This window comes from Corvus hawaiiensis, chromosome 6 (assembly GCF_020740725.1).
Source record: "Corvus hawaiiensis isolate bCorHaw1 chromosome 6, bCorHaw1.pri.cur, whole genome shotgun sequence".
Taxonomy (NCBI): Eukaryota; Metazoa; Chordata; class Aves; order Passeriformes; family Corvidae; genus Corvus; species Corvus hawaiiensis.
This window is the reverse complement of record NC_063218.1, coordinates 54,941,789-55,176,481: the sequence shown is the minus strand read 5'-3', so window position 1 is coordinate 55,176,481 and position 234,693 is coordinate 54,941,789. Positions and strand designations below refer to the sequence as shown.

The 234,693-nt window shown below is 39.8% G+C and overlaps 1 protein-coding gene across 3 annotated transcripts; it reads left to right on the top strand.

The window, feature by feature from the left end:
- The first annotated feature begins 20,210 nt into the window (after nucleotides 1-20,210).
- GALNT18 (polypeptide N-acetylgalactosaminyltransferase 18) lies at nucleotides 20,211-227,022 on the top strand. 3 transcript variants are annotated; one of them, XM_048307345.1, is made up of 12 exons: nucleotides 20,240-20,264; nucleotides 20,800-21,065; nucleotides 112,255-112,447; nucleotides 122,136-122,302; nucleotides 154,391-154,574; nucleotides 155,455-155,652; nucleotides 158,441-158,555; nucleotides 172,690-172,875; nucleotides 176,719-176,856; nucleotides 181,535-181,630; nucleotides 209,942-210,106; nucleotides 226,548-227,022. In XM_048307345.1, exons 2-12 carry the CDS (start codon nucleotides 20,831-20,833, stop codon nucleotides 226,692-226,694), a joined length of 1,824 nt encoding a protein of 607 aa, XP_048163302.1. In that variant the 5' UTR covers nucleotides 20,240-20,264; nucleotides 20,800-20,830; the 3' UTR covers nucleotides 226,695-227,022. The 3 variants fall into 3 exon arrangements, with proteins under 3 accessions (XP_048163303.1, XP_048163302.1, XP_048163304.1); XM_048307347.1 differs by lacking the exon at nucleotides 20,240-20,264 and adding an exon at nucleotides 20,352-20,656; XM_048307346.1 differs by lacking the exon at nucleotides 209,942-210,106 and having other exon boundaries at nucleotides 20,211-20,264.
- Nucleotides 227,023-234,693: the final 7,671 nt, after the last annotated feature.

Genomic DNA, 234,693 nt, shown 5'->3' with positions numbered 1-234,693 from the left:
CAAATAATTTATGGATTTTTCTCCTTATTCAGCCTACTTGAGCCACCTACTGATGCAAGGCCTGGAGGTCACAGGTTGTCATAAAGCTGAATGGGAGATTATTTTAAATGAATCTCATTAAGTTGGCTTAGAGTCATATAACACTGAGGTATATTTATTTACACAGCTAAGCTCATCTTTTTAATGGGGCTTTCTCAGCTCACCTTTGGTTTTTTTCTACTTTCAAATTTTTGTCAGCCTGAACCATCCAGTTGCAGAGGACTTGCAAAGGACCACTCAATGAGTTGTATTTTGAACAAGAAGCCTCCAAACTTGCTAGCAGTCAAGGATGCTCTCTCAGGGTGTTGGCTACATCTGTTGCCTGCTTCTTGAAACATTTCTTCAGCTGTGACCTGTTCACTGACTTCCAAGATGCTTGCCAGAAAAAAAAAACCTGTCAGATACCTTTAAGATCCTGAAGAATGCACCTGAACTGCCTGTGACAGGATTTATTTCACTGCATGTCTGAAGGAGGAATATCTGTCTGATGATAACTGTGTTCCTCCAGCCAGTGCAGTGTTGCACCTGCGTTATTCTGGCTTGGGAAGATCTCTGCAGTCAGGAGCTGGCTCTAGCTGGGGTGGTGAGTGATACCAAGGTTGCTTCAACTCTTCCACTATTACCATTAGCACAAGGAGGAGCAGAGGATGGGAGCTGTGTGCTGACCTGAAAAGGAAATGCGTGGATGTTCTCACTTGATTCACTTGCTCTGCCATGAGTGTGGGTTTAGTGCTTTTTTTAGCATGGCACCGTTCTTGGGCGCTGTTAAACACAGCGCATATGCCTGTCAGCAGAATTCTAGTTAGTTCCCTTTCAATCCTCCTGATTATTTTTCAGGAGGTTATTAAAAAAAAATCTGAAAGGAAAACACACCTGCTAGGTGAAGACAGATTATTCAAGTGTCAGGAGAAAACCTCCTCCATATGCACTGTAATAAAAGCAAAGAGTCTTAAAATAGACTTCCGTGACTTGCATAGTAATTGGAACACAATTTACTGTGGAGACAGCATCAATGTAACTAAGGAAACTTTCCTGTCTGATGGTGGAGGATGAGGAAGTGGTATATCAAAGTGCTTCAATCACTGCTTTAAAACTATAATCTGTGTCAGTCAGATTGAGAACACATTATGTGTTCTTCTGCACCATCTGCCCAACAATCAATTGAACTTAGTCTGAAAGGGATGGAAAAGCAGCCCTCAGTAACTTTAGAATATGACATTAATCACATTTAATACCTACTGAAGAAAATGTCTGTTAATAAAAGGGTGCGCTAAAATAATAATGGAGAATTTCTTTGGGTTTCTGCCTTCATTTTTTGCATAAAACTGTCAATGAAATGCTACCATCTTGCTTGTCAATGTGTAATTGTCTTTTAATGGTTGGCTGCTCAGTAGTAATTTTTTCCCATTTACTGGTTTCAAAGGCAAAACTTTTTGATAAGACTTTCCCAGCCTGGAGGAAGTGAAATTGTTTCATTGTCTTTAATTGTGGATGTATCTTAGATGCATCCTGTGCTTAGGTGAACCTCTCCTATCTCATCCACCTCCACCCTACGCTATGCACAGGTGGCCTTTGCTTCACCACAGTGAATGAATTGTGTGTTGCCTGATGATGAGCGCAGGTGCATGCAGGGAGCTTGCCCATTACCGTATCATGCTGCCAAAACCTGATCAATTCAGAACCTGAGGGAGCAGCCTGTGATGACTTTGCATTTGTCAGCTACGGCTGTCTTGCAAAGAGTTCAGCTTGCCTGAAACCTTCCTTGTGAAGCAGTAGTACAGCACAGAGATGGTTCTTGTGGATGGAAGCCTTTGGGAAAGCAGGGGCATGTCCTGTCTCTCGCCTTTCTGAAGACTGGCGTGGTGACATCCTCTTTAGGACAAAAGGCAGATGTATGCATTGCTCTGGACTCTGAATGCCAGTCAGGAATGAAGAAAGGCATTGACATTGGATATGTGTTGATGCCATCCTGGGCTTAACTGAGTGACTGAGTGGTTGGTTGGTTTGTGGGTTTTTTTCCATTTTATTTCAGAGGATGCATTCCGAATATTTTCTGTAAGCTAGTTTTTCTTTGGCAGTTTCAGAAATGAAACAGTCTGGATGGCTAGGATCAGATCCCCTTAGATACATAAACACAAAATCACATTCTAGAGGGCAGGGAAGTCGTGCTGTTCTATCCCATTATTGTGTGCAAGGAAGGTGTTTCAAAGACGTTTTGTATTAACATTTACAGAAGAGAAGTAAATTTTTTTTCTAAAATCTTAATAAGATGACAACACTAACCAGTCAAATCCTGAAATTATTTTAATGAGACCATGTGGTGATCAGTGCATTTACAAATCATTGACCAAGACTAGCAGAGTGCAAGTCACAGAAGCCTGTGCTGAGCACACAAATGTTAACTGGAGTCACTGAAGTGTTCCTCTGCACAATGGGACATTTTCTCTTAGACAAAAGTCCCTTTGCACTTTTTGCTTGTGTTACAGGTCCTCTCCATATCACAGTGAGTTCACAATATGGAAAAAAAGACAGTCTTTTTTTTTTTTTTTTTTTTTTTTTTTTTTTTTTTTTTTTTTGTTCTGTGAACCTGACATTCTTAACAGGCTTGTTTTGCCTGGGATGCCTGTCAAAAATGAACTGTAAAGGGAAGGGCAGTGGGGTAGTCATAAATATTGAAAGAAATCTAACTTGAGTGAAATCTAATCTGAGTGACATGTTCATCTTCCTATTTCTTTTAAATGAGGAGAGTAAAGATTCTCTTGCAAGTGAAGAAAACAGAACTAAGCTCTGCTGGTTTGTCAGCCAGGGCCAGTCCTTACTGTGTGCCTGAAACTAGTTCAAGCAATGAAGAGCTGGATATTCTGTATCCTTTGGACCTGTTCTGCAGCGTGGGTGCTCAAAATGCAAGTATTTTTGGGGGCAGACAAAAGTAAAAATGACTGCATTGTTGCCAGAATGTGTAGAATACCAAATACAATAAAAGATGGAAGCTCCTTTTCATTTTGTAACTTAAATGTTAAACTTCTAAAGTTCTGTGAGTTCTCATTTTTTCACTTGGCAGGGAGTAATAGCTGTGGAAGGTGTACATTGGTGTCACAAAAGAAAGATGGAAATCGTGACTCTCTTACCTTTTTATGAACTATCTATGACGTGAAAGGCTTGCTCTGAAAGGGCATTTCACTAAAATAGGCTTTTGGTGTTTCTGGGAAACCTCAGGTTTAACAATATTGCAGTTTTCTAAATATCAGACAACCCTACTAGTCTGCAATAAGAAAACTTTCTCCTTCCAGCTGTAACTAGGAGAGAAAAGTAGCAGTGTTTCCAGCCAGTGCACGTGGATTTCATGTTTACACAGGGTTAGTGGAAACTGCCCTCTGGGAAAAGATAAGTCTTCACCTTTTTGCACTATCTCATAACTGGTGGGGGACAAACATGTCCCAAACAGTACTTCTGCAGCTTAGTGATTGCAGAATCTGCTTCTTCATACTTGGCCTGTCAGCTAACTATGTCTGAAATGTTTTTACTTTAACAGATGCAATAAAATTTACTGTCCATTAAGTTTCTTTATGAATGAGCTCTGCTTCCCTCGAAGAAAAATGTGTAAATATACACCCCCTAATTTACAGTTTTGCCAAATCTTTCATGTTCCAACCCAGTCAGCTTTGACCAGTTAATGAAACTGTTGGTCTCTGATGCAGATTCATTCAAAGAAAGCAGTCTAGTGAAATGCAAAGGCAAAGCCCAGCAGCAGTGATGCATGAAGTGGTGTTAAGCCTCCTTTAGCCTCCATCTGTGTTCTCTTTCAGCTCTGCTACATATTTACCTAGCAGGAAGGAAAAAAAAAAGAAACAAAGCAGCTTTTGGCAATGGCATCTAGCACCATTTCAGTTGGGTTTCTAGATTTCTCCTGCTAGTGACGGAAGTTACAGGTGACATTTGTGGCAAACTCAGTGATTCTCCCACCTGTGAATTAAAATAGATAATTGCAGTTACAGAGTTTGAGAGGTTTTCTCTGGTTTTATTATTTGTCTTCACTTGGCATAGTATTTTACTACAGTTAGGTTTAATCTGATTTAGCTGCCTAACACACTCATTAAAACTCGTAAAACATTGCAGAAATTCTTAATGATGATGATGAAGAAAGTGGACAATGGGAACAAGAGAGAGTAGGACTTTAAGGGAAAATCCTCATCTTTTTGGAGGACAACTAAAAACAGAATCACTAAGCATAATATTTTTTTTGCCAATTCTAAAACTTTAGATTTTTGGTGTCAGAACACTCTTTTCTATAAAAAATTACGTAACATTTAATAATACTACTGTAGCATATATTAATCTGGATTTTCACTCCTATAATAAGTGGAATACAGTCAAAGATTTATTTATGTAGGAAATAGTCAAATTCATGGTCTCTTACATACATGAGGCTATAGAGCCTTCCACGGTAGGTGACAGAAAAACCTTCACTGTTAACATTAGAACTAAAAAATAGTATAAAATAAATTCTGACACCACCTCCTCCCTTCCCCAAAGATGTTCCCCTTTTGGTAACACAGGGTTTCTGTACAGGTGGTAGCTGTGGCTGGACCATGAGCGGGGCCACTCATCCCTGCTCTTTGTGAGTGCTCTCAGATCGTGTCAGGATGCTCGGTGGTGTAATTGGTCTCAATTACTCTCTGTGCTCTCTGCAATTCAGAATGTTTCAGCTGCTCTTATTCCCAGCCCTCCATGAAAGCTCACAGAGGGGGAACACATCCACTGGCTGAAGTACACTGAGGTTAACACAGCTCTGTTAGACTCAGGAATTGTTGTTTAAGTCTTACCCTCTCTGCCTGGTACTCCACATTTTTTTGAAAACTATGTGCCTAGTGGCATTGATGGGTTTTGGGTATTTTCCCACTGCACCATCAAACTTCAGTGTTCCCTAAATTCTAGTTTAAACCTGGGGAAGCTTTGCTCCTTTATTTTCTCCAATTTCTTCTTACTTTATGGAGGAACACCTGCTGTCCCAGGTAACCCATTCTATGGACTGGTGTGGCTGTATTGCTCTAAGAGAATCCGTAATTCAGCTCTTTGTCCAATAAACAAAGCAAGGAAATACAAGGTGTGTTCAACTTGGTAATGTTCTCCAACGGGGCAAGAACTTTTTATGTGACCTGGTATGAGAGATTCTCTCTTTTTAGTTAATGAAGATGGATATGAATCATGTGACGTCATATGTCTTGATTTAGAGTATTTATTAAATCTGGCTTAGAGGTTGAAAGTAAATGTTTCAGTTATTTTCTAAAAGCTTAGCTTTTGAGCTACAGGAAAGGCAGAGTTTTCCCCCTTTCTGACTGTGTTGCTTAGTTTTGTTTTTAAAAGCATGACAGATTTCCTACAGTTTCAAAAAGTCTTGTTAATATCCTACACGGTTGTGAACAGACTCTTGGATTATTTTTTTTCTAAATTAGCCTATGGAGTCTTTCTTTCTTACTGGAAGCAAGAATATTTTTTGACTGGTTTTTTTTTTTATTTCACTCTAAGAAGGTCAAGAATTTAGAAGTAACACAGCATTAAAAGTACCACATCATTAGAATGAACTCTAAGTTACAATGGTAATCAAATAATATATTGATTTTTTTTTCTTTACATAAAAATACTTTTTTCCACAAAAAAAGGCCTTTCTGCGGAACAGCTTGGAGGGGAGGGAAACATATTTAGTTTTTAGGCAAAGGTTTTAAATTCAGATTAGAGACTAATGCTTTTCATCATTGTTGAAAGGGAAGAAATGAATATTTTTTGAGTTATTAATTGTATTTGTGCTGATGTTGCCTAAAGATAATGATTTTTAAGGAAGTAATGTAATTATTTTAGTAATATTTGTTTCTCTACACTTTTTAAAAAAAACTGATTTGTGTAAATTGGTATCTTCTTTATGGTAGACATGGATGAGTTTGAAATATTTCCTCCTATTGTACAAAGTAGTAATATTCTCTAGCCTTTGACCAACAATTGATGTTTGGTCTCTCTGTGCCAGTGCTGGAGATAAAATTTGGATCTGCAAACCAGTGGAAGCCATTTTGCTGCACATACCCTCACTGCAGAAAAGAAAGAATCTTCTTTCTTGCTGCTGGATTGACGTGCGCTGCCTCATTTAAACAAAACAAAATAATGAAGCAGTGCTGGCATTGTAGAGATATTCCTGAGCTCTTTGAGCAGGCACAGTGGAGTGGAAAACGTGCTTTAATGAAGGAAGCCGGCAGCACTTTACTCCTCCTTTTGTGTTTGTCACAGCCATTAAGTTATTTTGCTTCAAGAAAATAAGGAAAACAACAGACACCTCCCCTCAAAATCAAGGAAATTTATCTCCTAAAACTCTCAAAACCAAAAAATAACAAAGAAAAACAAATTATGAAAATGAGTCCAGGAGGACTGGCTCAATCTTTAAAACAATTTTCTTCGGGGGTCAGCATTTATTTTGCCCTTGAAGGTTTAGGGACATTGAACTTCTCTGTTCAGGCCTTGTAAAAAGGACCTGGAAATGGAACTTTCAAGGTGGTACATGATATCAGTTTGACTTTTCTGAAAAATAGAAGAAATCTAAGTTGCTACGACTGTCAGAGAATCATTGCCTATTTCACAGTTCTTCTCTTTGCCACAAACTGACCATCAAATGTGTTCCCAAACAGATGTCCTATTTCCAAACACCAAACTCGCCTTACTGCCATATGCTGAGTGTTTTGAATGCCATTTGATTATCAGAATGTGTCAGAGTGCACTTACAAGCATGAAAACTTCTACTGATAGAAATGTGAAATAATGAGCTTGTGTTCAGAGTTTGCACAGCAAACAGGAGGTCCTGTTTAATGCAAATCCCAATGAAAATAACTCCCAAATTCTGCTTACCTGTTATTCCTATAATAAATGGCAACTGGAATTAGTACTGCTCTTAACAGCTAGCAGTGTGTTCTACAGCCTGGTATCACTGAGTTCTGCAGGTATTTCACAGAAATATTATTTGACTGATGAGTCATCCTCAGAACACAGCATTGTAATGAAATAATGCTTGGCATGTGATAGATAAATCTAAGTTAAAACTGGTGGAAATTGCTTGAGCTGGGGGAAGAATTATATTGAAACACGTTTGGGTTTTGTTTTTTTTTTTTTTTTAACAGCAAGAAGCAAAATAAATGAATATCACCAGGGAATAAACTTCAGATTAGATGTTCCTCTTTAGTCCTCCCAGTGGTCCTTCCCTAGAGAGTAAAAACCAAAGCATAGAGTTGGATCTTGTGCTGCAGGTGAACACTTAATGCTAAATGTATAATTTTTATTGTACTTCGTTTTTTCCCTTTGCTTACAGGTTGAGTTGTTTTCCTATCTTTTCCTATCTTTTCCCCAAAAATTCCACCTTCAGTCTAGCCTTTGCTCTTTAAATTTCACTGCAAAAGGTTAAAATGTTGGTTTTATGGATTGCTTACCATACAAATCAGCATGTAAATTCTGGTTCTGTGTCATTTTTTCCTGAGAGACTTCAGCTGAGAAGTCCAGATGCAGGAGGAGGACCCACCAAAAACTGACATCAATTCTCAGAGTTAAAACCTCTGCTTCTGAAGTATTTGCAGTGGAACCTTTCTAACATCCTGGTAAAAGAAACAAAGGCTTGTTGAGGCAGGCCCTGTGGAGGAAAGCGTGAGCCTTGGGCAGAATTTCTGCTGCTAAAATAACTGTATTATTTACAATCTACAGAGAAACGGTGTCTACTGTGATTTCCACACTTTACAGATGGTCTATATTGCACTTCTTTATCAATAGCTAGGTAGAAACACCATCTAGGTGATGTTTAGTGAAATTTGCGTTCAGCACAGTGCTGTTCATAGATGTCAGACTGCAGTTGCCTGAAGATGTATGTCAGCTATACTATTCTGTTGATGGCTGGAGATTTAATCTCTTCTAGTCTGAATGTTTTTGGCAAGAAGCCAGTGGAATGTAATCCTATAGAGGAAATTACCTAACAAAACCAAGGCCATAAAACTGGGTAGTTGAAAACGTGCAACTGAGATGTTCCAAGGAGGAAGAGGCATGGTACAATTTAAACAGATTGCACCTTAGTCTTAAATCCATATGATCTTGTAACTTTTTTGAACTGTGTAGGTTGGCAAAGACAAGCAACAGAAGCCTTCAGAGTGCCTGGATGCCATGTCAGTGGCTGAAAAATAACACCTTATATATCCTCCAAGACTTCATGATAATGAAAGCCAGGCTGTGGGACTCCAAAACCAGCATTTACTTTGTTAAAGCTGTAGCAACCTGAGGAACTGAACCAGTATCTCTTATGTGGACTATTTTGAGGTAACTAAAAAAAAAAAGATTAGAGTTTTAAAAAAATCTCTGAAACTCCTATACCTCTTGCTGTTGTGGACTGATGCTTCTGGATCCCATCTTCTGATTAGTACTACATAAATAGTACTGCATAAATTAAGACTTCTGAATATCTTTTATTCATAGTAAAGCCACCCTGCAGTCGACTTTATCATTTAAATAAGTGATGTTTAGTATTTCAGTAACAGCAAGAATTCCAAAAGTTTCTTGAGCTCACATATTCTGTTCTAGGTTCCGGGACCCAGTCGTTTTTTTAAGGAAGTTTTCTGTGGGGCAGAAGAGACTGTTCCAGCAATTATAAAGCAAATAGCATAAAGGACAGGAAGGTAAACTGGAATATCTAAACAGGGCAATTCAGCTGCTTGTTTCTTTAGATGATCTTGAAGTATTGCTGACTGGTGGTAGCTTATTCTGTGAATGAACATGCTGTGTGTTGAATTTAGAGAGGCAAATAGAAATTCATGCCCTTTCTTGTCTTGAACTGTATAAAAGTAGGTGATTTTATAAAAAGGAATTCTTTTTCTTAGTGTGCAGACTACTTAAGACCAACAAAAGAATAAACAAGCTGATATTTTTCTGATATCCAGTATGAATTTGGCAATGAACAAACTGGTAGCAATAATGACAATGTAAGTCCTGTTTATTTCTGAACTTGACTAGAAAAGACAATACAAGGAAGGGTGGAACCACTTCAGCACATTGTAAAAAAAGAGTTCTCACTTGCAGTCCTCCTGTCAAAAAAAGCCCTGGCATTTTTAAAATCTTTTCATGTGATCATTAGAGCGAAAGCTGTGGGTTAGTGGGCTGCTGGATGCCTGTTAGAAAATGCTTTTTGTAGCTTTTCTTTGGCCTAAAGAAGCTGTGGACTGTGTGTGTGTGGTGCTGATAAAAATTCAAGCTGTAAATAATGTTGCAGCTGGAGCCTAGACCCGGCTGTATGTGAAGCCGGCTTCTAGACTGGAAATCCTCCAAATTATGTAACAGCGTTTTTCTACCTCTTGTGCCCCCAACCCACAGAGATCCAATGAAACTGTTTCTTCCTCGCTTCAAATAACTCACTCAGGTTGGCATCCAGAGTTTTTGCCGAGCTGTGACATGTTTCCAGCTGCATGGTAGCTCTACCCACTAAAATTGTCCTGTTGCTTCTTTTCACTACAGTAGTAAAACAAGTAGTGGAAGGCTAATGCCTTGAAATGCCCAGTCATTGCAATGTAAGCAAAATCTCAGTGAAACAGGTGCTCCATTTCTTCATAGTAGAAGTACTAAGTTATTTTCCTTAGCTTTTTTTTTTTTTTCATTTTGACCAACATATAATTCTTTAGGCTCAAAGAGACATGGTGAAATCTCTGGAAAAGTGAATGCTACTTTATGCTTTGAGGTTGCTTTGATTTGTTACATCGCTTTGCCAGTGTCTGATATGGTTTGATTGTCTATGTAACTGAGCATTTGCTGCTTTCCATGGAAGATTCAGAGAATTTCTTAAGCATTTCATAAGCAGTCCATGCTCAATCTTCAAGCTTTGGAAGGCAAATTATTTGTTTCACCTAAAAATGTTGAAGGATGTTTCTAACTGTGTTGATCATCGCAATACCAGGTAGACTTTGAGATGCTTTGCTTTGTGGCTCCATGAAGGTATGACAGAAGAAAAAATTTTTACAGTCTGAAGGATTGAATTACCTGATATTTGAAGTGTTCTTTAGTGCTTGATTGATTACGCTGAAGACCATAAAGCATGTGCATCCCATGGAAAAAAGAATTCAAGGAGTATGGAAGTTACACAGCAAAAGAGTATGTGCATGTGACTCCAGTGTACACCACAGGGAATCTTGTTCTTTAGTAAGGAAAGAGCCTGGTTGGAGCTGCATGGGAGATTTTAAAAATAGTTTGCTTTTACTTCTATTAGAACGATGTTTTCTTCAAAACTTTTATTTAAAACATTTTATAGGTTGTCTGAAGCCTATGCTTTGAAATATTCTCTTCAGGAGTTCTAAAATCTGGAGTTCTGCCTGATTCAAGACATACCTAGAACTTTGTGAATCCTGGATGGGTGATCTCTACTTGCTGGTACCGTACTGGTTGTTGAAAGAACCCCTGTCTCTCATCCAGTGCTTCCTCTGAGGCCTTCCTTGTCTTTTCCTGTGATAACTTCTGCGAGCATCTCTCTTTATTTTGTGAACAAAAAGAAGAGGCTTTTGGAAGTAATAATATGTTGCTCCATGAGTGCTGGTGTGGAGCTCATGTGCAAAGCCATCAATCACTGCAGCCCGTCTCATGTGGAACGGTGAAAGACCCCAGCAATGTATGGAAAACCTGAACTTTATTGAACTTTAAGACTCTTAAAAGCTACAGCTAAGGCGGGGGGGAAACTACTAGGACCCCCTTGCCTAAAAAACAACTTTCTTAAATTGGAGAAACTACAACTTCTACATAAAAACATTCCTATAAAAAATCTACGACTAAAAATGAGGGGCTTCAGCACAGCTATGGTTGGGAACATCCCAGTGCCGGGCATTGGCACCGGTCATGCATTCCCCGCCACGTGCTGCTAGCCCAGAGCGGAGCTGGAGCCAGAGAGACACAGGCGAGGGGAGAAGTGGACTCTCCTCCTCTTCCAAAGGCCACGTCTCCTTTGGCTCCTGTCTCTCGGCGGTGCCTTGTGTGCAGAGCGCTGCTGCAGACACAGCTCCACCAGGGCCCGGCTGTCCCTGAGCAGCCGCAGCAGCTCCTGGCGGCTGCAGCGTCCCTGCCAGCTCTCAGGCCTGGCCCGACACCACCTTGGCCCAAGGCTTTGGTGGCTCCTGGCCCCGGCTGCCTGATGCCATCCCTCACCTCTCCCCAGCATCTCCTGAGCCTCCTGCCCAGCCAGCGTGCCAGGAACACGCCCTTAGCAGCATGTTCAGGGCTGAGCAGGTCCAAGAGAGCAGCTCCAGGCCATCCCAGGGGCTCGTCTCTGGGCCCGGGAGCTGCTGCTCCAGCTCCTTGGGAAGGACAGCGTCCTCCTCAAGATGGCTGGAAGGGTCGAGTCTTCCAGCCAGGAGCAGGAGCACGGAGAGCTGCAGGAGCCTGGAGAAGCTTCGGCCGGCCATCGTGCTGCTGTGGGACGAGCTGCTGCCTCTGCACACGCTCGGCACATCGCTGCCACGCGAGTTCAGCCCGCGCTCTGGCCACAGCCTCGGGCTGGGGACACTTGCCAGCCACTGTGCTGGCCCCAGAGGCTGTGAGGTCACAAGAGCACCAAACCCCTTGGCTTGCAAGAGCCTTCTGAGGTCACAGAGACTGGCTGGGGACCCATCCCCAGCATGGCAACTGGAGCCGAGCACTGAGTGCCATGCCCAGGTTTTCCTCGAACACCTGCCCCTGACCTGGGTAGCCTACTCCAAAACCTAGTCAGCCTTTCTGGGAAAAAAGTCTTCCAAATGTCCAACCAAAACATCCCCTGGCACAGCTTACATCGCCTCTGTTTTGCATCTGCTCTTCCTTGTCCTTGCCCACCTGGCACAAGTCTGGCACTGACCTGCTGGCAGTAGAAGAGGCTGTGCCAATAAGCACTGCTCAACTTTTAGGACATTCAGAGGGGCTCCTCTCCTTCTTCTTTCTCTCTTTCTGTTCAAGAAGAAAGCAGCAGCTCAGGAATGACCTGCTGTTTCATGTCACAGACAGTTTGTACAAGAGGAAAGGTCTAGAAATAGATAGGGTAAAAGACTGAGGCTGCAAAGTAGAAGATGATTTGTTCTGGAAGAGCTTTTCAGGAAGCAGAGCCTGGCCCTTGAAGACGGACTCGGAGCAGCACACACAAGGCAGTTCTAGGATGTGGCTGCTGTGGCAGCAGGACAATGCCAAGGCCCCCTCCAGTCCTAGAGCCCTCAAAGCAGAGGGCAACAGGACTCCAAAGTAGCAGAAATTGTGTCTGATGGGTAAGATATGCATAGAGATCAAGGTGAGTGAGAGAATGAGCACAGGCAGTCATCTTATACAGGTCTGAAGAAATTTGTCATGTACGCGACACACACTTAGAGAATTCACTGAAGTGTCTGTATTGTCTCAAGAGAAATCACTGACACAGGAGTGCAATAAACAGAGGAGTGCAGTATCTCTCACAGATATTGGGAGTTGGGATTTGGAGCGCAGTGTGTTTGGGCCCAGATCCATGAATGGTGCTTAATAAACTGTGGCCCTGCTTGAGGCTGCCCAGCAATGGCAGGGATGTGCCCAGTGCTTGGTGCCAGCACGTGCTGGAGTAAGTGTTGCTGGCACAGGAGGGACATTGAGCCAGACACAGAGCCCAGTGGGAAGGATGGAGCTGCCTGAGGCTGGAGCTGCATGAAGGGCACAGGGCCTCTGCCTGGAGACAATGGGGCCTCACCTGTTGGAGACATGGTATGTTTGAGGCACTGTACCAGGAGGGGAGCAGGCTCCAGAGCTCCAGGAAGCTGTATGGAGAGAGGCTGAGGGCTCTTGGTCTTTTCAGCTGGAGAAGAAGAGACTGAGGGGAGACCTCATTGTAGGTTTACGTTTTTCCTAAAATCTGTAGCAACTTAAGGCCAAACTAATCTACAAAACCCTGAGGTGAAGGGGTTATACAAATCTTAACTCTCAGCGTTACAAGACCATTCCCTCTGCAGTTCATCAGAGCAAGCCTGCAGCAGGGCACAGGTGTTTTGTTAGACATTCTTGGAGCAGTGTGAGGCCTAACCAAATAAAAACTTCAATCTCCTCTCATACCATGAGAGCTGTTACAATACCAAGCTGGACTGAAAGCTTTCTTGCTGTGGAGTCAGTTTTGTTTAAAAATGGCACAAGGGCTTTCTTTTGTGTTTCAGGGTGGTGGTGGTGGTTTTTATGCAGCGAACAGATCAGAGAAAAGATAACTCCTAAAAATCAACCAAACACACATCCAAAGCAGAAGACTTTTTCATCTATCTAAGAAACAGAATTAATTACTAACATACTCTAGGTATTTTAAGGTGAATTTCTTGTTTGCTTATGCTGTGGCTGCAGTATCTGATGAAAGAAGGTGTCATATGGAAAATGGTTTCCGCAGTCTCAAATTGTAGAACCCATGTTTCAGCTAAATTACATACTTGGATGTAAACTTGGCAAAAGAACATCAACAGAGGCTTTTGTGCATTTACTCTAACCACTGGCTGAAGGACAGCTGGCCAAATCTCATCTTTAAAATTATTTGGATAATGTTGATTGGGAAATGGAAGAGTTAAACCAATTGATTTCACCAGCACTGTCCTTCATTGGTGTCTGTCCTGCCTTACATTAAACCAGTAAGGCAGAATCATACAATTTTTTATAATTTCTCATTGAGCAATAAACTGAACCTACAGAAGTGATTAGTCCCTTCTAACCATCAATTTGAATTACAAATGACAATTACTTTAATGTTCAATTTTCTCTGATCTCTATTTTGACTTTACAGTCACTTCTGAGGTTCTACCCTTCTAACCCTCTGTTGTGGTTTCATTAACTCTCTTTACTCTGGCACAATGCTCTTGAATGCTTCAGTGCCAATTCCTCTGAAACAGTGTGAAAATCCAAGCCTTCAGAAAAGAAAGAATTTGGAAGAAATAATCACCCCCTGCCTTGCAGGAATGGGAGGAAAAGGAGTATTGCAGATTTTTAGGCTTCTTTTAAGGAATTTCTGTCTAGAAAAGTAGCTCTCTAACGAGCAATTGAAGGAAGTCACTTTCCACCTATTTACTGGTTTGGTTTTTTTTTTTTGAGACATCAGAGAACATGGGTAATGATGATAGTTGATGCTAGATTTAATTGGTACTTGGACTGCAAAGCCTTCCTAGGAGTTTGTTCTCCAAAGGCTGACACCCATTATGCTTAAGGAGAAGCTCCATTCATGCATTAAAAACTGATTAAGACAGAAAGGACAAAGAATAGGAAGAAATCATCAGTTTCCAAAGAGAAGAGAGTCATGAGCAGGGGAGGTTGGGATCTGCATTGTTCAGCATACGTAGATGTGATCAGACAAGCATGTAAATAGTGAGGGTACCGTAGCTTTAGTAATTTCTAAAGCCAACTGCAAAAGGTGGGAGAAGCCATGACCCTGAACGACAAGCTGATGAAATAGCAAAATTACAACAATTAATTGACGTATGGAGTTCCTGTCATGTGAGAAGGGGCTGCATATATGAGACTCACATTGGCCAAGAGCTGTCTAAGAAGGGGGTCTGTGATAGGCCTGCACAATCTGTTCATGTTTCTTTGGAATATGAGAAAGTACTGGTTCAGAATTTTGTGAATTTGTAATTGCTTGCACAGCTAGTGTAAGTAATCACTTGCAACCACTGACACAGACAGCCTTTAAGCCATTAAATGTGTTGAAGCTTTTCCAGGCAAAGCCTGGCAAAAGGACTGTTTTTGTCCCTCAATATTCAGAGCTAGACAGTATTTGGAAATAGGATATTTGGCTGACTCAGTTTTTGTTTGACATAGTACAATGATTTGTATTACTATAGTTAAAGATAGAAAAAAAACAGCATTGAGGAATGGTTTGAGAAAGCCAAAATTTCTAGATGTCACAAATTATTTTGCATTTACTACTTTTTTTTTTTTTTTGCATCTGAATATAAAAAGATTCAGAGATTGAGTGGGCTGCTGCAATCTCTGGAAATCTGTTTCAAATGTTTCGAAGGTTTAACACCCAAAAACGAAGAGACTTGAAGTTGCTTAGGGACAAGGTTGTCATTGGAGGTGTAGGGTGTAGACACATGACAGCTTTGAAGAGAACAGAACATAATGCTTCTCTTAGAACTGTAGACATGCCACTTGCAAAGGACCATATGTTGCCTCTTTTACTCCTGCTGGTGAATTGCTGGTCACACATGAGTCACTTGACATGGATTAACTGAGAGTTTTGTGGCAAAAAAATGGTGCAGTGTAATGCCGCCAGGAAAAATAAATCACACCAGTGCATAAAAGTAACTAATAAAGCAGCACAGCAGAGATCAATTACAGTATGAAGTGATTTTTGATGGTTTTGATAGAAAAACATTTTGGAAAGACAAATGGACAAGATAAGCCTGGCAAACACTGAGAATGGAAAATGCCATCTGGAAACAGAAAATACAGACATAAATTTTATAGCAACTGTATAAGAGAGATGGAAAATGCCTTCTAAGCCATGAACCTGGTGATGGAGAAGACAACACACACTCATGTGCCCCTGGCTCTTGCAGGTTGTTTTTTAATCTAAGTTTCCAGTAGATGTTTTAATGTTCTTTCTGGCTCTGTTCTGTGCCCTTTGCATGAGATGTTTTCTCATAGCTTCATGTGCAGTGAGAGCTCAGTCCAGAAGACAGGATACAGTTCGGTTTTCCTCTTGAAACAGTGTTGGCACTCTGTTGCTTCTGTATCTTCTGCATTGTTCCATTTCTTCCTTTCAGTGCTCAGTGAGTGATTTTGAAATGACAGAGCCCATGGCTTGGACAGGTGTGCTCTTTAGTCTGGAGAAAAGGAGGCTCAGGGGTGACCTTATCACTCTCTACAACTCCCTGACAGGAGGGGGTGATTAGACATTGGGAGGGGCTGCCCAGGGAGGTGATGGAATTCCTATCCCTGCAGGTGTTCAGGAAAGAACTGGACATGGCACTTAGTGCTATGGCCCAGCTGACATGGTGCTGTTTGGTCAAAGGCTGGAATGGATGATCTTGGAGGTGTTTTCCAACCTCAGTGCTTCCGTGATTCATGGATGTTAGTTATGTATTGTGAATGCCATTGGACGTCTGTGTTTTAGACACCACATTAGCTCTCCTCCTTGGGAGGCTGCAGTGGCCATGTGAAGCTGAATTTTGCTGTAGTTGGTGCTTTGGTGAGCACTCTTTGCCAAACAGTGAAAAATGAGGAGTCCTGCGTGACCTCGATGAACTGGTGATTGCTAAAAATGTCACAACGGGTGATGTGTAACAGAACTAGTGTAAATTTCAAAGTGGTGATTTTTAAATGAGGGATGGGAAAGATGACAGAGAATAGTAAAGGGCTGGAGCAGATATGGACCCAAAGAAGGCAAGAGAGAAAGAAAAAGAGAAAATGCCAGAGGAATAAGGATGATGAGAATGTGTCCCATTGTAACAGGAAAAAGTAGTTTTTAGTTTTCTCTTGTCTTCATCCATCCTACTTTTCATTAATTCAGCTTTTTTCCAATTTTCGTTCCTTTTTTTTGTTTTGTTTTGCATTCAGTTCATATTCACTATCTTACAACATCCACTTACCAAAATCCCTTATCAAAATCCAAAAGCCAGCTCCAGAAAATGTGAAGGCATCTCTGCAACTCCTGCATATCTCTTTTTAGGGTTTAATAGAAGTTTCAGATTGGTTTAAAATTTGTGAGAGTGATGACTAGGGACAATGCATACCAAAGTTCATCAGATCACTTCCCTGGGGACTGAACACCTGACCTTTATCTTCAAAATAGAGAAAGCTGCCTCTTTTGAGGAGCTAAACCCCCAGTTTTATAATTTGAACTGTGGGAAGAGCTCATCTGCAGAAGGGGTAATGTCTGCTCGAGATGCACAGGTCTTGATTTGTGTGTACAGGCTCAGACATCAGAGCTTCCAAAAAGATTACCTTCTCAGAGTAATTCAGACTTTCCTGAATTTATTTAGTCATCTCTATCCACAATGTAAAAGGCTGTGTTGCTTAGTGAGTGCTTTGGAATTTTTTATCACCTTTCCAAACAAAAGATGTGATAATCATGGGTGAGAGGGAAGAAATAATAGAAGAAAATCCCCTCAGACTAGATAATAATGAAGATTGTATCTCCACAAACTAATAGGATTTCACTTAAGAATCTGAATAGAATGTGATAAAAATAAAGTTAAAGAGTTAAGCTTTTCCACTGATTTCTAACAAGGTGTAAGAAACCTGTTCCTATAAAATGGGATAAGTACTTTTGGTTCTGATGTTTCAAGGACCATCTTACATGTTAAAGTGTTTTAACCTGTATCAAAATGCAGCAATAAAAATATAGTTCTTAAACATTTCCCTTCCATGAGCTGTAATGATAAGTAAGAAATACTAACTGAATTACTTACAGGTCACTTTACAGCTGCCACTTACCTTGCATTATTTACTAGATTGTGAGGTAATAATTCCTCAGCACTGTTTGAAATGGTGCCCTATTACAGCAGTGTAGCTGGGGGAAATCCACATTAAAGCCTGTAATACATATATGTTTTAAGAAATGTGAAATAATTACATGAAATAATCTGCATAGCATGACATAGCACCACAGGACAAGGATAAAATCAAGATACATATTTTAATAACCTGCACAGTAGATTGTACTGCCTCAAGCTTAAACACCTGAAGGAGAAAACACCACTTTGATTTAAGAGAAAATATTTCATAGACCTTGTGCTCCCCTATAATTTAAATGTTGAAAAAAGAAACATTTAGGGGTTTTACCACCTAATTTTCTCCTTGACTATAATGTGAGGCTGGCAGCATTTCTATTCTCCTATTGTTCCTTCTCCTGTTTTTGTTCCCATTAAATTACAAAAGTGGACTGCTTATGTATTTATGTAATAGGTTACATGAAGGGGTCTCATCTGGATTGTAATACTAAACAATAAATCAAAATGACAAAACCAACCAATTTCTAAATGGCATACACTTGGATATCTCCAACTTTGTATAAACACATAAAAGAAGACTTTTAAAGAGACCTGTCTAGAATATTATTACCAGAGACATGAAAGCAAGCGCATTTTTTGTGTATCAAAGCACCCGGAGGTTTCACAATGAGTCAGTTTTAAGAGTAGCTTCAGTCAAATCAAGGCTCAAGTGAGGAGACAGGAGTGCAGCTTTGGTAGTAGGAGAATGTGGTTAGAAATGAAAATATATTCTAAACATGATCAGAGCTGATGGGAACAAAAGGCTAATGAACTATTAATAGTTACTGTAGGTTAATCAATTATGTGCTGTTATAAGCAACCTATTAAGCCTGTGAGACACATTACCCATCTTTTTTCCAAAGGCTTGTGTCACTTAAGGATGTGCTTACAGTCATTAGTAACAAGTGCTATTCATATTTGTTTATAAAAGCAGTTAGTGCTTAGTATTTTATAAATTTCCATGGAAAATGTGACTTATTAATGCTTGTTATTCATCCCTTATCTGCACTGATTTCAGGCAAGTTGTGCTTTAAATTGAGAAGTCCCAGGCTAAGTCCTGGATTCTGCCTAAATTGCTGAAGAATTCATATTTTGTGACTGCAGGCAGGGTTTACAAAGATTAAAGGAAGTCTAGATAACACTATTATTAAAGGCTTCAGCCACAGCACTTCCTGCTCTCGATTACTACCAGAAGCAAAGCTGTAACACTGAAGTGTTACCCAAAGATAGGAAATTGGAAAATAAATGATGGTGTAGACAAACATTCATTGCAGACCAAGTGGATCAACTGACTTACAGGGTGGAACTGTTCTAGTATATTCTGTCAGTGTTTTGTCTTTTACAAAGCTTGAACTTGTTCATTGACTGCTTTGGCCAGCAAACTTCCCTGTATTATTGAAAATATCTTTTCTTAAAATGTAAATATTGTTTTCTCATTCAAATACCTTGCGTTATATATTCTCATTTCCAAGGGAGTTCTCTTGGGCTCACCTTTGCTAGTGTTACCACTGGGGAAGTACTTTTAAACTGGCCAAAATTTTAGTTAGTTTTCAGAGAGGCTCAGAAGACTGAGGGGGCAGTTTGTTTTTTCAGCTTTATTGGCAGGGTTGACTGCAGCTTCTGTTGGTGCTGGTTTGTATGTGTGAGTATTCGTCATTTTTACTGTTTCTATGGAGTAACAACTGATGGAAAGGAAGAAGTCGTTCTGCCTTTTGGCAGGACAGCTGCCTGCCTTCTCTCTTGAATACTGGGTCTTGCTTGCAATTAGTTTGAAAACAACAACTCCAAGCTGTACATTGGAGTTGTTGAAGGGTTTGAACATTCACATGTTTATGCTTCAGAGTAGTAAGTCCTGGTACCTGCTGGGCTTTCTGCACACAGGCAAGCCCTGGAGGCACGATCAGTTCTGGAGCATGACTACAGACTGCAGTCAATCCACAACATTTGACACTCTCGCTTTCATTGGATAAGTATTTAAAATAATTTTAGAATGTTAATTAACACGTGCCTCATTGTTTCTAATACTGGATATGCTGGTTACATTTCTGTCTCGAGACTGTCAAAAGAAAATGATCTCATATAGTACAAAAGTCCCTATTTAATAGCAATGGAAAAGATTCATCATGTGCCTTCTCTCAAATCAGTGAGATTTCATATTGAGAGGAATTTGCCTTTATGTGTTTTCAAAAGTACTGTGAAATATGAGGTGAAGAGAGGAAAGCAGCATGGGTATCCTGAACTAAATTGTGAGTTACTGATCCTGCCCCTGATACTGAAGCTAATTCTGGATGTTCTCAGATAAAGCGTGTCCCTGTGGAGGTGGGGGAAGCGACGACCGGATGGATACGGGGCTCGCTGCTGTGGATGCGAGCAACCATTCGGTATTCCCAGTCCAGCCTCGGCGGCAGCGGGCACGCCAAGAGGCTCAAAGCCAAACGCATCGCAGCAGCGCGTGGTCGCAGGGAGCCGAGAGCTCCGCTGAGCCCAAGGCACGGCCCCGGTTTCACCGCTCAGGCAAATGGACGCCTCCGGGTGCGAGCGGCGACACCGCTGCTCTCCCAGCCCCGCCGCACAGCGAACGGCAGCCTCTCCCGGCTGGGGATCCTTCGCAGGCAGCCCGGGGAGCGGCAGGAGGGCGGGAAGGAGGGAGGCGCCGGCCCGGCCCCCGCCCCGGCGGCAGCGCGGCGGAGGGGCCCCGGCGCGGCCCCGTGTGCGAGCGAGGAGCAGGTGGGTCCCGCCGCACGCCCGCCCCGCCGGCCCGGCGCTGGGAGCGGCCCCCGCGCCAGCGCCGCTCCCCATTGGAGCCGGGCGCTGCCAGTCGGCGGGGGGCGAGTCTCGCTCCCCGGCAGCCTGCTCCCCAGGGCTGAGGCTGGAGCCGCGGCCGGTTGCGATGGGAAGCGGCGTCGGAGGGAAGAAAGTTTGCCGCGCTCGGGCGCTGGGCTGCCGGCGTCCGTGATGCCCGGGGCGGGGGGCGGTGCCTGAAGGCAGCGGGCAGCCGGGCGGCTGGCACGCCTCGCTGTCTGCTGTCGGCACTGCCATCGCAAAGTTTCAGCTATTTTCATGTACTCAAAGCCAGGATTCTAATTATCAGCCCTCCCCGCCCCCACTTCTCCTTCTAGGTAGGCGACAAGTATTTTTTATTCTGTGGATTAGAGAACTTTTTGCATGGAAATTTACTGACTTCGGAGTGGTCTCCGTTTCGGGGAAAGGGGGGAAAAGGATTTCTTTTCATCGCAGATTATTTTTGTTTTCTGGATCACAGGATTTTTGGAGCTATATGGAGGGATCTCAGGATGGTGTGCACCAGGAAAACCAAAACTTTAGTGTCCACTTGCGTGATTTTGAGTGGAATGACTAACATCGTCTGCCTGTTGTACGTGGGCTGGGTGACCAACTACATTGCCAGTGTTTATGTGAAAGTGCAGGAGCCGATCTCAGAAAAAAAGTTAGAAGAAGACAAAGGGGACACTTTAAGGATTATAGAAAGGCTGGACCATTTGGAGAATGTCATCAAGCAGCACATCCAAGGTACCACCTCACCCCCGCTTGCTCGCCCTCCTCTCCCCTCTCCGCCCGCCGCTTGCCGTGTGCAGCCTCCATCCCCTCCTCTGTGTCGGCCGTGTGTGCGTGTGTCTGTCGCGTCTGTGGCGATCGGCTGAGCCATCGCCAGCCCGGAAGAGCCGGCGCTGCGCGGGGCGTGCGGGATCGCCGGGGGAGCCCTCCCGGAGCCCGACCGGGGAGCGGCGGAGGCGGGGGGGACCTGCGGGAGCCGCCCCCACCCGCGGGGCTCGGCCTGGGGCTGGAACAAACCTCAGCTCCCTGCCTGCCTCTGCCTTCCTCAAGTAGGGGTGCGCGGGGAGGGCTCGGCGCCAAGACCCGCTTCCCGTCGTGCTGTTGTTGTATTTTTTTTCTTTTTTTTTTTTTAATTTCTATTTGTTATTTTTCAAAATGGGCTGCTGCGAGTGGAATTCTTGTTCTCTTCCCCCTTTAAGCCTGACTCTGCTAATCCGTGCTGAGTCTCTGTGTTCCTTGGGGTGATGAAGCTTTTCCCTTAGTGCTGCTGTATTGCCGGGAGCCTCTTGGGATTATAACTGGGGCAATCTCTTTGTGTAATGCCTTTTAATTTGATCTCCTTTTAATGGGTGCTCTGGGAGAAGGGTTGAAGTGGGCAAACAGTGGGAGAGAATAAGATTATTTCCTGTGAGTTTGGGATTTTACATGACTTTTGCTTTACTGAGGGATCTTTAGTGTCTTCCTTTATATTTTCATCATCTGCATGGCATTATAGTGTCACTCTCTCAGCCTGCCAAGTGAATTGGATGGTAAGGAGGCTTGAGGGTAGGTGAGAGCCTGTACAAAATCTAGAGGGACCATCTTTCTCTGCTTCTGCATAACCTCCACTGAATGCTCAAACCCCAGTTAGTCTCTCCTAAATCTGAAAAAGAAGAGTAGACCATGTGGTGAAGGACACCTATCACCAGTGCAAAAAATCTTGCTCACTTCCAGCTGTGACCAACTGGTCGTCTGGGAATATGAAGCCAGTGGAGAGAGCAGGGTGGGTAATCCCTTATGAGCTGGGCTTCCCTGCTGGTCAATACACATGACTTTGTAGTGCTATTAAAACCCAGCTACTTTGCTTTGACTTGTGTTAATATCTTTTTAAATATGGCATATCATCATTCATTTTGTATATAGACTCTTTTCTCAGGTAGTCTTGTCATCTTGCTTAAAGGAGTAAAATGCTGCTTTTTATAATGTTTTTTCCCCTTTCTTCCCTGGAGAATGGGTTATAGCAGCTTCTTTAAGTTTTAAGTTCTATCATGCAGACCTTAAGTTTTTCTTGATTCCTGAAATGGATTTTTAAAAGGAAATGTATTCTTGTCTGTGTGCCAGTGGAGTGCACTGTGGAAGCATATATGAAGGCAGGGATTTTTCAAAAGGCTCTGGCTAAGAGTGAGATACACAAAGTTAATTGACTTCCCTTATGAGGCTGGAGCATAACTCCTTCAGGTTTGTTGGTGTGAAACTCAAACAGCCTTGTTTCTTTTCAAGGAAACTAACCACATTGGTGCCTTTGGTAAGTAGTCCTCAGAGGAGCAGAGGAAAGGTACACTTAAACCAGGAGAGAGTATAACAGGGATTAGAGCAAAAGCTTTTTTTTTTTTTGGTGACTATCCATAAGCCAAATAAGATGGTTTTTTCCTTAAACAGTGCTCGTTTTGAAGTTGAAGAGGGTCTTTCAAAATTAACTAAGTGAACAGTTTGGTGATAAATACTAAAATAGTAGGGGTAAAAAAAAGCTTTACAAGCTTCTCATGCCTTATTGAAACTACTTAGTCTTAAAGAAATAAAATAAAAATCACAGATCCTTAGCTCAAAGTGGATTTTCTGTACTTTTATTTGCCAAATAATTATAATGGGGGTTCTCACAGAAATTCCCGTGGCAGATACTGCAGAATAGGATGTTACCTTAATCAGATTTTGCTTAGAATTATGAGATGCTGTGAATTCTGGGTCAGGGCACAAAACTCACTGGAGTTACTGAAAGAAATATCCCAAGCTTGATTGGGTTTGATTTGAACTTGAAGGTCAGCTTTAAGAAATTACACATTTGAGAGTTCTTGCCAGAAATTGAGTAAACCAGCTGCTGTAATGGTTCTAGACATGGTTATAAGGGTTATCTGTAGCTTGCTAATAAACTTTTTCCTTGGACCACTTCTTTTTGGTGTTGGAGAGAGGTCTCAATAGCTCAGATGTTCTGCAGTGCTGAACAGGCATGAAATTAGCACGGGTAATAGAATTACATTCCATAGGCTATCCTGCAAATGCCAGAGAGCTTTAGCTGCTGCATTTTACACATGGGGTTGCGCTAATATTTCATTTTAATTTGCTTTCTCATTGAATTGTTTGATTAGATGCCATCTGGGAATTCCTTTAGCATATAAATTGCAATCTTGTAATATTTTATCAAGTGTCCTAGAAATGAGACGCGCCTTCATATAAAACCCCTTTTAAAGTATGTATTTTTAAAAAGATATTTTCATGGCAAGAAAAGTGTCAGACTGAAAAGAGATTTCCAGGTAAGAGAGGTTCAGAGGGAATCAAAGCCTGCATGCCTTGTGTTTGGAAAGAACGGTATGGACAGGGAAATCCCAGGCCACAGAAAGAAGAATCTTGCGGAGCTAAAGCTCAATGCTGAAACTTGAGCTGTCTGAAGCCTGGGAATCCTGAATTCTTGGCTTGTGGCCAGACACAGCTCACAACACAGTTTTGGTGAAATGACTTTACCTTTTTGCAATGATAACGACCTGCAGGATTTTCTGTGGCAGTGTGTTGTGGCATTGTGATGTTAATTACGTCTGAGTGCTCCCCAGCATTCAGTACCAAGGAGATTCTCCTCCCCTCCAGCCCAAATCTTCAGTCGGAGGCACATGCTCCATGCTAGCGGGCAGCCCACTGAGAGAAACTTTTAGTTCCCACCTCCTTTTGAGTTTGCAAACAGGATGGTGTCTTTTTTGAGATTAATTGTGTGTATGTGTTTGAAAGAAACTGAGTAAAAGACCAGATGGGTAGCTTGATGCAAAGTGCAGCCCTTCCATGCCTGACAAAGGTGTGTGGCACATGGACTGTGTAGTAGCACTGAGCTTTATTCCCAGAAAGTATGCTTTAGAGGGCTAAGGTTAACGAGTGTCAAATGAGAGAAAAAACTGTGTTCTGTTGAGTTCCCAAGCACCAAACTGGCTCAAAAACCCCCAAACACTCTCACTTTATTAAAAACAATTCAAGAGTGCTTCAGACAGATCATGACTTATCCTTCATCTTAATAATGCATCATGCATTGGCTCTGACACCAAAAACTTGCCCTAAGTCATATGTGCAGTTGGAAGATCAGGTGAGTGGGCAGGCTGCTCTCAATCTGATACGTAGTTTGTATCAGTGACAATGTGAAAAAAACTAGCAAAAAGGGAGGAATATATTGGTTTCTGTAGCCTCACTTTAGGCCATCATAGCCCATAGTTTCATTTTCCTTGAAAAGCTAAGCTGTGATTAAACCTATATCACTCAAAACACCTCTGCACATCATCCTGTCTGTCTTATTATGCAATGTCATTTTAGTATTTTTCAGCCTTCCTAGTTTTAATCAGATGATGTTTGTGTTCCAGAATTATCTTAAAAGATTATAGGCTATGAAATCTATGTCATGAACTTGCTTCTTGCCCCCGCCCCATTCTTCCTCTCAACCCCTTGGACCTAGACAGAATTACTAAACAGTTAAGACAAAGACTAGATCTAAATTGAAGTTGTAGCACACAGTTCATTTCTGGACTAGCTGAATTCTTAGTTGAGGTCGATGGATGGTTACTAAGACATCTGTGTCCAGCTGGGATTTTGGTCATCCATCCTTGCAACCTGCTGCATCCTGATCTTATCAGTGGAATATCAGACACTGTGTGGACTTGCTTGGGAAAATTTGTGAGAGAAGAGTTGTTTACATTATCTTTCATTCTCCTGCTTAGAATGATTTCCTGTGTGGATTTACTTGAGCTAATATTAGCTATCCCACAGTTGGATATCTGATCACCCTCTGTGGTCAGCTGGGGCACAGGGAGGTCTCCAGTGTGTGATTCACTCAGTACCTGTGTCAGGTGTTAGGGTGAATTTATTTGCTTTCAGAAACTGCGTATTTTGAGCTTGGGAGCTAGGTCAAGCCACATTCTTCATTTTAGCCTGGGAAAGGTTTGAGTAAGTAAATGTTGTGTTTGTTATTTACCCTTTATTTCTTGATCTCAAACAAAGAAGAATGTCTTCTGTCTTTTGCAGCCTGGCTAACTAACCCTAGCTGGGTTCTGTAAAGTCAGCTCAATAGGATTCAAATGGCCACTCCACCATGTCTCTTACTCCTGAGTTACTTTCCTTTTGGGAATAATTAATGACTAAATCCTCCCAGCTTATTTCCCTCAAGCTCAAAAGCAATTAGGCATGTTTATCACTCACTGCAGCATATTTATTCTACTGAGAAACAAATGAGCACCAGGCAGCAGCCCTGGGAGCACTCAGCTCTTGCTCCACTGCAGAGGGCTCTGTATTCCCTGTCTCTGTGCAAGCAGAGAGATCTGCTGTCCCAATGTAGCTAATTACAATGGAAGCAACTCCTTGCAGATGTAAGACAGGCGGGATTAATCCCATTATTTTTTCTCTATAGGCTGTGACTTCTCAAGTCATTCTAGATGGCTGCATGTCAGTGCAGATTAATTGGAATTTAACTTTCATGTTCTGCCATGCTTAGGGATGAGTGCACTAAAGAAACCTTAATACAGTTATTTCAACTGGAAGACTTAATTTGCTGTAAATTTTCAAGCAATACTGGAGGTGCAGGTATTTCAAGGACAATCTACTGAAGACTTAATGTTGTTGATTATGTTGACTACAACTCGATAGTATATTATTACTATTATTAAAATTAACCTTTTTGTGCTTTTAATATCTTTAGCTCCCTTCTAATTATATTCTTGGTGCCTCTTCCACTGAGGATTTACGTCACTGGGGTTAGGATGCAGTGGGCAAAACTGAGGAGTGGTAGTTTGGCCTTATTAAGGTAACTGGATTTCATTACTGGATATTGAATGATTCCTTTCCATGATTAAAGTTGTTTTCTTCAGAATGAGGTTTCTGGGGTTTTTTTTATTTTCCATTTTCCTGATTGTTCTGTTTCTTCAGGTGTATACAATGGGAATGGCATGACAGATTTATTTGAGATTGGTTCTTTTGAGAGAAAGAAGAAAAGTTTCATTTGGCTACTGAGTGAGAGTGAATGATAGCTTTGTAGTTGGGAAGGGAATTGACCTGGATTCCGTTTCCTTCAATCATGACAATTTCTGTAGTTCACATGAAAGTCTTCAACAGAAGGTTAAAAAAATGAATCAGGAGCAGAGCTGCGACTTCCATGCCCTCCACAACTTCCCTCATTGCTAAGCTAGAAAAGTTTGCCTTTTTCTCTGAAAAAGTTCATTTTTGTTGACATATGTTATCTCTGCACAATGGCACAGCCTCAGTGGAAGGAGGGGGGTTTTTAGTGCAATGTTTGAGCAGATGATGTATGGGCTGAGCAGAGATGGAGAGAGCTGTTCTGCTTCAGGTCCTGCACTCAGTGCTTCATTTGTGCCACTCAGGTGTCACTTTGGGCAATGTTGCTTAGGCTGGCACAAGCAGCCTGCAGCTGTGCAGGAGTTCCAGCTGAGGTCTTTCCTGCCAGCTTGTTATGCCTATTTTAGTACTAACGAGTGATTTTTATCTGTATGACCAGAATAGAGGTAAATACATCTGAAATGAAACATAAAGCAAGACCTATGCACAGCTGCTGGGAGTTGTGTGTAACGTGTGGGATCAGCTTGGTCCTGGGCTCTCTCTCTCTCATGGCATCTCGTGAGGCAGATTTTGCCTTTCTCCACCTGACATTGCTCCCCTGCCTGTGACAATACACAGAAGCAGTTTACTGAAATTCTGCGTTCAACAGAAAGGTCCTGTCATCAGTGTTACACTGTGAAAGTGTACATAAGCTGTGGTGAGATGGGATAGGTTGATATTACCCCTCTGGATGGTAGAGACATGATGTGTAAAGAAAATCTGTGGTGATTTAAAAAAGCTCAGATTTGGCTCAGATCTTGAGACAGCGGTGGCAGTTGTGAAGAGGGCTTAGGGCTTAGCTGCCTCCTGAGGGTGATGGGGGATCCTTGCTTGTCATTGGAACAGGCCAGGAACTCGATCATCAGCTATTAATGTATGGAGTGTGGAAAGGGACACAATGGGACATGAATCTTCTGTAGCTGGTTAATGGCTGTCCTCATTTCTTGCAGCCATAAGATTATGTTGTCAGCCACACTTGGCCCGGAGATCAGACCCTGGGCACTGTGGTGTCTTAGGAGTGTCCCTGAGTCCAGAGCAGTGAAGGAATTTACTGGTCCACAATTAACAAAACTAATGAAGTTTAATTTCTGTCTAATGCAAAAGTGAAAACTACGTATTGTGAAAACTAACTTCATTCCTCTGAGGCAAATCCTTCTTCATTCATCTGCTATACTGTTTTCCTTTAACCATCTCTGGAGGTATCTTTCTGTGCTGCCCTTGGCCTTCCAGTGCTCTCTGTAGCCTCTTGAGAAACTGCAGGGCTCCTTCATTTTAGTAACTTGATAAACAGCTCAGTAACAAGCTGTTGGATTAGTGTGGACAAATACTCTGGACAGACACTGAAATTCTCAGGTATGTGAAACTTAATGCTTTGACTTCATGCTGCTCTTATCTACACCTGAATCTATTCTCCAGTTGTGCAATGCAGGTGTGTTCTCTGTGCAACAACATTTTGTTCCTGTTTTCTCCACAAATTTTCCCTGCTCAACTGGTGTTTTGTAACTAAGGTGCTGTTTTTAACCTGATATCCTCCGTTTTCTGAGGGAAAGGCAGAGATGTTTAGGAGCTGAAACTGTGATGGTCATTATTACAGCTCTCCAGCATCTCCTTTACTTGGCTTTGAAAATTAACAAACAAGAATATTCCAATTTCTGTTTTAGAATATGAAGGTGGAAGGTCCAAGCTGCTACTTTGAAGTGCTCTGCCTTTAAAATGTCAATTTGTCTTCTCAAGTCTGTGAGGGATTCTTACTATATTTGCTACTTAGATTGTGTTTTAAACACATGAGATTTTTAAAATGTCTTATTTCTATGACAACAGCGCTGTGGCAGCTGGCAGGAATCCCAGCTGTCCTGTGATCAGTGCCATATGAATGTGTAGTGCAGCCCCTGACTCGGAGACCTTCATTTCCATGGATGAGGTCTGCAGGAGCAGGGCAGAGGAGGGGGACAGAGAGAACTGATATGGCCCCATTTTTAGAGACTGTTAGTGGCAGCTTTGACTGGCTGCTGGAGTTGCTCACAAGAATCAGACCCAAGGTCCCTTCTCTCACAGGAAGAGCCCAGGGAGTGTGTGAGTCCTGCAGCAGCCAAGTGGTGGTGGGGTGCAGCAGCCACATCTGTTGTCCACTGACACAAATTTGAGGCTGACATGAACCCTGAAGTATGAGATTAGAGAGCTCTCCCAACATGCATGTTACAATTAGCACATCCTAAATACCACATAATTGCCTAAATTTCTGCTTGTATACTGAAAATTCAGGAGCTCAGTGACCTTCTGTTAGTAATGTCAGTAGGGGTGTGGAAATCCTGTTGTAGTTTTGGTTTTGACATTTCCTATCTCCTAAATCAAGCGCTGTATTTTAAATGTGAATGTTTGAATTTTCCTTTTATTAGAGCTGTCACAGGTGATCTCTGAGAATATAGGATTTCTGTAAGCAGCTTTCTGAAGAGTATAAGAAAAAGTATTTCTGGGGTTTTTTTTCTTCATAGATAAATGATCATTCTAGTCTTCATTTTAGGGAGATAATATAGATTTTTAGACTTCCTCATATGTAATCTGAATCTAGCTAAAGATCTCTTTCATGAATCATCCAACTAATGCAGAGAATTACCTGTCCCTGCTTTCATGGTGGATTCAAATTCCTTTGAAGCTTTTCTTTCTGCGTCAAGTCATGACTTGCCAGAGGCTTTGCAAGAAGATTTGGCATGCTGGAGGTAAAAGTAAAACTGTCAGATAAACTTTTCAAGCACTGCAGACTCAGTGAGTCTGTACTCATCCATTACAGGATTATCATTGCAATGAAATTATGGTTGGAGAAAACGTCTTTTGGGATTTCTCTGTGCACAGAATAAAAAGGGCTTGCAGAACTGAGCACAGAATCATTTTTAAAATAACATTGTTGTATGTATTTTTTTTTCTCTGAGGTATTTATAATTTTGCCAGCTGTATATGGAATGATCATATTATGTCAGCCTTTCCCTCTTCTACTTGTGCTAACAGGAATATTTTAAGTTGTTCAAGCAAAGGGTGTGGGAGTAGTATGCTGTAATTTCTGTGGAATTTCTGATTAGAAAACGTGTTCACATTTAACAGTTTGGAGGACGAGGAGGGTCAAGGAGGAGAAAAGTACAGCAAAAGCTACAGTCTGCACAAGAATACCTGAATGTTTTATCTTTTTTTAGTTGATATGAAATTGCAGTTATTGAGTGGAAACTATGGAGTCTCCACTGGTGTTAGTGAAACTGGTGCTAGTGAGTTTCCATGGAGTGGAAAGAGGCGATGCACCATTTTTGATTCTCTTCTGAAAGCCTTTTGCTTTCCTGTTGCATCAAAACCAGTTTCACATCTGGTAGATTGCTACAAATATTTGCTTGTTAATTAACCCCAAATCTAGCATTCAAAAACTGAAGACTTCAATCTATTTGATTTAGTTTATATGGATCTTTTAAAACATGTGTAGCACCTTTAATGAAGTAAGAAATATTTTTTTTGCATACAGTCAGACTATCATAAGCAAAATACTGGGCCTGGAACCAAAATTGTGATGCTCTTGGTCTCCAATATTATAATTGTGTGTTGTTGTTGTTTTGATCCTGGTTTTTTAGTTAGAACTCTGTGACTTTACGACATGATGTCAGCCATAAAGGATTATGACATCATTAAACTTAGATGTAACTAAATGAGGTATTTCAAGCTTCTGTTTAGCTAATGTTTTCATGTGCCTGTAAAGCTGTACAAGTTTAAACTTAATTTAAAACTGTTAGACATAAACCAAACTAACCAACAATAAAAAAAACCCAAACACAAGTTCCAAAGGGATGTGTAAAGCTGTACAGAATGGCAAGAAGACTGGTGAATTTAGGCACTAAAAGCAGCAGGAGCAGAAAAAGCTGTAACAAAGTGGCAACAGCAGACTCATGTTTGGATACATCATTCCCACTTGCTGCCATTGTAACAGGAATGCTTTTGGTATAGAAATAGTTAAATTTCTATATCTAAATCTAAATAAATTTCTATTTCTAAATCCCATTGATTTATTGTTATACTTCCTAAAAGTGCAATTCCATCGACACACGAGTTTTCAGCACAGCTTATGTCTTTCTTACATAAAAAGACATAAAATTTGTTTAAAGCACCTTCACAGTGCTGATTCTACTACTCTCATTTAAGTACTGAGATAAAATTTTGCATGCAGATGAATATAGAAATATTAAATATATCTAAAATATTTTCTATATGAAATCTCTCTATAAAAATATGGTTAAGCTAAGGATCCATATGTCTTGTCTGGAAGGTAGGAAGGGGCTTCACCGTTGGTTGACAGGGGCTTACATGTAAGAGTCTGTAAATGGTAGTGCAAGCACCAAAGCAAGAGCTTGGTTAGAGCACATGGGAGTGTGTTTGCAAAATATCTCAGTGTGGTGGCAGCAGGAGCAGGCTCCTGGAGCCTGGAAGCGCAAGGATGGAAGTATTGCCTGAGGTGTGTTGGAATCAGGTTTTCAGACTGTTGTCAGTGCTGTCTGCAGTAACTGAGTAATAGCTGGTGGCTAGGCTGATCCCTGCCCATTTTGTCTCTTTTCCTGGATGATTGCAGATGCAGGTGGAATACTGGGCCCCAGAGTGAATGGGGAGCCACACTATTGATTTCTTGTTAGAAGTAAGCAGAGGTAAAAGCTTTTTATGTGGCAACTGCCAGCTCTAGAGGATAGGATTTTAATCACTCTGCTCTGGATTCTTTTTTTCTTAATTAAGCTGCTCTTGGAGAATTTCTAAATTTATGACAGAGTAAAATTCCTTATTATGAGGAAACCTGGAGATTTGAAAACACGTAAAAGGAAGTTCAGTGTTGTAACGTGGGAAACATTCCTTAGCTCGTTGCATAACATGTCAATATGTTTTTGTCTGCTTGACAATATGTAGGAAATGCCTTTGATTTTGTGAAATTGCATGTAATTTCTCAGCATTTCTTTTGATTCTATTGATTAAAGCTTTTCTCCCTGCCTAGAGACATTAAATAGCAAACCATCTACTAAAAGTGGATTGGTAACATTCCCGAAAATTAACATTTGAAAAAAAATTTTAGTCTAAATATATTTCAGACTGTTTCTGTTTGTGTTCTGAGATGAAGAGGAAAACAAAAGCTTCTGTTTTAGTCTGGCAAAAGGTTGCAATACCTGATGAAATACCGGTATTGTCTTCACACTATGGGGAGAGAGATGTTGACCATGGCAAAAAAGCAGAGAGGTACCAGGATATGTGGTGTAAAAGTGTCATTGCAAACACTGTCCCATGTGGCTGCATGTTTACCACCTGTATCTCTTTTCCAGAGATTGATGGATAATCAGCCACTCAGCCCAAGGTATGCTGTGTGTGGCTGTCAGCAGGGAAATACCCTGATTGCAGTCACTAACTCTATGGGTAAGTGTAGGTTATAGAGAAATCCCCAAGCCCCAGGTTTTGCTAAAACAATGAGGTGGTAAATATAACACTGGGGTGATCATGGAGAGTGATATTTTTTTGATTCTGCTTAGTTTTACTCACCAATGTCTTTCTGATTATGGTTTCTTACAAAGAGCTTTGTGTGAGCAGCTTTTGGGCTGTGAGTGGCTGTCCTGAAGCTGAGGACATGCTCACAGGAATAAGAACTCTACATATGTTTGAAGTGTTGGGTCAACCACAGGGAATATTTCTTGGCAGGTTGAGAGAAAAAGCTTGTGCATTTAACCTGGTGGCTGGTTTTGCCAGGTAAGAATGCCATGTAACTTAAAAAATTTGTTTATCTGTCTTAGGAAAAGAAGGAACAGAGAAAAAGAGTTACTCAATGCTCTCTGTGTAGGCACAGATTCAGTGGAAGATAATTCTGTATATTTGCTTCTCCAGCAACTGGATTATCATTCTAACTGTCCAGTTAAGACAGACTTTTAAGTAATAAAGTAATCTCTGAAGGCACTGTGCATTTATACCCTTTCTGTTACTAAAAAACAAGATACACGGGTTTTATTTGAAAGTGAGAACAAGGAAGTCCTGGCAGTGGCAGTTCTGTCACAAGATTTTTCCTTACATTAAAAACCTTGAGATACTGACGGATATTAAATGATTTTTTTGGACTGCATTCTTCCCACAGAAAGAATGTAACACAGAGCCCCTGGATTGAGTTTTCAGTGTGATTCTACTCAAAGTTTTTGCTCTAAAATCCTGTCTCCATTGGACTCACATAAATTGCTGTTGTGGCCATGCTGCAGTAGCTCATACATCTGAGGAGCTGTGGGGCTTGGGAGGGAGCAGAGTGATCTGTGCAGAGCAGTATAAAACACAGGGACTCACTTTCTCTGTCCCCTCTGCTGCCCAGAATTCTGCCCTGGATTACCCACAGGCCAGGTCAGGATCATGTAGGGGAGCTTTTCCTTGCCTCACATCTGTGGAGTCACTTCTTTCTAATCACCATGTACACCACTGGGTCTGAAGCATGAAGAAGGGAAGGGAAAGAAGATTCAAAGTATTCACAAGTGTTAAAGATTATGTAATTATTATAGGAGTGACATAAAATACTGTGTAAAATTACAGGCAATGGCAAATATTAAGCAATGCTGCCTGTCTATTTTTAAAACTCGTGCTGAGCTAGCCCCCAGGCAGCCAGACTGTTCTTTGTGCTGGTGTGTGCCATGGCATTGTCTGGCTGTTGTCACAATGAACGGGGTGCAGGGAATGGGAGTGGTTTAGCCACAATGGCAACTTGTGACAGTGCAAGGTGTGACAGGAAAAAAAAAGAGAAAACCACAATGTAGGATGTAGCAGTTTAGCTTTGCTACATTCCGCTAAGAGAAAAGGGTAATTTTACTTTCAAAAATATTTTTAATGTATTTCTTTTACTCTCTGTTCAATGTTTATGGTACACATTTATTAAGAGTGATTTTGAGCTTGCCTTTCTGCTGTTTGATGAGAACAGATGTTATTTTCTCCCAACTTCTTGACACCTGGAACTGTCAAAATTTCCCATGCTCATTCAATTATCATCCAACAAGCAGGATTTATTCCAGCAATTTACCTAGAAGGACCAATTCAACACAAGATACCCTTTTCACTGATATTAAAATACCCTTAAGAAGTCCTGTTTGTTTCATTGGAATGAATAGCTGTCTTTTAAATAACAAAAATAAAAATGCAATTTTATGAAGTCACCTCAGACAGCAGGAGTAACACTGGGAGTAGATGGCCCTGGCTGAAGGAATTTACACATTTGCATTTCACATCTTTCAGTTCTAGTATCTTAAGGGGAAGTCTTGCACCCCCCTTAAGTGGACAAACATAATTTTCCTACAGGTGACTATTGTGATTGATATTTGAGACCTGAACATGGTGTTTTGGTCACATTCCTTTGCCCAGCACTGAGCAGGATGTGTGTTTTCAAGTCATCTCATGTCTAGCAGTGTTTTTGTTTTAACTTGCCTTTGCAGCTCCAAACCCAAAAAGTGAACTAAAATGTGTTGACTAGAGATACAAAGGAGGTTGCAGTCAAGCAATTAGGATTTGGTTGAAAATTTAAATAGTTTAAACCACTGCAGCAGTGCCATGTGGCAGGATGGGCTCAAGGGCCAGTGAAGAGCATGATGACCTTTCCCCCTTCCCCCCCCCCCCCCGTTAATTAACTTAATTAATGTCTTCTGTTTTCTAGGAGTGGGTTTTTTCCCCCCTCCTTTACTAACCTTACTATTTAAACCTTGTGCCACCTGTGTTGTAATAAGTTAGGATTTTTCAGTTGGTGGACTTTGGAAACTTGTAGATAAAAGTAGTTAGGAAAAGGTAAGTTAGACTATGGGATGTCTGTTACAAATATGCAGGAGTTTCCCATCCCATGCTGCCTATCTCTTTGAAAGAGGTTTTTGAAAATTAAGTATCTGCTGAAAAGGTCTGTGCTAAACTCTGTAAGCAGCCAGATTTCAGTGAATACTTAGAATACAAAATAGCATAAGGGGGAATGAGAATTCATTTTTCTCTAGCAACTTGATCCACTTCACTAAAAAAGCATGGAAGGTAGGCTTAGTCTCCTTCTCTATATGTTATAACTTGTTTTCCAGAAATGTGGAAGCAGCCAGTTGTCCAATATGCCTCCTTTCTACTTCCTGAAGAATGCCATTCTTTGAATGCCTCAGTCTTGGAGCCCCATATAGACTTGTAACAAAGGCTCCAAGGTCTGAATGTGAGTTGTTTCCAGTTGTTCAGTGTTTTCAACTTCTTGAATGACTTTGTTTGTTGATATATATGTTTTAAATTGGCTCCTGATTATAGGTTTGTTTTTTTTTGGATTATGACCTGTTTTAGCTACTGCCTCTTACCTGACCCAAAAAGTGCAGTACGATCATTAGACTGTGAGTAAAAACCTTCACATTAGAAATGATGACAAAACACGTGGCTGCAACAGGAGCAGAATTTCAGTAAAATGTTTTCTAAAAACTTTTAAGTCCCATTTCTATAGGTCTCTTAGATATGTTTTGAATTTTTTTTTTCTATAAGTTATTTTGGAGCCTCCACTGCTTAATCTCCTTTAATGTGTGTTACCTTTCCAAGAAAAAAAAATTAAATTGCTTGAGGCATACCTCAGAATTTTCCCACAGGGAACTGGAGGTAAAATACCAGGTAATAGAAATTCTGAGGAATTCACACAATACATTTCGGTTATTATGTAATTGCTTAAAATTATTACCAATAATGTTGGCATTAAAAGGAGGAATCAGATACCTACTGGGTTGTCTAATAAGCTTTCTATTTTTTTACTTCTGAATCTGAATTATTAAGAAAGCAATCCATCTACCTTTCTAATAACTTTGGAATCTCACAGTCAAATTGACGTAATCAGAGGTTAAAAATGTTGGAAATAACTATATCCATAGAAGTCTCCTCCAGGTAGTAGAGGGAGACACTGTAGGTACTCTCTTGTGCTAGTTGAAAAGCTGCATTTATTAATATTTATTGTCAGACAGTGTGCATAGGAAAGAACACTCACCTGCTCCTAGTAATTTCCTGAATATTGCAAAATTTCAAAAGCACTTGCATTAACCCCAGAACTAAGTCCAAAGGAAAACTGCCATTATCTGCTCTTGTGCTCAGTGATCTGGTTTATTTAATCATGTCCTAGGTCCTTTCTAAGCTTTTGGGAGGAATTCCTGAGCAGAAATGGGAATATTCATTCTGCTAACGTGACTGTAACATCCTGGTGTGAACTGCGGCGTGTTTCCTTTTCCATCAGCTAAACTGAATTCTGATTGCAGATGGGTGAGAAACTGGGACACAGCAAAATTAGCAGCAGTATTAGTAAATGAGACAGAAAGTGTACTTTGCTATTTCCAGATATTGTGCAGAAGATCATCTGAGCTGCCTGCCCATTTTGCTCAGCTTGATGGGATCACATGGGCTTTCAAAGGTTGTGACCAGGAAGTACAGCAGCTGTTGGAATCCAGCATCTCTGGGAATGGGCCAGTGAAACATTGAGCTGGGTCTTCACCACTCCAGTCTTAGTTTCAGGAGCCAGCTGTCCCATTTGCAAGGATCAGAGAGTGTAAAAATAAGTGAAAACTCGATGGAAAATTACCAGGTTGCAGGTGCACACTTGCAGAGCTTGGGAGCCTTAGTCAGTGGAAAGGGGTGTGCTTTTGACAGGTTTTGGGCTTAATTATGACGAGCTTGGAAATGTCAAAATATACACCATCCCAATGAGACAGATAAAGTTTCACTGTTTGAGTTCAGGGAGGATAATTTCTGTCACTATATGAAGATATTTCCTGTTTACTCAGCATGTGTGGTATCCTCCTATAAGAAATAAGCATTTTACAGCTGAGGGTGGCATTTTTGCATTCTTTAGAGCACTGACTTCACCACTTCAGTTAGCCAGTTGATTTTTACACAATCACCTGCCCTTCTACAGGAACCTGAACTTGAAAACAAATTATCAGTAATATTTTTTGCCACTGAGCAGCAGAAGGTAAGAGTGTCAGTAAGACCTGCTGATGGCCAAGTTGCAGTTAAGAATTTTAGTATATTATTGCCTGACATCTGTGTTTTCTAATAATTCTTAAATAAAAGTCAGCTTTACAAGACATAAGATAGTCTCAGTGTAGTGAGCACTGTCTTCATTCTGTATTAAGGTGCAAATACAGGCCCCTGAGCCAGTCTGGAGGGGAATTATAACACCTATGTGGATTTGCAGTTCTTAGTTTGCAGATTTCCATTTGGACCTCCACAGCTGTTGCAGCAGGATCATTTTTGCTAATGGGATGATCAGGTACAGGAAAGACGAGTGTCTGCTGAAAGCCTGCCTGTTTGAAGCTGGGATCCAGAGTCATTCTTACAATGAATGGTCCTGCCTCCTTTGGATAGTTGGTGGCTGTTCTACCAGCAGGTGGGGATGATTTTTCTTCTATTCTGGCACAGGTGACACGTTGAGCTTGCTGAGCTGATTAATAGCCCTAAACAAAAGCTTCAGTGTTTACTCTTCTAGAAGGAGGCTTGTCAAATTCAATCAGTCATTATATTTACATGGCAAATGGTTTTTGGGATATATTGTAATCAGCCTCTGTATGAATATTTTCCTGAAACAAAGCACAGAAACTTGACAGTGTTTGGGGCCCTCTGCAATAAATAGAATGGCTAAAAGAATGTTTGCAGCGGGAAGATAAATGTTGCTACATTTTTAATAAGTGCATTTTTTTCTTCCATAATGGAAATTCTTTTGCTGTTTTTGTCGGGAATCTTCTTTGTCAGAGGACATACTTATCTCCTCTTGTTTAGGCTCAATTTATATGCTAACTGCTTTGGTAAAATGCCAGGTGACTTTGTGACAATTTTGTACACATTTGGACTGGGGCCCTTGTGGTGTTTGTTTCTGTCACTAGTTTGGGTAAAGTTCCTTTTCTTGCTTTGCACTGCACAGGGAATACTACCTTATACTTCTAAATTCGTAAAGAAGAAATAAAGATGTGCAAGAAAGGCGCTGTGTTTCTTTTGGGGAACAGATTTTTATGGTGCAGAGGTAGTTTCAATCCAGCTTTTTGAAATTGTGTGCTGTTTCAAGGCAGAGCAGGCACATTTGCAGGGTTACCATGTCCTGTTCAGAAAGAAAAAATTAAAATTGTGCAGTTTGGCCTAGCAAGGGAAACTCAGATAGTCCATCAGTTTTTGGTACTGTCAGCTCTGTACTTTGTATTACCTTGGCAAAATTTCAGCTAGCAGGCTTTTGTAGACTTATGGATTGTCTTGACAATGACTGAAACTTGTAAAAAAATCTTATTTCATTTGGTGACTACAGAATGGTTGCTTTGTAAAGCATATATTTTCTGTGGTTTTCTGTAATGTAATTTAGTGCTGTAGCAAATGTTTTATACCTTGTTAGGAGAACTTCCCCAAAGGAAGTCTGAAAGTTCACTGTAGAGGCACCAAAGCCATTAAGAATTGTAGCAGGACTATACATGAACAAGAATTCCTGCTCATTATGGTGAGCTGATACTTTCACCATAAAACCCATTTTAATTCATGTGTTAGTAAGAACTGTCTAGCAACTTAGTAACAGAAGGCGATTGTTTTTCTTGTAAAATTTCACTTTCATGAAATTCTTTACACATAGATTACAAAAAAGCCCCCAAACAACCAAACCAAACCCCCAACCAGTGTAATCACTTAAATCTTTCCCTAGAAGAACAATAAAGACAACTCTGCTAGGTAACTAGGAATATTTTGTAAATTACTACAAGCTTGAAACACAACACTGTAAGGAACTGCAGTTTAAAAATTCTTGATTTTAGCATTAGTTTGATAGAATAATGACAGATATGAGGGATATAAGTAGAAATTCTTAGGTGTGAATACACAACCTCTGAAACCCCACATTTGCCAATTTTTTAAGGAATGTCTGATCTCAATGTATATTATTGATTGGTTTTCCAATCCAGAAGCTCTGCTTAATTATTAATACATCTCTCTCCAGGAATCTCCAGTTTCTAATGTGTGTTTAAAAGCAAAACCTCTTCCCTTCCTCCCCCTGCCTCTGAGAGCCCTAAAACACTGACCCTTGTGCCTTTGCCTGACTAAGCTGGTGTTTACTCAGAGCTGCAGTACACCCTATAGAAGAGCTGGGTTGCCATTTACTCTGTTAATATCTTAATTTCATTAAGCTTGTGCTAATGGCCTCAACACTTCCCTTCTAATGGAACGTTTCGAGCTATTGATTCTTCTGCTCACTTTATTGTATGCCTTAAGGTACAAACAAAGTCAGGGGGCTCAGCTCTTTGTTCTGCAGATATACTCCAGAAGTGCTTCTGTACAGTTCAGAAAAAGCCTTCCAAATCAAGCTGCCCACCCCTAAGTCTCACTGAGTTTTAGGTGCTTGGGTATTTTAATAAACAGGCTTTACTGAGACAGGAGTTCAGTTAATGGAAATGCACATTCTGTACATCCATCTCCTCTTCCACACACAGATTTTCTCATAATGACTGTCTAGAATAGAAGCATCCAAGATTTGCATGTTTGATTTTTCTGATCTTGAGAATGTATGCTGCCTTAGATTAACATCCCAACTGTCTTCTAGAAGTTACTTAATTGTTTTTTTTTTTTCCCTTGTATTGGAGCTGGAAGTTTTCCAGACAAAATATTGTTATTTTTTGAATTGCATAGTACTTTCTCTTTCCTTAATCCTAATGACTCCTGCAATCCTACTGGCTTGGCCAGTAAAGCCCTAGTCAGCATGAGTGACACTAGGATAATCTGCTTCACTATGCACTTTGATAGAAATTAATTCCACTCTGACCCTGTTGTTTTTCCAGACCAATCCGTAGCCTGTTCCTTGACCAGTTTTTGAAAGCTATGGCTAGAGCAGTTACTGTTGAGTTTTTGTGAATACAGAAAAGCCCAAGTGGTTTATTCTGTGTATTACAGATTGTTGTGAAGGTGTAGTATTTTCCTCTTGCAAGTTTGTTTCTTGTTTTCCTCAGTCTTACAAGAGTAAGAAAATGTGTGTGCAGAACATTAAAATTTATTATGGCAGTCCAATTGATGAGTTCAGCATATCCCTGTGTGCCAGTTAAGATGGAGAGGGCAAATGTTAGTTATTCACCTTGGGAAAAATGTATTTATCCCCTTGCAAAAATGTCCAAGGTAAACTTTGAAAAACATTTTTCTGAAATAACCATCTTAAGGGAGAATTTCAGTGCAGCCTTTCTGTATTTTTATTTACTTGTGCAGCTGAGAGGAAGAAGGGGGAAACAAAACCTCCCCACAAATGTATTTGTACAACAAAATAGAGAAAAACATATACTAGAAGCTTGCTTTCTTCCTACTACATTTACTGAATCAATAGTTCTACCGTGATAACTTTTAGAATTTTGCCTGAGGTTTTTCAGTTGATCACAACTTAAGGGAAAAAATAAACCCACACCAAATCCACAAACCTGGACAAGAGTCTGCTCCTTCCTTTGACTTGATGAAGAGCAGGATTTATTTTAAAAGCTATGCTTAGCCTGGGCTTGACTTCTGAACTGAACTCCTCCTGCCTTGAATGCGTGTGCTCGGGTCATTGCTCGTATCTTGGGAGCAGTGCAGAGAGCAGTGTTCTGGGCAGGACATGCATTTAACATTTCCCCTTTTACTGCTTGTGTGCAGGAGGTTCATGAGGATTTGCTGTTGCAGGCAAGTGTCGAATTAAGAACATCAGTAAGCAAACTGAGTAATTCTCTCAATTTCTATATCTTACAGTGTTGTCCAGAAAGAGGAAGATGAGGAAGTCACAGTGTTGCAGAGGGTCTCCTGTTCGTTTGTAGTCTCTTACATTTCTTCCTGAAAGTTTCTGGAAAAGGGAAAGGGACTGAAACCTGCCTTAGAGCAAAGTTTTGTAATAATACTCCAGTGACAATTAAATGTACTCGTGTCTTTTGCTAATTCCTTGCACAAGTCTGCTGAATGCTGCCCTAAATGGTTGGATTTTGCATGAAAGCATAGAAGATGGAAAAAAGTAATAGAAATGTCAAGAAATCATTTATTGTTTTCAAAGAAACAAAAAAGAAAAACCAAGACCTTGATTTTTAAAGTAAATGTATTCTTAAACTTAACTGTTTCAAATTAATTCTAATACCATTTTGATTGGCAGTTTAGGTGACTTTGTGTCTCAATAACATTTAAATATTTTGTTTCACTTGGGTAACTACCTTGCATGATAATTTTTAAATTGCTCATTTAAAATCAGTGCTTTACAGGAACTCTTCTGAAGCAGCAACAGTCTTCTGCAGAATGAAAGGGAGCAGAGCCATGCACAAAGTGCATAATTTTAAAAAAGATGTTCATAGGTCTAGTGTGAGCTCTGCTTATCTTCCTTTCTGCTCAGAGATGCCTTTGTTCATAATAGAAAAGGACTCTGCACTGTATTAATGTTTTGCCTTAAACCTTGAGCAGCACTCTGGCTTTCACTTCCTTTCCCTATTGTGACCATTACAGAGAGTGGGAGAAGGATTTATCTGATGGAAAGTTTGTGTCAAGGCTCCCTGTAAGGGAAGAGGCTCAACTCAACCCAGTCTAGAAGCCTTTACATTTCTCCATGAAAGCACCTGCTTCTCTCCACAAACAGTAGAGGGACTGAAGCTTAATAACCCTCATGCAGATCCCTGCTATAAAAGGAGCTTCAGCTGACTCACCCACATGTAGATATCCACTTTGTGAGTGTTTACTGCCAGAGGAGATCAACCCCACTTTAAAGGTTTGTCAGTCTAAATCTCTTGAAATCAATAGATTTAATCATGTGACTGAGGTTGGCCAGTTTTAAGATATGTCTTTTAGAAGCAAAAAAAGCTTGTTTTTTCTTCTCTGCTAAACCAATATTTTGTTGTGTCTCATGTTAGACATTAGCTCCTCTTATGAGGTGCTGTAGCCCTTTTAGTTTGGCTGGATCAGCCATTTATAAAGTGTACTGCACAATAAATGCAGTCCCAAGATGTTTATCTCAGTATTTTAGCATGAATATCATTGTCTGTTGTATTTGTGAATATATATATCTATAAATATATTGACATACTGGCTCTTTGTTCTGGTTGCAGCTATAATAATCCCCTATTTCACTGGTGGTTAAATCTTCATTGTATTGAGCCTTTTACTTGGGATACTCAGGCCCATTTAAATAAAACAGTAGACTTAGCATGTGTTGTGCACAGCAATGCTGCAGAGTCTCAGCCAGAAACCAATACATAAGACAGGATGCTAGTAAGCAAACAAGGTGTTTCTATGCAGACTGGAGATATTAATTTATATATACAAACTCAGGAAATTATTTCTACTGCCATCTGGGAATTTTGAGCGACAAGCTATTATGAGTACTAAAAACCAATTTATAGTAATGATTCAGTTCTAGCTTTTCCTTTAGGCTGCTGCTTCCACTGGGGACTGGGAATATGAGACTGGGTTCTTTTGTTTTGTGCAGATTTCAGTGCAGCATCACACAGATAACACATCATGTGTGAGGCACAAGTTCTCACTTTTTTCCTTTTTCTTCTTTATCCTAAAGTATTACAGTAGTGCCAGGGTCACCCCAGCATGCTCTGTTACAAGCTTGCAGTTAAGTTACAGCTTACCTTAAAAAAAATCCCAGTATTATAAAGAAGCAGTCATGGACAGGAAGGATTTGTTGTGTTTTGTCCTTTATTGTGGAAGTTACAAGAACAGGAAGGTTTTTCCCTGTGGTACAGCAGGACCTGCTGCACTTTCTGGCTTGGAGCTGAAGGACACTTCCCAAAGCAAGGGGATAATTTCTCCTGGTGAAGAAATTACCTTCTCTGATAGGATGGGAAAAGTGAAAATGGAAAGCACAAGGGACTGAGACCCTTGGCTTCAGTGGGAAGTGGATGCTGGCTGTTATGGGTACCCTCAGTGCAATTTGGGTGGTTGCCAGCCTCTGTTTATATAATGGGAAAAGGAAGCCACACACTCTGAAAACAATTTAATTAGACTTAGGTCTCAGGGGCTACTGGTCTGGTGGCTTTCACAAACACTAAAGCATTTATTCATTCCATTAAAAAGTGAAAGCAGGGAAAATAATAAAAATGGGAGGAAAAAGAATACTTTTAAATGCTGCCAGTTAGAAGGAATTTGTAATGTAAAGATTATGGAACGTGTTGATTTTTAAAGGCTTTATCTAAAGTCCAAGATGTGTAAAAAAAAAAAAAAAAAGTTGAAGTGTTTCACGGGTAACCTGAACCTCTCTTCAGGTTGTTTTAATATTTTGTGTGTCATCCCTTACCCACTGGAGATCCAAAAGGGCATTTGTTGTTCAAGCCAGTGCCATATGCCAGCATTTGAATGTGCGTATTGGTTTTTAAGGAGGATAACCCCCCACAAAACAAAGGTGAACTAGAAGCAACTGATGCCCTGTGATAGCATAGTTTAAAACTCTCTAAAAAGTCTCCAGCTCTCTTGAGATCAAGTGAAAAATAAATTTCCTCCTACATAGCTGAGGACATGTTCTGCTCAGTGTAGGTCGTACCAAAGGCTGTGCTGCTCTGGACTAACCAGACCTGCCCTCATCTGGACATCCAGCTTTGCCTTGTGCTGTACCAGCCCCTTCAGAGCCAGTTTGGGCTTCTCTGTGCTGGGTTTAAATACTCATTTAAAATCAGTACAGTCCAGGAGGGGTGGTTCTGGTAGCCACAGTGCTAGGCTGCAATTTAGAAAGCCTGGGTTTAATGCAGTTCCATAGATATATATCTGTTTTTCATCAGCAGACAAAACAACCTAATGAGCTGTACTGGGTAATGACAAGATGAATATAAATAGCCCTGTGCTTTAGAATAACATCATGTTATGCACAGTTGCCAACTGGTTGTCACAACTTGTTACCTGCCTTGGCAATGTCACACTATGGGTTTGGATGTGTTTATGACAGGAGAGAGTCTGAAGGTCATGCAGGTCTCACCTCAGTGCTTTTTTTATTAAATACTTACCTTTCATATTTTTATTCTTATTTCCCTGAGGATACCTTTTAAAGTTTTTTTCTGTGTCAAATTAATTTTATTCAGTATATTTATTTACTTCTAGAATGGCTAGGCATAAAAAGGGAAGATTCAAGACAAAAAAAAAAAAAAGCAAGCAAGCAGCAGATTCTGGCACATGGTGCACCTTGAAGTTAAATGGACACAATTTGGGGCATCAGGCAAATTAAAGCTGGTTGGTTCCATCCACTTAGTTCTGGTTGCATATAAAGAGTTAAACAGTTGCTGCTCATTATATGTAAGATACTAATTAGGGTGCTTAAACTGTGTGTGAAACAACATATGGTATGTGAAATCATAAAGGAGATTTTTCGGGTCATAGGATTCATTCATTATTTGATAAGAATATTTAATTTATTGACATCACAAAATGAATTAATTCAAATTAATTTTTAGACTCTTTTATGAGCTTTTTATATGTGGCCACAGAGCAGGTGATTGCCATCAAAAGTTCAGTCTAAAATTTTTGTGAGTTTTCAGCCTTTGACATTTTTTTTTCTTCAGCAGAGAATTAGTTCAGTTCATGGTGTCCCAAACTCTTAATGCCATTAGATCCGTCATGACGGTTAGGAATGAACCATATTGTTTAAATTCTACTTTTGATAAGGAGCATTTGTTGAATTTCTTGGTTTGGCAGAGCTGGAGGAGCACAGGCTCTTTCTGAGCTCTGGGTGGAAGAAAGTGGTAGTGAAAGGTTTTTAGTCCAGAAATATATTATGCCCTTTGCATATGGCATTAAGGAAGAATAGCCACTCTTCACCTATGTGGCCATACATGACAGAATAAAATTGTCCCAAAATGTGACAGGGAGTCCTGAGAGTATTCTGATACAAGTAAACAGTTTGTGTTAAGAAATTAATCTGCACAGTTGGGGCTTTTCTAGGAAAATCTTATTGAATTGCCAAATTTGGGTAGACATTTGAAGGCAACAGCTATTTCTGGTTAGTTTGAGACTGGCAACTGCAGTTGTCTGAGACTTTCCAAGAGCTGCTTATCACAAAGTGTTTTACCTTCTGCCAGCCATAAAAGTTGTTATTGAAATGAAAGATGTTACCAAGACTCATCAGGAGATTTACAGGGCTCTGACTTTATTGAATTTCTCACCTCAGACAGACAATGACCGATGTACTGACCTTGTCTCGTGGAATTTTCTGTAGATTAATGTCTTCTGCACTTTTCCTCCTTCTTTTGTTCTTCACCCTTCCAGTAAGTCCTGCTGGCTAACTGTCAATGCCTGGAGATATTCATGGATGATAAGTCCTTGAGATTTCTATCCCAGCAACGCTTGAAAAACAAGTACAAATTCTGAGTTTCCAACTGATGTTCAAATATAATGAATGCTCCTGTAGACAAAAAACAGCACTAGCTTGAAACCCCTGCCCTTTCCAGAGCCCTCACTTAATTAAACAAGCTACCTGCTTGCACCTGCAAGAAGGTGTGAACTAAGAAAATCAGGTTTATTTTGATGCTACAGTTTTGGCAAACTGTAAAATCAAATCCTTCCCATTTCCAGAACAGGCTTGGGAAGGATGTGGTTTCTCTAAGGAAATAATTCAAAGCCTGAGAGATGTGAATATTTTTATGGTATTGATTATTAATGAAGTCAAGGGGAAGAAAGGTATGACTGTATATTTTTTTTTAAAGGAAATTTGTTTGCAAAATGTCACCATTATTCTTACTAACTGAATTGGCACTCTTCTTCTGGCAGCTAAGACTGTCTGCACAAAAATAAAACCTGGGTTCTAATCTTGCTTGTAATAAAACAAATGTCCCCAGTTAGTGTCTGCCAGTATTTGGTGTTACTAGAGTGCAAATCAGTTAAATCTCTACATGCTGCAATATCTAGATGAGTACCTAAGGCTGCAGGCTCTTACTTTAGTAACAGCCAGGACTTAGCAAAGACAGTTTTCTTTGAGCCCTGAATTTTCCTGTCTTTGTACGTGGTCTTCTTACAGTCTGGTCTTGGAAATCTTGCAATTAAAGTATCACTATCCCCAAAGACTGATCTTTTAATTTGTAGTTTTAAAGCAGTCTCTTTTCATGAAGTAAAAGGAACTTGCATATAAATACGAGTACCTTTTGTATAACTGGGACGTTGTACAACACTAAACCTAACAAATGCTTCCTGTTGTATAGACTACATGAATATTTTATTTATGAACATTCAAAACAGAATGATCTTGAATTTATTAAGCAGTGAACAATTAAAAGAAATAATTGCAGGTTAAATGTAGGTGAAGTGATTTGAATTGTAAAGTAGAAGAAAGAAATTCAAGGTAGTATAAAGTTTGAGTTGAGGATCCCTTCCTGTCATATGCGCACATTGAAGTTGGGAGCATAAGTTCATGTTAAGTCACATGTAAATTAAGGCTGACATTATACTGTTCTGCCTGGTATCTCTGAATAATTAACGGAGGAAAAAAGAATTGTACAGTAGATCTTCAGTTTGGAATTCCCTAAATTTAAATATCTACTTCTGAATATATATGTTCCACTCAGTCTCCTTACAAATCCTCTTACATCTGGTCATCACCATGTAAAATTTGTGTTTTCACATAACCATACTCTACAGCCAATAGAGTGAAACTCTCTTGAATTTAAATGCTTAGGAAATAATTTTGTTTCAGCTGGGAACCACAGAGTAAATCGAAGGGGGAAATTGGAAAATTAAGTTTTCTGTATTGTATAACATTAGTCCATGGAATTGTTCTAAATTTTCCTGTGAGTGCTGAGACTTGTTATTCAAAATATGTTAATGTATAGGTGTACACATATTTTTTCCATTGTGATGGCATCAGCTGGGACCTTTCTGGAAGCAACCCAGTGTGGTGGGGAAATGGATCTGAGATATGAGAGTCTGTCCCTGATGCAACTCTGAAGTAGGGAATGGGAAGTCTCCGCTTCCTGCTTTGGGTAGTCAGGATTGAAACCTCCAGGACTAATCCATCTCTCAGTGGGAGATTTTTCTCAGCTGCAGTTCAGCTTCAAATCTTAACTATATCAAAAGTAAACTCTGAATCTCAGCAAAAGAGTCTGGAAAGTGGAGCATCCTCCTCATCTTAGGGGACAGATCTGCTGTGGCAATTTGTGAAAAATCTACAGTGAACAGAAGTGTAGCACATCACTCTTACTGCATCTGCTCTCCAGATTTTTTATATCAAACAATATTTTGTTTTAAAATGTCCCTGAATTCAGCCAGAATAATCTTTTTAAAATAAGGACAATTAAAGAATTAGGACTAGAGTAACTTCTGTACTGCAGTGCCAGTAGCTACTGACTTTTGTACTGCAACCAGGAGCTGCTGACAGCTGTAGTGTCAAACATTTTAGTGGTTCTTCATTCAAATTTATTTGAATTTTTTATTCAGTGAAAAATACTATTTCGGCCCTACAGTCAGTCTGGGGTGAAAACAACTTAAATTTGTGAGTATAAACAGTGTTTACAGGATAAACAAATACTCTATGAAACCATGTACAGTTATCGGTACCAACCCCATTATATGAAAGGTAGAAAAAGACAGATGCTCAGTATTTGAAAGAAATTTAACTTGCAAGACTCTGAGATTTGGGATTTGGTTTCTTTTTGTTGGTCAGAAAACAAACTGCAGGGTTTGCCTGTGAGAGTTATGGAAAGTTTATGACAAAAATATTCTGTAGGAATTAGCGCAGAGGCCTAGAACCAAATTTTAAAACCGTGATGTCTCGGATTAAAAGTGATCCCTTTTTCTGGTCTTGGTTTGCTACAAGAGAGTGTGTATTGGAGTTTGCCTGTGCTAGGAAGATGTATTTACTTTGTATTCAACCAACAATTGATTTCAAGATACAGATGGCTAAAGGACATGTTAATTCAGTGTTTTTTGTCAAAAATATGTACTGTACCTTTTTTTCAGGTCTCTCATTGAGTTTACTGAGATATTCTCGAGGGAAAATTAAAAAATTGAGAAGACCTAGTGGTTCATTTCATGTAATTGGAATTTATTTAAGACTCTTCATTTCTTCAGGCAGCTCTGGTAGAGATGTAGCCTTTGGAAGGCATAATGCCTGTTAAATCACCAAGACTTCTGCTCCTTACAAATGAACACACTGGAGCTTTGAAAAGAGAACTGCTCTTTGAAACTGCTGAACAGTCTCATGTACAGGTTTTTCTGCTGCATGATCTCTGTACTCTGCTTAAATTACCTTTTAAAAGTTTTTAACTTATATTGAATTTCAGTCACTGAGAATTTTTATTCAAGAGTGAAAAAAATTCTTCTGCGTAGTTCAGCGAGTGCTGGATCAGATCTTAGATGTGTCAATTCTGCCACTGACTTCTAGGTTTGCTAGTTATTAGCTAGAAGAACTTTTAAGTACTTTGTAGGAAAGTGATAATTAGGAAAAAAAAGGTGGGAAACAATATTGTTTATAAATCAAATCTGTAACACCTTTGCAGTTGTCCCTGTGGTGAAGCAGATGTTTCAGCTTGTTGTGGTTTAGTTGTGGAGTTCTTTGAGGCAAACTGAGTTTTGATTTTTGGGAATGTTTGATTGCAGCAGTGACATTCATGGTGATGGGCAGCTCCTCTAACAGTCACGTTGAAACTTTTGCAAGCACTGGCCTGACTAAAAAGCTCAGAGGAGGGCAAGAGCTGGAGCAGAGCAGAGGTCCAGTGCTCCCAAAGAGCAACTCTGTCTGATCTCCCTTCTGCCCTCCTGCACCTGTTTGCATTTTCATTTGCCAAAGTCCTTTGGTTTCAGTGATTAATGGGGTAGCTGCTCTGTGTAATTAGGACATCACATATGTATTTTTCTGGTGTTTTGATTTGAAATGTGCTAGTTAGGGAATTGTCAATATATTGCCTCTGATATCTTTTCAAATGCAAATTTAAATCTCGTACTTGTCTGCAGTAATTTGAAAAATAAAGTCAATATTTGACTTTTTCAAAAGTATTACCTCCTTTTCTTAATCTGTGTTGAAATTTGATGCAGTTGTTCTCTTAGTGCAGGTTTTCAATTTCGAACTAAAAAAAGGTAGGTGAAAAAGGTGTTTAATGTAGTAGACTTCATAGCAGCTATATCATCAGATATCTGTGGGTCTGGCTTTGGAAATGTCCATAAGTTCCATAAGCATATGAGTGGGGTGTTTCTCTGGGTTGGTTTTTTGTGTCCCATTGAAATCTTGGTGTTTTTTCCATTATACAATCATTCCACACAACCAATAAAAGTAAATTTGATGTGGGAAGGAGTCATCAAAGCAAAATATCTTTCACTAGTAGGTAAGACAGGATCCTTGAAAAGGAATTTGATCTTGTTCCTGTTGGGTAACTCCTAGAAAGGCTTTAATAGGTATTAAATATGCACTCCCCTAGGCTTGCAGGTGGACTGAAGGGACAATACAGGAAGATTCTTATCACTTCTGGGTGACAAGTTTTCTTGGCATCTGTCAGCAGCAAGTGCAGCTGTGCTTGCTATATCATTTTCAGGTCAGCCCCAAGAAGACAGGGCCGTGTTTTGGAAGGGCAGATTTGGATGCAGTAGCTGAAGCAGTAATGGTCCCTGACTGCTGTGGAAGTCACTGTGCTTTCAGCAGGGATGGGGAAACAGAAGATGTATCCAGTCCTGAAAAACCCAGGCTCTGTGGGGGTAGCAAATGCTGGCAGAAGAACATGGAAAAGAGCTGGTTCTTCAACCACTTCAGCTGTCTCAGGAGTAACTGTCTGAGAGTTTGGGTGATATTCTTCTGCAGTGAAACTGCCTAGATGAATTCAGGTGATGCTGGAAACCTGGACAATGTGGAATTGTGCCCTATTTTTAGAGCCACAGTGTTGCTCAGCTGTCAGAGGCATAGGAAGGGAAAGGAGCTGTGTGTGTACAAGCACAGCACCCACTCTTCTCCAGCTCCAGGGATGTGTTTGCTCCCACTGTTAGGATGTCTGGATGTTTGCAGTGTATTTAACCTCACAGCCTTCCCCCTGAAATGGGGAAGTGCTGCTCACCGCAGTTTTGCTGATAGGGAGCAGAGATGGATGGGTGCAGATGTGTGTGCCTGAGGGTGTCTATAGAAGTGCTGCAAATTCAACCTGAATCTCTGGGCTTGATACATTTAATTGCTGTCACATCCCTCCACCTTTGAGCTATTCCTGTGTGAAACCCTAAATGTGCTGAAGTGGGCTTGTTTTGCTCTTGCTTTCTAAATTTTCTGCATGTACCTGAGCATTGCTGAAGTACTCTCAGTCAAAGAAATGATTCATGCCAAGGTGAGTTATCTGATCTTCCATTTTTTTTGTTGAGAACCTAACCTTGAAGTTCACATTTTGCACTGAGCTGAGAAATTATTTTTTGTGAACTTCATAGATTCCTACCTACTGCAGAATTCTCTGACTGATGGAATTCCATTTTTTCTGGGATGTAACTCATGTCTTTACCTGCTTTATTTTCCCTGTTGTCAATTTAGATTTGTATTTGTTGATACTAACTTTAAACAGGTTTTTTTTGGGATTTCTTTTTATGAGGGTTTTAGCCTGTTACCATCCTGTAAATGGAGGAAGCTTCTCAAACTAATGTCTGAGCAACCAATCTTCTGCTTGGGTGTATGAAGCTGCTTCAATATTAAAAAAGGAAAAATATTTCCATAGCAACCTATTAGAAGCACAGAATGTTTTTGCTGTGTAGGGTTTTTGTTGTTGATGTTGTTACACCCTTACAGTGGAGATTTTTGACTGCTGTAACCGAGCCATAAAAAGTAGCCAGTAATAGCACAGCAACATTTGTTTTTCTATTTAGGACTTTGTTCTGCAAATATACTTTTATAAATAAATGTAAGCTGTTATTAACGAAACTACCTCAGGTTTCTAAAACAGCTACATATTTTGCCCACATTATCCAGCATTTCTTCTGAGTCCTGATACAGAAGAATCAACAAACCTGCAGAGCAGAAGATGAGAAAGCAAAAGGAAGTTAACCACTACATTCAAACAGCTGGATGAGCTACTCTCTATCTCCCCAAAGAAGAAACATGCTTTGGCACTTATTTTCATTAAGGGGTGGATGTGCACCAATGTACCTGTGCTAGAGAACCTCAGGATAATGGAATGGAGCCTAAATATTCAATTTCTGCTTTGGTTACATAAGGAAGTTGCACATTCCCATCCAAAGCAGCCCTGTTTAGTCTTTTTTGGGTGGTGTTCCAGGACATTTCTAGTCATTATGGGTGGGTAGTAATAACAAGGAAGGCTCTGGACTGTCCCAGTCAGGCTTTGTTGTGGTGCCAGATTAAGTAACAGTGAGCTACAAGATTGCACTTGGCTTCATAAGCAGAGTGACAAAACACTGCTGCTCCTGAGTAGCTCCTTGTTTCATGACCATGTTGGTTAGGATTCCTGTTGCAAGATGAGGCATTTCTTTTGCCATCTGGTTGGCTGAAGGCTGGGAGGGAGGGGGTCTTTCAGGCTGCTCAGCCTTTCCTTTTGGCTGTTGTTATTAGCATCCATTTTTTTGCGTTTAAATGTCTGTGTCATAGAGGAACCCAAGAAAACTATTTTGGTTTTTTTAAACATCTTTCCTGAGAAGTTCCATATCTGCTCTGCATTGTCTCTTGCTTGTTTCCAAATCCTTTGTTTCCTGTCTTGCACCTCTTTACAGTATTCCAGATCCAGTACTGCTGCACTGACTGGATTTACATCTCTGTATCAATAGAGACACGGTTTAGTTGTGGACTTGGCAGTGTTAGGTTGGGCTCTAGCTAAAGGTTTTTTACAACCTAAATGATATGAGGAAATAATGGAGAAACAGAAGAGGCAGTATGTAATTTAAAGGTCCATTTGTTCTAAAAGATAGACAAAATTACATTTATTTGGCTTAAAGAAATTATTTCTTTGTACATTCAGCTTATTTTGGTAGTAATATCTGGAATACTTGAATTTTGCCCCAGGACCTTGCAGTTGACTTCTCTGTTTCACTCTAACCCTTTTTTACCATTGTAAAACTTAATAGCCTTGAATAAATATTTAAGTGGATAGTGAGTGGTCTCTCAAAAAGGAGTTGACTGAAGAAGTGGGGCCTCATTTTACATTTGGTGAAGTAACTGATTAACAGAGAGGGATTAGAGGGTAGGGAGTGCTGCCCTAATCCTGTCACTTCCATGTTATGATTTTGTGGAAGACTTGCTCATTTAGTTCAAACTGATTCTTTTTTAAAAAAAATTGATGTCACTATTTAATTAAAAATGTAAAGGGGAAGTTCAGAACAGTTGGAGTCACTGCATCCATCGCAGGAATGTTACAGTTTTGCACCAATTTACTCAGTACCACTAAAAGGTTATTAATTTGGGTTATGTGCTTCTTTGTAGATTCACAGACTGGTGTATTTTAAGATTGATACAGGAAGTCCATACTTGTTACTGCTTAGCTTGGCTGTAATGTCACACCACTGGTATCAACCAAGTGATACCACTTTACATTTGTATCCCTGTTTAGCTTAGGAAAGCCGTGGTGATTGTTGAGGCTGCTGATGTAACAACAATACAGTGTTGCATGTACCCTGATTGGTGTTTGTATACTGGTATGACTGACAAGATGCATGCATTGATTAAGTTTAGGATGTGATTTTTAGATTCTTACAGAGTTTATATGAAAATTTATTTGCAAACTGCAGGAATCTTGTCATATATATAATTTGCTTTCCTGAACCTTGTTGACAGTGAAACTTCAGGCTGAGAGAGGTAGCTCTACACGGGGTCAATTTGTGAACCTCCAGCTTAACTCAGCTGCTGTTGGCTCTTCTGGGATTGGTGTCCAGAGGCCTCTTTGAAGAGCTGTCAGTTTAGCTGGCAGGTGTTTATTCTGCAGTGGTGTTATCTCTGGGCAGAGCTGATCCCTATTTCAGAATAGCTGTGACACCAGTAAGCACTGAGGCTAACATTTCTGAGAGTAAATTAAAATAGCTTGATCCAAAAGGCTGCACTACATCAAGGAAAATCTTGACTTGTGGAGATCAGCTGTTAGCTTAGTAAATGGCTGACATGCCCCAGAATACCATCATCCATAGTTCAGTGATCATCTGCCACTTGTTTGTAAGGCTTCTTCCACCAGGAATCCTGGTATCCTAAAACTTCCATTAACATTGTGGGATTCTGAGAAATGTCTTTTCTTATTTCTGAAAGAAGAGTTTACTCTCTTTTCTTTTTAATTTGAAGATTTGGAGTTTTTTCTTACCAACTCTTCTCTCATGGTTACTTGCTACCAACAGATCTCTTCTATTTTCCTTTTTAGCACTGGAGTAGTTAGCTACTAATAAACTGTATTTTATAGCTGGAGTATATCTATGTGGCTGAAACCACAGGTTATAGAGGGGTATTAAAATTAAAATGAGTCAAAGCTTTGTTCTCCTCTGAAGATATTTTACTCATAGTGTTTTAAGCGCATTTGTTTTTCAAGGTGATACTCTCCTTTTGTGCTGCTTTTTGAGGTGGTGAAAATGTACTAAAATTAAGTAGACAATGTACCTACATAATGCCAAAAATTGCATTGCTTTGTAGATTAAGCACCTGAACTTCATCCCATGGTGACATGCAAGTTTACTGTGGTTTGGTGTGAACAGAAAGCAATTTTCGTGGCTTTGTAGTTCAGTTAGTGTACCATTTCATTACAGTGACTAGGAACCCTCTGCCTTCTTTCCTCTGAGTTAAATCCAGACTTTTCTAAGGCTCAAAGTAATGTGTACTTTTTCTTGTTTTATCTTTGCTCTCAGGATTTCCTAATACTCCCACAGCTGCCTTACATGTCATTCTGTTTTTCACAGAGGTATCCAGGCAATTCCCTTTTTTTCCCTCCTTCCTCTGAAGAATTTCAAAGATCCAAAAACAGAACCCCAAAGATTGGTTCAAGAGATGACAGAAAGGCTGTGTTCAGGTTTGCATCTCTGTTCTGCCATGGATTGTTAAAGTCTGCCATAGACTTTTAAAGCCCTTGATCTCTCTGCCTGAAATCCCCACCTGTACAGTTTTGGCTTGTTTCATGAGAGAATGCTAAATTCTTGTATGATATCTGATGGGACTCACTGGTGTGCCATTACTCTGGTTAGCTGCTGCCTCTTCTCTCAGTTCTGTGTTCTCACTCTGCCATGCAGACCCCTCAAGTTTTTGGGCTGCTCAGAAGTCTGTTAAATCTGGTTCTGGTCGGAAAAGATCAGGAAAGATGTAATGACTAAACAGGATTGTGCTGCATGCTACAGGCAAATCTCTTTGTGGTCATCTGGAGCTGTGCTATGACCAGTACTGGAGAGTGTTAATTTATAATTACAAAATCTTCTAGGTGAATATTGATTCACCTACAATTAAAAAAAAAAAAAAAATAGGTATCTTTTATATTTTGAGAAAGAATCCTCAAGAGCCCCGTCATGAACATGTTAATGCATTTTGGAAGAGTGAGTGTGCTCCTGCAGCACATTCCAACCCCAAATGAGAGGCACGCCAGGTCATTTTGCATGCCTGTCAATTATTGGAATGTAACAGATGTGAAGCTTGGAGGCAAACTGCTGTGGAGCAGCTCCTGTCCTGACTTGGGCCCTGTGTTAGTTAATAATATCAGCATCTTCCACAGATTGGTGAAAATGTGTAGATCACCAGGAGTACTTGGAAGTATCTAGAGATAGCAGTGCTGTGTTTCAGATGTGCCAAAGGTTGGAGGTACTTGAATTCTGATTCAGCCCCTATAGTTTGACTTGATATAAATGATATTTTCAGGTTTGGTTTGGTTTTTTTTTTTTCACTTTTAACAGAACCTACGTACAAAATTCTGCTCCAGATGTCTCTTCCATCAAGCAAACCCTGCATGTATGAGTCAATTGTATGTTTCCATAAAACAGTACAAGTACTCCTCTCCTAGTCAAAATAGCTTTTAAACAACCTGGGTGAGAGAGAACAGAATTATGGATTTGAATATTAATATCTATTGACTGTCAAAGTTATTTGGCTTGATACTATATCTCACCTAATTCTGAAAGGTTTATCCAAAGCTCTTCCCTGTTTTCTTGTCTGTGTAACCTGAGGCAGGCAGAGTCCAGCTTCTGGAATAAACAGCACCTTGAACAAGTGAGCCATAGAGAACCTGAGATGTTTAGTTTTGTCATACAAAGTCCAGTAACATGTGCTAAAGCTGAGGTCGATCCTTCCCTCACCCAGCGGTGATGAGAGCTTTTCTGTGGGGCAGTCGCTTTGTGGATGTTAAAGAAGGTGTGATGAACAGCAGATCATAACGTCAGAGTCCAGAGCTTTTCTCGGATGCCTTTTGCTTAGCTGAATACTCCTGAGGCATTGAAACCAATGCAAGCTGAGGATATCAGAGGGGTTTTTTGTTCTTCATGCTTTTTTAATCAATCAGTTGCTTAAAACGTTTCTGTGGTTTAAGGTGAATAGCCAGTTATTGTAGAATTTTACAGCAGCTTTAACTAAAACTTTACAAAGTTATATTTCATAACCCCTTCACTTCAGTCAGCAGAGCAATTACTGACATCTCTTAGGGAAGCAGCAGGTGTTTTTTCTTCTCCCCATTATGAGTTTGGGAAGGTTCACTTCCTCACCATCCGTGGTGTGTCAGCATGAACCCAAACTCCTCTCCATTGCCTGTCGCCTTTGGAAACTTTGCCTACACAGTGGGCATCGTTTGTCTCTGTCCTAATTCCCTTCTGACTGTAAATGCAATAGGAACATTTACAAAGAATACATCTTTTCAGTATATTGACAAAGCTGCTTCTGTAATTGTGTTAGCTGAACCAGACGATGAGCTGAAACCCTTTTTGAATTAGGGTTTATGTAACTCTAACCCAATTCCTGGCTAAGCCTTGCAGCTCGATCCAGAACAGTGAGCACTGACAGCTCGTGAGTTTTGCTGCAGTCTGAAATGTGTGGCCTGACACACTAACGCTGGGAGAGTTCAGTCTGCTTTTTCAGCTTGGATTTGCCCTGCTTCACAGTCATTTCCCTGTGGCAGTGTCACCTGGAAAAGAAGGAGAAAAGGCTCAGCTGTAGCCAGGGGTGTAGTAATTTCCAAGTGGAGCAGTTTGGGATGCAGCGAGGAAGCCAAAGGAGCGTGGTTGGCTGCTGGAGCAATTTGGTTGTTGCTCTGTTTCCAGAAGCTCCATGTGGGTGGAGCCAAGCTGGCATGGAAAAGCACAGTCCACTCTGCTTTTATCTGAAAGCATTTCCTGTGAACACAGGGAGGCTGCAAGAAAGGATGGAGAGGTCTCACCTATCACGGGGTCTTTTACAGACTTAGGAGCGAGGGAAGGCCTCCCATCGTTTGCTTTCTTTAGCTCCCCTCTGTTACATTCTTTCCCCATTGTGTTGTTTGGAAAATGGGGGTGAAAAGCAATAGAGCAATGGCATAGGTAAAGAGCTGGAAATGTATGTGTTCTATGAATTTATTAAAGGTCTGTTGAGGAGTGAATGCACAACCAAGCTGGGTGGAAGCTATAATTACACCAATGTTTCAAAACAAAACCACAAATTCCTGCCAGACCTGCATCTTGCCTTTGCTACTGCTCTAGAGTTTATTTTTATTGTTCAACTTGGCTTGTGTTTCCAAAATACCATGTTCATAATGTGTTTTCTCACTACACAGAATTAGCCAAGTCCATTGCACAGTGAGTGAAATACCTGACATTGGGTATTAAAAAAGAGGAATTGGTTTGATGACAACAAAATATCAGTGGGAATGAAAACCAGTAGCACGTGTTATACAAATTATGTGAGTTTTGTGCTAGATAAAGATATTTAGTAAGAGGCAAAAAGAAAGGAAAATTGGCTTATGATGACAGTCCTGATGGTCTATGCTCTTTTCCATTTTATGGACTTTGATGTGTAATTTTTTGAAAAAGAAAATATTTTTAAGTGATCAGGCCTTTTTTAGTTTTTAACATCTGTAAAGGAGTAGTAGTTAGGATGTTGCATTCTTCTTACTGTATTTATTTGGAAATATCACAAGGTGGAATTTGAAGTTGGAGCAAAAAAGGAACTTTGTGCAAAACAGGTATGTTTTTCTTGCCAGACATTACTATTTAACTTTTCTCAGTTCCTGAACATGAAAACTTCAGTACAAAGTAAGAAAAAACAATTGACCTATTCAGCTCCTATAAAAATTTTAGCACACATCCAGTGGCATTAAATTTTGGACAAAATTTCTGGTAAGTAATTAGTAAGATGAAAATCAGCTTAATTTTTCACTCAAATAATATTTGACTCTCAGCTAAAGATAAGAAATCTCACAAAAGCTTCCATAGTCTGCATTTGAAGACTAGTAATAAACTCTCTATTGGATTATGACTGGGGGTTTTTCAGCTTCTGAGGAAAGAGGGGATTAATTGAAAATGTCAAGTTAGGTTTGTTGGATTATTGAGGGGCAGTGAGAAGGGTGCCAGGGTCTTTTTATTTCTTCCACAGTTTCAGACATGAGTCTTCCCAGATATGATGAGTGTAAATTTGGAGCTGTGTTCAACTGATCCCTGAGGTTTACATGCATAAAAGATTTTTTCAGAAGTCGTTAAGAAGTCTTTGGAGTTGAGTGAGATTCTCACGAGAGTTAAACTGGCCATGCTAGGCAGCACCTACTGTCAAGATACTGCTCAGGGAGGAAGTGGAACAGAAAACTCCATCTGGACTCCTGAATAGGTTTATCATGTGGTGGCTGAATCTGTACTTTGAGCTTGAGGCTGATGATGTTTTGTGATAAATATTAGGAAAAATATTTGTAAATTCACATTGCAGGCTTACAGAAGGGATGTGTGGTTTATTTTTTTAATCTTTTTTTATTTATTAGATATTCTGATGAATTATTCTGTGATCCTTTTGACTTGCTGAAAAGGTGACTGTCTCAGATTTTGAGTTACTAGAAGAGGTGCTGTGAGCATGTTTCCCAAAGGTTTACAGTGGGGTTAGGTAAAATACAGCCAGTCCTTGACAGTGCTGAGGAGAACAAGTTGATCCTTGTTTTCAGTGTCTCTGGACACTGACAGCAGAATATCTGAGTTAATACATGGAGCTGCAGCTCTATTCCATAAGCCTGACAGTTTCTCCTTACTGTTTTGACAAAGATTATTGATTTCCATATTCAACCTTTTCTCTATTTGCAGTTGTTCACACTGTTAATCTAATGCAATGGTGTGAAAAAATGTACTGTTTTTTTTTTTAAGACTTCTTGGGGCTTGATGCCTTCTACCTGCTGGGCTTTTGCCTAGAAAACGACTGTTGCACTGCAATTTCACATCAGTTTTCGTCATGTTACAGGTTTGATTTATATTTAATACACCTATATATTGTGTCTCTGTTAATATTTACATATAATTATAATACATCTATTGCGTGATTATTGTAATATAGAGATATTAGATTATATTTGTAAAAACATGTGATTTTTTTTCAATAATACGCACTTTTTTGTCATGTATTTCCTTAAGTTTCTTTTCATCTGTGGAGATAGATACATAATTTCTATGAATAATGACAACTTTTATGCATCTCTACTCTTGAGTTGTTCTGTAGAGAGTATCCAGCAAAATTATCATCTATATGGAGTACTTCCCAATAGTAATTTACTCTGTAGTGTGTAGCCTGCTGGGACTTATTATGCAAATGCTATATTTGCTGGCTCAACCCCATATTTTTCTGAAAGAATGTTTTTTTCATTGCATTGGAGGGAAAAAAAAAGTTCTGACAAGGTCAGTATTCACTTTCCTTACCTGTTACCACTGTCCTTTCATTACAAAAATGTTAAAGCAGATTACCTCCCACTGGTTGTATAAATATGTCTTAATTGCTCCATCTCAGTAAAGGCACTGAATCCCCACATGCAGACAGAATAAAACTCTTGCTGTGGGGATGAAAAAAATCCTGCAGAAGTAGCCCTGAGTTTGAAAATAACTTTCGAGTTCTCATTACAAGGTCTGGTGTTTCATTCCTTAGCAGCAGTCAGCTGCAGACAGAAACATGGGTAGCTGAGGCATGGTTAGATCCATGTCCTTTGGTCGTGTGCATTGCTTTGCTTTGGAGGAGCTGCAGCACAAGTATCTGAACTACAGAAGGAGATGCTGCTTGATTAAATGGGAGGCTAAGAAAAGTTGCTGTCTTCCAATATTTTCAAATTTCAAAATATGTTGAATAATACTGCTCAAGAATATGTTGTAGGCAACAAATGAGTCTTAAAATTACCCTAATAACATGAAATTACCCTAAACCATAAGAATTTTCCTTTTTGAGTTTCATAACAATTTCTTCTTATCAGTTTTTAATTTCAAGCTGAGGAACTTGACAGCAGCTGTTTCAAGTAAATGCAGTTACTGCGATCTTGGAAATTTTTTCTGGCTTCATTATGCTCTGTATTAATTTTTGACTTCTGTATTGTCATAAGGACTTTGTAGAACTCACTCTTTACCCAGCGCATCCACACACAGGGCAAATGGATTCCGTTTGTAAATTCACAACTCCGTAGCATGGGCACAATTCCCGTTTGTAAAAGTGCTTTGTGCTGCTTAAGTGATGTGTAAATGCCCAGAGGATTTTTATTTCTCTATAGGTATCTGAGTGTGACCTTTAGTCACTGGCGCTGGCGGCAGAGCAGCCACAGGCTTTGAGAGGCAGCTTTGAGACGTGTCCCTGTGCCTCAGCTGCGCGAAGGCCGTGCCGCGGGGCACAGCGGGACAGGGCTGAGGGCCCATCCCCAGGCAGTGCCCCAAGGAGGCGGATCCTGCTGCGTTCAGTTCCCGCTCCGGCTGCTGCTGGGGCCGGATCCTGCAGTGCCGAGCCAGGCGGGACAGATGGAGCCCATCGCCCCCAGCCCGGCTGCCTGGCAGCTCGGCTCCCACGGCGGCACCGCAGGCAGAGGTGCCAGGCCCAGGGCTGTTCCCGGTCCGGCTCCCTGCTCACCCCGGGCACCCATCCCAGGCAGCAAATCCGTGCTGCTCCGTGTTCTGCCTGAGGCTTCGGGAATCAGTCCCGGTTACCGCTTTGGCGATCTCGATCTCTGCCCTTGTAAAAAGGGGAGGTGAGGGAGCAAGGATGAAAGCTTAGTGCAGAGTTGGGTTTATTTTTTACTGGTTTTGGACATGGGTGGCACTAAATGAAGTGACATGAGGAGTCTTCTTTTGGAAATACTGATAACCTTCAAGTTGTCAGGGTTATCTATGATCCACTTACCTTTTTTGGTTTTAAGCCTCTTGCTGTCCTTTTCCCTCTGATTGTATGAGGCGTTCTGGGGCTTTAATCAGACTGCTTTCAAAGCTTTGTATCTGTCATTTTCTTCATGTGGCAAAGAAGCCTTCTCATTTTATTAGCCAGTTTCTAATGAACTAATACTGTGTAGTTTAACCACGTGGGTGCTTCTTGCTTTCCACAGGCAGACATCATCTCCTTTTATTTTTAAAATAGTTTTTTTTCTTTAAAGTGTTACAGAACGACTGTGTAGCAGAGGGTAGACTTGAGATCTGAAGGGGAACCATTTTTTTCCTTCTGTGGTTGATTGCACTTATTTCAGACAGGTTGTATGGATGGTATTCAGAACAGGAAGAGCAAGTTAAAAACTGGCAATAATGAACAGGCCATGTAATATTCCCCTTTCTGCTCACTTAATTATTTAAGAGTATGCTAAAAATTCCATGTATGACAGAAAAAGATGTATTCACTTTTATGCTGCTGGAAAGAAAAAGTTTTGTGTGGAACTAGAGTGGGAGTGTAGAAAAACAGGAGCACATTGTGTTTGGGAGGCAAATCAGACAAGCTCTCTTTAGCCATGTTATTTTGAGACCTTGTGTGCTAGAGGACTGGAGGATGGTTTTCTGAGGGATCTGCTCCAAAAGATTACTTGTACACACACCTCAGAGTTTAGAAAGACAAAGGGGACATGATTTTTTTTTTTGTTGCACTGAGATTGAGAGCCTAATTCCCCTCTGCTATGCAACTCTCATTTGATTTTACCTGGAATAGGGTCAGTAACACCAATTCCAGGATTATTTTGTGATGTTACATTGATGTAAAGCTGTTGGAATCTAATTCTGTTTGATAATATGCAAATGATACAGCACAAATGAGATTTGAAGAATAATAAGGCCCAGAAACTTCATGAAATTTTGAAAATATTCATAAGAAAATTGTTCAGAAATCTGAGAGCTATATGAGAGAGCAGTACTGAGTTGTAAGTCGAATTTAGAGTCAGTGTGAATTGGTGTAACTTCACAAAGACAGATGAGGTTAAAGGAGCCCTTAATTTTTGCCCTGGTATATAAGAAATTAGGCAAATTGGCAACATCTCTAAGAATATCACCAAAGTAAGTAGAGACGTGGCATCAACAGTGTTGTCAAAGTAGCTAAATTTGGAACTGTGTTATTTTGTATTTTTAGTATATTATGATGGAAACCAAGACATTAAGCAAGAATTTTTTTTTTCCTTAACCCCTGAAAATGCAGTTTTCCTGTGATGTGCTTTAAAGAGAGACCACCATAGTGTTTCTACTGTAAATTGTCTTTTAACATTCTGATCAGAGACAAAACAATGTTGTTCCCTAGCTAATATTTGTACCTATTTCTTGGGATATAAAAATGCTAAACCAGAGTGAGATCTGAGGAAACACTAAACCTGGACTCTTCTGTGAGCAGTAAAGCAAACTGTAGAATATTGAAGTTAGAAGTGCTGTAGGCACAAAGTTTACCAAAAAGAAAAGAATCCCCATTTGAAGCCAGTGGCAGCAAAGCTCCCCATGTGTTACAGTGATGCCCTATTACTGTGCCTGTTTCATTGCCTTCTGTGCATTAACATGAAGTAAAATGAATGAACAGTGGCTCAGGTCTTCAGTTTCCTTTACAGATAGAAATAGGAGAGACAAATCTACTGTATTCAGTTAGGCTGAAGCCAAAATGGAACAACAAGAGACACTTTGGAAGAGAGAAGCAAGCAGGAGAAAAATGGAGATGTTGCTGGAGATGATGAGCATTCGGTTAAAAATAAAAGCTAAACTTGGACTTTATTATGCAGCTGATATTTGTTAATACAGAACAAGTGAAGCTGTGGAGCATGAACAAACTGCCTTTCAGAGAAAGTGAGTTTCAAAAAGGACTAAAATGTGAGTCATGTAGCCATGTGTCAGAGGTAAAATGCCTCCTGCACTGCCAGTCCTTCTGCTGCTCACTTTAGGTCTAGTGCTGCTCTCAGAGAATTAAGATTACTAACATGCCATTACCCTCAGCTGCTCTCCTGTCTTCCTTCCTACCATTTCTGTTTTGGTAGGGGCCAGAGGCTTTCACTGAATGCTCCCTGCTGTGTGGAGCCCTGTGCAAACATCAGTCAGAGTTCCTGCCCTGAACGATTTGCACAGCAACAAGCAATCATGGTATGCAAATGAAACCAGGAGTGGATGGGCAGGAGGACACAAAAGAATGCAGACAAAATTACAGGCTACTTTATTATTGGCCTGGCTACGTGCACAATTTCTTTCAACAATGCCATCAGCCCACAGAACTCTACCTTATCTATCGCTTCACATGGTGACAGACTGAGGCCAGCTGAGGTTTGCCACCAAGTTTCATTAGATGTGAATTTGAATCAAATGCTGTTTTCCACCTGGGTTGTACCTTTGGTAGGCAGTGGTATGGTGCTCTTTGTAGCATTTCTCCAGTCTGCTTTCCTGTTACATCACTTTTTATTACCTAACAGTACTGGAACAAATAAAAGATGTTCTGTCTTGAGCAGCAGCCATAAGCAACAAGAGCAGGGCAAGCATGCATGACAGTGCTTTCCATTCCCTTCTGAAACTTCAACTGTTTTCACCCCATGGATTTACTGATACAGGTGTGGTTTCAGTGGTTAATGCTACCTGTGGTTTTCCATGCCCATTCCCTCCATTTCCCCTTCCATCAGCATAATCTTCTGCTCCTTGCTACACTGGACAATCACTTCCAAAGCTAAGCATTCCTTCTGCCAGGCTTTTTTTTTTTTTTTTTTTGAATCAGGGATATATTGTACAAATTCGATAGCCTGGCTAACAGACAGTAAAAATGTACATCACTGCTCTAGTTCACATTAACTTGTGAAAATATCTAAGGTAGAAACAATTTTATCTGGGCTTTTCTGGTCACTGTTCATCCCTGTGTCATGTGCATCTGACCTGTACCTATTCACATTTTGCTCAGAGACACTAATTTAAATGAATTTCTTAACATTATGTCTTTATTTTTATAACCAATGGTGACATTGATAGCTAAGGATGGCATGCAAAAGAGGGGTGACTCACTCTTCACTGTGACTTTTTTGATGATGCTTTATTCTACATAAAAATGATATTCTTATTTCAGTGACTCTTGAATACACACTAGGTATTCTGAATTTTTCTGTCCGAGCTGTGTGTCTCAAATGTCTTTAAAGCGTAGGAGTGAAGAGTAAATGAAGTTAAGATGCAGTCTCTCCTAGGTGTTGTTAGATTTCTTTAAAATGACTTTTTTATGGCTTTAGATTTTAATATTCTTTGTTTCTCAAAATTGCATTTCTTCACATATTGTTTTCATATAACCTGCACTCTGACACAAAGGTTGAAAATATATTTGCTAAAAAGATCAGCCAGAAAACTAATAAAACTGTTGGATTGTTTTTTTGGTGAAATTTCACTACAGAGGAGAAGATAAAGCTCTATGCCCCTAAAAGGTTTCCTGTAGGGAAGATGAATGCTTGTGCAGGAGGCACAGCCTGCTTGAGATTTTGCTGTGTGATGCCCTCATACATATTTCATCTAAATGTACATTAAATTACAAATAACAGCAAAACCAGTGTAAGTAACAAGTAGTGTGATTGAGAAGTCAGGGATATCTGCAGGAGAATGCTGGTGATGTCATTCCATTTGCCTTAGGCTGTTATTAACAATGTGCTGCCGTTCATTCCTGGAAAAAACATGGAAGCCTGGAAGCACTGAATGTATGATTCTGGGGGTTACAGGTGCGGCTCAGGCTTTGCATTCAGAGTTGGTGTCTCACTGCTCCTGCTGCAATGCCAGTTTGCTCTCCTCCTGCACACTGGGAATCCCTTTTCATTAAGTACGGGGACCTGTGAAGGAAGACACTGCTGGCTCTTGGTCTGTAGATTTGTTAGCCTGAGAGGAAAGGATGTCACAGTTCTTTGAAAAAACCCCAAACATTATTGTGGCATGCCGATGCCTGTTATCTGATATCCCAGGTGAGATAAAGGAAATGTTGGAAAATGTTAGAAAACCTACAAACCCATATATTGGAACACCTTCAAACAAACCTCTCCACAGAACCCATGGCTTTCTCCCAGGATGGACTGTGTAACCTCTGGTAGCAGCACTGCGGAAAGTAACTAGTTATAGATGATTGAAATAAAGGCATTTGAATAATTAGGTTTGATCCAGGCCTGCCTTGATCTAGTAAAATATTTAATGACTTTCATTTTGAGAAAGAGCTGAGTGCTTTTGCTGACTGTTAAGTGTGTGAGTAGCTATGAAGTGAGGCTGCTATTGAGGTGGTTTTTTGACAGGCCTAGAAGACAATGAATAAATAGCGTTTATCTGTTACTGCTACTGTTTGGTCTCACTAATTACCCTAATTCCATATGTGGTTTGCTTTGTGGCTTTTCCCACCATTTTAAAGAGGTTAAGAACAAATTTTCTGAACTGTGCTAATTGTATCAGTGTACACAATACTCATCCATGTCTGTCAGAGTCTGCAAGGAGGTGTCAGAGGATGGACCAGGCTCTGTTTGGTGGTGCTAAGCAATAGGACAAGACAGCAAGTTCTACCTGAACATGAGGAAAAACTTCACTGTGCAGGTGACTGTGCACTGGAACAGGCTGCCCAGAGAGGCTGTGGAGGTTCCCTCACTGGAGACATTCCAAAACCAGCAGGATGCAATCCTGTGCCATGTGCTCTGGGATGGCCCTGCTCGAACAGGGAGGTTGGACAAGATGACCACTGTGGTCCCTTGCAGCCTGCCCCATGCTGTGATTCTGTGTATACCACGTGTTACTTTAAAATGGGCTTCTCTTAATAATACAGGACAATTTTTAGAACAATTATATGTTATTGAAATCTTTCCTGAGTCTGAGAGATCATAGGAAATAACATAAGATCTAGTATGATTTCAACATATGCCTTGCTTTTTCTCTCTCTGTTTAGTTATCCTTTCCTGCAAGTCCTTGTCAGTGATTTGGCAGCAGCAGGAAAAATCAGCTAAGAGTAACTGTCACCAAGAAAAAGCAGCTTGTAACATGAAGTGCCTACTCAAAAGAAATATTTTTATTATTTTTTTTTAATGCATTCCAGATTTTTGTTGCTTTTCTAGATTAATACGTTACATGGAATGCAAACAGAGAAACAGAGTGGGCAGATCTCCAACAAGTGATGTGAGCTATGTGAGCAGGACACCCTGGGGACAATGACCTCTGTGAAATGCTCAAGAGCTGCAGAAGATGAAGTACTCAAGTGTTGTTATTGACAGCAGAGGCTGATAGACCAGATTGTTTCTGCATCATGCCCTTACTCAGGTCCTCGAAAATGTACTTGAGTGGGGGCTTAAGAGGGTCTTCAGAATTTATTTATGGAGCCTCTCACAGTATAACCTATTTTTAGATTACAAAAGAGAAGACTGCATTTTTCAACATAATTTCTCTGTTGTTAACTGTTTCTAACCAGGATCTAGATTAAAACAAGGATTAAACTAATCTCAAGGACCAAGAAAAAGTTACCCAAAGTGTTGTGAGGAAGAGCGAACTTTTTGTAGCTTGAATACACCCTTTTCCTCCTTGTTTTTCTGAATTTTCTACACTTTCAGCATCTCTTATAAATATAGAAGCTGCATTCATTACTAAGGATGGAACTTAAGTAACTTCAGGTGACCAATTAGTGGTAATTTGAACGCTGGGAAGTAGATTGTAGCCACCTGTATCCAATGCAGCGTCACTGATTGTGGGGAAGTGACTCCAGCAAGCAGAAGGGAAGGGGAGCAGTGGAGAGTGTGTTTTTCTACCCAGCAGCACAGTGTGGTCTCAAGCAGGAAAACTTTTTCTGGTGAGTACCCAGTAACCTTCTGGTAGGAATGAACTTGCAATTCCCTGGATATAGTGCAGGTTGGGGGTGCTTTGCTGGGATTAGCAGGATGTACCCCTGCATGAAGAGACCTTTCATACCAAAACTGGTGAGTTAGACTTAAAAAACATTGCTATGATATATCACGGTGGTCTGTGGTAAATAGTTGAAATTCAGAGTCAAATGTTGATCTAGCAGTGGCATGGCAAGTCAGACTACTTTCAATTTAGTCTCTTTTCTAATGAATTATAAACAGTCTTGGCTTTATGTTGGGTTGAGTACATACAGGAGTTACCACTGTACAGGCAGGGCTGTCAAATTTAGTGTGCATATCTAGACTTACTCGTTTAAATATTGAATCCTCAATTGTCCTTCTGTAAATGCTCTTAAAAATAGGCAGTGATCACATCTCACAGGTCAAGCCATTTGCATTTGTTCCACCTATTTCACACAGTCTCACATAAGTGCATACGGGCTCTTTTATTTTCTGTGTATTACAGAATTAATTTGTACAGGGGCTGCAGTGGAAGCTTTGGATTTAAGGTATTATCAAATGGCCTTTTTAAAATTGATAGAGATTCCTGTCACTGGTGGGTATGCAACTCTCCTGTTCCCCAGGCCTATTTGCACTTTAGTAAATCTATTTCTTTCCTTTTATAATTTGTAGAGGGGAAGAAACTGACTTTCTGATTTTATTGTTTTGGGTTCTCAGCAAACTGTTGTCAGCTCCGTGGATGAGCTGTGCAGTTTGGTGGGTGGGGTTACAGGTGTGGGACCTCCAGTGCTGTAGGAATGAGGAAACCCCACTTTGTTAAAGACAGCTGGGTACATGTGCATCATAATCATTATTTTTGTGATATGCAGCCTAACAGGTGTAATGACCCTTAAAGTTATACTCATATTTATTTTGGAAGTTATGTTGAAATGCCTGAGCTTTTCTTTTATTCCTCTTTTCCTCTTGCTTTCCAAAAGAAGTGTCTCTAAGGAGCACTCCTTTCAGCAGCTTAGTCCTATGCTTGTCTTGGAGGTTTCTGATGCCAGTGGGGTTGCTCACATGATGAGCATTACGTCCATATTCTCAAGCAGCCTACAGGAAAGATGTCTGGCAAGGCAGGAATGAAGAAAAAAAGTCTAAAATCGTATCATTATTCCCATTAAAAGCATGTTATAAAAACAGTTTTTTACAATTAGTTTCCCTTGACAGCTGTTCACAGGAAAAGAAATAAATCTCAAGATTCCTCTCCACTGAACCAAATCCCAGTGTAATTATTCCTGTGTGATACTACTGAAAGGAATATGAATGCAGAGATAAAACCTAAAAGCAAAATCTGTCTCCCTAGTTTTGTTCCAGAACTGTGGAAAGTGAGGGCAGTAAGTTGACCTAGAGAGGGTTTACACACAGTCCTAATCTGGTTTTTGATGTCTGCTGCAAAACAGTCCTGAAACCCGATTCATTTACAGCCACAGGTAATGAGCAGACTGGAATTCTAAAGGTGTGCTCATGAGGTTTCCCTGTACAAGCCACAGGCAGACGGTCTGGAAGTAAAAGTAATGTCTTTCTACATTCTTATTATTGGGATAATATTGGAATATGGGAAAGAAGTATCACTTCTCAATCTATGTGCTAGCTCCCCTTGTATGCAGCTGCTACAAAGAATCTCACTCTGTTTTTAAGGTGCACAAATTGGCAAAAGGTTGTGGCTCTTACCTCATATGACTGATCTTTATAGAGGTTCCCCAGGCACTTCCTATAGAAAAGAAATGCTGCAGAGAGGAAGATATTTATGAAGCAGTTTCAGGAGGCTCATTAACTTCCAGAACATGGGTGAACTTCAGGTAAAATAAACATTTAAAGGGCAGCCTAGCATTTTAAGGGACAGGTGGCAAGAATAATTTGTATCTGCAGTTATATTTATAAACATGGCATTTAAGAAACCTCAGATGCTGTACAAAAGGTTGTCACTATTTGGTTGCTTACTAAACAGGAGGAAAAATTGTTAGTAATGAAACCATGTGAAAATAAGAGATATCTAATGTCATACCTAAGGAGCAGAAACAGATTGTTTGTCTCCAATGTCAGGCTGAAACCAACAATAACAGCAAATGAACATTTTTTTACTCTCCTTCCTTAGGTTTTGACTTTAATTTTCTCACACTTAGAATGAGAAATGCTACAAGAAAAGTGGGATATTTTTGAATTGTCAGGAAGAGATTTTGGTGGGTTTCACTGCCAGTGCTAATTGTGCAGTGGGAATACCCACATTCCGGCAAACTGAAGAGCAACCTCGTGCTACTGGGTTACTTTTTATTTTAGTTTTTGCTCAAGCTAGTTCTGCATCATTTTATCTGTGACTTTAAAACAGGTACTGGTTTAATACCTTTGCATGTGTTGCCAATTGTTCCTTTTAGGAAGAGAAATCATCAGCTGTTAACACGGATGTCCTTGACTAAAATTAACAAGTGGCTGTTGGCAAAGACCAACAGTCTGATTTGTTTCAGGTGAGGTGGTTCTTTGTTTCTGTGTGTCCCCTGGTGTGAATGCTCAGTGATCAAAATCTAGTTAACAGTTTTACGGAAGAAATATTGGTCAGTAGAGAATTCTCTTTCCAACACTGGCGTTGACTTTGAAATGCTAGCAGGGAAAAATAAATCCAAGTCAGGTTTTTAATCTAATCTTGTTTTCTCCTAATCCATGCTGTCAGGCCAGTGGCACATGAACAGCCACATACTTGCTGTGCAAGGTATTGTTTGTGAAGCTTTTTTCTTCAGGGTGAAGTGATGATATCAAGGTTGATTTTTGTCAAATGTTTTTGTTTGCTGTGTTGATGTCCCAGATTACCAGGGACTTAGACACCATGACTAGCAATGTCTCTTAAAGTTGGAGACTTGAAGTCTATTTTTTAATTAAAAAAAAACAGGTTAAAGGTTGGTCTTATTGTCCTTTGCCTGTGTTTAAATGAGTGAGGAGTAACTGTATGTTCATTAAATTGAAAGCACAGCAAGATGCAAAGTTTTAAACCTTAAGAGTAAGTAAATTTAGATTGAAGACTGATTTTTTTAATGATCAAAGTAAATGACAGAAGTGGTTTTTTAATTCGGATATAGTCCTTAATGCTTTTTGCTCTAAAGTAGAGACTGCCATAGTTGAATCATTGAGTTTGATGCAGAATTTACAAACCTGATCTGGATTAAATTTTGGAAAGATTCGTGTTAGCTGCAAGTTACTGGGGTAAAACTGGGTGAGGTTAGAGAGCTCCTGTGTGGGAGGTGCAATGTCAGGAGCAGTGGGGCTTTCTGCCCTTAGCCTGTAAATATAAAGAACTCCTAAAAATTCCTTTGGGCATGAAATTGAAGTATAATGTATTGCAGGTATAGGGGGTTTTGGGTCAGTGTAAGGTTATCAGTTATATTGTACTAAGTTAAATGCTAGAACAATATCATAAATTAAAGTTACTGCTTTGTTGTCCTTCCATGAAGAAGCTGAATGAATAAATTCCCTTGTGGTGAATTTAATGTCTGGGTAGCCATTAGAATGGCTCCAGTGCAATTATTTTTGTAGATCATAATAGTCTTGAAAAGTAAATAGTTTATAAAAGCAAAAACCTTGAAGGAAATTAAAGAAGGCATAATGGCTTTTTGAGAAGCATGCCTTTGCATCCATATATACTATTTTTTTTTAATCCAACAAAATTAAATTGGTCTGTTAGTTATTTCTGCAATATTCTTTTATCTCCTGCAATCCAGCAAATCATTAATGAGTGTTTGTCCAGTCAGAACAGCAGGGGTCTTGATTGCCAGAATGTTTGTTCGAGGGGAGGAGGGCATCCTCAAAGACTTTTTTCTTCTCCTCTGCTTTTTTTAGTATAAAAAGATTTTTTAAAAGAAAAAAAAAAAAGGTTAAACAGAAGTCATTCTCTGCTTGCAGTTGCTATGGCTGAAGGGCCCCCACTTTTGTAGTTTTTGGAGGCATCAGAATTGTTACTGGCTTTGTCCCCACTGCAGGCAGTGACAAAGGTATCATACCCTGTTTTATAGAATTGGGTGCAGTGAGATGTAGTTGTAAAAGATGCACCTCAGGTCAGTGCCTGAGGTCTCCACAAGCTTTTTTTCCTGTGGAGACACTTTTCCTTTTCACTTTTCCTTTTTGCAGTATGATTTATGTCTCATTCTCTTAACCATCTTCTTGTGTTTTCCTTTTGTTGTGCCATGCCACTTTTGCTCTTCTCCACATACTTGGCGTTATCCCAGCTCTCTTCTTACACGTTGAATCTCACTTGCTGGGGTAGAAGAACCATGTGTTTTCTCTCTTTTTGGGAGAACATTATCCAGAAAACTGACATGTGAAGTGTTGTTGGAAGATGGGATGCCCAGAACATTCACCAGCTATGGTGCTCAAAAGTTGGCCTGTCACCACCTCAGCTGACACCGAAAATCTTGCTTGATCCTGGATCCTAATTTCTCCGAGCCGAATGTGTCTGGGTACTGCTTCTACACTTACCTGTCAGTCTTAAACAACTCATGATGTCCAGAGTCACAGCTACCCTCAATTTTTCACACAGCTGCTATTTAATCTGAGAAATTGAGAGGAGCAGTGGGGGAAGGCAAATAAATTAGATGTGCTTACGTGTCTCAAAGAAAACAGACATGTTGCTCTTAGAGGACTTTTGGGATACAGTTGTTAGGGTTTGATTGTTTCCTACTGTGGTATGAGATACTCCAGGGGGAGTGGATGATGTTGATAGCAATATATCATACACTGTGCTCTCGAAAATGGCTGATTATGGAACCTAAGACCAAACAGACCTTATACATTCTGATCTTTTCCCCAGTTTTTACTTTCTTGTGACCTTCCCGTGACCTGTATCTTACCTTGCTCTGTGTGCCATTAGCACATGCTTTATTTTCCTTAGAACAGCAAATTCAGTTTGCTACAGGGAGCCATGGATATTAAAATAACAAACAGGAATGGGTAATAGGCTGCAGAAATTAGTGTAGAGAATTGGCCTCACTCCACAAATCACCCACCCATTTATGTGCTGACTGTTGTAATACTTATATGAAGGTGCTATATGAATGTATATGAGCATTTTTATGTATGTGCAGCTCCCTATAATCCATTCTTCAGTCCACATGGGAAAGAAGTCTTCAAACTTGGAAGTGAAATCCAAGAAAAAAGTTAGTGTATTAATTGGCTTCATGCACACATATAAGTTGGAGTATAAGGATTGTTAACCACAAATCTGGTTATTTTCAACTTCTAATTTTAAGACATTTCCACTCTCTGTGAAGCTGGAAAATGAAATTTTTGGGAGTGTAACTGACTTCCAGTGGGGCTTCTTGATGTAATTCTTTTGGTTCACGATTGTGTTTTTCTAGAGTATGTCATGATTCCTCTGTTTCTAAGCTGTGACCTCCACCAGACCTGTTTATCTCTTGAAAAGTCTACTTAAAAGTCTTCAGCGTTTCACTTCTGTGAGGCACATAATGTTACATTAATAAGAATATATGTGCTGGATTTTAACTTTGGAGAAAGTGTGTTATTCACAGAATCACCAGGTCAGAAGAGACCTCCAAGATCATTGAGTCCAACCCATGCCCTAACGCCTCAACTAAACCATGGTCCCAAGTGCCACATCCAATCTTTTTTTAAATGCTTCCAGGGATGGTGATTCCACCACCTCCCCAGACAGACAATTCCAGTACTTCACCACTCTTTCTGTGAAAAACTTTGTCCTAATATCCAACCTATATATCCCTTGGCACAGCTTGAGACTTTGTCCTCTCATTCTGTCAGTTGTTGCCTGGGAGAAGAGACCAACCCCAACCTGGCCACAACCACCTTTCAGGAAGTTGGAGAGAGTGATAAGGTCACCACCGAGCCTCCTTTTTTCCAGGCTAAATGACCCCAGCATCCTCAGCTGTTCCTCATAGGGCTTGTGTTCCAAGCCCCTCACCAGCCTTGTTGCCCTCCTCTGGACATGTTCAAGCATCTCAACCTCCTTCTTGAACTGAGGGGCCCAGAACTGGACACAGCACTGAAGGTGCAGCCTCACCAGGGCCGAGTATAGGGGAAGAATGACTTCCCTGGTCCTGCTGGCCACACTGTTTTTGATACAGAGTTGAAAAGGTAATTCATCTTTGAATGAGTCAATATATCAAGTTTAAATCTTTGTAAGTTCAGAATGGAGATGTTTTAGCATCCAGTATCCCCAAGGCATGCCGACAAGAATGCCTTTTCAAGATTTTGGCCAAGTAAATGTTTAAAATTATTGTAACTTTGGTGAAATTGTAATTTTTTTCTTGCCTCTACCATTACAGAAGATGGAACAATTCTGTTTTCTTAGATGCACAAGTTATAGTCCTATCATGTTTCTCATACTGAACAAACTGAAAGTATTTCCTCTAATAACTGCAGTATTTCCATGTAATGAGTTGGATGAATGAAAAGATTTAAATAAGAAAAATCATAAAATGAACAGTCTGTTTTCATCACTTTGGTAGGTCACAATATTATATAAGGTCATTAACTATCACTGCAGCCAGTTTTCAGATGGCATTTAGGGCTGTGTACAGACATCAAATTTGAAGTTCTACTTACTCTTGCAAAGGACAACTTCTTTTCCATGCAAGAAATAGATTTTGTGTAAACAAATAAAAATCTGTATTCATAAAGCCTGTGAACCACTTAATGTGGTGTTTTCTGTCCAGTCAGGAGTCACGTTTAAAACCACACCACTTAAAAACTTAGGACAGCCATTTTCCTGATATGGATGTAAACAAAGCAAATATTTATTTGGTGTGCAGACAATACAGAGATGTGGTGCATTTTTTGGAAGAGAAGATGCATTTCTTAAGTGTTTTTAACTTCAACAGTATAGTGGAATAATTGATTTGTGCTGGGGATAGGGAATTCTGTGATCTGTCTGTAAATTTGAAAGTATTTTGTGGTACTGAAAACCCACAATAGGACGTGTTTAGGCAATAGAAGTAAATGGGGAGAGATGCAGGAATGCCTCCATCGCAATACATGGAATTTTTCTATAGCTTTTTAAATTTTTTTTTTCCAGTAGAAGGTGCAGCAAGCAGCCTATGGAAAGCTCTTGCTTTTCTCTCTTGTGCTTTGCTGGTCTGAGTTTTGGTTGGCTTAATGCAGTGTGCTAAGGGTCTGTGGCTGGACTTGCCTGTGTACCTGCCCCCAGCCTCTCACAATGACTGACTGACTTTGAAAAACAGTGTAAGTCAATCAGAACCTTCTGCTAAAGGTGATTATTTCCTCACCAGTGACCGATACTTCTGTAGATAATTTTTTCCCTCTCCAAGCTCTTCTGTGGACAGGCTTCTGCAGCAGAGCACAAGCTTAGAGGTTAGTGGTTCAGTTTGTTCCATAGCCCAGATATCTTCTTGGTGGACAGAGTAAGATTTGCCTGCTGGCTTCCTGGCTGATATTCTCTTTAAGTAATGCACTATGTTCAAACTTGATCTAGCAAAAGGTGTTCCTTAAGCAAGGTTGGGCTTTTCTTTTTTCCCCTTGTGTTTTGCTTATTTTCATTTTGAAATGCTGATATTTGCATTGCAGTTTGACCATTATTAAATAATACTTAGCTACCATAAAAAGAACAGACCTAATAATTTCTGAAAATATTCTGATACAGCTTTGCTTCTCTTACATGCTGACATACATTTTTAGGTGTGAAATAAAAGCTCGCATTACTTTGTTATACTAGGAAATTGCTTTTAGCCTGTTCATTTGTAGCTGTATTTTACCAGTTTTATACAGGTGTAGCTCGTATGCCTAACAGCATCATTGTTATTTTATAGGTAAAAGTATGCAGAAATTTCCCCATATGTCATTGGGGGAACCTTCTCCTCTGTGTAAATAGGCTGCCTGGTTTGTTCCTACAGGATGGGTAGGGTGGCATTGCAGATGTACCTGTGGAATGCACTTACTGGATTTTGGGGCTGGTATGCAGAAGGCTCTCTGTGAGGTATTGGAAACATCAGAGATGGGTCGTGTGAGTCCTCTCAGTCCAGGGACAGCCACCACTTGGTGGATTTACCAGAAATGGGCAACAGAGAGGATAAGGCAGTGCAGTCCCCGCCACTGCTGCCTTTCTGCTTCCTTTGGGCTCTGATGTTTTCATTTCTGAGGCAGCAGCTCCCATTAGCAGAGGCAGTAATTCATTTAGGGTAGGAGTTACTTACAGTACAGCTGTGCTGCTTTGATGGTGCCATCTGCCATCCATGGGTGGGAGCCAGCTTCCCGTAGGCTGCACATTCCAAGGGAAGCTTTCCTTAAGACCCCCAGACGTCCGTGCAGGGAGCCTGCGTGCCCCATGAAGCACAGGAGCAAAGGAAACTGGCGAGCTGTCGGGAGCCACTTGGCTGAGACCTGCATCTTCAGACTGTGGTGCTAGGATCTGAAATAGTTGTGTCTAATTGAGGTGGAGTCATCAGGAGCAACCCTGCTGGCCAATTTTCATTTCTCTCTTTTTAGATGAACTGCAGAATTCAGCCTTGTAAGGTGCAGCCAGCCACGTCTGTCAGGGCATAGCTAGAAGAGCGAAATTACAAATTGCCATCTAAAGAGATCATCCTCTTAATTGCAGCAGGCCTTAATTCACATTCCATGGGTGTATTTTCGCATTATTGCTTAATCAAAAAGCTACTGGAGCCAAATATTTTTGTGGATGTATCTGTGTCCTAGATCTCTCCTGGTGTTTGCTGCATTGCCTGTGTCAAGTGAGGCTTTCCAGCTCAGTTAAATGGAGGCACTGCTGCCAGGGCCCCATGTCAGAGGAGCTCACTGTGTGCAGGGCAGGCAAAGCTGTGGAGCAATTTGCCTTTTTCTGGGCCAGTTGAAGCTGATGAAGTGAAAGCACCTGCTTGGTTCAGCCACTTGGTTCATGCTGCCCTGTGCACTGGGGAGTGAAAATCTTATTAGAAGCAGAGGGCAGTGCTGGTCAGAATCACACATCACATCAGCACAGAGTGAAGCTGTGGGTTATTGCATGCTTATTTTGCAGCAGAATAGAGGATTGCGTTCCAGAGGGTAGATCTCAGAGACCTCTTGAGCTGTACAAATCAAGGAAGATGTTTAGACATAATCTGTCTATTATATATATCTATATATATATATATATATATATATATCTATTATATATATATATATATATATATATATCTGTCTATTACGCACATAAAATGTGCGTAACAAGTGAAAACTTGGTTGTCCTAATAAAGGTGAAAATAATGGGAAAATAAGTTTTGCCCAAGTCTGTGTTTCAGAGAAGGCTAATGAATGTTTTTAATAAAACTGCTCGTCAAGAATTGCTTTAATTTATTCCTTATTTAAAAAGAAAATTGATTGTTTTAAGAAAGTTATATCTCCTTTTCCACACTTAGGGTACTGAGACTTTCCTTCATAATTTGGCAATGCTTTCCTGGCTTTTTGTGTCAGCCAGTATTTGCTGAGTGGAATTGAACTTGGTATGAAAGTTTTCTCGGAAAAGAGCTGATTTGATAAGCTTTGCTTTAAGTACTGTTTACTTGAATGCATTTTAGCCTCTTAGCAATAACACTGCCCACTTTCCTCTTATTTTGGAGTTAACGTATCCCATGCACAGCATGCAGAAGGACCACAGTCCCTGGTCTGAGGAATGACTGTATATCCTTGCAGTGTAGTCCTTCTCCCAAACACTGCAATTGCAGAGTGTCCCCGGTGGAAGGGGGTTCTGTTTGTGGAGAGAAATCAGCACAGGGAGTCGAGGCATTTCAACTGGAGGCCAGTTAAGTACATTTCAGACAAACACTGGTTTTCTTCCTAAGAGTGTTTTTGCTGTGGCTGGAGGCAGCCTGCTGGAGCTTGTCTGAGCATGGCAACTCCTTTAGACTTTGTGATATTGAATAATAATTGTGACACTTGTGTGAGAGCTGTGTCAGTTTACAGTGACAATTTAAGTCATTAACAAATGGCAGCTATTTGCCATCTGTCCCTTATATCAGCCCAGACCCCATATGTAACTTAGTGGTGATTGAGTGGACTAACTGTCTCAAAATTTTTGAAATAGCAAGCAACTCTCTGTTCCACTTTAGTTTCATTATTTTTTTTTCTCCAGGTGTGGTTCTTTTGTGAGAAAAAAGGAAAAAAAAACCCTACAAAAAAGGTAGACACTGAACATGTGAGCTGTGTTGATGATTTCAGTGGGACTGTTCATTTTCCAAAGCAAAGGGCTGTGGTCCAAGAGGGTGAAGAAGGGTACAAATGAGACTCCTGTTCCCAGTCAGTTGCAGAGCCTTGCTGTCCTGTTTGACAGCAAGACTCAAATTCCCACAACATTTTGTGGTATGGGTACTGTTGAGGTTGCCACTGAGAGATTCCAGGATGGCAATTCAGCTGTTATAGAACAGCTGTTGGGAATCTGAAAACAGCTCAGAGGTGTCAGACCCCTGATTTCCATCGAATGTTTTGATTCCCTTACTTCAGTGAGCTGAATACCGATTTCAGATGGACTCTGTCTTGGGCGTCACAAGCCAAACTGCTCTTCCTGAAGCCTCTGTATCACCTCCAGAACTAATTAGGCACTCCCACCTCAGTAATGTGATTACAGTGGCTCGGGATTAAGGGAAGAAGCATGGCTGAATCCCTACCAGAAAGCCAACCCTGACACACAACACCCTGGGATAGCCGGGAGGTGGGCGCAGCTGGCTTTGAAGTTGTGGCTCAGATGCCTCACCCCAGTGATCTTTTCAAAAGAAAACTGATCCCACATGGTCACCCAGGAACCCTCTTCAAACACGAGCAGCAGCCCAGCTTAGGTCAGAGCTTGATGTCCCTGTGGGGATTTCAGCAAGTAGAAATGGATATAAGGAGCAGTTGTGTTAATAATTGGAGTTCTGTTTAAACAGAGTGGAGGTAATTAAGGTGTGGCTGTATTTATGCACACAGGGGCTTTAGAAAGCAGTGTTTTATTCAGTCTTTGAAGGCTGCAGCCTGTCCTGCTGGTGTTAGCTGTTCTTCACTTGCCTGAAGCTTGGGGCATTGCTTGGCCTGGTGGTCCCTGAGTAGCATTAACTGAAATAGAATTGCTGTGCTGGGTAAGTTTTAGAATAGATTTCTGAGAGAAATAGGAAGGAACAAAAATTCTGCTTAAAAAACCCCCCAAACTTGCTTAGTTGCATAAACGCAAGGGACAAAGTAGTGTTTTTCATGCAAAAAATATTGTGGTATGTCAGCATGTTGGCACTGATGGTGAATAAGCTGTTTTAAATATATGTCCCAGAAATAGGAAATATGCTAAGATGTGATATTTCAGTCTGAGAACCTGTCTTAAATGGATGCAAAAGGACACAAAACGATACTGTGTAGTTAGAATTTTGCACTTTAAAGAGAACTGAATAAAAAGTGATCACAAACTCTCTCTGTAGGCAGCTGTTAAGCAAGTAAGTTTTTAAACATTTGTAAAAATGTTGGCTAGCAAAGCAGCACACTGTGGTAATGAGAGTTGCAATGTCAACCTTTATGCATGAATAAATGTGTAGATATGTTTTAATGGCATTTCTGAGGTTGATGTTGTAATAGCTGCCTTCATTAATGATCTTTCAAAGCCAAGTGAAGGCGTTTTTACAGAGATTAAATCATTCTCTAACAGCACAAAGGTAGTACATTGGTGGTGGATTTGGAAGGCTGTTTTGTAGAGAGAGCACCAAGCAGTGCAAGTTCTTGGATATGGTTGTAAAAATTTTGTAGACTTTAAAAGACAATTTCCACTGCGTCTGACAGCTTTCCAAGGAAGCATAAATGTCTTGTCATAATCAACCTTGCTGGAAGCAGGAGGCTGAAAGTTATGGGAGGAATTAATTCTGTAGCATTTGTTCCTGAGAATGAAAATAGAAATGGAGAACGTGGCCCTGTCTCCTGTGAAAACTTTGTTTTCCAACATGAAAGCTGCAAACCTTCTGAGTTTTTTCCTCCTTTGTTTGTTTTTTGTTCCTGAGACCAGTGACTGTCTCTTTTCCCCAAAAGTACAGAGATTCTGAAATATGAATAATGCTATTTTGCCCATGATAGCTGTGATGCCACTAACAGCATCAAGCTATTAAACAGGGAAAGAGAGGGCCTTTTCTCCTTGGATCTTAGCTCTTGTATTTCATTCTGATTTAGAGCATAGATCAAGAATAGTGTCCAACACACCATAAATGCATGTAAATGAATTTAGTCAGGGAACAAGCTTCTTTGGGAAATCAAATTAATTGCCCACTAGATATTAACATTATGATTTTGCAAAGTAGTTTAGCACTTCCCTATGACTGAGATTTATCAGCGGGATGTGACGCATAAACTGCACATTCCTGCTTTTTCAACAAGCACATTCTCCAGGCTGTGTTTGAGAAATATTTTAAAAAATTAAATTAGAAACTATGATAATGTAGGTCACTATTTACACTATTTTAAAGTTTTTATTGAAATGAATAAAAGCAGATTCATTGTTTTAAGAGCATACTTCATTTTTGTGAGAATTGGTACTCCCTCACTCTTGTTTTGGATAGTGTAGAAATATATTGCTGTTTAATAGGAAATGCAAAACTGTTGGAGTATTTATGTTGTGACTCAAACTTCAAGAGGGACATTAAGCCTTGTTGAAAGAAGTTATGTTTATAAGTGCTGAAACTCTGAAATGGGCTGGGAGTGGTTGTCTGCAAGTTGTGTTTTTCTTTCAGGTAGAAAGCTACCATTGAAATACAATAATTGCACATTTTTAGTTATAGAGCTTTTCCCTGTGTTTTGGCTAATACTGCAAATGCTTGTGGCTTCCAAAGCAAGGAAATGCAGCACGAGATGTGCAGTATGAATTGGATTGTCAGGCCTGTTTGTAGGGTTTTTTGGATTGTTTTGTTTTTCTTTTCTGAAGCAAAGTTACCTCAAGCCCTGTAGTTTGTGCTGATTCTCATTCCTGGTGCCTCTCATCAAACCAGTCTTTGAGTGGGGAAAAGTTCTACCTGTCTGATGCATCCGAGGATAAATAAAAATAAAAAAGTGTTTTCCCTCTCCACTCCCTCCAACAGCTGGGGTTTCACTGGAAAGGTAATTGATAAATTCAAGAGTAGCAGGAATGAAAGTTATTTTGGAAGGAAAGACAGAAGTTTTCACAGTACCACGTTCAGAGATGCAGTGTTTTTACAGGTACTGCTGTAAAATGAGTATGAACAAACACCTTGATTTTTTTCTATATCGTAACAACACACATTCTCAGTAAATAGCAGGAGGGAGAGCGGTACCAGATGAAACTACTCTGCTGAAGTTCACCCTAGGGATTTACTCAGGTTCTGCTTTAATTGTGAAGAGATTTCCAGTTTTGAAGTTGATTTTCAATTCTTACTAGATGCATTTCTGTAGATGAAATAATCCTTCCTTCATGAAATAGAATTATTTAAAAATGACTGTGTTAATAATTCAAATTCAAGAATCTTGGCATGCAAATGTTCCTAATAAAAAGAAGAGCAAACTCTGTGTAGAGTATTTAGTTTGTAAAAAATTCAGCATCAGAGTTTAGTATTGCTCTGGAGTGCAGTTATCCAAAAGTAAAATGTTTGAAAACTATAGAATACAAATACAATGTGTTACCGTTTTGGGGTGGGGTTTTTTTTTTTTGGTGAAGTCAGGTAACTTAAGAAAAGTGGAAATCTTTTAATTAATTTTTTGCAAAACCACTCATTAAAACTTGTAAGTGCTTAACTAAACAAAACCTTAATTGAAAGTGTCAGCAGTGATCCATGGCTGCATTACAATTTCCTTCTTTATGCATAATTTTCTTTGCCATTTAGTTGGATACCAACCACTCCTCTGACCTATCAGTTGAGATACAAAATGTTCACCCTGGTTTCTTTGTGCTCCGTAAAAAGAGTTAAAGTAGGCTGACACTGAAAAAGATAGGAGCTTTATTGGTTGGGGTTTTTTTTTCTAGAGCAACATCAGTGTTTAGAACACATGGCCACAGGACAGGTTCATGGATGCAAAAGGCTTTATTCCATGTGTACTCTTTGTATACTTGAGCCTGATTTATTAATAAAATATTTTTTGTGAAAGGTATTTTAACAGCTCTAACAATGGCTTTGTTAAATCCAGATGTCTGTTCTAAAATGGATAATATAAAAATCCTTAACTGGCATAGATAAAGATAGCAATCTAATCAACTGGTATTGTTTCATTGTAGCCAGTTTATCTTGCTATTAGCCCATAGATTTTTGTGTACAGGATAAATATTTCTCCAAGAAAATATTAATGGAGGCTTATTTTTGATGAACATGCTACTCATGTGAGTTTATGTAGCAAGAGTCAGTTCTAAACTCACTTTGAATAAATACACCTAAACCCTTTTACTACACAATAAGTTATTTGCTACCCAGAATAGGTTCTCACCTTGCTCTGTGTAGTTTTACAGAGTTAGGTGGAATGGTTCTGCTCTGTGCCTGCTAAGGATCTGCACTCATAGCAGTACAGCAGTCACACAGTTCAGAGAAAGGTTTTTTTTTTTTTTTTCCCCCCAAGGAATGCAGGCCTCTGAGAGCACCGATGGAAGCTGACCTTATCTCCCATTATGCTTGTGGAGAAATGGTTCGTAGGAATATAAGAAGCTGTGAGTAATCCAGTTTATTGAATGCATTCTTGGGCTTTCCAGACCTTGATGCCTTCCTCTGAATCATGGGTATGTCTTACAATTCTCTTGCCTCTGTGTGGCAACACCCCAGCAAAGTTGTTTTTAGCAATGTCAAAGTTCTTATGTGCTTCAGAGGCAGTCAGGAAAGCTTGCCCTGTGTTCACCTGAGCTGCTTTGCTCTGTAATGGTTAGAAATTTTTCAGACCTAATTTTTGCTTTGAGATATCAGCAGGCAAGACAACCCCTCAAAACCCGGGAGAGGAAATTTATCTGTTGTATCCTTACCCTGCTCTGCTTAGCAAAATGTTTTCAAAGACTCATTCAGATATAAGGGTATTTTAAAGGGAAATCACCTGAGTCTTGGCCCCAGGTGGTCTTTCTTGGGGCAATATAGGATTCATCTGTCTTTTGAAGCTGACAGTTCTATCAATTTACATTGTCTGTTTTAAAGTCCCTTTATGTTTTGAAGAGGAAAATTCATGATCATCTTTCACAGAAAAAAACCCCAGACCTTTCTGATTGTCTCTGCAGTGAGAGATAAAGAATAAGTTTTGAAAAATATAATAGTGGGAAACTAGGCTAGCTGGGAAGATTCCACTATATTATTTTGCTGGGAAGTGTGGAAATTGAAGGTTTGAACCTGAACAGAATATAAATGAATTTCAGCCCTTCTAACACCAGTGGTTCATCAAGTGTCTGTTCTCATCAATTAATGTAATTCTCCGTTGTCCTCAGAAATGGTCCTGTACCAAGCAAAATTCTGGACTGTAAGCTGCACTGAGAAATGAATGCCAACCACAGTAAACACTAGATCCAGGTCTCTTTGCATATTGTGACTCTTACAACAAATGTCATCTGGACTAAAAATAAACCCCAGCTGGAACATGGGATCCAAGGAACTTGGATCCAAAAGAAAACTGAATATAGAAAAGCGTTGTGTAGTTGGATTTCTTTCAGATGAAGGTTGGTGAGTGCAGAAAAAAATGAAAGCTCAGATCAGTAATTTCACATTCTGGCAGGAAGATGTGTGTAATAAAGTCCCTGGGCTATAAAGAGTTTGGCATGTGGAGTCCCATGAAGAAACTGATAGTCATCTCTGTTTGCCTGAGAGAAAACAACCTTTAATGTGTAAGCCAAGCCTAAACTGGAAAACGAAGCATATTGCAAGAATATAAACTGGGTTTTATGACTGTTTTTAATGGCACTTAATGGAAAGCTATTTATACAACTCAAACAGCACATTTGTGTGTGTGACTGCCCTTCCTTGCAGTTTTTGGCTCTGTGTAGTTCTTAGTTCACAGAGGCAAGGAAGGGTTCACTGACACGCCACCTCTGAAAGGCGCTGCTGCTCATTCAGCAACGACCTTGGGATTTCCACAAAGAGATTTATTCATGAGAGTCCTCCAGTGGGCTTGTAGGAGGTGAGAGTTTCCTCGGAAAACAAGAGGTATCTTCCATTTGCATCCTTAAGAGGTTGTTACTAAACTTATCTTTGGAACCACAGAGTGTCGTGCGCAGGAAGGCGTAAAAGCGAGTCACTGCTGGCTCGTGTTGAATGCAAGCACACCAAAGCGACAGAGAAATTCAGTGAGATGTACTTGGCTTGGAAATCTATCTTATTTATGCTGTCAGCTGCACTCTTTATGAGGTGACGGGCTGTGCTGAGTGCCTCTCCCCCTGTCTCCTGTGGAAGCATTAATCTGCAGGAGCCTGACGATAACTGGTTTTGGTGTCACATGGCCGGAGTCACTGCAGGCAGGTCGCACGGATTAATGTAATCTGTGTTGATCTCAAACACCACAGCTCATACTGCAGATTAGTTCCTCGCTCCCTGATTACAGCTGACCTCTTTTTCTGACATGCCTTTACGTTTTACCTTACAAAGAATGTAAGGCACGACCAAGTGTTGCATTAATTACCCTCTTTAATACCTGTCATGCTTTCACCTTTTGGCATTGAAAAGATCTCTTTCACTAAGAAAGAGATCTGAGAGGATGTCTTGTGTAAAACTGGAAAGAGATCATGTGGTACTCTGCTTATTTTGCTTTGTTACTAAGGCTCCCATCAATAAATATCTCACTATTATGAATAGTTAATCCTTTCCCTCTCACTAAAATTCAGAGTAGAGGTACTGTTACATTTTAACTCAATGTGGTAACTCCTTACTGTAACTCACCACACTAATAGCTCTGCCATTTCAGATAAAGTGATGAAAGCTTATGCATTTTTATTTAGCCTCTTTCAGGCCAGTGCACAAAATCAGAATGTTACTTTCATGAATTAAGTTGTGCAAATACCTACAAGTGATGCATTTAGCTTCTGCATGACCAGCATTACATGAGAACCAAGGGGCTTGAGTTTCTCTGGCCAGATTTCTCTGGCCAAATATTGTTCTGGGACTTCAGCTCAGCTTTTGCATATCTGACCCTTGGAGTCAAAAAAGTGTTGATTACCAAGCAGAAGCAGATCAAGTTTTTCTTCCCAATTTTCTTTTTCTCTCTTACATTTTAAAAATGCCTAATCATGCATATTTCACAGGAGCAGAGTTTGCTGCATGGATTTTGGTTAATAAGTTACATTGCATAATTACCTGCTTCAGAAATTGCCAGTGTGTTATATAATACATTTGTTGTGTAATGAGCACTGCACTGTACAATGCATAGTGCATGGTATTATGTGTGTATTGCATGATGAATATAGAGCTACCCATAGGAAGGCTTTTCTGGCCTGTTGTCCTGTCTCTGGCAGCAGCCAGTGCATATGGAGGAAAGGAAAAAAATGTGTTGAACATCAGCTTCCCTGAAATACTCTCCTGACTTTCAGCAATTAGTACTTGAGGGAATTGTGGATGTGGTTACCACTCCAGAGTGAAAATAACTCCTCTGAGAACCTGGAAGCCTCTTCTGCTGGTGAATTCATGTCTACTGTTTGTCTAAAACAGCCTGTGACATGAGCTGTAGGACACAGGTTAGACTGCCCTGGGACTGATGCAGATGACTGGGCAGTAAAATAGCAATAAATAGGTAAAGCAGAGGCACCTGTTTCTTTACTGAAGGATCCCACAGGGCAATGTTATCATGGCACGCTTTCACTGTGTGCTTTACATCTCATGGAGTATTTTGGTCAGCATCGTGAAGAATCTTAAGCTTATGCCAGTGAATTTCTTCACAATGATAGAGGAAGAAAGAAAGTAAGCTTGGAAGTTTTCTCATCAAGTTTTCAGTTGTAGTCTTGAAATTGAAATAAATAAGCTTTCCTGTAGACTGTCATACTGCACCAAGTACTGAGAAGTGTATTTCCATGTGACAGGCATGCTAGTAATTATTAGAGTACCTTAGGATCTTTCTCAGGTGGATTTAGATGTTGGGTGGAAATGTCATTGTGTGGAAGTTACAGAGACCTCAGGCTACTTAAATAGATATCCCTAGTTCCTTGCAGAAAACAAAAACAAGGCTAGACTTTGTATGTTTTATTTAAAATTAGGCAGACTCCTTCAAATGGAGTACTGCAGTAATAAACAGAGGAAAATGGACAATTTTAAGCTTTTAAATTGGTAATATTAATTATCTGCTGAGGTAATGGGAAAAGAAAATGAAGTAATCATGCTTTCACTTTATTTTAGTTCTAGTGTTTTCCCTTCCTTTTCAGCTCACAGATACTTTTCTTGTGCTTTTTAAGATTTTATGTAGAAATATGTCAAAGAAAACCTACGAGTTTAATTCATGTTGTCAGGAATTTATTCCAGTGTTGTCTCTCTCTCAAATGGTAGAGAAATCTCCCTTTTTGTTTAGACATTGGGGAAAGAGGAGGAAGAAAGAAAAAAGATTCAAAATGGGAAAAAGAAAAAACCACTACTGAAAAAAATGTGGTTTTGCAGAGAAACAAAAGCTAAAGAAAATAAATTAATTTTTGAAAGTACCTGTCTCTCCAGGTATAAATTTAAAAATATCTACTTTATTACAGAAACCATGTTTTGAAAATCTGTTCCCCTTTTCTTGTTCTGTAGATACATTCATATGGACTAACCTAAAAGTATCTGTACTGTTCACACTGATTGAAAACAAGATTTTTCTTTCTTTGTCTGAAAGGTTTTGAGAACACTTTCTATTCTGATTTCTTGAGATTGCCGATTCCTTTGGAGCAAAATAGTCGCATTTTGGAAGAACTGAAGGCAGACACTTGATTCACTTGAACATTGACTATAAGTTTCTTCCTTTCTCAAACCTTTCTAGCTGGGATTTAAGGTCCAGCTAGTTCCTGTGGTATGGCACAGTCTGTATAAGTTTCTGCAATGAAGGAAATTCCATTAGTTCTCTCCCAGCTGCTGTTCTCTAGAAGTTTAATTTTGGCTCTGTCTGGGGATGTTCTCCTAGACTGCAGACAATGGGTTTGGTGTCTAACCCAGTGCAGTTGGGGTTTGCTTTGGTAAATCAGCTGAGAGAGGCTGTCTTGTGGTCATGGGTAGAGCTGTGAGACTGCCCTGGTTGCCCTGCTGTTAAGAAGACTGCGAGCTGTGGCTCTGAATAATGCCAGCGTGGTCTGGATTCATTTGGTTGATCATGCAGCTGTGAAGCTGCTGGAAGAACAAGGCTCTGTATGTTCAGAAGGCAGAAGAGGAGCTGTTGTATTGAGCTGCAAAGGCAGCAGCCAGGCTGCCTAAACAGAAATTCATTCCTCAAGCTGCAATAAAGTCTACATGGAATGGAATCTTAATTTCTGGGCGCTGGTTCCCAGCTGGCCCACAAGGTGCAACTCGGAATTTGCCTGAGGAGACGAGCTTTGTGGGGTGTGACTGTGGTGCTAAATCCTGTCTTGAAGTGTCAGCAAGGTGTTAGGTGGTAATTCAGGGCGTCCAGAGATGGTACCTGGTGGGTTTGGATCTGTAGAGAGCGTATGCATTCACACCTTGCGTTGCTCTCAGGACTCAATACCTCCTGAGAAATATCCTGATGCTGACAGTGGGATTTGGATCCACTCATCCTCTGTGGTTCAATGCAATGATGTTCAGATCAGGGACTTTTTGACCTCTACCAACTTTTAGTAAGACAAAGGACTAAGGCACTACATATCCAATACAAATTTTAAACAGGCATCCATGGATATACATTAGAGCTGTATTAGAGAGGAAGAATTAACCTGTTGTGGTATGTGTAGATGAATATTTGTGTACCTTTCAAGGAGGAGCACGTCCTAAATTACACAATTAATACATCCTGTATTGCGTTCATGGTCTGATGTTAACACCAACTGGCAGGTGCTGGCCTGCTACCCAGTAGTAAGCTGAAAATTTGTAAATTGCTTTTCCATTACTGCTCTTGTGTGAGAGTTCCTAATTTAATTTGAACTAGAGGATGTGGCATTAGTGCTCTGTCAGTAATGGAGAACTAGATAACATCCCAATCTCAAGAATCTTGTCTCTTTTGCATATCTTGCTCTGTTTATTTATTTGGGAGTTGGTTGCATTTATGAGAAGCAAACATATTCACTTAATAAAAAGGATAATTTTTTTTTTGAGCTTCATTACCTTGAAAATTCTGTAAAATAGGTAAGTTGGACCTTTAAAATAACATAGATAAAAGTAGAGAGCCTTGCTGTTTCTCCTGGGTAATTGGAAAGCTGCTGTTTAACAGATTTCCTAAATTGATTTATGCTACTCCTGAGCACCCTGTAGCAGCATTTTCAATGCTTTGGAAAATAGATAATCAGTTCAAAATTAAGTCATTCTATCAAATCTGACCTGGAGGGATCAGGTTTTATGTGTTGCCCTAAAATCTACATAAATTCTGCTTTGGGTGCTCAAAAAATTTGAGATTAGAAGAAAAGCAGGCTCTGAACAAGAGTTCTGTGCAACTACTGTGATTTGCCTTTGTAACTATCTCGTAAAGTTAGATAGTTCCCTCTCCTCACGCAATTATAACTTAATTTCTTTATATTAATTTTGATTCTTATTCAGAGTTTTATCTCTTCATTACGTACTCTAGCTGTAATTTAGCTTTAAGCATTGCTGATTAAAAAGAGATTTATTTCACTGAGCTAAACATTATTTTTAAATGGATATAGAGGCATCTGCTAACACACCTCCCTCTGAATATTGTTAATTGTATGAGCAGAGCTATCTAGAAGTCAATTTTGTCGTTATCAGATGCTTTCAGGGATTGTAAAGTTTTTCATTTAATGACTTCCAAAGAGTTTTTGCCATTTATCATTAAAAAAGGGACTTGAGAATAGGTTGATTGTTCCAGTGGTAACCAATCAGTAGTCAAGGTGCACATGTGGGATGAGACTTTGAATCTCTGATCTTTCCTTTTCAATTCTTTCAGTTGAGGGTTTAAATATCTTTTTGGCACTGATGAAAATTTAACTTCTAGAGCTGAAGATTCATTCTTGACAGAGTGACAAGAATGAATATATTTCTGCAAGAGATTTAGTTCTTTCTGGCGACTCATTGTTGTCTTACAATAATTTAAAATTTTCTGATAGGCCAGAGTTATGGGTAGAATAGCAGCTTATTTATTTGTTAGACTGGCTTAAATATTGCATGAAAAAGGAAACCCCATAGATGTACCTTTCACGTCAGGAATATTAATGGCTTACTTTTCTTTTTTATTTAAACTTTGTGTCTTTGTGTTTCATGTTCACATTTCAGATAGAATCAAATTAATCAGAGACTTGGCATTTAGAAAAGGAAAACGAAAGCAACATAAATGTAGCCTGAAGGTTTCTTTCATTTATGTGGTCCTTGGGGAGGATAGGCAAATCAGAAAAACCAATCCAAGCTGCATAGTCTGTAACAATTTATAAAGCTAAAAATTGAGGAATGCTGGATTTCCCTATGAAGTGTGCCTCAGAAACCTGGGTGTGCAATATGAACTTTAGCACTTGACTATGATCCCGTAGAGAGCATCAAAACTGAGTTAAAGTGAAATCTGAACTGCCAGGTATGTAGTTGAAAATCTAGACTTTTGTGGGGAAACTTTTTTATTACTTGAATATACCCAGTATCTTACTCTTTTGATAAAATGTTGAATTTTAGGATTAAGAAATCTCCTTGCATGATAGCAAGATGAAACAGTAAAATAACTAATGTTATTACCCATGAGGAGTGTCAATAAATACCCATTTGTACTCTTCATCTCTAGGATTATCATGCTTCAAATATAAATCCAGCACAATGCCTTGTTATGTATGCTGGAAAACAATCCATGGAAGATTTTTTTAATGAAGAATTACTTTGTCATGTTGAAAGTTATATCTGCTGATTTTTTTCTTTTATAAAATGAAATGTAATTAAAATGAACACTTTATTAACACTACATTAACAGTATGCCATCATACTAGTTTAGTATATTCTCTTGTGTTTTAGGGTCAGTTCTGTCTCTGAAAATGAACAAAGCGAAGTATTGTATCATATCTTGAGCTAAGTTGTGTAATGGTAGGTGATTCTGGATGCATTATGCAATGGCCATCTTTTTCTCCCAATGTATCTAGTCCAGAAAAAAAAAAAAAAGCATATTGTGTGGAACCCCAGAGAAGAATCTTAAGCTGCTGAGTGAGCACATGGATAGGAATCACAAGAAGTGCAAGGTGAAATATTGTCCTGTTTACAGACTCGGTGTCTGTGGTGGAATGTCTGCATTACTGCAATCAAAAAGACATTACTAAACGTTTAGGTAGCTTTAATGCTGCTTTCTACATCTTGGGCCAGGTGCTTACCTGCTCACATTGCTTGAGTTGGAATGCTGTGAAACATCCTGTGGTTTTGTTGGAGCCATTTGAATTTGGGAATCGTAGAATCATTAAGGCTGGAAAAGACATCCAAAAGCATCAGGTCCAACCTTTGACTCCGTAGCTCCGTGCCCACTAAATCACATCTTGAAATGCCATGACCACTCATTTTTTGAACACTTCCAGGGATGGTGATTCCACCACTTCCTTGGGGAGCCTGTTCAATGCTCAGCCACTCTTTTAGTGAAGTAGTTTTCCCTAATATCCAACCTGAATCTGCTGTGACCCAACTTGAGACCATTTCCTCTTGTCAGTCCTGGCCACTGGTGACTGTATATTATCACACTACAGAAGTGCAATGAACTATTTAAACCAGAAAGGTGTGGAGAATCTGGAATAAAGCTAAAATCCAGTGGGATACCTTTGGTTTGCTTGCCAAGATGGTGTATGAGTCACTAATAGAATGTTATCTCCTCAAAGAGTGTCTGTCCTGTCCATCTGTCTAGAACTGCTTGTCTACCGCTCCACACATGACAAAGAACCAGGCAGAAAATCAGTGTGTTCTTGTCAAATGTTTTGTTAACACACATGTATTGACTAAAATGAAATGGGGACTGGCAGAGAGAAAGAAGAAAAAGATTATTGCAGTCTTGATCTTGCCACAGAATGTCCTTTGTGCTTATCCTGAGGTAAGAGATACGGCTAAAGAGAGGGCTGGCACTGCTGGGGAAGAGCAGGGGAGAATGAGGCAATTATGGAGACTTACTGAAGTTTGGGGACATGTCTTTGAAGCAAACCTGCCATGGACAAATGAATAAATAGTTAAAATGACAACATGTAATGGTTGCAGTATGCAAAACTTGTTTGTTACATTCATGCTCTTGTTTGAGGAAATGAATTACTGAGTCTCTTAAAGAAAGGGACTGCTTCATGTCCCAGTAACGGGACATTAATGCTGTGTACTGTGCTAAAAGTGGCTTCTGGAAGGAGTATAGTAAAATTTCATTTCTTTACAACCTAGAATAAAATTTGGTATTAAAGTGTAAGCATGCTGTATGCCATAATGAAATACCGTAATTAAGAAATATAGCATTATCAAGTCTAAGCATTTTAAACTCAAATACCTGAATCACAAAATCGATGAAGAAACGTATGATTTAAAAATACTGAGTTTCCATGATGCATTTCGATTTTTTGACCTCATTTTAGGACTTGCAGATTTGTTCTGCAGTCAAAGTGGTAGAAATTTTATTTTCCTAAGGAAAGCTGGAGTTGTCAATTTAAGTGTTTGTGGCTAAAAGAACCATTAGTAAGAAACAGAAAGCTAAAGCCAACAAGAGTGGGTTTTGCCATGTATCATACATTGCGTGCATGTGAAGCACTCCATATGCTCTATTTCCAGCTTGGAGTGGAAGCTAACCCCAAGGAACATGTGATGGCTGTCACATCTCCCTCTTCATTCTCTGTCATCTGTGATGTGAAGGGGTCACATTATCTGTAGACTCATTGGGAATTAGGCTGTTTCTGGTGCTGGAGAAGTTCCAGTTTCCAGCAGATGAGAATCCACAAGTGTGGTTTTCCAGTTTGTAACTTTAGTATACCTGTGTTAACAAAGGGTTACCTGCTGAAATGGAGTGGTTTGTCAGCCCTCTGAAGGGGTCAGATCCTTGTTTCAGGCACCTATGCTCTTTGGCTTCTCTGGAAATCTGCTGTAGATCAAATTACCTGGTTGAAATTAATTTTTGAAACCTAGAAAACAAAAACTGTTGAAGGAAATTGCCTCTGGGGCTTAATTCTGTTGGCAGTTACCAATAACGTAAGTCTTCTGGAATCAGTTGTGTGCTCCCAGTTCAGGTGAGTCAACCAAATTCTCTTTTTCGTCCTAGCTCAGTGAATTCAAAATGCTTTGCACTGGAGCCCTGCTGCAAACCCCTGTGAAGTGCTCTACTTAAGGGAGTTCTGCTGCCAGTTGAAAATCATCTGAACAGTTGCCCTGGGATAAAAGGTTTCTGAGCTGGAGTGTGCAAGTTGTTTCTCTCAGAACCCTTCTAGCCACTGCTGGTGCCTTTCCCACCTCACTGGGTTGCTTCTGTGCAGGAGTGTTTAACTGAGGAGTTCTTACATCACCCCATTTTGAGAGAGACAGCATCAAGCAGCAGCATCCCCTGACCCTTCCACATTGAGTCTCATGATGAGCTTGTGCCAGAAGATTCAGCTGGGAGAGCTGTCACTCCTCACTCACTTTGCAGTGATTGTTGTTGGGGAAGTTACAAACTGCAGCTCGGTGGAATGACACAGTTTGATTTTGTGTGTTGAGAGAAAAACAGCTGTGAAATTTTGTGAAAGACCCTTAGGAATTTTTTTTCCCTGCCCTTTCTTCTTGCTTCATCTTGCCAGTGGGAAGGGAGTGTAAGCAAGTGGCTTGCATGATAATTAAGTGCCAGATCTGGAACTATCTCCTGGTCCCTGGAAAACCTTAAGTATCAAAGGAAAAGGAGAAGTCTGAGTTTAACTGTAAGGCAGAGCTCCACTGAAGGGCTGCAGATTTATTGGGCGTTAAATGTCAGTACCAGTATAATAAAGATGGTACACAGTCGATGATGGGAACTTTTCTGAAGAAAAATCCTTTTCAGTAAGTTGTCAACCTGTCTGGAGTTGTGCATTGCTATTAAAAACCAAAAAAAAGACAGGTAGGGGGAGAATGGAAGCACCTTCTGTGCTGCTCAGCTTTCAGAGGCGTTTCTGCAAGCTTAGTCCTACGTTTGTTATTTTGGAGTTTTGATCTGTTTTGATAATGAACTGCTTTGGGACGGGGCATATCTTAGATCTGTCATGCTTCACAGGTGTTTCTTTTCTTGACCAGAGAGGCCTGGGTGAAGCACAGCTGGAGCAGAATGCAAGGCTCTCTGTATAACATGGTCTTCATTAAGCAAAACTGTCTTGTTTGAAGCATGCTCAAAATGCTGCTTCTATGGCATGCTCTAAAAAGAGCACAGCAGAAAATTCTGCGTGTTCCCCTGGGGATAGAGAGTTCCTTAAACCTTATGCTTTGGACACTGAGAAGTTTGAAAAATGTGTATGTCACACATACACAGCTAGGAAGGTATTTTGAGAAGTGAGGGTGGGGAGTGCAGAGTTCTGCCATGAATAGGACTGGAATCCCACTTCAGTCTAACAAACAGCAGCGTGCTGTCTCTGAGGCTGGCTGAGAATGGATTTTCAGTGGTCTAGGACCAAGCTTAGTGTTTGCTGGTCAAGGCCAGGGAATTTGGGACAGGATGCAGCTCCTAGATGCCATGGCTGGGTCAATATTGCAGGAATCCATTTGCAGGAAGGCTTGCTGAGCTGAGGCTGCCCGTTACCATCTGTGGCTGTCAAGGAGCAGAGCCAGAGTTTCTGTTCCTTGCAGGCAAGGAATCTGATTGAGGTAATTCTTCAGTGTGTAAAATCAAAAAACACTGTAAAATTTATAACCTCCTCTACTCACAGCCTGCTTTCCAGTTTGTAAATTCTTTGTGATGACAGTAATCTTTCTTGGTTTTTTTTTTTTATTATTCCATTTGATCTTCTGAAAAGTGCAGCTGACAATGCTTTAAACAAATCCAGCATTTACAAAAAATGTATAAATACACATTGTCTCAGCTAAAAATCTGATTATTGAGTACGGTGGGTACTCCTGGATTTTTCTTAAAGATGTTAAATTTTGCTTTGACAGCCTTGCAGAGTCCAACAGGTTGAGAAGAGAGCTGTTGGGTAGATACTGCTGCATCATGCTTGAGACTCTTTCATTTCAATTGCTGTATCTCATTTACTCTTTCAGCATTTTTCTCTATTTCTGGCCCCAGGCTAGTTTTTCATCATAAATAACAGGATCAAGACAAAAATTAATTCAAAACTCCCTCTTCAAGATCATATTAAAGACATTATTTATTTAAAGGGTTTAAATTTATTGTCTTAATGCCAGTGCCACATGCTAATTTTGAGCCAGTTCAGCAGCAATTGTAGACTTCATTTTTTGGAAGAGTTTGTCTACTGCTTGAGGCTGATGACACTTCGGTATTTTGATCACTTAGAGTGTGGGACTCATATGCCAAATGTACCTCTAGTTTTAAACAATAGATCTTGAACAGAATGAAGAGCTCTTTTTCTCTATCTGAGCACCTAATAGATGATACTTTTACCACTAAAGAACCACAAGCAAAATATTAGAGAAAGACAGAGCTTTCTATTAGAAATGAAAAATAAAGCAGTATTTAATACCGTGAAGTGATGCGATTAATAACTGTAAAGATGCAAATGTTTTGCTGAAGATGAAACTGGGCAAGAAGCTGAGGCAACCTGCTGCTATTGCCTGAACTGGAAAATCAATGTCTTTGTTTTGCTGTAGGGAGTACTGGATGAGGCTGTGCATTCCTAGCTCCCAGTGGGTGTCATTAGGAGCACAAGTACAGCTCAGCTGTACAGAGGTAGCAGGCATGTATGTTTGATGAAGAGAAACTAAGAACATCTGTCCTGATACTTGAGACTGTAAGAGAGCATTGGAATCTGTTGTTCCTCAGACCGTTTGCTGAAATGCATTCCTGACCAAGTCACTGAACAGTGAGGATTTAATAATGCTGCAGCTAATGAGTGATTTCAGCTTTGTGTGTGGAAATGGAAATGTTTTGGTAAAGCACTAAACTTGTATTATTATTATGGGTGGATAATGGTTGAAAGGATTACAAACTGAATGCAACCCAGCAAATTTAACTCACACAAGTCGTACTCATGTCAATTAGTGTTCTCCTCTGAAAACAAGGCTGCTTGTTAAATGCTTGTGTCAGGACCTCCTGCTGCTGTGCTCACTGCTGTTGCTCCCTGTAGGAGGATTACCCAGCTATCACAACATCTCATGATCACTGTGGGTATTTGGTTGACCTTCAAGATTCTTTGGAAGAGGTAATAAGTTATCTGTCTGCACTGGCTGCTTCTTCCACCCATCTGCCAAATTGATGTGATCAGCTTCAGAAGCCAGGTGTATCTCATGGAAGATAACTTCATTCTGCTGTCACTTTTTCTCAGCTTGTCAGTCTTTTTTTAGTTGGACAGTACCTTCTTGAAGGTTTTTGTTTGCTGGCCAGAATGATGGCTATGCAAAAATGTAAGCAGATAATAAAATATGGATAATTTCCCACCTTCTGAATCAGTAAAAGTAGTAAATTTAAAAACTTCTTGCAAGTAAGCACAATTGATAGCCAGTCCCATAAAATGCAACCAAGTGCTCTTAACACTGCTTTTCCTTCAATACTGGGTCTTATTCAGCATGTCCTGTGGGATTTAGCCGAGAATTTCAACATGCTGCACTGTTTTCAGAATGGTACCCTGAAAGCTTTGTCCATGTGTGAAGACAAAATGTCCCGGTAAGCTGGGCAGAACTGGTACCCTGACATCATATTGCCACACCTGTCCTTGTCCTCATGGTGCAGTGGAAATTAAGGCACTCCTGTTCCTGGAAGGAGAAACTGCAAATGGCAGGAATCTGCACAAGAGCTGAAACTGCCCCCACACCCCCCGCAGGTTGTTTCTCTGGTCGTTCCTTTGGGGAATACAGCAGTTGCAGGCCTGAAGGGGAAGGGAAGCCAATGTGTCTTTCTGCCTTAATCTACACACTGAGTCTTGGCTTCTCTTTGACCTAAAATGATCTCTTTAAGCTGGATTAGTTTTATAGTCCCTTTGTACTGGGAACAAAGGATTTATCATCTTCCTGTATTGTTTTTGTGAAATCTCCTCTGACTCTCTAAAGATTAACTACATCCGCTCTGTTTTTGAGTGGTGTACAAAGCAAGTACAGGTACCAAAATAAGATCCTGATCTCTTCAGGGGAGAACAGGCATTGGTCCAAAGGGGACTGGAAACCTGACAAGAGAATCAAGGAAAAGAACCATGAAAAAACCAGTCTAAATAGTGATATGTGCCCCAGAGAGGACTATTGCAGAGCAGTGTTTGTAAAGAGATGAGCTTCAGGTGGAGGACAGAAGTTCACGTGGGAGGAGAAGGAAGTTTAAAAACAAATATTGTGACTGTAAAGCATTTCTGCAAATATCTGCAAACTGAAGAGTAGCTGGGGGATCAGTGGAATGAGGTTTCTGTAGCACATGTGGGAGAATAGGCTTCCTACTAACATATTCAGAGCTGGGGAGAAAAAGAGGGAACTTTCTGCTAAAATATCAGGACAATAAAAGCAGCTTTTCTGCTTTTGAAAAGGAAACATAGTTGTTTGAAACTCTACAAGAAAATAACAGCATACCTTGTGTAGTGGGGCTGAGCTTACTTATTACCATGTCAAAGCTTTAAAACAGTATGAAACTTATTTTTAATGTCCATCAAGTAAAATTTTCTAGTCAGAATTGGGCTTGAGTAATACAAATTAACATTAATCCTCTTTGGAAAACCTGTTGTCATGAATTGCCTTCAGGATAGGTAATAAATATGGTAAAGGTTTTAACTGCATGTCAAGGACATCACAGGGCTATAGAGATTTCTGTTGAAAAAGACTTTAAAAATAAGCAAAGCATAGCTGCAGTTGGAGACTATGTGCTAATTAGTAAGCTGATGTGTCAGCATCATCACCAAGTTTCTCAGTATGGGGGACCATAGTTTTACAAGTTGCTTTATGGGCTCTTGAAAAGAAGCATAAATAGAACAGTCAAACCCATGGAAAATACTTTTAATATGTTTTTTTTATAGATCACTTTAATTTTTGCAAGGTAGAGGATAGATAATTGCACTCGGTAACTACTAAAATCAAGCAGTGTTTCCCTTTGTATTCTGGGGAGTGTCATGCACGTCTGATAGTCCGACCTTGCCGATAAAATTTCTGGCTTTTGCATGTTTTGCATCTCTCGTAGCCATTGACATAAAAACCATTATCAGTAGTGTGTCACCAGAGAGCATTCTTGACTTAAAAGCTGTTTCATCTGAGTTGCCAGTTGGTTTTACAGGCTGGATTGCCCTCGTTAAGTAATGAGCTTGATAGTGCTGGTGGCTGTTAGGAATGCAAACGGCTTCCCTAACTTGAAGACAGAATTCTCAAGGCTAATCTAAATTCTCATTCAATAGTTTCTCATTGGCTTTTCATGAAGACTTCCATTTATTAAGAGAACAGTTTGGTATTTAATTTCACAGAAGGAGTAATGATCTTTCTACAAGTTTTTGAATTTTCATCCAAGTAATTAATCTCATCTATGCATAAGCTAAAAGCTTGCATGAATATATTTGCTTCAGTGAATTTTAACTGATTAGAAAAATGTTTTCGTTGTAGAATTGTGGGAATGCTCCACTTGTATCTACCCTTTACTATTCTAAATAACATTTTTAAAATGTAGCTAGCAAAATTTTCTTAAGTGTTAGAATACTGTGATAGATTATGATACACCTAATCAGTAAGGCATAAATTAATATGTGTTTAAATTGGTAGATAATAGATCTCCAAGACACATACTCTTAAAAAGGCAGATTTTTCCTTTTTAATAGTAAGCCTCAGTATTTTCTTGTGGTTCTCATCCAAATCTTTTTTCTTCAGTGTCTTTGTTATAATAGTTTCTTTGCTCAGAACAAGCTCCCTGATACTTCCTAGTGGGTGTTCCTTTTTTTTTTTTTTAACACATTCAGAGCTAGCTGGTGTTCAACGTTGATGGAAACGTAAATCACCAAGAAGCTGACATTCAGTAGGTCATGGCAGCCTGTAGGATATAGGAAAGGCAACCTGATAGGCACATTTCTCTACATATCACAGACTCAGACATACTTAGAATTACAAGTTGCATTTTTGCAGTGTCACTTTCTATAAGCTAAGTACAGGTATGGATGGGCACTGGTGATGCCTGAGGTGGCCACCTAAAACACACAGAGTAGATGAGAATAAGAGAATAAAAGGAGGTCTTTATTTAAAGGGCCTTCAAAGGTGCACCCTGGGCAGTCAAAAGGCTACACCCAAGATGGACCCTGGGTCACAGGTTCTTCACACTTTTATAAGTTTGGTCCATTTGCATATCAAGGTTAATTCTCCAATTATAACTTCAGTTCATGATGTAATTACTCCAGGTAACCTAGAGAGGAAACCTAGAGGTTTGTTATGTCTAACCAGCATGAGAGAACAGCAGCTAACAGGCCACAAGAAACTTCAGAGTTACACACTAGGCAGTACAGGATTTGAAAAATACAAAAGTTAAAACCTAAGGCATCACTGGGACGGGCTTCCCAGGGAAGTGGTCAGGGCCCCAAGCCTGCCAGAGTTCAGGGAGCATCTGGACAATGCTTTCAGTCACATGGTTTAGTTTTAATAGTCCTGCCAGCAGCAGGGAGTTAGACTTGGTGATCCTTATGGGTCTCTTCCAACATGAGATGAAATGCTCTATGATTCTGTGAAACGGTTTTTAACAACAAAAAAAAATTATTCTATGACTGCTATAGGAAAATGTATCCAAGTCAGTTTTGCATTAAGCACTGAATATAAAATAACCTGTGAAAATTGTAAGTTTGGGTATCAAAGACTATTTATTTAAATTGAAAAGGGAGATTCACATGGCCCTCATGATTATTATTTTTTTTTTTCTGTTAAGATGAGGACTGTGGGTCAGGTTTTTCTTTGTGAAAACAGAGAAATTGCAGACAGATTTGGAGGGTTTTTTATCAGCTACAGAGCCATTTGCTTTCTTGATCTGAGGGAATAAATTCTTAGATGTGACTTTGTGTAAATAGGCATTAATAATAATACAGAGTGACCTTCCTGACCTTGGAAAGAGCCCTGATTTTGCCTGGATTTATCATGGAGAATCATCAACAATTACAATGAAATTGCAAATGTCCTTGTGGGGTCTTCAGGCCTCCAGAGGTAGTTTTTCACAAAGTCTCATAGGATAAATGTTTCAGCTTATTGCACTGACTTGTTTGGAAGTTACTCTGAGGAAGAAGAGGGGGGAAAATGAGATGGGGTGCAGAAAACGCAGCTTGATTCCTGGCTGAGGGATCCGTATGTGTTTTCATGCTCAATTAGCTGTGCCTATAGTCTTGACTTTATCTGAAGACTGGTTTGATTCAATATTTACAGTATGATCTGGGCAGCATCTGAGATAAAAGAAATAGTAATGATTTTAGATGCAAAGGCAGAGCTATTTCTCTTAAAGGGGAAAGCATTCTTTTAAATATTTGAAAAGATGAGAAGAAAAAAGCCCCAACAACTTAACCTATATGGTTGTTTTTAAGTAATGCACATGGAAAGTGATACTAAAAGCTGCACATAAGCCTATTTATGTTGGTTGGAAACATCCACAGGAAAATTTGGGGTGTTGCTTGTTACAGTGCAGGTCTTCTACCTTGCTATTTTAATTTTGATAACACTTTTCCCTGCCACTGATCAGCTGGAAGTGGTTCAGATGGAAGATGGGAAGAACAAGATCGTAGCAAGTGGATGCTAACAGATTCTGAAATATGATGATTACCATCTGTTTGAGATTCAGTGGCTGTAATATGTTAATGAACTATTAAATTATGCAGATAGAAATCACTGAAAGAGGAATGACATCAAATGGAATTATGTGACAAATATGACAAAATCTCATTCCTCACTCTCCTGTTCTTTTCTAATGGGAAATATTAAATTTAAAAATTGAATTTTATGTTTATACATGGAAAGTCTGTGAAGAAGCTTGCATAAATCCAAACTAATTAAGTTTATTTGTCAAGTATGGCTAGAAGACAAACCGATGATCATGTTAAAAAGTAGACCTTAGAAATCCGGTTAAGCTTTGGCAAGACACGATCATTCATCAGCCAGTCACAAGTGAAACAAAGTTTTGGGTTATCCCTCCTTAGTTTGCAGCGCTATTTTCTTCTGTCAGTATGTCTTGTTACCTCTTGGGAAGATACCATAATTTTATAAGTCCTGTAGTTTGAATATACTTTAGATAAAGCTGTTCATTTAACTGAGACCCGTGAAAGAATAACTCCTTTTCCTTAAATGTTAAATTAATGTTGGAATTACTGTTTCAATGTTCCTTTATGTTTTATCTTCTCCATTAAGGACTGTTTGCTTCAAAAGTGTGGTTTAGAAATTAGTATTTAAATTAAATATTAGCAGGGGCTGAGTTGGTCCCCAGTAGGAAGATCTGAGTAGTCACTGCAGAAAACACAAGAAGGAGCAACACTTTGGCATGTAAAGTGTCCTTTTACTCCAACTGAAAAGAAATTTACATTGACTTTTTTCTCTCTGCATAATCTACTGCTTTCCACTCAGTAGCTCTGCTTTGCTGGTTGGAGGGAATGTAATGAAAGAGTTTCCTCTTCTTTCTCCTACCTGTCCTCTGCTTCCACCATTCCCTACCCTGGCAAAAATATATGGGGAGAAATATATTAAGAGAGATCCTAATACTTAGGGTTATGCTGAGAGTAACGTTAATAATTGGAAATAGAAGTTTTAAAGAAGATTTATAGAACATGGCTTTTCTTAAGCCTTACAAGCTGTGAGCATCAATGTGTGAGAGCTACCAGAGGAAAATACCTTTAATAAGAAACTCCTGTGAATCTGTTGAGTGTATTTAAATTAGGGTGGGGGTTTTTTCCCCCAAATCATGGAAAAAGGGGCTCTTTTTATGAGGCAGGTTTTAGCTTTGGTCAAAAGTACATCTTTGCTCCAGTTGCAGCACTTGTTTGCAGTTGAAAAGCTGCACATGTTCTTCACATCAGTTGTATTCAAAGCCAGATTATATCAGTGCTTCTCCTGTAGTATTATAGTGCTGTTTACTAAAGTTCTGGCTGTGGTGGTCTGACTGTGTAAGTAGCATCTCACTTAGGTATATCCTTGTACATTTACTAATTTATTTAAAAAAAAAAAAAAAAAGAATTTCATGTAAATCTATAGATTCCCAAAATACAGTTGAAGAGAAAACAGTGTGAAAATTTGAAGATAGGCACTTTCAGAGGCTCTATAAATGCACTTTGGTTTTTTTGTCAGCCAAGGATGTATCTTTTGACTCTGGAATCTTCCTCTTCATGTAAATGGAGCATGTAAATTCTCTGGAGTTTCTTTAATCATCCTAAACACTGAAGTCTTACAAAAAAAAGTGATAAAATAAGCATATGTTTCTACACTGTGCAAGTGTTATGAGAATAAAATTGAAGTATCTTTTCAGGAACACTTCAGAAAAGTTTTGAATGCTCTAGCATTATAAGAATAAATCATAACACTCAGTAGCTGGTACTATTTGGCCTCCCTTTGGTAGTGTCACTTTGAGGGAACAGATTTGCAGACAGTTATTAGACCATGTTGTCTGCACAGATGGTTTGCATACTTCTGAGCAAGAAAAAAAGGGGAATGGGAAAAGAAAGGAATAAAGCAGGCTGTGTAATTAAGCAAAGAAGTGCACGTGTTGTTAGGGCTAAAAGATACAATTTAAAGAAGGGATTTTGCCTGAGCAGAATTATTTGAGTGCAGTATATTTAACTTGCTGTATGATTAGGTCAGTTGGGAATGGAAACCGTCTTGGTAACAATCGTTGTTCACAGAACCAAATTTTTACCAGGCTGTAAGATAACGAATATCTGAGTCCATGTGACTCTTTGCAGGGAGAATGGTGCTACTGAAATGTCTAATATTCCTCACAAGCCACACTCTAAAGAGGTTGGAAAAATCTAGTAAATCTCCTTACGCATAAAACAAACCCTCTGATGCTAGTTAAGGAAATGGAATTGTAACATAAACATCTGCTCCTTGTAATGCAGAGAGTGTTGGAGCCTGGTGGCTTGGAAACAGTGAAACCAACATTGTCAGGATTAACTTCTTGTGGGACAGGGACAGCAAGCAATTGAAGATTGTTGGTGGTGCAGCCTGTCTGCTGATGCAGAGGAATTTGTGAAAAGTGGCTGATCTTAACATCTTTGCTAATGAGAAGAAAGAGGATTTTTATTGGTTTTGTAAGCATTTCAGTGATGGCTGGTACTGAGCAGCTCTGAAGTGTAGCTTTGTTTTAGTACTCCTGCAAGGCAGGGGATGCACTGCTGTTCCTGTTCTACAATGGCAAAATGAGATCTACAGGGAAAACATTCTGGCTTTTCTGTGAGAGCTCAGTTGCGCAGAGATAATCAAGGAATTATTTTAGGAAGAAAACTAAAGCCTCTTTTTCCTTTACTGCTGTTGAAGGGCACTATGAGCAGCAACAGGAGAAAAGTAGTCTAAGCCTTAGTCTAAGTTCCCAATTCAACCATCATCCTCCACAGAAGGCCAAAGGATGTGCTGGTGGCTGTGGACAGTTTGGCTTACGAAGATTGTGTAAAATTAGACTGGAGACTATATGGGAAAATACCAATGACAAATCTTCCATTAACTGTAGGTGAAACTGAGGCCCTAAATAAGTGGAAATCTGGTACTTGTGCTTCTATGTCTGAGAGCATTGGCGAACTGGAGAACCTGGTGGTAACTGAAGCCAAGAAAGCGGTGATGGAAAAACAGACACCCCTTCCTTCACAGCTTGCTAGGTCTTTGGCAGAAAAGTACACAAACAAAGAAGTGTTTATCAGTGCAAATGTCTGAAGGGACATTCTGTAACAACATTTATTGGAGAAGAAGCCATACAAGATCTTGCTCGATTCTCTGATTCTGATTAACCTACTCTCATGTAAATTATATGGGATGAGCAAGATCTCATGAGTATTTCCTTGAATGTTTTTTTTAGACTCCTGGATTGGCAGAGATGCAGCTGCAGAGAGATGCTAGTAACAGTGAGAAGCACTGCTCTGCTGAACCTTTTAGCAGGCCACTCTTCCAATACTAGGATCGAGCCAAACCTAGTGTAGGAGTTTCCTTGGTATCAGCCTCTGTTTCTTTCAGGAGTGTTTGGATAAACACTGGCAAGTTTTCTGGCCCTGGGTAGCACACTCAAAACTTGATATCAGGGAGCATTAACTCTTAAAATGCAGATTATATATTTTCTGGTAAATGAACTTAACATGCAAAAGCAACCTGGGAGTTAAATCTCCAACTCTTGTGTACCTGCTGACCTCTTTCACACAATGACCATTGGCTGAACACGGAGACAGATCGCATGTGTGCTTTTTAGTCAGGTGGACAGGGAAGTAGAGGCAGTTACAGTATTTCAGCCAAATTGTGGCTCTGCTCATGGAGGAAGCCATTACCCCCTCATCAGGCCTACCAAATCCTCTTTGCCAGGGACACAAAGAAACACAGTGGGGGGGGAAGGGGGAGATGGGAAATTTTTTCTGGCTCAGGTTTGGAGTTGTTTATTAGGAATAAGGCAATGAGCCTTAGTTCTCTTGCCAGGGAAATCACTTCCTGCTTCCTAATTTGCTTTAATTGATCTCATATTTCTTTTTATTGGATGAAAATATCCCATAATCCATTTTCCAGGTAAGAAATGTAATTCTCTGGCATTGCCTTGAGCTAGGATTTGTTTACAAAATTCCTGGAGCCTTTACTGCAGTTTTCTTTACTTGACTGCCAACTGTGTTTAAGTGTCAAAGTATTAAAGGGCAGCTTTTCTCCAGGAGTGAAGATTAATTGGAAACAAACTGTTAAGAAACTTCATTTGCTGTTAGAGAAAATTACCTGCACTCTGAATATAGAAAATCCTTGGGTTTATTGATGAACAGTTATTCCAAGGGGACATCAGCTCCTCTCTAGTCTTCTGTTCAGAGCTGGCTGCTCCTAGAACTTCTTCCTTCACTACTACTGTGCAGTTAATATCTTGACTCTTATGGTGAAATGATTTTTCCATTCTTTTCTTTTTCAAATAGAGTTTAATTAGCCCATCCTACCCCAGTGACTGATCAGTAATTACTTTGCAAGCCCTGCAGATTTCAAACACCTGCAGGGCAGGTGGAGCAAATGAAAAAAACACTGCTCCTTTTGGACATAACCTTGGGATTAATGAAATCTGTTATCATGCTTAACAAGTCCTAAAAGCATTATATAAATTCAAAATTGGATATCTCACAATTCTCAGGTGTTTTACCAGAGTATTTCTTCTGGTATCTATCCTAAATAGTCTCTACTAAAAGTAATGATAATAAATAATGAAGTCTCTGATTGTCTATTACTAAAGGTATTCTACAAAACTGGTGAAAGTCTGTTTTAATTACCTATCTTTTTAGGCATTTTGCTGACATTTGCTAACACTCCTGGATAATTCTGTTTCAATGTAGAGCAGTTAGGATTAGTCAGCACCTCTGTGGCATTATGTGTATATGAGATGCCTCCTAACTGTACTTCTCTATTTAGTGCACAGACTGTAGGATCCAGGTCTGCTTCTGCTCTCTTTTACAGTGGAACAGGAGAACTGGTAGAAAATACTTCTGTGCAGGCACATGAAATGTAACTGTGGTATCCTTCAGCAGCTTTTTAAAATAAAGCAACTTCTACTCCTGTACATTTTAATATAGCTTAGATGAGAATTTTACCTACAGTAGAATATTTTAAATGCCCTTGTAGATCTTTGCCTGGTAGGCATCAATAGGAACTCCTTTGCTCCTGCTCATTTAAGCAGCTTTGCCATGGATGCCAGTGCATGCTTGATGTACCTGTGATCACTGTACACAGTGACTCAGTGGTAACTCGGTGAGATGTGGATGTTTCTGTAGGTGCAGTGCAGGAGGCACAGTGCTCCTTTGACCTGGATTAAATTGGGGTGCAGTGCTGGTGGGGACTGAAACCATTCTTAACAAAGAGTCTTGATTTTTATCTTAGGCAAAATGAACAGGTTGATTTTTCTCTTCAGGATGTGTGATGCACAGGGTTATTAGAAAACAAAATAGAAGAAAATTTTTGCACATTTTCAAAATATGTGCCCGTAAGAGAATGGAGCCTTTTTCCCCTCATCCTTTTTACTTTGTGTGTTTACCAGAAGCTCATCATCAGGTGTGGGGTGAGGACAGGAAGAAGAAAGATGTGGCTGAATTTTACCAAAGTATCACGTTGTTTTATGTTGCAGGAAAGGTAATAAATTAAAAACCGTAGAAGATGTTTCTACTTCTCTTCTTCTGTGTTGATTTCGCGCATTTGCAAGAGGTTGATTTGTGAATCTCAGACCTTTTCAATAATGCTCCTCACACTAAAGTCACAGAGATCTGCAGGGAAATCTGTTGTCTTATGATGAGAAATTACTAACTAAATTGCCCATTGTATCTTGCATAATAAATTGAATTTTCCATTATTTTCATTTAGTTTCCTATTTTGGCAGTAATTCCAGTTTTTCTTGGCTTCCTCATCTTTCTTCTTTCTTCTTATTTCTGTTTAAAACTGAATTTCTAGCTATAAGTTTGATTCATTCACTAGTCTGGCTGTAAATTAGGGTTTGAGGTATTTTTTGTTTTGTTGGGGGTTTTTTGTTTCTTTGTTTTTGTTAAAATTCTAACAGGGCTGTGATGACTTTAAAAAAACCAAGCCCCAAAAAACCAAAGCAGAAATAATCAGCCAGCCAGATGCTTCCATTCTTCACACAACTGAAGCAGAGGAAGAATCAACTTAATGCAATTTCAAAAATAATTTTTTTTAGAGTTGCAAAAGAAAGGCAGAATGTTTTAAGTTTTAAGCCATTTTATCTGCAGTTCTTAAATTAAGACAGAACAGGAAAATTCTCAGGTAATAGATATTTCTTCAAGTTCCTACTGGTAGGATAGAGAATGAGCTGAGAACAGTAACAAACAAAGTATTTGCTGGGTGTAATCTAGAAGTTCTTCTTTGCCTTCTGTTCATGCAGACTGCTGCTTCTCCAAATGATTTGTTGTCTTCTTTCAGCATGTTTTTGACTTACTGTTCTATGTCCAAAATTAAGCTAAAGTATCATCTTACATTGTTTACCCAAATGCTTATTAAATCAGAGAACTTAATTTGATTGCATTTTCTTTAATTTTTCTTACCATTTCAAGGAGAATTCTTGACATCTTGATAGGCTCAGTGTATTATTGATGTTAACATTAGCACAGATCATCTACTTGATATCAAAGATGGGACAGTGCTTTTAATTTGTCATTCATGTTTTTCTGCCAAGAGGAGAAACTATGTTATGCTTAGTTTTCTTTTTTTTTTTCTTTTAAATTGGAGTTTGCAAACCTTTAAAATGTACTTGCTCCCTGCTGCTGCATTGTCTGTGTCCAGTGCTTTAAGCATGATGAGGGCAGTGGCAAGTGGGGATGAAGATGTTTTGACAGAAGCGCATGCTGGCTCTTCAAAACAGCCCTGTTCTTCATAATTCCTCAGGTTTCCTTTAAAACCAAAACTCATCTGTCTCTTGGGGTAGCTGAGGAAAATTCTTGGGAATGTGAAATAGCTCCAATGTACAACAACATCTGCAAGTGTTTGAAAAGTACTCCTTAAGTAGGAGCCTTGTCAAGCACGGGCCCACTTAGCGAAGTGTTTGTGTACTGAGGTGCTGGTGAGAACGTGGTGATGGAAGGGGTGAAGCAGCTTGCAATGTTTAATGTTGGAAGCACTCAGGAAAAGAGAAAAGGATGTCTTGAGTGAGGGAGCTGCTGCTCTCTAAAACTTCTGTGTTTGCGAAGAAGTGGCCAAAACAAAATCCTCAGAGGACTGAAAGAACTGAGTGAAAGTTGTTGAAGTAGAACTAATCTGAGGGAGTTCAGTACAGCCTGGCAAGCAGAGAAAAATCTCATTTTGTGTGATTACTGAAAGAAGAAACCTATTTTTGGTGCTTTGAGTTGGGTGACTGTAAAGGAGAGTTAGTTTCTGTTTCTTTGTGTGAATTTTACTTTTGGTGTGACTGCTCAGCTCTGTATAGAAGGAAAAGCCATATGTATATGAATAATTAGCCATGTCACAGCCTGACAGCTCCTGGCAAAATAGTTCTCAAAATAGTTAGGTGCCTTTCATGTTTACTCCAGGTGACATGGATTTGGGGTTATGATATAAAACACACTGAGCTTTTAAAGCCTCTCAGCTGCACAGATGCAAACTCCACTAATCCCGAAGCAAAATGTGGTCTGCTATTCATTAAGTGCAGATGAGTTTCCTTTTTTAATAAGTCCATTAACAGATGCCTAAATTTAGGAACATGTGCAGTTACAATCAGTGGCATATTCTGAACCTTTTTATCTTCTTTCTTGCACTGGAACTTGCTGTGCTCTGAGAGGTTTCAGACTACAAACCCTGATGTGGAACCTGGGTTATTCTGTTGCCTTTGCAGAGTGTTCTTTATATGTAGCTCTCCTGTGTTTCTACTTATTTCTTTCATGGCGATAAGAAAGTGAGGAAAGTCATTAGAAGTTCAGCTTTGCTACTGAGCATCAAATGGAAGCAATCTCAATTTCTGGCACTGCTCTGTTTCCTGGATGCAAACTGGTCTCTCATCTGTGAATATCTGTTGTCTTCCACTCTTACCTGGAAAAATAGTGTAACCAACTAACCTAATGAAAAACTGTTGGTTTTGCAAAATTGGGGTTTAATTTGTACATTCTTTTCATTTGTACAGTGTTCACTATCATGATATTTTCTGGGCATTTTGAAAATGCTATCACAAATGATTAAAAGAACGGCAGTTACGTGTGATGATAACATGATGTCTTTTTCATCCAAGACAGGAGACATGTTAGGCCAGTGCCATAATTCTCACAAAATTGCACAGATCAGAGATTATGGCCTTAAATTGGTTTAGCATTTTCCTTGACAATCTGATCTAATCAGCACTGCAGGGGGGTTTATACCTCCTAACTAAAACCATGACCTCAAACAAGGCTGTCATGCTGCTTGTCTGAGGAATTAGGGAGGTAATTGTACCCATCTCATTCCCTTCTTTCCATTATGGGTACTGCTGCTGGTTCAGGGCACTTACACTGCAGTTTGTGGTACTGAGATTTGTGTATCACAACTGAATAAAGTCACCAAATTAATTTTAAGGTCGTTTTTGGCAGATTATTAGTGTATTATTTGTTATTCCAAAAATTGAGGTATGCTTGCCTACAAGTTAAGTTAGTCCCTTTCATACAGAACTATTTGAAATGAGAAAAACAACTTTGCAGTTAAAAACTTATTTCTTTTAATGATACAACGGTAATCCTTTAAGTTATAGTCAATAAATAATTATTCTGACCACTCTTTACCTTGGAGGTCTGTAGTTAAACAATTATGTGTTGCTTTAAATTAATTGATGCTGTCTTAAAATCTGGTTTCCAAGTAGAAGGAATGCAGATGGGTATTGCTTTGGACAAGCTGAAAATTGTGTTTTAGAAAGTCTGAAGACTTGGAACTTTGTACTCCTTAGTCTTTAATATCCTCATAGTGTGTTTTTTGAAAATCAGCCTTTTACACATTGGAGAAAACTAAATTGGTCCCTGACAAAATATTGGTGTCAATGGATACAGAAAGCCTTAAAAGTGCAGTATTGGTACTTGTCAGAGGGTTCTGTGTCTTCATCTGAGGTGAAATGGGTTGTACTTGCAAATTTATATTTCTGTAGATAATCTCATTCCAGTCAGTTAGAAGCTTTTACCCTGTTTTCAAGTTGTCCTGGCTTGTAGTAACTTTATGTTAATTTTGCCAGAATGATGCATGGACCTGTCTAGCCTGATTCATATCCATGGCACAGTTATGGCTAGAGGGGAATTTAATAGGCTGGTATTGGGAACATATCTAGCAGGAACAACAGTGGCCAGGATTTATAGTGTTTTCAGAGCAGAATAGGCCAGATGGAGTACATACAGAAGAAATACAGAGCCCTTACCAAGACCTTGTTCCTGTAAAATGTTGTTTGTGTGCACCCACATCATATAGTTTAGCATTGACTTGATAACATAATAAAAATTGTATTTCTCCTATGCATTTTCTTATCCATAGGAAATAACCACTATCATGGAATTTGCTAGTTAATTAGCAGTTTATAAGTTTGGTACTTAAAGTTCTGAGAGCTCTTTAACAAGTCCTTAAGAAGTCTCAAAACCCTCAGGTTTCACTTAAGACCCAAATTTTCCTGTTTCTTACACTGCCCTCTAGCGCTGAGCGTGTTTTGAGAGTTCAAATACCTTTCCTCGGTGTGAAGTAACTTTTGTGCCATGACTTTTTAGGAGCTGTTGGCTTATTAAAGTCTGCCAGGGCAGGAAACATCCACCTTCTCTTCATGAACATCTGTCCTTGTTGGGTGCTAAGCAGCAGAATTAGACTGAATTTCCACCCTCATATGCACAGTAAGCATGGGATTATTCATCAGAAAAAAACCCAAACAGAAACAAATGAAAATATGGTAGTAGCATGCTAATAGCTTATACCATTATGTATGTGTATTGGCTACTTTAAAATACAATAAAGGTAGCATCTAAATTAATAGCATATAAATCGTGTTTCAAGTTCTAAAAAATTTTAAAAATTGAGAGAGCTTTAGCCTTTTCTTCTGCATGTGCTGTCATATACAGTTTAATCTGTAAAGTTTTGTCTGATTGTGTAGTATTCAAAGTGTTTTCCTGATTTCTTGACAGCTGTTCAGGAGAGGGATCACAATTTTTTTGTTGTTGGGGATTTTTTCCATTCCCTGTCTGTCTGATCTGTCCTGTGTTTGCACTAACTGCAGAGTGTGCTGGGATGTGCAAAGACTGGATGTTGAGCTGAATCCTCTGTGTGGTTGTGTGTTTTGTATGTAGTTTGGATCAGGTTTATTTTTTCTTAAGATTAGGGCTCTGCTGCTGTGTCATCTGTGCAGACAGAGTCTGACAGGCTCTGTCAGTCTCTCTGAGGAACCCTGGCAACTTCAGTATGACTTACTAAGCTGTAGGTAAAAAGTAGCAGCAGAATTTAACCCACTTAGATATTGCATTTTTTCTTAGCAGCACTTCTGCTAAAATCATTTCTTCTGGAACAAAACTAGAATGCCAAGAGGAATTAACTTAACCTGAATATTCAAAACAGTACAGTTCACTTTTCAGCACAAAGCTATATTAATGTTGACACCTTGCCAGCACTATTGTGATTTTTTGGGGAGACAAGTGAATAAGTAAAATAACTTTTTTGAGGGAAGATCTCCTACTGTAACTTTCAATTTTTGTCTTCTGAGTATATGTTTCTGCATGGCTGATGCAGTGGTGCGTTTTGGTGAGCTGCTTCTGCTGTTGCTTGTTGGTGTTTCACCATGCCATGCAAACAAGGATGTTTTCATTTAGAGCTTCACTCATCTGATACAGGATTTATAGCAATGTCCTGCATGGGAGCAGCCTTGCAAGACAGGAGCTGTCAAACTGCAATTTTTGAGGGTGCTGATAAGGTGTTTCATGAATTACAATTGATTTTAAAAGTGTGATCTTCCTCTGTGTATCTTGCTGTGTGACAAAGTTGAGGTAAAGTTTTCACACTTCTAAACACTGTATCATGGCTCTACCACCCAGTGCAAGTGTGGGATTTTTACCTGTCACACAGAATAGCCTCTTGACAAGAGGGTGGAGAGGGTATGGATTGCCTAACAGATGAAGGGCACTTGTAGAGGAAAAGGATGAAAGGATCCTCCTTCCATAGAAGCTGGAAGCTGAAGCTGGAAGCTGCATGTAGGAAATACAGAGTTTTTGAGTGCTGGGAGAGAGAGACAGAGTCTGAGGCCATTAGGCCTCATCAGAGAGCTGAGGTTTGTTTTGTCTTTCATGAATAGTCTGCTTAGATGCACATCACGAGCCCACCTTGCACGGTGAGGCAAGGCAGAGCTGCAGCATCACCTCTGTAATCATGGCCCTGCTTCCTCTCTGGGCTGGGAAATCAAAGGTTTGGGCACTGGAGAATTCGGAGCAGCATGTGATCAAAGCCTTTCTGCCTACATCCTGGCATCATTTCCAGCTCATTCTTCTTTTTGTGAGCAAACCTGTCCCACCTGAGCACGTATCACTTAGTGCAGTTATTGATGCCTTCTGCATGTCTTTAGCTGACATACAGGTATTTTTGCAGACAGGGTGTTTTTGCTGACTTACTGTATCCACCTTCTTGTTACTGGCACTGGCACTTAGTGAAATCAGCAGATAAGGTTACACTGCAGGCTTTGTAAAGCAGTTCTGTTTCCATGGAAGGGATTTTCACAATGGTAAAGCTTTGATATGAAACACTGCTGCTTTTGTGAATAGACCTGCAGTCAAATAAGGGGTAGAACCAAAATGAAACTTAAGGACTTGTAAGAAAAAACAGCATGTCTGAATCTGTCTGTGTAACTGTTTTTGCAACCCTTTTCTTGATCCATTCTCTTAATTGAAGAGAAAAAAAAAAAGTTATCATGAACCTGTTCATGATAACTTTTCTTAGGAAGAAGTGTTGAAATCTGAATGGAGCCGAAAGAATGAGCCTCTCTTAATGAAATTCAAAGGCTTTTATGGAGGTTAAATACAAGTTATGAATTAAATGATTGTGTTAATTGGTAATAAATTAAATACTTGCTTTCTTCAGAGGTTATAGAACAAAGCAGCAACCAGACAACAAAATGTCTGTCCCTTATTATCTCAGTGGTGTTTTTTGATTTGGTTTCTCTGACTTATTTTATACAATGAGTATTAGAAAAAAGAGAGTGAATTTCTGTCTTGGAGGCTGGTCAGTGAGATCACATGAAGCAATAGTTTTCTACTAAGATTAATTGCATAACTAGGAAATGTAAGTATGAGCTAAGGAGATGATTTTGGAAAACAAGCTGGGGGGTTTTTGGCTCAGGTAAGCGGTGTGTGACCAATTCCAGGCTGATGCTATGACCAGCCAGGCTTCTGGAAGGAGACTTCTTTGGCCCACGTGTGCAGCCAGCTGACATCTGTGTAATAAATCTCTGGTACTAATTGATTTACCTGCAAGGGTGTCAGCGTGCCAAGAGTTAATACCAGGCTCATGTCTGAGTACAGTGCTTTGCATGGTGTGTAAAGTTAATGTAGGGAAAACTCCCATGATAACATTTGCAGTAATGTGCTGCAGATAGCAGGTTTTCCTCCCACAGGAGAAATGGAACTGATCTCTCCTTTTTGGTAATAACTGAGCAGATGAATGTGCCTACCTTTGTATTGCTTCAGGCAGTGCTGCTCATGGGTCACCTTTGAGCCTTTGCTGCCAAGGACCATTCTGCGATTGCAGAAGTGCTAAGGAGGCCTGGCTGGGAGACCTCAGGCCATGACCTGTTTACAGAGGTCAAGGCATCAAATGCACTTAATGGCTAGTCAAAAAGTAGCTGATGGTCTTGTAATCATTATTGTTGTTTCTTGTGAGAGACTGGCTGAAGAAAGTTGCTTCCCTCAAGTGTTTTTAGCCAAATAAAGGAAAGAAAGACTTCGTCATCAGAGATGCATACTTAATTCCATTGATTGGTATTGTAATTGAAAGTTCCTGCTAATGTTTTTTTTTTCTCCTGTGGAGCAATGTATTGAAATAACATGTTTGCTTAGCATACAAAAAATTACTGCATTTGGTAAGTGGTTTAGTAGTGCTTGTAAATTAAATTCACAGATATCCTTTGCTAGAAAATCTTAAACTGAGATACAACCTGGATTACTGAGCACTTTTTCAATCAGAAAACAGCAAGAGATTGATAGATCACTTTAGGAAATACTCTTGCCCACAAAATCATTAGATAAAATTCAATATATGCCTGTGTGAGAGTGAGTTTGTAAAGACAGTTGTTTCTGGGATGGCTCTTCATCCATGAAAAGACAGAGACATCTGTGACTTCCCATGCTGCTGTGGTTTTTGAACTGGTATTCAAATGCTATTCTGTCTTTTTCAAGTTAGGACCCTCTAAAATGATCTGAGTTTATCAAACTTTAATCATTTCCAAGCTCTTCTCTCTGACATTACCCTGTGGTAGCAGGGCCTGTCAGAATAGTTTCCTCCTTTGACTGAGGGGTTTAGTTTGTCTTTCATCTTTGAAGAGTGGGAGCTGATTCCCAAATTCAGGCTGGGAGACAGTACTTTGACAGGTAAAGAAACATTTCATATTTGCAGAGGTGGGAACATAGTGTAGGGAAGCAAGCACCATTAGTTTCCTGTCAGTATTGCCAGGGAGAAGGAGGAGAACATCTTGAACAAATCAAACAACTTAATCTTCTCAATTTATGTTTTTGCATTTTGAGTCCTTTTTAGTAGGAGATCAAAGGATGCTTCTTGGATTCTTTGGGAGTCAGGATTCGGATGGCATATTCTGCTAGTACATAAACTGTTGTCTTTAGGTGTTTCCATGAAGCTTAAACCAGCTCTCAGGCCTTTAGGTCATGTGGGGTGCTGAGGAGGACTTTGGGGACAATTGAAGTTTCTGCCTATGACTCATTGGCAGTTTTTCAAAAGATTCACTTATAAAAATTAAAGTCTCTGTGTTTGTAAGTACAGCTCTTCAGAAAGGAGAGTTCTTTATTTGATTGGGTCACTGTTAATGGCTATGGTGACTGTTGATAAATAATTAGACCTTCCAGAGAAAGAAGGTATTTTTTTCTTTGTGAGGCTCTAGTTTATGTTGACAAATCAGAGTCAAGTAAGGCATTTGATCTTGCTTTACTGGTGTTCTGTAGAGTGTAAAGTGTTAACAGAAACAAGGGGTTCTCTGGGTTAGATTATGTGGTCAGCTGTGATGTGTCTGTCACAGAGAGCTCACAAGTTGCCTTGAACAGACTTTCTGAGCAACTAAACATTGAGAGTGAATACTGTGATTTCATTGTACTGGAGCTCTTCTTAAATTGAATTCTAGGTATATCTTTCCACCTCCTCTCTGTTTGGCATAGCAGCCGGAGGTGTGGCCTTGTGAAATGAAAACCTTTTCTAATGACACAAATATTAGAAAGTGATGATCCCAGTAGCATCATTGAACACACCTAAATATGGAGTAAAAATTCAAATAGCCTGGATTGGTAAACTGGACCGTAACATTATTGCATGTCTGAAACTGGTTTGCTATTTAAACGTGGATGCCAAGCCCAGTGAATTTTTTCTCTGTTGACTATGTAGTTTTAAAGAACTTATTTTCCACACAGACTTTGGCAGCTGTTTTGTGCATTATGTACAGATGCTGTGTTTTTCCCCTTCAACACTTCAGTCTCTTCCTAGCAACATAATCCAGGCTGAAATTAAATAGTTCATCTTAGTATATGAAAGCAAAATAACATTCTTTTCTGATAAGACTCCTTCTGAAATTTAATTAATTTAGATTTATCAGTCCTGGCCTGTAGTCAGATTGTGATAAAAAATAATTGTTTCTACTTAACTTTATTTGAATATTGAATTTTGAGCCTTAGGTGCTAATAGCTACACTGACACAAGAATATGTGACTGTATGTCATGGGAAGACTTACAGGCAGCAAGTGGAGCTGAAGTTACCCTTTGTAAAATAACAGATCCTTGCAACTCGTGAGATGGAGGTCTGAAATTGTTTCCTTTTGTCTTCGTCTCTCGTAGAAGCTCCACCAAAATTGGAAGACAACCCTGCCGAAGCATTCACCGACTCCTCCCTCTTCGCTCACTGGGGCCAGGACCTGAGCCCTGAGAGCAGACGGATCGCCCTGAAACAATTCCAGTACTACGGCTACAACGCCTACCTGAGTGACCGCCTGCCGCTGGACAGGCCCCTGCCGGACCTGCGGCCCAGCGGGTGAGTCCTGCGGGGCCCCTTTCCCAGTGCGGGGCCCCCTTTCCCAGTGTAGGGCCCCAGCTGTGCAGCCTTCCCACTCTTCATCACCTGGAAGTGCTGTGTTGGATGTAGGTTACACAGGATGGCCAGAATGAGTAATTTCTCTCAAATGTATGAAGGCTGTAAGTTTCAATTGTCTTCTGAAAAACTGCTGTGCCCTAAGTCAGTCCTGTTAGAAGTCCCAGTAAGTATTCATTAAAATTTCTTCAGCATCCATTGGAAGATTAAGCTCACCTACAATTTACATTGGATTGCAGGTGTGTTTTTTCTGCTAAAAGAACCTTTTAATGCTAATTTTCAGTTTTATCAGATAATCAGGCTAAAGAAGAACTGTTTTCTTTGCAAGCCCAGAACTGCCTGATTAAGGTCGGTCAGCAGTGAAATTTGGGAGCTTCAGTGGTGAAATACACCTTTGAGCCAAGCAGCTGAAAGCCTGGGGATCCTCCTGCCCCGGGCAGTTCTGTGCTCAGAATCATGCGTGTCAGGCAGGGTGAACGCATCCAGTGTTATTCCACAGTGGCCTGGGGAGGGGGATGGGACCAAGGGAGGGAACAACCTTCCCTTCGGTGCATTTGAGGCCTGTGTGGGTAGGACTCTTCAGAGACACTGAATGCTCAACTTTTTTTTGATACATCTGATCCTTTGAACAAATAGCACCTCTGGAGATGGAGAAATGGGTGGAGGGAAAAGTGCTTTTTTTGCAGCTCATTAAAAAAGGAAATCATTAAAATAAACATGCTGGGCACTTACTGAATCAAATGGGATCTTATTCACTTGTTCTAACCAAATATTTAATAACTAAAGCAGTAAGCAGTGCATTTTGCTGCACATTAAGTTGATGATAGCAAAAATATATGAACCCCATCCCAGGCAGCACTTAAGCAGTATCTATGCTGTATATTATTATGTATTGCATTTTAGAAATATTTTTGTTGCAGATTTGCTGAAATACTGACTTTAAGGAAATCGAAGTCCACCCAATTGTATTTGTGTTTTGGTTAAATCAGTTTAGCAGTGCCTGTAGGGACAATCTCTTTTTTGTTTTTTAATTGTAAACTAATTCAGAGGAAAAAGAAATCTTTTTAACTAGATATCAGTGATAGAAATGTTTCGGTTCTTATAGCTCCTTTGAAATTACTCTTATGAATGATTTAAATATAAATTTTTTATAACTATGTGTTTTAAAAATTAAAAAGATGGAGAAAATGAATGTTACTGTAGCTGAAAATAATATAAGGTTTGGATTTTAAAAGAAACTCCAGTTAGAAATGAATCATGATCCTAATTCCTGTGAAAGTTTTTGTCCTTTGCTGACTGTCTGCCAGAAACATGATAGACATCACAGTATGTTTAGGGACACATACATGCAAAATAATGGCTTAGTAATGGTAGCTCAGGCAGATTCCCCACACCCATTGTGGCTAGGGAGCAAGCAGGGACTCTGACACCGGAATGTAGTGAGTTCTGGTCCTGAGGGAAATGAAGTGTGTTGTCAGGCAGCATGCAAAGTGTTTGCTGTATCTGCAGCACCCTGTGGAGTGCAGAGCTACAGGTGTTCTGAAAGTCATGTTGTTGAAAAAAGAGCTCCTGCTCCTGACAGGCAAATTCTCATTTGTGTGAGAGCACATGCATGAATGTTTTGGAGAAAAAAAAAAAATCTACCCTGTGAGAGTATGGTTCTAATGTATGTTTGGGATTTCTAGCACCTGGTTTTTAAGCCAAGTGTGTAAGTCACTTGGCGAGTCTGTATAGCTGTATTTAAATTATCCTTGGGCAGGTACTGGGCTCAAGCAGCACAGCATGAAAGCCAAGGACAGCTTGGTGTGAAGAGAGCGTGCAGCAAGTGGCACGGAGACCAAGTTAGTCAGCTTTGCTGGACCTCAGTCAGTTGTGGTATTTCTGTTCTGACCAGAAATGCACAAAAGCACAGATATGACAGAGGCACCACAGTAGCTCTGGGCAGAGTTAGCCAAGGTCTAACCAAGCTCATTAGCCTGGATTTAGCAGTGAATTCTGCAAGAGTCAGCATGACAGTGGAATCCCAGCAAAGGCTTGTGACAGGTAGATAAAGGAATGGAGCTCACATAGTTCTGTCTGGGCTCAGTGGCGGTCTGTCATCTGTATTCAGAACCTATCGTATGAAATACAGGAATTTGGGAAGACAACAGCATTTGTAAATGAAATCTAAGGTAATTCATACACTGCTAGCCCCAGTTGAGACCAGGAGAATCAAGTGACCTGCCAAAAGTGTGATATTAGTAGCCCCTTTTATATCATACTGGTGTGACTCAGCTTTGACCTTTCTGCCTGCAGTGCTCTGAGAATTCACATCTACAGATCTTAGCAGGGGAGCTCAGCACGTCTTTGCAAGGATCTGCAGTGAGAAAGGCCATTCTACATGTGTAATAACACCAAATTATAACATGCAGCGTTTTCTAGGGTTGATATTGTCAACATTAAATGCCATGGCAAAAGCAGAGGACAATTGGAGATTGCTGAGCCGCAACACATATGGAGAAGAGGGCAAAAAAAACCTAGCCTTGCCCAGTCCTCCAATGTGGGTGTCACGAAGAGGCAGTAGACCACATTTAGTAGTTAATGCAGTGAGCTCTGCCCAAGCCTCTGAACTCTGGCCTCCCTAGAAAAAGGTCATCATCAATCAGATGGAAACATCCAGCAGAGTAGAGTTGGGTTAGGCTGTGGCAGTTGTCACACCTTTCAGAGGGACCTTCTCATGCTTTAGGTACTGCAGAGTGGTTTCTGACCCTCTCTACAGCTGTGAGCCTCATGTCCCGTTCTGAATTTGGTTCCTTTTCGCTGTGAGTATTTGTGCTAGTACAGGGTGTCCCCAGCACAGTCCAAAATAATCTCTTAGAAGTAAATAAGAGATAAACTGCCCTGGATACTTCAGCACCCTGAAGGGGGCACAGTTTTTGCAATACTCAGTATGACAGTGCAGGCTTTATTGTGGAGTATTGCATACACTGTCTCTGCCAGGGCCTCTACTGATTTAGTGCTGCTGAATTTGGGTGCTCTGCCGTTCACCACCCTTCTGTGCATCTGTTAGCTCATAACCTGTTTGCATCACAGACCCATAAATAGTTTCTGGCTCTAATGAACTTGGAAGCACTGAGGAAGGCAATGTTGCCGTTGTTGCATGCAGGGACAGAGGATAATAGTTCTGTGTTAGTTATAATTCTGTTGTGCTCATTACTTTTAGTAAGGCAGGCAGTACCCACAAAGCTTGTTATGAGTGAAATGTGAATGAAATACACTCACGCAGAAATTAATTATAACAGGTTAGGTTGTTTAGGGGTCCTGAAGGTGTCTACCAAACTCCTGTCGAGTGGATGCACTTAAGATTCTACTTTGTTGGCTTGTAAATTTTTGTTGCCTGATCCATTGTGCTGAAGCACACATGGGAGAGGGAGGTAACACTCCTCTTTGCTTATGTGATGAGAGAGGGAGGCGTAATGGGAAAGGTTTGCAGCAGGACCCCAGCAGAGGAACTGTTTCAAAGAGTTTTGCTCCTGCATGGACTGTTACGAAGGAGCCTGGCCAGTGAATGCAATACAACCTTTTCAGTCAGTGTAACTGAGTGCAAGAAAGCAAAGAAGCAAAAGAAAGAAAGGTAGGAAGGGTGGAAGGGAAAAGAAGCATTTAAAGCTCAGACATTTAAATTCTGTCAAATAGCATGGCACTGCATGTGGCTTGCAGCAGGTTTGCCCTTTTCCTGGCTGAGCCAGTGCTGTTCGGCATCTAGGCAAGTGCAGAGAGGTCCTGTTTGCTGTGCAGAGAAGGGCTTTGGCTATTTTGTAAGCACTTCTTTCAAACAATTCACCGCTCCCAAACTGATTACTTAGAGGCTCAGTTTGGCAAGGGACAATGGTAGAAGCCTTGAGGATAGAAAACCTAGGTTTGTGATAAAGTGGGCACAAACAGGGCAGGCAAAAGGTCCCCTGAAGGCAGATGGGACTACAAGGAAGAAAAGTCAAGCACTGGCTGATTGAGGAGAGTGATGTGGTTTAGGACAAAAGTTGTTTATTTGTGTCCACCTGTCCAAAATGTCCATCAGCGTTACGGTGGTAAACACAATCCTGGATGTAGCATGCATCAGACTTGTATACAAGTTTTTCCTTTATTAAAACTGATGTAAGAAAAATATATGATTTCAAATAGTGAGGTTCAGGCTGGGCATTTGTATGTTACCTCTGCTCCTCCCCAAAAGCCAGCTCCTACAGACTTGCATTCTATAAACCTTTGCTTCCACGTGTCCCTGTGAAAGAGTTCTGTTCTGCTGGGTTTATTTTAGTGATGGATATGGCTCCATGTTAATTTCTGACCAAGTTCTTTTGTTGCTACTGGTAAAAGAGAGCATTAATATTGCTTGTTGTATTTGATGTTTCAAAGGAGTCATTTAAAAAGAGCACAAAAGCCTGTAATGTATTGTTTTGGACAGAAGTCCTAAAATTACCAAAGTATTCAGCATTCTTGTTAAATACCTAATGTTTAATTCTGTCATATTTCATGCTCTCTTTAACTTAGCTCTCTACCTCTGATTCTTCTTTTTCTCGTCTCACCTTTGCCTTCAGAGTGGCTCCCAGCAGCAGTGTGTGCTGCCTGAGCAGCCACCCTCTGGGATTCTGAGCTGAGCTTCAGTTTTCCTGTCGGGATGTAGCTCCTCAAATGGCTGCTCTAGAAGTGTTTAATATCTCTGGCAGTGATATCAAATCTGCTGCAGTCTTCAGGCTGCTGTAATAACCGAAGTTAATGATGATGTACATTTATACAGGAAAAAACCCACCTTTTTATGCTAGCCTTGTTAGCATAGCTCAGCACTTAAAATACAGGTAATAGCAAAAGGAGAAATGATCACATAATGAAATTATAAACATAAATGCATAAATAGTCGTGCTGAAGTTCTTATAGTACTCTGTTCTTTTAGCCAGAGTTTTAGTGCTCTTTATTTCATTTATGCCAGAATGGGATTTTTTTTTTTAACTCCCATGTATTTGAACTTCTGTTTACCATTTTGGCTATGGACAAAATGTTACAAGTTCTTGAAGAAAGTACGATTCTGTTTCTGCTTGTGCTTCTGAGACATTCTTACCCTGTTGGAACTAAAGCTCACTCCCATGTATGTTCCTCAAACAGCAGTTGAACCCCAAATGTTTTAATAATATGCTTATTGTATCTTATGTTTAAAAAAAAAAAGTGGAATATATGCTGTAAGTGGATTTTTTTTTTAACCAAAAAATGGGGTTTTGCCATTGTTGGCTGTGATACTCTTGGTGAAAGATTTTCAAAGTTTGCAGAAAATAATTTGTGTTCATAGTTTATGTACATATTTGTAGAAGGTCCCAGAGATTAATACAGGAAATCATTTTTGTTTTGCTGCTTTAATGCATAGTTATGCTAAAGTAATTTTAATGACTAATGACTGGCTAAATTGAATTATCACAATGCTTAGAGGAATATAGTTGTCTTGTGGACAAATATTTGACAGAAGCTTCATAATGTATGCTGCCCTCCATTTACCAGAGCTGTGCTTGAAATAGAGCACCAGGAGTTTCTCTAAATTTCTGGTAACCATGACAACTGCGACTTTAGTGTTATTAGCCCAATGTAATTTAGCAGAGTGGGTTGCTCGTGGTAATTTTTTAGCTTTGTTGAAGTGATACTCGCTGTTGCAGCTCTGAATGCCATTTGGAATGTGTATTTGAAATTCAGTGGTTACACCGAAATACGCTGTGTGCCTCGTGGATGGTTTGTTTGGGGGGAGCCTCCTGGTGTGAGGGGCAGGTCCAGGGCCCGCTCTGAGCCCAGGATGAGCCCTTGGCGGAGCCATCATTGACACTTGCACGTTGTGGTTGCCACGCAACCACTCCATTCTCCGAGCTTAATGGATCTCAGATTTCCATCCATACAATTTCCTCTCCTCTTCTCCCCTTCAGCATATTTTAGACACACCCCCTCTTGTTCTGTAGCTATTTTTTGTTCATTTCTATCATTACGGAATTTTATTCCTCATAAAGCTTGGCATAAAGATGATGACAGACATACTTGTGAAAATGCACAAGTCCTCTACATTTTGTGCAGGATCTGGGGCTGGGTTAATTCTGATTTGTTTAAATAAATAATAAAAAGGTAGGTAAATTTTATTGTCATTAGCTGATATGAAAAATAATGTGGACAGGAAAAAGCATTTTTTAAAAACTACACACTTCGAAAAGTAAGTGAATTTGAGCTGGAAGTAAAGAGAATGAATGAGTCTAAATTTAAAAAAAAAAAAAGAAAACATGAACTCAATTTAGGAATGTACCCTCATTGAAAATTAGTCTTCTTGAAAAGACTAAAGAAATTAGACAGAACAGGAGTCTAATTCTATTCTCTCTTGTCATTTGTAGTTATGTTTTAAGGTATGGTGGTGCAAAAAGAGAATCAAATGACAGTCACAGCATTGAAAGTGTTGCTCTTGCTCGTACAAGTTGCCAGTAATGAAAAATTTTGTCCAGAGTGATAAAAATTGAAAATATGTAGGACGTAAATGAATGCAGATGAGAAAACCAATATAAATAGTTTCTTTTAAATGGATGGAAGACTTATCAGAAGCAGAAATTTTGTTTGAGCTTTTCAGTTTATGCATGGATTTATGGCAGGGCAGCATTGTAGGTTCTTCAAGTGGTAATACTGAAGATTATTTTAGTAGGTTTATACCTGTTAACTAGTTCATAGTCTATTAGAAGCCAAATTTTCAAAACTTGGATGTGTTCACTCCATTTTCCATGAGCAGGTCTGTTCTTCAAGGAGCTGGATCTGTAATGGTTTTAGCATCTTTTGGAAAAATGTGTGTTAGTATTTAATAATTCTAATGTGATTATAAGTACAGGGGCCTCCCAGCCACTTTGAGCCTGAAATATGCACATTGGAAATCCTTTTGTCAGATGCCACTTAAACCTGGTGGCCCCTAAAACTCACATTTGCCAAAGATGCACCTCACATTTGACAGTGCTGAGCCCAAGTAAATCTATACCTGCTTCAACTGCTCAGTCATCTGGGCAAGACTTTTAGAGATTGTTTTAAGCAGGACTTTCAGAGATTGTTCACCACAGAAGGTGATCTTTCTTTAAGGAACAATTTCAGAGGTTAAAGTACTCACTCTAGGGTACAGGAGGCAGGTGTGGAAATCTTTTCTCCTTAAGAAATTTTGAAACCTAATGTGTGTCTATACAGTTGGGACTGTTTAGCCTGGAAAAGAGGAGGCTTGGAGGGGATGTCATCAAGGTAAGTACCTGAAGGGAGGTTGCAAAGAGGGCAGAGCCAGGCTCTCCTCAGCGCTGCCCAATGGCAGGACCACAGGCAATGGGCACAAACTGAAGCACAGGTTGTAGAGCCTCCACCATTGGAGGCATCCCAACCCAGTCTGGATGGGGGAAATGCTGTTCCTGGGCAGCTGGCTCTAGGGGACTCCACTTGAGCAAGGGGTTGGACAGGATGACTTCCCGAGGCCCATTCCAAGTTCGTCCATCCTGTGATTTTATGGCATCCCGGTAAATTGCCCTGACACTTGACTTGCAGGCTCTGCGAAGGGTCTTTTATTCCTTCAGCCAAAACAGCACTTTTTAAAAGGAAACAGTAAATATTAGCTTGAAAAAGAAGTAAAAATATGTTTACAAGACCTTCTGTAGCATTATAACCTAGAAGATTGGACATAGCCATAAAAAGTGTAGTTTAGGGTTTAAAATGCGTGAGCATTCATTGGAACAGGTGCTGCAGGTCCTTCTTCCAAGGGATTTATGCTAAACATGAGGTTAGAGAGACTTGGTATCACTCCAGCTTAGTTTAATTTCTCCACAGAAAGTGGAATGACCCTGAAAAGGGGGACTGAAAAGAATCCCACCAAGCTGGCTGGTAGTTAGCTCTCTGGGGAGATTGGAGAAGATTGACCTCATGCTCCCTCTGTCCTGCTTGAAGGTTTTAACTCCTGAACTACTGGCTAAAAGAGGAAAACAACGCTGCCTTGCACTGCTTGTCTTCTGAAAGAAAACGAAGCTCCCCTTGCCTCTTAGTGTAGTGCTTTATCTTGCATAAAATCCACTCCTGAAAGCTTTAAAGAGAACTTTTCATTCTGATGCTGAAAGCTTTCTTACCAATGAATAGAGGATTACCACACCAGTGGAAATACAAAATGTTTTTGGAGAGAAAGTTCAGACTTGTTATGCTGCAAGAGATCAAGCCACAAGTGGGAATCAGTAAATCCAAGCACCATTTTAATTACTTCCCTCTGGTATTGATGCCATGGAACAAAAGGCTGTGGATCTCTGTGATGAGGTTTCATATTTGTTTTTAAGAGGTGTATGAACCAGGTTATTAAAAAATATAGTGTACACTTTTAAAGACTTGAGCTGTTAGTACTTTTTCCAGACTGTGTTTTCTGTTTTATATGACTTTATAATTCTTTTGCATGATGACAGAGACAAAAGTACCTAAAATATTAAATAGCTTCTTTAATGTGATTTCCACCAATTTCAAACCAATAACTGAATTGATAAAATTGGTTGACCAGCTGAATTTTGAATATTACGTGTATCTCAGTGGGTTTGGGTGTCATGTGTCCTATGCACTGATTTTTTTCAGAACCTGTAAAAACATAGAAGTAAATTAATCATCTTGATTGAATTTAATTTTGTATAACATCCAGCACATGAAGAGGAATGCTTTTGTGATACTTCTCTGTATTTATTTGCTACACAAATTCAAATACAAAATCCAAAAAGAATTTTTCTCTTTGACCTGGAGAACAGATTTAGTTAAGGAGTCATATTCAAGCATGATGTAAAAATTCTGAATCCATCCATGCTTTCTGTATGGAGAATGTTGGCTGTTAGTAATGCTTTCCACAGTTTTGGATGTAGTGGACTCTGGCATCTGGAGAGAAGATAGCCACTCAGAGTTGTCAGGAGGTGGAAAAAGGCATTAACATCAATCATTTCCATGTTCAGAGTCTATCTGAAAATGCTGCCTGAGTCAGTCTGTGCCTAATTTCCACCTAGTAAATGGTTTCAGATCTGAGAAAAAAGTAGAATTAATTGTTGTTCAGAAACATTGCATTAAAATACTAAAATCTGCAGAGAAAAAGTAGTTAATTCCTTTTACTCAATTAATTTGTGGCTTTAATTAAAAAGCAAATATTTTGCTGACAGTTTAAAATGGTAAAGTGGTAAAAGAGCTTTCTACTCATAGTTGAAAGATTTGAATCCTTTTTGGAATGAAGGAGGTGGAAAAAAAACCCCAATAAAACACTAAGGAGCTTTAAAGTTGTGGGGAGCACTTCCATACTGCTGTTTCCTTAAGCAAGTTGGAATGTGGCTGAAATACCTATTTTTGAAAAAGGAAAGAAAATGCACCAGGTTATGAGAGTAGTCCTCTTTCTGATTAAACCCCTTGACTGAGCTTACAGGTAAGTTTTCCCTTGTATGTATTTTTTCTGGCTGCACCTTCTGTATCAGCTTTAGTAGCAGGATGTTCTTTGGAGCTGTATCTTCTATGCATTCTTATGACTGAGGGTAGATACCTCTGAAACAGCTTTTGTTTGCAATGTGACTTCCAGCAGTTTACATCTTTTCTTTTCTTCCACCTTTCGCTTCAGGTGCAGAAACCTCACGTTTCCTGACAGTCTTCCCGAGGTCAGCATTGTGTTCATATTTGTGAACGAGGCGCTCTCGGTGATCCTGCGCTCCATCCACTCAGCCATCGATCGCACTCCTGCTCACCTCCTCAAGGAGATCATCCTAGTTGATGATAACAGTAACAACGGTAAAAGGTTTTGGTTCTTCCCCCTCCTTGCCCCGAGGCTGGATCATACAAGAGAAACCTTGAATTCTGTCTCTTGCTCATCCAGTTGGTGTCTCAAATGTTACCGGTCTGTTTTCTCCCTTCTTTATCCCACACTCTTGCTGGGCTGTCTTGAGCTCTGCACAAGTGGGGCGTTTAAAAGTGTGTACAAAAGATAGAATGTTTAAGGTGTCTGGTAGGCAGAATTTTGAATGTAACAGTAGATTAGATCTAGCAAGTTTTACTCTTAGTACTTCAGAGTGTTTTCAAGCTCCCATGGTTTCTGTGTTTCTCCTGTTTCCACTGTATGATTCCACATACATACTCTCTGTTTTGTATAAAATGGCTTTCTGTGCTTTAGATTTCCAGTTCTCTTCTCCTCATTAGCAGCATTTACCTTGTTGTTTCTCTGCTGTCTGTACTCAGATGTTGCTCTCTATGATCTGAAGGATTGCCCTGCCCATCTCTGATGGTTCAGTGCTTGCCAGGGTGTTTGTCAGTGAGGCCATGTTGGGCACTATTCACAAGTCTTATTTTCTAGCAGCTTTAGTGATGAAATTTTAATAAGCACAGAATGCTGAACTTAAAGAAAAATTCTGCTGTGCTGGGGGGGTTAATTCTGAGCTGCTAAAATACAAGGAGAATTTGAATTTATTCTGTTGAAGGAAAATGCTGAACAAAGGGTTTCTCTTATCCTTGCTATCATGACTGCTGTTATCTGGCTATATCCCTGTAGCTAAATCCTCTGACCTGCTGCTGATCACAAATGTATCTCAGATTTGTACAGAGGAGAAACTTATTGGGAAGCAAGTAAATAAGTTCCCCACCCCCAGGCTATGCATGTCATCATGTCCTTTTCTGCTGACTATGAATGAAGGAAAAAGTACAATCCTGACTCTAAAGTACACACAAAACTCAACAACTTGGTGCAGGCCTATGCCTTAAGTTTTGTCATCTCCCTTCTGCAACACCTGGCACTTTGATAGGAAAGAACACAACACTGAAATCAGCTTTGACTGGTGAACCTGGGCTCTGCAATTTGTTTGTGTAAATTCCTTCCTGCACCTCTTAAATGAGAACTCAAAGAATCTGAGTGGCTGTTGGTGCTGCAGAGCCTGAGGTCTCTGGATATGGATAAACTGGCCACAAAGCAGACATAAAAGAAGAGAAATAGTCTGGTGGAAAAAAGTGGCTCCTAGAGTTTGAGTCTGATGTATAATTTACAGGCAGTTATTCCAGTGGGCACATTGCAGAGCAATGTCAGAACCATCAGTGTTTCTGAGAGCCTGTCATCACTGTGATGAGCTCACTAACACTCTTTGCACAGTGCTCTACACACTTGTCAAAATTATTCTTTTTCATTATTTCATACCTGAAATAGATAAGAAATCACAGGAACTACTTTATCTTTCAGGAAAACCTGTCCAGCCACCTTTTTTGTTAGTACCAGTATTGGTACTATACTGTATAATATTTTTATGATTTGCTGTGCCTTTTATTCAGGCTTGCCTCTCTTACCCTCCAGTGCCTTAAATCCTTGGGTTCCTGGCCCCAGGCAGGGAGACAGAAATTGAGTGGAAGGTAACCTTTGGTTTGGCTGCCTTGGCTTGGTGTTACATGTCATTTTATACAAAATCACGCTGTGCAGAGCTATAGTTAGTCTCACAGAAAAATTCAACTCTCTACAGGATTTTATGCTACTCCTCTAACCCTTCCTCTGGCATCTCTTCCCTGCAGTAGTAAATTAGATTTCTACAGTCCTCTTTATCCCATAATGTATGCTGAAGACCTGGTAATAGGCATATATTTGGAGCAGATGGATGTTTGGAACAGGAGCAATTGTAAAGATGATTTATGGGCTTTCCTACTATTAGTTTAAATCTTGAAATATTTATTTTAAAACTTACTTTTCCTTTTACAATATTCTGTTTTCCATTCTTTTTTTTCCCTTCCAGCATTGCTGAGACGAATCCTTTATGTCATTCTATGTTTTTGTTAGTAGCTCTTTAGCTTGCAAGTGTTGCTGCTTGTAAGATAAGTGGGTTACTCTGGGTTTCCCTGTAATGTTACCTGAGGGGGCAAACACTTGGTTTGTGCATGAAGTGGGCTCCAGCCTCTGCTTCTCACAGGGATCTGTCAGAATCCTAATTATAAGTGGTATTTTTACTCTCAGGCTTTTGCCAGGGATGGCAGCTTCTCTAACTTGATGGAAGATTCCTTTCTGTGATGCCACAGCCATGGACTTCACAGGAAGGAAAAATCACACTGTGGGAAGTGACTAAAAATAAAGAGTGAGACCAGAGATCTGGCAGAGTCCAAATGGACACGTTTTAATGAATCCCGATTTTCTGTAGTCCTGTATTTTGGAAAAGAACAATGGAAGAACTAGATAGGTTGGTTGGTTTGTTTTTTTTTTAATTCCAGAAGGCTGATTTCAGAAACCATTAATTCAAGCATAGGCCCAAAGTCTGTACATTTGTCTTGAACAATATGTGCTATAGTATTTTATTTCATGTACTTCAAGGTATGTCAAGCAAATTATCTATGACTTTCTCTAAACCTCAGTGCAGTTTTTCAAGTTCCTAGTTATGTTTCAGGAGACCTCAATTAACCTCTTTGTGAAGTTTCCCTTTTTTAAAAGAAATGTTTGGAGTTAGAAAACTGTGAAAGTGCCACTATGTGCTGTTTAAAAGCAGAAAGTAGATTTTGCAGGTCCTAAAATTTTGTTCCTTTATTTAATAAAGCCATTTGCGTGGCTTAATGTGTGTATTTCACCATACTATCTTTTCTGGTGGAATTTTGATGAAGATTGCTCTGAATTGTTTCACATATGCTGTTAGGTATGTTAGTACTAAAATTTAATTTAATTGAAGGATAAAGAAGGCACATTTCAGTGACTACTGTGTACTGTATAATAAGAACAAAAATTTTATTTAAACAAGCCAAGTATCAGTGTTGTTTATTTGTGTCTCATTTGGGTCTCAGTCACATTGGTGACTAAGCAACTGCACAGATTTCAGATGTTTTACTGTATTTTTAAGTATCAGATCAGAATCTTTCCCATTCTTCTCAGTAGGGCTGTCTGCTTTGCAGAGATAATGTGCATGTAAGTGTATCATTTGGCAATATAATTATTTATTTATTTTTGCCTTCAGGAGCAGCAGAATTTAATTTTTATTTTCAGAGGAGAGGCTTAAAAAAATGTAAGTGACCACACCCATGACTGCTAGTGGTTAATTAGACCTCAGAAATGTATTTAGAAGAAGCATTGCCTGAGCTGGAGACTACTGGCATTGTGGTTTATTTGCCCCCTGCTCTGTGGCATCCTGCTCTCTGGAGATGGGGTTGTGACCTTCTGTGCCACTGGAGCTCTGGCTTGGTTTTTGAGTCCTTTTGCAGCACCACTGCATTACAAAGTACCTCTTGAAGGTATTTTCAGATGATTTGAAATTTCTCTAAAAAATCTCATTGTGAGCCATGATGAGTTCAGCTTCATGGGGAAGCAGTGGGCATTTGTGTGTCCAGAATATGCCTTGCAAAATTTAATACTATAGCAGTAATTATCATTCTCTAGGATATTTTTTTTTCACATAACAGTTAATAATATTGCAGTAGAGGCTCAGATTTTACAAGGTTTTTTCCTTTTCCTTGAAGCATTACTCATGAATGAAATATTCCTACATGTTCAGTGTAATGATTCTCATTTTGTCCTGAGATTTCCATGAATACAGCTATTGAACTGCAGTAATAATGCTGGATACCACAGGATGTGAATTTTATGCCTTGCAGTGTTGAGAATTAACACAGACTGGTAGAAAGTGGGTCAGGTGCAACTGTATCTATCACCTGTGAGAGGTTGTCCTCAGAACACTGAAAAGAAACTTTTCAAAAAGCATCCAGAGTTTTTCATTAAAAAGTTGTTTTCTTTGGTAATTCCTAAAAGATATTTGGGAATAGAAGATGGTCTGAATTTTACTTTTTTTTCTTTACAAAAGCAGTGATGAATAGGCCTCAACACTGCTGTTGAAATGCATGCTAGATTTCATAGCACAGCATAATTTGAAGATGGCTTACTTGTAGATCATACAACTATGAAAAACCTATTGATAGCAATCTCCTAGGGAAAACCTTAAGTCTTGGTTTCTTTCTGTTTTGCTTCTTATTCTTCCCTTACCTGAATGTCAGGAAAGTTCCAAGACAAACAGAAACATCTGAAAACAAGGAAATAGGCAAACTATATCCAAACCTGCATTCACTTTTGGGCCATGATTTATGCATCAGGAAGGCAAACTATATCCAAACCTGCATTCACTTTTGGGCCATGGTTTATGCATCAGGAAGGCTTTGCTTTATCTGCCTAGATTGATTCTCTGCATTAGTTGAAGGTCTTGATGCTGAAATCGTTATTGCACAGTCTTTACACAAGCAAGCTCTCAGAGGGGTTGACAGGGACTGACGTGAAAAGAGGGCTGTGCAGTGCTGGTTAGGAATCAGATGCTAAAAGGCATATATTTATCTATAGACCAGGAAATCTGTTCCCAGTGTGGATTTGAGAACAGTGTTGGCTGTTGTTACAAACTCTACATTTTACTTCAGTAACGTTTAGCACTGCAACTGGAATTAATGAAGGCAATTCTTTGAGCATATGTTCACTGCTAAGTGTTGTGTGCTGCTGCTGGGACTGCAGTGAGGTGTGCCAGCTACTGGGGATACGTCTGAAAAGATGTAAGAAGGAAATAACCAGAGGCAAACCCTTGTCCTCTGGCCATCTGTTCCAGCCATCAGCAGAAGTTAGAGCATAATGTTCTTATTCAGGGGTGTGAGAGAGTGGCCTGGCCATGCAGTTCAGAGCTCTGCTGGAAAAAAAAATACGAGCCACAAATGTAAATAGACTGTGAGATTTTTGTGAGCACACTGAGTCCTGAGGATAGTGTCCTAGACTGGCTGCAGACTGGTCTCTCCTCTTACTGGTCAGTCCTCATGACAATGGATTTGGTTCCTGCTTTAAAGGGGAGAGGTTGTGGAGTAGGATATCAAAATGAAGTGAGCAGCAGACAAGAGAAGGACAGTGCTGATGAATAAGGCCCTTCTTTTCATCCAGGGGTGATCTAGTTCCTTGGTCTTTATTCTCTCAGTCCTCTTTCCTTGAAAGACTCCTACCCTGGCAGTCTGCCCTTTTTGAATGCTCACTTCCTTGCCCCATTCCATATGACTCATCCTACTTTGTGGGCTTGTGTCCTTCAATTGGGGTCTCCATTTGGCATGTTCTCACATTCCAGGGTACCTGTGCTTCTTATCATCTCCTCCATCCCAGTGTTTGCCACACTTTCTCACAAACTGTGTTTTTCCATTTTCCCCATCTCACCATTCAGCTTTCCCTTGCTTTTAGCCACAGTAATTAAACTCCTGCCTGAATCATCCGTCCCTGCCTTCCTCCACCCCCAGTAATAGTCTGTTCCTTCCTTTTTTGGGCATATTTTTATCATTTCCCATTTTCTTCCTCCTTCTGTCCAATGCCTCCTTTTCACGCATGTTTTTCCATTCCCTTTTGCTTCCATTTAAGAATAATTATGTAGGATACTTTTCATTCAGCTTTTCTAACTCCCCCTGCCTGAACTCCATACTCCATCAGACTCAATGACTCGCATTCAATCACACGAGGGGGCAGGGATAGCATCCCTTGCTGGAGGCAAGGCTCTGGTTTTTGTTGCCTTGGAATTACAGTTGTATGAAAGCTGTTTGATAACCAGCATGGAGTTTTTATATTGGGAGCTATCACACTCTCCATTCTTCATAACTCCAGTGGAAGGTCCTTAGCCTTCCTTTTCTTGACAGTTAGGAGAGTTCCAGCGCTGTTGGACCGTTTGATTGTGTGGAAGCTCTGTGTGCTCAGAAGGAGTTGGCAGTGACAAAGTGGCCTTTCAGCACAACAGTTGTTTTAATCATCTGCAATACACTGTAGATCACTCTGTTGGTATGGCTGCAAAAGCAACATTTCGATGTGTGTGCCAGCTGATAGCAGAACCTCTGTCCACATCAGGGGGCAGCTGTGCAGGGCAGAGCTTTTACTGCAGTCTCCTGACATCAGACTTTATGACTCAAGCATTCAGGCAATGCTATGAACTGAATCTCCCCTAGCCAGCAGTGGCCAAAAGTTAATGTATGGTCATCTTATCTTTTATTCCATCCATGAGGTAGTTTAGCTCGTTCAGCCCTGATCCACTTGCAGTGTTGCAGTCTGATAAATACCTTTTCCTGTGTCAGATTCAGCACACCAAGTCTAAGAGGACTGGCCTTGTTTCATGGTGGCTCTGTTTTGAATCCCAGTGTGCCAATTCATACTGTGCTTCTATTCCACATCTGCAGTGTCCCATGAATGACAAGTAGTGCAATGCACAGTCAGGGTTTTCTTGTCCTTCATCCCCACGCCTGTCCTGCCACCCTCTCGCGACACAGTGCTTAGTGTGAGCACATTTATATGTGCTCTCGTGTTACTGGTCATAGCAAAGCCTAAAATATATGAATGAATTACGGTTCCAATTTCTAGGTGATGATAAATTGTTGCACGCTGGCACTTTGGGGTATTTTGGAAGAATGATTTGGGTCAACTTACAGAAAACAACATCACCTGTGTCAGGTGTGATTCAGAAGCCATATGTGACCACACTGAAAGGCTGCAGTCACATTCACTGCAAACAGGCTTGGTTTGAGCTCTTCTGGTAGTAATGGGGAATTCACCCTGTGTGCTTTGGAGGTGCTCTGGGCTGGTGGCATCCTGACTCTGAGGATGACAGCACATAAATACTGCCTTGGCCCACTTTTCAGTACCATCACTGTGATTTTAGCCTTAAAATGAATCTCTAGAGATCTCTAAAGCTTTGCTTGATTTAAAACCCCATTTATTTTTCCCCCCACTTTTTCTCTTCTCTCACGTTTGTCAGATTATTTTGCCTTCAAAAATGCTTGAATGGTTTTTGTTGATAATGTTCTCAAGCACATGTCACTAAATTCAAGTAGCAGCCACATGTATAGATTTGGTGCAGTGACAAACATTGATGCAGAGCTCATGAGAAAAGTGCCAATATCTGTTGATGTCAGTAAGATACTGTGGTTTGATCTGATTATTTCCTTTTGAAATCTTTTCCCATGAAGTATTCAATAGAAATAGTATTTGAAATATTTCAGTAATGTAAGCTCTTATGAGCCTGAATGACTTCTTAAAGGATTTCTGTCTCTTTCCTTATCAAAAGCATGGCACTTATAATTGAAAGAGTTTGACAGGGTGTGGGGAAAATACTCTGTAGTGTCAGACAAAGGAGTTAAAGGATTTTGTCCTACAGAAAGTTAAGAAATAGAAATTGCCTTCTAAATGAACTTCATTAAAATTTACCTTTTCTTCTCAACCCAAGCATACTTTTCTTAAAAAGAAAAATGAATAAAAAGATAACTTTCATAAAATCACTGCCAAGTTCTTAAAGTGGTGGTAAAACTTCCTGCCAGAGCTGATAATTTCAAACACTTCAATTTCTTTGTGATAGAACCTCAAAATTCTTGATGTACTGAAGGGTCCAAAACATGATAAGATATTTGCCTAAGGAAGTATTTAAGAGTGTTCAAGTGTATCACTAAATGATAAAGATCAGTTAGCAAAATATATTAATAAATTACAGATTATTCTATGGTCACCACACAAAGGCACATTTATAGGCATTGCTAGATATTTTAAAGGCATTGTGGAACCTACTGTAAGTCTAAAGTTCAAGTACAGAACATTTTAACAAAGCACATGTGAATTCTGAAAAAATAAATCAGTCCACGTTGGCTTTTCTCTTGCTTTTCTGTAGATATGCTTGGCAATGAGTTGTTTGAAAGTGTTCTCAAAGTGTATTTGATGGCCCAATTTTAAATTACTTGACTTGACTTGTTCACTTCTAGTAATTTCTGGGGATGTTACTAAAACGATGTTCCTTCCTTTCACCCTGGAAAAGTAACCTATTTAAAGTAGTGTGCTTCAAGCAGCAGCCTGGGAAAGCTTTGGGGAAGCTCAACGTAAAACTTTATGGAAAATGTGATGGAGGTGAATAAAAGCTAAAATTTTCATTTATGATGATGCAATTAACAGCAGAAAAATGAAGAGTTAGTGGTTAGGCTGTGAGAGAGTGAAAATTCCTGCTTGTTTTTCCTCACCTGGTTTATTTGGAAAAAAATGTTTTGTTTTCCTTGGGCCTCCATAGCCAGAGGTGTTGTTAACACCACTTCGTGGAACACTGTTGTGAGAGTCTGGGTGTATGTGAGTCCCTATGGATGGAGATACAGGTTACATGCTGAAAATACAAAACCCCTTCATGTTCTTTGTGGTTTTCACAAGTGCCTAGAAGTCTGTTAGGATTTTGGGTAAGTTCTGCAGCTGAGTTCCTACAGAACAGGGCAAATCTTGCTCTCCTGGCAGTCTGATAGGGACAGCTTTTGACTGGGGACCTCCGTGGAGCTGAATTCTCCTGCTACATCCCTATGGCATTTTGCAGTGGAGTTTGTGAATAAACTGATTTTTTTGCATATTAGTTTCCTTTCAAGCATAATCTGAGAGCAGTGGTAGATGCTTTTTGGTACCAACTCAAAGGACAATTTGCCTTTCATTAAATTTAACAGGGTTTGTCTGCACTGCAGTGTGAACTCTCCACTAAGTAATTCAGAATCATGATGAATGCTAAATAATATGGCAGCATGAATCATTGTTGTTTTCGTTTGGCAGCAGGGAAAGCCTTGATGGAATTGCTAAGTGATCTCAGTTCTCTCCAGATAGCTCAGTGTCGGCTGCTGCATTGTTCCTTTGCTCCTCTCTGACACACTCCTTTGGCCCAGTGCCTGTCTCATCATTGCTTAATGTTTCAAAAGCTGCCACCTTCTATTTGAAGCAATCTTTTCAAGCAGTACAAATACCAGAAGATTTGCATACAGTAGAAATAGAAAAAATTGGAAAACTAAAGTAAAAAAAAATAAATAAGAAATGAGATGTTAATAGCATTAATGTTTTATGAAGGTGAAAAAACATACTGCGTAGCTAATCAAATTATGGTAAAGTTCTAGGAAGCTTAAAGATATTTCTGTGGCTAAATAGATGGTCTATCAGTCTTACGTGCTATGAAATAATTATTCCTCCCAATCTATTGCTCCTAATCTCAAGCTTTGCTCATGTACACGAAGTGGAAAGAGAACAACAAGGTCTTCTAAAATGAGAAACAAGTTGCGACTCATTTGCCAGCAAATAAACAAGTTGACAACTTCTCTGCCAGCAAATAAACAATGATTTCTGGTTTTTTATTGCCATGAATGACTGCAGTGTCAGTACTTGAAAAATGTATTTACATTCCCATATCGAGTAAGTGACTGAGATTCCCTGCCTTGGAGTGTTATTATTACTGTATGGGCAGCAAGTTTGAAACATCTCCCTGTAGCCTGCTTCTTATATGAAATGTCTAGGATTACATTTTAGTGATATTTGTGCCCTTGAAATATCCTTGTTGGTAGTTCATAGGCTTTGACAACCAGTGAAACTGGGTAGCACTGGGTCTGGTTTTGTGTGTTCTCTCATCAGGAATCTCTGTTCCCAAAGAAATGTTTTTTCTCTCTACCAATTTCCCCCCCTCACAAATAGGTAAAACTCAAGGAATATTGAGGCAGAAGTTGTGACTGTGTGTATGGTTAATATCTCACAGGCAAAGACAAAATGTATTCTACAATTGGCTTTAACTTCTATTAAATACTCTTTGTGCTGCACAGTGTCGTATAAAAGGGCAAGGACTGAGTGAGGCTGTGCCATGACAACCTCTGGAATGCCTTGTGTCCAAGAGGGAGACCTGCTAGACACTGAAGGTTCCTGTTCTTCTAGGAATAGGTCTTATGGCATCTGAGCTTAGAGCATTAGTCCAACCTGAGAGAAGAGACTTGAGGAAAGCTTTTTTACCAGAAATACTCAGCTATAGCATAGCCAAGGAAAAAAAAAAAAAAGGGAGATTTTTCTGACTGAGAAGCAAAGACTTTGTCCAGAATTCCCTGCTCCTGGGGAGCCCAAAGGTTGTGTAAGGACAAGAGAAACAGTCAAGGTTATTTTGCCTTTTTTTTTTTTTTTTTTTTATGGTCTAGATCTGCACACTGCTAGAGCTATCTGAAGTAAGCAATGTCTGACTTTTGAAATTTTCATTTAGTCTGTCTCCTTGCTTCAGCAATTATATCTCCCAGAAGAGAAGAACATCACAAAATAATGAAGTTACAGGAAACCTCAATGGCTTGTTAAAAGGAACATCATCACATGTGGGCACAGAATGATCACATAGCTCATAGGAAGAAAAATGTCAGATGAAATAAGAGAATTTGTTCTTTAGTTTTACCCTACAAGCCTGAAAAGATTGGTTGTTACAGAGTGATACAGAAGTACTTTACACGTTGCCTGATACTCAGTTGACCCTGAGCAGTATTTTATGTAACTCTAACTAAACTTTCACTGATCTACTCTTCTTCTGAAATCTGAATAAGTGGCTTTATTACTGTATGCCCCTGCAGGAGCTCTGGGAAGAGTTTGATGGCAGGGAATGTTGGTAGTTCATATCCTTGAAAATTCATTGAGCATGGGAACTGCTTGGTGTTTTCTCTCTCAGATGGTCCTACAGCAGCCTGGAAAACTCTACAAAGCTTCAGACATCATGTGGGCATGAGCACTTCTGCAGGAGACAGACCAGTAAATCCGGTTTAAAGCAGTCAAAATTGCTGTTTTACTGCATGCTGTAGGATGGGATTTTCTGTTGGTTTTGCAGATGTGCACTCACAGTCCCTGAGGTGAGATTAGTACAATAATTTTAGTGTTCAAGCTTCCGTCACAGCTCGTGGTGCTGGTGTGCTGCCTTTCTCAAAATGGTGCTGAGATTAAACTAAGCATGATACTAAATCTAAAGAACAAGACTAGATACATGAAAGCTCTCAGTTGAAAATTACTTTTAAAAACAAAAGGGGGGAAAGGGGTTATTCAGCTACTTTAAGTTTTTAGGGTTTGTTTTACTTTCGTTTTTTATATAGCTTTTTTTATCCTTTGCTTATGTCAGTACTCCATCTTTACCAAATATCTAAAGCTTTTAGGTTTTGTTTCTAATTTGAGGAACCAATCTTGAAAGGTGCTGACTCCTAGGACTGTTGTTCATTAACAGGCTGTGTTCTACAGTGTGATATAGGTTCTTTCTCGTGACATAGAAAAATATTATCCATAAAGTTGTATGATTAGGCCAGAGAGTGTTACCACAAAATGAGGGAAATGCAATCCTTGAATGCATCTTCCAGTTGTTAGGTCAGCTCACATATCCCATCTCCTCAAATTAGAAATGGTTCATCACTGAAAGAGAGTGTTGTCATCCCAAATGGGTGTAACTGGAACCTCTGTGATCCTGCCAGCTCTCATCAGAAGTTTCAGTTCCGTGGAGCACCCATCTGAGACCCAACAGGGTCTACCAGGAAGAAGATTGCAAAACTGAGCCTATGTCACTTTCAGAGATCTGTAATTCCTACTGCAAGCTCTGTGTAGGTTAGCATTGTCCAATATTTGTTCTTTTTATCACTCTTGCAATCAGGCACAAAAATTAGGAAGTCAGGGGTCTTTTGAAATACCTAAAAAGAAAAACCTCAAGGAAGGTGAATTAATAAAATGGTCTGTTAAACTACCCATCGTTTTATGGCGCTAAACTTGAAACACAGAGAGATGACTTAAATGCAGTAAAATGGGAAAAAAGAGGTCTAATCAGCTTTACTTAGAGTGGAAAGTGCCCTAGAAAAATATGCCTGTTCCTTCACAATATATCAAACTGAGTTTAATCAACTGTGGATTACTGCATAATAGCTCAATCAACTTCAGGTCAGCAAGAAAGAAAGTAGAGGAATTTTTTAGTAGAACTGTAAAAGAAAGATACATGTTCAATAGTTCGTTTGGCTTCCTGGGTTAGGATTGTCAAAGTTATCAAAGTAACATGAAAAACGGCAGTGTGTGATTTATCTCTCTCAGGATCTTATGCACCAAGAGTTGGCTCTGATCTATGACAAAACATGTTTCAAAAATTGCATGAATTTTGATGGTGTTGCACAGTGTTGTGTGCACCCCGTGGTTTAGAGTTCGTCTAGAGTATTTGCTAGAAAAACGCTAAGCTCTCTGGATGGGCTCTGCTACACTGCTGCTCTGGCTCTCTTTTCCCTTCCTAACAGAGCAGTAGTGGGAGTGATTGATTTAGTACAGAACAATGATCACTTAGCTCAAACCAGATACAACCCGAGTTAGCAAATCTGTGTGCTGGAGATGGATTTTATAGCAATTAAGTTTCCACACTCAGAAACTTTTAATTGCAGCAGGTTCCTTTGGTTATCAGAACTAGGCTTTATGCTGGCTTAACTTTCCCTACCTGCCCATCTCCAGTTGGACTAAGTGGATTTCTGATTCTGGTCATTTTTAAAGGTTCCTATCTGTGTGAAACTGCACTTCTGTCTGTGCCATACATACCCATTACAGTAGGAATTCCTGTGATTTATATAACTGGCTGTGGCAGGGGAAAAGTGTTTTTTGTGCCTTTGTACTATATTTTTAAAATTTGCTGCCACTTGCAGTTACCTGTGTAATCACTTACTTGTTCAGTGGTTTCCTGACTGAGAAAGACCTATAAAACCACCAGTAACTATAAAATAAAAATGTTCTGATTTTTTAATGGGTCCTTTTAGAAATGGTAGGTCATTCTCTGTGAGTTTTGGATAATTTGCTTAAAGATAACTGTTGAAATTGAGGTGTAAACTGCCTGCATTATCCTATTACCAGCAGAACCCTTGTTGACTAAGCTTCAGCCCAAGGGCTCAGTAGCATCCCAAAAGGGGCTTGACTAGTGACAGCTGAGAAATACACGAATTATAGAGAATAAACAGCCAGTTTTGAAGGGAGTAGTGAGCAGATCTTTGACCTGTCACTGAAGGTACTGTACATTTATCCTGAGAGAACCTGTATAGCTGCCTAATAGTTCCATGTCTCTGTGGTAGGATGAGGCACCATTGATGCTTTGGCATTGTTCTGGAAAAAACCAGCCAGATTTCTCTGTAAATATTCTGCAAGTCATACTTTAACACGGTTCTGATTCCAGCTGTTTCATCTCCCCTGGGAGACAAAGCTTTGTTTCTGTGAGTGAAGTGCCCAGAAGTGCCTCCAGAACAGGAGGACCAGGAGTGGTAGGGCTGGACCTGCTTGGAATAGGTGAGCCTTCCCAGGACAGGCAGGAGTGATGGCACATTGGTGGTGTGGCCATGCAGGATGTTTCTGCCTTTCTCCCTAGGAAATAAATGCCTCTCCAATGTGTGCCAAATCACAGTTCCACTGGGGAAGACTTGAGGAATTACTCTGCTTGCTCAGGTCTGTCCCTGGCGTCAGATTCCAGGCTCCTCAATGTATTTATTTGGCATTTCTTTCAGTAAACTCTTTTGCTGCTGTACTGTTACTGGCACAGATGCAAAAATGGGAGCAAGTCTGCTCAAGAAAATCTCACTTAAAATTTTGTCCCCTTTTGAAAAGTATCTAACCCTTGTTACTGTCCTCTTTTGTGCATTATGACTGAACACCGTGTCACCCTGATCATGCAGCCAGTTGTGTATATTGTAAGCCTGATTACTTGTGTGATTTATGTTATTTTGTAAGCTGCCACGTGGAAACAGGGAGGCATTCCTTGGTTAAGGTGCTATTCAGCAGTTAGATGCATAATGGATCCCATCCTCCTTGATGCCATTGCATTCAGTGAAACTATTTGTATCATATGGTACCAGAATTTATGAGCAATGACTTCAGTCTCTTGGCTTCCAGAAATAGACTGATAGTTCATCAGAGACTTGATATACACATGGAAATAAATTTAAAAATCCAAGGAACTGTAAGTACTGTGACAACTGTCTGGAATATTTATTAGACAAGTTACAAATTCCTGTCGTCTTATTATTCCTTTTAACATCATTGAGAATAAGATAAATAACCAAATTAATTTCTTTCTGAAGGGAGGTCAGTGCAAATCACAAAACAGTTGTAGGCTTTGTCTGAGATGGTAGATGAGTTTCATTCTTAATCAGCTGACTTTAGTAAATTTTGGTTTTATTTTTTTTTAAAGGGCTGTAAAATACTTTTCCTTGAATCAGTTATGTCCTTGGTGGGATTTGATATATTTGGTGTTTTCCTGGTTTAGCTATTAAGACCTAAATTAATTATTTTTCCTTTTTTTATTAAAATTGATAACTTTATATCCTACACCTTCCTTGTATTTCTCCTGTGATTTAGAATTTAAAGTATTTTTTCTCAAACTAGTTCTCTGCTCTTTTTTTTGATTGTGTTCAAGTGATTTGGCAGCGAGCAAATTTGGATGGTTTTTTGTGTTCTGTATAAAAGCTGGTTTTTAAATGTTACTGATGACTGTGTAGGGTTTAGAGCCAGCTAAGTGTCTTGCCAAATTATTAAGGCTCTCATCCCCTCACAGGCTGCTGGTGTGACTATCCATTATTGCTCGTGGGAGGATTCTTTTCCAGCTTGGCAATGGGAGATAGTGCTGTCATTCCATTTCCCTGTCCAAGGGGGATCCTGGGATACCAACTCTGAAAGCAAAGTTGCTACAATGAATTTGCCATCAGAAATATGTTAATATTTATGAATGTTCAAAGGGACTTGTAGCTCTTGGTCTTCAGATTTATGAGGAAAAAATATTCTTGTCAGTGAAGAGTTGCAGAAAGAGTTTTAGGTCTTTTTTGCCAGTTTGTTTTTTTGTTTTATCGCTCTTGTAAGTGGTTAGTCTGAAGGAAGTTATTTTTGTCGTTTCAAATGCAAATATCTAGACTTAATCACTGCAGGTTTGAGGTATTGTGCTTTTTATCTGTACCAGACAGACTTAGGGTATACTGTCAATATATTTGTCTTTACAGTGTGCTTCATTTGATCCATCTATAAAGAGCATGGGACAATATTTCCTGAGTAAACTTAGAAGGAGATGAGACAAACCTCTGTCAGGATTAATTGGAACAAGGGTCTCTCTGTGTTGGGGCAAGAAGAAGGGCCAGATGATCTCTCAAAGTCTGTTTAGTGCTGCAGTTCTTTGCTGCGGGTATATTTGTCAAACTATTTTAGGTCTTTTAACAGAAGAGCGCTAAAGAGAAGTTCATAAACACTCATTGATTAGTCAGCCTGTAGATTTTCAGGGCAGGGATTTTATATTCAAGGAAACCTCTTATAGTTTCTGACCCACCATAAAAATATTTCAGAAGCTGTTTTTCCTGTTGAAGGGAAGGTGGAAGGGTTGCAACCAGCAGTAGAAAGTTCTCTCTGTATTTGGCAGGTTTATTTTCATTCTACTGGAAATAATTTCTGACCTCAACATTTTGAGAGGCCTGGACAAATATGGAAAAATTAGATCCTCTGAAGGCCTTTAACAGTTCTGTGAATGTTCCTGTGCCAATGGACAGAACTAGAGATATCTTTAGAATCTCTCATGTTGTAATACTCAAAGTAGTTGGTCACCGTTGACTATGTCCACATTAAAAAATGTTTTTGAGATATACTTTTAAACAGAGATCACTGTATATGAAAGAAACACCATCAGGCTCTGCAATCTGTTTGAATTATGTATGGAGAATACATATAAAAAGGCTCACAGCTTGTTCTTTGCATAACAGCCTGTGGTGCATAAGATCACCAGATTCCTTCGCATTAATGCTTTCTCATTTACCATCTGCAAACAAGTAATTGCAAAGCTCAATTTCTTTAGCAAACTGTTGCTGTTGGAAGACTTGTGACACAGAACAGCTTCAGCTTGATTGGTATTTATTAACTGGTGTTATATAGATTTAAAGTGGAAGTGTTTTATAATTTTACATAGTCACTGATAGGCAGAGTTTCATAAACCGTGAAACAGACTTATTTCCTGTTATTTCACTACTGGTGAGCCCATTTGTTCAGCTGAATGCCGTAGTGTTTAGTCTCTGCAGATCTGTGAAAATCAGGAAACTTGTACTTTTAATGACCTAAGCAAGGGCTAAGGAGTCAAGCTTCAGACATCTGTTTCAAAAACCTTGACCTTACAGTGTCAGAAACATGTGCTTAGTTTCTTGGCAGGGTTTTATTTTATCTAAGAAATTGAAAAAATATTAAGATCAGTTTCTGTAAGATTATGACTGGATGTTGCAAGCTCACAGAAGGGCTGAATCACTCACATCCCAGTTCCTGTATTGCTCTCAGACCATCTACTCAGTGTTGTAATTTGTTCTGTGTCTGCCTGTTTATTTTATCAGAAGATAGGTGTGGATCAAAAGAAATGAAAGCATCCTCTCCAAGGCAGATTTGAACTCTGTCACAGCGTGGCTGAGGTGAGAAGTGACCCCTGAAGACCTTCTAGTCCCACCCACCTCCTCAAAGCTGGGTCAGCTAGAACAAGTTGCCCAAGACCATGTCCAGTTAGGTTTCAAAATCTCCAACCTCAGTAATATCTTCGTTACGCTAGTTAAAAAGATTTAAGGTGACTGGCAATTTAAGCCAGAAATACAAGTTTTAAACTTAAAAAAATGTTGACTGCATTTTGGCATGTGAATGTAATCACTTTTGATTTATGAGCCCAGCTGAGCCTCACTGACTGTATTTGTTTAATTCAGATGCTGAGTAGTTCTCACCAAAGCTGCTCTTGTCATCTTAATTCATAGAATTATTTCTGATGGCCAGATGCTAAGGAGTTGTAAAAGTGCCTTCTCTTCAACAATTAAAAGGATTGAGCTTCAGAGCAACATCTCATATGACTAAAACATTGTGGTTATTGAAATCCAGATTCAAAGAGAATAGTTTGTAGTATTTTAAGAATGCCATATTGGCACTGTCCTGCACTTCCAAGACAGTAGACCTGAAGTGCATGAACTAGGTCAGGTGATTTTGTACCCTGCCCCAAGTAAATCAGCCAAGCTGCTCCCAGAGCTGGAGGTGGCACATCCGCACAGCGCCCCATGTGCTGGGAGCTGCTGTGGCTCTGTCCTGGGAAGCTGTGGTGCCCTGTCCTCACAGGAGGAATCTTTACTTGCTGAGTGGTAAATCCCAGTTGTGTATGCTTGGTAACACCAAGATTGGGGGTATTTTAGGCTTTCAGACAGAGGTTTTAATGGTGGTGGCTCATGTAGTAGTGAAACACCAAGTGTTTATGAAGAGGATGAAATGACTGGATTTTGGTAAGAGAATGACAGGATTTCAGTGAAGAGCCTTTAAGAGGTGTGCCCTGCTACTCCTGCTGGGTTTGTTCATTACACAGTGCAAGTCAAACCAATTGGATCAATGGGTTCCAAAATCAAAGTAGCAGATGGGTAGAGAAAAATAAGGCATTGTTTGATAAGGATAGATGTTACGTATGGACACAGCCAAGAGGAAATGGAGACATAGCTCATCCAACTTCTCATAAATTTTACATACATTTGATGCCAGCTGGTTTCAGAGGGATTTGTGAGTGCTAGTGCATATCAAATATCAGGTCCATTTCACATCGATAAGGAAGGATAGTCTTGATGAGAGCAAAAGGATGGGCAAGACAAATTCATTAGGGAATGGTCACATCAGTGATGGCATGGTTTAGTATTGAAAGGACATGCATCCCTTTGAGTTTTATCCAGGGGTAACTTGTACCATGCTCCCTAATTAATATCTTTAGATTGACTCCCTCGCTTTACTAAGATACAACTGGTACATTCTTTGTTTATCCACCTGAAGGGATTAAACAAGTCATGTACAAGAAGAACAAATCTTTATTAGGATTGATACAAAAAATCTTTTCTGAAGCACGATTGCAGCACAGCAAGTTTAATTAGTTTTCACAAATGCTTCCAATTAACCCACACAGTGTTTGCTTTTTAGCTACCGAGAAGATTCAGTCACACAGCAAATAAAAAAAGGAACCTTTGACTTAAGCTTTCATGTGCAGCTTAGCAAAAAGACTGAGAGTAACTTCTTGCTAGCAGTTGGTAGTCTTTCTGCTTTTCAGAAAGTTACTTGCTTCTGCTGTAGGTTTGGGAGTTTTGTTCTTCTGGATGGTAATAGAAAAAAAAACAAACCAACACCTGCCATGTTTTTCAAAGAGACATTAGGAAACCTACTTGCTCTGTGTTTTAATCACCCTGATTTGTCTGTGGTGAAAGACAGGAACAGTGCCTAGTCTCCAGTTTGTAGTATTTGAACTGTGACCACTTTTTGTTTGCCTCTTCAGGCATTTTGTCTTCTTATGTTTATGGCATTTACTGGAGCTACTTATTTTCCTGATTTGAGTTCCCTAATTGGAATTGCCGCATGTGGCTCAGGTTCTTCACATTAGCTGCAATTGTAGCTCAGGTAGCAAACCCTGCCAGTTCCTTTGACAACAGCTTTGCAAGCAGCTCTTCTGAGGAATCTATAAACCTCTCAGGTGGAAATACTGTGCAGAATGCAAGTGGCTGCATTTGATTTTTTGTTCATGTCAAACTCCTCTGTGGAAAACGCTGGATTATCCATGTGGTACTGCTATGGTACCAAAATGTTAGTGCTTAACATAATTTATTAAAATAACATTAATTTGTCTTGTTTCCATAAGCAGAACCTTGCTTTAAGCATACCTATATGTATGGATTATATATAGCGAAAATATAAGGAAGAAATTAATTACTCTTTGTTTAGGCCGCTTAACACTTTCAGTGTCTGTAGGATTGCGGTGTTTGCTATGTAGGGTACAATTTACACATTTTTAACTTAACATATGGGAAGTTTAGAATGTGGGGGTGATGTGAGAGCCTTGGAGGTGGAAGGGCCACATGCCTCAAGAAGCTTCCTGTTATTGCTCTGTGGAATAAATGCTGCTCAGGATTTTTAAGGTTTGGATGTTAATTATAACTCAGAGTTTAGTACCTATGGGAGCAACCTCCTCCTGTGACATAAGAATATAGCTGTATAAACCCTCTGAGGTTAACTGAGATGAATGCTATGTAGGAAAATGAGATCATTACCCAGTCCAAAGTTGTCTTCAATGCAACATATTGCAGTATGCAGACAAGGTAGAAACTTAATGTTCATAGATGGAGAGAATTTAATAATGGAATTTCATTACAAATTTAGCTGTTCAGGAAGCGCTCTTTTGAAGATGCCAAAGGGTTTAAATCTGAGAAGTCAGGCAGTACCTATTCTGAAAAATGTGGATATACTGCAAATCAAATTGCAAATCATTGCAAATAAAAATCCAGTCCAAGGAAATTAGCCGGTATCTGTGCAAAATCATTATTCATAGTGAAAGGTCAAATGGGATACTGGAAGAATTGCATAGGAGGTAGTTTCAAGCCTTTGGATATCTATAATAAATGGAGTCTGGTAGGTGTTCTGCAGAGCTACAGACTACAGCATGGCTGGCTAAATGAGATACAGGCAGTACTTAGTGCTAACAGTCCTTCGTAGAAAGATGTCCCGGAAAAAAAGTAAAATTCCCAAGTAATATTTTATGTAAATGTCAGGATTCAGAATTACAATGTATATAAAAATAATAATGTCAGTAAAAATTAAGCTGGGAAGTCATTTAAGTTTGCTGCATTTATTGAAAAAATGAAACTATTTGAAAAATGTGGGGAAGGGCCTGGATACAAGTGCCCATGTGCATAGTTTTTCACATGAACAATCAGTTTCACACATCTCGAGTTGTTCTTCTTAATGGGCAGTGACTGATGGGTCCCAGGAGTCTCTCTGCTTTGACCACAGGTGTTCAAGCCTTGCTTCAGAAGGTAAATTTGAAGTAAAGGGCTAAAATTAAATGACCAAAAAAAAAAAAAAAAAAAAGAGAGGAAGGAAACAAACAGAAATTACTGTGAATTCTACCAGAATACAAATGTTGAACAAACCTGGTGTAATATATCTAAATATTAGCGGGAGGCAGTATAATTCAAAAATATTCTCCTCAACTCTTGTTTGCCTAATACTTAATGAAAAAAAATTAAGTAAGGAGCTTTTAAAATGTTTTTGTTAAATTTAGGCATTATCTTCACCTGTGAAACTTTAATGAGAATCTCCCAAGATGTGAGGCATTTCAGTGCCCAGGTGGTGTTTTTGATTCTAGTCTATTTTCTGTGACCCTTTACCCTCAGCATCCCAGCAGCTGCTGGCTCGGCAGTGCTGGGTGTCGATGCGTGACTGATCCAGAGAGACAAACCTGTGGAATGCCAGGCAGCACGTTGAGAATTGCTGTGTGTTTCCTCGTGCTTTCTCAGCCAGCCCAGCCAGCTCTGCTTTTGCTGACAAAAAGAGAACTTGAACTGGTAGCCCAGCCTGCTTCTTGTAGTCTGGAGCAGGAGCTGTCCTTCCCTGGAAGTCCCAGCCATCTGCAGAGTAAAGCAGAAGGCTGGAGCAGCCCAGTCACCTGAGCCTCCAGCTGCTCACTTGGGTGTAAATCCAGGAGCAAGTGCTGGAGCTGGTGGGATTCTGTCTTACTCTAGTACAGTGAAAATACACTTTTACTGCTTCTAGTGTAAAAAAAAAAATATTGACGCTACTGCCAATTGCTTCTAGGGAGCAGGAAAGGCAAGGTTGGTGTGTGCTCTTGTGTGTGCATGTTTTATGCAGGCAAGGTTTCCACCCTGCTGGGAGGCATACTAATAGCCACATTAACATAGTTTAGTTTTAAAATAACATACTCCTAATTAAGCAGGATTTAACCAAATCTTTTCCAGACTGCAATAGGATGCTAATAGCAGTGCTGTTCCTGTGTTGTGAATTGTGAAAAGGTATAATGAATTTTAGTTCAAGTTTACTGCCTGGGTTATTTTTAATATCTAGCCTTTTTTTTTTTTTTTTTTTTTTAATGAAAACATAACGGTTGCTGCTGCTGTCCCTCACATGTTTCTGATGCAAAAAGGCAGGGCATGAACAGCAGTTGTAATACAAGAGTTAACTTCCAAACCTTTCTTTAAAAATAATGGATCAATTGTGATTAGGTGCCCACAGAGAAATTTTCTATAATAACTGATGAAGGGCTTGGAATAATTTGTTACATGCTGATCTATTTAATCTAAAGATACAAATTCTATGGTATTATGTTCTCTCTAGACTTGCAGTTCAGGATTTTTAGGAAGCAGTGGATGATACAGTAGTATAATAAGCAGTTTTCTTGGAGATCATATGTGCTGGATTTAGAGATTTTATACAGCTACCAAATGGCATGGTCCCAGCACTGTGTTATTCCTAAGGAGTAAGCAAATATGCTGGGAAAGAAGCAAGCCAGAATTTGTTGCTTTAATTTGAAAATGTTCATAGTTGATTCTCCCAAAAAACCCAGTTTTTATCTTTAGAGGGCAACAAATCCCATGGCTCATATGGTATTCAAACCAAATAATTTCGGATTTGAATGGGGGCTTTACAGGCGTAAAAACTCTTTGGATTTTGTCCATTCTTTAGGAAGTTTCAAAAATGAGCAGTTGTAACTTCCAAGTTCTTCAAAATGATGTGAATTAAAAGCCACAACTTACTTAGCACAGTAGCTGCTTCCCAAGTTGTCCCAAGTGAACTTGGCAGTGTCACTGAGGTGACATTCCTCGAAGGGTTGTAGTGGAAGTGCACTCTGAAGGCAGCGCTTTGCTTGCTTGCTAGGTGATGGGGTAGGTCCTGCTCCTTCTCTTTATGCCAGGTGAGCAGGATTTGATGGCTGTGCAAGGTAATAAATTGTGTTTGGTAGAATTTTTCAAGACTGTATGATATAATAAGAGGATATATGAGAGCTGACTTTTTCAAGGGGTGATTTTAACTTGCACTTCCAGTGACATCATGTGTGGTGTTGCATTTGGGACCCAGACATATAAAAGTGTTTTCTGAGAAGTTCTCGTTGACTTCAGTGACTTCACTATTTCACATGTAGAATTTTTACCTGCAAGGGCTATTACCTGATCTACTCTGTTTGTATTGCCAGAGATGTATTAACCACTTGAATAACAAACAAAAATTGCTGATATTGGGATGGTTTGCTTTTATTTTTATTCTGAGAAACATCTTGTGTGACTGCAGCTCTGCTGATATAAAAACCAGTCCGTTTTGTGAACTAATCCCATCTGCTGAAAAGAACCCTCCTGCCCAGGCAGGCTGTATTTTTGCCTGGTGGATTGGGTGCTGTGTTGGTGTTGCTGTGTGAATTGCATTCTTCTGCGAGTGGCCTTTGAAAGGAGAAGATAATAGCAGGTCACACAGAACATGATCACAGGTAAAGAAATCAATCTTTCTGGCTTGGAATATGGACAGAACAGTTTGCATCTGATGTGTAGGAATTGTCTGGTATAGTAAGAGTCATTCAGTCAAAATCAAAAGTTACCAAATGTAGCTCTACATTTGGGCAAGGTTAAAGAAAAAGAAAAGGGCACTGTGAAATAGTGTTATTGCTGTCCTGACCCTCGAGGATGCTTTCGTAGTATCATCAGGTTTTGTGCATGTTGGTTTGCTCCCAGGGAAGGGATTCCATGCAACAAATATAAAATTAGATAATAATTTCTGATATCAAGTAAGATTTTAATAAAAATCAACGTGTCATGCAAGGCCAAGTCTTATTTATTAAAATCAAAACCTGTCTTTTAGTGCTCTCTGTCATTCTTTTAAATAACTATTTAACAGTGAGAGTTACTTCATATTGTTTATTTGGACCTGCTTTGAGTCAAAGATTGGATTGCAGAGGTTCCCTTCCAGCAAGTATTCTATGATTGCTTTCTGTTTCCTCTTCATCTCATAGTCCTGTTCTCAGCTATTAGAGAGAGGTTTGATCCAGAGAGCAATATTAGCAGCTCTGTTTCATACAGTTCTGAGTATTTGCATATTCCATTTTTAATGCAACCTGTGTGACTAATTTCTTCAGAATCCACTCCAGAAATAAAGTAGTTACACTTGGACTATTGTTTTTTAATTGGCAGGGTTTATTTTTTTTCTTTATGAATCTGCTACCATAATGTGAAGTGCCATGCTGTTTCTTGGAGTCATGATTATTTATCAGGTTTATAGTACAGTGAGCAACTTGCTGCATCTTATGGTTATGAAAGTACAGAGCTTTCTAATGTGCTCTTCTGATTGTATTTTTCTTGATTTATACAATCTGATCTGGCTCTGTTCAGGCATTTAGTTTCTTTTCTGAATAGTGATTTTTCTCTTTCACATACATCCAAGAAATAGATTAGAATTAAATGCTGTATATTAAAAAAAAAAAAAAGTGCCACTTGGATTACTGAAAACAGCTGGGACTAGAATGCATTTCTCAAGCACTTCTTTTAACATTTAAAGGTCATTCTATAGATGAATCCAGGAACACCAAGGAATGAAATGATGAACTCAGAATTTTGGCTGAGGTTATTCCAGCAATGTGTCATATCACTGTCTCTCTATGCATGTTCTCGGTGCTTGCTAGGCCTCTCGCTTTACGGCCACTTTCTAAAACTATTGTATCCAAATAAACATCAGAAGTGATTCTTGCATCAGATGTGATATTTATATCTGATTTCAGCAATAGCGCTTATTCCTGCCCTCATTGTTGTGATCACATTATTGTAGCCATGATCCATCCAATAGCAGTCCCTAAATGGGAAGCAGTCATGCACTGAAAGCTGGGGTGGGATAGTATTCCTGCTGAGATTAATTCAAGCATCCAGCAATCTCCACATCGAGTGGAACCGTTAAGTTTATATCATTAGCTCTGTATTTAAAGAGACTTTGAAATTTGAGCACCATTCTAGGATTCTAGGTATTGCCCTGAAGAGATACATGGCAGCCTCTGTCCCTCTGGTGTCTGTGTGGTTGGTGGCAGCACTTGGAAAGTCCCTGTTCCGTGTTTAGCTGTGTTTGCATGTTCCACACGTGCACACCTGACTGGCAATCTAAGAACAGACATTTTTTGCCTTTTTATTAGTCCTGCCTTGCCTCTTAAAGAGCTGAAATGTTCACCTGAGAGCAAGTATGTTTTCTTTTCCTCTCTAAATATTAACACTTCCCTTTAGTAAGCTCTGCTCTGTTCTCAGAGATAAGAGTGTGAGTCTCCCATGGTCAGTGGGATGGAAGAGCAGTTCCTTTGGTGCAATGCATTTCTGTTGACATTTGCAAGATCCCAGATATCAGATGCCTCTTAATCCTGACACAGTGATGTGGAAGAGCCCTTGAATCTGCTCTGAACCAGAGTTCTCGGGGTTCCATATACGCCACGGCTCAAAATGCAGAATCACAGCCTTAGGGAAATCATGTGGTGATAATGTGCAGCCCTGGGATTTGGGAGATTCAGGTTCTATTCCTCCCCTTCTGCAGCTTCTGGTGTGACCTTGCGGATTCATCTGGCATCTTAATTTATGTCTCTGTCTTGCAAAGTGTTGGGAGATTGCTGCTAGAATGTGGGCTCAGTGATAGTTATGATGGGATGCACCTTACATGAATTGAGTGCTGTCTTCAAACAATACTTAATAAATAATAGAAGGGAAATAAAAGGGATTTACAGCCCTTATAATAAAGACATTACCCCAAAAGATTAGTAGTAACAAAAAATAACAGCTGTAATATTTCTTTCTTCAGTATCCCCCACCTCCATAACAGAGAGTTGACCTGTCAGAGTTTCCAAAAGATAACTTTTGTAGTTCTTTCCGTACTTTTGGGATTTATTAAGACACAGCAATATTTCTGTGTGGGACTGAATGATGTGAAGTGTAGTACCTCATTTTCATGGCTGGGATGAGAAATAGACATCATTTAGGAAAAAACAAAAATGAACCTGTGTAGTGAACATGTCTGCTAGATGGCTCATGGAAGAGTTGCTGGCACAGATTCCTTCTGCAAAGCCTCGTTTTTGTTGGAAGCTGTTTAACTGCTGTTTTGAAGTGGATTTATTTGCTCTATGATGTCCTTTTGCTGTAGGATTCCCAGGACCTTACACAAGGATTCAGTGAAACGTCCACCCGAGCTCCTTCTGTGCATAGAGAAGATGTTTGTGAAGGAGCTGAGAGTGGATCAAAGCAGCCCCTATCGAATCCCTTGAAAACTTCCCACTCCTCTGTATAAGATTCTCCTGGGCAGTTGAAGGAATGTGTGTGTGTGTAGGGGGTGAGAGGGGAAATGCATTTCTTTTCCTGCCTTTGTTGTGGGAGAAGGGTGCTGTTCATGTGCTAGAGTAAAGGAACCCTTGGCTTGTAGACCAAGGTATGAGCTGGAATGGGTTGCTGTAGGCAATTTATCTTAATAGACCTGAGGAGGTCTGACAGCAGCTGGGACTTTGGCTTGCTGAATGCAAAGGTTGTGACTGTGAAAGTTCATTACACTCTCTATCTTTACATGTGGATAGCCTGAACTTCTGGGATTAGACTATGCATCTCTGTCAACAATACAAGTTAGGTATGGGAGTGGAGGAGAAGGACTCCACTGCTTCTTCTTTTTTTTTTTTTTTTTTTTTTTTTGAGGTCTGTCCAGATCAATTCCTTGCATCACGTTGGTAATTTCCCCTGGGTGGTTTATCTATTACCAGATAACACGGGGTTATTAAATACGTGTGCACAGCAGGCCCTCCTTATCTGCTTGTGCATTGTTGCCCTCTGTTGCAGACATTCTCTATACACATGTGCATTACAAATGACGTGCCTCTATCTGGTTATAAATATTTTCCATCTGGAATTATCTGCTTCTGCTACAGAGATGAGAGGTGATCACTTGAGCATGAAAGATAAAGGACCAGAGGTAAGAAAAATAAAAATGATGAAGCACTGAGCTGCATACGAAATAAGTGACATAATCCACATATCCTATTAGATAAAGTGCAGCAAAACAGGTTCTCTTCTATGCCTAGCTTCTGCCATGAATTCAGGTTATTACATGAAGTCAGGTTGGTTGCCTACAGAGGGACTGAGGTGGGAGAGAGGAAGGGGTTTGCAGCAAACCTGTTATAACAGGCTTTCTTTATTTGCCAGAAATTAAGTTAGCTATGTTAATACATGTTAAAATTGGAAAAGCAGCTCTTCTTGTTCCTAAGATTTAGAGTCAAAAATAATCAGGTAAAGAAGATGGAAAAATCTTGGTTTAAAATTAATTGGCTTGTGCGAATTTTGTCTTTTTGCCAATTGACTGGTCTTTCATGCAGAGGCAAGGTGTACCTGATGAGACAGATGTTCCCAGTGTGGCAGCAGCCCTCGTGGTGAAAGGCTGTTTTGCCTTCCTGCAGGGCAGTGGATCCCATTGTGAACCTGCTGCACTGGGAATTCACGAAGGCTCTGCAGTCCTTCCCAGAAGCAAGCTGACCAATGGTCTCTTGGCTCCAAACCCAGGCATAAGTTCCTGCTGTATTCTTGCAGCTGCTATAATGATTTGTCTTTAAAAGTGTCCTTTATGGTCCAAGAAAATATCCAACACTTTTCATTACCTGGGGACCAGAGTGTGCCTTCTAGGCAGCTCAGTGAACACATAACATAAAATAATGAATTGGCAGGTTTTTACCCCTTTCATATAATGTGTTAATCCACAGTTTCTGGCACAAGGAGGCCAACTGTTAAGTTAAACCCCATTCTGTATTGAAAAGTAATTCTTTCCCTTCACAGCAAAAGAAGCCATGTTTGTGCCAAGGTAGAGGGACATGGCAATTCCTGGGTCTTTGACATGGAAGTAAATATTTCCCTAAAGGTAAAAGCACAAGGTTTGCAGAGATGGCAGTAACATGCAGCATGCATTGCTGGGCTGAAGTCAGCAGGGACTCTTGGGGTTTAGAAAATGTAGAGTGTTATTTTATTTATATATTTGTTATTTTAGCTCTGTTGGCAAACTTACAGCCAAGAAAAAGGTCAGTAAAATGCATCTGTCTCAGCCAAGCATAGTGTGGGGCTTCATAAATGTAACTGTTCTGAGAGATGAGACCTCATTTAAACACTCGGAGTGGGAGTATGTTAAAGCATGAAAGTTACTGAAAGTGAGCCTTAATTGGCTGTTCTTTAAGCTTCTTCTCCATAACTGAGAGGCAGTAATTTGCTACTTATGACAACACTGTATCAATTACTTTGAAATTTGAAGTCTGTGGACAGACCCACAGCTGCTGTAGGGCACTGGTGTAAGAGGTTAAGGCACCTGACATCACTGAGCATTGAGCCTGGTCACTTCTTGATTTAGGGAGGACAGAGGCTTACAAAAGATAGCCCATGTCATGCAACTGGATCCAAGAGCATGACCTGTAGATGGCTTTCCTTTTGAGAAAGCGGGGTGGCTGAAGCCTTCTGGCTCCTCATGCTCCTTGCCCCACCCTGTCCTGCTGCTTCTGCTTCCTAAGAAGGCAAAGTTGTGTGAATTCTTTAACACTGCTTTGTCATACTGAGTAGAGGGACTTGATAAACAGAATCTTTGTCAATTTATTAAAAACAAACAAACAACCTCTTGGAAGTGTTTGAACTTAATTATGTTAATATTAAACATAATTATGGCACACTAATTATGTTTTCTACATTTGTGAGGAGAGTTGTGCTGTGCTCTTCAGACATCTGTACCATATAGAGACAGGTGGTAGAGTGCAACATTTCCAAGTGCCATTTTCCCATTCCATATATGGCTGCTCTTTCATTCCAATTGCAGATCCTCATTCAGCTTAGTCAAATTGAGTCCTTATTTGAGAGATTCTGTGCTGAAAGGCAAATGCATCTATCTTTATAAGGCTGTTTGTTTCCATAATTAGACACTGAATCAACAGTGTATTGGAGATGACACATTTGCTTATTCCTTGTCTTCTCCCTATGGTAGCATAAAGCAGTGAAGCACAATAATTATTGAAAAAGACTGTTTATTATTCAGGCAACATATCTTGAAGTGGAGGAAAAAAAAGAACATGGGTTGAAATGATATTGCTGAAGACCATCAGTGCCATAGCAAAGCGTATGAATAGTTCTGGGGGGAGAGTCCCATCATCCAGGCCAGTTGGGCTGGGTGCTCTGAAACTGTCAATACAATTGAACTTGGATTTCTCATGTAAAATTCCGAAAGACGTGGAACGCGTGGGGAAAAAACTGACTCAACTATTTTCCTAGGGCATTGTAGTGGTTTGGTCTAAAATACTCATTACTATTTACCTTCTGTGAGATAAGAATTAGGAGAAAAGCAAAGCAGGCACCAAACTTGAAAGAATATAAAGAAGTTTATTAACAGACATAAAAGGGGGGGGGGGAAATCATACCACACGTTCAGAACTCTCTTCCTCCCCCCCACCTTTCTCCCTTCTCCCACTGACAATGTAAAAAGACAACTCTTGAGATGTTCAGTCTGTTTACCGCTTCCATAATAACCTTGTTCAGTCCATTTAGGAAGAGGAGTCTCTCTTGCCCATGCTATGAAAACAGTATCACAACGAGACAGCCGCCTGGGTTGGTTCTCTGCTCGCGTCTGAGTCCCTTCCCCTGACCTGCAGCTTGTCCCACAAGTGCTTTCGAGGGTCCACTCTTGAAGTTTTTTGGGGTACAATTTTAAGGTTGAGCCATTCAGAAACAAAGGTTCTCTTCACCCGTCTCTGGGAGCATTTAATCTCTAAGAACAGAGGCCCTCCTCCTTCCCTGGGAGCAAAGGGTCTTCCTCATCTTCATCTCTAGGACTATCTCTGGGAGCATCTCTAGGAACTGAGGTCTTCCCCTTTCCATGTGGAGTAAGAATCCTCATTGCTTCCATCACTCCTTGTTCAAACTTCTCATCAAATTACAGCTGCTTCAGCATCTGCCTATCTCAGCGCAGGTGCTTTTGCTGACAAGTACAAGTTGAACGCTCCACCCCCCATGCCTTCATGAAATTACAACGGGATACTCTGATACATCATAGCTTTACAACAGAATTGCAGCTTTAAGCATCTCCTCTTTCTTCTCTCTCAGGTTTTCAGCTCTTCACAGCACTGAAAGGGTTAATCTCACCCAGGCCTTGCAGCTGGAGTTTTGCTTATCACTGTTGGCCACATGATCTTTGCCAGGCAGTGGTGGGCAGCTTTCGGCTGAATCTTGGCCGCACTGGAGAGGGGGAGCCGGGCTGCTCTGTCTGCTCAGAGCAGGGCTGTGGGGGGTTCCGCAGCTGGAACAGGGCCCATCGGCTCCAGGATGGCTGTGGCCCGCAGCCACCTGTCCCAGCACTGGAAACGAGAGAGAGCCCTGCCCGGGGTTTGTCTATTCTTAAATGTGGACCACAGAGGCGGTCACAATTTTAAGTGTCTTAAAAAATTGTCCATATTCAAACTGGCCAGCTGATAGGTTCTGTCAGGTCACAGAGGAAGCTGTAAGCAACCCTTTGCAAGAACATCACTTCCAAGACTATGCTTTGCTAACCCATGGCAGGCATCTTTAAAGTTCTTTCTGAAATTGTGACTTTTTAAGCTTCATTAACATGTCTTCTCTGTCCTGTGGCTGAGTGAAAATGATACATTTTTTTCATATCTTTTCTTCTGGGAGAATCTGCCCAGTAGGTTTTGTAAGACAAAGGGTGCACATAATGCTCTGCTCAGCACTCCGCCTTTGCAAAGCAAAGCTGATCTGTTTTAAATAATAAAAGCCAGAAAGTGCCTGGCTGCAAAAGTCTCCACAGGAGACATCCTGTGGACATGCCAAAAAAGTAAGTCACTGCTTGTGGGCCAGCATTGAACATTAGGTAAAAAGCAGCAGTTTCCTCCTGAGGTGATCCTGAAGCCCAGGGTATGGTTCCTCCATACTGACTGACCACAGGTAAGCCTCCAAGGTTCCCCTGAGATGCTCTCAGGCCATTCACTTCATTTGCAAAGAGCTGCAGTGTACCCAGAAAATTAGAAGCGTGCACTGCCTAGTAAATGTCACAGCTTTAATGTGCAGCTGAGGTCATGCTGGTGGCAAGCCAAGGTTTGGGTTCTGTTCCATTTCTGTCTGTTTCCATACTGCACCTAGCTATGAAATAGATTTTGTGTTTACTGAAGCTTCTGAAGTCAGTCCACATTAGGAAAAGTATAAGGCAGGAGTAAGAAAAGGCCACTTACTGAAATGGAGTGATTGAGAGAGCAGTGACTATCAAGGGTACTGATTTTTGAGTCCTTGATTAGAGCCTGCTCTCCTTTCATGCAATTTATCCTCAGTGGTGATGCTGCATTGTTGTGGCAAATAAAGCTTCCTGGTATTGCAAAGCTGGGAGCAGCCACTTACATGGAGAACAAAGCTTTGATCTTCGTGTTTTGCTATTCACCCCTCCACAGTGTTGCATTTTGAGAATAGAGAATGGGTTTGTATTATTTTTAGATGCATAGAATTACAGTAACATAAATGTCTTCTTTTCAATTTAATGTGCTGTTAGCTAGTGGTTGGTTTGATAGTTCTGTGCTTGCTACAAATTTCTGTGTTTGGGGATGGGCAATAAGAACATGTGGTTTGGCACAAGCATGATAGAAATTAATGTGGGGGTTTTTTTACTTTATAAAGGAGAAAAAGTGTATTGATCAATAAGCAGGAAGTCTAATACAGAAGAGAACAGTGATGTGTAAGTGGCTCATATTGTTTATTGTAGGTGATGCAGTCACAGACAAACAAATTGAATAGATATTGGCAGTGTAATGTTGAAAATTCTGGGGTATATCAAATCAATTCATGAAATATTGCTGCAGTTTAAATACTCCGATAGACATGATCAGCAGACTATTTCTTTTTCATTCTTGTTTTTATGAAAACCTGTAAGTATCAGCAGTTTTCTGTGGTAGTCTCTCATTTCATGCATTGACACAAAGGTACGTGGCATGCACCATCCTGCAAGGCCTGTGGAGCCAGCTGCATCACACCTGGTGGCTATCCAGGAGTCATTACAAACAGGGATGAATTTAAGGAGTCTTTGTACTTGACCAGCTCAGTTCCTCTTTGTCAGTTCAAGAGAGGACACACCCACCTCCTTTCTATAGAGGAACATTTAATGTGGCTCGTAAAGTGTGCTTGCTATTAATTTTCTGTGGCATTAACCATTCTAGTGTGCCTGTTGTCCTGATCTGTTTGAGTTGACCAGTTCCCCAAGTGGAAGGCTGATGGTTTGAGAAGCTACCTGGGCTCGATGCAGGACACTCCAAAAAATCACATGAGAATGTGCCTGAGGGCCTTGTCCAAACACCTGAGCTCAGACAGGCTTGGTGCTCTGACTGTTGCCCTGGGGAACCTGTTCCTCAGGAAGAGTTAAGTGGCTTGCTCAAGTTTTCACAGAAAGGACTAGTCAGCATTGAGCTTTTAATGCAGATTTGATAATGCGTTATAGCCACAGGAGCATCATTCTGCATCACAGCAAAGGCATTCCTGGATTTGTGGAGAGATTCAGAATAAAGGGAACTTAATGTCACAAAGGGAATTCTGATACCATAATGTAAATAGAATATAGGAATGCTAATAAAGAACATTGAACAGTGCTTTCAGTAAATAATGATAGTGAACCCAATATTTTAACTCCTCATATCGTATTATCTCATGCAGTGGTCTTTAAACCAGAGATATAATAGCTGTTGATCTAAGAGTTATTCTATTTTAATGAGGAATTATTCTCCTCCGGGGCTTTTACTGGTCTTTGTTCTGAGAGCAAAAGTCACAGAACTTTTTAGTCAAGACAGAAACCAGTTGTCAAAGTTAAGAAAGAAAAATGGAAAGAGGAAAAAATAATTAATTTTCTTCTTACTTCTCTTTTTTTTTCTTGAAATATTGGTAGAGAAGGTTCATGGAGAATACTTGGGCATATTATTTTTCCGAAAACGTAGGACAGTTGTCTTGTTTGTTGTTACAGTAACATAATATGCTCTTATGTAGCTATGGCACTTTATTTCATGGCTTGTTATTGTTAAACAGTGCCAGGATTCTGATGTCAGTCATGTAGGCTAAATAGTTACACCTGAACGTCTTTGTTGTTGTTGTTTAATTCATGGTCTTCTACTTTTTTCCTTTTAGACTGACTGTAAGAGAATTCTTAGTAGCTGTGTGAAGGCTACTCCTGTTTTGCTGAAAGAACAGATTTTTACATCTCGTTGAGCTGACACTTCTTGTTAACACCTAATTCTTTCCCTTCTGCAGAGGAACTCAAGGAGAAGCTCCAGAAGTATGTTGACGAAGTGAATGCCCACAAGCCTGGTTTCATCAAGGTTGTCCGGCACAGCAAGCAGGAGGGGCTGATCCGGTCTCGGGTCAGCGGGTGGAGAGCAGCCACAGCACCGGTCGTCGCTCTCTTTGATGCCCACGTGGAATTCAACGTGGGATGGTATGTGCCTCCTTCAGTTTTTCTGACCCAGGGACCTTTTCCAAGCACTGGTGTTATTTTACTGACTGGCATTTCTCTTGCATATAGAGAGTGAGTTAGCATTCAGAGCTTTTTAATGGAGATTCAGACATAATCTGTGTAACATGGTCTAGATCCATTTTTATGGTTTATCTGCTGATCTAATTACAGTGTACTTAAATGATATTTAAAAACTGCACATGAAAAACCTCCTCCACTAGCATAGCCCTTTTCCCATGAGGGCAAATGTGTCTTCTTTTCATTAAAAATACTATGTTTCTTTTATGTTCTGCAGTGTAAACAAAGAGGTGTTATTTTGGCCATTCTGCAAAAGTAAACATAACTAAAAGAATGTATTTTAACTTGTTCAGTCTGGATTTAATATCTCCCTTTCTTCTTAAGTAAAAATGATGGTAAAAAGGCAGGAGCTTCTGTCCCTAGGATAGATCTATTATTAACTCTGATCTTGATGTCCTTGATGATGTTGAGGGCCTGAAGTTATCGTTGCTTGGTAGCAAGGGTATAAATGCTCTATGATATGCAGATACTCATTTCTTCCATCCACCAGCCCAAATCAAGGTTAACAATAAGGCATCCTAGAGAAAATATTGCAGTGTGTTATTTTGTGACAAATCCTGCATTGTCAAAACTCCATCTCAAAGCAGAGAGGGCTCTGAATGGTTAACAGATTTAGACTTCACTCTTTCTGAAAAATACAGCATAAGCTGCTGTTTATTTGGTGGGTGGACTAAATAAACTTTAAAGGCCCCTTCCAACCCAAACTATTCTATGATTTCCATCAGTGCTATGCTTTTATTGATGTAATCTTAACACTGTATTTCTTTTTTTTTTTTTTTTTAAGGGCTGAACCAGTGCTCACCAGGATAAAAGAAAACAGAAAAAGAGTAATTTCTCCATCATTCGATAACATTAAGTATGACAATTTTGAAATAGAGGAGTATCCTCTCTCAGCACAGGGGTTTGACTGGGAGCTGTGGTGCCGATACCTGAACCCTCCTAAGTCCTGGTGGAAGCTGGAGAACACAACTGCTCCAATAAGGTAACGGTGGCCCAAATGAGTGTCACTGGCAATGCTCTCCTAGGTATGGCAGGGGCTGATAGGCTTTACTGACTCTAAAGTACTTAAATGTCCTTGAGCTGTCCTCTTCACCTTTGTCCTTGTCCCCTACACAATCAAGAAAACTCTTGTTTTCAGTAGATCTTTTTAAAGGAAACTCTTGTAGATCTTCTTAAATAGGTTTCCTGCCAAAGTGGAGTGGTAGGCAGGGCTGCTCAGCAGCACTGCTTTCTCCAAATGTCTTGCCTGCTAATTTAGTGCTAACAGGCCAGAAGTGGAATTGCCTTTGCAGATACATGATATAAACAGAGATGATCTGACAGCTGTATTCTTTATAATGCTGTCACACAGCTTTACAGCTGTGCTGTGTCCTAGGAGTTAATGTTTGGTCACTGACACTGTGAGCAAAGGGTGTATTGGATCCTTGCTTTGGGACAATCTGGGTCTCTACCTTCTTATCACGTCTGGAGTGTTGTTAGGCTCGTTCAGAACAATACCTGTGTCTCAGGGAGGGGAGTAGTTGCCTCTGAACCCACTCAGCAGCTCTGCTGAGATTCCAGGCCTTGCTTGTAGATATGCATTGATTCCAAGGAGGCCACTGGTACCTGTGCTCTAGCTCCCTGCAGAAATAGTGTGAACACTGTTGTCACCAGCTGAAAAGCAGAACCTCAAATGGCACTGGCAGCTGTTTTTCATCCCATAGCTCTGTCTTTACGGGCAGGCACTTTTCTCAGGTTCCATCAGCTTAACACACTCTGAACTGCACTGACCCATGAACAGGACCTAGAATTGGAAAGTAGGAGATAAAAATTAACAGGTTTGCCACAGGCAAATGTAAAAAGGGGTGATAATTTCCACATCATTAGAAATAGTTATTGCTCTTAATGAACTCTGTTAACGCTATAAAAACATTTCTGTGAAGACAGGCTGGGAGAGTTGGGGTTGTTCAGCCTGGAGAAGAAAAGGCTCCAGGAGATTTATAGGCACCTTCCAGTTCCTAAAGGGTGGTTCCAAGAAAGCTGGTAAGGGACAAAGTAGGTAGAGATAGAAAAATGGGAATGGCTTTAAACTGATAGAGGGCAGGATTAGATTAGATATTAGGAAGAAATTCTTTGCTGTGAGTGTGGTGAGGCACTGGAACAGGTTGTCCAGGGTAGTGGTGGATGCACTATCCCTGGAAAACCCTTGGCCAGTCTGGATGAGGCTCTGAACACCCTGATCTATTTGAAGATGTGCCTGCCCATGGCCTGGGTTTGGAATGAGATGATCTTTAAAGCCCCTTCCAGCCCAAGCCATTCTATGATCCTGTGATTAATTATATAGATTAATTATTATGATGACTTTTAAGATTAAAAGTATTTAAACACAGAATAAAGAGCAAATCTACTTTTCCATTTTACCCCCAAACTGTTCTATATGAGGGCCAGGGAGTGAGTGTCCTTTATGAATACTGGATGTTAAGGTTTGTTCCCTACCCCTTTCCCTGGCACATTTTTTTAATTCAGTGCAATATGCTGCATGTGTGTGTTGGATAATTAAAACAAACACACCAAAAAACAAAGCCATGTGTATTGATGGATGGTTTCTATCATGCCTCCATTATGCTTTTAGAATTATAGCAGAGGGAAGTAGGTGCTCTGAGAAATACTTAAAAACAACAACAAAAGCAAAAGTACCTTACCATAAGAAGCATAACTTTTGTACTGATTTTAAGTGCTATTTTCCTCATTAATAAATACATCAGAAACAGTCTTTCATTGTTATAAAGTGGGTACTATAGCACTTAGGGGCATTAATATATAGATTTTTGTAGAATTGTACAATTTGTGATTAAGACAGCCTATAATCTGTTTGAAAGCAGATGTGTACACTAGCTGTAGCTTGAGTGTTCTCAATAAAAGTAGGGCGATTTCGCCTGTACTGCTAATTAATATGCTGTCATTACCAGAGTGCCTGATAGCAGAATAGTCATCAGAAAAGACATTTTTATTTCTTGCCATTGTGGATTATAAGGTAGGGGGGAAATGAAAAGGCTAAATGACTCTGTATCCTTCTCTACTGCATCTCATACAGGTAAAATTGTACCCTCTGTGGCTGAACTCTTACCTTGCTAAAATTGGATCTGTGTAGTAAAAATTGGTTGGTTCAGACCATGATATAAATAGAGCTTACTGATCCAGTAAAGATATGTGACGTGTTTAAATTTGGCTCAGGACAATGGACTAATGTTACACTATGCTGGTACAGGCAGACTTTTCTTGATTCTGTATTAAAAAAACCTTATGTGGATGGTCCTATTCAAGAAATAATCTCTTTTTTTACTTAGAACTTACAGACACAAGTTTTTTAGCTCTAGCCAAACCTGGCTTCTGGCTAAACACACAGAACTATGCATCAGTGGGTATCATCTGCAATTATCACAGGCAAGAGACTTGAGGACTTAGCAAGGACAGAGACTACACTGGCTGGTGCCTCAGAAACAAAACTGGGGCTCCTGGATCTTGTGCTGTTAGCACTGAAATCCTACCTGCTCTGGTGAATATTTATGTCCAATAATTTGACTCTATTTTCCTTCAGTGGTGCTTATTTCACTTTAGAGTTAAGCATATTAGAAGGCAAGGCTAAATCAATTTGTTTGAGAAATACATCCGTAAGGATCTGTTTTGCTGCACCATTTTATCCAGCAATTATAAATATCATACACGTCTGAGTAATAAAATTCTTCATAATTTATCTGCTAATTTTGGTTGCCGCTGGTTTATTCTTCCAGAAGTCCTGCATTGATTGGATGCTTCATAGTAGATAGAGAATACTTCCAAGAGATTGGATTACTGGATGAAGGCATGGAAGTATATGGAGGAGAGAATGTGGAGCTTGGAATCAGGGTAAGGAAAATAATTAGCCAATACTGGTGGCTTACATTTAAAATATAGCTTGCTTCTTATTGCGGGGGGAAAGCAGTCAAAAACATATGGATGATGGCCTGAAAAGAAGATCCACTGCTCTGCAGACATGTAAATAAATTTGAGGAGAGAGGGGGGGAAGAAAGAGCAAAAGCTCTCTTTACAGAACTTAATCTGGGACAAGGATAGAAGTACAGAATTTAGGATTATTCTTTCACTCAGGTGACAGTGCTAGAATTTTGCAGAGTTGATAGCTAAAACTAAAACTCCCTGCTTTCCAGTAAGGAGGAGAGCTTCTCACAGGTGTGATGGGAAAAGCCTTTCTAGATTACTTGGTTTATTTAAATTAGGAAAATCACTGTGGAGCAAAGTGGAATACAGAGGCATTTATGCTGTTTTCCAGAGGGAAGGGAATTAAGATATTCATAAAGTGCGTAAGTGCACGTATTTTCTTTTTCCTTCATGCACTCATCACCTGTTTACTATAGTGCAGTACTGTGTGTGGTTTGTGTACTTCTTTCTGTATCTCTTCACAGCTAAATACCTTTCTGAAAATACAGTGCTGTTCTCTTTAAGAATCTCTCAGGTTTTTGATAAGAAAGGAATTCTTAGGTAGATAATGGTAATGAAAAATGGTGTGATGTATTATAAAATTAAATTCTGAACCTTGAAACCATGAAACATTAGTGGAAGGTAACATTGTGATTTGTGCATTTTAGTGGCCAGAATAAAAGCAGACTGTTGTACAATAGCAAAAAAAGGAAATTACTGTAAGAATATAGAATTCTCTCCTGAGACTGCAAGATATAACTAAAAATACTCATTTTTACTTCTGGTTTCTTGAAATCCTTTTTCTTCTGCCTGTCAGAGATAAAGAGTTATTTCAGCACGAGTGAAGCACAGACCCCTTTTCAGCTACACTAGAGCACTTTTTTGAGGAAAGGGAGAGAGAAATGCAGGAGTGCTCCCTTTAATAACACCATTCTTCTCACTGTGAGGGCCAGAGAGCTGCCTTCTGTTCCCAAAAACTTATTTTGCAGCTCAGTGTTGCAATGAGTTGAAAATTAACGTCACTTTGATTTTTCTGCTCTTTTTTCAACTGATAAAAACCTGTTGTTTCCTCATGAGTGCGCAGAGCGTTCTCTCGGTTTGCATCATGAGATGTACCCGGTCTGGGGAGCTGATTGTTGATATGTTGATAGACGAGACCAGAGGGACACAAATCTCTGCATAATTGAAACTTAGGAGTAGGCTGGATCACTGGAGTAAGGCCTGACACTGCTCTGATTTCCTTCTGGCTTTTTGTCTGTCTCCAGGGAAGCAGTGCCTGACCTACATAAAATATTTTCATCTGTAACAGATTGTAGTGTGCAAGGTAGCATAATATATGCTGCCTTATCTGCTTTTATGCTGGCTTGGATCTGTGTTCCTGGCTATATGAAAACAAATTATGCAGCTGTAATAAACAGATTTTTTAGCAGTTTATTACCATCTCTTCTCAGAATCCTGAGCATGTCCTAGATCATACAAGGATGAGACTGAGGGGGAGACCTCATTCTGGTCTTCAACATCTTCATGAGGGGGGGTGGAGGGGCAGGCACTGACCTCTTCGCTCTGGGGACCAGTGACAGGACTCAAGGGAATGGCCTGAAGTTGTGTCACAGGAGGTTTGGGTTGGATATCAGGAAAAGGTTTTTCACCCAGAGGGTGGTTGGGCACTGGAACATCTCTAGATTACTTGTGTCACTTTCAACTGTGTGGCCGATGATGAATCACTTAAAGTAGTCGTTGTTCTACAAAAACTACATTATAATTACAGTATTAGTGCAATAAATAATGTTTCCATTTTCAAATGCTGCTCTCCAGTCTATAACTACACATTCCTCACTGTACCTTATCTTTCATTGCTGTTTTCCTTTTTTAAGAAGTACCTAGATTTTTCTAGAATTCTACTGTGTGATAAGCATTATCAGGATAATAGGCAAGCAGACCTCATGTGCCCAAATTGGCCTGCTCGGGAAATCTTACGCATAAGCTTGTAGCAGCAAACATCTCGAGGAACTAGGGAGTTTCTTTTTCACTGCAGAAAGAGCAGCAGGTGTTAGGATCATTAGAGCTACCTGTTTATCTTAAACATGGTAAGTAGAACATGGTCCTGTGTCCTTATATTACTGACTCTGTTCCTAAGGATGTAAAACTGCTGCGAGCCAAACTACTGTGAGGAGTTAGACCCTGACAAAATGGAGACTTTTCCCACTATCCTCACCCGGGAGTTATTTTTGTCACCTCATCATCTGCACAAATATCTGGTTATTTGTTTTATATGAGTTGCAAGAAAATCCCCAGTTTTTGGAATCTGTATTTGAAGTATCCATTGTTGGTAAACCATAACAAGCCACAGAAAATAGGACTTTGGAGGATTATTCTCTTGACTCTGAAGAATTTGTTTCACTACTCAGCTCTGTTGGTCTCTGATTTGGAATATTATTTTAACTTCTAAGATTTTTACCTTTGTCTGTGGCTTTGTAACAGCATTTGTAAAATATTAAGCATATATTATTAAATCAATATTAATAGAGATCTGTTGCCTTGAGCTAGAAGCTTGACAGATGAGTTCAAAACATGAGTGCATTTGATTCTTAGAAGAAACACTTCATTTACTCTTCGAGCAAATGTTTTCTTGCAAAGCTATTTATTTGCCCCATAAGACAAAGCAGGCAGGCTGGTTGATGCAAGACTTGATAGAATCCTCTTTGAGCAGCTCAATCACTTCAACTGGGATTTTTGAAAGATTCATTTACTTTGAAGCAGCATCATATTTGTAAATTCACGTTAGGATGAGTGATGCTTCGTTTTGTTTTATGTTCAATCAATCCCAATTGAATGGACTTAAGTGTGCTTTTAAAGGACCAGATTGCATTTGGAGGGCAAATTGGAATCACAGTCTTATACATGTGACCAAGCAGGAACTGTGTTGTTAACTGCCTTAAAGTGGAAAAAGAATGTGAGTGTGAGGCTGGTGTTTCTCACTGTCATTTGGGCTCTGCTTCTGGGTTGTGCCTGCACAAGCAACACTTGTGGCCGTGGAAGACCCTTCAAATCCATTGCAATCAATTGGATGCAATCAGTCAGATTCAGGATGGTTCAAATCTAGTTTGAAATAGGCTTCTTAAAGGCCTCTTCCAATTGCTACTGAAGTCAGCAGAAGATTTTCTATCAAAAGCAAGCCTGTAGCAAAGCAATCCTTTTGTCTTTTAAAGCAGCCTGCATGCTTGATAAAGCTCCCAAATATCTATTACAAGAAATTATTTGTACCACTTTTAGGGATGCCTTAGCAAATATTCAGTGATTTGCCTCAGGTCCCAGACTAAGTCATCATCAGAGTCAAGGGAATGCAAGCCCAGGCTTTGACTTAGAGTAATTCTGTCTGTCACAAAGACTTTGTGCTTGCAGACAAATTTGTGTTCACAAGGATACAATGGTCCTGTTAAGTGGGTAAGAGGAAATTTTATTAGCAAGTAAAAGCTCTTTTAAGGAAAAGGATTGGGTCTTGTTCCCACTAAATGGTATATCAGGACTTCACATCAGCCAAACCAGGAGGAAAATTGCATTTATAGACTGAGTATGGCACACTACTTTTGTACAGTATATTGCTGTAGTGAAATTAATTGCTTCATTTCTTGTTAGTCTGATGGTTTGTCTGCAGACCTTATGTGAATCTGATGCTCTTTCTGTTGGTGGAGAACTCAGGAATGCAGTTAATGAATAGAGGTGGAGAAATTAGTCCCTTGAGCAGAAAATAGTCCCAGTGTTCTTTGGGGTATTTTCCATACATTAAGGTCCCTCTGTGGCAGAGCAAGCAGGTGTGAAGTCTATCATGCCTCTCTCTGATGTATTGTTTCTTAAATTCCAGAAGTTATTTCTATTATTTGTTTTGGGGTGGGTTTTGTTTTGTTGTTTGTTTGGGGTTTTTTAATGTGTTTTTGGCTCTTCACTATCTTTTTTTCTTTAACCTCCCCCCACATGTACTTCTGGGATCATGATTTTTCATTGCCAGTTAGTTGAGTTAGTTAAGCCATCCCAATTCTTTCTCACCTGAGATCTTATAATACTGCCCTTGCAATAGTGTTCTTTTTGTTAATCACAAGCAAGTGAAGATATTTACCCTTGCCCCAAGATCTCCATGTTTATCTGGAAACATTTTGCTCTTTTTCCTCTTTCCCTAGAAGTTTCCAGCAATTTTACCTGTCAGTGTTCCTAACACAGGCCATAAATTACATGAAACTGTGAATATATTGCATGTAAATAGATGTCTGGTTTTATTAAGGAAAGCCTTTGCACAGTTGTCCTGGGCATGGCTGGGGTGGAGACAATTTTGTTCCTGGTAGCCGGTGCAATGTTTTGGGTTTAGGATGAGAATAATGTTAAACCACACCAACAGTGTTCAAGCTCGAGTGTAGTTTCACAGTACAGAGGCCACACTGGGTTACATTTTCTTCTTCTCCATGCCATGCATTCTCACTCTTGCAGCAGCTCACCAGTGCTTTGGCCCTGCCAGCACAGTGGTCAGTCCACACCTGCTGCCTCTGAACACCTCTGCTTCAGTAAACTTTTTTTTTTTTCTAATGCAGGGTTAATTTTAATGTTAATCAGTTTGTGGTTTACTGTGCTGCCTCACAAACAGTTTTGTTAGGCAGATTGACAGACTGATGCACCAAGGAGTAGAAATGACTGCAAATGAACAAAGAAAGTGAGGGGATTTTTCACCAAGCTGCTGTGTTGTGGAACTGTTTGCATGCAGAGGGAGCAGTGGGATGTGTCCTGTGTGCCTAGTGTCCCTTTCTGTCCTTGCTGCTGGGTCTCCCTTCATGGCACTCCAGTGAGCAATGTAGATCTTACCTAAATACACTTCAGGAAAATGAATCAGGACCTTCCCTGTTCTTGCACTTGCAGTTATCATCACTTGTTGTAGTCTTAAAGCCATGTTTTTAGCTTGTTTTCAGTAAGAAGGCCAGTATCCTTTGCCACTAGGGAATGATTTGCTGTACAGAAACCATCCTTAGTACTTGATCACAAGTGCTGTTCAACAGTATTAGGTTGGTGATGGGCAAAGGCAAAGGGTTGAGAAGTGGGAAAATAGAAATATTTTTACTTGTTACTCTTAGATAACTTTTAACACTGCTTTTTAAGGTAATGGTTTCTCTTTTTTTGCATTAAAGCATGAAATAGAAGTTTATTTTGCTTTTATCTATTTTTTGAATTAAGAGGCTATTTCTAAACTGAAGCCTGCAAGAAAAAAAATTGTAAAGATTGACTGAATGTGACTTCTTACAAGATGTGGCCAATGCTTTTCACAGCCCACGCTTCCACCAAGGTAAAAACAATTCCTTAGCAGTGCAAGTATGGCATAAGTACTTGCCTAGCACTCTGTGTAACCAGCAGTGTCCTATCAGTGTGCACAGGATTATTCCTAAGGTTAATTTTGTTTTGCAAACTATCTCCCTGTGTTAACAATCTGAATCCCAAGAGGACACAGACTAAAATTCTCTATTTACAAGGTTGTAATTCCAACAGGTTAAAAAAGAAAGGCTTTATCAAGAATAAAGTAAGGAACTGTCATGCCACCAAATTCTGCCATGACATTACCAGAAATTGGCTTTTTTTGACTTGTTCTGGTTTCAGTCACTCCTGCATTGGAATAAGTGTTTTTCCCCCCGTTTTGCCCATGAATGCCTCAGCAGGTAACCAGCAGCTACAGCATGTGTAATTATACATTACCAGTGAATCATTTTTGTGTTTTTGCTATTTCTGGGGAGAGAACATTTTATTAGCTGCTCCCACAGGAAAGGAAAGTATTACAGCAGCAGCTAACACGTGGCATCACTGTACCCTGCAAGGAAGGACAACGAGGCACTTGGAGATTTCTCACAAACGTTTTTTCACCAACTGTGCCTGTGTGGTTGCACATTACCAACTGGGAAGTAATACAGATATCTTGATGTTTTATGAGAGGAAATTGTTGTTTTATAGTGGTATGGGAAGAAGTAAAACATTTTATGTCAATATACACTTACAAATCAATGGACTCAGGTGAGATGCAAATTAATTAGTGCATTATTAGCCTCATGTTTAATGCTTTCCTGCACTTTCAAGTCATGGCACAGTGTCACTGCCATTGTACCTTCTGGTGTTACAAGTCTTCACTGCCTAAGATGGGAAGATTCCATATTTGTTGCTTATCTCTAGAACTCAATTTCATTGAGTGTTTTTAGTATCGCAAGACTGATTTAGTAATCTAACAAAGATTAGAGGAAGATCAGTGTGGGAGAGCAAGGAATTGTTGTGGTGGTACAAAAGTGAGTAGGTGACTGAGATGGATTCACCAGGATGGATCCAGCATGTTCAGGTCAGAGGTGTGAAGGCCAGGTACCTTTATGTGTGTGACAGCACCTTGTGTTCTAAGTCAAGCAAGTGAGGCAAAAAGCCTGGCTGAACAAGGAAGCTATGGAGCTGTTGCCTCAGTCTTTAAGAATACTGATAGAACTTGGGCTACACCCTGTGGAAAGGGACCTGGGGATGCTGGTTGTGGCAAGTTGAACGTGGGACAACAGTGCCCTGGCAGTCAGGAGGGTCTGTCCTGGGGGCATCAGACACAGCATTGCCAGCTGGGCAAGGGAGGGGATTGTCCCACCCTGCTCTGGGCTGGGGCGACCTCACCTCGAGTGCTAGGGGCAGTTTTGTGTGCCACAATATAAAAAAGAAGCTCTTAGAGAGCATCTGAAGGAGGGCAGCGAAGATGATGAAGGGTCTGGAGTGGAAACCTTGTGAGGAGGGGACTGAGGTCACTTGGTCTGTTCAGCCTGGAGGAGACTGAGGGGAGATCTCATTGCAGTTACAACTTCCTTGTGAGGGGAAGAGGAGGGGCAGGCACTGATCTCTCCTCTCTGGTGACAGTGACAGGACCCAAGGGAATGGCCTGAAGTTGTGATGAGAGGCTTGGGTTGGATATCAGGAAAAGATTCTTCACACAGGGGTTCATTGGGCACTGGAACAGGCTCCTCAGGGCAGTGGTCACAGCGCCAGCCTGACAGAGCTCAGGAAGTGTTTGGACAATGCTCTCATGCACATTTTGTGATTCTCATGGTGTCCTGTGCAGGGCCAGGAACTGGACTTGGATGATCCTTGTGGGTCACTCCCAACTCAGCATATTCTGTTCTGTGATCAAGCCTTTAGGCACAGTGCAAGATTAACAAGACTGATCAAGCTAAGTATAGCTGTGGTAAGGGAGAGAAAGGTAAAACCATAAAAGATGGCCAGCACAGTACATTGCTCCATGAATACTCAACCAGTGGTGATCCTGTTCTTCAGTCTCCTACTTCTGTGCTTTTTAAGACAAAAAGTGATTTCTTTTACTTCCTGTTCATGACATAAACTTGGCAAAGCAGTGATTGATATGTGGGTTATTAACTGTGCCTGGCAATGAGATAGGCATGTTTGGAAGAGAACTGAATGGAGCCACAAGCCTTCAGTGACCCTTTTCATGTGTTATCTCCAAGTGACACAGGTGGAGAATAGTTCCTGCAGTTGTAAACCAGGAGCACACCCTGTGTAGGTTAACAGTACACTGTAAAAGTTTCACAGCTCATGAAGATACATGCAAAATTAATCCCTGCAGAACAAAACAATTTAAAAAGTACATAATGAAGCAATTATCTAAAAGAGTAAGGAAAGTAATGACAATTTAATTTGGGAAGAATCTTTTCATATATTAGGTTTTCATTGAGAGTGTTTTATGAAGGCACAATTAATGTAAAATGGGGCCTGTGAGGCAATTAATGATGACTTCAAAAGTTAGATTTAAGGGATAATTTACATTTTAAAATTAAGAGCAGCTCTAGTTATGTTTAAGTCTTTTATTTTCCTTTTAAAAAAGCCTTTTAGATTATGTGTGTGTGTTTTTGTAGATTACTTACAGTTTCACATTAAAATACCACCTTGGTAATGAAAAAAAGCTGTTTTTACATACAAGTAGATAAGTTTACCTGGAAGTATGACGGGCTTGTGTGATGATCAGAAGTATTTAGTGAAGATTATCTGGCTGCAGTGGAGGTTATGACCTAAAAAAAGAATGAAATATTTCATCCAGTGAGTATGGTTTCTAGCTCTGCAGTGACAGATACCCAACCAATGTACACAATAATCCAAAAACTTCCAGGGTGTGATCGAAACTCCACTGACAGCAACTAGAAATACGAACATTGATTTCAGTGATCTTTGTGTCTGACAATTCTCTCTGTCCTTTCTGCAGTCACCTGTCAAGATACCAAAATAAAAATGCAGATTTAAAATTATTGTGGTATTGAATAAAAATAGCTTATTCATACTTGTCTGGAAAACATCAAGCTCATTACTGGTTACCAGTAAACAATTAATGGTAATGACAAGGGTTGACAGGATTCACAGGTAGTTTTTACAATAAATTGTTCCCAAAAATATATTTCAAAGATATTGGTAACTATTAGTTTGTATCCACAGTAGAAATTAATTTACACTGACTGTGTTTTTAACTTCAGGGCATCTTTAATGAGTACTTCTAATTTTGTAATTTGCAGCCTTCACAGAAGCTAGAAATTACTTCAGCTTTTTGAGAAATCACTTAATAATTAAAAGGTTTTTGTTTGCAGTCCAAATGAAATGATGATATCAAACAAGGTCACATCAGCTCTTGGAGAAACTGCATGATCTGTGTAAATTTAATGAATGCAGTACATGCTAATAAACTGCTCAATGACTTGTAGAGTTTATTTATTTATTAGATTAAGGTTCTATAACATAAAAAGATCACTCAATGATTAAAGAGATAAAAAGAAACTTCTAATGAAGAAGTGTTACATCATTTTATAATGAAATATAAATTAATTATTTGAGAGAGGGATCAGCTTCAGAGTTCTGATTGTTTTGATTAAGTATGCAAATTCTAATACATTTAAATGAAATTGGAAAGGGTTTACTAAGGAATGTAGTGAAAGATTTTCCAGATGTGAATGGAATTTGCTTTAAAAAACTTGAAACCAGCTTGGTTTGGGTATTTGTAAGGAAGTGTGAGTGACACACGGCTCTGTGAGTGCTGTAACTGATGCCTGGTGGGAGTGAGTGAGGGGTGACAGGGGTGTCAGGACTTGGCAAATTGCTCTAAGGAATCACTTGGTGTGTTCCTGCTCCTGTTGCTGCCTCACTTGTGCCATCCCCCTGGACTGCCCCATACTCAGGTCCTGTACGCCCCCAGCAGAGGTGGAGTCGCAGCTGAGCTGTGGTGCCACCACCTGTGTCCTCTCTGTGGTTTTACATTGCTCTCCTGGCTCTCCCAGTGTGGAGAGCCTGTTTTCTGTTTGCTTTGTGGTGCTACTTAAACCTTGATGAACATAAATTCTCACAGATTTAGGGCCACAATTATAACTGTGTGCAAATAAACCTTCTGTAAATTAACAGTGTGAAGCGCTCAGAGCTTGGACAAATTGTCCACGTAAGCCGTAGCAACTGAAGATTTAAAAGGGAGTTTCCCCTCCTTTTCCCCCCCCCATCAATAGATTCTCTGTATTCATTTGATGTTTCTGTCATCTCTCCTTTGCTTTGCTCAGTTTAGATCATAGGGTATGCTGGGCTTAGTCTTTCAGCTTTGTAAGCATTCGCCTTGGCACTGCTGCTGTCCCTTTGGACCTTGAATTTTTTTATGGAATTTTACTACCTTTTGCTAGTGATGAAGGAACAAGGAACCGTTTCAAGAAGAGGAATCACTCTAAGCCCTTCTTGGGGCTATACCAAATATATGAACCTCCTCAGGAAATTCGAGAATAAAGAGCCCTTTCTCAGGCCCTCTTGGAAGGGAGCACTGAAAACGCACTGAAGTGGGCTCAGAGCTCTTTGGAAGGGAAACTCCAGTTGCTGTGTTCTTTTCCTGAAAGACTGTGTTTGCAAAGGAAACCAGCAGGACCAGAACCTCAAGAAATTCCTCCAAAGCAAAGCAAACCTTTTTCCTTGCTGAGACTCCAGCAATCATGGAAAGAACTCCCAAAGATACACAGACCCTCACACTTCAAAACTTTCCAAGGCGAAGTCTGAGACCTGTTGGTACAGTTTTGCAATTGATGCTTTTGCAGCATGAAATTTGAATTGTTCTTTATCATGTCACAGTGATGAAAGCATATGTTATTTTTTACAACTGCATATATATATTTAGAGATTTGGCAGGAAATTGAGGTTATTGCTGGCAATTTCCATCTCTTGCCTACCGTAGGTAAAATATCTTCATGTGTAACAAGAAAAGTTGCTGAATTTCCTTTTAACCAGAGTTTAGGAAATTAATCAAATGTCTTCCTTGCAATTTGTAAAAGCAGGTTAGTCATTAAGTATTACTGACTGCAGCCACAGTATGCTCAGAGATATAACATTTTACTTCAAACCATTCCATGTGGTTGAAAAAAGTCTTTGAAGATCTTTTATCTTTAGATTTCTTGCTAAAGCCATGGGTGATAATTTGGAAAAGCTTCACTGATTTTTAACTTTTGTATGTATTTATAGCCATCACATAAAATAGCAGTGCTGGAAAACTAGAAAGGTGTTATTCAGTGTGGATAAAGCCTGAATAAAGATTGCTAATGACAGCAAAAAATAGCTGCAAAATTCACAGGGGAAATGTGTGAAGCTGCAAGGAGCTAACCCCTCAATTGCTATTCCTTCTTGTCTACAGGAGTCTTATTAGATGAAGAACAGACCACTCTAAAAGGCTTTTCAACTTCCCTATGAATAGAGTCTTTAAGAAAACATACTTCTTAGTATTAAAATATTATTTTAAAAAACCCCTAAAAATTGTATCTGACTGAAAGGTATTGATTCAGAGGAATTAATTAGTCTTTCCTGTGCACTTCTGATGTGAGATTTATACCATCTCAAGGTCTTTCTCTTGAAAAACTACCCAGCTATCCACAATGGCTCCAACACAATGGTTGGAGCACCAGGGATTAATGTACATGAGTGAAAGACATGGGAGGAGGTAGAAGTGGTCAGAGTCAAGAGGACAGTTGGTCTAGAAGGGAAAGAAAATGCAAGAAATACCCATATTTAAAATATAATCAGGGAAGAATTAAACAAAAGCCCTGCTGCTTTTTGTAGCAGTTATTTATGTTTATTGTTTAGTATTCATACATGCAGTTCAGTGTAGTGTTCAATATTCAGTGGATGAATAGCAAAACCCTCCATTCCTTGGCTGGAGATTTTGCATGTTCTGGGGAGCTGGGAATCCAGGCTTCAGTGAGATTCCAGGAGAGCTTCATGTCATTTGAAAGTCCCACTTTAATGCCTGCTACCTACATTTTTAAATTTTTTTTTTTTTTTACAACTTACCTCTCCCTAAGTGCAATGAAATGTTTGGATAATAGAGTTTTCTCACTGTACTGCAATCTGCAAAGAACATTTGTGGAAGAGAGAGGGACTATGTCTTGTCCCAGGTGTGACCAGCTGAGCATGTCAGGATTGTGCTTTCTGCCTTTTTAAAGCATCACCTCTGCGTCCACTCTGCAAGGTTTCATAGCCTGCATCTATGCTCCTTGTTGAGTTCTGTAGCTAATTTTTGTGGATTTTAGGAGATTTTTGTTTGGAAATAACAGAATATGGTTTTAAAACTGTTTGATGCAACTCACCAGTTCTGTATTGATAGCTAATTAATTGATAGCAACTAATTAGTCTTTGAAAATAGAACAGACTGACAATGTCTGGGAGAAAGGAGTGGCCACTTGGACTTGATTAATGGATGTTTATTCAGGTAGTGGGTAACTGTTATTTGCAAACTCTGTTGAAGACTTGGTGATCTCAGGATGTTTTTTGAAAACATCTCACTTCATTATAAAGTCAAATCAGAGTTTACTGATAACTGAATCAGTGCTAAAATTATAGATGACTCTGCTCTTCCGAATTTCAGTTCCTAGAAATTTGCTTGGAAATTCAGCTTATTATAGACTGTGAATTTTTTGCTCAACTTGTTGTCAAGATGGCATTCAGACCTAGCTCTGAAAATCCCACAAAAGATTTGGTGTTCACTTGTTGGCCTTGGCACAAGGCCATCCCTGGTTAGAAGGAGCAGAGGCGCTGGGCAGAGTACACAGTGCAAGTGGTGTGTGAATTGTCCTTAGCCCTTGTCCTGGGCTAAGTTATGAGCATCTCTACATCTTCTTTGTCTTTCATTATACTAATTTAGGCAGTGTGCACTGAGTAACTCTGAAACAATTTATAGCTGGATGTCCATGCTGTACTGAGAAATGACTGTGACTGAAAGCAGGCATTGTGAGAGCACAGCCTGGTGATACTTCACATTTAGTCTTTATTAGGAGATGGAGCTGGACCATTTATAATTATATGTTGGACAAACTATTATTTTAGTTAGATTGTTAAACTGGATTGCCCACTTAATATGATATTTAGAAAGACAGGACACAAATGTTGTTTCTGGATTATTTATTCTTGTGTCAGATCAATTGCATATTTATTTTTAAATATTTATGATCATCTCAGTTTTGCCCTGATTTTGATAATGGTTATGTTTATTTACTCTTATAGTCTTCCAAGTTCTGGACACAGAGAGATGCTGAAGTCTTTTTTGCTCCCTTTTTGACTGTACAGCAGGTTCATGGGTTAGCTCCCTTTCCACAGAGCTCTGGAAACCAGGGCTCTATCTCTTCTCCCAGCATATGCTGAATGCAATTAGGCACCAGTTCAGAAAAAGCTTTGTAAACATTCTGAATTCATGCCACATTTTCTGGTCTCAGGAGCTGCCAAATGCCTAAATGCTGTATTCAAGCCAGATGTCTAAATATATAAAATGAATGACTGAACAAAGTGCCTCCTTAGTAGAGCATATGCCTATAGGGTGGACAGAACTGAGGGGTCTGAGATCAGCTCCAGAACAGGATGTTCTGCCAGCCCACATTCCTGGCCACCAGGAGGGAGACCAGAATATGATCTCCTGGATGAGAGTAGAAGGAAGAAGCACCCTTGCTCTCATTTTTTGCTGTCCTAGTATGAGATACCAAGCCTCAGGAATCTCAGCTGGCAGTATCATAAGGCAAACTCTGTCACTTCTCAGTGAGTACACCTGCCTCTGGGACACCCAGGTACTTGTTCAGCACTATCAAACTGTTTGAGTACATCTGGGCTTTCACCTGAGCAGCATCCACTCAACCATTATGAATGGGCTGCCTTGATCTTGTTAGGAAGCTTACATAATACAGGATACACAGAAAAAGAGCTTCTATGTAAAATAACTCATGTACTTCACTGACTCTTAAGTCTGCCAAAGTGGGTTGAAAGCAGAAAGGGAAAATCAGAAATGAAAGCAATAATTATGATTAATATTGTGTACTTTAGCTCAGTTGTGGTAGTGGGCAAAACTGAAATCCGTTTGAGCAGGTAAAGTAACCTACATTAAAAATTTATTATAAGAGTAGTTTCTGATGAAATTGTTCATACAACATTTTCACCAGGCAGTCTCGGTCTTTGCCTTTCCTTCTCAAAAGGAATAGACCTGGTCCCTTCTCAACTGTGTTTAAAGCAAAGCATAAGATGCATTTATATTCCTCACCTTCCTAGAACCTGAAACTTCAGTGGTCTTAAAAAGCTGGTTGGCTTCATTTCCCTGTTATGACTAGCTGCCTAGTTTGAGATTCTGGGTAGTGCATGTATGGACTGGTATGGACTGTGCAGAACCTCAGAGAAAAGCCCTGCAAACCATTAAAACTTGAACCAGGCGTTACTGTTTTGAATGGCTATAAATAATTTTACTGATAATCTTGAGAAAAGCCGAGTTGATCCAGGAAGTTTGTGATGTGAGACTACTGGTAATGTAGAAACTGCAGTAAGGTTAAGTAGCAATAATAATTCACGGTAGGGCAAGGTAGTAACTCTGTCCTCTCACAACCTCTGTGTAGTCCAGTAAGTCTTGAATGGTTATTCTCCTTTGTAACAATGGCTAGCATAGAAATAAAACAATTCCAGTGTATTTGCTGGAGGCCAGCAGTGGTGTAGGGAGCTGTCACTAGCAGAATGTCCTTTTATTTTTCCTTGCTAGGTGTGGCAGTGTGGAGGAAGCGTTGAGGTTCTGCCTTGCTCCAGGATTGCCCACATTGAAAGAGCACATAAACCATACACAGAGGATCTGACTGCTCACGTCCGGAGAAACGCACTGAGGGTGGCAGAAGTGTGGATGGATGAGTTTAAGAGCCATGTCTATATGGCCTGGAACATACCCCAGGAGGTGAGTGTCAGAGACCACTGTTTGCAGGCTTTGGCTTTAGATTATTTTGGGTTTGGTTCCTGCCCTGAATTTTGATTTTTCTGGTAAGATTTTATTTGCATATGTGTATGTGTTTATGTCTCACATATAGGCATAAGACATGCCTATACCTACACAATTGTATATAAACATATATATGTAGCTTTGTCTTATTCTAGAGTAACTCCTTTGTCTTTAGGTTCCTTAAAAATTAGTTTCTTGTCAAGCTCATCCTCTTCACTGATGACTCTTCATGGATATTTTAAACTAGTAGCTGCAGAAATGTGGGAAAAAAATCCCCATCAAATCTACATTGCACATCTTGTTTTGAATTTGGTTTTACCATCACAGAGCGCTATAATTCCACAGGATTTGTGAGGAGAGATCTGCTGGGGGGTGTTGACAGCCACTGAGGCAAGTGTGGGGTGCCTGATAAGGATTTCACATCAGAGTGAGGGTGGCTGGTGGGTGTCATGACATATTGCAGAATCTCACTGCAACTCCCCACTGGACTGCTTGTCCTGATTTCTTTTCCATGGATGAGCATTGCTTGGTCGATTGTATTTAAGAGATGATGTCAGATGGCCAACCTCAGAATTCAGTTTAATTTTAGCTGTTCTTCCTTTCTGTAGTCAATGGTACTTAATCTATGAACACCTATGAGCTAAAGGGCTCAGAGCAAGGGGACTGTACTTATTCAGAATCTGTGTCAATAGATTGTTTCCCCCTAGAAGCTGGAAAGCATGGCTCTAGTTGAATTTGGAGTTTAACTCAGAGTACAGCTCTCATCATTACAGCAAAAGCAAACAGTCTAGACTTAAATTAAAGGGCAATTTATTTTTTCTATAGTAAAATCTCTCTGATTTGACAACTGTTCAGAGAAACTGGTTTTGCTGCAATTTCTGTTTCGAGAAATAAAGTGCTGTACTTCTCCTTTAGTCTAATAAGAAGAAAAGATTGGAAACAAAAAACCGACTTAATATATGAATGCTGATGTTGGTTCAGCTGCTCTCAATAGCTTCTTGCATCTCTTGTGATTAAAAGTAGATAATTTTGGCAAAGTGGGGAAGTCATTGTCCTATTTTTCAGTTGCAACATTAGCCACATAATCTGCCATGACCATGAAAAAAAATCCTCTGTAACCTTTTTTGGAAGTCCCATGTTCAGCAAATCCATGCTGCCCTCTAAGTGTCCCTGTTTTGAGAAGTTGCATGGCAGTCCATACAAGAATAAAGACATTTCTGCACTGGATAGGGTTACTTGTTTTATGGCAAAGCAATTCCAAATGGATTTTATTTGTGATTAGCCTGATAGATTTAGATTTCAGTTGCTATTTCATATTGTTATTTTCTTGAAGATTGGTTGATTTTCATTGATTGATCCAGGTTTTAGTTTTTTAACTTGCAAACATAACATTAACATGATACTTAGAAATTCCTCTTGCTAACCAGGATGTACAGTACTGTACACTGATTTGCATCGTATTCATCCAGATGTGGTGGTGGTGGTGCTTAACCTTGTGCAAATTTGAGATCTGAATGCAATTTAAAATCAAATTCATGAAGAATGCAAAGATAAATTGCAACTGGAAAACTACAGGAGTAATTCTCTATCTGGAAGCTAATGAATACTGGTAATGGACTGTGCAAGTAATAGAAATGTATTCAGTTATAATAGTCAAGACTTTCCATGAAATATGTTATTCCAAAATGTTAAACACTGGACCTGATTTTTTCCGTGGAAGGATTCCCAGATCTCTGAGAAGTCAGATGTTTCCAAAGGTTTTGGTCTTTGGGAGCTAACAATAAAAAGAAGTCAGAGTCATTTGGCAGTGTGCTGTGACTGCCCTCTCGGGATGTCTGTGGGCTTCTCTCTGAAGTGCTGAGGGCTTCAAATGGAGACCTCTGCTGCCGTGGTGATTTCTGCATCATTGACACTTAGATTCATAGATACAGAAAAGTACTTGAAACTCAAAGATTCTTCAAGTCCCAGAATCAAGGACTGTACTTTCCATGTGTTCTGCTTGTGCTTGTGGTTTTGTTTGTTTGGTTTTGATTTTTTTCCCCCATCATATTCTTGGCTTTAGGGAACACACTCCTTATTGGTGGTGATAAACCCAGTGTGCTATGTGTGAGCTATTTTTCTTCTCCAGCTGCATGAAAGGATGTGATTACTGAGGCCTTTGATGCTCTTATTTTCTTATACAGTAAACGGTGAGGAAACAAGCATTAGTGCCTGCAGGGTTGCATGAGATAGGATTTGGGAGGCAGTGGACCAATTTAGCACTTGATCCCAGGAAGCCTTGTTAATGTTAGAAGTCAAATGTCTGTGTGCTGGCACCTTCCTTTTCCTACACACAAGTGGCAGATACACTGGCAAGTGCAGCCAGAGTGGTGCCTGAGCAGGATTTGTTCACGAGATCCATTGATTGTCTTTCAGCACCCTACAGTCTCTTTATTTAGTCCCTAGCTGCAAAATTCAGAAAAAAATTGCCACTTAAGGCACAGTTCCACATGAAGTTTTATGAATTATGTAGGGCTTGAGATGGGGAATCACCATTTTTAAGATTGTTGAGTTATGTCTGATCTGTGTATGCAAAATCTCAGTTACCTACTTTTTAGAGTACTTTGCTAATGTTGAAGTCAGTTTTACTTCAGTTAGAAAATGCTTCCATAATAAAATATACTTGTTCCAGATTAGCATTAATTCAGTGCTTTGGGATGCAGTGGTTGCTTCAGCAGCTCAGAAATCTAGATAATTATACAGATACCTTTTTGTTGTGTAACTAAGAAAATTCAGTGCTTTCAATGTTATTTTTAAATCCTGTCTTGTGGTTGACAAAAATCTTTGAGGTGTTTATGGCCCAGTAAAGGCTGTTGTTTAAGGAGATAGATTATAAGATTTCCCTATGAAAATGTATTTATCCTGTGTTTTGCTCTGAGGCAGAAGTGGTATAGCACAGTGTGGAGCAAAATGTCTCATTTTACTTCCTGTCATAGAGAAGCCATGGATTTGCACTTAGATCCCTCTCTAAAATTTTCTGCTGCGTGATTTTAATGTGATAAATTATTGATTTTTATATGCAAGGCCTTTATGAAAGTCATGCTTTGTGATCTGCTCTTACGAAAAGTAGAAACTAGGTTAGCTAGAAATGTAAAGGAGGATAAAAATTACAGGAGAGAATTTTCTGCAATTGCTTTTAACAAAAATAACAACTTCTCTTTTTACATTACAAAAGAACTTTAATAAGTGCTGTTTTAGAAAGGTGAGCAGAGCTTCTGCTCTTTGCAGTGAAGCAGTAACCCAGACTTCAGAAATGGCCAGAAAGTGTCAGACACTAATGATTAGGCCACAGTGGGACACCAGCAATGCCCATGTTTCTAGGGCAATTTGCTATTTTCTGCCAATTCTTTTTGGATTTGGAAAGTGCCAGGAAATTAGAGAACAACAGTGATACTCCTTGGACACTGGATCTAAACCCCACTGAAGCCAACAGGAGTGGTCCCATTCACCAAAGCAGACTGTAAAAGGGACCCTGCCATGGTGACCTGTATCATATTTAGCTGAGACACTTCTGGGGTGTGTGTGGGTTAACAGACTCACTTCACAACCAAAACCTGGTCACTGTCATAGGTCAAAACCATGTTTGACTCTTGGGGATGGTGCTATTCAGGGCCAGGGGTTGAGCTTGATGATCTTGATGGGCCCCTTCCAACTCAGTTGATTCTGTGATTCCTCAATGAGGGAGATTCTGGGTGTTTGGTTTACACAGAAATGTATCACTGATGTCTCTTCTGCTTTTTCTGCCCTTTGTTTCATGTGCAGGACTCCGGAATTGATATTGGTGATATTTCAGAGAGGAAGGCCTTAAGGAAAAAGCTCCAGTGCAAGACCTTTAGGTGGTATCTTGTCAGCGTGTATCCTGAAATGAGAATGTATTCGGATACCGTCGCCTATGGGGTGGTAAGGATCTTGTTTACATTTCCCATTAAAAACATGGGGGAGAAAGGTGTAATAGTGGAAGAAATTCATGAAGACAATGCTAGGCTCAAAAGAATCAGATCAACTTGAAGTCACTAGTTAAATAATTTATTGGACTGGGTAGTTGACAGAGACAGCTGCTCTGCTGTCATTTGTGCTGAGGTATTCTGAATGTTATCTTCCTCCCTGATTTTTTGTTTGCTTCATGGCTTGCATTTCACACAGAAATACTCAAGGGGTGATTTTGCAGACACACTGGAACTGACAGGTTTGTGGCAGCAGGTGAATTCCCAAATAGGCTCAGTATTTCAACTGCAACCTTCTTAAGATTGTAGCCAGAGCTTAATTTAGAATCACGGAGTCATTTAGGATGGAAATACTTTTAATATCATCAAATCCAACTGTTAAAAGGCTGATGCTTTCCCTTATTAAAGTTCTAGCCATTTAAGGGCAATCCTGCTTCACTCTTCAACAGATATCACAGTAGACATCTGCTACAAGGTGTCAAAGACTCACATGCCAAGCTAGCCAAATCTCACATAGCTAAGCCATGTGTAAAGCACCACTAGAGAGGTTCAAGAATTACATTGCATCCAACAGAAACTGCAGCTAAATCCATGCATTTTGGAATCATTATTATTTGTGTAACAGTAGTGCCCCTGTCTGTGTTGAAATCACGCTTGAGTTGCACTGTGCTAATTAAGGCAGAAGCAGTTCTTGCCCCTCAGAAACTGGCAGGACCCCAAACAGGAGAGGGCAGATGAGCAGAGTAAATGAGCACAGGCCCATAGTAAGGTAATAAACCTAGGATGGCCTTTTCACATTCTTTTCCACTGTCATTTTCACAAAAATTGATTCCTGCAAAATTTTTCTTTTTGCATGACATTCCCAAACAAGAAGTGTGACTAATTAAGAGGGGATCATACAAGTGAAAGGTCTGTCTTCACACATTCCTCCTCAGAAAGAAAACTGACCTGTGCAGTTGGCCAGCATGGCTCTGGAAGAGCCCTGAGGGTGCCATAGAGCAGCTGGGGTGTTTTGGCAAATGAAGGGATTGTACATCCTGCAAAGTTCCATGACCCCTGTGATGATCAATTAAAATAATCATGCTGACTTTTCATACAATCAAACAAGAGAAGAAAAGCACTTCCAGCACAGGTTTAGGTCATTGCTAAATGCATGAGATAATGGTTACCTTCCAAATTAGTTCAGAACAATGCCAAAATCACACCTGTGTGCAAGGAGCCTCTGCCATAGACCATGGAATTGCTCTCAGTGATGCCGTGATCTAATGAAGTGTGGAGTTTCCTGAGGAGAAGGAGGCACAGCAGCTAACTAGTGCATGGTTCTGCTTGTAGGTGGCTCTGGCTAAAGAAGTCTTTTCAGGTAGAAATAATACAATATAAATAAAGGAAGGGCAGTGGAAGAGCTAATGTACTCATCTCAGGATCAACTTCACATCATGCAAGTCAAAACGAAAATCAGCAACAGGCGCCCTGTAATTTTATACTCTGCTGAGAGATTTTCATCAACCAAAAAGAGTAAGAAGGGTTTCTCACAAAAATACTGAACACAATGGTCAGCCTGGAGAAGAGAAGGCTTCAGGGAGACCTTAGAGTAACCTTCCAGTATCTGAAGAGGGCTAAAGAGAGCTGGAGAGGGACTTTTCACAAGGACATATAGTGATAGGACAAGAGGGAATGGCTTTAAAGTGAAAGAGGGTAAAGTGAAAGATAATCTATCCTAGTTAGATATTAGGAAGAAATTCTTTACTGTGAGGGTGGTGAGGCACTGGTAGAGGTTGCCTGGAGAGATTATGGACTCTTTGTCCCTGGAGGTGTTCGAGACCAGGCTGGATGGGTCTTTGAGTAACCTGGTCTAGTGGAAGGTGTTGCTGCCCACGGCAGCAGTTTGGAACAAGATAATCTCTAATGTGTGTTCCAACCCAAGCCATTCTATGATTCTGTGATTCAGGTACTGCCCAGAAATGCACATGATTATCATCAGCTGACAGAGATGTGAGGAGCAGGCCTTGTTTGTACCATCACAAAGGAAGCAGTGGACAACAATGGCAACAGATAAAGAGGGAGCATTCTGTGAAATACACAGCTCACTGTTTTATGAAATACTGTTGTATGACACGAGACTAAGTGCCTCTATCCTTGTAGTAAAAGAATCACTTGGATGTCAAATCTTCTTTTGAGTCTGCTCTCCTGTTTGCTTGCACATCTTACAGCAGAGAAGGGTGTGATACTTCAAAGCCAAGTCAGCTGCTTTCTGATTCTCTAAATGCTTCCATTCATCAACTGGATTCATTTTTTCATAGAAAATAGAAATATTCCTACTATAGCATTATCATCAATTTAAAAAAATACTGAGTAATTGAAAAAGTTACCTGAATGGGGGTGAAGATTAGGATTTAGGCACTGACAGAGTCACCCCACGTATTTATTTCCTGAATCCTAAATTTCCTCCTATTCTGTGAGAGTTAGGGAAATAGTTGCATCATTCAGGTCTAGTTTATGTTGTGGCATATAGATAGGGTTGGGGTTGGTGGCAGAGTAAATATTTGGGAAGGAAATTTCTTTCCGAATTGTGCAGTATACTCCTAGTTAGAAGAAAGCAATGTCACTGGGCCAAAAGCTTGTTGTATTCAGTGTAGTGGCTGGCTCCCTGATGGCAACTTGATGTTTGAGGTGATTTTGCAAATTCAGAATTGTGGCAGTCTACCTTATATCTGTATTCTGTAAGGCTCCAAGTTTGAAAGGGAGCAAATGACAGTATTGACTAACTATTTCTGGGTTTCAGCACAGGGATTGTCTGTCATATTTTGGATTGTTCTTAAGATTAAGTCTTGGTAGGCTGAAATTGCATTACCCAGGTTAATTGTTGGTTGCCACAAAGCCACTAGATTTTGGAAAGAGAGAGCTCCTGAGAATCTGGGCCTCAGATTTTGAAATAGCATTATTAGCTAACAGGTCAGTTGTTGTTTTGTTTCTGGTTTTTTCTTCCTTTATTACGGGGATTGTAGTGGAAAAGTTTATAACATTAGCACTAGGACAAGCATTAGGATGGGAGTTCATGGAAGAGGTTTTGAAAACACAAAGGTAGTGCTGGACCCAGCATGAATTAATAAAGCTGATATTTATCATTGGTTTGGATAGAGAGTGGTGCTTAGACATCTGATTGTGATTAGAGTCATGGCTATGGTTACATGATGAATAAGAAGTAGAAAGCTTTGAGAGAGATTGTATTTAATTCTCAAAGATTTAATTCTTGAGAGTAATGCCAGTATTGATACCTAATGCATATTTTCTCTTTAATGTTGAGATTTTTCGTGTCCATTACTGGATTTAGAGTTAGGTTTGGAGTTGGAAGTCTTGTAGAGATGAGTTAAAGGTTTTGATTTTATTCACTTCCTGTCTTCAGTCTCTGGCTTGTCCACTCTTCCTATGTGCTGGTGCAGTTCGAGGCTTCTTTGCTAAGGATATGAATTTGTTTTCCTCAGCAGAGGCCGCTGTGCACAGCTAAGAGACCTGGCCAGTTAATCACAGGTGGTGGCAAACCACATCTCCACTCCCTCCATCAGACACTTGCCTCCTATTCTCTGAGCCAATCTTACATCACTAAACACCTTTACACGTTTGTGGATACAATGTTGCTGCTAGCAAGAATTTTCTTGCTTCTTTCTAAGCTGTGGGATACTTTTCCCTCTCACAAAGAGATTAGCAGAAGTTCTATAAACTATGAACACCTGTGACCTTGTAGAACTATGTTTATGGTACAGTAGAAAAATATTTTGACAATGGATGTTTCAGGATTTCTAGCCAATCCACCCAGGGGGTGGGTGATCCTTTATCCAATTAGTCTATGAAGGAAAAGTCTATAAAAGAGTTTGTAAAATAATTAAATAAATCAATCTTGCTGCACAATTCCTGCCTTCTGGATCTCCTCTCCTCTCCTACGGCTGCAGGATACAGTAATAGATGTCCGTGGGTATGCAGTCCACATCTTTGTCCTCACACTCTGAACAGACCTCCCAGCTGTCTGTGCTCATTAATTTAGCACTTCACTTTCAGAAAACTCTGTCTCAGCATTGCCCAGGTTTTTCACAGGCCTTTGTGCTGACCAGGGCCAAGTATTTGCAGTCTGTTCATTGCTGTGTGTGGTTAGCCCAGAATAATCAGAGAAGCTGGTGCATAACAATCGCCCTGAAGTCTTCAGGTGTCAGCTGAAAGCAGTTTTTTGAATTATTTCCAGAAATCAGAAGACTCTCCTGAGTGACTCTGAAAAGCTGTTTAATACCTCATCTATCTTGCTCAGCAGGATGCATTGAAGTTCTGTATATAGTGTGCACCAGGGACTAAATATTTTTAAAACATATATCAAAAAATTATTGCTATCTCTGAAGGCTTTTTGAAATACACCGTGCCTGAAACTTTGTGCAACATTATCGAAATCAGTAGTGCTAGGTTATCTACAAGGAAGAATTTAGTCCAGATGCTTTCTCTTCAAAATATTCACTGCAACATATTTTAATTTTGCATATTTCCTTCTTCAACTATATATGTTTTATTTTTTTCAAAGAAAAGAAAGTAATCACACCATCTTTTTCTCACGTAAAACTTGCTTGATTTCTTTTTCTTTCTGTTTATTTTAGCTGCAGAACTCCCTGAAAAGCGATTTGTGCCTTGATCAAGGGCCAGACACAGAGAATATCCCAATCATGTATATCTGCCATGGAATGACACCACAGGTTAGTTTGTCTAATGATCTCTGATTTTGGTGCTGCTTTTAGCAGATTGTGTAGGAGGAACCATCTTGTACCTGTCATTGTTTTCCTGCAACAATCCCTCGGTAAGATGTTTAGTAGCTCTTTTTTAGAGAGACAGAACATTATTTCTGCTGTAAATTGAGAAGCACTGGTACATTAATGCTTTGACAAGGAAGTTGATTTATTCATTTTGAAAGAATTTAAGGAATATGAGAGTCAGCACTGACCCAGATTTGCTGATAAAAGCTTTCATTTCTGATCCTTAACTGTGCCTGTCATATGAATGAAGCAATGCATTTTAAAACATTTTGCATACACGCATAGGTATACCCAGTTTATTTATGCATTATCTGAAGTGATGTGGTTTTTTACTTTATATATTTACTGTGTCATTTCCACAAATCTGAAATGTACAGCCACCTTCTTCACACCATACAGCTGTGTCAAATTCCAAACCCTGTTCTTGTGAAAACCCCTCCCCTAAATCTCCTTTTTTCTTTCTCTGCTGTTGTCCTATTATTCCACTCTGTGCCAAAGACTCAAATTACCAAAACCTTTCCATTTTCTTACATAGCAGCTGGATTTACTAACTTGGCAGACAGGAGGGTAAAGACATGTGTGTCCCCAGCTAAGTACATGGGCTTAAGTGAAAGGATTTTGAGGCAAATCTTGACAGGAGAAATAATGTTGCATGGCCTAGAACATGCTTGTCAAAGACAGATATGCAGATTATTTAACCTCAAAAGTAACATATGCAAAAAGGACATAAAGGAAATGGATATACTTGTGGGAGTGACTGGAGAAACTGAAAAATCCCTCCAGTCTGAATGATTTTTTTTTACCTGACTACCTTTTATATTTGCCTTCTTGAAAGGACACTAATAATGCCCCACCCTATGAAGTTATGGAATGTGGTTTTACCCAGGAATGGCGAGTTACCTGTTTTGACTATACAGCAAATGAATCCTCAGAGTATCTCAGAAATAAACACAGAGCAACAGGGTGATCTTGTCCCCTGTGCCTGTACCTCATAGTGAACAGGAAACCTGAGTTTGGTGAGATGCAGATATGTTTCTCTACTTCCCTGCCAAGTTGCACATGCTGCAACTCTGTTCTGCACTGCCTTCCTTTGCTGAGGACCTTTAATATTGATCACTAGTGGCATCGTGCTTGAGTAAATTATGAATGATGAAGCCAGAAATATCTGAAAATCCCATCCATCAGACTCACTCACTGCATGGGCTGTGCCTTATTTGTCACATAATGATGTGGGAACCACTGTTTGCCTGCAGGAGGTTTGCAAGACAGTCCTCAGTGTTTGTGAAGGAACTGTGCAATTCACCCCTGAGCCAGAGCCATTATTCCTCGTCCTCTAGGAGGGCACCATGACTCTCGTGGCACATCATCTGTGAGAACAATACACTGCAGGCATGCCTGTAAATTCCAATTAGAAACTTTAATTATAGTTGAGAGACAAACAACAGTAACAAGTCGCTTCAATTAGCGCAGTTTGTTATTCACCAGATAAAAAACTACCTTTGAATGTCAGCTCAAGTTCTGTACAAATGAGATAGCAGCAAATAAATGACAGAGGGGAAAGAGGCAAGGGAAACTTTTCTTGAAAAGACTGCTCCTTCATAATTAGAATGTTGTGTCTCCTCCCCATTACTGTGTATTTAATTTTGTAACTCATGTTAAAAACAACGTCCAAAAAGGCCCAAATTTGGGTAAGATCCCAGTAATGCCTGAGAACTTTTGCAAAAGAGAATTAGACCTTCCCTGTGTTAGGGATTACGGTATTGAGAGGGAAAGAACTAACAAACATCACTCAGCATTCTTCTGTGAGATTTCCACTGCACATGTTGCATCTCTTTCTTAGGCAGAGCTGCAGCCCAGCCATGGACTTTTTCTCTTGCATTTTGGAAATATGTGTATAAATATTCCTTTTAATCTTAGTGATCTTTCCAGTAGCCACAAAAGATACTGGTAAGATGTTAATTTTATTCTAGCAGTGGTGAAATGCTGTATAAAGGGGGATGTTTTGCCCACCTGGCAGTCCTTACCAAAACAAATTAGTGCCCTGATTCAGGACTGCCTGCTTGAGTGTTTGGTGATGCCGTTCTTAGCTCAGATGCAAAGTTCTTCTGTTGTAGTTATTCCATTTATAGTTTTATTGCTGCCACCACTTGGCACGCTTGCATCTAGATGTGCCATCTGACTGCCAGGAACCACTCCCTCACAGGCAGTTAAGTTGCTGCTCTTAGTTACTACTATAGCCCCTCTTCTAAACTGGATAACTTCCCTTTTTTTCCCCTAACTACTTTCAGATGTTTTTGGATTTTCATCTTTTTGCATGAGAAGTGGCTTAGATAAGGTGTTTGACATCAAAAAATAGTTTTAGAATCGTAGGTACAGCTACTGTTTCCTTTTAATATGCTTTATATAGGAAAGAAAACATTGAAGTCAATAGAAAGGGATCTGCATACCTGACATTAAAATTCCGTGCTCCATTTTTCATAGACTGTATCAAAACCATAATGTGTAGCTTCCTAATTAAAAACAGTAGAAAATGGTGAGGAAATACCCTAAAATATTGCAATGAACTGATCAAAAGTAGTTTTCCCTGTGGTGTTTCAGTTTAGTTTTAAATAGAATCAGGATTAGTGATGGTAAGACTTCAGTGATTCCAAACCTTTCAGCAATCCTCTCTGCCTCTGCTGTAACTAACATTGGCATATTCACAGTTCATTCCTGCAAGTATCTTGGAGTGCTTTATAACTGTGTTTATTTCATGCTTCCATTCTACACACAGAGAAACTGATGCAAATCTTATGTGTGGTTAAATGCTAAGATTGAATGGAAAATCAAAATATGATCTGTCTATTTCTGTAGTCTTCTGATACTACTAATGTGAAAGAATTCCTCACAGCAGGGTCTTTGGCTTGGCCTGAAAAGACAGAAGGCATTTGAAAAACTAGAATTTGTGATTAGGTGTGTTTCCTACCCTCCTTCCATCTTCGGACGGTGCCTTCCAGGGCAGCTGTATTTTGTCCTGGTCCCCAGGAGACTGGACACTTCAGGATTTAGCATACCATTTACTGAATGTTTGATCAGTGGAAAAACCAAACTGGGTGATGATCCTGCAATGCATTCACATGAATTTAAGGGAAGAATTGCTATTCTTTTACCTTTAATAAGAATGAGTTCATTACAAAATGCTGCCCCAGTAATTTGAGATGCTTTTGAGAGCTTCCTTGTCTAAGTGGTGGCATCTGAACAGCGTGGCTGCCTAAGTAGCTCATCCTCCCCCGATTCTGTTGCTGAAGGGTGTCGCTTCCTAAGCATCACATCTTTCCATTCCTGCCTTTAGACACTCTCAGCCCAAACCAGCACTGTCATTACAGCTCCATCTGCACAGCAACACACAGAGTGTTGACATAACTCCCCAGACTTGTCAGGGAACACCCCCATCACACCTGAGCATCTTTTGCTCTTCTCCAGCCACCACGGGTACTAGGCAGCTGTTAGATGTGCTCAAACCAAGGCCATCAGGTGGTTTTGGTACCTTTGGTGTGCTGCTGGTCACTGTTTGTAAATGGCTTTTAGTGTCTCTGTCAGCCTGTCACATCAAGCCTCTGAACAAAAGTGGGTTTTGCAACCATTGAAGCAGCCAACATGGTAAAATAGTTAACTACAGGAGTTAAACCAGGCTCCTACTGCACTGTTTGGTGGTGGTAGGAATCATTTTACTTTAATCACATAAGATCATCTTAGAGGCAAAGCACAACAGCTCCCCATCAGAGCGATGGTAAAGGGAATGAGAAAAACTGGGAGATGAGGTGGCTTGGCAGTGAGAGGAGATAAATGTGAAGGCAGAAGAATACTACTGGCAAAACAGTACATAAAACATAAAGTTCATGTGAGGCTCTGGGGGTTTTGCTGGGGTTTTTTAAGTGGTTCCTGTAGAAAAGATAAAGGTACTCTTCTAATTCCTGAACTTGTTAAAGTAAAGCAACAACTCAGTCATATGCTTAGGCCTTAAAAGATCTATATCCAGCTGTGCCCCTGTTTTGCATGAAAAAAATGGTTGTTGTAGTTGCAGTAAGTATGTGCCCCAGGCCTGACTGCATTCCCTTCCTAATTCTGGCGTCTGCCTGAGCCTGGATGTTTGTTGTTGTTTAAGACTGCTGTTTAACCAGGCCTGTAATCTTGAAGGCAGGAAGATGACGGCATGTCACTTGCATTAAAACTGCTCCTTAGTGATAGTTTAGAAGATTCTTTTATGAGAATGAAATACCACATTATTAGAGACTTTATTATATAATAAATAAGTACCATCAATCAATGGAGTGATATTTTAAGTACAGATTTACCTTGATAATTGCTTGTGACTGAGGGGATAATGGGCAGTTCTGTTCCCTTGTTCAATAGCTTCTGGCTCATATAATTCTCAATTTATAAGCAGTTAAACCCCCAAGCTCATCCAGTGATGTGAAAGTCAATAGAAACCGGTTAGATTTGGAGGAATTCAAGTTGAGGAACAGGGTCAGAAGACTGAATGGGGAGAATCACTTGAAAAGAAAAGCAGGTGAGAAGGGACACTCATTTATATATTTCATGTTCTTGCAAGAGATTGCAGAACTGACACAGGTGACTACAGCCCTGCTTGGTATGAATTATTGCATCTCCACTGAAGGCAGTGGAAGGGAGTCCTGCCAACACATAAAGCTGTGCCAGTTCACACTGTACAAGACTCTGACCTGAAAGCATAATCTTGTGTTCTAAGCATAGTGTCTGAAGTACTGGGAGCAGTTGCAAAAACTCCCAGAAACTTCTAAACTTCTAAAAACTCTTTGTATGATTCATGAATGCTTCTTTTAAACTGTTTATCATATATGTTTTTATAAAAGCTATGTTTTCTTCAATCAAATCTCTTAACATGGTGGTTGTTCATACACAGATAATTGTAATACATTCCAGAAAAGGGCTTCTGTTATTTAGAAGTTTGTTAAGTATGTGTGTAAAACACATAAGCATTGCAAACTGAGACTCTGTGCAAGAAAATAGTTTAACAGAAGGCCCCACATGCAACAGCTGCTGATTGTCAGGGAATAAGGAAGAACACAACAAAACCTTCAGATGGATCAATGACTGGCCCTTCAGAGTTGAAAAATCACTGCCCTGAAGATGAGATGTCTACAATAACAACATTTCAGGCAGCCTTTTTTAGGCAGTAAAGGGAGCACAGCAGCTGTTCAACAGCTCTCAGGTATATGAAAACTCAGGGTTGATGTTCATGATTGTCTTGGAGGCCAATGTCAGACATATTAGGCACCTGTGTACGAGGCAGCCTGACGTGACAGCACCATTTCTTTCTAACATGTTGGGCTGAACTTGGTAATTACCTGCTTGAGGATGATCATTTTGTGGGTGCAGACACACAGAGGGCTGTACAGAACCTGAGCTGTACAAAATGTCCCGTTCCATCTTGGCCCAGGTACTTTGCAGTCACGCTGTGGGTACAGTGAGTGGTCACTCCTCTCTTTGTCCAGCCAGTCTGTCATTATTCCTATGCAGAGAGGCAGCCTGACTGGCCAGTCTTGATTCCCAGGGTCTGTGCTCTTCTTCCAGGGGCTGCATCTCACAGCACTGCCAGCTCGTTGTTTTTCTTTGCCTTTTTCATGAAGTCTTGTGGAATAATCTAAGCACTGGGCCAAACACTAACTTTTATGTACATGCATGATTTCTGGGAGCAAGGATATTTTTCCACAATAAATAGCTAGTTTTTGGTTTGGTTTTTTTCCCCCAATTTAGGTTCCTCAGTTCAGCAGAGGCCCAAGTAATAGAAGATAATTTAGAGAGTCAGTGAAACTGCCTGGCAAGCATGGTTATAAGCATTAATAAATTATATTTTTTATTTTAAATATATTCTGTAAATTGCTATGGCAATTAATGTCCTATATAAGACATTCCTGCTGAGTAGTTTATTAAGGCTATTTATATTTCTACTAATTTTTTTCAGTGCATAAATCCTGATTTTGATCATAGTTAAGTTAATAGGAATTGTGACCTTGTGTGGATACAAATATGCAGCTAGCAAGAATTTCTCTTGCTTTTTCCAGTCCCATGAGATATTTTTCTCTCTCACAGAAGATAGTAGTAGAAGTTCTATAAACTGTGAACACCTGCGACCTTGCAGAGCTTTGTTTATGGTACAGTAGGAAAATATTTTGACAATGGATGTTTTAGGATTTTAGCCAATCACCCCAAGGGGTGGCTGATCCTTTGACCAATTAGACTGAAGAAAAAAGTCTATAAAAGAGTTGTAAAATAATTAAAATCTATGAATCTTGCTGCACAATGCCTGCCTGCTGGATCTCTCTTCTCCTCCCTACCACTGCGGGACGTCGTGATAACCTTGTTTGCAAGGGAAGCAAAATCTGATGTTAGTTTTTTGCAATCCTTTTCAAAGTTGGGTTTTTCTATGTATACCTGAGAAGCTGAATCCAGCAATGCTTTTTCAAAGCTTCAGCCTTCTTAGAGTATATGACAGGTACATCAGGGAGCTACAGAGATGTTTCAAAGGCGTCCGAAACCAGCCAGTCCTTCTTGGCCTAGCGCAGGCAGTGCAATGCTTTCTTCCTGGGGATGTTTCATGGATGAAGACATTTCACATTGTATATTGTTTTCTTTTTTATAATCTTTTTCCTTAAGTTTGATTCTGGACAAATTCTCATTATTTCCTTCGGGGCAAAGTTTCAGAGGGGGAATCTATTAATCTGGTTTCTGGTTTTGGAGCAGTTTTACACTGAGCCATTTGCCATGAGTGAATTATTTCTGTACTTGCTGTGGCAGCATTAGGTTTGCAGTTGGACTCGATCTTAAAAGTCTGTTCCAACCTAAATAAGAGAGTTTTTCATTGCAGGTGAAGATCAGTGGTGTTGAATTTTTAGCTTGTGAGTGTGGATCTGATGGGTCTGAGGGATTTGCACACTCTATTTTGCGACTGAACACAGGTCTTTGTAATAATAGAACAGAGACCAACCTGTCTCTTCATTTTATGAGTGTGTCAGATATAATGAATGCCATTCTCTGTTCAGAGGGTAAAAGGCACTGGAATTCAAAAGAATAAGCACAAGAGGTCCTTCTTCAAGTTTCAGACCTGGGATAGGTCTTTTGTATGTTACACTTCACTGGCTGAAAACAAAAGCAGAGGAAAAAAGCTGTAGAACTGCATTATTCTGGATCAGAGGGAATATCTTTTACATCACTCAATTTTGAAATAATGGAATGGATATTTCTGCTTATTTATTTTTGTGTTGGAAACCATGTAGTGTGAAAACATTGCGTGTGCCTGTGAGAATTGAGAGAACTGATCACTTGGAATTGAAACTCCAACCATGGTGAAATGAGAGAATTGAAAAATAATCTTTTTTTTCCTAAGAGTAACATTGATTTTCTCATTTGGAAGCATATAGGATTTTTGTAGTCTTGTAGAAATGGTTTTGTTTTGAAGAAGTTTTATCTTTGTTTCAATAGAATGGTCTAGAATGAAAAAAAAACCCCAACTTTAAAATGTCTTATATGCTTCTGAAATCAATATTCTTCCCTAGTGTACAGGATCACTGCTGAAGGTGAGCATGAATAATGAAAAAGGAAAATACTACTGTAAGATGAAATTAGTGATCTGGCTAAAGCACTAATCTTGACATTCAGGTTCCAGGACCTGAGCTGAAGTTAAAAAGCAAGAATTCAAAAAGTAGTTCAATTCTTTTAAGTGCTGTGAGGAAGAATATTAAGAACTTTAATTACTTCAAAACTTGGAGCCAAGAATGCTCGAAGAAAATAAGAAGCCAAGCATTTTTCTGACTGAGAAATAACTGCTCCTTTAAGCAGGAAGATGCAGCAGGAGAGTGAAAGATAACTTGGCCAGTGCCACAGAAGACACGTGTTTGAAAAAGCAAATAAAACTCCTAACCACGAAATATAACAGGAATAAAAGCAGTTGTCTGTAATATGCTGTACCTGTTCACTCATCCATTCTTCTAAATTAAAGGGAAATGCTCATCTCAGAGAATGGATAAGAGCTCTTTTATGATAGCAGAATTATTTAATATTTTACAGTAGAGGTACTGGTGCAATTTTCCATATATTAGAAGATGTGCTGAAAAGATAGAGAAGCATAAGTTAACCTTTAATGGGAGGAAAGCTTGCAAATGCTGATCAGAAGCAATGTCAGAAGGGTACTCAGAAAATGCTATCACAGCCATTCAGTTCCTCAGCTTTTGCCTAGTAAAGCAGGATTTCCACAGAGATAATAGAAACTTCAACTGGCAAAAAAATCTGATATAATTTACCTAGACTTGATAAACTCAGCTTTCATCACATTACTGCAGAAAAGAATAATGCATCGTGTCAGCAAAGAGCAGTAGTAAGGGAGCCTGTGGAGTGCTCAGAGCAGCACCCCGAGGCCACAGAGGATGCTCTGGAGGAGAGACAGTGGGATGAATCAATTAATAGTTATCCCCTCTGTTCCCCTCTCTTGGAGCACACGGCTCAGACTGGGGGCTTTCTCCATGGGTGATTTCTTTGGGAGGGTTTTTCTTTGTTGCTTTTAAGAAAAACTGGTTAGTTGATGAGGCTGTACCTCACAGAAGGCTCCTCACAGATTTTGTTTTAATAATTTATGAAGTACTTTTGTGTTGTGTTTTGTGTTATCATTACCTTGCGTGTTTTCTGTATTGCTTTAGGTGTTGCATTTTCCTCTCAGCCTTTGGGTTATTCTCTTCATCTTGAATTCTGTTGCCTTTCTGGATGAGTAAATCCATCTTTATCATCTTTTCTGGTTATCTTGTCCACAGTTGATATGTCTGTTATTGATATGGAAGGAGAGAAACATATATCTACTGTCTTTATAGTTTGACCAGAAACAATTTATTCAGCATTTTGTTAAATAGGTGAGGCTGATGCAGGAAGAAGGCAAGTGAAATATCAAACTAATTGATTTTCTGGCTATGTAATACCTTCTTTTTATTGGTTTTTATGAATTTTATAAGATTCAAATAATTTTTACTGAGCTTCTCATGGTCACTGTAAGAGCTTTCTTCCCTAGCTTACATTTTTAAGGCAATTTGCCCAGAATATCTGTAATAAAAAAAACTGCATTGAAAATTTAATTGAAACAAACTGTTGAGAGCAACTGTAGTGCCTAAGAATTTAAAATTATCAGAGCATTTCAAGCTCTCATGTACTGTTTTAATTTAGAAGAGATTAGAGTTGTTATCCTGAATATTATACAACAGTTCAGAACTGTTCTCATCTAGGAAATAAAAAGGCACATACATGTCCAGGCTTTTTCTTTTTTTTTTTTTGCATGTGGTATGCCATAATAAGTGATTTTTTTTTTTGTATGGCTAGTTTTGGTCAAAATTATTTCAGCAGGTTAAAATATCAAAACATTTGAAAATGTGGAGGTGAAATATTGTTGGGCTTCTAGATGATAAGCCTGGGACTAGATTTTGGGTTCAGAGCTGTGGGCTGGTGCTGAAGGGCTTTGTAGCCCACACCCCCAAAATCAGGTGTCATGGTTTTGGGTCTGCTGCTGCTTTCTGCAGTGCTTGGTTAATGCCCTCATCTTGGGGCCCAAAGCTGCCCCCTCCAAGGTCTCCCTGAGGCACTTTGCAAGCAAGCACTGCTTGTATGAGATGATGCAGTACTACCACAAAAGAAGGGCAGGGCTTTCCTTTGCTAACTTGGAAATGGTTTTATTTCACACTTTTGGAGAAACAGAGCAGCTGTGTTGGGTACCTGCAGTCTAGTCTCATAATCTAATACAATGTGAACATTTCACATTTTGTAAGTGCATTAATTTGAAATAGACCGGAGTTGAATATGATGTAGCTATTACTAGAGTTATCCATATTTTAAAGATGTCTCTTCTCATTGCAAATTGGCAGTTCAATCAGCAGTTTTTAAAACCAATTGTCGCTTACAATCTAAATTCAGCATAAAACTAACAGTTATTGGAGCACATGTAGAGCACTTGGAGATGGATGATGTAGTAATTGTGGGATGGTTGTCAATTTAACCATTCTTTTGATTGATATTATGCTGTCTCTCATTACTTCATCAGACAGAAGTTCTGAAGGTTAGGTTTTTGTTTCTCAAATTCTTTAACAGTATGTTATTAACTGTTAGAGAAGGTAATACAGTAGATGGAAAATCCACTTTATAGTTACTTTGGTTTTATTGATAATTTTATTATGTCATTCCATTAATTGAAGTCATCTGCTGGCTCATTTAGAATTCATGGACCAAGTTCAGTCCCCATGAAAGCATATTTAACTCCCTCTGTAATTACATGAGCCATATTACTTCCACAGCCTTCATTCAGATTCTGATCAGCAATTCAGCTTCAGCTCAGTTTCTCCCTGGTATTGTTGAGCACTTGCAGAGTGTGGTTATTTGCAGAAATGTTTATGGAATGATTGTACCCACAATGTGTTTCTGTGAAGAGGGGATTTTTTTTGTCCTGCTCATTAACCATCATTTGTCCAATTGGGAAGCACAGAGAATGTCAGAAATTATTTGTTCACATGAAATGCTGATTGGATATTTATGAGTAACTCTGAAAAAAATCCCTGCACTGATTCGTAAGTCAAGGATAGAGCTATGTTTGTCAGATAATTTATTTGAAATCAGCAATCAAACTAGCTCTTAGCAAGAGTTGAGTTCAATCTAAACCTGAATATATTTACAGAGTACATGTATTTTCCCCAGAGAAAATATGAGATACTAGAGATTTTAATCTAGCATAGTTTCAAGAGCCAATGGCTAGAAATTAAAGCCAGTTGGATGCCCATTAGGAATAAGGTACATATTCCTATCAGAGCAGATCAGTGGCCATCACAGGAAGTAACTGTTGAGATCATCAAAGCTGACACAACCCTGGAAACTCTAATTTAATGCAATACAAATCATTTCACTTAAACAGGTGGAAATACAGTGCCTGTGGCATACGGGAGAGCAGAGTGAAAAACTGATGGTCCTCTTTGGCTTGTGAATCTACTCACATATCAGCCAAGTGGCAATCACAGCTAGGACTTCTTGGAATTTCAGTTCAGTTGAGAGTGTTCAGAAATAAGACTTGATTGTTACAGTGGATGAATAATGGTATGCCTTTAAAGAAATTGTGGGGGGTTTTTTTAATGTATTTTTGTGTAGCTTTAAAAATAGTTGTTAAATTTCTTGAATTAATTTTCCTTTTTTTTTTAATTTCTCCTAAAGGGTGATTACACAAATTATACAGGGATAGTTCTGTTACACCAAGCCTATCTGCTCAGCTGGCTGTCCATAAAGGCTTAGAGCAATCAAGTGGAAAAGCTGAGGAATGCATTTAAGTCATTCCGATGTTACTACAGAATTAACTTTGTATTTGTTTGGTAGGGAACTGCCCTGACTGTGGACATTGGGGCTTTGTTGCTCTTGCTGTGTAAAAGACGTAGTGATTTGTTCAGTGTGCAGATTCCATTTCAGCAGTTATTTTTAGAGCTTTCAAGCTCTCAAATTAGCCTTAAAACTGTGAGGTCTGCATTGACTGACTCACAAATGGCAGTTTGGGAAGTTAAAAAGAGCAGTACAGCTCATGCACTCACAAGTTTTGTTAAAGTAACATGAGGTTTAAATAAAATTGTTTAAAAAGGATAAAACTGAGGTTACTACATTAAACCTGGAACTTTTTCAGATCATGCTGCTTTGCCTTTGGGATGGAGGTGTGTGACCCAAAGGGCAGGGACAGGACTCAGTGTGGAAAAAGTAGATCTTGGTAAATCAGAGCTGTAAATTTCCTGTTGGTGTGGGGGTATAATTTGATCTTCTATTTTAATTAACGCAGAACCACATCCTCACTTTTTTTTGTCCTTAAATGTGTTCATGTGAGGAAATCTTCAATTTCTCAAATAGAAACTATCAAATACCATTGCATTAGTGTGACACAGTGTGCTAAAATGATTTCCTTTGTTAAATTGTGCCTGCACAGTGTTCTCATGATATGGGGCATGTTTTGGGTACCAGCTGACCTTAGGATTGTGTGTGTTACCAGCATTGCTGGATCAAATTACAGCAATGACTGTCTGATCATTCTTTTATTTATTTGTGTCTGATGCAGTCACAACATTAAATCCTTTCACCTACTGGATTGATTTAAACATCTCATCAAGTTTAACCTCTTTCTTGTTAGCAGCTATGAATTTGGGGGGTTTTAAGCATTTCTGGAGCAGGTTGGTTTTTTCTCCAGATTGCTTTTTTAAATTCAATATAATGAGTAACAGGAGTACCTGCAAAGATAGACTAGGAGTTCTGGGACTTTGTTGAGCACTGGAGGCACATTTAAATATGAGCTGTCAGGTGAGCTGCATGTCATTCTGCCAGTGTGACATGCAGTACATGATTATAGTACTCTGAGGTACCTAATTTCCCCACTTTCAGCAGGAGCCATGCTGAATGATTATGGATTAACTCTATGCTGCAGAATGCCCATTTCTGGATTCCAAATGTATTTTTAATATCCTATGTCACATGTTTTCAAATAAGTTCAATCTGCCTGCTGCAGACTCTTATTTGCTGCACATAAATTTGAAGGAATTCTGTAATTTGATAAATATTTCCTGACATAACACTGTAGTTAATGTCACCAAGAAGAAACAAAAACACCACCTACAAATACTGTGTCAGGTTTGATGTTTACTTCAGCTTCCTTGGCACTGTTTAGACTTCTAAACATCAATGCTGATTAATTTTTTTGTTAATTAAACATTACCTCTTAGGATTCTTCCTGTCCCTCCAACTTTGTTGCTCTCCAGCAGTTTTCAGCCTTGTGCTTATGGGAAACTATTTCCCACAAGCAAAAAATGTTTGAGGTGGGAGGGAACCTCTGGAGATTATCTAGTTCAACCCCCTGCTTGAGCAAGGTCAGCTGGAGCAAGGAACATATCTCATGATACTTTATTTTCCTATTCTGTCCATAAAAACAGATGAAACCCAGTTCATCTTGGGCAAGAGAAGAGTCTGCTCTGTGGACAAATAAGTAGCATTGAAATAATTCTGTCTCTTCCCGAATTTGCTAATTCCAAGACAAATATGTTGCCTGCATGGGTGTGAAGAAAAGTTCCATGACCTCAGGCCCACCACTTCCCCAAAAGGCTGAAAACTCTGCAAGACTTGGGATAAATATGAAAGAAATCCTAGTATTTCTGACACTTCTTCTTTAAAGGAGCAAACCAACCGTTAAAGATACAAGGTAGCTGTAACCAAATACAGTAACCCATAAAAATGTTTCATCTTCAGTACAAAACAGTGGCAGCTGTGAGCCAATACTGTAAATAACAGTAGGGAGGGAGCTTCCCAGCTGATCATGAAGGATAAACTCTGGATGCTTCGGGATAACAGGACAGAGAGTAAAGCTCTTATTTCAGTAAGGCTGGCCCAAGGATTTCAGTCAGTGCCTGATGAAATGCTCTCTGGGTAACAGCCATGAAATGGCTTTAATTAAATAATAATTAAATCAGGCTTTAAATGCAAAGCAGCTTTGAACAAGTCAGAGAGATACTTTGTGCGACAGGAGAGTAAATCTGGTGCCCCATGTGCCGTAGAGAATGTAAAGTTAGTTTTATTTAGAGAGTGCTCAACACCATATCAGGATCAGGTGCATCAGTGTGATTCAGCATCTCAGATGAGGATGTAGCCTGTCACCTCAGCTTCCCATTCATCTCCCAAATCGTTCTATGAATGTTGCAGGAACAAAATTTTCTGGTACTTCCTTTTAGGGCTGATGCAATTTAGTTCACAAGGAAAGGGCTCTGTTGGCTTGAAGCAGACAAAGAGATTTCGTGTGGAATGATCAAGGCTGTGAGCAGTGTGATTTAACTCTTCCCCTGTCTTCTTGCTGTGAATATGACAGGCACGAGTCACAGGGTGAGTTGTACTGGAGGCTGGTGAATTGCTCCCCTGTGACTCTGCTTAAGAGGCTGACAACAGTGGGCTTGGAAGGGAGCATGCTGAAGGAATAACTTGTAGCTGGCTGTAGTTGTGTCCTCCAGATGTGTACCAGGGGGACATCAGGACTCAGCAGTTTGTTGACTGACATTCTGATGCTTTACTTCAGTCTGGTTTAGTATGGGGGGGAAGCTGAGTACAATTAATGTGGCTTTGAGTCAAACTTAGCTCCCCTCTTTTGGGGTTTTGCCACACTTAATTCATGTCTCAGGTCACGACAGCCCAGCTGGGGCAAGGACAGGGTGTGAATTGCCTCTTTCCTGAGCTCTTTTGTGGGCTGTCTGGGCCTTTGAGCTGAGTCTCTAGGAATTGAGAGGGTCCCTGCCCTCCCTCATACAGTTTGGTGTGGATACATGGGTCAGGACTGCAGTGGTGTTGTCTCCCCCTGGCAGTGTCCTAGCACAGCATTCCCTCTGTTGTGGACACGGGTCAGCGTCCCCTGGGAAGGAGGGGAGAATTCCCTTCCACTAATTATTAATTAATTCCCAAACCACTATTTCTCCAGTGCATGCCTCTGCCACCCCTGCCCTCCAAGGGAGCATCTAGCCCTAGAGGGCCCATGTAGGGACATAGATTTGTGCTTTAGGGACAATCTGCACAAAATAATACAAATCACTAAATAGTTTATTGCACAACAGACAATTGTAATAATCCTTATTAGTGTTTTTATTCATATGCAAATTAAGATGCTAACAGTAGTCATTGTTGTTGGTTTGGAACAATCAAAGGGATATTGTAAAGAACTATTATTTATATTGTGAATATTCAGTGACTTTTAATTATGAGTGACTGATGTGCCTTGTTTTTGTGTTAATTCTAAACAGCAAGACAGCAGGCTTTTTCTTTTCTTTAGGTCTTGTCCTGCAGATACTGTTATGGGATAATCTACTTCAGATATTAAAATAAAGCCTCCTAAGACAGGCAGAAAATGCAGGGAAAAATCTGAAATAATCTGTCTTTGGTGCTGAAGGCAGCTCAGCGTCACAGCCCAGTGGTACCTCAGCAGCCTGGAGCTTAGCAGAGCTATTTTAGCTATTCACTGTTGTACTTGAAGGTCATTTAAACAGCCTGGGTTTAGAGCTGTTGGTTTTATTTTGCTGCCTCATCCATCTGATAAGCTGCTACTCAGAAATCTGAGCCTCTTCTGCTTGGCCTGTGAAGGCCTGAGCTTATATCAAGCCTTCACTGTGTGATTGAATGGCCTAGAAATGAAATGAAATTAAATGAATGAAAACGGGGGGGTGAGAGGTGGAGATATATTTGCATGATTAAGCAACATGCCTTTGCATATCACAGTATTTACAGTTTCATTTCTTGCCGAGGTCTACAGCCTGATTTGTGCAAGGGGTCACAACACGGAGTTGGCAGTGTTTGTAGTCATAGGAGAAGTGAAGCTCACTCAGCCAAGCACAGTAAGGCTGCCCTCACAGCTAGGGCAGTTGGATTAATGTCCTCCTTGACATCAAAGCAATTTTCTGCTTTTTAAACAGTTTTATTTGTTTATTTGTTCCTAGTCTAGAAAATCTTTTAAGACTTAAATACTCATGGTAAGAAGTCTTGGTGTATGGTTGCTTCTAATGGCATTCTTCATTTCCATCTTTCCATTAAAAAATGTCATTAGCACTAACAGTACATTCAGTGATGGAAATGTATTAGGTGATGCTTTTTTTGCCCTTCTTTTGGGGGCCAAAAGAAGAGCAGAAGACAAGAGGAATCCCTAGGGTATGAGCAGAGTATTCCAGCCTGAGACACATTTCAATCTTACTTCCAGAGCTTTGTGAACTTTGCGATTTATTCACAAACATGGGATCGAATCTCCAGCTTCTGCATGAGGTCATAGTGTGCAGGCTCTTCATTTAAATTCTAGATGTGACTTCTTTCTCTGAGTGTCATTTGCTGTCACCCTGCAAACAGTGGAGCCACTACTTCAAGACATTTGGCGGTTCAGGCAAAGTGCTCATTCTATTAAGGCACATATATTTCTCCACTTGTGTTGGAGAGCTTGAAACTGTTTCAGGGAAGAGATTTTCTTTTAGGATACAGTTGGGATGGATAAAACTTCATGAGCTCCTGTCAGTCTCTACAGAGAGAGACCAACAGTAAAGATTGAAACAAATCAGTTAAAGTGACAGGCTTTGTCACTTGAAATACATTATCTACAGCTAAGGCATAATATGTTTATTTTTTGTAGGCTACTGTGATTAAGGATTTGCTTGGATTTTGACACTGTCCATTTAAAACTTGAGAAATTCTTTTCTTCAGCTTAATCGGCTTAGCTGGCTTTAAGAGGCAAAATACTCCTGAGTGTGCCCAGGTGGGACCAGAGTAACTTCCTTTTGCTCTCCATGGAAGGGAGAGCTGCACCAAGCTGCACCTCTCACCCCTGCCTGCTGAACAGCCACACCACTGGCCCTCATCTGTTAAAGCAATTAGCACAAACCCAAAGGGAAATATAGACAGCCTTTAATCTTTTATAAAAAGAGAAAAGCTTAACTGTTGATGACAGAGATAATCAACAAAAAATGGTAAATGTGCTCTTTGCTTTGGCGGTTATCAGTCATGTCTGCATCATCAGATTTCAAGCTGTCTCATCCATTAAAACTCTGTTGTGAAGTTGGCTGTTAAGTCATATAAGTCATCTTAAAAAAGGACATCACAGCACAGACATCAGATGTCTGAAATTTTATTCATATTATGACAAAGTACCAAATCAGGCAGCTAAACCTGACAGAGATTTCGTTTGTTATAGTTTATTAAAAATAATGCTACTGAGCATGAAACTAGGCTATATATAGTATTTGCCTTTTCTGTCAATGTAGGCATGTATGACATGATAACCTGAGGCAAATGGTGTCAGGTTTTACTCTGAAAAGTGACTAATTCTAACCTGGGAAAAGACGACAGCAGTACCCACTGAGCAGCTCAAGTGGCAGAGCTTGGTACGAGAGCTGCTGTTTATCACTGAAACTGCAGCACTGAATGTTCTGTGCATGGAAATGCACAATGTACCTGCAAGTAATAAGCCTTTAAGATGGTGTTCCCAGATGGCAATATCTCAGCTGTAAGACAATTCCTGAAGCCATGTGAGAGACAAAACACTGGAGAAAATTGTCTGTGTGAGTGCTGTGCATCTGTGCTGAGTTTCTCTCACATGTCTGTTTGAACAAAGTGAAATTCTTTTCCTGGTTTTGGTGTTTGAGGCCCTCTGCTGCGCTGCAGAGGATTTTGTCCCTCCTCACCGTGTTGGAACATTGGTAGTGCTCCAGACCACCGGTGCTGCTCATCCCAAGGGTCTCCATATGGATTGTCTTCCTAACTAGTTCACAACTTTAATAAAATCCATAATAAGACTTTCAGAGTATAATTATTTCAGAGAGGTTAAGAGGTCAAGTGGGAGGTTAAAACTACTGCTGAAGGAAACGCTGCTAATAGGACTAGGTGAAAACTTCAGAGCTTCCCTTTTGTCAAAGTGCTCTGACACTCTGGGATGTTTTAAGTTACTACTTTCGTTTTAATTTGCATATTAATTTTGGCATTTCCATTGCAACTTAAGTCTCTAAGCGGGTTCTTTGGTTGCAGGTGGTTTGACATTTCAATTTGTCCTCTCAAAGGTGCTTGCATGAAGGTCACTTTATAAACTTGACTTTGGCTGATGAACTCTTGTGGGTGTATTGTTCTTTGGCATTTTTCTGTGGGGAAAAATAAGTATGTCCTTGCTAGTAGTTGAAAAAAATCACAAGAGAGATCACCACTAACCAGCTTAGGTTAAAATGTGCTGCCTCGCTTCCATGTAGAAGTTTTAGTGTCTCTATTTTATTGTCTTCAGCACCAAAAGTAACTACATTTTAGATCATGTTTTTTCTTGAATTTGCATGTGTTGGTGTCAATGTGGTACCTCTGGAAAACTGAAAACAAATGCACGTGTGATTCTAAGAATGGGTGAGACTGGCTCATCTGATCTTAGGAACAGATTTGTGATTCCTTTCAGTGAAGCCAGGAGAAACAGTAGGCTTAGGGGTTAAGTAGTATCTGTAGGGAGCTGGGGATTCTTCCCAGAGTTATAAATGTAACTACCTTACTTTGTTCCTTTCACAAAATGATGAAAAATTACACTACTTGTGGAACACAACAGGAATTAAAGGACCTCTGTATCCACAGTCATTGCTCACTAGCATACAGAATTAAACATGACAGGGCTGGATTACAAAACAAAACTAAATGAATCTGCAAACTAAAAACCTCAAACAAACAAACAAGAACCTCAAAATCCTTGACATCAAGGTGTTTACTGTAGAGCATCTTAAGAAGGTGTGGTACATGGTTGTAATTTGCTTTGATTTATCCCTTGTAGACAAAAAAAATTATCAAATTCAGTTTAGAAAAGCTAATAGTGGTAGAAATATCACAATTTATTTTAGAAAACTCTCAGAAGGTTATCCCACAAGAAGAACCACTTTCTGAGGAGTGGTAAGCTACCTGACTCATCCCTGGCACTACATCTTTTTTATTGTTATGCTTATTATTGCAGTTCTGGGCATTCCAATAATGACCCAGATGTTTGTTACATCAAGTGCTCTACAACCTCAGGATAAAACCTACGTCCTTGAGTCAAAGAGCTAAAGCCTACAGATAGAGTATTAGAAACAAGAGATTCTGGGAGAGAGGAGAAGGGAATGCTAGGAGGTAGACAGAGCATTCTTGAGTAATGCTTTGGATTCATCGGCAAAATTTAAATTACTGATTTATTTTTTTCTTTTTGAACATTTGGGAAATTCAGTGGAACAGGCAGAGAACAGTGAAGGCTGGCTATTAGGAGCTGGGGGATAACCTAGTGATATTTGCTATCTTGATAAGTAACAAGAGAAGGGGTTCAGGGGGGCGTTGAAAATGAAGATAAGCAGTTTAGGCAGCATGGAAAATAGAACAAGAGGAAGTATATTGCCTTCCTGAAAGGCAGCCTGAAAACCGAGTTTTCAGAAGCATTCAGCATGGATTTGAAGTGATCATGAGTCTTGACATCAGTGAGGAAGCCAGCAAGGGTCAACTTTAGGTAGAAAAGCTGTATTTTATTGCAGGAAAAATAGGCTGCATAGCAAGACTTGATGGCTTGGGAAGAGGTTCAAGGTGAAGATGTGCATTGTGTGAACTCACAATTATCTGAACGTGACTGTACCCACAGTAACCTGAAGGTCTAGCTATGAAAAGGTAAAAAAATCTGCTTCTAAAATTATTGATGCTGAGCTACCAAATGCTGATACACAGATGGCAGTGAACTAGCTCAGATTTTAATTTGCCTAGAAGTCAGCTCTGCTTTGAAGGATGGACCAGTGCATCACCATATGGAAACAAAGGCTGTGAATATGGGTTGAAGGAGAAGAAAACAGGGTAGTAAAGACATGGGATTCTGTAGGAATCCACAAAGAAAACTGTGAAAGTAAAAGAGGGATTGGTGGGAAAGGATGAAGGAAACTGCAGATAGGTCTAAGTCACAGGAGCCATAAGACAATATGTTTTTTTAAAAGGACATAATTGTCTTTGTCAGAATGATTCTGGGGTTTTTAATGCCTTTTTTTTTTATTATTATTTTTCTTGTGGAAGAGATGTAGAGAAGAGAGCAAAACCCAGAGAAGCATTAGGAAATAAATCAAGTAAAAATTTTTCCAGGTCCTGTTAATTCTGTACTTACCAGAATTAGGAGAACTATGGTAGTAAATACTGAGGGCATATATAAATCCCATGATTGACAGTTTTATTCCATTTAAAAATTGGAGCTTAAGTAATAGGATTTTTGTTTGCTTGTTTTAAATAAAACCAAAGCAGAATACCAAAGTAGGCAACACCAGAATTAGGTATTCCACTGCAATATGAGTTCATGAATTTAAATTAAAAATAAAAGGTCTGGCATTTAGAACCTATTTTCTATTAAAATGTTAACATTTTTGTGTCTTTAAGCATGTATTTGTAGCACCACACTGTATTATTTAAGGTTTCTGAGCACCTTGGTTTTATTACTATCAAATATTGTTGCTCAGAGTTCAGGTCTTAATTAGTGCATGGACATGAAGAAGAGCAAGTAGGTCAGATAATCAGTATGCTGGTGCCTTAATTCAGTAGATACAAATCTGAGCACTGAAGTGAAATAGCGAGTCTTTTTTACATGCTTTAATACAATTAAAAGCTAAGTTAAGGTGTTGCTACACTTGGTATACCAGAGCTGTTTCTCAACTCTTCACTAAGGCTAGATTCATAGTTAATAGATCCTCAACATGGATAAAGTATCATTATCGTGGTTTTCAAGTTGAATCATCAGGCTGAAAACCTGCCTCAAAAAATAACATGAGTCATCTAAGGATTGACCCATGGCTTAGGGATAATTTTTCATTCTCAGCCCATGTTCTCATGTATTTTCTTCCTCAGCAGTGTTTTAGGACAGCACAAGACACAGAGATGCTGTTGCTGCAGGACAGCACAGCTTCTCTCCTCTGTCACTTCTTACATGAATAGTAAATGGGAAAACACTTGATTTTTATCTTAGTGATGTATATGTTTGCATTGCTCAGAATGAACTTGGATTCTGCTGGGCATTTTCTTATCGGGGTTGGAAAGCTCTTTCTTTCAGATGTGTTTATGTAAAAGAAATGCCAGAATAGGAGTAATACAAATAGCCAAGTAAAGGCAATGTGAGCTAAGTCTGGATTTACTGGAATCCACCAGTCTGCTCTTTAGCTGGAGCTACAGCCAAGTATGAATCTGCTATGAGACTTTGGACCTAATATGTTACTATATTACTCCTGAGAATAAATGACTTCATGGATTCATTTGGAGAAAAATATGGTTCAAAGATGGAATAAAGTAGTGGTGAATCAGGTTTCTTATCCCTCATAGTTATTATGCCAAAGGCAGGGTAGCAAATAAATACTGCTGGTGGTGAGCATTAAGTTTGCTCATTATAAATGCAGAGTCATGTACCAGTCTCCAGCGTGATTTCATCTGGGAACATTGCCATAAGGATTACAAATGGCTTTCAGCCTGAAAATTGGTATGTATTGCTCTAAACTTCCAGTGGGGAGTTGGCAATTTATCCTTCAGATAATCATCTTGTGTTAAGTTGAACATCTTAGGGTAACTTTTTGCTACATGATAAACCAGCTCCTATGAATAATTTACTGCAACTGGCAACCCACTTCAGCTCTGAAGTCCTTATAAAGTCTGGGGGCTTTTCAAAGTTTAATAATAAACTTGGAGCCAAAAATCCCATTGCACTCAAAGTCAGTGGAATTTCAGTGTTAATTGCAATGGGAATCACAATTTGACCTTTTAGGGTGAACTTCTCAAGAACAGAAGCTCTACATGACATTGCTGAGGAGGGAAAGGTGTGCATTTGTGTCCAAGTAAGCAGAGCTCATTTACCTTCCCCCGTACTCTACAGCATCATGGGGGGTTGTGCAGACTTTATTTGGTGTAGGTGTTTGAAATATTTTCACTGGGCACAAAAACTTGGTTGAAGTACCTGGGGTTTCACTTCTCTCATGGCAGATTTAGGGCGCGTTCTGCACTGCAACGCAGCACGCGAGGTGTGAGTGTTGCACCAAGATTATCCTTCCAGCCCTACAGGAAACCTGCCATGGCAATCAAGTTGATGATCTTTAGAAAGAGCAGCAGCACCTTTCAGTTTGCCTGGCCCTGACTCAGCGGATGATCTGTCCCAGCAAGGTCTGTCCCAGCATTTTGGTCTGACTCTGTCTGGCCAGGCTGGGTCAGAGCTGAAGTAGAAGAGGGAATTCTGTAAATCATGCTTAGCATCACCCCATGTGTAAAACAGAAGCAACCAAAACTTGTCAGAGGATCTTTAACACCAGAAAAGAAGTATTTTCCACATACACATGCTAGATTCCACATACATTATCTCAGCTCTATCCCTTTATAAATCAAAAACTCTTATTTTCCGATTTTGAGCATTCTTGTTCAGCTCTGCTTTGTGCTGTGCTCACTCCATGTGCCTGGCATGTGCAGGGCTTTTCAGGGAGCACTAGCTGAGCAGAGGATGAGCTCTTTGGCAGTGAGAGGGCTGTGCCAGTGATATTTCAAGATTACAGCTGAAAGCAGAATTTGTCTTGGAGGAGAGGGCTGGAATACAAGGGCAGAAAGATCCTTTGTTTTGAATGTAACTAGTGAGTTTTAGGGGAGACTGTGACTCCAGGCATAAACTCTCCATTTTCTCTTCCCTGACAATTTGCTACGTGAGATTGCATCAGGAGGGAGGGAGAGTCCTGGCATTCCCCAAAAATGAGCAAGGGTATGGCTTGGTCCAATGACAAATAAAGGGTGAAGCTGCTTCTCCTTATTTCTGGAGGTGATCTGAGTAGCAGTACTGAATACAGCTTTGGTTTTCATTGCAATGTTGTAAGTTTTCCTGACAGTCAAGCAAATTTTTAGAAAATGTTGAGCTTAGAATATTAAATGGAAAAAAATAACATTCAGCAAACTAGTTCACCTGAAACACAAGTGTGGAGAACATTTCAAACACCTAATTTTCTCTAATAGTTCCTAGTCATTATGATGATTTCTTGAGAATCCCATGCAGCTCTCAACTGCCACTCATCCATGTTTTCATCCTTTAGCTACCTTTTTTTAGGTCAAATAAATGTTCTGAAGAAAAAAAGATAAATTGTTCAACAAAAATAAGTATGCCTTGACTAGACCTCACACTTTCACCTCGTATGAGGATTTGGGGAACCATTTTATTAGTTTTAATTATGTGATACCAGCCTCTGTTTGCCTGTCTTAATGTGAATAGACAGAGATTATTGTGTAGAGCAAATGGAAATGAAGAGGTGGCTTTACATAGGACACTTCTAGGAAAATAAATCCAAGAAAGCTACAGAATAATTGGTCCTTTAGTTGGAAGATGCCAGTTTAAAGACATAAGGCTATTTGCAGGCCAAGTTTCTCAGCAGATACTAAAAATGCTGGCAACAATTTACAAAAACCTCCACATTTTCCAGTCTGGAGGAAGATTAGTTAAGAAGAGATTGGTTATGAGGCTGGTCTCTGAGAACACAAAAGAGACTGAAACAGAAGCCTTCTTGGCAGACACCTCTGTCATGCTTTGAAGGCAACCAATGTGTTTCAGACCCAGGTAGGAAACTTCTGCTACTTTAATCATTTGCTTGCTGCAAACCTTTAGATTGGTAACACACAGTTTTGTTTTGAGGAATTTCTTTCCTATCACTTTAATCTGCTGCGAGCCCCAGGCTTCCAGGGGAAGGCTCCTGAGGTCACTGAATGCAGCTGGACCTGCAGAGAGGGCAGGGAAAGCAGGCAGCATGTGGCAGCATCCAGAGCCAGCCTGTCCCTGTGTGAATGGCACTCACCCACCTGGTGGGAGAGTGCTTGAAGGTGGCAGTGCCAAGGACTCAGGGCACACATTGACTCTGAGACTTTGTGGATCACAAATCCTGCCCAGGTTTTTACAGTTTCTCACTGACACTAATGCTGAATCCTTGCAGCTTCACTTTCTGAGAAAGTTAAGTGCCTTTTGTCAAACCTAACTGATTTCCTGAACAAAAGTGCTCCCTGCCAGGTGCCCAGGAGACATAGTTGTACATCAATGCTGCTGTAGTGAAAAAAAGAGATGGTAGAATGCTGTGGGCTAGAACAGACTAATGAAATGTAAGGAGGCTTATTTTGTTACAGACTAAGGGAGTTTTTACCAGGTGCTTTGGTACCAATATCCAAGCAAGATTCTTTCTGTGGAAATTCAGTAGCTCCTTGGGGAGTATGTGTGTGATGATGTGAAAATGTGTGCTTGTTTTGCTAAGGAACTTTGAGCGCTCTAAATCAGCATACAGCAAGTGTCTTGACTTCAGTGGAGCTAAATAAATTTTTGTCTATCTAAGGTCTAGTCCCTTGAACAAGCACTGCTGTGACATTTGCTGTTGTAGCTCAAATGAAAAGTCCAAGTTCTGAGTAAAATTTGCAAAGTTAGCCTAACAACTTACTAGTTCATATTCAGTGTTCAGCCTTTTGGACTTCCAGGATAGTACTGGAGTGGTTGTTCAGCAAATCACTGCCCTGAATTAGTGCAGAATTTCTATCCTGTCGTGTTGGTTGATGGTGATGTTTGCAATATCGTAGAACAGATGTGCTGGTAAAATGCATTTCGACCATATCTTTTCAAGTGTTTTAAACAAAAGTGCCTCAATTGTCCATTTTGTGCTGAAGTGGACTGCAAAACAGCTTGTGTGCTTGTTGATGCTTGTTAAAAGCATCCTCCTCAAGAAGGACTGCTGTGACCATTTATCTATTTAACAGCTTATTTAAATCATAAGTGCAGGCTGTGTGTTCTTAATAGGGCTAGAGGATGTTAAAGCATGAGCATGGTTTTAATCTGTAAGGCCGTATTTTACCTGAAGATCAATTTAAAATATCTTCAATAAGAAGCCATAGATGTGCATAGCTAACATGTACATTATGAGAGGGTAATTCTGTGGATACAAATATGCAGCTAGCAAGAATTTCTCTTGCTTCTTTCCAGTCCTGTGAGATATTTTTCTCTCTCATGGAAGATATTAGCAGAGTTCTATAAGCTATGAACACCTGCAACCTTACAGAGCTTTGTTTATGGTACAGTAGGAAAATATTTTGACAATGGATGTTTTAGGATTTTAGCCAATCACCCCAAGGGGTGGCTGATCCTTGTCCAATTAGACTATGAAGAAAAAGTCTATGAAGGAGTTGTAAAATAATTAAATAAAGGAATCTTGCTGCACAATGCCTGCCTGCTGGATTTCTCTTCTCCTCCCTACCACTGCGGGATACCGTGACTTAATTCAGTTCATGTAACTCAGGTAATCTCCTGCAGCCTGCTCCAGACAGCCAATTTGTACACCATCCTTAAACAAACAAACAGAAAAACCAAACCCTAAGCCACAAAAGAAACCCCAAATGAAAAAAAGAAACTTAAAAAGTATTTTGGAAAATGTAAGTAATGAAATAGAAACAGGAAGATGTAGCATGAAAGCAATTAAAATATTTTCAATATATGAAATTGTTTAATGGAAGGCTTTACCATGGTTTCATGACTTTAGGTTTCAGACTAGAACAGCAATCAGTAGTGTCAGTAATTAGTCCTGTTTTACCAAATGGCTCTCCTTCCTTCATCCAACAGAGTTATTATTGTGTTCTCTCAGTGCAGGTGCTGTTTCATTCTCAGGGTGGGGGGAAAGGAGCCAGGCACTGTCTGTAGGTTTTAAGAAAAGTTTTCTGGCCAAGTGCAGCACAAACCAGTACCTCCCTGTTGGCTAATACGCTGCTCAAATTGAATTTTTAGAGGTTGTGTGCTTTTGATGTGATTCCTTCGGTAGAAAAACATAGCAGTCAAGTTGCAAGGTTGTGCATTTTCAATTCTGAAGTGAAATAAGAAATGGATTTATTGTATAAGAGACTGAAATGTTTGTAATGATCTATAAACAGTTAAAAATTGTCCACATTACTGGATAAGCAAAGCGACATCATGAAAGAGCCTTGCTGGACAGACTGCCACCCTACCATGTTCTGGTTTAGTCTGAGCTTATTTTTACATGCCACTTCATGAGCTGAAAGGTGCCTTTCCCAACACTAGGTGAGAATTCAAGAGTTCTCACCTCTTTTTATAACTGGCCCACAATGAAAAATGAAGTTATATTAGCAGGTAGGCTCTCTTAATTAGCAGCCTCTAATTAAATTTGTTAAGCATAATTGTATTTGATTGTTCTACTTCTGTATAGTTTTGCCAACAAGCAGAATTGAGTAGTTCCTCCAGCCAGAGCCATCATTCTGCTTCTGCCCAGAGAGAGGCTCAGACTGAACCATTGCTGCTTTGACATCAGAAAAAGCTGGAGGAGCTGTAGTAGGAACTGGGTTTGCTCTATCCAGGAAGGTGAAATGATCGATTACCTGCAGCCTTCAGGCCACGCTGAGAAAGGCTGAGGTGTCTTGAGCTAATAAAAACAGCTCAGCCCTGAGGGTTTGCAGGCACACTGCTTCCTTTGTGCAGACCTTGAGCTATAGAGTGCACTTCTCAGAGTTGCAGCCAAGCCTGCTCTTTTGTTTCCAGTGACTGGTTTGTATCATTAAGAAAAAAAATGCAACCCCCCCTTTGTTTTCTTGTATCATGTTTTCTGTGGTGACAACATGCTGAAATGAAACATCCCTTCCTAAAAATTAAAATAAAAATTTCCCTCTCTGTTTTCTAGTAGTAATTTCAGGTAAGAGGTAAACGAGCTGCAACAAAATTTCATCTGCAGAGTGCCCCTTTAAAGATCATCTTGGTCTTACAGCCTTGCTCTATCACTACCTCAGTCTCTCTTCAAAAAACACCATCAAAACAGGTCATAAACATGTCTAAAATAGTTGCTCTTGGCCTGTCTAGAAAGTGCATTCTAAATGTTTATTGCTTTTCTAAGGCATCAGTTTTGTTTGCAGAGATGTTAATAACCTGAGTTGTGGATGGAGTGTGATCTTGTTGGTGTGCCCATGGTTCTTACAGTTTACTTCAATCCATCATAACCATCCGTTCTGGAAATGTGTTCTGCTAGGTCCTTTTATTGCCCTGCTCTCTTCCTGTAGGGCATGAGTGAACTATTCAACTTTTCTCTGTTCAACCTCTTAAAACTTTCACTCACCTCACTTCAGCCAGCTCAGGCTTGTTGTCATTTCTGTGGAGTGAAAACAATGAAACTTCATTACGGGGGACAAAACCTTGGATTACTCTAAACCATTAATGGTAACTTAATTAACTTTTATGAGCTCTGTGAGTTTACATCTGCCTTGGCAGTTTTACGGGAGGGTAAACAGGGGACACAGTCTTGCCCAAAACACCACCATTTGTTTTGATTGCATTCAATCCCTGCATTGACTGCTTTCAGCATTCTTTCTATTTATTTATTTATTTGTTTATCTATTTATTTCATGAAGCTCCTAAATCTCTCCTCTGACGTGGCTTGTTCTGCTTTCTCTCCTATTTTACCAGAGTTTTCACAAATAAGAACACTCACATATAAAACAATTCACAACAAATACCAGGAAATTCTGTGCACAGAAAAAAATCCCAAATACACATAGCATAATTCCCAGCTTCCCTTTTGTTACAGGCAAATAGAATAGCTACAGTGAATGACTGGGGCATTCATTTGGTGCTTCTCTCTGCTCTTACCTGGTGTGACTCTGCTACCATTGAGTTATCAAAGACTTAACACCTAAAGAATGATGTTTCCATTTCATGTTTCTCATGGTCCTTCCAAGAAAAAGGTCTGATTTTAGCAAAATAAATTCTGTTTGTGGTTAGAAAACAGCCAATCCTGGCATAGTCCGGTGTTACCTTTCTGGGCTGATATGTAACCTGTTCTTCTTCAAGAGGACATATCCCCTCCATCTGGCAAGCTCACCTTCCTTCCCTTTTTTTTTTTCTTTCTTCTAGAGAAACCTCCCACATGTCTTTGTAGTCAGAGTAGAAAGAATTTGTATAACATAATAAACTCATGTCTTTGGTCCCAGGTGTAATCCCTGAGGCCTTTGAGGGCACTCCTTTGCTAGAAATACAGAGCAGCCAGTGTCTGTCCCTTTTCCCAGTCTCTTGTGTCTGTGTGCATTGACACATAAAAAGTAAAATGAGAACAAATGCCCTGAAATGTGGCCGTTCTGTTCTCTGTCACCAGTTGCTAATAACTTTTTATTGTATATGGTAGCTGCTTCAAGTGTGGGGTTTAGCATTTGTTTGTAGAAAACCTTCATTTCTCCATCTGTCCTATAAAAGATTGAGATGCTCTGAACTCCTGTGCTGCTCTTCTCTTTTTTTACCTCTCCAGTGAGGTGTTATCCTCAGATGAAATAGTCTAATCAGAGCTGGTGGCCATATTCAAGCCAATCCCAGGCTGTGTATCTTGATCTTTGAAGACCCTCAGTATAGCCACAGAAAACAGAAGTAAAAAGGCACATGATGAGACAATAATCAGTTGTATTTGCATATTTCCTCTTAAATACTTAATCAGCATTTACTTGTTAATAACAATGAGCAATTAATTGTTTATTTAGACCAACTTTTAAAATGTTGTGTTGCTTCCTGCATGAAAGGAAATAATTTAAAAGCCACTATGGGGTCAGCCTACTGCTATTCAGCATATTTATCTTTGCCTTTAGTTTGGGGTAAAAGTGCTGCTTCTGTGTAGAGGCCACAAATCTTTTCTGTGCTTCCTGTTGCAGAATGTTTATTACACAAGCAGTCAGCAGCTCCACGTGGGTGTTCTGAGCCCCACTATCGACGATGATGACAACAGATGCCTGGTGGATGTGAACAGCAGGCCCAGGCTCATTGAATGCAATTATGCCAAAGCCAAGAGAATGAAGCTTTACTGGCAATTTACTCAGGTAATTCTTACCCAGCAGACATTTCAGAAAGTTTTAAGTCTCTGTTTCTGTGTCTGAAGTGTGAGTAATCTGTTTACTAATGGAACAGGACCAGATTTATCCTTGCTTTCTTTGCACAGAGCCAGGAAGCTGGTGTTTAGATTTGATTCCAATGTCAGCTACCTCAGTAGGGTACAAAACTTGTATTATATTTTCTGAGTTCACCATGAATAACTTTTTTCTAAAGCAGAGTACTGTTATGGGGAAAAAAAAAGGGTTATTTCAGTGAAGTCAAATGCAAAGTAACCTATTTAGGAACAAGGAACAGAAATCTTTTTGTTTGTTTTTTTTGGAAGCAGCAACTCAGAAAAGGGGGAGTGGATCATTGGTGATAACAGCCTCATAATGAGCTAGTTCTGCAGTTTCTTTCTTCAAAAGGCTACAAAAGGCTAATGCTTTTATACATGAGTGTGAGAGATGCAGAAAGGCTCAAGGAAAGGCTGTGAGAGGTGGTTTCACAGTGATGAGAAATGCTGACAGGACACTAAGGCCAGGCCTGGTGACCCCCTTCATAACTGATTTAGAAACATAAGGGAGAACTGTAAAGAAGCCACAGAAGTTCTGGGGCTAGGAAAGATGCTCCACCACGTAACACTTATGGAGATCACTCTGGTTTAGCTAAGAGGAAGTGTCAAGGTGACTCAAGGCATCTCAGTGTTTCCACAGAGGGATATAGGTTATCCTGAAGACAAAACAGGTTCCAATGGTTGGAAGCTAAAGACAGTCAAATTCTGTTTTTCAAAGAAAGACAAGTTTTTCCTAAGGTGAGTTTAACACAATGGAACTTTGCCATGTCAGGTACTGGCACGCTGGTGAATCAATGAAATGAAATTACATTATTCTCTAAAACAAGTGCATGATTTAGCTTCTGGGGGAAATGTCATAGCTAGTGTGAGTTTGCCTGCTCTCACAGCTGCTCCTCTGCAGTTTTGAGTCAACAAATCTAGTTGTGTGCTCCAGCCCACAGGCTGAGGCTCAGCATTAAGGTAACTTTTTTCCTGCGTTGAATTTTTCTGTAACATCCACGTGGGTTTGCAAATATATTTTCTGTCAAGTCATTATCAATATACTTTAGGACCTTGTTAATACAGTTTAGCATCAATCTTGGTGCAGACAGCATCTGGACACTAATCAGTAAAGCACAATATTAGCTTATTTTGTATTTATACTTGAAAGACATCCAGGTCTTTGAGAGGTAGCTCTCAAGCAGCAGACCTTACATCCCTAAACTGGCCCCTCAAGGTCAAAGTTTTGATTATGCCTTCTCACAAATTTTAACACTAGTCTTCTCATGAGGGGTGGGCCTCACTGTGTCCATCTCTGCACTTGATCTTTTGTACCATTTCTAAAAAGTATAATTAACACTGAAGAGTATTTTGGTAACATTTTAGCATGGTCCACCTATCCAGTGATTGCTCTGTATACCCCAAAGTTTTGATGACAGTTAATGGTTTCTGCTCCAGGATACTGCTGCTATTTGATAACACTGATTATGTTAGAGCTCATTGGGGGGCAGCAGTAGAAGGCCTTGATAATTTAGCTATTAAAAGCTTTAAAAATGGGATTTAGCAGCATTAGGTTTGTTGCAATTCCATGTTCCAGAGACAGTCTCTCAGTGAAAGTGCAGCACTGGTAAAGTTGACTATATGGACTCTCTCTTCCTTCTACAGAGGAACTTCTCCCAAGGAGAAGTGAAAACTAATTGGTTGTTTCTTTATGATAAATTAAGAGACAAATGAAACAATTAAATTTTTTCTGTTCAAAAAGGATTTTGTTAATACCCAATACAATTAAAATGTCATTATTGCTCAACATACTGCCTGGTACTCAGCCCTGGGTATGCTCAGTAAGGTAGAGGAAAGTTAATGAATGTAATCAAGGCTTGCCAACATCAACTGATGAACTCCATTGGAAATGCTCCCATTTAGTCTGGTGAAAACATGTTTGTGTGACTACCTTGGAAGCTCTCTCTCTGAAAAGATTCCTTTTTTTATTACTTTTTCAAGGCTCTTAAAGGTATTTTTTTTCCATCTTGTGCAGAGAGCAGAATTACTGTGAGTATCAGGATTGTAAGCATTGATGCTTACATGGTCTTGAAATTTGTGAAATAATAATTAAAATGTAGATGCTGGTTGTAGCTTTTTTGTAGCACTTTCCTTTAGCTGGAAGTATGCTTTGACTTCTCTGGATTCTTGAGCCATTCCACGAGAATGTCTGATGGTATATAGGTAAGTAAAAATACAGCAGTGCAAGTGGAGAATTGACTCAGAAAGGGAACAGGAAACAGACTGACCACCCAAACCAGGATAAACCAATTGAACTAGATTGCCTTGACCAGGACAAAAATCATTATATTCCCTGCTTTACAGACATTTATGTTAAATCAGTTTGAATGAGGAAACACTATAATCTGAGAGGCACCACAGTAGTCTGTGGTGGGACATGGACAGCAGTCTGGTTGATAGAAAACTGTACAGCTGTTTTAAAATATTCTTCAGGTAACATTTTCCTCCTCCTCCTCCTTTGTACTGTGTAATGATGAGCTAATTCCATATGACAGGAGTAGAAGATGGGGTTATCCTCAGTTAGAGGACTCCTCGCTTTTGTAGATCTATTAAAGAATTATTTATTTAATTACTAAATCACATCTTCTAGATCAGAAGTGTGTGTATACACATATATATATGCTTGTGCCTATATCTCAAACTTGATTTCTTTTTGGGGGGGGCTTTTTGGTTGGTTTGGGGATTTGCTGTTGTTGTTAATTTATCTTTTCCTGTGGTTTTAAAATTTTCAATTTCCTGGCTTTCTGCAGTTGCAGACAGCGGGAGTCAGGCAGCCAGATGCCCACTGCTACTTTGTGGACAAAACTGTGGTTTGATGGGCAGGCACTTGGAGAGAATCACCACCTCTGGTATCTTTGTCCAGTACAGAAACTTGCATTGAGCATTCAAAGCTTGTAGTATGTGTTTGTATCATCAGGATCTATCTGAGCACATTTCCATGCTCCACAGTTTTGTACAGCTGCCAAATGCAATGAGACCCAATAAAATGTAGGCTTTGGTGCCATTCTTGCTTCCAAAGCTTCTTCAAGTGTTTATAACAGTAATTATGTCAAATTATGTAAATTAGCCCAGGAAAGGCTCCCATCAACTGGGTAGTGTTGAAGAATTTTATTGTTCAGGCTGTTTGTCAAGTCTTCTCTTAGGGAAATGTTTGTTTTGGAAATACTTTTATGCTGGAAAGCCTTCTAGTTGTTTGACAGCTCACCTACTTCAGTCTGTCTGACCAATTTTTCATTTAATCAGAACAAAATTAGAGCGTGTAGCAAAAAAATGGTAAGTGATCAGAAGCTAGACAAGGGAGAGAGGATAGAGGCAAGAATTACATGGTAGTAAAACAAATTTTACTGAAATATTACTTGAAACATGATCTCAAGGAAGCTGTTTTGGCATCATGAAGTGTGAGGAAAGCAAAAACTCAGGCTGTGAGCTGGTTTTGGCGAGGAGCAGGTGCAAACACTGCTGGCGGCAGCAGCAGCTCCCCTGGACCCAAGGGCTGGCACAAAGCACCAGCTCAGCAGCACTTGTCACTGTCCCTGTGCTCAGTGAAGCTGCTGGGGCTGCTGCAGTGATGGTGGTACATGGTCTGGTGGGTGGCAGAGAAGGGGCCATGAGCTGTGGGAGATGGAGGCCAGAGCACCTGGACAGGTGCTTGTGGCCAACCTGATATGGTTAGGTTTGTTCATGGTCTGCAGAAGCAGTATATTCTCAGGGCTGCAATCAAGTTTTTTGGAGGGCAAATCCCAAATTCTGGTGATTTTAAGAAGTCTCTCAGTCTCCAGTCTGATTTCTCACGTTTATTGCTGATGGAGAGTCAGTTGCCTGCCCTGCAAGTGAAATTTGTCTCTACACACCTCACCTGAGTTGCAGCAGCTCGGTTAGAACGTTCACTTACCACATGTTTGGGCTCCTCCAGAGGCATAGCAGAGGCAAAAGGAGGAAGTTGTTCTGTAATTACTCTTTATCTTGAATTATCTTCCTGTTTCTGTTTAGCTGGACAGGAATGTGCCTTTGCCATATTAACCAGATGAGCCTGACTCTCACTTTTTACTTTTGTGAGAAATGCAACAGGGGAGAGCTCTGTGTAAAAAGAGGCAAAAGAGAAGACACAAGGCTGAGCTAAAAACTTGAGATTAATCATTTACAGCTGTTCCATACTTAGTTAACTTAAGTAATTTCAGCTTCCAGGGTGATTGCTATAGAAAGGTAGGAAGAGTCTGCATCTATAGGGATGGACACTCACCTCATCCTTCATGGGAGGGAGAGGATGGGCAGGGCCTGCTCTCAGCACTGTCCTGTTCCTCTGATAACATTGCTTGTGCATGGTGTGGAGAATGGTGATTCTAGTCACTGCTGAAGGTTTCCACAGGTTGTCTTCCCATTCATAAATGTTTGGAGGGGGTGGTTTATGCCATCCCCAGAAGCTGTAAATAAAATTTGTTGCTGTCAGCTGTGGTTACAATATGTATTTCCTAAATATCTAGTAGGAATTGCTTTGGAAGGAAAAGGGAAGACAGACAAGCAAATTAATTACTGAGTTATTGCAAGTATTCCACAGATAAATATGATGATTTAGATCTTATTTAAATAGGTATTAGGTAATAGATAAGGAGAATACTCCATTTAGCTGTATAAAGAAAGACTAGACCTTAAAATTACTGAATTTACATCTTGTTCCTCCTGCAGGCTTTGGCCTTTCAATTCCTTTTACCCACCTTCATGTAATGAAAATAAAGGATGTGCAGTACGACGTTACCCCCGCCACATCCCAGAGAAGTACAGGAATGCAGGCTGCGTGGCAGGATTAAACTGATGGGCTGGGAAGCAAGCAGAGAATCTCTGTACCAATTTCAGATGCCCCCTTGCTGAGCACACAGAGTGCAGAAGCAGAGCCCAACACCATTAAACAGCAGCCTAATTCTAATGTCCACTCCTGTTTTCATCCCATCCATTAGCCAAGGGCATCAGCGTACAAGAGGGATTCATCTCAGAAGAGCTGTGTGTGTCTAAGGGAACAGTGGCCCCCAATCAACTTCATGAGATTCTTCCATTATGAGAGCCACAGGCTGGAAAACAGCATCATTAATTTATCAAGAGTTTGGATTTATGTGGTATTTCTAACCACAAAGGATGCAAATACTCTCAATATGTCTTTGTAGTTTAAGACATGCTGTACTGCTGTAGAGCTTTGTAATTAGGCAGTGCTGTTTGCCTGGCAGCTCAGAACAGAAAGGAATGGTGATCCTGTTAAAAGAGATAGAGACTTTGATCCTGCAGGAGAAATATAAAGAAAAACAGAACATAATTACTCAATTAAATGAGCCAATAGACTAGGTTAAGCCCTGTATTTTTAGTGAGGCTGTCTTGATTTTTAAGTAACCAGTGTTGCCAAGTGTGAAGCTTTGAACCTCAGACACAAAAGAGCACTTCCACAAGCCCCAGGGGCCCCAGTCTGGTGTTGGTGTAGGGGTCCAGAACATCAGCAGCATTTCTATATTTAGGTATTCTTTGCCCATTTTATGATCCAATATTGGCCCAGCTTGCCTCGACTTAATATTTGAACTAACTGGGTAACTGCACAAGGTGTTATAGCTGGAGGACAAGCAAGCTGAACCATTGTTCTGCTTAGACATGAGAAAACGATAGTTAATATTTCAATTTTCCTTTACTCTAGTAAATTTGTCCCTAAGTCATGTGTAACTTAATATTCTTGTCATATTTTAATATGACAATATTAATTTCAAAAAAGGTGTATTAAAATATTTCTTTTTTATTCACCATGTCTTACTATAAGCCTATAAACATTTTAGTACCATTTATGCAGAATGGAATTGACAAGTACAAAAATCTGAATGCATACAGGCTTTCTCCATTTTGAATACTTGACTTCAACTTAAATATGAAAATGTATATGCAAAAAACATGCACAAAAAAATTAGATACCAATATTACTACGCAGTATCGTGTTTTAACAACTTGTGTTAGATTTGCTTGGCAATTATTGCTAATTGATATTACATTTACTTGGTAATTATTGCCGTAGCTAGTGGTAACCAAAATTTCATTGTTTCAGTTTAGTCTTCTGTTTGGAGTAATTTTCTAGTAGCAAGTTTTAATCTTTGCAAATTGGGTGTAGAACTTGCCAGCTAGAAAGTTTGTGTGAAATACAGCAGTAGAATGAGCTTTTAGTGGATGCATTTCAAATCTTTTCTAGCATATCACATTATGCAGTATTTACTCTCCTGAGGACTACATTTAAGCTCCAAAGACACTTGTGCTGAATTAATTTAGAAGAAAGTTAACACATACCCATGTTTTTCCTTCAAAACAGATACCCTATTTGCATATTTTAGCATCTCATTTTAAATGCCACATTTATTTACAAAGAAATTATTTGTTCTAGTTGCACATGATTCTTCCTAATTTCAGCTGTCCGGATAGGCTGCATCCAAAAATCGCAGATGACAGCTGCTGACAAGGCACTGCATGGCATTGTTGTGTCAGGCACGCAAAACAATGACCAAATCCAGAAGGTCTCCTACAACTGGAGTGATAACCAGCACTCACCAAATGAAATGTGTGAGTTTCAGGAAATCTGAGCTCTGCTTTTGGTTCCTCCTTTGCATTACTGCACCAATCGCTGCTTGTGTTCTGTATTCCTCAGCTGTGGGAGAGATGGAAGGAGTTTTGCCATTATTATTTCTAACTTTGCAGCTGAAAACAAAACCCTGTCCCAATCAAGTCAGTAAAAGTTGCATCTTTAGTCCCAATGGAGACAAAAGCAGTATATATGTAAGCAAGATTTGGCCACCACACAACAGTCTACAGTCTGAGATGAGAAGATGAGAAAAATCTTCCCTTGGAAGTCAAATAAATCAGGATGAAAAAAACTGACAAGAAAAGAGGGTTTGCTATTCAGTGAAATGATCAGGACGTCAAGCCTGGTGTCCTGAACCGAAAAGTGATGACGCTCAGTATACCAGACAAAAAAAATAATCTATTTTCATTACTGTCTGAGTAAACTGCACAATGTCTGTGCTGCAGCAGTAAGGACATTCCCAATATCAGTTATAATCAGATTTGTGTGGTTAGTAGGGAAAAAGCCATTTTTGATCCGAGTCCCAAAGAGCCCAGCCTAAATTCCCATGTTGGAATATGCAGATCAGTTGTAATACTGGTACAAATTCATTTCCTAATTTTCTTCACTTGGCACTCAATTTATTTCTTAGTCTCTAGAGACTAGTTTAATCATAAGCATATAATGATAATTCAAGTAGTTCTGTTTCTGGATTAAAATGCATTAAGCCTCCTTCATATGGAGCATTCAGATTAGAAAACTTAGATTAATTAAATACAACACACACATACAAAAGAAATAAAATTGTCATTCAGTATTTTTGTTTTGCAAGGGAGTTATTTCTCACAAACAATCTCATCTAAACCCCATAAATCTTTGGAAATCTGTTAACATGTCTTGGGGAAAATATAAAAATCTCAGGTTTCCTAATTGTGCTGAGAGGAGTTTCTTGTTTATCTGGCTGAAGATGAGTAGCTAGGTATAACCTATGCTAAGACTGGTAAATAACAATGTGAAGTTGCATTCTTCACATCAGTTTTCCATCCGTGCTATGTTAGAACAATATTTTCATCCATAGGGAGAAAAAGAGAAAGAATAAGGCAGTGAGGTGCTCCTAGGCATGAACTACAGCTGCAACATGTGGTTGTCTATAGGTTTGGACCCCACACTACCAGCAAGACACTGAGATGCTGGAATTGTCCAGAGAAGGGCAACAGAGCTGGTGAAGAGTCTGGAGCACAAGGCTGAGGGAGATGGGGGTGTTTAGCCTGGAAAAAAGGAGGCTCAGGGGGGCCTTATTGCTCTGTGTGAAAGGAGGCTGTAGCCAGATTGGTGTTGGTCTCTTTTACCAGTGATGGATGAGAGGAAATGGCCTCAAGTTGTGCCAGGGAAGGTTTAGACTGGATATCAGGAAAAATTTCTTCACTGGAGGGTTGTCAAGCCTAGGAATAGGCTGCCCAGGGAAGTGGTGGAGTCACCATTCCTGGAGGTATTTAAAAGACACGTGGAAGTGGCACTTAGGGACATGGTTTGGTTTGGTTATGGACGTGACAGTGTGGAAATAATGGTTGAATGGTTGAACTCAATGATCTAAAAGGTCTTTTGCCACCTAAACACTTCTGTAATTGATAACAAAGGCAAAACCTAGGGATACACAATTTGCTGCATGACAGATCACAAAATTAATTAACTCGTTTAATTACCTCATCTTGAAGACTGCCCCAGGCAATGGGCAGTACTTGCTGTTTTGCAGGAATTAGCTCTGTTCTGAGCCAGCAGTTCATTTTAAGAGCAGGAGGAAGATTCCCTTCTTGACCCCTGATGTGCTCTCTTCGAGAAGATTGAGGCTTGATTTGTCCGAATGATCATCTCAGCATGCCTAAAAAGAGTTATCAGCACTCTTAAAATTAATTCAGCCCATCAGAAACATCCAGTCAGTCACTGAACATTGATGGCTGAGACAATGAAGTCAACAGTTTTCCTATACTCTCATAAATCACAATAGTTGTTGGTAATTTTTAATCTAACACTTTTTTCCTTAGAAGTTTTGTTTACCAGTTCCTCACTGCTTTTCACAGGTATTTGTACTTTTGAACACTAAAGGCAGGTCCCACTAATTTTCACTCCCCTCCTAAGCCAAGTCCTGGGGTTTTTTTTGTTACTGTATTTTGTAATTCCACACCATCTGAATATTCCATCACACTTCAAAACATCTTTGTTGCCTTTCTCTGTCTTACACTTTAAACATCTCAAAGCAAGCCTAGATCAAGGCAGATAACTCAAGGCTGAGTTGTTTGCAGAAATCATTTATATGTAATCTCAGAATGAAAGAGAAAAAGGTAACTTTTCTGAGCTTTTCACAAAATGCATTAGTAAAACATGCAAATAAAGCAAATGTCTCCAGCACTCCTGTCTTTTTCCTGATTGTATCAAAATACTGTTTCACTACACAGGCAGCTACTGCCTGGCACAATCAATGATAAGAAGGATTGTTTAAAAATCTGGTTTTTGGTTAGAGAAAAATTACCCTGCAGAAAATATTAGACAAAGCATTAATTTGTATATTTTCTATAGGTCAAGTCTCACTCCAGAGGTGTTTACACAGGATTTACTTGTATCCAACTCTTCTCCTAGTAGAGGGAGCATAAAATGTAGCAGTTGTTGTTGTTGTTGTGAACTTACATAGTTTAGAAACGCATCTTAAGTTCTAATTTAAACTTGGACCACTAAGTAGCTAGTGAGCACTGAATTTGGTGGGTTCTGCATATACAGTTTTCTGAATGCTACCAAGCAGGACAGCAGGCAGTTTAGGGCAAAGGAAGACAAATGGGAGACAAATATGAACATCATCCCTTGCCAGCATGCATCTCTGCAGTTTACTCCATTAAGTTCTCAAAAAGGCAATTTATTTCTAAGTGACCCATCCTGTTACTGGTTACTCAGGACAGCTGTGGTCAGAAAAGCCATGCATCCATCCTCCTCATGAACCCAGTTTTTCCTTTTCCACAAAGGACTTGCTGGGTAGTCCTGGCTCTCAGAAGAACAACATAACACATCATCATCTGGATTTGCTGCCAAATAAAAACCAAACAATGCATTCAGCTGTGAATTCTGCATTTAGCCGTAATTATCAGGACTATGTATGGATAAAGGATTCCATTTTTAATCTGCTTTCCATTCTACCACACCCACATCCCCCTCCCTGGAAACAGAGTTCAATAATTAATTCCAAAAATCACATCATATACCTACAATACTTGTTTCTGCAGATGTTTTTCTAGCATGTCAGGAAGATTCCCTGGCCAGTGCTGATATAATAATGATTCATGTTTAGTTTCTGAAAAATACTTCTAGTCTGGCTAATGAATTCTACTCCAAAACTTCCATTTTCTTAGTCTTATCCCAATTTTCTGTAGTAAAACACATTTCCAGCTATCATATCCTGAAGAGCTTCTTGGTATTTTAGTGAAGAATTAAATTATTTTTAAGGTATTATTTTCTTAATCTTGCTATTCACAGGACTGCACTCTGTTATTAATCTGTGATGAAACTTTGTATATATGTGGAGAAATGTTAGTGATAGGTATAAATTCCCACACTCCATTTCTGATTTTTATGCTGTATCTCTGTAATTCTTTTTCTATTCCAGTAACATTCTCTGTGTGAAGCTGCATTTCCTTGTGCCAGGTTTAATTGTTTTTGTTTTAATACCTTAATTAACAGTATTGTGTATTTCTACGTCCTGGAGAGAGTAAGCAAATCAGACCATTCAATCTAGAGTAAACAAAACAGAAAATGATTGCACAGACCACTAGTTACTAAAACCTGGTCTGGACACACAGATGAGGCTGCATCATTCGATTTGTCACAGCTGCAGTACTAAAAATTTGTTGCAACATTATGAAAATGTAGCATTTAAGATCATGTAAAACCTGAGCACTCAGATGTCTTGGGAGAGGAATGAGGCAAAATCATGATGTAGACATTAAAGTGGTGCAACTGTTGAATTATGTGTCTAATCCCACTGCCAGAGGATGCCTCACAGTATTTACACACTGAGTACCAGCAAGTGGATCTAAGTGCTTGGGTGGCTACCTGACAACAGAACCTGAGTGCAGGAGGAGGAAAAATAATTGCGTTTTCCTTAAGAAATGGTTTGGCTGATCCCTATTATAACACCATTTAAGTTTACGTTGTATATAGTAATTAGTTTTGTTTAGTATTGGAAACATAAATTCACATTTTAAGTGTATCTTGTAAAAATTCTCATTTGCTTATCTACCCTGTAAATAAATATCTAAATAGCTGAACAGACAACAATACACTTTTAATATATAACCCTGCTGTATGTGATACTTCATATACACAAAAGCAGTTAAATGCACCTCATTTTCACAGTAGTCATATAAAATATATTAGGAAGCACATCTTTGAGTAAGAGCAGCTAACAATATACTTCAGTGAGAAATACTTCAATTGAAATAGTTCAAATTAATTGATGAAATATTTGAACAACAAAAGATATGTTTATGGAGCCTGCTTTATTTACAGCATTCCTGTTAGACAAAGAGTTGGAAAATTTGTCACACTGGTTTGGATTCAAGGAGTTAATCAGTTACCTCTGTATTATCTATATCTATACCCTTTATGGGGCTAAAAAGCAGAAAATCTAAACTGAATAACATCATCCAATATTTCCAAGCAATGGGCAATACTGAAAATACATTAATTACTGGATGGGAAAAATTATTCCCTTCTTCCTGTGAACACTTTCTTACTGCTTCAACATCCATACAGAAGTGAATCACACAGAGGAAAAAAGACCCTGTAAAAATTGAGTAATTTTCTTTAGGATTAAATTTGGTGTACTAACAGTCACTGAAAATTTACCCCAGTATTCTGGGGAAATGCAGGAGGATATCAAGTGTTCTGTTTGGAGTGGAGATTATCTCTGTCTCATACATCTCACCATAATTCTTTGATTCAAATGTGTCAAAGCAACAGTGAAGATGAGAGTTTCTGCCTCAAAGGCAGAGTGAACATGTAAATATTTGAGGTCACTGATTGAGGTCCAAATAGAAAATTAATAGACTAGAGAATGCAACGATCTATAAAGTATATGTGATATGAGGCTGGATATACTTATTAACCTTTTAAGACCTTTCTCTGAAATATCCATGTTTAGGCAAGCAGGTAAGAGCATGGTTTTCTCTTTTAGGTAGAATAATATGAGTTTTAATGTGATGAGCAAAAAGCAGGTTTAAACCTGTAAGGAAAAGTGTTCACTTTAGAGTAACTCCTTAAAAATAGCTGCCAGACTGATTTTCAGTAATGCTGCCAACCTCCAGTGCTCATTTTACATCCCTCATTTCTACAAGTGATCAGGTCTTTTAAAGTGATCGGGTTTGGTAACTGTGCATCCAGCACCCCTAATAAACCAAAAGAAAACCCATAGAACAGTTCAGCAAAAACAGTCTAATTACTTTGCACAACTTGGTACTGCAAGGGTTTGCAGGCACATCAAACAGTGTTCTTAAGTGCCATATTATTGGATAAATTCTGCTTTAGGGGAAGACTGGGAAGGAAACCCCTTACACACAGTAGAAATGCAGCAAGTACAATAACTCTAAAGGAAGCCAAAAGCACTGCTTTCCGCTCTGTGTAGCAGGATGTTGACTTGAGATAGTGTTAACATTAAAAGTACACTTACGAAGCACTCCATCAGTTTTCTGTGTGTCTGAGTACCAGCAGGAGCTGAGAACACTTGTGCTTCTCACAGGAATTCCTTCCATTTGCTTTGCAGAAACCATGCAGTTTTCAGTCAAACTTGTTAGTGCTGATATGTTCTATTTTTCGCAGAATAGTTCACCTGGATGCTTATTTATCCTCTTGAGACTCCTACTGCCATTGAGCTGCCTCTCATCACCAGTGATCTTAATCCTAATTCTGTTCAATTGCACAGAATTCCTCTTGAAACTTGTTTCAGCCTACAGAATTATGTTTAATGGCTCATGATTAAAGACATTATCCTAGGCTAGCAATTTTTTGCCTTTAAATTGGAAAATAGAGGTCTTGCCTAGAATGGGGAAAGGAACCCAGATGGGCAACTCGCCTTTCACTGAGCCTGAAGTGTAGGAACACAATAAACCATTTTGCCAAGCACACAGTAAAACCCAGTTATGACAGCTTTATACAAGTTTGGCTAAATGCTTACCAAAAAAAAAAGGCAAAAAATAATTAACTTAAAGGACACCTTTGCCTGCATTTGTCTTTAGGGTTCCAAATTCTAATGATGACAACAGACTGAAGAAACCATTCAGGAATGCTGTAATTTGGAGGCCAAGCCAGCTAGAAGAGCAAAATACAGTGTTAGCTTTTGCTGCCTCAGTCCTGCCTGCTCACTTCACTGGAGTTACTCAGTTCACGTGCTTTAATCCTTACACAGCTCACTAGTTCAGGCCTTGCAACCTGTATTAGGGGCACTGTCAGCAGCCCAGGGCTGACAGGACAATACCACTGTCCCAGGCTTGTATTGGGCATATGAAGGGATGAAAAAAAATGCAGTTAAATAGAAAAATAACAGGAAATTTTAAGTAAGTAGCATACAAACTTTCCTCCCTGTACTTCAGAGCAATTTTTTCACTTATATGCTTGCTGAAAGGAACTAAAGCTGTGTACACTGCATCCTCTGTGAGGGCTGAGGCAGTGGCTCTGCACAGGCCTCACATCTCTTAGAAACAGAACAACTTAGCTCCTAACAGGGCTTGAGCCTTCATGTTTCTCTTTTGTGGTTAAAAAAAGCACATTTTGCCAAAAGCATCTGGGCTCCCTACAACACTCAGTTCACACATATTAGCCACTACTTAACTTGGGTGTCTCTTTTATATTCCATACAGCAGCTCCAATGTACTCAAGCAGGGTGGTTTTCAGTAGCCAATGCAGAGCACTTTCCACACATCAAAAAGAGCTTCCCTGGCTTTTTATCTCCCAATTCACTTGTTTCTGTTAAACAGAAGCCAGATTTCACACCAGGGCACATCAGAAAGAGTGAAGGAGTGTAAGGGGGCTTTTTTATATGCTTTTTTTGTTTCTTCCTTGTTTTGTTTCTCCTTAGGAGTGGCTTACACTTCGTTTGTGTAGCTGCCTGTATTAAAGTGTTTCTCATGAATACATTTACTGTAACACCTGGGTCTGCTCTACAAGATTTAGAATAAAGGAAAAAACATCATCTCCACTGTGAAAATTCTCCTTCCTCTACCCCCAAATCCACATGGCATTTGGGCCCATTCCAATGAAGGAAACCCTTGACCACTGAAACAAATGGGAATTAGGCAGAAAAATTCCAATTCTGCATGGTAGTCTTTAAATCTTAGTGCTGTGCCTCCCTCTGCCTCACAGAGCTCCAAGTGCCATGCTTCACAAAAAATGGAGAGAAGGAATTCTGTGCCTCCCCTTATGCCAGTAAGTTAGAAATGACAGGAGAAGCCTAAAGGTGCCATGCAGAGAGTCATTCCCCTGATTCCCAGAAATCAGGGAAGCAATGGACCCGAACAAGTTAGTTTTCTAACAAGACAAGGTGGGACAGCCTTCCTCAGCTTCCAGTGCAGGATCTGAGCTGAGGATGTCTCAGACACTGAAACTGGGATGAGGGGCAACCAATAAATGAAAGATACAGAGCTAATTTACATAGCTAACAGCAACACAAGCTCCTCCAGCATCAGTTGGAAACACAAGGAAGTTAATCTCGATTTTGGGTTTAGGCAGAAACACCTGTAAACTGTAATTCCCAATTCCCAGGGAGCTGACTGGGTGCCATGGAACACTGAGTCCATGCAGTGGAAAACCACACTCCACAGCTTTCATCAAGAATAGAAAGGGTATGTTATTCTAGAAGAAAACAAGATAACTGTTCCTTTCACAATGAGAAAATATCCATTTCCTTTGACTCTTACATGTGAATAACCTAGTTCAGAGCTCATTAAATTAACTTGGAGAAGAAAAAAAAAAATCAACCTCACTACAATGATCTCTAGAAGGCCAAAGTAACCAGGGGAGTGAGGGGATGAGAATGGAGGGAGTTGGATGCAGGGTGAGTATCTGGGATAAGAGAACAAATAGCATATAATAAAGCTTTGATAAATTTTTCAACCTAGTTTCTTCAAGTTTCTTGTATGTCATGCAGTTTTATTGCTTTTGGGTAGTTTGGAGTTTAGGCTCCCACCAGACACCCAAATTTAACTGCTGTTATTAATACAAATGCCAATAACCATTACACAGCTGTGGGGAAATACAGTTCAGTCAGCATTTCATCATGGAGGTGTATTAAAATGCCTCTGCAAGCCTGTCTGTCTACTGAAGTAATCAGTGGAAATTCTATCAAGGCTGCACGTAGACCTACCAGGAGGCTTTAAGGGAGCCTCATGTTTTGAATTTTTGTGGATTATTCTAGAAATGGTCCCTCTTACCCAAAGCTATTTAAAATGTGGAACTTTCAAACCTTATTCTTTATTTCATTAGCCAGGCCCAAAAAATTCTTTTAGAAGTCACTTCTTAGAGAAAGTACTTGCTAAGCATTACTGGGGGGATGGGAGGAGACCCCCAGCCACCTGTCTGAATGAAGCAGAACCTGTACTGAATGGCACAAGCTGCCCTTGTCTGGGCAACAGCCTGCTCTGAGACAGCACACAGCCCTTCTAGGAGGTTTATACCAGCATCCTTGTGAATAGAACAGAAGTCTTTCCCAGTTATGACTTTATAATGCAAGGTATAACACAGACTTTAAAAAAAACTATGAGGTGGTGGGTTTTTGTATGGGGTTGGGTGTTTGGGTTTTTTACAGCAACTATTTTTTTTCCTATGGTACAAATAAGCAATTTAAATGCTTCTGCTCTTTCCATACTTCAGGTGTACTAATCTCTACTGACTACATTCTTTGATTTGCAGATTTAGCCAGTAATTCTCTACACAACTCCAAGATACTTTAGAGAAAGCCACTTTCAGACTTCTGTGCAATTCCTCTACTCTATGTATCTTGGAAGAAACCTCCCAGACACTAATGTGTACAAGCTATTTATTGCCTTCTTTAGACAGGCGAGAGGAGGAAAGAACCAACTGAAAACAGATTTAAAGGGGGAAAAAATGTGATTTATGCATGACAATTTAATTGTAATTGAGGGTTGTAGTTAACTGTGTGGTAGCAGCGATTTAAAGCTTGATGCAACTCAAAAGTGAAGGCAGGGCTTTAATAAGGCAGCATTAAGCTGGGAATTGAACAGAATCAATACTGAGGATTAGCAACAACAATTATAAAAGACATTTAGTATTCAAGGAATAAACAATTTTTTGCATTTTTTCCTTTATACGGCACACCCCTGGCCAAAATCCTGGTTCTCTTTTGACTTATTTTAGTGTTCAGAAGGGCAACAAAGCCACAAAATTAGGGAACTGAAGCAAACAGGAAAGCTTTGGCTCATGGTTAAGATGCATGGCTTGAAACACAGCTCAATTCCAGGAATCTCATTTGCTGAAATGGAAACCAGGCAATTGAGACTATTGCAAACTGCTTTAGAGATTAAACCAGCCTGTGACAAAGGAACCTTCATTCCAAATCCAGCGCTTATCTTGTCTCTAACTGGAACGTTTTTCACAGTAGACAGACACTGGAATGTTCTATCATTTATATTACCCCACAGTAGCAATGTAACAAGTTCACAATGTTTAACCCTAACACTTCTTTTTCTTTTTTTTTCCCCCATCTTTAAAGGGAGGTCCTATCCAGAACCGAAAATCCAAGCGCTGCCTGGAATTGCAGGAAAACAATGAAAATGAGTTTGGATTTCAACTGGTCCTTCAGAAGTGCACTGGACAGCGCTGGTCCATCACAAATGTCCTGAGAAGCTTGTCATCATAGCAGACTAAATTTTGTACCCATTTCTTTTGCTACTGTGTAGCAAGTACTGCATTGTCGACTGCTGTACTGTATTCCTCTCTCTCCCCATCCCCCCAGTTCCTTCTCTCCTCTTTTTTGTCTCTGATTTTATTTTGTGAGTGCGTGGAAATAGGGTTTGTGGGCTGGAAATAAGATGTTTTTATTTCACAATGTTTTCATGACATTTATAGAGACGCTGAATGACAGGTGACGGGTAGGCTATCCTAAAATATTTTACAACTGTAAATAGGAAGCAAATGGAGAATATTTATAACTCAAACTTTTATTGAATAAAAAAGTCCAAACACTATTACTGTCTAGCTGTCTCCATGGAAATCCATTTGGAGGTTAAGTGCTGGTTTCATTGCTTTCATTAACCCAAGCCTGACCTCGGCATGTTTTTGCAGAGCATCAGAATTCTCTAGACCTGTGATAGAAAGTTCTACCTGCACACCAGTAGTTACAGTGAGGCAGGATTTTCTCCTTTCTCCCTCTCCAGCGATCTGTCTAGGCCACTGTAGCTACTGGTGTGCAAATATGGGGGGAAGGGGTGGTGTGTGGAGGTATATAATATGCCCCCAGGTATTTTTCCTCTCCAGTACCACTAAGTAAAACCCCAGAGAGAACCCCAGGGCTCAAGTGAGACGGGGAAGGGAATTTGTTAAAAAGAAGAGGAAAAAAGCTTCAAGAGAAAAGCAGCAGCTACTGGAAGAAAAATAAAATATAAACCCTGACATTACTCAGTGGGTTGGCCTCCATTTCATTTCCTTCCAATTCTCCATTGTTCTTACAACTCCTTTTTTTAAATGCACTTGTTCCCTGGCTACCACAGACTTGGCTCCATCAAAGAGAAAAAGGTATGAATTCACTTTGCCTTTCTCCCTGCCTTGAAAGAAGTGTGAATGCAATTCCATATCACTTCATCTCAGCTAAGACTGGTGAGGAGAGAAAATTTGATGAGGTAAACCAGAACACTGGGATTACTGGAGTCTGTTTCCAGCTGCTTTTATTTGTATGTAAATTCCTTCTCTTTTATTACTCTATTTGTTCTTTTGATTCTGTTTGCTACCTTAAGCAACAGTCCTAACCTGTTTTGGAGCTGGTTATGTGCCACACTGTCTTTTACAGGCTGGCTTCACATACAGGATCAGCTCACAGCATTGTCTCCTGGGGCTCTTCAATAAGTCTTGTGGTACATTAATTTTAGGTATTCTGCTATATATATTTACCATATAGACAGATGCATAATTACCATACATCTGCTTCTCAAAGAGAAAAACCCTGAGCCAACAACAGGAGAAAAGTCACAGAGATGGAGATGGGCTGAACACCTGTCCTTTGACCGACCCTGGAGGCCCCTCAGCCCTGTTCGAGTAAAAACAAATCACATTAAAATTGGAATTAGAATGCAGAGCCATTTTGAGCAGAACTGAATTCAGCCATTCCAGATAAATGAGGAAGAAACTGCATGTTCAGACAGAGGAAAAGCACAGAACACATGCAGAGTGGCAGGAGAGAAACTGAGCTTCCTTCCAGCAGAGATAACCAAGACTTCAGTGCACGGAGATGCAGCCATAAGGAAAAACCAAATGATATGGATCAAACCAGTCTCCTCTTGATTTCCCCAGGCTTGCTGCTGTGGGCCTTCAACTTTTTGGTCTGGGCATGTTTTTATTTATGAGCACTAGAGGGAGATACCTGCCAAAGGCTTGACAAAAGTGAAAGGAAGGTGCTGAGCTCTGAAGAGTTTTATTTCATGCCCAAATGAGTATCCTGTGTCTAGAATCTGCCCAGAGAAGATAGAAATTACTCCCTATCACATTGCAGCAGTGTCCTGATGGTCACTGCCAAGTGAAAAAAAAAACAAACCAAGACACACCACACTTAAGTGAACCTCATCACGGTGCCAAACCATAGAATGGGTTGGGTTGGAAGGGATCTTAAAGATCTCTAGATCCATCCCCCCTGCCATGGGCAGGGACACCTTCCACTATCCCAGGTTGCTCCAAGCCCATCCAGCCTGGCCTTGAACACTGCCAGGGATGGAGCATCCACAGCATCTCTGGATGAGAGCCTGTGTCTCACCACCCCCACAGTGAGAAAATTCTTCCATATCTCTAACCTAAATTCCCCCTCTTTCAGTCTGAACCCATTGCTCCTTGTCCTAGCACCCGTGCCCTGTGCTGTCCAGCTGTACCTCCCTGCTACACAGCAGCTCCAAGGCTGCTGCTTCCCTTGATTCCCATGGGGCCTGCACTCAGGAACACTTTGCTTGAACAACCTTACAGAGAATCCCGCAGTGGTGGCTGTGGGTTTAAATTCGATCACCTAACAATCCTAGTAACTACAGCAGAATTACCAAAATAAACATTTGGAGTGGGAAATCCCATAAATCTGGACTTGAAACATTACTTTATACTGCAGCAATTTGGCTATAGGTAAAATGCATGTTTTATAATGTATTTTTCCCTTTGTTTTGTATCATGGAGCAAACATTTTTATGTGATAACTTATAGTAAAAGGGAAAGGGGTTTAAATCTGTGGGTAAGCTTACTAAAGGGGTACAGTAAAAATTATGAGTGTACATAAGCATCACCATTATTGTGCACCTTCTGAGATCTCAGTTCTCTGAACAGACTTTCCTTGACAAACCTCTCAGAAAAACAGAACAGCACAAGCAGAACTGAAGGATGTGGCCACATTTCACTGGACACTCTTAGTCATGAACTACTTCCTCACCACTTTCTTTTTCAGCTGCACAGCAATTACATAGATACAGGAGTACTGCCTCACACTGTAAAAGACAAATAATCAAAAGTACCAAGTGGAAAATGAAACTCATCTTCACTTTCTGGAAAACTATAGAACCTTATTCAAGCATCAGGTGCCTCAAAAGGTAAAAAAAAAAATTCCCTAACAATAATTGTTTGCATTTGGGGGGGCGAGGAAGAGGTGTGTTAATTGTTTTTTAAAGAGGAAATGTTAGCACTTAAGGGGAAAAAGGAATACCATTCCAGAAGTCATCAACTGAGTATGGTCAGAGATGCAGATGACCAGAAATATCCAGTCAGCTCCCTCTTCCTCCTGCTGCTTGACAGCTATTCCCATATATTTTGATCAGTGTTTCTTGACAAATTACAGCAGTACATCTACCACATCTACCAGCTGATAAGGACATACTGACAATTAAAGGAAACATAACATTTCAAGAAACCCTAGGCCTTCTTCCTACAGTACTTGCTTAAATACTTATGGACAACATATATCTTCTCAGGTATGATCACTCATACCAGGATATCACATACAGTGGCTTCCCAAGGCTGTAAGGTTTCCCATTGTGTGCTCTTTCATCACATCAGCACGTGGGGCAAGGCACCAGCACCAAAGAGAAAAGAAGCTGTGCTGGTGACGTGAGGACAACGTGCAGAAAAGATTAATTCCACATGCTTAGGGAGAAGGTGTTAGGGTTTGGCTTGTATCAGAGATCCCTAGGTAATACTTCTGGAGATGGGCTGTGCAGTCTTCAGAAGAGATCCAGGTTCTAGGAATTTATTCTTTTATTTGTTTATATGTTTATTTTTACAAAGCTACAGGTATTCAGGAGCATGGATTACCAACACCATGCTTGCTCATTCCCAACAGGAACTCTGACAGGAGAATTCAAGATTATCCTTGCCTGCCTGATCTTTCCAGGCTTGCCAACACCTGTTGAAAGTCACTGTGCAGAGCAGGGTTTAGGATTGTCCTCTTCTGCTATGGAAAAGGCAGGTTTTATTGGTTTCATCTTTCTGAAAGACCAAAATTTAACCCTCCAACATCATGCCTCTTGTGTCTTTTCCAAAAAGAAGTTAATCAGTCAAAACCCATCACTGAGCCTTTTTATGTATGTTAATCAAGAGGTAGTTGCAAAATGATAATTAAGCAAGTAGCTGTCATGTGTTATTTTATACTGGGTAGCTCTGAATACTTACTTAGCTGGAGATATAAAGGGAAACACATTTTAAGGTCATACTTAGATAGATGGTACCACAATTTTGCTTACAGACCTAAATTATGTGTATTTGTGTGTGTATCTCCACACCACCAAACATACATCAATTTATATATAAAATATAAGCATGCATGTACACACTCAAACTGCTTTTGAGCCAGTAATAACAACAACAAAAGAAAAATCACATTAAAGTGCACTTTATCCAACTACAGTCTTAAAGACATGCAGATAAGACACCAAAATGTCAGGTCTGGTTCACACTTATATCCCTCTGCTACCCAGAACACCTTCAGCACTACATCTGTTTTTAACACTGACAAAAAGAGCAGAACACAACGTCATCCTATTTCAACATTTGTTCAAGTAAATGTTAAAATTTTTCCACAATAACTTCTCAAAACCAGAATACAAAAGAGCTGTGCTAACACAGAGGCTCAGGGGGCAATTAGCAAGGCTTTCATGGAACAGTGTGTTCTCTACTGATTCTTAAATTTCCCCCCTGCTACACAGCTTGCTTTAAAAATACTTAAACGTGCAGAACTTGAGTCTCAGGTCTGTCATTCATAGCTACATTCTAAAACAGCAAAGCCATGTATTTTGTTTACTGACTAACATTAGCTTTGCACTGTCAGATGAAAGTGACTATTTTACCAGAAACTGACTATTTTACTTTTATTCAGTCTTGTTCTGAAGAGTCTGAGGGGATTTTTGTGATAAACCATCTGAAAAAAAATTTTAGCACCACAAAAATATACTTTTCATGATAATATATTCTTTTCAGTGAAGTAGCCTCATTTGAGCTGCATATATGACAGGACAGCATTTTTCAATTACAAGAATATATTTTCATCTTATGATAGGAAAACAACAAATACATATTTGTTGCAAAAGGTGCATGAAATTTTCATTCAGCTTTTAAAAGGAAGGAAAGTGAGTATTCTAACTAAACTGGACCACAGTTTAGAAGGTGGTGACTGCTCAGACCTAAAAGTATACGAGTTAAATTCAGCTTTTAAACTCTGCTGATATTCTTGGTCAGAAGTCTGTGTGGGTGGTACTTTTTTTTTAATAAACAGGCAAAAATTTTAAAACACCGACTCTTTCTTACTCCTAGAGAGCCAAAGCTCCTGTGAGCACACACAAAGAGTGTTGTGAGCCTCAGCTTGCCATTTGGACTGATAGAGTTCCCTTGCCTTCTCTCATTGCCCTTTTCTCATGGTCTCTTCAACACTTGCTCTAGAACTGGCATACCAACAGCTAACCTCAGGATGATCTGCCCATTTTCTGCAAACACAGGTAGGAAATACCCATATCTAAGCACCCATAAGCGCTAGTTATTCTCATACCCTTTGTGAGTATTTTGCTGCAGATAACGAGTGCACTCATTCCAATTCAAAACAAAACACCAAATGCTACATTCTTATTTTCAGCCTCTGTTAATAAGGGTTTTCTGTGCATAGTATTTTCGTTATTTACCATTATTTTATAATTTTCTATATTCTCCTAGACATTGATTGGCTATATAACAAGTATCTCTTGAGTTAAATGGAATGGAAATGCTCACAATTAAAGAGGAGATACTGAAAATACATCCCAAACATGTCTACTGATCACCTTGAATAAGCAGTGACAATCACAAAAAGGATCCTGTGCACAAAAAGGATCTTGCCAGCCCAAGTGGTTGCTGAGAACACCTTTCTAAACAGTAGAAAAAGTACAAGCACTGCAAAGACATGAATTAAAAGTTATCGTACAGACAGCACTTTTCAAAACAGGTCTCGTGCTTTAAGCATTTTTGCTGAACATATCCACTCAAATCTGGCAGCCATTTAGGGAGAGCTTCTTTTATTAAGAGATGAAGAAAGATCATCACAGTAGAGAAGTGAATAACCTTGATTTTGAGTGTTCCTCACATGCTTTGCTATTGAGCACATTTTACCTGGGTACACATTACACAAGGGAAAGAAAAACCACTGAATCACAGAACCTGTATCAAAGGTAACTTTTAATTTCTGGCAGGTATCACTATTCTAATCTGTCTTACTTTCCTATTCTTAGAAAGCAGAGTCCAAGTTCCAACTGAATTAGTTGGAAGCCACATTGGCTGATTCTGTGTTAGATACCTAATCCTTCTGCCTGCAGCTGAACGCAGTGTGCCACCTCCATCTTTCTAACCTGTGTGTATTATGCCTAGGCACCTTAATGTTAGATTTCTGTGTGTTTAGCCATCAAAGTCAAAGAAAAAGCTGCTCTTATTCCCAAATTTGTTAGCAGAGATACAGAAATATTCAAAATGTCAGTTCACTTGAACCAGCTCATATTTAAACTACTTTATTGCTCCATAGCATGACTTCATCTACTTGGTCTCACAATCAATAACTCCTGTCAAGGATGGCCAATTTAAATAATTTTTCTTCTTGAAAGTAAAGCTTTCAGTTATTAAATCCTTGACTGAAAGGTCCTGGGACCTTCCATTGAATCCCATGGACCTTTCATCATCTGAAGAGATCTGAAAAGAATGTTGTATATCATGTCTAAGGTCCCACAAGTCACGTTTTACCAGTGTAGTTTCAGAAGCCTGTCTGTTTCACTTAGACTTTAGACTGTCTGCAGAAGTGGTCATTTACTTTATAGAAAACATTCATGAAAGATGAATATTACCTGATAGTCAGGTTAGCTTGAGAGCCATCATCTTCTCTTGTGTATCAGTTTCTGTGGGACCACTTGCAGTGAGGCACTTTCCCGGAAGAATGTGGTAATAAAAACCTGACCCTTGATTATTAATTCCATTCTGGCCTATTGATCCATACTGTTCTTTTACCTCAGTATAATGCCTTGCACTGTTAAGGGCATTGTAGAATCAACAGATGGTTGAAGATTACTACATGAGTCAGAGGTACAGGCAAATTGAGTTTTGCAGCAGATTTTGCTGTGCCCAGTGTTCTACCCAGAGATAGCTCCTGTATTACTCTTGCTTTTTAAAAACTAAGCAGAAATTCCTCTGGCACAAATGATATTGCCAACAGTTTGCTGTGAAACAACAATGGTTTATACAACACCTTTCTGACCCCTCCCAGTGCTCCACAGTTAGAGTAACGAGCACCACAAAAACAGTGTAAAACAAAGTTGAAAACTATAAAAGGAAGCAACAAACTGGTACAAACACACTGAGGAAAAAATGAGTTCAGGTCGAAGTTCGGCTTGAAGCCAAACAAGCACACACAAGTTTGCAGGCAAACTGCAGACAAGCATCCAAAAGCAACCCTAATTTCACAACTGGAAGATGGGAAGTTGTTGGACTGGAGGGACCACTCGAAGAGATAATGCAAACCTTGCTGCAGAATATTGCCCATTAAGCACACAGGGAACAGCTTCTGTGTGCCTCCTGTCAGGTATTTGAGTAGGATCACCAGACATTCAACAAATGACAGCCATCCCCCTTCCCCGGGAGCAGCACACAGATTTGGCTACCAAGACTGACATGTAAAGCAGCTGGCTGTACTTGCAGCCAGGCCTTCAGGGTAGCCAGAGCTTTGGAAAAGTGTCCTGGTGCTTTGCCTCTGCATTTGTGGGCAGCCCTTGCTTCCCACTCCCCTAGGGAAGGGTGAGGTTAACTTGAAACACATTACCACAATCCTCATCCTACTACTCGGCATCTCAGCCTCCCATTCCTTCAGTCACATGCAGCTGAGCAAAACAGATTTATCCTCTCCCAAACAGTACAATAGAAATACCAATAAAGATGTTGCAATAGTTGCCATAACAACTGCTTTTAACTGGAACAGGAGTAAGGAATACAATTTCTTTTTGTCCACAAACTAACAATGTGTTCATTATTGCTAAGCAGACCCTTGTAAAGAGCTGAATTCTTTTAAACCTGTTACCCTTGAGGATGTATTTTAGATCTGCCTTTGACTCTTCAGAATAATAACAATTCTAATTAATACCTTAGGTTCTGTTATGTGATTCTCCAACTTCCTGCCTACA

Coding starts and splice junctions, on each gene's coding strand:
- GALNT18 (XM_048307345.1), top strand. CDS start 20,831: ATGGTGTGCACCAGGAAAACCAAAACTTTAGTGTCCACTTGCGTGATT. Junction 176,857..181,534: donor ATACCGTCGCCTATGGGGTG/GTAAGGATCTTG, acceptor TGTTTATTTTAG/CTGCAGAACTCCCTGAAAAG. Junction 181,631..209,941: donor GCCATGGAATGACACCACAG/GTTAGTTTGTCT, acceptor TTCCTGTTGCAG/AATGTTTATTACACAAGCAG.